The sequence below is a fragment of the Megascapheus bottae genome, chromosome 15 (genome assembly GCF_031878675.1).
Source record: "Megascapheus bottae isolate mThoBot1 chromosome 15, mThoBot2.hap1, whole genome shotgun sequence".
In the NCBI taxonomy this organism is placed as follows: Eukaryota; Metazoa; Chordata; class Mammalia; order Rodentia; family Geomyidae; genus Megascapheus; species Megascapheus bottae.
The window spans coordinates 22,731,893-22,946,804 of record NC_143523.1 but is presented as its reverse complement, the minus strand read 5'-3'; the positions used below and the strand labels follow the sequence as shown (position 1 = coordinate 22,946,804).

At 42.2% G+C, this 214,912-nt stretch overlaps 6 protein-coding genes, 2 non-coding genes and 3 pseudogenes across 13 annotated transcripts; 4 read left to right on the top strand and 7 right to left on the bottom strand.

The window, feature by feature from the left end:
- Positions 1-3,907: 3,907 nt before the first annotated feature.
- On the bottom strand, positions 3,908-4,014 carry LOC150053960 (U6 spliceosomal RNA). The gene has a single exon (XR_016537940.1). It is a non-coding gene; the product is annotated as a U6 spliceosomal RNA (small nuclear RNA).
- Positions 4,015-10,353: 6,339 nt separating this feature from the next.
- On the bottom strand, positions 10,354-45,425 carry Erlin1 (ER lipid raft associated 1). 2 transcript variants are annotated; one of them, XM_090346082.1, is made up of 12 exons: positions 45,368-45,425; positions 44,909-45,032; positions 42,952-43,033; positions 37,254-37,300; positions 36,019-36,080; positions 33,999-34,124; positions 31,737-31,810; positions 27,138-27,196; positions 25,701-25,792; positions 18,148-18,237; positions 13,422-13,501; positions 10,354-10,905 (listed from the first exon to the last, which is right to left on the bottom strand). In XM_090346082.1, the coding sequence occupies exons 2-12, from the start codon at positions 45,019-45,021 to the stop codon at positions 10,684-10,686; spliced, it is 1,047 nt and encodes a 348-aa protein (XP_090202208.1). In that variant the 5' UTR covers positions 45,022-45,032; positions 45,368-45,425; the 3' UTR covers positions 10,354-10,683. The 2 variants fall into 2 exon arrangements, with proteins under 2 accessions (XP_090202208.1, XP_090202210.1); XM_090346084.1 differs by lacking the exons at positions 44,909-45,032; positions 45,368-45,425 and adding an exon at positions 36,300-36,494 and having other exon boundaries at positions 42,952-42,987.
- Positions 13,843-15,252, top strand: LOC150053959 (splicing factor 45-like; annotated as a pseudogene).
- A 3,333-nt stretch (positions 45,426-48,758) lies between the features above and the next one.
- Chuk (component of inhibitor of nuclear factor kappa B kinase complex) lies at positions 48,759-88,283 on the bottom strand. 4 transcript variants are annotated; one of them, XM_090346079.1, is made up of 21 exons: positions 88,129-88,283; positions 85,097-85,191; positions 81,954-82,068; positions 79,380-79,449; positions 78,014-78,102; positions 76,415-76,504; positions 76,153-76,277; positions 75,887-75,994; positions 74,387-74,522; positions 71,145-71,339; positions 69,474-69,576; positions 67,285-67,408; positions 66,627-66,778; positions 62,580-62,641; positions 61,556-61,665; positions 60,072-60,121; positions 57,352-57,448; positions 56,598-56,745; positions 54,873-55,006; positions 51,309-51,408; positions 48,759-49,915 (listed from the first exon to the last, which is right to left on the bottom strand). In XM_090346079.1, the coding sequence occupies exons 1-21, from the start codon at positions 88,231-88,233 to the stop codon at positions 49,886-49,888; spliced, it is 2,238 nt and encodes a 745-aa protein (XP_090202205.1). In that variant the 5' UTR covers positions 88,234-88,283; the 3' UTR covers positions 48,759-49,885. The 4 variants fall into 4 exon arrangements, 3 of the variants coding, with proteins under 3 accessions (XP_090202205.1, XP_090202206.1, XP_090202207.1); XM_090346080.1 differs by having other exon boundaries at positions 54,890-55,006; XR_016537809.1 differs by lacking the exon at positions 48,759-49,915 and adding an exon at positions 53,806-54,042 and having other exon boundaries at positions 51,321-51,408.
- A 2,109-nt stretch (positions 88,284-90,392) lies between these two features.
- On the bottom strand, positions 90,393-112,047 carry Cwf19l1 (CWF19 like cell cycle control factor 1). 2 transcript variants are annotated; one of them, XM_090346077.1, is made up of 14 exons: positions 111,956-112,047; positions 111,385-111,469; positions 109,352-109,430; positions 107,908-108,009; positions 106,894-107,108; positions 104,072-104,190; positions 101,553-101,637; positions 98,599-98,739; positions 97,179-97,293; positions 96,059-96,138; positions 94,541-94,750; positions 93,777-93,896; positions 93,296-93,393; positions 90,393-90,682 (listed from the first exon to the last, which is right to left on the bottom strand). In XM_090346077.1, exons 1-14 carry the CDS (start codon positions 111,976-111,978, stop codon positions 90,538-90,540), a joined length of 1,617 nt encoding a protein of 538 aa, XP_090202203.1. In that variant the 5' UTR covers positions 111,979-112,047; the 3' UTR covers positions 90,393-90,537. The 2 variants fall into 2 exon arrangements, with proteins under 2 accessions (XP_090202203.1, XP_090202204.1); XM_090346078.1 differs by lacking the exons at positions 107,908-108,009; positions 109,352-109,430; positions 111,385-111,469; positions 111,956-112,047 and having other exon boundaries at positions 106,922-107,001.
- On the bottom strand, positions 94,079-94,224 carry LOC150053956 (small nucleolar RNA SNORA12). Its single transcript, XR_016537945.1, has one exon. It is a non-coding gene; the product is annotated as a small nucleolar RNA SNORA12 (small nucleolar RNA).
- A 3,479-nt stretch (positions 112,048-115,526) lies between the features above and the next one.
- On the bottom strand, positions 115,527-123,495 carry Bloc1s2 (biogenesis of lysosomal organelles complex 1 subunit 2). Its single transcript, XM_090346912.1, has 5 exons — positions 123,411-123,495; positions 123,014-123,130; positions 118,714-118,833; positions 117,765-117,869; positions 115,527-116,916 (listed from the first exon to the last, which is right to left on the bottom strand). The coding sequence occupies exons 1-5, from the start codon at positions 123,463-123,465 to the stop codon at positions 116,885-116,887; spliced, it is 429 nt and encodes a 142-aa protein (XP_090203038.1). The 5' UTR covers positions 123,466-123,495; the 3' UTR covers positions 115,527-116,884.
- Positions 123,496-126,324: 2,829 nt separating this feature from the next.
- Positions 126,325-149,653, bottom strand: Pkd2l1 (polycystin 2 like 1, transient receptor potential cation channel). The gene is made up of 15 exons (XM_090345521.1): positions 149,413-149,653; positions 148,792-148,905; positions 135,273-135,400; positions 134,399-134,652; positions 133,305-133,529; positions 132,910-133,138; positions 132,176-132,346; positions 131,819-132,000; positions 131,435-131,555; positions 130,577-130,675; positions 130,257-130,378; positions 128,558-128,684; positions 127,767-127,882; positions 127,246-127,369; positions 126,325-126,363 (listed from the first exon to the last, which is right to left on the bottom strand). Exons 1-15 carry the CDS (start codon positions 149,651-149,653, stop codon positions 126,325-126,327), a joined length of 2,292 nt encoding a protein of 763 aa, XP_090201647.1.
- Positions 149,654-158,397: 8,744 nt separating this feature from the next.
- LOC150053951 (acyl-CoA desaturase 3-like) lies at positions 158,398-186,474 on the top strand. Its single transcript, XM_090346076.1, has 6 exons — positions 158,398-158,439; positions 172,804-173,080; positions 176,265-176,395; positions 178,457-178,662; positions 180,840-181,072; positions 186,260-186,474. Exons 1-6 carry the CDS (start codon positions 158,413-158,415, stop codon positions 186,457-186,459), a joined length of 1,074 nt encoding a protein of 357 aa, XP_090202202.1. The 5' UTR covers positions 158,398-158,412; the 3' UTR covers positions 186,460-186,474.
- On the top strand, positions 164,175-167,304 carry LOC150053952 (tripartite motif-containing protein 59-like; annotated as a pseudogene).
- A 26,787-nt stretch (positions 186,475-213,261) lies between the features above and the next one.
- On the top strand, positions 213,262-213,741 carry LOC150053950 (deoxyribonuclease TATDN1 pseudogene; annotated as a pseudogene).
- Positions 213,742-214,912: the final 1,171 nt, after the last annotated feature.

The window sequence follows — 214,912 nt, the reverse complement described above, 5'->3', positions numbered from 1 at the left end:
ATGGTCTTGCCATTTCAGATGAATGGGCCAACACAGGAAGATTTTGGGAAGACTAAGACCATGTAAAATACATCTTATTGATCCTAAAGTGATTTTTATTTAAATGGGCTTCTTTTGCTCAAGGCTAGCACTTTACCATTTGAGCCACAGTGCCACTTCTGGCTTTTTCTGTGTATGTGATACTAAGGAATTGAATTCAGGGCTTCATGCATGCTAGGTAAGCACATTCACAGCCCTTTTCATTTAACTTTACAAATTATAATTGTCATTATAAATGTGATTTACAGAGGGGATTACCATTACCTAAGTCAGGGAAAGAGTACATTTCTTTTTGGACAATGTCATCCCTTCCCTCGCTTTCCCCAGCTTCCTCTCCCATCCCCCAGAGTTGTATAGTTCATTTTCAACACAAGAGTCTAGTGAGTACCACTGCTGCATTTGTTTACCCCTCACTGCTGCATTTGTTTACCCTATGTCCCTCTATTTCTGTGTCCCTCCCCCTGACCTCCCAAAGACAGCTAAATAAGACGAAAAACAAAAGCAGCAAAAGCGAAGAAAAAAGCCTTCTGTTTACATTTCCTGGAGTTCATTTTTATATTAGTTTATATGATCAGATGCACATAGGCATTGTGCCCTTGTGTTCCTCTCCTAAGAATATTCGTCTTTGGTTTTATTTAACTTTTTTTGTGGGTCACGGTGCTTGAACTCTGCCTGGGCACTGTCCCTGAGCTCTTCAGCTCAAGGCTACCACCCTCCCCTTGAGCTAAGCTCCACTTCCCATTTTCTAGAGGTTTAATTGGAGATAAGAGTCTCAGGTCCTGGGCCGGGAGTTTGACCTAGTGGTAGAGTGCTTGCCTAGCATGCATGAAGACCTGGGTTCGATTCCTCGGTACCACATACATAGCAAAAAGCCGGAAGTGGTGCTGAGGCTCAAGTGGTAGAGTGCTAGCCTTGAGAAATCCAAGGACAGTGCTCAAGCCCTGAGCCCAAGCCCAGGACTGGCAAAAAAAAAAAAAGAGTCTCAGGTCCTTTTGTGCATGAGCTGGCTTTGAACCTTGATCCTCAGATCTCAGCCTCCTGAGTAGTTAGGATTACAGATGTGAGCCACTGCTCAGGGCTTTATTTAACATTTTTTTTTTTTTTGCTAGTCCTGGGCCTTAAACTCAGGGCCTAGTCACTGTCCTTGGCCTTTCTCAAGCCCAAAACTCTACCACTTGAGCCACAGCAGCATTTCTGGCTTTTTTCTATGTATGTGGTGCCAAGGAATCGAACCCAGGTCTTCATGCATGCTAGGCAGGTACTCTACCACTAGGCTAAACTCCCGGACCTCATTTAACATTTTAATGTTTCTCCAACAGTTAGCATCCTCGGTTCAGATCAATATATTTAAACTTAAAATTTTTTTTTGCTAGTCCTGGAGTTTGGATTCAGGGCCTAGGCATTGTCCTTGAGCTTTCTCAAGGCTAGCACTTTTACCACTTGAACCACAGCACCACTTCCAGTTTTTTCTGTGTATATGGCACCAAGGAATTGAACTGAAAGCTGTGTGTGCATGCTAGGCAAACACTCTACCACTAGGCCATACTCCTGGCCCTGAAATATAGTATTATAAATTATAAATAAATGGGGGGACAAATCATTTAGAAGCCTCTATATGGCTGAGGGATGGGTTAAGAAGCTACTCAGGTCTTTTGCAGGTACTAGGAACACTGGAAATTTCCTAGAGTTGGGGCAGGGGCACTCCTGGCAGGCAGGGTAGTCAAAAAAATCCAATGCAGAGTATTGGAGATCCAAAAAACTCCATGGGTTTAGGAGCAGGGCCAGAAGGATCAGGTGTCCAGACAGCTCTGTGGAAACCAGAGCCTGTAAGAGAGCTGGTTCCATGCTGCCCCATCCTAACTTCTAACACAATAGAGACTGCCTTCCTATTGCTATTCAGTCCTCTAAGATTTAAAGGACCGCTGTCAGCTGGACATGGTGGTATGTGTCTGTAAGCTAGTTTTGGAAGCTTAGGTAGGATTGTGAGTTGGAGGCAACCAGGGCTACAAAACAAGACTATCTCAAGAAAAAAAAAAAAAAAGGGCCATTGTCACTTGTTTTCATTAGAACATCCATGGAATTGTGCTAGGGAAGATCACTCAGTGTCTCAGGAGGCCCAAAGTCCTTTTGGATATACAAATGAGCTGTGTTTTCTCAAGGGATTTATAGAGCAGAGTAGGTAAATACCATGGGATCTGCTATCAGAAAGTAGGACTAAATCTGAGTTTCCTATTTCTAGTCAGGTAAAGTTGGTTAAAATTCTTCCCCTTTAAAATATCAGTTTTGCAACTCTATGTATCTCATAGCACTGAGAAAACTGAAATAATGCACAAAGCATGGCTTATAAGTAGAAGATAATATTTTTCAATAAACTTGAACTTCCCTTAGGTACAATGCTTTTAGAATCTCTTGAGGACTTACATTGTATGTCGTAAGGTATCCTTTGGGACCAAAAAAAACTTTTCATTCATAATAAGAACGACTAGATATAATTTTATAGTCATTCCTATCCCATTTGGAGAATGTATTGTTTGCCTGCCTTGGCCATTTGGCCTTTGTTCTGATGTGGTATTATTCACGAGCAATTGCTGTAGATGCCAAGGGAAAAACAATCTGTCCTAAAAAGGAGAAAGGAGAAGGGAGGAGAAAAGTCAGTTTAATAGTAAGGAACTAGATGGAGGATTCTGAGTCAGAAAGACGAGGAAGAAATTCTAACCACTCATGTTGGAGGTAGGTAAGGTTTTGGGTCGAGATGTTGTTTTAGATATACAGTAGGGTTATCTTTACATATGTCAGGTAATAAGCCCGTTTCTTTCCATCTGTTCCTCATTCTCTCATCCTCTCTCCCATCTCTGCCCACGTGTTGGTTCACTTTCCTCACTGTCCAGTGTAGCCAGCGGGCCCCACTGCTGCACATTTTCACCCATTTCCCGCTGTGCCCTCCCCGCCCTCCCTCAGATATGCACGAGGGAAAGAATGCAATTATCTAATAACGACAAGACACACGAAATGTCCTTGGTTTCCTTCTCTTTGGAGTTGTTTCAGCATGCATATTGCTTTCTATACATACAAAAAGGTGCTAGGGTATTACAAGTTGGTGCTTATCTCCTAAGACTATCCTCTTCTATTCTTTTTCAGTCTCACTGTATATGAGTGTCTAGAATCCTGTATACTTTGTCATATCCAGTTGTGTTTTAAATTTAACTTCTGTATATCTCGGAGAACGTGCACCGTTGTCTCCCTGCTCTTGGGTAACTTTGCTAAACATGATTTGTTCTAGTTTCATTCACTTCCCTGGGAATGCCATCATCCTGAGCCTTTCTACAGGCTGTATAAATCTCATTGTAATATAGACACCACATTTTTTGGATCCATTCATCTACTGGGTTATTTCCATATCTCAGCTACTGTGAATAGTGCAGCAATGAATATGGATGTCCACAGAATTTTTTTTTTTTTTGCCAGTCCTGGTCCTTGAACTCAGGGCCTGAGCACTGTCCTTGGGCTTTCTCAAAGCTAGCGCTCTACCACTTGAGCCACAGCACCATTTCTGACTTTTTCTTTTTTTTTTAAAGAATTTATTAACGTTGATTTTTACATCATATTTTAAATGACAAGTTTAACATACAAGGGTTCAAGGAGGGAATCTCTATTTACAATCACTGGGACTTAGTATTTAGAACTTAATCACAATTAAGCTAAGGGTTTGTCATAGAAACATATCAATTTATGAAATAAAACATTATGTCTATAGAGTCATAGGTTTTTATGTCTATATAGTTATGTTTATATTTCCATTACCATGTCCACAGCTTTGGGTATGCAGTTATTGAGTCCTCGCTCTTGTACTCTTTGGATTTAATAGCCAAAAAATATGGAACGCTTCACGAATTTGCGTGTCATCCTTGCGCAGGGGGCATGCTAATCTTCTCTGTATCGTTCCTATTTTAGTATATGTGCTGCCGAAGCGAGCACCATTTCTGACTTTTTCTTTGTATGTAGTACCAAGGAATCAAACCTGGGTCTTCGTGCATGCAAGGCAAGCACTCTTTCTTTATATATATATATATATATATATATATATATATATATATATATTATTGTAATAGAAGGGTTACATGATATTTGCCAGATAGATGGTGCATTAATTCCCATACATTGATACTCTTTCACATAAGGCAAGCACTCTTATCTCTAGGCAAAACTCCCGGCCCATAGGATTTTTTTTTTTTTTTGCCAGTCCTGGGGCTTGCACTCAGGGCCCGGGTACTGTCCCTGAGCTGCTTTTGCTCAAGCTCTCTACCACTTGAGCCATAGTGTCACTTCTGGCCATTTCTGTTTATGTAGTTCTGAGAAATCGAACACAAGGATTCATGCATGCTAGGCAAGCATTCTACTACTAAGCCACATTCCCAGCCCATCCACAGGATTTCTCTGTCTCTCTCTCTCTGCTCTGTGATGCTTGTTCTCTCGTATCTTCAGTAAAGATTGCTATCAATTTTCAATATTTTGAAATAGGTTTTAAGAAAAGTTCAATTGAAATCATAAATATAGCATAAATATGTATGGTTTTGTTGACAACATTTAATAGAAAAAGAAAAGATGGTTGTGGATGCAGAGACATTGAGGTCCAGTAAACCTAGAAAAGAATACCTCAGTAAAATCTGGATCTCTGGGAACCTAGCTGACTAATTCAAATGTATAGGAGAGGAATTCGTAGGAAGGACTTGGAAAGGAGGGTGGAAGGCAGGGAACAGAAGTGTGTTGAATCACATGAACATTCAGTTAGATCCAAAGTGTGCATTGTATATAACTCAAGAACCCTAGTTCTACATTTGTGTGGGGTGAAGTACACATAACATGAAAGATACTGTGTACAGCTCTGTTGCCCATGCACATTCCCATGGTTGTATCATCATCACTCCACAATTTCCTCGCCCAAAACTCTGATTCTCTTTTCCCTCCAGGTGACTACCATTCTTTTACTTCTATTGTTGTTGTTGGTCATGGGGTTTGAACTCATATCTTGGGCTTTGTCCCTGAGCACCTTTGTTCAAAGCTAGCACTCTAGCACTTTGAGCCACAGTGCCACTTCCAGCTTTTGAACAAAGCGATGTTAGAGTTAATAGGAATTAGAGATAAGAGTCACATGGACTTTACTGCCTGGGCTGGCTTTGATCCACCAACCCTCAGATCTCAGCCTGCTGAGTAGCCAGGATTACAGGCGTGAACACCTGGCTCACCGTTCTATTTTCTCTCTCTGAATCTACTTTAAGAACCTTATATAAAGCTGGGAGTGTGGCCTAGTGGGTAGAGTGCTTGCCTAACACACATGAAACTCTGGACTTGATTCCTTGTGTTGTACCCAAATTCCTAGGACCCCGAAAGAACCACCAGAGGCCGAAGTCAAAGCAAAGAAGCAAGGGTGGGTGATTATGAGTTGGAACTCGGACCTCCACGTTCCCGTAGCCGGAGAGGCCCTGAACAAAGATTTTACACAGCTTTTATACAAACAAGTTTCAGGGGAATTCCATAGTTACAATCACCTGATTGGCTGTTTGGTAACTTCGAATCACTGGTCGCTTCAGGATTGGTCAGAGCTCAGGTGTCTTAACCACTGAGCATTGGGCTGTTGCCACCTGGGGTTCAAGTCCAGGCTAGGTCCAGGAGCATGTGTTTTTGATTCCTAGAACATGGGTCCTGAGCAAGCGGGGGGTCATTCCCAGAACATGGGACAATCTTGGCACAACACTTGGTACCACTTACACAGAAAAAGTTGGAAGTGGTGCTGTGGCTCCAGTGGTAGAGTGCTAGCCTTGAGCAAAATCAGCTCAAGGACAGTGCCCAGTGCCCAGGCCCTGAATTCAAGACCCAAGACTGGGTAAAAATAAAAATAAAAAAAGAACCTTATGTAAGGGGAACCTAAGTGTTTGTCCTTTGTACAATTGGCTTATGTCAAGGTTCATACATGTGGGAGGAGCATGTCAGGATTTTTTTTTGTGTGTGTGTCATGGGGCTTGAATTCAGCCTGGGCGCTGACCTTGAGCTCTTCAGCTCAAGGCTACTGCTCTAACCCTGGGCCTGGGGGTTTACCCTGAGATCTTCAGCTCAAGGTTACCATCCTACCCTTGAGTTAAGCCCCACTTCTCATTTTCTAGAGGTTAATTGGAGATAAAAGTTGCAGGCCCTTTGTGCTGGCTCTGAACCTTGATCCTCAGATCTCAGCCTCCTGAGTAGCTAAGATTACAGGTGTGAGCCACTGCCCTCGGCAGAACTTCCTTTATAAAGCTCCCCATGCCCAAATTCCATGTTTGCCACCCTTAACGTGCTATGGACATTTGTGCTGTTTCCACCTTTTGGCTATTATGAACAGTGATATAGTGTGCACGGGCACTGGATTTCCACTCTTGGTTATCTACCTAGAATCTCTGCTTTACCTTAAAAAAATGCTGATAGAATGTGATGTTACTTTATTTTCTTCTGACTTTTCCTCTCATGGTTTTAGGTTCACAGGAAAACTGAGCAAAAAGGGAGGGATTTCTTATATACTCCCTGCTCAGTAGAGTACTTGTCAGTCCTGGGCTTGAGCTCAGCGCCTGAGCATTGTCCCTGGATTTCCTCAAGGCTAGAGCTCTACCACTTGAGCCTCAGCACCACTTCCAGCTTTTTTCTATGTATGTGGTACTGAGGAATCGAACTCTGGTCTTTGTGCATGCTAGGCAAAGCACTCTACCACTAGGCCAAACTCCCGGCCCGACAGTCATCATTTTATATGCATTAAGAGATGTGTTATGGATGTTAAGATACTCATACATTTGAATCTTTATATAGTTTTTAGTTTGGCTACGGACTGGCCAGGCTTTTTAGTCTTTTCAAGGACTGAACAGATTTTTTTTCCAGTCCTGGGCTTGAGTTCAGGGCCTGAGCACTGTCCTCGGACTTTCTCAAGGCCAGAGCTCTACCACTTGAGCCTCAGCACCACTTCTGGCTTTTTTTCTATGTATGTGGTACCGAGGAATCGAACCTGGGTCTTCGTGCATGCTAGGCAAGCACTCTACCACTAGGCCAAACTCCTGGCCCCATATAGTTTTTAAAAATTTAATTTTGTTGTAAAGGTGATTATATGTAGTAGTTACATAAGTTAATGAATACATTTCTTGAACATTTTTCCACTTCCCCTGCCCTTCCCCTAGAGCTTATTATTTAAAAATCAATTTTTGCTGAAATCAGATGTTTTTCAAGGCAAATAACTAAGATGTATTCAGATTGTTAATTCACTTTATAATTCATATTTTTTACTATATAAACAATGTGCTGTTTATCAACTTTTCATTTTCCTATACATGGTACTTGAAGAAAACAGCTGATAATTAAAATGAAATAATGTGTTCCTTTCTTGGGATATACTATTGATTCCCTGAAATTTTTGTTTGTAAATTAAATGCGCTGTTAAGTAGGTAAGATGGGTCTTATAGTTATATGTTACTATTTACAAAGTAATTCTTTTTTGGTTGTTTCAGACTTACCCATAAACCAAGTAGAAGCTATGAAGTCTAGTTCATCTAACATCTTTCTTGTTACTTCTCTCATCCCTGTGGCCAAATACTGTATCTGACAAAACCACTCAAGGAGGGATTTATTTTAGCTCATGGTTTCAGAGCCCACGGCTGCTTGGCCTTACACATTTGGACAGAATATTATGGCGCTGGGAGCAAAGGACAGGAAGGGTCCATCTTCAGTGAACTATTTCTTCCACCTAAGTACCAGCTCCCAAAATTTCTAGAAACTTCCCATAACAGCCCCACCAGATGGGGAACAAGCTTCTAACACTTGACACTTCACATTCAAATCCTAACATTTCTCTGTAGGAAGGAGCAGAAATCACTTCCTCTCAATTTTGAGCTCCCTGGGTGTGCAGCAGTGAAGTAGAAACCATGAGATCGAATCTCAGAGGGCCCATAAAAAAGGGCTGCTCTCCCCAAAATCCCAACTGCTATTCCCTACTGCTCAACAGCATGGTCTAAATTATCCTTACAAGAGGTTTCTTGAGGAACTGATAACAGTTGAATTAGTGAAGTTAGTAATGGATACATCACTGCCAGATACAATTATACTTTGTTTTTTCTACAGTGAGTATAATGGTCTCCTTCCTTTCCGAATATAACATTATTTTAGTTCTCAAAGGCATATCTAGAGGGCAGGTCTTCCCTCTTCCCATTCTCCTCTTGGCCCTCTCCCACAATCAGAATAACCTCTGTTAAGTTCTACAAGTCAGGAAAGAGTGAAGATGCTTTTTCTTTTTTTAAATTCTTTTTTTTTTTTTTTTTGCCAGTCCTGTGCTTGAGCTCAGGGCCTGAGCACTGTCCTAGGACTTTCTCAAGGCTAGAGCTCTACCACTTGAGCCTCAGCACCACTTCCGGCTTTTTTCTATATATGTGGTACCGAGGAATCGAACCCAGGTCTTCATGCATGCTAGGCAAGCACTTTAACCACTAGGCCAAACTCCCGGCCTTTTTTTAAATTCTTACTTCAGGTAGGCTATATTTTAAAAAAATGTATGTAAGCTTCTCAGGTGAACTAGCAAGTAAACTGTCTGTCTAGCTGAAGTATGAAAGACAACTTTAGGATAGCATGTAGATACATGAGAATAAAGATAGGAGAAACACAAAACACATAGAACCACTGATAGTAAAATAATTTTATTTCATTTCTTATTTTTAAAAAAGGTAGCATTTCACATATAAATTTAAACCTCAAGATTACAGTGTATGTTTACCAAAAGGACATCCCTGAAGGATGGCCACACAGCTCACTGAGTGGGCAGAGGGAAGCTCACTCCCCAGAGTTTCGATGGAAGTGCTTCCTTTTATACTTCACAAGCACTTCCCTGTTCCTCAATGCTGCCACCAGGGCTCGTGGCTGGTAAGAAAACCCACACCCATCACTTTGGGCAAATGGTATTTCACTTATAAGAATAGGAAACTTCTCTCGGCATGAAAGCAACGGAGCACAAAGATCCAGAGTTCCCAAAACAATCATTACTTATCTTCAGCAACAATAATGACAAGACTTTATTTTTATAATTCAAAAAAATTTTTAAGGAGGGCTACGGAACACAAAATTTATTCATGAAGACAATTTATGTAATTAAATAACCAAAACCCAATCTTTTCCATATTACAAATGTCTTTGAAGTATAAGGCCCAGGAAAAAAGTTTTTCCTTCCCAAATAAAGTGTTTGGCACAGCTCATCAACAGTGGTGAGACTGACAGCTGAGAGATTTGTGGAAATGGTCCCATGACTTCTCTGTCTGGCCTCAACACAGCATGTATAACAGGTCAACAAGCTATACAAACTCAGGCCTACCTATGCAGCACAATGTTCAAGAAAGTTAATCGAAAAGAAAAAACAAAACAGGTCCAGATGAAGTAGATCTAGTATAGCCACAAATTAACTGTCCTCTTCTCACAGAAAACAAATTCTCTGGCTGCCCAGGAAGTCAGTGGATTCCAGATCATCTTTGATTTGAGCATCCCAGGGTCAGGAGGAAGGAGCAAGAAAATGATGACCAAAGATGCTTCCTAGTATTCCACACGCGGAACAATGTTAAGGAAAAGCAATGTGCTAGTAACCATGGCAGCCCTGGAGCTGGCCTTAGATAGTACTGGGTCAAATGAATGTACCCTAAATCCAGTTTTAAAAATGAAAACTTCCTGCAATTATGACATAATACTGTGCAGTTAACTAGGAATTGTATGTACTCCTATGTGCGGTAGAAGCTCTGTCACATTCTTGGCCAGCCAGAGCTAAGAGGTGACATATAAAGAATTGTCTGTGGCTAAAAAACTAGGCACCTTAGTCACATACAAGCAGAGGCAGTAATGCTGGCAGTCATCACCCAACCCAAGGGAGAATGCAGGGCCCTAGAGCTTTGGTTCAAAGTTCATCTTCTTCAAAACTTTAAACCAAGCTCTCTTTATCTGAAGTCTATTAATGCAATAAACTGGCAATTAGGAATTTCTGGTTCAGTGGCAAAGCACATGTCCCTGTAGGCCACCAACCTGTCTGTAGGAAAGCAGAAAGATTCAAATTGTAAATGATTGCTCAAGTGGAAGATCATTTTCTGGGGAACCTCAGCAGTCTGGATGTGAATCACACTGATGAACGGTAGGACTGGGCCCCGAAGTAAACCTGGGTCCCAGATGTAAAAAGTCTTTAACTTACCACGTCTTGATAGTCGTCTCCTATTTCTTGAATGGCTTGAGCACACATATCCCCAGAGACCAATGTAAACATTATTCAATAGACCTCAGTTTAGAAAAACACAGCTTGTCATATATTTAGTGTTTAACATTCCAGTGCAGGCAGTATCTTAGCATTAGACCTTCCCTCATTCACGAGTACCAGTTTAGAAAGGAACACATACACATACAGGATACTTGATAAAACTGTGGCTGAAAAGACCATTTGAGTGCCAGACAGCTGGTTTTATCCCACAATCAACCAACAAACTAGAACTATCACAAGGGAGTCAGGACAGACCGAGCACAAATTCTCTGTAAATCTGAGGAGACCATACAACTACTGTTCCCAGTTAGCCTCGAGCCACATTTCAATACGAAGGAACATTTCCACCTCTTGCATCAACCTGTGCTCTCCTTGTTTTGGACTGCACTCTCTCCAGAGGGTTCGGGAGCCTCCTCACGGGGAGTGGAATTTTCTTCTCCAGTCCTAACACCTGAATATTTCAAAGCACAAGAGGAGTCCACGAACATGTTAGGGATGTTGCTGCCAAAGTAGATCTTACTGTTAGAAGCAATGGCTTGGTACTTTTTGAGCTCCAGATACTCAGGGGTCAATTTGTGCTGTGTGGAAGCAAGCAAGAGCAAAGGAATCAGGACACTTGTGTCACAACATCTCCTTTCCTCTCCAATCATTTCTCCTACTGTTTTCTTGAATTTCTGAATGTTTACCCATTAATGCGCTCTTTTCACTCACTCTGGAGTGGAGCTAAGTTTCTGATTTACACTGTCTTCAATATTAGGTACTTAGGGGGCAGAGGCAGGCAGTAAAGTTACTGTTCAAAGCAAGCCAGGTTAATATTAGTGACACCTTATCTCAAAATCAAAACAAAAACCAAACAAAACAAAACACAGAAAAAACCCTGAAGGGCTGGAGTATAGGTCAAATGATAAAACCTTCCTTGGTGTGAGGCCCTGAGTTCAATCCTCAGAAAAAAAAAAAAAAGAAAGAAAGAAAAAGAAAAAAAAAGTTCCATTCTTATTGCTGGAAAAGTTGTTTACTTAAAATTCTCATTGTAGGCCAGGAGTTTGGCCTATTGGTAGAGTGCTTGCCTGGCATGCACAAAAACCTGGGTTCGATTCATCGGTACCACATACAGAAAAAAGCTGGAAGTGGTGCTGAAGCTCAAGTGGTAGAGCTCTAGCCTTGAGAAAGTCCAAGGACAGTGCTCAGGCCCTGATGAGCTCAAGCCCAGGACCGGCAAAAAAAAAAAAAAAAAAAAAAAATTCTCACTGTAATAGAAAGGGGTGTTGGGAAACAAATAATGCTAACTATGGATAATAATACTCGGACAGTAACTTAGGGCCTGTAAGAACTCCTCCCAGTCCTAGGGCTTGAACCAAAGGCTTGGGCACTGTCCCTGAGCTTTCAAAGCTAGTACTCTTACCACTTGAGCCACAGCCCCACTGGTTCAAAGCCAGAAAAGTCCATGAGACTCTTATTTCCAACTAACCACTAGAAAACCAGAAGTGGTGCTGTGGCTCAATGGGCAGAGTGGTAGCCTTGAGCTCAGGGACAAGACCAGACTGAGTTCAAGCCCCATGACCAACAAAAAAGCCCTTTACTCACCCACATCACTATTTCTATATTCTGACATCAATTTTTGCTTGTTTTCTACAGAACTTCAATTAAAAAAATATTTCCAAATCTATATTGGATTCCAAAAGTACTGACAATTCAAATTCTTTCAACAAACTGCATCTTATCATTTCTTCTAAATGCAGACAGTTGTTCTTTTATAAATTAAAAGTTCAAGCTATATACCTTAAATTGTGATTCTAATCTTTCAAATTATATCAAATACTTCAGCTGTCTCTATACGTACCTTTTACCTGCTTCAATGCACTCTATAATAACCTTATACACAGGGACAAACCTTTTCCTTTTCAGAATTTTATCAGGATTTTAGTTGCCTTTTAATTAGCTCTATACTCTTTAATCAACTTACCCAGTTTTTCATATAAAAACTGTTCATCTATATATCACCCAACCTCCTTTCTCAAATTATCATACAGTGAATTCCTTAAGACTGTGACAATTTTTTAATCTAACGAATCTAAGAAGTATTCAGTTGGAAGCATTTAGGGGTGTGTGGGTGCGTGTGTCTTTAAGCACTAAAGACATTTAGTAGGCAAGATGTCAGGGGTACAGGATATCACATAATACATGACAACCTTTAACAATGAAGTATTCTACTTCTTTGCATGAAAAGATTTTTTCTCATAACAAACACTGCTCCAAATAATCTCAGTTTCTACCCCTAAAAAATACCTTATCTGGAAAGCAATTCTAAATGAAGTCTACTCTTCTTGTCACTCCTTCAGGAAATCTTCAACTTTATTGAGCCCTCATGTGCTACAGCATAATGGAATGGACTTTTGGCACTTGATCGGCACTCATATCTGTTTATCTTTGTCTTGCTTCATACTTCCTCCCTTACCTCCCTGGTTTATATACTACCTATACTACCACCTAAAGTTGTTTTTTTTTTTTGGGGGGGGGGGGGGGAGAAATAGTACCAGAGGTGGAACTCAAGAGCCTGGACAATGTCCTTGCCACAGTATCAATTCTGGCTTTTTCTGAATATGTGGTACTAAGGAATCAAACCTAGGCTTCATGCATGTTAGGCAAGCACTCTACCACTAGGCCACACTCCTGGCGTTAAGTCTCTACTTTTATAAGGAACTACAAGTTTCTTACCCAATGAGTAAACAATTTGTCTTGTGAAGGAGCTGGCTGATTCTGGATGATTGGTTGGTCACTACCTCTCTGACACTACACAAGATCACCTCTATCATATGAAACCCACAGAGAAGTGACCAACTATCTCTAGGAAAGTGGTATAAAGATTAGTAACCTTGGGCTGGGAATATGGCCTAGTGATAGAGTAATATGTGCCTAGCATGCACAAAGATCTGGGTTTGATTTCTTGGTAACATGTACATAGAAAAAGCCAGAAGTGGTGCTGTGGCTCAAGTGGTAGAGCTCTAGCCTTGAGAAAGCCCAAGGACAGTGCTCAGGCCTGAGTTAAAGTCCCAGAACTGGCAAAAAAATAAAAAAATAAATAAAAATTAGTAACCTTGTTTGAAGTGGCATATTTATGTGCAGCATAATACTCAGCATCTGCTTTTGCCTTTTCACGGGCTAGGAATGCAGCATCTAGGAAGTAAAAGAGAGTCAGATGTTTAAAACAAGGAAAAACGCCAATCTCTCAGCTGTGTCAGTTTTCCTGCTGCTTAATATTTCAATTGTTTACTTTAAAGTGTTATAGTTTTGGAAGTTTTCAAATTCAAATCCCTGGATAGCTCCCTTTCAAACGAGAATAATCTTTTCACTGTTGAAACAAAAACAACAGGCACTGCCCAGTGCCCTGCAGACTTGGCTGAGGGTCGGCGCCACCGCAGGGTTTCAACAGAGTGCGGGTGGACTCCGCACTGCAGCTGCCGCCATACCATATGGGCAAGATCCGCCCGGAAGGCCCACATTAAACTGAAAAGAAGATGACCCTGTATGATGACCTAGGAGTAGAGACCAGTGACTCGAAAACTGAATGCTGGTCCAAAAACTTCAAACTTCTACAGTCTCAGCTTCCGTTGAAGAAGGCAGACCTCACTCGAGCAAAGAGCCAAAGGACAAAGCAAAGCATAGTCCTTGCCCCTGTCCTTGACCTGAAGAGGGGCGGTTCCTCAGATGAAGGGCAGATTGTGGACACACCACCACATGTAGTGGCTGGGCTGAAGGACCCTGTTCCCAGTGGGTTTTCTGCAGGGGAAGTTCTCATTCCCTTAGCTGACAAATATGACCCCATGTTTCCTAATGATTGTGAGAAAATTGTGAAGTGCCAAAGAGAAGAACGGCAGAGCCAGCATGAGCTGGAAAGACAGAAGGAAATAGAAGAGAAGGAAAAGACATGAAGCTAGTGGGTTTTCAAGGTGGCCAGATCCAGATTCTGATGAAGATGAAGATTAAGAATGAAAGAGAAGGAAAAGAAGTATGGGCAGAGCTGCCATTGCCCCACCCACTTCTCTCTCTCTCTTTTTTTTTTTTTGGCCAGTCCTGGGCTTGAGCTCAGGGCCTAAGCACTGTCCTTGGACTTTCTCAAGGCTAGAGCTCTACCACTTGAGCCTCAGTGCCACTTCTGGCTTTTTTTCCCTATGTATGTGGTACCGAGGAATCGAACCCGGGTCTTCATGCATGCTAGGCAAGCACTTTAACCACTAGGCCAAACTCCCGGCCCTTCTCTTGTAGAGAAAGACAAGGAGTTACCCTGAGACTTTCCTTATGAAGAGGATTCGAGTCACATTCTTCCAAAGCCGCAATTCCCACTCCCATGTATGAAGAGCCCGACAGGCCCAGGTCTCTTACCGGGCCCAGCAACTTGTTCCTTGCTAACATGGGGGCACAGTAGCGCATAAGATCATGCAGAAGTATGGCTTCCATGAAGGCCAGGGGCTGGGCAAGCATGAGCAGGGGCTGAGCACCACATTGTCTGTGGAGATGACCAGCAAGAGGGGTGGCAAGATCATCGTGGGTGACGCCACAGAGAAGGGAGAGGCTCAGGATGCATCCACGAAGTCCGATTCAAATCCATTAACAGATACTTAAATGCCCTACTAGAGTGTTTCTCCTGAGTGTTTCTCTGGTGCAAGAGAAATAGATGAAGACTTGGAAGTTGAAACCAAGGAAGAATGTGAAAAACATGGCCAAGTTGGAAAATGTGTGATATCTGAAATTCCTGGTACCCCTGATGATAAAGCAGTTAGAATATTTTTAGAGAATTTGAAAGAGTTGAATCAGCAATTAAAGCTGTGGTGGATCTGAATGGCAGGTATTTTGGTGGACGAGTGGTAAAAGCATGTTTCTACAATTTGGATAAATTCAGGGTCTTGGATTTGGCAGAGCAAGTTTGATTTTTAAGAACTAGAGTCATTCCTGATGATTCTCAAATAAGCTACTGACTGAGCAGAGAGAAAGGCCTTAGCTCCATGGCTGCTGGACACTGAGACTCTTGGAAGGACTTCCAAGGGACCTGTTGATTGATCTCTTTTTTATTTTGTGGTTTTTTAATATAGTATACAAATCCTTAAAAAACAAAACAAAACAAAAACAACAAAAACACCAGCTCAGAAAACAAAACAAAACACCCTCAAAATTAACCAACCAACCAACAAAACCAAAACCAGGCACTGGTGGCTCACACTTAGGAATCTGAGATTTGAGGATCGAAATTCAAGGCCAGCCTGAGGAGAAGTCAGTGAGATTCTTATCTCCAATTAACCTCCAGATAACAGGAAATGGAGCAGTTGCTCTAAATGTTTGTAAAGCACTGAGCAAAAGAAAAAAAAAAAAGCTCAGGGACAGTAACTAGGCCCAGTTCAAGCCTAGGATCTGCCCAAAATAAGCAAAAACAACAACAACAACAAAACCCTATTTCACCAAAAATCTTATCTACTCCAGAGGCTATAATCTAGAAGATCACAGTTAGAAGCCAGCTCAGGACAAAAGAGGCCCAGAAGGGCCAGGGCCTAGTGGTAGTGTGCTTGCCTACCATGCACAAAGACCCGGGTTCGATTCCTTCTTACCACATACACAGAAAAGCCAGGAATATTGCTGTGGTTAAAATGGCAGCATCAGCCTTGAAGAAAAAAACCAAAGACAGTGCTTAAGTCCTGAGTTCAAGCCCCAGGAGTAGACAAAAAAGGTCCAGAGGATTACAGATTCCAGAAAAACAAGCAAAAAACCAAATTGGAGCCATAGCCAAGCTGAATAAGTATAAGATCTTGAGTTTAAATATTGATATAAAGCCAGGTACAGTGGCTCACACCTGTAATCCTAGCTACTCAGAGGCTGAGATCTGAAGGTTCAGGGTTCAAAGCCAGCCAGGACACTAAAATCCATGAGACTCTTATCTCCAATTAATCAAGGGGTAGGGCGGTAGCCTTGAGCTGAAGAGTTCAGGGACAGCACCCAAGCCCAGAGTTCAAGCCTCAAGACTGATCAAAACAAAAAAACAAAACAAAAATTGATATAGGCAAAGCAAAACAAAACCTGAAACCCAGATCTGAAACTTTTTTTCCTCCCCCAGCTAATCTGTTGTTATAGCTGTTTTTGACAGATAAAAAAAAGAAACTAGTAGCACTGTGGCTCAAAGGGTAAAGAGCTCACTTTGAGCTGAAGAGCTCAGTGTCAACACCCAGGCCCAGAGTTCAAGCCCCACAACCAACCAACCAAAAAAAAAGAAAGATGGGAGTTTTGTTATTTTATATGTTCTTCTTTTTTTTTTGGCCAGTCTTGGGGCATGAACTCAGGGCCTGAGCACTATCCTTGGGCTTTCTCAAGGTGACAGCTTGGCCACTTGAGCCACAGTATCATCTCCAGACATTTTTTTTTTCTTCTATGTATGTGGCACTGAGGATCAAACTTGGGTCTTCATGCAGGCTAGGCAAGCACTTTATCACTAGACCAAACTCCTGGCCCCTCCTTTTTTGAAATCCTAGGGCTCGAACCCAGGGCCTGGGCACTGTCCTTGGGCTTTCTCAGGGCTAGTACCCTACCACCTAAGCCACAGTACCAATTCCAGCTTTTGTGTATGTATGCTGTACAGGGGAATCAAACCCAGGACTTCATGCATGCTAGGTAAGCACTCTATCACACTCCAGGCCCATATTTTATATAACCTTACAACCGATACTGAATAATTTTTTTTCTTTGGTCAGTTGTAAGGCTTGAACTTATGGCCTGGGCACTCTCTGTTTCTTTTTTTTTTTCTTGCTAGGCTTGGGGCTTGAACTCAGGGTCTGAACATTGCCCTTGGATTTTCCTCAAGGCTAGCACTCTAGCACTCTACCACTTGAGCCACAGCATGTGTAGGATACCAAGAAACCAAACCCAGGTCTTCATGAATGCTAGGCAAGCATTCTACCATTAGGTCACCAGTGCTTGAACTCTGGGCATGGGCGCTGTCCCTGAGCTCTTTAGCTCAAGGCTACTGCCCTACCCCTTGAGTCATAGCCACACTTCTAGTGGTTAATTGGAGATAAGTTTCATGGACTTTAGTGCCCACGCTAGCTTTGAACCATGATCCTCAGATCTTAACCTCCTGAGTAGCTAGGATTACAGGTGTGAGCCACCATGCCTGGCTACTGGCTGCGTTTTTTTCCCCCAGGCTAGCTAGCATTCTAGCCACAGCACTACTTCCACTTTCAGTTTTCTGGTTGTTTACTGGAGTTAGAGTCTCACCAACTTTCCTGCTAGGGCTGGCTTTAAATTACAATCCTCACATCTCAACCTCCTGAGAGCTATTATAAGCATTAGCCACTTGTACCTAGCTAAGTAATTCTTATAATTCAAGGCTAAAGTAATAGCTAATAAGATCAAATTTAAGCAAGGATATGAAAAGTTGAAGTGCCAGAGTCACAAACCAAAGTTAGCACTACATATATAATAGTATTTTAGGGCCCAGGAGTTTGGCCCAGTGGTAGAGTGCTTACTTAGCATGCATGAAGACTGGGTTTCAATTCCTCAGTCCCACACACACATAGAAAAAGTCAGAAGTGGTAATGTGGCTCAAGTGCTAGAGCTCTAGCCATGAGAAAACCCAAGACAGTGCTCAGGCCCTGAGTTCAAGCCCCAGGACTAGCAAAAAAAAAAAATTAGCATTTTAGCAATTTCATCTATGATATCAGACCAACTACATCTTCCAGATCAGAGTTATTATATGGTCTTCCCACCCAAGATAATCCAGAGTTGATCCCTGAAGCCAAGTAGCAGATCTGGACAGCAGAGCCCCGCATACTCTGAGGTACCTTCAATTTCAGAAATGCGCTTTTCAGTTTCTTTCTCCATCACCTTCTGCTGAAACCGAATTTTTGCCACTTGCGCAATCTTCTCTGCTTCTATAATTATACAACAAAAGAGAACACATTAAAAATGATGAAATTTCATTAACACTTCTCTCCATCATGTGGGAACAACCAATGAGGTCTTCTAGTTCTTGAAAGATGTTTCTTTTAGTTCCAGAAACATAGTGGAGTTGGCTAGTAAGAAAACACTTCAGCTAATGTCTTTACATTGAACATTAAATACCAAGTGGTTTTTTGAAATGCATGGCAAGCTTACATGAGAATGAGATATTCAAGTGACATAAACAAAGGGAGAACTGAGAGGCTCTTATGGCAGTTATGGGGGAGGTAAACAAAGGGACAAAGACTTGGGTAATGTAATGGCTCAAGTAAGGTAAGATAGGCCTTGCAATGTGAGAACTAAGAGTACAACTTAAAACTCAAGAAATCTAAAGATGCAACTTTAGTGGAATGAAGACTAAAAACTCTATCTGCCAGCCCAGTGATAGCTATCCTCTACCTAGATACATTAAATAACAGAGGAACTGAAGGACACTGAAATACAGAAAGAACTGCTAAAAGCAAGCAGAAAGACTAATTATTCAAGAGGAACAATTAGAATGATGACATATTTGTAATAAGATAATAGAGGCCAAATAAAAAGGTAATAATACTGGCAAAATGATAAAATTAGTTTGGTGTGGAATTGTAAGCTAAATTATCATTTAAAAATAAATAAAAGTGTTTTTAGACCAATGATGACTAAACAAGTTCTCTACTTCTTAGCATTCATGGAAAAACAAAAAAACTATAAGAAAAAAAATGCCAGAAGCAATGCAGAAGAAAAAAATGACCATACATTTGTAAATCAAAGTATTAGTAAATAATCAATAATCATCATGTGGTATAATCAATGAGAAGATAAAAGTAACATGAAACTAGGAACACAAGAACACAATAACACAGGAGGAGGGCAGAGGTAGGAGTTAAAACAGTCTATGTATTGTTCAAAAAGAGAATAAAGTGAATACTAACAAGCCTTTGTCAAGTAAACATGTTAACATTTCAGAGATGATGACTACTATATATTTCAGAAACAAGAGTGTAAAATTTTCAGTCTAGTAAAAAAATAAAAGACAATTCAATCAACTGAATATTAGAAATGAAGGGGGAAGGGAAAGTAGAGGGAAAAATGCATGATAAACAGCACAAAACTGAATGATGCAAACAAAATCTAAATATAGCAATAACCACAATAAATATAAAAGGACTAAAACTCACCAGTTAAAAGACAGATTCTCACATTTTGGTTAAGATAACAAAATCCAGCTATATGCTGTTTATAAGAGACACACCTAAAACAATGACATAGAAAAGTTGAAAGTAAAAGGATGGGAAGATATATACCAAGAAAAAAATAACCAAAAGAAATCTGGCATAGCTACATTATCATTGGACAAAATAGATAATAAGCCACAAAGCAGTAAGGAAAAAGAATGCTGGGCTAGGCACTATTGGCTCATGCCTTTAACCCTAGCTACTTAGAGGCTGAGATCTGAGGACTGCAGTTTGAAGCCAGTGTAGCTGAAAAGTCCATGAGACTCTTTTTTCCAGTTAACCAAGATAGAAGTAGAGCTGTGGCTCAAGAGGCAGAGTGTTATCCTTGAGCACAAAAGCTCAGGGACAACCCTTAAGCCCCAGTTCTAGACACAGACACACACACAAAAGTAAAGGATGCTAAAAAAAAAAAAATTACAAATCAGTAAGTACATGGTCATTACAATTTATAATGACCATGTATTTAAACACATCTTTCTTAATAATTGATAGCTCATGAAGAGAAAAACAATACAGAAGATGTGATCAATACAACTCATAAGCTTAATTGATCTATTCAGAACTCTGTATTTAACAAATAAGAGAAATGGGGAATATACACACACACACACACACACACATTTTTCAAGCACACATAGAACATTACAAGAAGAACCATGGATAGGTGTAGGTGGGCTATGAGACAAATTTCATACTTAAGAATTCAAGTATCACTGCTGGGTGCTGATGGTTCATGCCTGTAATCCTAGCTACTCAGAGGTTGAGATCTAAAGATTACAATCCATGAAACTCTTATCTCCAACTAACCACTTAACTACTCAAAAACCAGAAGTGCTGCTGTGGCTCAAACGGTAGTCTTGAGCACAAAGAGGTTCAGGGACAGCAAGCATCCAGGTTCTGAGTTCAAGTACTGACAAAAAAGGAAAAGAAGCAATAATTCATGTATATCATTTCTTATTCATTTTATTTACTGTGTAAAATTGACACTGAAAGTCAACAAAAAGGGAGATGTTTAAAACCTATTGAATCAGAAATTTCAAATTATACTATAAGTAACTCATAAGTCAAAAGATAAAATTATAATTTTTTTTTTTTTGCCAATCCTGGGGCTTAGCCGCCTGGGAGTCTGTGAGACTTTTATTTCCAATTAACCACCAGAAAATTGGAAGTGGAGCTGTGGCTAAAAGTGGTAGAGCAGGGGCCAGGAGTTTGGCCTCGTGGTAGAGTGCTTGCCTAGCATGCACGAAGACCTGGGTTCGATTCCTCAGTACCACATACATAGAAAAAAGCTGGAAGTGGTCCTGGGGCTCAAGTGGTAGAACTTTAGCCTTGAGAAAGTCCAAGGATAGTGCTCAGGCTCTGAGCTCAAGGCCAGGGCTGGCAAAAAAAAAAAAAAGTTAAATGTCTCCATAAAATAATAAACAAACAAAAAGTACAAACACAAATACAATTAGAAGAAAATGGTTTTCACAAGTGAGTGCCACCAGACTTACAAAGAAGAGGTATCACTTATACAAAATGCTCTAGAAAAGAAGGAATGGGGCCAGGAGTGTGTGGTTTAATGGTAGAGTACTTGCCAAGCATGCGTGAAGCCCTGGGTTGGATTCCTCAATACTACATACATTAAAAAAAAAAAGCCAGAAGTGCTGCTGTGGCTCAAGTGGGAGAATGCTAGCTTTGAGCAATAGTGCTCAAGGACAGTGCCCAGTCCCTGAGTTCAAGTCCCAGGATTTACCACACAAAAAAGAAAAGGAATAAATGCTCTTCAAATAATTTTGAAACTAAGAGAACCATGATTAAAAAATAAAAATTGCTGGGCACTGGTGGCTCACCTCTGTAATCAAGAGGCTGAGATCTGAGGATCCCCATCCACAGGCAGCGTGGGCAGGAAGGTCCATTAAACTCTCATTTCTAGTTAAGGATAAAAACCTGAATGTGGATCTGTGGTAGAGCAAAAAAGCCCAGAGAAAGAACTTAGGATTGGAGTTCAAGCCCCAGGAGTAGCACATACCAAAAAAGTAAAAATACAAACCAAGATGGGCACAGCGACTCACACCTGTAATCCTAGCTAATCAGGAGGCTGAGATCTGAGGATCAAGGTTCAAAGTCAGCCCAGGCACAAAAGGACCTGAGACTCTGAATTCATCTCTAGAAAATGGGAAGTGGGGCTTGGCTCAAGGGTAGGGCAGTAGTAGCCTTGAGCTGAAGAGCTCAAGGCAGAGTTCAAGCCCCACAACATGCCCCCCCCCCAAAAAAAAAACTGAACCAAAGATACCCAAAACAAAGGAACAAAACTTTATGCTAATAATGTAAGACAATTGTAAATTGATGTAATTTACACAAAAGGAAAAATTCAAAAGCAATTACCAGCAAACCATAAACAAGGAATTTATCATAAACTTTCTACATTATGACTGAGTAGGTCTAACCCAAGAATAAAAAGAATATCCAGGAGCTGCGAGTTTGGCCTAGTGATAGAGTGCTTGCTTAGCATGCATGAGGACCTGGGTTCAATTCCTCGGTACTACATACATAGAAAAGAGCTGGAAGTGGTGCTGTGGCTCAAGTTGTAGAGTTCTAGCCTTCAGAAAGACCAAGGATAGTGCTCAGGCCCCAAGCTCAAGCCCTAGACTGGCCAAAAAAAAAAAAAAGAAAAAGAATATCCAGTAACAGAAAATCTAGTAATATAAGGCAACATATTAACATATTTAAAAAAGAAAATTAAGAGGCTAGGAGTTTGATCTAGTGGTAGAGTGCTTGCCTAGCATGCACGAAGACCAGGTTCAATTCCTTGGTACCACATACATAGAAAAAAAGTGTGAATGGTGCTGTGGCTCAAGTAGCAGAGCACTAGCCTTGAGAAAGCCCAAAGATAGCATTCAGGCCCTGAATTCAAGCTCTAGGACTCGCACAAAATAATAATAATAATAGTCATAATAATAATGATAATAAATAAAATCGATGTATCGCCATCAAAAAAAAAAAAAAAGAAAGAAAGAAAAGTTAAGCCCAGAGTAGTAGATCATGCCTGTAATCTAGCTACTCAGTAGGCTGAGAATTGAGGATTGCAGTTCAAAGCCAGCCCAGGCACTAAAGTCTGTGAGACTCTTATCTCCAATTAACCTCTAGAAACTGGAAGGGGGGGCTGTTGCTCAAGGGGTAGAGGGGTAGAGCAGTAGCCTTGAGATGAAGAACTCATGGACAGTGTCCAGGCCCAGAGTTCAAGCCCCATGACCCACAAAAGAAAAAAAAAAGAAAAATTAAAGCTAGTGTTAGTGGCTCAAGTCTACAATCCTAGCTACTCAGGAGGCTGAGATCCAAGGATTATGGTTCAAAGCCAGAAAAGTTCATGAGACTCTTATCTCCAACTAACCATCAGAAAACTGGAAGTAGAGCTATGGCTCAGAGTGGCCAACCCCTCAGTTTAAGCCCCATGACCAACAGAAAAAAAAAAAAACAAAACACCAAAAAACTTATAGAATATATATGAATAACTCCCTAACAAATGTGCAAGAACTTTAAGGAAACTACTACTTTTTGAAAGACATTCATCAAAACGCAGAAAAACATATTTGCAAGACAGTATCCTAAGTATGATAATTCTCTTCAAACTGATTAACACATTTAACACAATTACAATAAAAATACCCACACAAGTATTTTACAGGATTCTAGCAGGAGGAATGAAGTGCCTAGAATAGTCCACGACAAATAGGAACACTAAGGAACAGTCAACAAATAGGAGATAGCAGGACTAGATACAAGCCCCAGGACCAGGAAAAACAAAAATAAAAAGAGTTCAAAGACAAGTAACAAATGGAAAGACATTTGTAATGTATTAATTTTTACTGCCTAAAGAATTCCTCTAGCCAGGTGTGGTGGCTTATGACTGTAATCCTAGCTGTCAGGAGGCTGAGATCTGAGAATCATGGTTCAAGGCCAGCTTGGGCACTAAAGACTATGAGACTCTTACTCCAATTAACCACTAGAAAACTGGAAGTGGCACTGTGACTCAAGGGATAGGATTGTTGCCTTGAGCTGAAGAGCTGAGGGACAACACCCAGGCCCAGAGTTCAAGCCCCACAACTGACCAAAAAAAAAAAAAATTCCTCCAAACCAGTTCAAAATACAATTAAATATTAGGCTTGAGATATTAAAATTATGCCATACGATATCCAAAATGAACTGGCGTAAATATTTGAGTACGATAATGTTGAGTCCTCAAAGCTGGAAAACACTGAAGAAAAGGGAAATCAAGTATGGTAGTATAGAAAGGAGAACTCCATCATGTTGAAGAGAGGTAAGATGAAAGGGTTAGAGAGCATTGTTAGTAGGATCAATTTTAAGATACATGCTCTATGGCTCAACAATTTTATTTCTGAGGTATGTTTTCTAGAATAGTCCTCAAATTACTTGTTTGAAGTATTTTTTTTCTGTTAGGATTCAAGAAATTATATATCACAATAAAAACGAATTCTAGAAAAGTGAAATTCAAAACCAAAATACAACAAAGCACTGGTATCTCATTTCTAGCTACTTGGAAAGCGAAACTGAACACAAAATCTCAGGGATCACTCCAAACCCGTTAGTTCAAGCCCCAGGACTGGCATACAAGCAAACATTTCTAACTTAGTCCTTAGTAACCTATACTCATATCTCATTGTGATCCTGGAAAAAGCTAGTGGTAAGAATAGAAAGCCATATCACATACTAAATAATGTTCCAATCATAAAAATGCATGGGAAGACCTGGAAAAACACATTATCATAGTCTTGTTTACAAAAAAGAAAAACAAAAATTAAACTTCAGAATTTACTAGAAGCTGGGCGTGGTAGCTCACGCTCGTAATCCTAGCTACTTGGGAAGCTGAGATCTGAGGATCTTCGTTCAAAGCCAGCTTGGGCACTAAAGTCTGTGAGACTCTTATTTCCAATTAACCACCAGAAAACCAAAAGTGGTGCTGTGGCTCCAGAGGTAGGGTGGTAGCCTTGAGGTGAGGAACTCAGGGACAACACCCAGGTCCAGAGTTTAAGTCCTACAACCAACCAACCAAAAAAAAAAGTAATTTACTAGAACAAATTAAAGTGTACTTATAAAATTATACAACAGTTAAAAATGAACTACATGCTAGGCGTGGTGGTTCACGCCTAAAATCCTAGCAACTCAGGAGGCTGAGATCTGAGGATCAAGGTTTAAAGCCAGGCTAGGAACTAAAGAAGAGACTCTTATCTCCATTTAATCACTAGAAAAGGGGTAGTAGGGTTGTGGCTCCAGGGGTAGGACGGTAGCTGTGAGCTGAAGAGCTCAGGGACAGTGCCCAGGCTGAGTGCAAGCCCCATGAGGTAATTTTATATCATTTTTATAATTTCAAATAAGTAAAATAATTTTGTAAACCTTATTAGTGAAAGTATAAATACATGGATAAATATATATCACATACCAACTTTAGAACAGAAGCCACTTGAGAAGGTCAAGAAATAAGACTGGACAAGAGTAAAGAAGATTTTTTGTTTTCTTTAAAGAAAACACCTCAAAAAAAAAAAAGGTAAAATCTTAAGACTTCATTATATACTTTTCTATGTATCTGGTACCGAGGAATCAAACCCGTCTTTGTGCATGTTAGGCAAGTACTGTACCACTAAGCCAAACTCCTGGCCCCCATTATATTCTTCTTTATCCAGTCCTTTATATCTGAAATATTTAGTGATAACATTTATTGGCAATTCTGAAGATGAATTCTGAACCTTTTTTTTTTTTTGTCAGTTGTGGGACTTTGGATTCTGAACTATTGAAGACAGCAGTACCTTAACTAGATTTAACTAGGCATATGTAAATATCAGTGACACATGCTGTAATCTTGAGCTCCAGCCAAAAATTTTTCTACTTCACAGAAACTAAAGTTGTTCATAAACCCTACCCATTCTCCCTACTCTTGAAAGAAATAAAAGTGACAACCAATGACTGATGAAAGAGCCATGGAAGGTCAATGCATACCCCGCCTTCACTTATTTTTACATTTTACAGGCTTGAGGATATCTGTAACTATAACATCTCCAGAACTCTCTACACATGATGCTCTCTTATTTGAGTACTCTCAATATCCAACATGAGACTAACCAAGAGCAGGACAGACTTAATACATACATACTTAAAAGACATTCCTAAATTAATTAAAGTACCTATAACAGCCTTTTTCCTCTCCGTCTCAGCTTCTTTCTCTACAACCTTTTGTTTCTGTGCAGCTATAAGAAGTTTTGTCTTTTCAGCTTCCCTGTGAAGCAAAACATCATGAAAATTAGAAATTATTTTTTCTGTGTTAGAGATCAAACTCAATGCCTCATGTATGTCTGTATGCTAAACAACTACTCTATCACTAAGCTACCCCTTCCAGTCCTAGATTTTAATTTTTTTTTTTTTTTATTTTTGCAGGCAGTGGGTCTTGAATTTAGGCCCTTATACTCTTGTTGGGCAATTTCCCTCATGGCTGATGAGCCATGTCTCTACTTCTGATTTTTTGCTGGTTAACTGGAGATAAAGAATCTCATGGATCAGTCTGCCTGGGTTGGCTCCAAATCATTACTGTAATATCTCAGCTTCCTGAGCTGCTAGGTATGAGCTACTTTGTGCTTGCTTGGGTGGTAGTGCACTGTTGTGAACTATTGTAGAGTTCCTTTCACACTTTTCTGCCGGGGCTGGCCTGGTGCTGGAACTGTGCCAATATAGGTGAAGAAAGGCAATTTCCTGCCCCAGTTGACTTCAAACTGTGAGATACAGTTTGACCTCACTCTCCTAAGTATATAGAACTACAGATGTGAGCCACGAGGACTCTGAAAAATGCTTCTTTAATATGTGATCATAGCTAGTAATTCAAATCCTTCTTATTTCTCAGTAAGAACATTGGGATTCAATATGGTAGGCCAGGGAAGTAACTTTATTTCTAATGAATCTATAGGATTATCTGTCCGAAGTGATCAAGAGATAAGAAAAAAAAGTTAGGGCCAGGAGTTTGGCCTAGCGATAGTGTGCTTGCCTAGCATGCACGAAGAGCCAGGTTCAATTCCTCAGCACCACATACATAGAAAAAGCTGGAAGTGGTGCTGTGGCTCAAGTAGTAGAATTCTAGCCTTGAGAAAGCTCAATGACAGTGCTCAGGCCCTGAGTTCAAGACCCAGGACTGGCAAAAACAAAAACAACAAAAAAGCAGAAAACTAATGAGTCTTATGGTTAAAGACACAAAATTTGGTAGTATTATTAATATAAATATCTGGGAAATCTGGGGCCAGGAGTTTGGCCTAATGGTAGAGTGCTTGCCTAGCATGCATGAAGAGCCCAGTTCGATTCCTTGGTACCACATACATAGAAAAAGCTGAAAGTGGTGCTATGGTTCAAGTGTAGAGCTCTAGCCTGGAGAAAGCCAAGGACAGTACTCAGGGCCAGGGCTCCAGGAATGGCAAAAAATTAAAAAAAAAAAAAAAAAAAATATATATATATATATATGAGATAGATATTTACCCAACCCAGAGCATATTGTCTGGTCTCATATTTCCACTACAGTGGTATATTACCATATAGACAGCTCTAGATAAAAGTATTATGATCCCATGCTTATTACTCACATTAACTCAAAATTTCTTCTTATAGCCTCTGGGATTTTGGGTTTTGTAACACGCACAGCCTATAAAATAAAAGTTAAAATGTAAAAGTATACTTGCAAAGCAAATATTCAAACTAAATCATCTTGAGATCCCCAAATTATCAATAAAACAACAATTATAATATAGCTGTTACCAATACTTACAAGGATCTCACTAGAGAATCTACTTTTCATGTCATCAACGGGAAGTAAAAAATAAGCTACTTGCTGTTTCTTTAAGCAATTCCTGTCTATAGGAGAAAAACCAATGTACCCACTGAGGAAATAAACTCTTTAGGGGAATAGATTCTCTTAAATATGTACAAGTCTTTAGTTGGATAGTTTTGCTTTCCTTCCCAAACTTAAAAGCCAATGAAATAGAGGCAGGCAAAGGTACAAAGTTGCCATTGTGAATTCAGAAAGAGGCAAAAACAAATGAAAACCAGGTTAACACATGTAACTGAATACTCTGTCTAGTGGGCAAATTAATTTATGAATTCCTAAAACTGCTATCACTTGGTACTAGTTATACATATGTAACCAAATGGCTGAAGGATAGTAAGTACCAATAAATACCTCGCATTCTTTCTTACTGGAATATTGCTTAAAGTCTAGCTAGATCTAGTAGGGCATGCCAGTAATCCTAACTACTTAGGAGGCTGAGGCAGGAGGATCTCAAGTTGAAGGCCAATTTGGGCTACATAGTGAGACCTTGTCTCAAAAGTAAAAATAAAATCTGGTGCCAGTGGCTCGTGCCTGTAATCCTAGCAACACCGAGGATCATGGCTCAGAGCCATGATATGAAACAATCTAATCAGCAAAAAGCTATAAGTGGAAATGTGGCCCAAATGGTAGAGGACCAGCCTTGAGTGAAAAAGCTAAAGGAGAGTGCTCTGGCCATGAGTTTAGCATTGGGGATTGAGCCCAGAACTGGGTGCTTGCTAAGGCAAGTACTGTATCTAACAAGTGCTCTACCACAACCTTAGCTCTTTTGTCTTTGATATCATATCATCATTAATTTTGCCCAGGTTGGCCTGGAACTTTTTTTTTGTCAGTTGTAGGATTTGAACTCTGGGCACTATCCTTAAGTTCTTCAGCTCAAGGCTACTACCCTAGCCCTTGAGCCACAGCACCACTTCTGGGTTTTTTGGTAGTTAAATGGAGATAAGAGTCTCATGGACTTTAGTGCTTGGGCTTGCTTTGAACCCAGATTCTCAGATCTTAGCCTCCTGAGTAGCTAGAATTACAGGCATGAGCCACCATTGCCCAGATGGCCTGGAAGTCTTGATTCTCCTGTTTCTACCTCCCAAGTAAGCGCATCACAGTATGTAAATATGGACATTATTTTAAAATATTTTTGGTAGCACTTGAGTTTGAACTCAGAGCTTGGTTTGATAAGCAGGCACTATATCATTTAAACCACATAGCTGGCCCTCTGGGTTTCACTGGTTTTATTTTGAACAGGGTCTTGAGTTTATGCCCATGATTGCCTGGACAGTGATCCTTTTATGTATCCCAGATAAATGACAGGTATATGACACCATGTCTTGAACTTTTTGCCTGGGCTGGCCTTGAACTTCAATTCTCCTCATCTCTATCACCTAAGAAGCTAAGATTATAGGTGGGAACTACTGTGTCCATCAGGATATAGGCAATCTTTTCTATCTTTACATACTTTGACATAATTAAGACTACATGCTTGAGGGCTGGGAGTTTGGCCTAGTGGTAGAGGGCCTGCCTAGCATGCACCAAGACCTACCTGGGTTTGATTCCTCAGTACCACATACATAGAAAAAAGCTGGAAGTGGTGCTGAGGCTCAGCTCTAGCCTTGAGAAAGCCCAAGGACAGTTCTCAGGCCCTGAGCTCAAGCCCCACAACTGGTAAAAAAGAAAAGAAAAGAAAAGAAAAAAGACTACCTGCTTGAATTTGTTGTGAAGGTTGACTTTTCTATACCTAGGGTTTGATATTTCAAAATCTTTTGATTACACTAGTTAAACATCCGGCACTCCCCAATTTACACTGCAAACACATAAAGAAAACACTTTACTGTTCTGCAGGAAGATTTAATTAGCTTTTGAAAACTAGCTAAATGTTTAAGCTTTTATACCTACAAGAATTTTAAAAGTTTTAAGCCAGGTACAATGGCTCGCATCTGTAATCCTAGCTACTCAGGAGGCTGAGATCTGAGGATCTGGGTTCAAAGCCAGCCCAGGCAGTAAAGTCCATGAGACTCCAATTAACCACCAGAAAACCCAGAAGTGGTGCTGTGGCTCAAGGGGTAGGGTGATAGCCTTAAGCTTAAGAACTCAGGGATAGCACCAAGACCCAAGAGTTCAAGTCCCAAAGACAGACAAAAATTTTAAAACTTTTTTTTTTCCCCCAGTGCTGGGGGTTGAACTCAGGGCCTGAGCACTGCCATTGGGCTTTTTTGAGACTAGTGGTCTGCCACTTGAGACATAGCACCATTTCCAGCTTTTTCAATATATGTGGTAAGGAGGAATCGAACCCAGGTCTTTGTGCATGCTAGGCAAGCACTCTACCATTAGACCAAACTCCCAGCCCTTGAAAACTTTTAAGTGGGATGAGCTAGGGATGTAGCTCAGTAGTAGACGGGCTTGCCTAGCCTGTGTGAGCCCATGGGTTAAATCCTCAGAACCACAAAACAAGCAACAAACTTTTTTTGCTAGTCCTGGGGCATGAACCAGGGCCTGGGCACTGTCCTGGAGCTTTTTCAAAGTTAATGTTCTACCACTTAAGCCACAGCACCACTGTGGCCTTTTCTTTGTATGTGGTATTAAGAAATCGAACCCAGGGTTTCGTGATGCTAGGCAAGCACTTTACCACTAAGTCATACTCGAAGCCTGCAACAAACTTTTAAGCAACAGACCATTCCCTATATGAAAGAGAACAGTCAAATCTATAGGTAGTTTTGAAGATTACCACAATGAATGGAATTGTGTGGAAGACCTCATCACACACTGAATGCGATGTGTGTGATGCCACAGGACCACTCAGCAGAGATATTCAGAAGACAAAAATTCAGAATTTGGGCCGGGAGTTTGGCCTAGTGGTTAAAGTGCTTGCCTAGCATGCACGAAGACCCGGGTTCGATTCCTTGGTACCACATACATACAAAAAAAAGCCGGAAGTGGTGCTGAGGCTCAAGTGGTAGAGCTCTAGCCTTGAGAAAGTCCAAGAACAGTGCTCAGGCCCTGAGCTGAAGCCCAGGACTGGCAAAAAAAAAAAAAAATATTCAGAATTTGTGAAATGATACAGGTTTTACCATGTTACTACCGGACATATAGATCAATTATGATTAGATAAATACAATTCAAAAGACATAAGCACATTGCATTTAACTCAGAGACTGGGCATTTATCTTTTAACCTCATGAAAACAAGCATAAAATGATTATTTTTAAATTAATGTTAACACTACAGAATAATGGCTTCATTATGACATTTCAGACTGTACTATCTTCTGAAGACTTCTTGTCTAGTATGAGACAGAACAGGTCATATTCTTATCAATCTTGAAACACAAATTTCAAGTAAGTGAAAATATGAATATTTGCTGTAACAGACACTCATGTGTAAACTGCATTAAGAGATTTAAGAAAAATATGGTAACATATCCAAAATAGCCAATACACACATACAAGCGTGCACACAGACACGCACCAATTGTGAGTGAAGAAAGGAGAAAGCTGATGAAATAAATATACCTACTAAAACTGACCTCTGAGTTATAATCATTTAAACCAAAGTGTCTAGGCCCTGAGTTCAAACCCCAGGACTGGCAAAAGAGAAAAGAAAAGAAAAGAAAAGATTTGAGACTGTTCATTTAACAACAGAAATTCCTAAGTACTTATCAGGACATATTCTGTGCCACTGAGCAAAATGAATTCAGACACAGGACACCTAAGAAAGCATATGTTCAATTCCAATAAGGGTTATCATAATAACCAACCCATGTTGTACAGTTCTGAGGAAGAACACTAGAGAAGCCATATTACTACTTCTAACATACTACAGGATCTAGAAATCTAGAAGTAGTTTTCACTGGGTGCCTGTGGCTAATGACTATAATCCAAGTTACTGAGATCTAAGGATCAGGGTTTGAAGCCAACCTGGGTAGGAACATCCGTGAGACTCTTCTTTCCAATTAATTAGCAGATAAACTCTAAATTGTGGCTCAAAGTGGTAGAGCAATGAGCATAAAAACAGAGACAACATCCAGGCCCCGAGTTCAAGTTCTATGTACAAAAAGTAACAACAGGCACCAAAAAACCCACAAAAAACCCTCATTTTTTTGTTGACATCGCACATAAATACCCATCCTCAAGGTCTAGTCATTTCAGCTGTGAGAAGTTTAAATAAAAGGATCTTAGATCAAGTCAGTGTAGGAACAAATGGGAGACCCCTATTCATTAAAAGAAAAAAAGCAACAAGGGTGGGAGTATGGCTCAAATGGCACTGCCCCTGAGTTCAAAATCCAGCAACAACATACCAACCAAACCAAACCAAAGATCCCCTTCTCCCTTTAAACTCTTCCAGAGAACTTCTTTGGAAAAGGGCTTACCTGTATAGTGAGACCAGGGGCCATGATGTTTAAATCTTTCTGCAGTGCCTGCTTCAGATTTTCATCTATTTGATCTGTTTTTGAAAATCAAAGACAACTTATCTCAGGTTACTCACTTTTTTTTTTGGTTGGTTGTGGGGCTTGAACTCATGAGGCACTGTCCCTGAGCTCTTTTGCTCAAGGCTAAAGCTTTACCACTTTGAGACACAGCTCCACTTCTAGTTTTCTAGTAGTCTCACAGACTTTCCTGCCCAGGTTGACTTTGAATCATGATCCTCAAATCTTAGCCTCCTGAGTAGCAAGGATTACAGGTGTGAGCCACTATTGTCACTTTTTTTTTTTTTGCCAGTGCTGGGCTTGAGCTCAGGGCCTGAGCACTGTCCTTGGACTTTCTCAAGGCTAGAGCTCTACCACTTGAGCCTCAGCACCATTTCTGGCTTTTCTCTATGTATGTGGTACTGAGGAATCGAACCCGGGTCTTCAGTCTTCGTGCATGCTAGGCAAGCACTCTACCACTAGGCCAAACTACCGGCCCCACTAGTGTCACTTTTTAAAACACTGTATTAATATCAAAACAAAATCAGTCACCTACAAGACCTAAAGTTTCTGCAGACATACTCCTACTCTTCTTTATGAAGCATAAATTTGACATAAAGGAGGCAGGTTTTTTTTGTACGAAAAAGAGAGAAATTAGTTAATAAAAAGGAAAGGTAAAAACTAGGTAGTCTTATTTGCTTTAAAAGAGTTAAGAAATGTACTGTGATCTTCAGGTCTCAGCCTTCTGAGTAACTAGGATTACAAGTGTGAGCCCCCAGAGCCTGGCAACTTGGTAGATTTTTTTAAAAAATCAGATTTAATCATTGGATAAAACTAGTTCATTCAATAAATGAACAATCTGAATCCACAATATCTTTGTTCAGGCCTTATACATATCCTCATTTTTTTTAAAGTAAATTCTTACTTTCTTTCAATCTTTACATAAGTCCCTAAATAACTAAATGTCATTTTTCTTATATTTTTTAAAGAACAAAAAGCTCATAAGAAATTCTAGAGCACAAATGGAATGGACAATGAAGATGTCACTATACATATTCTTACATAGTAACTCATGATTTTTATTAACCTCAATGATACTTGGACCTTTTTTTTTTTTTTCTTTCCTGGTACTGAGGTCTGAACTCAGGGCCTTGTATTCTCACTTGGTTTTCTTGATCACCATTGGTGCTCTACCATTTGAGCCATGCTCCCTGCCTGGCTTTTTGCTGGCTGATTATAGATGGGAGTTTTATGATTTTCTGCCTGGGCTGACTTTAACTGTGATCTTACAGATCTCAGCCTCCTGATAACATGCATGATCTACTGGTGCCCAGCTTATTATCACCATTAAAATCATTTATGTGAAAAATAATGAGCACTTTGTTTCCTCATATGCTATTATCATGGTTGTTTATCACAAAAGAGGTTATCAGTTGGTAGATTTTAGATTGGTTAATCATCCCAATGCCTCCCTCTAAGAAAAAAATTCCAAGAGGGAGAGTGAGCAACCAAAGACAACACATTCTCAGGTCAGAACTTCCATGGTCACAAATGAAAACTTGTACAGAATGAAGTCAATAGAGCAGGCCTGAGACTGTCATCCTTAAAGCCAGTGTGTACACTGACCATCAGGCACCTGCAAACTTGGATTTGGGAAGGACTTTCCTGCCTGGGCTAGCTTTGAACTTTGATCCTCAGATCTCAGCCTCCTGAGTAGCTAGGATTACAGGTGTGAGCCACTAGCACCTGGCTCTGGTTTCCATTCAACTTCATCCACATAATTTTTCTTTTTGCTAGTTTTGCTCTGTATTTTTTTTGCCTGTAAGACATATTAGCTGTAAATATAAGTACAGGCTAAGTCTGTCATTCTTCCTACCAAATCTTGAAGTAGTAATGATCTTGGGAAATCTTCCCAAACACAGACCTCTTAATTTACTCAAATTAGCTATTACAATAGCAACAAGACTAATTTTCATTAAGTTAGCATAATGAAATCAGAATACATTATGTGAGTAGTAAGTTTTTCTAATCTATCAAGCTACACAAAAAATTGTAAGACAAACCTGTATTTTAAAGATAATTTCTGAAAAAAGATAATTTCTGTTTTATAAGTTTAGGAAAAATGTTCAAATAGCACAAGGTTTACTAGTATTACAATATCAATACATGAACTGAACAATATTTCTAATTGTCTATTTACCTACTTAAAATAAGCAAGACATTTACCAAACAATTCAATGTAAACTTCTTGAAGTGTGTGGGCACTACAAAACTGGTTCAGCTCATGGTGGATTTTATTGAAGATTAAGGTCTTGTCATAATCTGCAGTATAGTTTCTCACGATATCGAATACTGAAAGAGAGATATAACCAATGTTTGTTTTACCAACAACAGCCCAGGTGTTTTCAAATTCAGCCAGGATAAAGGAGTTATTATTTGAGGGAAAGTTTCAACAAAATAATGAAATCAGAAAACATAACTCATAAATCTTTTAATATGCTTTGGGCTCAAATCTCCATATTTTCTTGCACTCACAATACAAATAAGCAAACTTCAAATTCCATATATTATGGAAAATACATATTAGTTTTCAGTTAATAAAGAACTGTCAAAAGATAAGGCATGACACAGTCTGAGTTTTGTGCTTTGGCAGCAGTGTGAAGATAAATTAAGAGGCATAGGATTTAGAGACAAGGAACGTATAAGGCAGTAATTTAAAACAAATATTAGACAAGAAGTAAAGAGGGACTACATAAATTGAGGAACCATAAAAACAAAAGGAAGGTGCATGGGTAGCTCACGCCTGTAATCCTAGTGACTCAGGAGGCTGAGATCTAAGGATTATGGTTCAAAGGCAGCCCAGGCACTAAAAAAGTTTGTGAGACTCTTATCTCCAATTAATGACCAGAAAACTGGAAGTGGCCCTGTGGCTCAAGGGGAAGGGCAGCAGCCTTGAGCTGAATTGCTTGGGGACAATGCCCAGACCAAGAGGTAGGGTGGTAGCCTTGAGCTGAAGAGATCAGGAATAGCAACCAGGCCCAGATTTCAAGTCCCAAGACCAACAAAATAAAAAAATAAATTGGAAAGCCGCTTCACTGGCACCTGTCTTGTACTTTCTATTTTTAATCATAATCCATACAAATGACTTGTGATCAGTAAATTACAAAGTCATCTCTTCATGTATGATGGAGATTGGTTCCAGGGCTTCTAGGGACAAAAAAAAAAAATCCACAAATACTGTATTTTATTGGCTTAACTGGTACAGCACTAGCCTTGAGAAAGCTCAAGGACAATGCCCAGGCTCTGAGTTAAAGCCTCAGGTCTGGCCAAAAAACAAAACAAAACACCAAAAAAACACAGTACACATTGGAATTTGATTAACAAAGATAAAGATCAGTGAATCTTTCTTCAGAAGTTGCAATTAAGTTTTAAAATTGAATATTACCCACTTTACTTCTGTGTGGTTTTCTCTACATTAAGAAGTTTCATATTGCTTAGCAAGTTACAACAAATTTCAGCTGAAAATGTTTCCCCACAGTGACAGTAAGTGTGATGCAAGAAATTGATCAATGGTGAATTTTTAGCATACACTCTCTGGTTCTAACTAGGTAAATGCTACTTTCTCATTCTAGACACAAATCAATGACTACCTTGTTTTAGATACACTAGGTAAGAATAACCCATAAAGTTGCAAAAAGTCAGTTCTGTCCACAATTTGTGAACTATTTCTAACTCCATGCCCTAGAAATGAAAAAGTATTCTAGATTTTATGATTACCAGTAATCTGTGAGGTTGTAAAAACTTGGAGATATAAACATAACTACATAGACATAAAAATCTATGATGGGGTATATACTCTATAGACATAATGTTTTATTACATATATTAATATGTACCTATGACATACAAACCCTCAGCTTACTTTTAATCATGTTCTAAAATCTAAGTGCCAATGATTGTATAGATTCTCGAATACTTGTTTGTTAAATATGACATTTGAAATATGATGTAAAAATCATTGTTAATAAATTAATTAAAAAAACCTTAAAAATTTTTTTATTCTTCTCTCACTTATAAAGAATTAACCATTGGGAAGGGATATCAATGTTCAAGAAGTAATGTACCCACTACCTGATAAATGTAACTGTAACCCTCTATATATCACCCCAACAATAAAATAAAAAAACAATTAATCATAGTTTTTATTGTTGTAAATACTAAACAACAGAGTAGATGGAAAACATACCTGCATAAGGAGCCAACATATTCACTACTTCTATCCGGTCAATATAGATCATGACCCCACCACTAAAACAAATTAACAGAAAAAGGATGAGCCATGAAAAGAAATCTACAGATGAAAGTTACAGATAGACCTAGAGAGAACTTGAAATCAAATACATAAACTTAAAACAGAGTTTAGTCTCTTAAAAGTGTTTCTATACCTATATAGATGTCAAAGGTGCCCTTTGTAAGATAATAATAGTAATATTTTAGGTCATTTAAAATAGGTAATTTAAAAAATACCTTGAACTTCATATTCTTCTTCTGATATAATTCAATGTAGTAAGTATACTCTAGAAATAACTTGGGCCTTGCTTGCCTTTCTCTCCCTAAACCTCTTTAGGGAAGCAATTTTCAAAGTGAGGTCTTCAGACCAGCAGCGTCAGCATCACCCAGGAGCTGTTAGAAATGCAAGTTCTCAGGCCTCACTCCAACCTACTGAATTAGAAACTCTAAATTAGATGGCATTAAATATTACAGAGGAGAAGAAAATGGGATAACGTAATTTTAAACTATTTTTATTCAGCCGAGTGCTGGGTTATATACTTCATATACACTAATTCTAAACTACAATAAATATGTGGTGTAAGTTTTTTTTTTTTTTTAACCTGACTTTAGGAAACTAACCTAAGGAACATCATAAAGGCATTAGAGATATGGTAATGTGCTACTTTCATTCTGAATAATTTTGTTATGAACCTTACACTGCTCTAAAACAAAAATAAAGTTTATATGAGAAAGTAATCATTAAAGCAGATGTATTAGGTAATGCTGACATGGTTTCCAAGTTTAGTTTGCTGGCTCTAAAAATCCACTTTTTTTGGCCAGTCCTAGGGCTTGAACTCAGTCAGGGCCTGAGCACTGTTCTTGGCCTTTCTCAAGGCTAGAACTCTATCACTTGAGCCACAGTACCACTTATAGCTTTTTCTATGTATGCAGTACCAAGGAATTGAACCCAGGTCTTCATGCATGCTAGGCAAATACTGTACCACTAGGTCAAACTCCCAGCCCTTAAAATCCACTCCCCCCCCCAATAACTGTTTCTATATAGAGACCAGATTTTGCTTAAATAATCCTGTTATAGACAATCCTTCTGGATTGTTGTCATGTCTATATCAATCTTAAGTGGCTACGGTTCTAGGAACAAAAAATCCATCTGAATTAAAAGGAATGGTGGTCACCAAGCAGAAAGCTTACCTTGTTCCACAAGGCACATTTTTAACTTCATCAGTTTGTAGGGTTGTCTAGGGAGGAAAAAACAGCTCATCAAAACTCTTGTCAAAGAACTGCTCGTCCCAGAGGCAAATCTCTAAAGAGCTGTTGAGAATAAGTACAGGCAACCTCCATCGCAATTTCAGTCTCCAGAGATTAGCTATAAAAAGTCATTTCTTTTTATATACTTGTAGAAATAAGATGAGATAAAGCATACTCACCCCCCCCCCCCCTGCCGCCCAGGTCGACTGTGGGGCTTGAACTCAGGGCCTAGGTACTATCCCTGAGCTCTTTTGCTCAAAGCCAGCACTCTACCATTTTGAGCTACAGTGCTACTTCTGATTTTTTGTGGTTACTTGGAAATAAAGAGTTTCACAGACTTTCCTGCCCAGGCTGACTTTGAACTGAAATCCTCAGGACTCATCCTCCTGAGCTAGGATTACAAGCATGAGCCACCAGTGCCCAACTAAAACATACTTTATAGCTAAGGTGTGGATCAAATTGCATTAGGAAATATTCCACGTTCAATCTACTAGTAAGTAGAAAACTCTTTGTAGAGAACCTCCATTGCCTAGAGCTGGTCTGCAACTAAACTACATGAACCACATGGTTCACCCATAAGGATACACTAGCATTTATGTTCTGAACTTTGATTCCATTGTAACGTTAGTTTATACTGAAGATAAAGATAACTCCTTTATGCATACAAGTACTCCCTGACTCTAGGCTGCCCTTGAACTCAATAGTAAACTTTCTTTTCTAAAGCTATAGTCAATATTTTAAGTTCAGAACCTAGTGATCTTACATGTTTTGTTCAGTTTCCTTTTGAGTGCAAGTACTGCTCACCAATACTGCTTCCTCTTAGTGAACTAACAATATGTTTCTTGACTTCTATGCCATGTCACATCTTTGTTCAGATCCAGAATAACTTCATATTATATTCTAAGGTCTAAAGTAGGTCAAAAGTTAAGAAATATGTTCTGGATACACTGCACCTGGTTAAGAACACAGCAACATACTACATGGTTTAGTTATGTATTTATTTTGTGGTGGAACTAGGGCATAACTAAGGGCCAGTAGGCTTTTTTTGCTCACAGATAGTGCTCTATTGGTTGATATACAAACTCCACTTTCAGCTTTTTGGTTAATTGAAGATAGTGTCTCAAGAACTTTCCTGCCCAAGCTTGCCTAAAATCATGATTCTCAGATCTCAGCCTTTCGAGTAGCTAGGGTCACAGGTATAAACCTGGCAGCAACATATGGTTTTATGGTGTGTGCATGGATACATGTGGTTTCCAAAGAAGTCACAATGTAGCACAGCAGATAAAATCCATAAACAAGTACAAAGTAAAAGTATAGATTAGCTGTATTAAGTCATAGGGAAACAACAATCTTTGGTCATGGGACTTGAACTCTGGACCTGGGTGCTGTCCCTAAGCTCTTCAGCTCAAGGCTAGTGCTCTACCATTTGAGCCACAGTGCCACATCCGGTTTTCTGGTGGTTAATTGGAGATAATAGTTTCATGGACATTAGTGCCTGGGCTGGCTTTGAACTGTAATTCTCAGCCAGGTCTTGAGTAGTTAGGATTATAGGCATGAACCACCAGCGTCCATATGGGAAATAACAATCTTAAAGCTCTCAACAGAGGTGTGGCTCAAGTGGCAGAGCACCAGCCTTGAGAAAAAAAGGAAAACAATAGCTCCAGTGCTATTAGCATATGCATGTGCACCCACACTCACACGCTGAGGTACAATGTTCCTGAGAAGATATAGCAGGGGAGAAGAACAGCTTATAGTTCAAGCTGAAGACAAATGGCGTACGAAGCAGATTGGGTTACACAATTCAAATGAGTGGTAAATTCTAAGAGAACATGAGACTAATCATGTATAGGGCCTTGAATGTTGGGTTAGGAGTCAGGGCTCTCCCTTATCATACATAGTTATAAAATACGCCTTTCCAAGAAAAAAAAAATGCTGCAAGCCAAACATAGTGGTGCACACATGTAACCTTACCTACCTGGGAGAATAAGACAAGAGAATATGAATTCTACACTAGCACAGGAAATATAAGTTTCCCATCTTAAAAAACATAAATAAAACAAAGTTTGTGGCTGGAGAACTGGCTCCGAAGTAGAGTGCTTGCCTAGCACACCCAAGGTTTTGGACTTAATTCCTAGTACTACAAACAAACAAGTTTTAATTCTTCTACCCACACATGACTCATTTTTCTTTGCAAAAGAAAAATGAACACTGAAAGCTATTAATCCTGCAGACAAAATAATGGAAAGATATAGCATGCACGAAGACCCGGGTTTGATTCCTTGGTACCACATACATAGAAAAAAGCCAGAGTGGTGCTGTGGCTCAAGTGGTAGAGCTCTAGCCTTGAGAAAGCCCAAGGACAGTGCTCAGGCCCTGAGTTCAAGCCCAGGACTGACAAAAAAAAAAAAGAGAGAGAGAGAAAAGAGGGAATAAGAATGGCCAATAGACACATGAAGAAATGCTCAACATTTCTGATCACAAAAGAAATGGCAAGCTGGGTGTGGTGGCTCATGCCTGTAATCCTAGCTACTCAGGAGGCTGAGATCTGAGGATCAAAGTTCAAAGCCAGTCTGGGCACTAAAAAGTCCGTGAGATTCTTTTTTATTTTCGTCAGTTCTGGGACTTGAACTCAGGGCCTAAGTATCTCCATATTTGTATAGAAATGGAAAGAGTTGGAAAAAAAATCAATTTAGTGAAGTAAGCCAGACCCAAAGAAACATTTGTAATAATTAGCATATGTCTAGGGTTCTCCTAGCAGAGGATCATAATAGCTCAAAAGCTATGTAAATATGGCCATATAGGATGAAGCTAAGTGAAATGAACTCCAGAATATGGAGTTTTTAAAAAAAATTTTTACATCATATTTCAAATGTTAAGAAGGGAATCTCTATATACAATCACTGGCACTTAGATTTTAGAACATAAAACTAAGCTGAGAGTTTGTATGCCATAGGTACACATTAATGTATGTAATAAAACATCATGTCTATAGAGCATATAGCTCATCATAGATTTTTATGTTACTATGTAGTTATATTTATATCTCCAAGACCATGTCCATAACATTGGGTACCCAAATACTGAGTCATCGCAATTGTACTGTTTAGATCTAATATCCACATATTAAAGATACCATGCTTTATCTCAGGTTTTCACTTTAACTTTAGTACCAGATATATTGTATATATGTTTATTTGAAATAGGGAAGGGAAGAGGAAAAACAAGATGATTGGAAGGGATAGGGGGGAGGGAAAATGGGAGAAATCAATGGGAAGAGGCATCAATGTTCAGGAAGTACCCACTATCTAGTGAATGTAACTGTAACTCCTCTATACATCACCCTGACAATAAAATACAACTTGAAAAAAGAAAAAAAACAAAAAGGACTTGGGGTGATGGTAAACATTAGTGATAGTTTTAGATAAAGGAAGTGGGAGGTGAAAAGATAAGCAAAAAATCTCAGAGACAGCACCTAGGTCCCGAGTTCAAGCCCCAGGAATGGTACCAAAAAAGAAAACTTATATTGTATGTTTACATTAGATATTTTCCAACAATAACAGGGTATTTATTCTAAAAGAAAATGAGTATATGGGGCCAGGAGTTTGGCCTAGTGAACCCAGGTTCGATTCCTCGGTACCACATACATAGAAAAAAGCCGGAAATGGTGCTGAGGCTCAGGTGGTAGAGCTCTAGCCTTGAGAAAGTCCAAGGACAGTGCTCAGGCCCTGAGCTCAAGCCTAGGACTGGCAAAAAAAAAAAAAAAGAAGAAAAAGAAAAAAAAATGAGTATGTTAGGGCTGGGAGTGTGGCTAGTGGTAGAGAGAAACTGTGAGAAAAACAAGGGAGGGGGTAACAATGTTCATCAAATAAACTAATCATGGGTCAGGAGTGTGTCCTAGTAGTAGAGTGCTTGCCTAGCATGAACAAAGCCCTGGGTTTGAGTCCTCAGAACCAAGCCAGAAGTGGCACTGTGGCTCAAGTGGTAGAGCGCTAGCCTTGAAAAAGCTCAAGGACAGTGCCCAGGTCCTGAGTTCAAGCTCCAGGACTGGCAAAAAAAAAAAAAAAAAAAGGAGGGGGACAGAAGTGTGGCCTAGTGGTAAAATGCTTCTCTAGCATGAATGAAGTCCTGGGTTCCCTTCCTTGTTACTACATACACAGAAAAAGCCAGAAGTGGCACTGTGGCTCAAATGGCAGAGTGCTAGCTAGCCTTGAGCAAAAAGGGTCTAAGGACAGTGCTCAGGCCCTGAGTTCAAGTCCCAGGACTGGAAAAAAAAAAGAAGTTTACAGAGATTTTCTGGAAATAACATACAAAACAACTTAAATACAAGACAATATTAAAAGAAGTAAGACCAAGGGTCAAATTTATAATATAGACTTTAAAAGCTATAGATCAGAGAAGATCAGAGAAGAAAGCTGGGTTGAGCCCACAAAAGTCTGGCAAGAATTACACAGCAGAGGGGCAGGGAATGTGTCTTAGTGGTAGAGTGCTTGCCTAGCATGCATGAAGCCCTGAGTTCAATTCCTCAGTATCATATAAACAGAAAAAGCCAGAAGTGGCACTGTGGCTTAAATTGTAGAGTGCTAGCCTTTAGCCAAGAGCAGTGCCCAGGCCCTAAGTTCAAGTCCCAGGACAGGTAAAGAATTATACAGCAGAAAAGGAATATAGGGAGGGATGAGCAAAGAGGTGACAGCATTAACCAAAGTAAGAATGAATGGAAAAAACAGTGGAAAACAGTATGGCAGGAGGCTAGTGACTATGTTTCACTTCAATAGATACAATTCTTTCCCTAAGCCATTTAAAAGGCCACTGGAAGGAAGTTTGGTTAAGTTAGCTACTTACAATTAAGTTCCCAATTAGTAGGAAGCCAAGATTTAAATTATAAGAATTATACTGAAGCCTGCTCACTGGCTCATTCCTGTAATCATAGCTATTCAGGAGGCTAAGATCTGAGGATCACAGTTCAAAGCCAGCCAGGGCACTAAAGACTGTGAGACTCTTATCTCTAATTAACCACTAGAAAACCGGAAGTGGCATGTGGCTTAAGGGGTAGGGTGGTAGCCTTGAGCTGAAGAGCTCAGAGACAGTGCCCAGGCCCAGAGTACCAGCCCCACAACTGACAGAAAAAAAAAAAAAAAAAAGACAGTTGGGGAAAACTGACTTTTACCATCTGTATAATAATATTTGTGGTTTCTCTGTTGCTGCTGTCAAAATAAAAGCAAGAATTAAGAACACAACTAAAAATACAAACCAGTGATTACTTAGAACTGTGTTTGGTTTCCATAGAGGCAGGCTCCTGGACTACTGGATTTTTATACACAGCTTTCTAACTCACATATTTTTGCCTACCATTAAGTACAATTCAGACTTTCATGCCCGGGCTGGCTTTGAACCACTCAGATCTCAGCCTCCTAAGTGGCTAGGATTATAGGCATGAGCCACCAGCACCCAGCCTTGTCTACTTTTTTAAAAAAAGCAAGATGGTTCAAAACAGTAACTTGTGCAACAATTCTACTCCAAATTTAAACTCCTGCATTGAAGAAAATACTAACAACTGCTTAAGTAATGAAGAAATTCACCTCCCCCTATAAATGTGGTAGCGCTTGCTATACTAGTCTATCTGGAATCCCTAAGGATCACTCACCTGCACAGATCTGAATGTAGTAATGAAAGGCAACATGATGTGGTAGCCTGGTCCGCTGGGGCTAGTGAGCAAAGCTCCTCCCCTGTAAAAAGATGGTTCAATTTGACAAGATTATGAGAGAGAAACTTTCTTTCCAAATGTAACATGCTACATTTACCTTTACTTATGCCAAGCTACTGAAGCCTCATGCATAGTAGGTACTCATGATGAACAACTGTTGCCTGAAATACCTAGCACATCTAAAAAAGTGAAAACATCTGAGTCAGGAGTGTGGTCTAGTGGTAGAATGCTTGCCTAGTATGCAAGAAGCCCTAGGTTCCATTCCCCAGTACCACATGCACAGAAAAACCCAGAAGTAGTGCTGTCTCTCAAATGATTAGAGCGCTAGTAGTCCTGAGTTCAAGCCCCAGGACTGGTTTAAAAAAAAAAAAAAAAGTGGGGGCCAGGAGTTTGGCCTAGTGGTAGAGTGCTTGCCTAGCATGTACAAAGACCCGGGTTCTATTCCTCAGTACCACATACATAGAGTGGTAGAGCTCTAGCCTTGAGAAAGTCCAAGGACAGTGCTTAGGCTCTGAGCTCAAGCCCAGGACTGGCAAAAAAAAAAAAAAAAAAAAAGTGAAAATATCAAATTGGACTGGTATTATACCTTGCTTAATAAGCTCCATCAAGTTGTGAAACATAGGTAACAAAGGGCAATTCAGAACATAATACCTTTAATTATCAGGTTAAAAAAAGGAAGATAAGAGAACGTTTTGAGCAAGGAAAAAATTTGAGACCAATGACTCTTAATCTATCCACAAAGCAATTAAAATACTAGGAAAATATGCTGGGTAAGAAAACAAATAAGTAACTGTAACCCCTCTATTCATTACCCCAACAATAAAAAATAAAATAAAAAGGAAAACAAACAAGAAAATAGCATGGAAAGATGAGAAGTCTGACTACAGATTAGGTACTTGTTCATCAAATTTAGAGAGAGAAGTGAAAATATGAAAACGCACAGGCAAATTATAAAGAGGAGGCATTTGGGAAGCAAATATAACAAATTCTTTTTCGCAAGGAGAGTAGTAAATTCAGAGACTTTGGTTCCCTGTCCTGAAAACATAAATAGGTTTGGGCAGGTCATCATACCCTAAGAAGAACTGTTCAAAGGCTGAGCATCAATTCTTTTGGAGTCCTATCTTGAACTGTTCTTCCCCACTAGGTTTTACTGTCAGAAACACAATGACGAATGAGGTGGAAATCTAGATTAAGAGGTTAGTTCTTTTAAATGGTATAACTCCATTTGTTCCAACACACTAACCACAAAAATTGGTGTTGGTTTTTCCAGGATCCAGGATTGATTCAAAAGTACAAAAACTAATGCAGTGTGTGTGTGTGTGTGTGTGATGAAAAGCAAGAAGTTGAGGCTCTTCTTGAAGATACCCTTCCGATGTCTCCACAAATTGGCTTTCTTATCAATGTATACCAAGAGAAACTGGTGTTTTGCTGAAGGAAAAGCTAACCCAACCAGACACACACCCCACTCTTCCTCATCTCCACTTCAAAGGAGTCAGTGAGGGGGAGCAGCACGGCCCTCCCGGGGATGAGGTGCTTTTATCCCAACCCCCTGAGGTCTAAGGATGTAATCAGTTGTCCTGGTCATCAAGATTTTGTAAATCATAAGCAGATACTTTGAGATTAATTAATGAAAAAAAAAAACAGTACGGAAAGCGCACAAAAATGACCAGATGTCGTGGTTCAGCAATCTCTTCAGTCACGGGGCGACTGCTTTCGTCCCTAACACCAACACAGAGTGCCCAGCGTCTGGAGGCGACTCCGCTTAAAATCCCGCTCCCTGCACCCCAATTTCCCGAGAGAGGGGGCAAAAAAAAAAGAAAACCACTTCCAAGGGCTGGAGCGCGCTCGGCGGCCGCAGCAGGGGAAGAACTTTCCCGACGTGCGCACGGGGGCTCACCTGTAGTACACGGCCAGGTGTCCTTCCTCGATCTTGTGGATGGAGGCATAGAGGAGGACCGCCACCAGCCCCACCACGGCAGCCACCAGGACTCGCGCTTGAGTCATATTCATCCTCGTTCCTCCTGGGTGAGGGCGGAGAGGACTCTCAGTCCCGAGAGGGACGGGCCGCCCCCGCCGGCAGCACCCGCTCCCTCTGGCGCCCCCGCGCAGGCCGGGCCTGGGGGACTCCTGGGCCCCGCTCCCCTCATTTTCCCGCCGCGCGGCGCGGGTGCCCCTCGCTTAGCCCTTCGCCCGGGCGGCCCGTCCCGGCATGGCGAGCGTCGTGACACCCCCTCCTCCCCTCCTCAGTGCCGCTCCCCTGGCGGAAAGGCACTGAGGAGGGGGTCCAGACTCGGGTTCCGGGAGGAGGTCCAGCCTCGGGTTCCGAGGTGAGGCCGAGCCCTCCGCCGCGCCTCACCGGTCAGTGACGCATCACCCCCGCCCGCACGTGCAGCCGCTTCCCGAGTCGCGCCAACCGCCGCCACCCGCAGGCCCCGCCCACTCGGGCAACACTGCGGCTGCGCGGACGCATGGTGACGCACTGCCCACCCCTCCCACCCCGCAGTTCCCAAGACGGGAAGCGCGCGGGGCAAAATTCCTCAGTTCTCTGGATCGCGCAAACCTGTGAGAGCTAGGTGCTATTGAGGGATTGCTCCAGAAATTGGTTGTCTGGAGTAAACAGGGAAAGAGCTGCTTAGACGAGGGACTTTTCTTCTCAAGCCTGACCGTGTTTTTGTTTTGTTTTGTTGCCAGTAGTAGGCCTTGAACTCTGGGCCTGAGCCCTGTCCTTGGACTTTCTCAAGGCCTAGTGCTCTACCACTTTAGCCACAGCACCACTTCCTGCTTTTTCTATGTATCTGGTACCAAGGAATCGAACCTGGGCCTTCCTGTAAGCCAGGCAAGCACTCTGCCACTAGACCAACTCCCCGGCCCCGTCGGTATTTATGCAGAGCTTCACTGTGGGGGCAGATACTGCACTTTGTTAGCAGCCAGACTTTGTGACTGGCAATGTGCTGGCAAGTTTATGAGAGAAAGCTATTCGATCTAACTGCACCATTCACTCACATTTTGTTGTTTGCGTACATAGTGAAATTACTCCAAATTTGAGTAGCTATTACTTTTCAGGGGTTGAAGTTACTCATTTTCCAGAAAATGTGGACTGAAGCAAATGACTTCATTCTAATACACACACACACATACACACACACTGGCCTCAAATTCATTATTCTCCTTCAGCCTGTTAAATACTGGGGATACAGATATCCACCAATACAGCTGACTCGGGGAGTTGGTAGTTGGTTTTTGGGTTTTCTTTTCTTTTCTTCTTCTTTTTTTTTTTAATCAGTTCTAGGGTTTGAACTTGTTCTGGGCCCTCTTCCTGAGCTTCTTTGGCTCAAGGCTAGCACCCTGCCACTTGAGACACAGTGTCACTTCTAGTTTTTTCTGAGTAGTTAACCGGAGATAAAAAATCATGTGACTTTCCAAGCTGGCTTCAGTGATCCTCAGATCTGTCTCCTGAGTAGCTAGGATCACAGGTGTGAGTCACAACCACCTGGTTGCTTTTTCTGAGTTTAAATAGCTAAACTTTGCAGTGTCATTTATCTGGAACAGACAGGTCCCATTTCTAGATTAAAAACAACAACAAAAACAATGATACAGGAGTGTCTAGATTGGTCTGGAAGACTTTAATGAAGACCTGCATTGACTGTACTTATCTCTTCTCATTGCCACTGCTGTTACCAGTGTCACCTTGGGCCTGCAATTTCCTAATCATTTCACATCCCAGCCTCTAGTCCAACTCTACTTTCTGCCTGTTGCAGATTCACTGATCCTAAAGCACCACTTTTCTATTATTTCCCTGCTCAGGAGATCAGAGAATCTTCCAATCTTAGTCAATCTTGTCCACTTGTGACCTCACCACTATTCTTTTGAGGCTTACACCTTTTCTGCCCAAGTTACTCAATAATCTTCGTTTCCCTTGTATTCATCCCTCTTACTTTCCTTTTCCCTTTTTTTGTTATTTTTTTCATATATTTTATTATAATTAATAGAAGGGTTACATTATATTTGCCAGATAGAAGGTGCATTAATTCACATACATTGATACCCTTTCTCATGTCTTGGTCCCCATTTCCCTCCCCCCACCCCCACCCCTCATCTTGTTTTCCCCCCTTCCCTATCCAATTTCAAATAACCAAATACAAATATATCCAATATATCAGATAACAAAGTGAGATACTGTAACAATGAGATAACCAAGGGACAGCAAAAGAGATGAGAGATAACATAGTACATTAAGGACAACAATCACTCATTATATGTCTTTTGTTTCTATATCTTTCCTTTCCCCTTTTTATTATCAGCAATATATGCACATAGTGCATGATTTTTAAAGAAAAGTATTTTTGTCTTTGAGACATCTGGTTCCACAATTGACAGAAAAAGGCATTCCAAAGCCAAATGCCAAACTCGTGACAAATTTTAGCTACTCAGGAGGTTGAGATCTAAGGATCATGATCTAGAGCCAACTGGGGTAGTTGTGAGAGTCTTAATGCCAATTAATTACCAAAAAAAGCTGGAAATAGAGTTGTGGCTTAAAGTGGTAGAGTGCTAGCCTACAACAAAATGTTCAGGGACAGTGCTCAGGCCCTGAGGTCAAGTGCCAGAACTGGAAGAAAAAAAATTGCATTCTACACTTTCTAAATTTGGTTCTAGCCTACCACACCTCTCCCTTACCTCCAACCAGGAACATCCATCAGTGCACAGTGTACCTTCTACCCCTCCTTGTACCCCTTCCCTTACTCCATTCTTGGGATGCTCTTCATAAAGCCCTTCTGAATCGGCATGCTGGCAGCCAGTTAAGTACTCACTTGTCCATGACAGGACTCAGGCTGCTCTGACATCACTCCCACCAACATGAATTTCATATGTAGCAAATCTTTCATGAATTACCACATTGCTTAGAAAATGCACGATGGCCGAAAAATAAGTGAATGGTTTACAATCTTCCAACTCCCAGGAAACACCTTTTGCTTTCTTTCTTTTGAGTCATGTGGCTCAGACTAAACTGGAACTTGCTTTGTACTCTGGGCTGGCCTCAAATTCCAGATCCTTTTGCCTCCATCTTCCAAGTGTTGGGATTACAGGTGTGCACTATTATGCCTGCCCTCCCCCCTGCAGATAAGCACTTTTATTGTACTGCCTGTGTTCATTGTTCTGATCTTCCTATCTAGCTTAATATCTTCTGAGCGATACTACCCAATAAATGTTTATGATCAAAGCTTTTTAGAACCAGGGAAGCAAGAGACTGCCTGGAAGGAATGGACTTACCATCTTTAGAGAAACAATGATTCCTGATAATTAAGCAAGATAGAAGACAACCAAGGTTTCAAACTTGAAAACACTTATTGTAAAGAAGTTGTCCACTGTTTACTTTTCTATACGTCTTATTTTAACTATTATCGAAAATACAAGAGGAGTCTGGTATGTTATTCTATGTTCCAATTCTACTTCATGGCCCTTCACATTTCTTCTTTTTTTTTTTTTTTGCCAGTCCTGGGCTTGAGCTCAGGGCCTGAGCACTGTCCTTGGACTTTCTCAAGGCTAGAGCTCTACCACTTGAGCCTCAGCACCACTTCTGGCTTTTTTCTATATATGGTACCGAGGAATCGAACCCGGGTCTTCATGCATGCTAGGCAAGCACTTTAACCACTAGGCCAAACTCCCGGCACAGCCCTTCACATTTCTTTAAACCATATTAAATTTTTGTATTATAAGCTGGCTTTTATAATGAGTAGAAATTCAAAATGTGAATTTTTAAAAATCATTTAATATACAAAGTGAAAAACTAGAATATAAAAGCATTTCACATTTTTAAAACAAACAATAACTTCTAAATTATTTAAGAAAAAACAGAGATCCACAATCTTTATCTGAAACCCATAGGGCCAGATGTTTCAGAATTATAACATTTTCAGATTTCAGATTGGTAATTAATTTAGTGCATATACCATAAAACATTAGTCCCCCAAAAGATTTTGTGGCAGCACCTCCCACTCAGTGATCACACATGTTAATATTTCTACAGTAAAACAAATGAATATTCACACTAGATGGGATAAATACAGTGACTATCAGCTCAGATTTGATTTGGAAGCAGATGTGTTGTCATTCAGCTTTTAAAGCCTTGTTCTCAGAAATTCTTGGATTTTGAAATTACAATTAAAGATAAGGGAATGAAGACTTTTATAAACTTGTATAACATGACATGAAAGATTAAACAGACCCATTTTTACAAATGAGAGAAAAACACATTACCTTTCAAATACACTATAAATTAACAGGCATCTTTTCTTTGATATTATTAAATGTACATCTTAAATACATATACATATAGCACACAACATGATCTATTATACAGTCAAATGTGCAGTAAAATTAAAAACAGAATTAAGCTGACTCCTTAGAATGCCAGGAAGAGCACTTGCTGAATGCACCACAAGGAGGTAGGTTTTATTTTTTAAGAAATACAATTTTACTTGTGAGCAATCTCTTCCACAGAAACACAGGTACTTAAAATATATATATCAGTGAAGTTTTTGTGTTTGTATACAATATTACAATTAGCCTTATTGTCTGAAAGTAAAAGCTTTAAAAGGCATTTTTTTGTCAGTTATGTAAGTAGCCTTTTATGAAGCTGGAAAACAAACAGGTCATGATGATGCTCCTAACTAGCCCTAGTGTTAACCAAATACTTAACTCCATTGACGTTCTTAATATCCTATCTGTTTGTGCTTATAAAAACATGCATAGTTTTTGCTCATAGCCATTCTTCCATTGACTGGTGTATGAAGAATAGTTTCATAGAAGAAAAGCAAGTTTCCAACATGTGGAGCAATAACTTCCATATGTTTGAGGACCTCGAACAAGTGTCAAATCATTCTGTTAACCAACTCCAATCCAGATTCTAAAACCAGGCATGAAAGAGTTATAATTAGAAGTAAGGTTTTTGTATGTCTGGACATATTATAGCCAAAGGATGAAAAGTCAAAAATATAAAAGTACAATTACTTGTTACCTTATTTTCCACCAATTTCAAAAATATTTTCAAAGAGCTTTATAAAAACTTGAAAAAAACGCCGGGCATGGACTCACTCCTGTAATCCTAGCTACTCAGGAGGCTGAAATCTGAGGATCTCTGTTCAAAGTCAGCCTGAGCACTACAATCCGTGATACTCCAATTAACCACTAGAAAATCAGAAATGGCACTGTGGCTCAAGAAATAGGGTGGTAGCCTTGAGCTGAAGAGCTCAGGGACAGCTCCCAGGCCCAGAGTTCAAGCCCCCACAACCAACAAAAAACAAACAAATAAAAAACAAAACAAAAAAAAACTAAGCAAACAACAAAAACCCCCAACTTAACAACAACAACAACAAAAAAGATTCTTTTGTATGTGTGCTCATACTGGGGCTTGAACTCAGGGCCTTAGCTTTTTCTACCATTGGAGCTCCATTTCTGGCTTTTTGCTAGTTAACTGGAGGTAGGAGTCTCACAGACATTTCTGTCCCATCAGGCTTTCAAAACTGTGATCCTCAAATCAGCCTCCTGTGTAACTAAGATTTCAGGCTGTGAGCTACCAGCAGCCAGCCAAATGATTATTCTTAATGAAAGAGGAAATATAAGTTCACAGATACTAAATGAAATAAAAGTCAATGCAATAAACAATTCATTGTCATTTCCCCAAATTGACAGTTCATCATAACCAAATCTTATAAGCACTTTTATTAATTACAACTCTATTAAAATAATTTACTTCATACCCAATAGGTACTATATTTGAATTACTAGTACAATTTCCATCTTGTTGGAAAAAACTGGTTGCTCAAGCAAAAAGGTACAGATCATGGCTGGGAGTTTGGCCTAGTGGTAGAGTGCTTGCCTAGCATGCACAAAGACCCGGGTTCAATTCCTCGGTACCACGTACATAGAAAAAAACCTGGAAGTGGTGCTGAGGCTCAAGTGGTAGAGCTCTAGCCTTGAGGAAAGCCCAAGGACAGTGCTCAGGCCCTGAGCTCAAGCCCAGGACTGGCAAAAAAAAAAAAAAAAAAAAAAAATTCCACTAGTCTCATTGCAAAAAAAAATCTTCATTCGACTAAAAATGCTACTGTTGATGTTAGTGATGACATAACCCTAGTAATTGTCCTGAGTAACACAAGCAGGAATGTGAGGTTCAAATGCTTTTTCCTCTGAGTTCTTCTAGTCCCTATACACATCTCAAATGCTAGATACATTTACCATAAGGATTTAAACCTTTCATATCCAACATCTAAAATATACACCCATATCCCAATAATACTTACCATCATACTACAGTTCTGTTCCTCATTTACTTCACGAATAATTGTACTTAAATGACCAAGACAGTTCAAATTTTCTTCTATCATTTGTGCTGAAGTCTCCCTACAGGATGAAAAAAGAAATCTTTAATGTTCAGCAAAGGGTTATATGCATTTCCTCTACTTTCTGGTCTTCTCAGGATGATCACTGTCCTTCCTGTATGTAACCAAGGGCCCAAAGCAGCTGACTCCTCAAGTCTTCAGTTTCATCATCCGTCACAACCAGAAGGGAAGTCTACTTCATTCAAGCTACTCCTTCTGTACAACTCTTAAGAAGTTCAGTGTAACTCCCTGTTTTCATCTATAACTGGGGTGGCACTTTCATGCAACTTCCTCCTGCCTGGAAAATGCCACCTGGGGTAAGATTCTGTGGCACAGACAGATGAAAGACTATTTTTGTGTGTAGGGGGGAAAATTCAAATAAATCTATTCAGCAGAAACCAGAAAAAGGAAACAAAAAAACCCAAAAACCTAGTTGAAAACTACAGATTATTGCAATAAAAAGCAAAACAAGCAAGCAAATTCCTGAGGTTAGCAAAAAGAAAGCAATATGACAGACAAGCTAACCAGAACCAAGAAGTATCCCTGTATGTTTGTATTCAAAGATGATCCTGAGCTAGGTGAGGTGGCTCATGCCTGTAATCCTAGTTACTCAGGAGGCTGAGATCTGAGGATCATAGTTCAAAGCCAGCCCGGGCACTACAGTCCGTGAGACTCTGATCTCCAATTAACCACTAGAAAACAGGAAGTGGGGCTGTGATTCAAGGAGTAGGGTGGTATCCTTGAGCTGAAGAACTCAGGAATAGTGCCCAGGCCCAGAGTTCAAACCCCATGACCTACCAAAACCACAAAAACAAAACAAAAACAAAAAAGATCCTAATTCTAGTTTCCAGCTTCATGCTTTCTTCTTCCACATGACCTTTATTATCACCCTTTACCAAGTCAATTTTAGGCCATGGATGACAGCGATGAGTAACTTATAACTAAATGTGATTCAGCTCTTATTCAATAGATGGAAAATTTGATGATAGCAGTTTCTAAGTCTTAATAGTTATGGGTGCTGGTGGCTCATTCCTGTAATCCTACCTACTCAGAAGACTGAGATCTGAGAACTGTGGTTCAAAATCAATAAAGTCTGGGCAACAAAGTCTGTGAATTCTTATCTCCATTTAACCACCAGAAAACCAGAAGTGGCACTGGGTAAAAGTCAGAGAGTAACAGCTTTGAGCAAAAAAAATTCAGAGACAGCTTCCAGGCCCTGAGTTCAAATTCAAGCCCCACAACAGACAAAAAAAAAAAAGGATTAGATACACCTTTTTTTTTTTTCTTTTTTTTTTGCAGTACTAGAGTTTGATGAACTTGGGACCTTATGATTGCCATAGGAAGGTATGTTACAAATGAACCATACCTCCTTCCCTTTAAAAAGATTTTTGCCAGTCCAGGGGCTTGAACTCAGAGCCTGGGCAGTGTCCTTGGACACTTTTTGCTTAAGGCTAGAGCTCTGCTACTTGAGCCATACCATCACTTCCAGCTTTTTCTGTGTATGGAGTACCGAGGAATCAAACCCGGGGCTTCATTCATGGTAGGTGAGCACTCTACCACTAGGCTATGATCCCATCCCCAAGCCTCCTTCCTTTTTTTTGACAGGTTATTTTTGAGACAAGTCTTGCTTTCTACCTGGGGGCATATTTGAACTGTACTAGAATGCACCATACCCAGATTTTTTTCATTGAGATGAAGTCCCACAAACTTTTCTGCCCAGACTATCCTAGAACCACAATCCTCCTAATCTCAGCTTCCCACACAGCTGGGATGATATGTACATGCCACAGTGCCCCAACTACTGGTTGAAAAGAAGTCTCAAACATGTATGTCTGAGCTAGTCTGGAACCACAATATTCCCAACTAGGAATAAGACTGGTACCGTGGCTCATGCCTGTAATCCTAGCTTCTCAGGTGGCTGAGATCCAAGAATCAAGGTTCAAAGCCAGCCCAGGCACAAAAGAACCTGAGACTCTTTATCTCCAATTAAGCTCCAGAAAATGGGAAGTGGGGCTTGGCTCAAGGGTAGGATGAAGAGCTGAAGAGCTTAGGGACAGCGCCCAGGCCAAGTTCAAGCCCCATGACCCACAAAAAAAAAAAAAAAACCACAAAACAAAACAACACCCTAGGAATATAGGCATGAGCCTTGGAGAATGGTTTAAAAATCAGAGATGTTTTTGTGAACAAAGGTAACCTCAAACCTGTAGAGTTAACACTGTATTCTTTAACAAAATCTAAATGTCTTTAACCCAAAAGAAGTTAAAAATATATCAGTTTTTACTTCCTTCAATTCTAATATTTCCTAAAGTCTTTATAGTTAATTGACCTGTGCTGCACCTGGGAGATGTTTTGCATTGGGCCAAATCAATAATGACCCCAGACAGCTTCTAGAACTTGCTTTCTTTAAAAAATAAAATACCTGATATCAGCTTGCCTTTCTGCCATGTGCTTTTTCTCTCATAAAAGCAGAGTACAGAATATGCAACTGCATGACTTCCTGAGCAGTGATGTAACATGGCTGCCCTTCTGCAAAACTAATTATGGGCAGGGCTTCCAGGAAATGCTGGTGTTGCAGAGATCTCCATGAGTTGTGAGAAAAGCGACAATACAGAAGCTAGCAAAGAGCCACTGGCTCTGGATGCGGCACATCTTAATGCTGAGAAAATAAGAGACGATAGTCATTCAGCTTTTAGCAGAAGAGCAGGAACTAATTTAAAAGAACAGGTTTCAAAACTTGAGTTCTCATTTAAAGAATTGAAAAAAATCTGTTTTAGAAACATTAAGTGATAAAATAAAGTAAATTTCATTTATTAAAAAGTTATCAAGGGCCGGGAGTGTGGCCTAGTGGTAAAGTCCTTGCAAACCTGGGTCAATTCCTCAGCACCACATACATAGAAAAAGTTGGAAGTAATGCTGTGGCTCAAGTGGTAGAACCCTAGCCTTGAGAAAGCCCAAGAACAGTGCTCAAGTAGAGTTCAATCCAGGACTGGCAAACAAACAAAACCAAATATTCAAGGACTGTAAAGCAATAAGCAAAAAGATAGCATGGTTTCTCATAAGATTAAATGGATGCCAGGCACCGATGGCTCATACATATAATCCTAGCTACTCAGGAAGCTGAGCTCTGAGGATCACAGTTCAGAGCTAGCCTGGGCAGGAAACTCTATGAGATTCTTATCTCCAAAAAAGCCAGAAGTGGCTCAAGGGATACAGTGCTCCACCTAGAACAAGCCCTAGGATAGGCAAAAAACAAACAAACAAAAAAAAACCCCAAAACCTTTCACAGAAGTTCTGGTAAGACATTTTAAGGAAAACAAGAACATTGAAAAAAAAGTTAAATAAACTGCCCAAGATCATTACAAAAGGACAGTAACCAGGGACTCAACCCAGGTCCAAAAGCACTGAAGACTGCCTTACACACCACACCTCATTGCCTCAGGCCTACCACAGCTCTGAAAACTATCTGTTGTTACAAAGTGAACCCACCCATCTTGAGGAGTTACCACACATGACAGAGGATGTTCACATTCTGTTGAAGTTGGGGGCAGCCATGCTGATGCCTGAGGGGTTCCTGAACCTTCTAGACTGGATCCTACAAGGGAGCGGGCAGAACTCTGTGTCTGAAGGAAAAAAAGAAAAAAGAATTACAGGAAAATACCTCTGCGGATTCACACAATTGCTTAGCATACTCTTAATATACTTCTGTCACTACTTATATGCACAACCAGAGTATTTCTGTATAAAATTATCCCCACCAGTACATGCCACTACTGTTATGTTGTTGGACTCTTCTTCCTTGACTAAAACTGTACTGACTTCTCTGCCAGGTACCAGTCACTCACGCCTATAATCTTAACTACCCAGGAGGCCACGATCTGAGGCTCCTGATTCGATGCATCCCAGGGAGGAAAGTTCCTGAGACTTACCTATAATGAAAACTACTTGAAAAGCTGGAAGTAGAGCTCTGGGCTCAAGTAGCAGAGCACTAGCCTTGATCAAGAAAAGAAGTTTAAGCCAGGCACAGTGGCTCACACCTGTAATCCTAGCTACTGAGGAGGCTGAGATCCGAGGAGGAGGAGGATCGCAGTTCAAACCCAGCCTGGGCACTAAAGACTGTGAGACTCTTATCTCCAATTAATCATTAAAAAACAGGAAGTGGGGCTGTGTCTCAAGGGATAGGGCAGTAGCTTTGAGCTGAAGAGCTCAGGGGCAGAGCTCAGGCCCAGAGTTAAAGCCCCATGACCAACCAAAAACAAAAACAAGAAGCTCAGGGACAGTGTTTAGCTAGCCCCTAATTCAAGTCCCAGAACCAACAACACACACAAATAAAACAACAAAATCCTGGTATTGACTACTGTAATACTAACATTAGTTGGAGGAGCAACAAAACCTTAAAAAACTAAGAAGTGGTACTGCAGCTCAAGTGGTAAAGCACTAGCATTGAGCCGAAGAGTTCTGGGACAGAACACATTCCCAGAGTTCAGTTTCCACGACAAAACAACAACAACAAAAACTAGTTGAACAAATGTTGGTTTCTTAAGAAGTCAGATACAGGGCCAGGAGTTTGGTCTAGGGGTAGAGTGCTTGCCTAGCAAGCACGAAGACCCAGGTTCAATTCGTCAGTACCACATACATAGAAAAAAGCTGGAAGTGGTACTGAGGCTCAAGTGGTAGAGCTCTAGCCTTGAGAAAATCCAAGGACAATGTTCAGGCCCAGGATTGGCAAAAAAAAAGAAGTCAGATACACTTATCCCGATCACACTGGTCCAGCACCAAGACTAGGAAAAAAGGAGCCAGGCATCAGTGGTTTATTTCTGTAATCATAGCTACTCAGGAGGCTGAGTTCTGAGGATTGTGGTTCAAAGCCAGACTGGGCAGGAGAATCCATGGGACACTTAACTCCAATTAACTATTTCAATTTATAACTACTTGTACTGTGGCTCAAAATGATAGAATACCTTGAGTAAAAGAAGCTTAGGGACAGTGTCCAGGTCCTGAGTTCAAGCCTCGTGACCACCACCACCAACAACAAAAAAGGAAGGTTAATGCAAAACTCCTGCATCTCTGCTGCTAGTCAGTCAACAAGCAAGTAACACGAGGAGTAACCAGCACAATATGCAGATATTTAAGAGAACTCAACTCATGCTGACGAAATTCCTTTTTGCAGAGAATAATAGCACTTCAATGTCACATTCATTAATAAATACTTACACAGGCAATTTTAAGGAGATGCCATATTTCTTTCTGCCTCTTTCCTTGCATAAACATGACAGTATTGTCAGCTTCTTTGATGCTGCTGAGGGCAACTTCCACTTGGGGGAGTAGATCAATAATCTTCTGCTTACAGCCCAACAACTTGCTAAAAGATTAAATCAGTGTCAGACACTTGCCACATACATCAAGACTGTATATTCCATATACCCAAACCCAGCTGAGAAATGAATGACAGTGTCACATTTAATCACTGATTTCCAAAACAAGGCATAATAATAGGACATAGAATGCATATAATATAGCCAGGTGTGGTGGTAGCTCTCACATGTAATCCTAGCTACTCAGGAGGCTGAGATCTGAGGATCAAGGTTCAAAGCCATGCCTGGGCACAAAAGAATCTGAGACTCTTATCTCCAATTTACCTCAAGAAAACGCAAGTGGAGCTTGACTCAAGAGTAGGGTGGTAGCCTTGAGCTGAAGAATTCACAGACAACCCCCACACCCAGGGATAGTGCGGTAGTCTTGAGCTGAAGAACTCAGGGATAGTGCCCAGGCCCAGAGTTCAAGCCCCAAGACCCAAAGAAAAAAAAAAAGAATGTATATAATATATCCAGTTGTGGTCAAGCTACCCAAGGTACCACTAGAATACTTTGTGAATCTAATATATTTACCAAAGATGGGTACTGTATTTTGAAGGGAACATGATAAAAATGTCTTGGCTTTTTAGGAAGAAATAAGGCAATTTTTCTACCTCAGATGGCCAAACAGCTCCTTGAGAACGCGGTCTTGACTCTGTACAGTATGCACAATGATCTTCACCATCTCTGTGCTGTCACTGTAGGAGTGATCTATGAAAGACTTCAGTGAGTGGGTATAACTTTCCAAACAAAAACTTCAGACTCTTAAAAACCTACAACTAGGGGGGCCAAGAGTTTGGCCTAGTGGTACAGTGCTTGCCTAGCATGCACAAAGACCCGGGTTCAATTTCTCCATACCACATACATAGAAAAACGCTGGAAGTGGTGCTGAGGCTTAAGCGGTAGAGCTCTAGCCTTGAGAAAGTCCAAGGACAGTGCTCAGGCCCTGAGCTCAAGCCCAGGACTGGCAAAAACAAACAAACAAACAAAAAAACCCTACAACTAGGGTGGGGAGTTTGGCCTAGTGGTAGAGTGCGTGCCTAGCATGCACAAAGACTGGGGTTCGATTCCTCAGTACCACATATACATAGAAAAGTGGAAATGGTGCTGTGGCTCAAGTGGCGAAGCTCTAGCCTTGAGAAAGCCCAAGGACAGCACTCAAAGCCTGAGTTCAAGCCCCAGAATTGACTAAATAAATAAAACCCACAACTATAGGCATGAGCCTGCCTATAATCCTAGCTACTTAGGAGGCTGAGATATAAGGATTATGATTTGAAGCCAGACTGGGTAGAAAAGTCCCTGTGAGAGTCTTATCTCCAATTAACCACTCAAAAAGAGGAAGTAGAACTATGACTCAAAGTGGTAGAGCAATAGCTTTGAGCAAAAGAGCTCAAGGACAGGACCCAAACCCTGAGTTCAAGCCCCACAACTCCCCTTACTCTCCCCTCCCCCCAAAAAAGAAAGGAGACGCTTGTTCCAACTAGGTTACTTGGAATTTTATGTTTATCTGTGTACAGCCCATAAAACTTTGAAAAAAAAATGATAAACTTAAATCAAATCTGATATACTAATAAAGGGACCATAGAGACCCTGAAACTTCATCTTAAGGCAACTAGGACTGAAAAACTATTGTAGTTCGCATGACAAGCTTGCAAAACCATGTCCAAACATTGGTTGAGAAGGATTTTGTGTGTATGGTCAGGCTAACTTCCAACTGCAATCCTAGCCTCTCAAGTAGCTGGCATATAGTTTAATTATGACATTCCGGACTATAACTTTTTGGGGCTTTTCTCTATCACCATGATAAAATCTGAAGTCTTTAACCATGACATAACAGGTATGATATAACTGATCAGTCACACCTATCTTGTGTAACATGACATTCTAGTCACATCACATTTCCTCAAAATACTAAGTACTGCATATCCATGTCTTTGTATACTATTACATGTTCCCTACTTTAAGTTGGCCACTGTTAAAGCTCATCTCACTTTCTGCAGAATACCACTTCTAACTATCCCAGATTCCCAAAGTTGGGTGCTTTTAAAATGTAACATCATGTACATATTAATTTGTACACATTTATGAATATTAATGTATGAAATGTCTTTTCACAATTTATATACATCAGATCCTACAGCATTTTATTTTTCCTGTAACACTTTAGAACAAATACATTATTTTTTTCTAACAGTCCTGGGGCTTGAACTCAGGGCCTAGGCACTGCCCCTGAGCTCAATCAAAGCTAGCATTCTACCACTTGAACCACAGCTCCACTCACAGCTTTTTGGGCAGTTAAGTGGAGAGAAGAATCTCAGACTTTTCTGCTTAGGCTGTCTTCAAACCTGGATCCTCAGATCTCAGCCTCCATAGCAAGGATTACAGGCATGAGCCACTGGTGCATGGCAAAGGCATATTTCAAGAAAACCTTTTTCTGCTTAGAACATGGCCTTTCCCTTTTACCATTCCATACCTGAAACCATGCCCCAAATCCTTTCCAACCTTTCTAGTTTTAAATAGATTTAGTTTTTCTTTTCAATCCACTCATTTCTTCCTGGTTTTTTAGTTCCTATTTTCTCCTCTACTCCTTTTCACTCTTCCTAAATTTTTTCTACTTCTATTTCCTTATTATTTTACATTTCTAATATCTTAAGTTGTCATAAATGTACATCTATTAAAACGTAAATTTCTAAATGACAATACCAAAACAGGAATTTATTCTGCTATTTAAATGTATATTAATTTAAAATCCCCAAAGTTTTACAATCCAGTGATAATTTCTTAAAGCATCTTCAATGGGCTAGGAGTTTGGCCTAGTGGTAGAGGGCTTGCCTAGCATGCACTAAGACCAGGGTTCAATTCCTTGGTACCATATACATAGAAAAAAGCTAGAAGTGCCAGCTCACAGGCGTGGTGGCTCACCCCTGTAATCCTAGCTTCTCAAGAGGCTGAGATCTGAGGATCAAGGTTCAAAGCCAGCCCAGCACAAAAGGACCTGAAACTCTTATCTCCAATTAACCTCTAGAAAATGGGAAGTGGGGCTTAGCTGCAGGGTAGGGCAGTAGCCTTGAGCAGAAGAACTCAAAAACAACACCCAGGCCCAGGGAAAGGGTGGTAGCCTTGAGCTGAAGAGCTCAGGGACAGCACCCAAGCCAAGTTCAAGCCTCATGACCCACAAAAAAAAAGAAAAAAGCCAGAAGTGGTGCTGTGGCCAAGTGGTAGAGCTCTGGCCTTAAGAAAAATCCAAGGGCAGTGCCAGGCCCTGAGAGCAGCTCTATGACTGGCCCCCTCCCCCCCAAAAATGTCTTCAAATACTGTGATAGAAATGTCTTACCTGCGGGTCTGTGCTTTAGCTGTTTATATAGATCAATGGCACGCTGTTCCCTGAAAAGAGAAAACAGCTTTCTGAATATGAAGGTAATTTGATACTAATAATCCACAACTTGAAACAAAAAAATGCTACTACTTGAATAATGATCTCATTTTAAAAGTACATACTAGTTGCCAATGGATAGTTTACACAGCATTTTTTGAGTAATAATCAAGGACAAGTTTTTTTTTTTTTTGGTCGGTTGTGGGGCTTGAACTCTGGGCTTGGGCACTGTTCCTGAACTCTTTGGCTCAAGGCTAGCGTTATACCACTAGAGCCACAGCACTACTTTCAGTTTTCTGGTGGTTAATTGGAGTAAGAGTCTAAGGACTTTCATTCCCTGGGCTGGCTTTGAACCCCGATGCTGAGTAACCAGGATTACAGGTGTAAGCCACCAGTGCCTGGTTATGAGTTCTTAAAATCTGAAAGCTAGCATATTTCACATCTACTCCGATTTTTCACTATAAACACAACATCCTTGAGCCAGAAACACTATTATTTTTTTTTGCCAATCCTGGGGCTTGAACTCAGGGCCTGGGCATTGTCCTTGGGCTTTCTCAAGGCTCTACTACTTTAGCCACAGCACCACTACTGGCTTTTTCTATGTATGTGGTATCGAGGAATCAAACCCAGGTCCTTATGCATGCTAGGCAGGCGCTCTACCACTAAGCCAAACTCCTGGCCCCCAGAAACACTTACATAGGCAAAAAAAATATGGCTTATGATTACACATAATCTGAAATTTCTAATCCAGACACTCAGAAAGTTAGGATTATTAGAGCACTTAAGTGGATCTGAAGTATAGTAAGAAAGAAAATAGCATGTCACTTGGAGTAAGGCAATTAAGTCTGGATAGCGCCCAGGCCCAGAGTTCAAGTCCCAACTGCTCAGGAAGCTGAGATCTGAGGATCAAAGTTCAAAGCCAACTAAATTAGGAACATCAATGAGATTCTTATCCCCCAATTAATCACCTGAAAACCAGATGTGGCACTGTAGCTCCAAGCGGTAGAGAGATAGCCTTGAGCAAATAAGCTCAAGGACAGCGCCTAAACACTGAGTTAAAGTTTTACAACTGACCAAAAAGGAGAGAAAAAGAACAAGAAATAGCTTCCTTTTAAAATATGATGCAGGCCGGGAGTTTGGCCTAGTGGTTAAAGTGCTTGCCTAGCATGCATGAAGACCCGGGGTTCGATTCCTCGGTACCACATACATACAAAAAAGCCGGAAGTGGTGCTGAGGCTCAAGTGGTAGAGCTCTAGCCTTGAGAAAGTCCAAGGACAGTGCTCAGGCCCTGAGCTCAAGCCCAGGACTGGCAAAAAAAAAAAAATACGATGCAAGTATATATGGAGAAAAGAAAAGTATACATAATGACCACACAGAGGCTTAACCTACCTAGCATAAGCAGAAAGAACATACTACAAAGACAAAAAACACAAGTACACCCTTACAGAGATTCCATCAGATCTCCCTGGCGTCTTCCATAAGGACTCTTCTGGAGCTCCATGATTTCAGTGTGCAAAGACATAATCTGATCTTCAAGGTATCCAATGACACCAACCTAAAATGTGATGATGATGCAAAAGACATGATAGGCTTGCCACAATACAATACAAAACAAAACTTACATTCATGACTGTTGAATTGGTTGCTTAAGGCAGAGTTTTATTAGACTGTCCAGGTTGGTCCTGAACTTGCCATCTTTCTCCCTAAGTCCCTGATCACTAGAATTCAGCGGTATTATCATTCCACTCCCTCTCCCTCCCACCCCAATTAATGGGTTCTGGCACCAGGTAGATCAATGGTAGAGGATCTTGCTGGTCACACAGGTAAGTAAGGAATCTGCTACCTAGAAAATGTTGTACATCTTAGAAGACCATATAATGTACTGCTAAGCCAGTATAATTGAGAGGGAAAGAAAGTTATGACTAATAATTATGGGAACACATCAGGTATAAATTGGGACAGTTTCAAGTGGATGACAATGTGCAACCAACTGTCCCAGATTGTATCTGATGTGTTCTCATAATTATCAGTCATACTTTCTTTCCCTCTCAAAATTATATTGGCCAAGCCTTTTGTTTTTATCCACTATTTTCTGTATTCATAAAGCATCTAACATATACTTGTTTCATTTAGGAATGATATGACAATTTGGGGGGGGGGGGAGGGAGAGGTCATGGGGCTTGAACTCAGCCTGGGCAGTCTCCCTGAGCTCGTCAGCTCAAGGCTACCGCCCTACCTTGAGCCAAGTCACACTTCCCATTTTCTAGAGGTTAACTGAGGTCCTTTTATGTCCGGGTTGGCTCTGAACCTTGATCCTCAGATCTCAGCCTCCTGAGTAGCTAGGGTTACAGGCATAAGCCACCGTGCCTGACTATAACAAATATTCTTTAAAAATGACAAAATCAAAAGAAGCTTATAAGGAAGGTATCAAAAGTTTTTAAGTATACAGAATTGGCTCAGTGATTTTACCTCAGCATAGTGGATGGCCTTTTCTTCCATTTCTTTCCATGCTTTTAGCATCTTTTCTGAAGCTAAAAGAAAGTTTAATCTGGTTAACTTAAATAGCTATAGCTTTGTTGTTTTTTGTTGTTTTGGTCAGTTGTGAGGCTTGAATTCTGAGCGTGGGGCCTGTCCCTGAGCTCTTCAGCTCTACTACTTTGAGCCATAGTGTCACTTCCGGTTTTCTGGTGGTTAATTGGATGTAAGAGTCTCATGGACTTTTGTGCCCAGGCTGGCTCTGAACCAAGATCATCACATCTCAGCCTCCTGAGTAGCTAGGATTACAGGTATGAGCCACTGGTGCCCAGCTAGCTATATCTTTTAATATTAGCCTACCTACTTCCTTTCCTTAATTTGGTATGAACTGAAGGATACACCCCCACACCCAAATATATTAGTCTTAACCCCCTTAGAATGTGACCTTATTGGAATTAGGATCATTACAAATGTAATTGGCTAACGATATATTCACACTGGATTAGGCTGGGTCCTTAATCCACTGACCAGTGAAGAAGCAGCACAGGGATACAAACATATAGGTAAGAATGTCATGTGGCAGCAAGGCACAGACTAAAAAGCTGCAGCTGGAAGCCAAGGACAAGGACAGCAAGGATTGCTGGCAATCTCAGGGAGCTAGGAAGAAGCAAAGGATTCTTCCCTGTAGGCTGCCTTAGCCTTAAGAATTATGAGGCAATATATTTTTTAGGGGGGTGTTGTTGTTTTTGCAGGGGGGGGGGTCTTGGTCATGGGGCTTGAACTCAGCCTGGGTGCTATCCCTGAGCTCTTCAGCTCAAGGCTATTGCCCTACCCCTGGGTCTGGGCACTATCCCTGAGTAATTCAGCTCAAGGCTATTGCTCTATCCGGAGAACTAAGCCCCACTTCTCGTTTTCTGGAGGCTAAATGCAGATAAAAGGCTCAGGTCTTTTTGTGCCTGAGCTGGCTTTGAACCTTGATCCTCAGATCTCAGCCTCCTGAGTAGCTAGGATTATAGGCGTGAGCCACTGCTCCTGGCTTATTTCTGTTGTTTTAAGTCTCCCAGTTTATAGCATTGTGTTTGTTTATGGCATTTTGTTACAGAAGTTTATTAAAAAATTAATAAACAGTCTGGCATGATGGCTCATGGTTATAATCCTAGCTACTCAGGAGGCTGAGATCTGAGAATCAAAGTTCCAAGCCAGCCTGGGCACTAAAGAACATTGAGACTCTTATCTCCAATTAATCACTAGAAAAGGGGAAATAGGGCTCTGGCTCACGTGGTAGGGCAATAGCCTAGAGCTGAGGAGCTCAGGGACAATGCCCAGGCCCAGGGGCAGGATGATAGCCTTCAGCTGAAGAGCCCAGGGACAGCGCCCAGGCCCAGAGTTCAGGCCCCATGACCAAGAGTTCAAGCCCCATGACCATCACCAACAACAAAATAATAATATACAAACATGTTTTGAAATTTGAAATTCTAAACACTATAAAAGGATATAAAAAAGGCTCTCTTCTGCTATCCTCTACCCTAAATTATGTATGTATGTACGTATGTATGTATGTATGTATGTATGTATGTATGTATGTATGTATCTATCTATCTATCTATCTATCTATCTATCTTCTGTCTCCTTATAAGAAGACAATCTATAACATAAGCTATCACTGCCAATAAAAGAGTGCACTAATCTTTTAACATAAGCATATACAGATTGGCTGTTTTTTTTTCCTTTGGGGGCAGTACTAGGTTTTGAACTAATGGTCTTGAGTTTGCTAAGCTGATGCTCTACCACATTGCTTACATCCTCATCTTTTTTCTTTATTTTTCAGAGAAGCTCTCACACTTTTTGCCTGGGCAAGTCTTGGACCAAAACCCTTTTACCTATGCCTGTGTGGCTGGGATCAGACACATATCACCATGCTTCTCCTGTTTGTTGAGGAAGAATCTAGCTAACTTTTTGCTTGGGCCTGCCTCAAATGCAATTCTCCCAATCTCTATCTTTCAGGCTTTTATATGTGTATGCCATGCTCCTACATAGTTCTCACTCTTTTATAAGAAATAACAAAGAAACATCTCTGGAGAGTAAATTTATTCACCTAACTGAACACTTTACATTTATTCTAATAAACATATCTTCCTCAGGATAGATGTACAAACAATACTAGTTTCCTAAAAAGTATTTTTTGCATGAAATGTTGGTGAGTAATCTTTAAAGCTTATTTGAAAAAAGCTTTCTTTGTATTGTGGAGTTTGAACTTACAACCTACTACCTACCACTTAGCCACGTCTTCAGCCCTTTCTGCTTTAGTTGGTAAATCTCAGACTAAAATCTTATCTATGCTTCCAGCATAGCTGGGATTACAGGTATACTTATTCTCCATACTTTATTACTAAGTTTGAAGGAAGATAAGGTAGGAGTAAAATACTGAAAACCTGGAGACTATACAATTCAAAAAATAAGTTGGTTTACACCTAGAATCTTAGCTACTCAGGAGGCTGAGATCTGAGGATTGAGGCTCAAATCCAGTGTGGGCAAGGAAGTCTATGAGATTCTTATCTCCAATTAACCAACCAAAAGTTGGAAGTTGAGCTGTGGCTTAAGTGGCTGAACAGAAATCTTAAGCAGAAAAAGCTTAGGGACAGCACCCAGGCTCTGAGTTCAAGCCCCTGCCCCAATTCAGAATTTCATAGCAGGTGCTTTGGAAGCAACCTTAGAATTATCTAGTTCTTAATAAAATGTAAGTAATTTAAGATTCAGCTGGTTGTGTTAGTCCATTTGAGCTGCTATATTAACCAACAACAAAAAAATTACCATACTAAGTTTGGTGCTGGCTCATGACTATAATTCAACTTATTCAAATCCAGAGAACCTCAGATGCCTTGAGACCAGGCATCTCCAATTAACCATTAAAATGCCAGACTAGAAGCCAGGCACGGTGGCTCATGCCTGTAATCCTAGCTACTCAGGAGGCTGAGATCTGAGGATCGTGGTTCAAAGACAGCCCAGGCACTAAAAAGTCTGTGGGACTCTTATCTCCAATTAGTCACCAGAAAACCAGAAGTGGTACTGTGGCTCAAGGGGTAGGGTGGCAGCCTTGAGCTGAAGAAATGGGGACAATGCCCAGGCCACAATAAATAAATAAATAAATATAATAACCCAGACTAGAGTTGTGGCTTAAGACATATACCTAAAATACCAGTGGTGAGCAAGAACATGAAGTCAAGTTCAAGCCCTGGTTCCAGCACAAAACAAAACAAAACATATTTGGGTGGTACATAAATAACAGACACTTATTTCTCAGTTTTACAAGTTGAGAAATCCAACATCAAGGCACTGGTAGACTTAGTGGCTTGTGAGTGCTGCGTTGTGATTTATAGATGACTATCCTGTGAAGTCACATGTCGAAAGGGAGTGAAGGGATTCCCATTCAGACATCTTCCAATAAAGGCACTAATCTCATCCTTGGGTGAAAAGATTTCAACATATGCATTTTGGGGGACATAACCATAGCACTGAAGTCATTTCAGAGTTGAGCACTAGTGGCTCACACAGGTAATCCTACTTAGGTAGAGATCTGAGGATCACAGTTGAAAGCCATCCCAGGCAGGAAAGTTGGTCGGACTCTTATCCCTAATTAATTGCCAAAACGCTAGAAGTGGGAGTTATAGCTCAAGTGGTAAGAGTACCAGCCTATGCAAAAAAACAAAAAAACAAAAAATTCCCCGTATAGAACAGGCCTAGGTCTTGTGCTGTTCAAGCCCCAGTAATGGCACAAAGAAGTCATAGGATATAGATTTTATATCCACTTTAAATATGAAATTTTAAATACTTCTGTATTTAGCTTTTCTAGAGCTTTTTTAATCCAATTGTAACAAGTTCTTCAACTATGTGTTTAAAGCAAACACAGATCATGATAATCTAAGATATTCTGTCTCTGTTCTAAAGTGAATATAAGTGAGAAATGACTAGGTGTAAGAAGAACAGCAGATGGCTTCAAGAGACTAGCTGTTCCTTACAAATACACAACAATCAGATACTTACATATTCCGTAAGTCATCTGCTCACTGTATCTCTCCAAGTCAAGCTGAATGCTTTTGTGAAAAAATTCCAACTTAGCTTTCAGTTGCTGTGATGCTGATATCAAAGTATTCTTCATTTTTGTCAAGTTAGCATTATATCTAAGAAGACTTAACCTGTGGCATAAACAAAACAATATTATGAACATTTAGAAATAGTGAAAAATTTAAAACAAAGTGCCAAAATTTCAAAACTATTTTTTTGGAGGGGAAGGGGAAATGCTGAGGATCAAACCCAGGGCTTTATACATGGTAGGCAAATATTCTACTTTTAAACTACATCTCCAGCTCCTGGTTCTTGGTTCTTCTGGCTTTTCTGTGTATGTGGTACTGAGGAATCCAACCCTGGTCTTCGTGCATGCTAGGCAAGCATTCTACCACTAGAACAAACTCCTAGCCTTTGATTCTTGTTTTGTTGAGACAATACCTTGCTGGCCTTCTATTTGCTATATAGCTTACTCTAGCCTTCAACTTATGATTCAACTGCCTTTCCTTCCTGAGTGGTGGGATTACAGATGTGTACCACCACACCCAGCTTGGTATGCAATATTAACCAGAGAAAATTAATTCTTCAATACATAACACATGTAACTGTAAGCTTACGAAGAACAGAATACACTCACATTGCTGCTCTTTGTCCCTGAAAGAGCCTGCTATAATCTTCTTTCAGTCCAGACACATAGTGTACTGCTTCAGCCCATACTTTACGTAGCTGTACAATTGGAAGTTGTATTTTGCTATCTTGTACTACAGGAAAGATGAGAAAAAGGGGGGCTGATTTAGAATTCATTCTCTGTGATTTTCTTTCCAAACAGCACTGTTATAGATGTTATAAAGAACTTACACCTGCAGTGAACAAGCCCTGTTCCAGATATAAGGGCAAATGAAAGTAAATCACATCATTTCAAATCTGGCGAGGTTAAGAATATGTATATACACACATATCTATATATGTGTAATGGATATACACATATATGTATTGTTTTGCTTGCTTCTTTACAATCTGGAATTATTTCTCTAAGTTTCACCTTCTCCACAAACCACCACAGCCATTCCTATTTCTGAATAATAAAGGTCATTTCCTGGACCATTAACTGAACTTTGAGAAAGCAATTAAGATAAATAAGATATAAGATATACCAGCAAAGCATGGTGATTCATGCCTTGGGAGATAAAGAAAGAAAATCAGGTTTGAGGACAGCTAGGTTAAAGTTTAGTACAAGACTTTCTCTGAAAAACAACTAAAAGCAAAAGGGGCTTAGGGCATGCTTCAAATGATAGAAAGAAGAAAAACTATTGAATTTTTCTTTTTTCAGGGGGGTAACTGGGGATTGAATCCAGTGCCTTGCACATGCTAGGCAAGCATTTTATAACTTTAGTCATGTTAGTAGCCTTCAAAAACTATTTTTGGTTATCTCTTGTTCATATTCCAATAATGAGAATATACTTTTCTAAATTCATGACAGAATATTCATTAAGCACAATGAAAATCCATTTTAACATCATGAAATTTTCCCAACACTGCAGACATTCAAACTAAACTTTATGGTGACAAATAGATTCTCTGAAAATTACTATACTAGTATTCATACTAAAAACACACACAATCTGAAACATTTAAAATTAAACGTTTGGATATATGTAGACCTTCCTTAATAACTATTAGTAGTTTCAACTAGCTTTTCTTCTGTTCTTACATGCTGCTGCTTCCTCCTATGAATTCCAAAATAGCACATACACAAACCCAAACACACACACACACACACACACACACACACACACACACACACACACACACACAGGAAAACAAAGTACAAGACAACTGATAACAAAGGAAAAAGTTTACAAAGTTTAAAACAACAAACATGTCATTTCTACCTTGTTCTAAATCACCACTTAAGGCAAAACTAATAGACTTATTGAAGAGATGTATCACACAGAATTCCGAGTATAAAAAAATTCAGCACATACAATCCTTCTACACAGATATACTTCTCTGACTAGATATATTAAGGTTTTCTTAAGATTCTTTCCCTCTCTCTCCCTCTCTCTATCCATCTATACACACAAATATGCATATGTGTCAATCATCCAACAATATTATTTGTACTATATATATTTTTTCCAAGACCCAAATTTGCTCTTAATTTTATCATTTTGAACCAAATTTTAGTTTGGGTAGACATAAATTGATACAATACTTAATTTTTTTCCAAAAGAAAAGAGTAATTTTGTACAATAAATAAAAATATTTGAATATCAGACAGCATTAAGATAAAATGAAATAAACATCTGAGGGCTAGGAGTCTGTAGCTTCGTCCTATTTGGGACAAGGCAAAAATATTTGAACATGGAGCTGAGAATGTGGCTTAGTGGTGGAGTGCTTAGCTAGCATGTATGAAGCCCTTGGTTTAATTTCTCAGTAGCACATAAACAGAAAAAGCCCTAAGTGGTGCTGTGGCTCAAGTTATGGTATAGGGCTAGTCTTGAGCAAAAGAACTCAAAGAGAGTACCGAGGCCCTAAGTTCAGTCCCCAGGACTGGACCAATTTAAAAAAAAAAAATGAGCATGCATAGATAAAGAAGGAACAATTAAAAAGTAGGATTTCATCTTCTTCTGAAAAAGCCCTCTTTTCCAGCATGGTTAATTTAAAATCTACCTCTACACATTCCAAATACATATATTCACGTTTTTCCCACACATGTAAAAATCTCAAAATTGAAAGAGAACAAAAACACTAAAATATGATTTCTATTAATCATGTTATGAGTCAAAATTGAAGGATTAAAACTCCACCACGAAACATACTTACCAATATAGTTTACACAGTCAGATAAATTTCTGGAAGCAAATGGCCCTTCATATACAGTCTTACTTTTATCAAACAAATAAACCATGTAACTATCACAGCCTCTCTGAAAAAGAAACATATAATTAAAATTCTGTTCTAAAATCCTGGAAAATCCCATGTCTTCTAAATACTTAATCCAAGATTTTCTACTCTGAAATGTAAATAGACAAAGTCAATGTGCATCAGCATATATTTTGCAGTTTTATGATCTAAACTTCAGTTAAGGAAAAAAATACATGATCCAAAGTGAAAAAAGAATAAAATAGTCAGGCTCATGTCTGTAATCCTAGCTATTCAGGAGGCTAAGATCTGGGGATCCGGTTCAAAGCCAGCCCCGGGCATGAAAGTCCATGAGACTCTTATCTTCAATTAACCACCAGAAAAATGGCTCAAATAGTAAAGCACTAGTGCTGACCTGAAGAGCTCAGGGACAGCACCAAGGCCCAGAGTTCAAGCCCTATGTCTGATTTAAAAAAAAAAAAAAAAGTTTTCAAATTGAATGATGCACAAAATAGACTTTTATAATGTCATAAAAACAAAACAGAAAATAAAAGTCATGACCACAGTCATATTTGCCACTCACCTAGCTTCTTGTAGGAACTATAAGACTGCTAATTAATTTCAAAGCTCTAAGCTTCAAGTACGAAAAAGAAAACAAAGTTCAAGAGAAACTTCACTAAAGAAAAAGTCTTACAAATTCAAAATAACAAATGTATTGTTTCTTTTGTGTTCAGCATAAAAAGCAATAAGTCATTAGCTAAGTAAAAACTAAAAGATTTATTATAAGATGTATATTGCCATGAGATTCCAAGTAGATACCAAAAAATTCAGCATATGCAATCCCTCTATACAGATTCACTCTTAGACTGGGTATAAAATTCTCTCAGAATCTTTTCAAACTGTCTACATAACTATTAATTATATATTTCAAAATAACTAAAAGTCTCAATGTTCCTAACACATAGAAATGGTAACATTTAAGGAGATGGATATGCTAATCATGTATACATTATCCATTGTATCCACTGTATACATGAATCAAATTATACTATACCGAAGAAATGAGGACAAATATGCCAGGAGCTGATGGCTCATCCTAGCTACTCAAGAGGATAAGATCTAAGGAGTGTGGTTAGAAGCCAGCCTAGGCAGGAAAATCTGTGAGACTCTTAGCTCCAGAAGTGCAGCTATGGCTCAAGTGGTAGGGCGCTAGTCTTGAACAAAACAAGTTCAGGGACAGCATCTACGCCCAGAGTTCAAGCCACAGGACCAGCAAAAAAAAGAAAGACAGAGAAAGAGGGGCCAGTAATATGGCTTAGTGGTAGAGTGCTTGCTTAACCTGCATAAAGCCCTACATTTCATTTTATATACACAGAAAAAGCCGAAGTGATGCCTTGGCTCAAGTGGCAGAGTGCTAGCCTTGAGCAAAATTGCTCAATGACAATGCCCAGGCCCTAAGTTTAAGACCCAGGACTGGTCAAAACAAAACAACAACAAAAAAGTGTTGGACATAGTGGCATATACCTGTAATCTCAGCACTTGGTTGGGCAGAGGCAGGATTGGGAGACTACATAGTGAGACACTTTCAAAAAACAGTAATTAAAAAAAGAGAAAAACAAAAAAGAGTCTTACAACTCCATCTAGAACACACTGAGAGGCTGGTTTCCGAGGATCCAGAGAAATTCCTGTCTCTGAAAGCAGCTCTTGAGAACCTGTATTTATTCCTGTTTCACGCTCAATGCGAGATTGCAGTGAATGAAGACTTTCATCACATGGTAACAGAAAAGATATTATCTTTGCGGAAGTCATATTTAGGATGTGCACTATCTGTATAAATAAAAAAGAGGTAAATTTATTAGTTATTTGCTATATAAGTAACTTAGTATAAGATAGTAAGGGGAATATGGGGGAATTCTACTACTAGATGGGTCCAATCAATCTCCAAAGTGACACTTATTTACTTCTTTTTTTTTTTTTTTTTTGGTTGGCATGGAGCTTGATCTCTAGGCCTGGGCATTGTCCCTGAGCTCTTCAGCTCAAGGCCAATACCCCACCCCTTGAGGCACAGCACCATTTCTGAGTTTCTAGTAGTTAACTGGAGATAAGAGTCCCATGGACTTTAGTGCTTGGGCTGGCTTTGACCCAAAATCCTCAGATCTCAGCCTCCTGAGTAGCTAGGATTACAGGCATAAACCACAGCAACCTGCTAGTGAGAGTTCTTTCTATAAGTGAAAAATGCCATCAGAAAACTGAAGAATAGAATTTATTTTCTAAGACAGGTATTAATACCAACAAATAAAATTTCCAAGTTTAAGAGAGGCACAATTTCAAGGAATAAAAATGGGCTGGGAGTGTAGCCTAGTGGTAGAGTACTTGCCTAGTATGCAGGAAGCCCTAGGTTGATTCTTTGTTATCATACAAAAAACCCACCGAGCTTCCCTCGGTACCACATACACAGAAAAAGCCAGAGCCAGATGCTGTGGCTCAAGTGGTAGAGTGCTAGCCTTCAGAAAGCTCAAGGACAGTGCCCAGACCCTGAGTTCAAGCCCCAGGACTGGACAAAAAAGAAAAAGAAAAAGAAAAAAAAAGCACAGTTGAGCTTTCTGCATAGTTACTTTGGCCTAGTGGTAGAGTGCTTGTCTAGCATGTATGAAGACCCAGGTTTGATTCTTCAGGATCATTCAATAAACCCACCACTGAGCTTGCTGAACACCAAAATTCCTCTATTCAGATCTGATACTAAATGGGTTTGAGGGACCAGCTTGGCTATGCCCTTAAGTACCATGGTGCACTAGTTCTTTGACTCCTTGTTATCTTATTTGTTCCTCTAGTAAATTTGCTAGTGTGACAGAGTGGACAGGACGATTCTTCGTATGGACCTTCAGACCAGGCTATCAACTTGCAAACAACTCCCAGAAGCATGTCTTGATTTGTTCATATATTATAAGATGATCACATTTCAATAATTCACATCTTTATCACCTTTTCATGATCACCACTTTTGTACCCTTTAATCAACACTGTCATATCCCCCAGCTCCTTTAGAGTCTACTTTGGATATTATCCCTTTCAGATATGCTTTTTTCAGATATTTTCCCTGTTCCATAAATTCTCTTTTCATTTTGATTATCTTTTGTTGTTCAGAAACTTGGTAGTTTGAAATATCATTGTCATGTCTACTTATAAATCTTGATACCAGTGTTTAAAGTGGTACTACAGAAATATCAAATTATTTATAACCTGATAATCCTTGTTATGTAAATTCTAAACATCTTAACTATTTGCTAGCTTTTTTGTATCCCATTAATAGATTTCCCTTTATATCTAAAAGCAGACACAAGGAGTGTCATAGGGAAGAGGTCTTCAAAACTGATAAAGATTTACAGTATTTACAGTATGATTATACCACCTAAGACTTCCCACACCTCCCAAGGCGAGGCTGATTTCCTATCATAACATAGGTGTCACTAAAGACAAATAGAAACTTAGGATGAAACTCTTAAAATAAACATGAAAACCTTTTGCACAAGACATATGTCAAGGTAGGGCAGTCATAACAGCATCCCACTACTAAAGGTCTACCAGTAAGAGCAGAAGAAAGGAGGAAGAGCGTTGAGAATTTAACTCAGTGGTAAAATGCTTCTCTAAAATTCACAAGGCCCCATGTAAGTGAGGAGATGCATAAAGGAGACCTAAGTGGGCAGAAAGATAGCATCTATCAAAGCACAAAAACTGACAGGGTATGGTCAACTGATGGTATAGGCAAAAGTGACAAGTCCTAAGTGAGGTAAAGATGAAAAGACACAGATAAGATGAATATACTTAGTGAGTGGGTCTGCATTAGGAATCCCCAGAAAGCCAAGATCAGTTTAGATGTGACTTGGTAAGTCTTGTTAGTTTCTTAGATGAAAATTTTCAAGTGAGGGGCATTTACTCTGCACAGGGGACAGGTTGAAAAGTTAGCTCTTGAGGTACGCATGCCAGTTAGGAAACTTATTCAATGAACCAAACCGAGTATGATTAAACCTAACTGAATGAAATGATAATGGCAACAACGTGATAAGGGAGAAAATCCAAAAGATGCGTTAAAGGAATTATCAACAAAGATCACTTAGAAAAAATGAAAAAGCTTGAAAAGAAATACAAAAGCACTTTTTTTTTTTGCCAGTCCTGGGCTTGAGCTCAGGGCCAGAGCACTATCCTTGGACTTTCTCAAGGCTAGAGCTCTACCACTTGAGCCTCAGCACCACTTCCGGCTTTTTTCTATGTATGGTACCTGGATCTTCATGCATGCTAGGCAACCAAAGCACTTTTTCTAAGAATATAATTTCCTTTTTCAAATTAACATTGGGAAAAATTATCAAAATATATTTATGCTCATTTCAAAGTAAACAATTTCTTAAGAAATAGATTCCATCAGAGGGTGGGCATGATGGCTCATGCCTGTAATCTTAGCTACTCAGGAGGATGAGAACTGAGGATCAAGGTTCAAAGCCAGCCTGGGCACAAAAGGACCTGAGACGCTTATCTTCAATTAACCTCTAGAAAATGGGAAGTGGGGCTTGGCTCAAGGTAGGGTGGTAGCCTTGAGCTGAAGAGCTCAGAGATAGCACTCAAGTCCCATGACCCCCCCCAAAAAAGAAAAAAGAAATAGACCCTATCAGGTGCTTGCAGCTCATGGCTATAAGAATATTATCTCTATCAGACCACCAAAAAGCTAGAAGTAGAGTTGTGGCTTACAAGGTATAGTGCTAACCTTGACTATAAAAGCTCAAAGCGCTCAGGCCTTGAGTTCAAGCCCCAGGAGTGGCACCAAAAAAAGGAAAAGGAAAAACAAACAAACAAACAAACAAACAGATCCCACAAAAACTAACCTTTAAGTTCAGAATGTGATCCATTAATATAAAACATCTTGGCTGCTTCAAAGTAAGATCAACAGGTCCCCCTCTCTGCTGTGGATCCCAATTCAGCATCAACTGTAGCCAGTGTTCCATGGGTTCTACTATTAAACTAGAATAAATATCATTATGTTCCAGTTTTCCTTTAGTATTATTAAAAGGCAATTTTATAAGGTATTCATTTTCTTGCCTACCATTTACCTTTATCATCTTTTTTTTTTTTTGCCAGTCCTGGGCTTGAGCTCAGGGCCTGAGCACTGTCTTTGGACTTTCTCATAGAGCTCTACCACTTGAGCCTCAGCACCACTTCCGGCTTTTTTCTATATATGTGGTACCGAGGAATCGAACCTGGGTCTTCGTGCATGCTAGGCAAGCACTTTAACCACTAGGCCAAACTCCCGGCCCCGTACCTTTATCATCTTAAATCTTACTTTTTATTTTTTGCCAATCCTGGGGCATGAACTCAGGGCCTGAGCACTGTCCTTGGCTTTTTTCCCTCAAGATTAGCCACAGTACCACTTCTGGCTTTTTTCTGTGTATGTGGTACTGAGGAATTGAACCTGGGTCTTCGTGCATGCTAGGAAAGCACTCTACCAGTAGACCAAACTCCCGGCCCTTAAGTGTTTTAAATAATGGTGGGACCAATTTCTTCTATAAGAAAATCAGCTACATAACTTTGCTACTAGTGACTCAAACACATAGGTCCAATTGCATCCTCCAGGAAACCCATTTGCCTCTCTGTCCCCAGTCTTCTCAGGACCCAAGCTAGTCAGTTGAATGGCCTCAGTTTTCACTAAATCTGTGCTATCCAATAGGGCAGTTGTTGATCACAATGCTATTTTTTTTTCTTTTTTCTTTCTTTCTTTCTTTTTTTTTTTTTTCTGTTGTCAATCCTGGGGCTTAAATTCAGATCCTGGGTATTGTCCCTGAACTTTTTTGCTCAAGGCTAGCACTTTACCACTTTAAACCACAGTGCCATTTCCATTTTTTCTGGTTATTTGGAGGTAAGAGTCTCATGGACTTTCCTGCCTGAGCTGGCTTTGAACCATAATCCCCAGATCTTAGCCTCCTGTGTAGCTAGGATTACAGCGTGAGCCACAGGGACCTGGAACATAATGCTATTTCATTTAAAGTTCAATACTCAGTTGTAGTCAGCTTTTTTTTTTTTATTATTATTTTTTTGATGGTGGTGCTAAACATCAAGCATAGGACTTTGCAGATGCTACTAACTGCTTTAGTACCAAGCTTACATACCCATCCCCTTTCAAGCTCAGTAAGATTCATGTGACCAATACAGAATGCTCCTGTAATCATGGAAAGCTCTACTGGATAATGCTACTTGAAACAGACAACTACTTTGCTGTTCTTTCATAACCCTAGACAAACTGAGACAAATTTCCCCCAAATATACCTACCTACAAGAGCTATTTGGACAACCCTGGAGAAACTGAAGCAAACCAACTAAAATACACTTACCTACAAAGGCTATTTGGTTGAGGTAAATGGCTACTAAACTGAACTTCTCCTGTCATCTCTTCACATGCAAATATACACTTTGGATCCTTCTTCTTAATCTTCTCATGCCTTTAAAAACAATACTTCAGATTACAATCTAATTCTCAATAAAACTCTTGCCACTAAATGTCATTCAATTCTGTGTTAAAAGCTAATTATACTAGTGATAAAAAATAAAGCAAATAATTGAAAAAATTTACTTTCCAATTAAAGATGCCATGTCTTACCAAGTAAATGGCTGCAGATGATGCAAAAAAGGCCTATACCCAGCAATACATTCAAACACCATGGTCCCAAAGCTCCAATAATCAACAGTAGCTGTGTAAGGTTTATTCTCAAAGAGCTCTGGGGCCTTAAAAAGAGAAAAATAGTGGTTTAAATGCCAATACTGCAAGGGAAAAATACTTTCATTTGAATTACTATATTCATAACCTTCAGAAGAATAAGAATTTAATGCATTTAAATTCAAAGTAATAATATACATCTCACCAGATACTGTAGTGTTCCAACAAAAGATGTACAGAGACTACCTTGATCAACATCTTTGGCATATCCCAGATCAATTATTTTATGCATTATCTATAAAACAAAACAAAGTGATAAGGAGCTAAAATATTTAAAAAGGAAAGGCAAGCTGGCATGTAACTCAGTTGTAGAATATTTGCTGAGCCTGTACAAGGTACTAGATTGGCGAGCAAAGAAAAGGGAGAAAGAATAGAGAGACAGATAGAGACAGATAGAGGACTGATGGCAAGCATATATGATAGGTTCCTATTAGAAGAACTATCTTCACTAGGTGAGTCAGCATATGATTCAATATAAGGTTCTGACAAATGGCTTCACGTCTCTACTAGAATGCAACTTGGATGCTAGAATTACTCTGCAAAAAATGAATACTTAATAAGAGTCAAAAGACAACTTTTGGTTCTTCTCAGGATGATTTATTTAGGAACCCTGAGAAACCAAAGTTTCAATTAAACACAGAACTTAGGATTTGGGGGAAAGAGGAGGATGAGTTTTGAAAATACCCATATTGCTTTTGCTTTTCAACTAAAGAACACCCAGGATGTATGTACTTGGGATTAGCTTTGAAACAGCAATGGAGCGGGGCATGGTGGCTCATGCCTGTAATCCCAGCTACTCAGGAGGCTGAGATCTGAGGATTTCGGTTCAAAGCCAACCCAGGCACTAAAGTCTGTGAGCCTCTTATCTCCAATTAGCCATTAGAAACCCAGAAGTAGCACTGTGGCTCAAGGGGTAGGGCAGTAGCCTTGGGTTGCAGAGCTCAGGGACACTGCCCAGGCCCAGAGTCCAAGCCCCACAACCAACCAAAAAAACCAGTATTGGTTAACAAATTATTTACTTACTGCTTACTCTATCCGCTACCTAAGGTGGCAGTAATTGGCATGAAGAAGACATGTAAAGTTCTTCCTCTAAGAGACCCAGTTTGGCAAAAAGAGACAAAAAAACAAACAAACAAACAACAACAACAAAAAAAACTGCAGGGTGCTGGTGACTCAAGTCTGTCTGTAATCCCAGCCATTCAGGAGGCTGAAGTCTGAGGATGGTGTTTGGCAAAGTCAGCCCAGGTAGGAAAGTCTGTGAGATTCTTATCTCAAATTAACCACCTGGAAACTGGAAGTAGCACTATAGCTCAGTGCAGTAGAGCACTAGCCTTAAATAAAAGAGTTCTGGGACAGCACACAGGCCCTGAGTTCAAGTACCACAACAGACTAGAAAACAAACAAGAAAGAATACCCAAAAAAACATTATCTTAGCTACTCAGGAAGCTGAGATCTGAGGATCATGGATCAAAGCCAGATAGTGAAGTACTTGAGACTCCAATTAACCACGAAAAAGCTAGAAAGTGGAGCTATTGCTCAAGTAATAGAGCACTAGCCTAAAAATCTCAAGGACAGCATCCAGGCCTCAATACCAAAAAACTATACCACAAAATTATACTCCAGAATGGTGAGAACTGAAACAGAGAATGATGAGAATACTATGGATACCCAGCAGAGACAAAAAACTGACTATATCAGGGAGACTGTGTATGTAATTGGCACAGCCCATTCTAATTTTACCTACCTTTCCACCAACATCCTGAAGAACTATATTTTCAGGTTTTAGATCTCGATGTATGATTTTGTTTTCATGCAAATATCTAATTCCAGATCCTAAATAAAATTCAAAATATATATTGAGGTAATGGAAAACAATGAGTTAAAAAATTATTTTATAATTTTGTACTGATCTGTTCTGATGGTCAGATTTATATGGACCATTTTACCTGAATAACTAATACTGTAGTAGTTCAGAAAATACAATAACAGTAAACAATATCGAAGAATTTTATGGTCACTGAACTCGGGGAAAAAAATTTCTAGAACTTCTGTGTCTTTTCATCTCACCTAAATTACCTTCTTCAACTAGATCTGGGCTCCTAAAAAGTGAAAAGAAACCGAAAATATAATGGTTTTTTTAGCTAGCTCCAAGGTCCTATTCAGTGGTTATTTTAAGTATTTTTCAGTAGTACTCTACCCCCGTCTCCCCCAAGCATGTAATTACACTGTCAAAAAATCACCAGGGGCTGATGCCTCAACCTGTAATCCTACATACTCAGGAGGCTGAGATCTGATGATGGAGGTTCAAGGCCAGCCCAAGCACAAAAGCCTGTAAGACTCTTACTTCCAATTAACCACCAGAAAATGGAAATAGCGCTGTGGCTCAAGTAGTAGAGTGCTACCCCTGAGCCAAAGAACTCAGAGACAGCACTTAGGCTCAAGGTTCAAGCCCCACGACCAACAACAGCAAAACTTACTGTCACTTGGGGGTATGGGACTAAGATTGAAAAACATTTTACACCACTGATTAACATCTAGAACAACTATTAGAAAAAGGACTCAATCAAAAGCAGAGAAGTAAGCAAGAACAATAGTTTTAATTTAGTATCAACTGCCCTGGATTTTTATAATTTCCTCTAAATGTTAAAAATCTCCATGCTTGGAAATAGTGCTGTGGCTCAAGGCTCAAGGATAGGCTGGTAGCCTTGAGCTGAAGAACTCAGGGACAGCAACCAGGCCCAAGGTTCAAGCCCCAACCAGGCCCAAGGTTCAAGCCCCTCAACCAACAAAAAAAAAAAATTACTGTCATTTGGGAGTGTGGGACTAAGACTGAAAAACATTAGAAGGACTTTTAATCAAAACCAAAGAATAAATAAGCAGGTATAATAATTTTAATTTAGTATCAACTGCCCTGGATTTTTATACTTTCCTCTATATGTTAAAAATCTCCATGCTTGGAAGTGGTGCTGTGGCTCAAGGCTCAAGGGATAGACTATTGCCTTGAGCTGAAGAGCTCAGGGACAATGCCCAGCCCCAGAGTTCAAATCCCATGACTGACAAAAAAAAAAATCATGATGCTTTATATATTTAAACAACTTTTGATTACATACCTATATCACTCAGTAAAGAAAGTATCTGGCTTTCTTTAAGTCCACAACAATTTTCTGGTTTGTTGAGGAGCTAATTTGGGGAGGAAAAAAAAAGAAGTTAAAAAATGTATCCTGCACTCCACTGTGCATTAACAGTACACATACTAATCACTACATTCCAAGAGAACATTAAAATGAAAAAATGATAAACTTTAAGAAACTATGTGCGTGGGGAGCAGGGAAGGGGAATACTGAGGTGTTGGTAATACCAGCACTTAGGGAGGCCCAAGTAGAAGGATGAGAAGTTCAAATGGCTCAGATCTGTAGTTTCAACTTCTTACGAGGTACAGATTAAGAAGACAGTGATTCAGAGATGGGCATGGTGGCTCATGCCTGTAATCCTAGCTACCCAGGAGGCTGAGATCTGAGAATCATGGTTCAAAGCCAGCCCTGGCACTCAAGAACAGGAGACTCTTATCTCCAATTAATCACTAGAAAATGGGAGGTGGGGCTGTGGCTCCAGGGGGTAGGGTGGTAGCCTTTAGCTGAAGAGCTCAGGGACAGCTCCAGGCCCAGTGTTCAAGACCCGTGACCCACCAAAAAAAAAAAGAAGGTAGTTGTTCAGGGGCAGCCCAGGCAAGAAGATTCACAAGTCTCAACTCAGCAGAAAAGCTTGGCATGATAGTATACATCTGCCTTCCGAGCTGTGGAAGGAAATGTAAATAGAATAGTCCAGATCAGTCCAGGTAAAAAAAAAATAACCTAGCCCCAAAGGGACTAGAGGTATAGCTCAAGCAGTAGAATACCTACCTACCAAGCAATCAGAAAGCCCTCATTTATAATCCAGATACATATGAAAGAAAGAAAGAAAGAAAGAAAGAAAGAAAGAAAGAAAGAAAGAAAGAAAGAAAGAAAGAAAGAAAAGAAGGAAGGAAAGAAGGAAGGAAGGAAGGAAAGGAAAGGAGGGAGAGGGAGAGAGAGAGAGAGAGAGAGAGAGGGAGAGAGGGAGAGAGGGAGAGAGGGAGAGAGGGAGAGAGGGAGAGAGGGAGAGAGGGAGAGAGGGAGAGAGGGAGAGAGGGAGAGAGGGAGAGAGGGAGAGAGGGAGAGAGGGAGAGAGGGAGGGAGGGAGGGAGGGGAAAGGAAGGAAGGAAGGAAGGAAGGAAGGAAGGAAGGAAGGAAGGAAGGAAGGAAGGAAGGAAGGAAGGAAGCCAACTAGATTTGGTGGCTCACACCTGTTATCCTAGCTACTCTCAGGAGGCTGATGATCTGAGGATCAAAGCCAGCCCAGGCACTAAACAACATGAGACTCTTTTTTTTTTTTCCTGCCAGTCCTGGGCTTTAGCTCAGGGCTTGAGCGCTGTCCTTGGGTTTTCTTAAGGTTAGAACCCTACCACTTGAGCCGCAGCACCACTTCCGGCTTTTTCTACGTATAAGGTACTGCGGAATAGAACCCTGGTTTTTGGGAATGCTAGGCAAGCACTCTACCATTAGGCCAAACTCCCAGCCCAAGAACGTGAGACTCTTATTTCCAATTAATCCTCGAAAATGGGAAGTGGGGTTGTGGCTCAAGGAGTAGGGCAGTAGCCTTGAGCTGAAGAGCTCAGGAACAGTACCCAGGCCCAGAGTTCAAACCCCATGAACCACAAAAAAAGAAAGAAAGAAAGGAAGAAAGGAAGGAAGGAAGGAAGGAAGGAAGGAAGGAAGGAAGGAAGGAAGGAAGGAAGGAAGGAAGGAAGGAAGGGCGAATGAAAGCCAGCAGAAAGGAGAGAAGAAGGAGAGAAGGAGGGAAGGAGGGCGGGGAGGGAAGAAAATGGAAGAGAAAGAAAAAAGAGAAAAGGAAATTATCAAATCCATACTGAGGAGTATGAATATGTAAATGTCATAAGGAGGCTCATAATGAAGATCAGGGGTTCAGAAACATCACACACACACACACACACACACACACATCTCCATATGGACACTTTTAAAACAAGATCAGAAAGACTGAAATAAAAAAGAGAGCATTAGCTGGGTACCAGTGGCTCATGCCTGTAATCCTAGCTACTCAGGAGGCTGAGATCTGAGGATCCAGGTTCAAAGCTTGGGCACTAAAGTCCGCCATGAGACTCTTATCTCCAAATAACCACCAGAAAGTCAGAAGTTTTTAAATAATATTGTGGCTCAAGGGGTAGAATGCTAGCCTTGAGCTGAAGAGCTCAGGGATGGCACCCAGGCCCAGAGTTCAAGTTCCACAACTGACAAAAAAAAAAAGGGACAGTATTTTTGATGCATTGGTAATAATCCTATCTTGGAAACAAAAATACTCATGCTAAATTAAAGGCAAACAAATAAAGATCTTTTGGTCTTTCTGCAATAGCCAGACAGTAAATACTTTAGACTCTACAACTGATATCTCTGTCATAGCTACACAAATCTGAAATAGCATCCATGAGCATAGACTGTGCTCCAACAAAATCTGATTACAAAATGACTAGCAGGCCATAGCTCTCTGATTCTTATCCCAGGTCTACTTTATTTAGCACATTGTGTGTGAGTCAAACACTGCTAAAGTTTGTGATTTACTAGCTTATTATCTCAGAATATCTGCACTACCTTCCGGAGATCTCCTCCAGAGCAATATTCCATTGCAAGAAGAGGCACATCATTAATCAAAAAGTTCAATTCCTCAGGAACATCACAGGCTTTTACGACATTGGTGTGGTTCAACCTGATGAGAAGGGAAACATTATAAACAAACATTTTCCAGGGAATTTGAAATGACAGCTAAACTGAGGGGGAAGGTAGTTGAGATGAGGAAAAAAGACTGGTATTATTTATAAAATTGTAAATTCTGACCTATATAAATAAAAATTAGTAATTTAGAAGGAAAAATGCATATAATATCATCATTACTACATTTGTATGTGCCAAGGAATAAGCACTTTTCACATATTAACTTGGCACAATCCTAATACAAGTAGATTTATTGTCTCACCACACAGGAGAAAATGGAAGCATAAATCAGTTAAGCAATATATGACTGAACAGTAAGTAGGTATTCAATAAAGACTCAACTATGATAGTCTGGCTGCAAAGCCTATCATACTGCCTCTCCCGCAGTCACTTACAATGTCACCCAGAAGTGAACACAAATAAAACTATAGACATATTTTCTTCCACATCTTAATGTGGGCATAAGCATAATTGTTCGGGCTAGTCGAGGTGGTTCACGCCTATAATCCTAGCTACTCAGAAGGCTGAGATCTGAGGATCGCTGTTCAAAGCCAGCCTGGGCACAAAGGACAAACAGTCCTGAGACTCATCTCCAATTAACCACTAGAAAACAGGAAGTGGCACTGTGGCTCAAGGGATAGGGCAGTAGCCTTGAGCTGAAGAGCTTCGGGACAGCACCCAGGCCCAGAGTCCAAGCCCCACAACAGATAAAAACAAACAAAAATAATAATTGTTTGATACATACTTAACCATGTTATATGCTTTCTTTTAGTAGCACTTTGTTCTTAAACAATAATCTATCATCCCAGTCACCATCATCCTCATGAGGCAATGGTCCCCAAAACTGGAATAGATTCCTGTGTCCCAGAAACTAAAGAAACAATATCTTCATATGGAGGACCAGAGGATTTTTTTCTTTTTTTGGTGGGTCATGGGGCTTGAACTCAGCCTGGGCACTATTCCTGAGCTCTTCAGCTAAAGGCCACCACCCTACTCCTGGGCCTGGGTGCTGACCCTGAGCTCTTCAGCTCAAGACTACTACCCTACCTTTGAGCCAGTACCACTTCCCATTTTCTAAAGGTTAATTGAAGATAAGAGTCTCAGGTCCGGGCTGGGAGTTTGGCCTAGTGGTAGAGTGCTTGCCTTGCATGAACGAAGACCCAGGTTCAATTCCTCGGTACCACATACATAGAAAAAAGCCGAAGTGGTGCTGAAGCTCAAGTGGTAGAGCTCTAACCTTGAGAAAGTCCAAGGACAATGCTCAGGTCCTGAGCTCAAGCCTAGGACTGGCAAAAAAAAAAGTCTCAGGTCCTTTTGTGCCCAGGCTGGCTTTGAACCTTGATCCTCAGATCTTAGCCTCCAGAGTAGCTAAGATTATAGGTGTGAGCCACTGAGCCGAGCTGAGCCTCGGAGTTTTCCCCCTAAGTCCTGAGACTTGAACTCAGGGCCTGAGCACTGTCCTTGGGCTTTCTCAAGCCTAGCGCTCTACCACTTGAGTCACAGCACCATTTCTAGCTTTTTCTAGGTATGCGGTAACTGAGGACTAGGGAAGTACTCCACCACTAGGCCAAACTCTTGGCCCAGAGGATTTTTATTACTGAGCTTTATCGAGCCTTCTTGATGATTCTGCCACTTAGTGAGTTTGAGAGACACACACACACACACAAGAGTAGACCTTGGCATGGTGGTACATGCCTGTAATCCTAGCTTTTCAGGAGGTTGAGATCCGAGGATCGCAGTTCAAAGTCAGCTTGGACACTAAAGACTGTGAGACTCTTATCTCCAATTAACTACTAGAAACAGGGCAGAGAGGAGAGGGCCCACTGTCCTCCCGCACTCAGCCTTGCTTCTCTGGAGCACGAACAGAAACGCCACGCAGCTTCATCAAGGCAGGAATCTCTCTCTCCAAAACTCCCCTCCTTATATTGGGTGCGGGAGCCTATCAGCACAACAGGTGGGCAGGATAGAGGTCCACTTGTTTACCCCTACTACAAGTCTCAGCAGAAAGTTATTAAACATGACGTTACTCGGCCCCCAACACAGAGACAACACCCAGGCCCAGAGTTCAAGCCCTATGACCCACAAAAGAAAAAAAAAAAAGACTTGAACATTGTACTATAATCAGAGTATTCATTTCAAACCCAGACTCCACCAGCTATTAACTACAGTATGAGTGTCACCTTCCTCATTTACAAATAATACCTAAACACAAGGCTATTATGACCACTAGAGGAATAATCGCTAAAACATAACTACTGATGGACAAGAGATCTGTGTAAGTTTAAAGTATATCTACTTCTACCTTTCATGAGCTTCATTTTATTCTCCTTCAGTACTCAGTGACACATATATAAGAAACAATGCAACAGAAAAAATGAAGTGGGACTTCCAAGGAAATTTCATGAGAGATGTATCACCTTGCATTTTTTCCTCACACAGACCCACTTCTGGGGAAGCTCACGCATGCCATGTCATTTAGGTATTCATGCTTTCCTGGGGAGAGGCCCACATAGTGAGGAACTGATGTCTCTAGCCATAGCTACATAAGTAAGGCTGAAAACTAACATTACATTCCCAGTCAAGCCTTTAGATAACTGTGGCTCCAGTCAACATTTGAGATGTCCTGTTAAGAGGCACATAGCTAGCTACCATACCTCCAAATTCTTAGCTACAGAAACTAAATGTTTATACTTTTAAGCCACTGAACTTGGGGATAATATTCTACTAAACAAGAGATATACTATTTAACAGAAGTAGATGCAGAAGAAATGAGAACAGTGATTTCCATACAGCTGTCCAAAATCCAAAAGAAAAAAATTCTGCCTTTAGAGGGTCAAGTTTCCTAGTACTTACCTAACATTTTAAACTAAACTTTCTTATCATATTATTTAAGATAGAATATGTTTATTACAGAAAAATATGCTCCCCAAAGACCATACAAAAACTAGATTCCTAGTCTCTTTCTCCATGGCAACAACTGACTAGCTGTAGAATAGAACTGTAAGTTTATCAAATATACTTACTTCTTCATTATCTGGATTTCATGGCACCACCGTTCTCTGTTTTTAGTACTTAGCTCTAGGCGACAAGATTTAATTGCTATCTTGAGATCAAGTTCCTGTCAGAAGAGAAAATCAACAAGAAATGTGAATAAATAATACTCTTTCATAGATTTTATTTGTAATCAAAGAAATACAAACCAGGGAAATAATACGTGTGTGTGTGTGTGTGTGTGTGTGTGTGTGTGTGTGTGTACTGGGGTTTAAGCTCAGAATCTGAGCACTGGCTGTGATTTTTTTGCTTAAGGCTAGTACTCTACCACTCAGGTTACAAATTCATTTCCAGCTTTTTGGTACTTAATTGGCAATAAAAGTATCTCAGACTTAGCCCGTGGCTTACGCCTGTAATCCTAGCTACTCAGGAGGCTGAGATTTGAGGATCAAGGTTCAAAGCTAGCCTGGGCACAAAAGGACCTAAGACACTTATCTCCAATTAACCTCTAGAAAACTCTCCAATTAACTTCAATTAACCTCTAGAAAACAGGAAGTGGGACTTGGCTCAAGGACAGGGTGGTAGCCTTGAGCTGAAGAGCTCAGGGACAGTGCCTAGGCCGAGTTCAAGCCCCATGATCCACCCCCCCAAAAAAAATATTTCAGACATGGCCAGGAACATAGTCTAGTGGTAGAGTGCTTGCCTAGCATGCACGAAGCACTGGATTTAATTCTCCTGTACGACATTCACAGAAAAGGCTGGAAGGCTCAAGTGGAAGAGCACTAGCATTGAGAAAACCCAAGGACCATGAACATGCCCTGGATTGGAAAAAAAAGGGGGGGGATGGGGAGGGATAATTTCAGACTTTCTTGCTCAAGATGGCCTCAAATCCCAAACCTCAGATCTCAGCCTTCCAAGTAGCAGGATTAGGGACAAGAGCAACTAGTGCCTGGCTGAGAATATTCTTTTAGTTTTGTTAATTAAGCATTACCCATAGCTCTCTTTAAAAACAACTCTATAGCCTTGAGCACTGAAGCTCAGGGACAGCATACCAGCCCTGAGTTCAAGTCCTAGGACCAACACACATACACACTCACAAAAGAGCAGAATGGTATTGTCAGAGACTGGGGAGAAGGGGAAATGAAGAGTTGTTTAATGGGAACAGAGTATCGGTTTGGGGAGATGAAAAAGTTTTGGAGATAGATGGTAATGATGGTGTCATACTAGCGTTGATATGATTGACGTTACTGAATTGTGTTAAAAATGATTAAAATGCTAAATCTTATGTATTCTTTGTCATAATAAAGAGAAGTGAAAAATTCATCTATCCTTAACCAAGGACCAAAGTTTGTAGCCACAAAACCATGTTAGCATACATACTTTTTTCCTTATGACAAGGTTGACAGGAAGGTTTAGATGACATAGGCAACACTAGGGCACTTAGTTCTTTTTTTCCTGAGTGTATGTCCCTCGATGATATGTTTACTATTTACTACAATAGTTAATGTCTTATTTCTTCTCTTTCCATTCTGTTTCCTCCTTGCCTCCCAGATTTCCTATTATCTAGAAACCTGCTTCACAGTTTTCTCAGTTCTACCAGTGACATTTTCTCTTCTGACTGCATTACAAACATGTCTATTCTCCCAAACCAGACTTCTATCTCCCCTCTCTTCTATCCTAAGTTATAAGCTCTCCACTCACGCCACTGTCCTTAAAACAGCCAACTATGGTTTCTCTTTCTGGTTTCAATTCTCTATTCATAAGCCAAGTATTTCAGTAAAGCTTAATTTAATGCTCATCTTGTCCCATTGGTTTTTCCAAAAAAAAAAAAAATTATCTAGAGGATATTTTCTTTTCTAAAGGCAATCTTTTTTTTTTTTTTTTTTTTGCCAGTCCTGGGCTTGAGCTCAGGGCCTGAGCACTGTCCTTGGACTTTTCCCAAGGCTAGAGCTCTACCACTTGAACCTCAGCACCACTTCCGGCTTTTTTCTAAGTATGTGGTACCGAGGAATCGAACCCCGGTCTTCATGCCTGCTAGGCAAGCACTTTAACCACTAGGCCAAACTCCCGGCCCTCTAAAGGCAATCTTTTGACAAAGAGGATTGATTATAACAACCACAAAGCAACAGTAGGAGCTGTCCTAGACAAACTACTGAATTTAGCTTTACACATATTACCGTAATTGAACTTTCAATTACACAGCCTCAGGATGTGTAAACATTGTAGGTTATAGTGCTAGAATGTGTAGGTCAGGCTCTATTCACCTTAAATGCTCTCCGTGGAAAGCACGAAACCAGCTAACGGCATGTACCAGGTTGTGCGGATGTTCATGTGAGCATTGTCTTTTCTGGGGAAGGGTTCATACTTCTCTTTTTTTTTTTTGGCCAGTCCTGGGGTTTGAGTTCAGGGACTTGAGCGCTGTCCCTGGGCGTTCTCAAGGCTAGAGCTCTACCACTTCAGCCACAGCACCACTTCGGGCTTTCTTCTGTATATGCGGTACCAAGGAATCGAACCCAGGTCTTCGTGCATGCTAGGCAAGCACTCTACCACTGGGCCAAACTCCCGGCCCAAGGGTTCGGCCGGCGGGGTACCGAAAGTCACGTGACGCAGACGTGCTTCGGCACTGTGAGAACGGTGAAGCGTCCCTCCCCAAAGCACATTTCCTCCGTGGGCCGTTAGCTGTCCCCCACGCAATGAGCACTCCCCGCCCCCACGCCCAATGGGCCGCCTTCCTTTTGACGCCGCGATCTGCAAGCCGTTTACCCTCACAGCTCCCAACGTCGACCGAGGCTCGCCTTCCTCGCCTTCAGACACACCCGGCGGCAGCTTGCCTCGCCTTCCGCTCGGTCCTCTCACCCATTCGTGCGCCTCCGGACACCACACTCACGGAGATACACGCCCTGACGGCCACCCTCGCGACCCCGCGGCTCGCATCTGGACTCTCCACGCTGGCTCGGGACCCCGCCTCCCGGGCACCGCAGCACACACGACACACACGCACCCGCAAACACGGCCGCTGACAGCCCAGGGTTCCACCGCCGCGCCCTCTCGCGCCCCGCCTCACCTTATGCTGGTACAGACACACGTTCCCGAAGCCTCCGGTGCCAAGCCTCTCCCGCATCTCCCAAGGCCCGCCCGCGCCCGGCCGCAGCCCCGGGGGCCGCTCCATGGGGCGGGAGGGCTAGCGGCCTCGAGCTCCGCCGCTGTTCCGAGGCCGGTTCCGGGGCCGCCGAGACTCGCGCGTCGCTCTTCTCGCGAGACGTCTGCGTCACTTCCGGGAACGGCCTCAGGAAGAGTTCCACCCGCGTTTAAGGCTGGGTATGGCTGGCTTTGAACCACCATCCTCAGATCTCAGCCTCCGAAGCAGCCAGGGTTACAGGCGTGAGCCACCGCGTGTGGCTCCAAAGACTTTTTAAAAGAATCTTGTGCTGTTTTCTGATCCAATTACCTTCAAACCTCACCATTTCTTCTTACATACCTTTATTATTATAGAGCGTCTGAGTTATAATTCCAATACTAGAATTGCATACTAGAATCTATAATATATTCTAGTATGAGGCATTACTCCAGAACGGGAGAAAAAAATGTTCTTTGAGATGTGAGGAGCCTCCCTAAATACCTCATGCAATTTGCTGTCAAATTGTCTTGTATAAGAATTGGGTTTGCCGAGACTTTGGCTAAAGAGCCATTTCCAGGGATTGCTTCCAGGCTGCAAGGTAAGCTTGGAGAATGCTGGTGCAACAAAATGTTCTTCTACGTGGCACATTTCCTAGAAATTCAGCTCCTGGTCTCCAGGAGCCTAGGAATTTCAATTACACAAAGTAGATGGATCAGTAATCCAAGTATCAAAGAAATGTGTCAGTGCACCCCAAATATGAGTGCTGTACTGCAATCACTGTGGGTGTACGGAAGATACTGGTTTCCATTATTTGTGTTATTTCCATGTAAGTATACTATCAGACTTGGAGGTAATAGCAAATGAGCCTTTAAGAGCACATCACTTGCTCCTGAGCAGACTGCACGGAAAGGGGTGATACTGATCATATCAGTATGAATTCCTTTCTTTTGCTGTTCTACACATTCGGAAAGGACATTCAGACCCCAGTAGAAGCAGTGACAATTGGGCTGACCTCTCCAGTGGCTAAGTTTGCAGAAACCAGATTGGTTCCCACAGTTCATTTCTGAACACTTCCATTCTTTTAATTCCTGGAATGGTTGGCCCCAGTCTTCATAATCTTTGGATATGAAACCTTCAGTGTTTTCATGTGTCAAACAGATATAACTCACGAAGATTTCATGAGGATTATGTGAAACTGTCAGAACTTCAAGTACCTAATATACAGGAAGTTTTTCTTTTTCTTTTAGCTTCTAAGACCCAGCATTTCCTGTGATCTTGCTGTACCTTCGCCACTTACTTTTATTTCTACTCCTTAAATAGAGATTACCCTTAATTTAGAACTATGTTCATCCTATTTTTTTTTTTTTTGCCAGTCCTGGGGCTTGAACTCAGGCTAGCACTCTACCACTTGAGCCACAGCACCACTTCTGCCTTTTTCTGTGCATCCTATTTTTTTTTTTTTTTGCCAGTCTTGGGGCTTGAACTCAGGCTAGCACTCTACCACTTGAGCTACAGCACCACTTCTGCCTTTTTCTGTGTAGGTGGTACCAAGGAGTCAAACTCAGGGCTTTATGCATGCTAGGCAAGAATTCTGCCACTTGGCCATGCTTCTCATAATTTCATTTATGGTCTATACTCTGATGATTGCTAAAGTTCTATCATCAACTCAAATCTCCATGAGTTTATAACTACCCAACAGTACCCTGGGCACATCTGTGAGATGTCTCAGAAATCTAAAAGGTTTTTGTAAATCTGCTCTGCATTTTCCCAATTAAATTGTAATCTCTGGGATAAGAGGTACCATGTTGGGACATGACTGTACTCTTGGAGCCTAGAAAAATGCCTGTAACATAGACAGTAAACATCTGGAGGACTGAATGGGCTCTTTTATATGAGTAAGATGAATATGAGGCTATGAGTTCATTCTCTACCGTGGTTGCTCAGGGAAAACCACTCTGTGTGATTCAGGGATAACAGCTAAACCTAAAACTCTGGCCTTTCATATTACCCTTGGCCTCATTTCACAGGACATAGGCAACATGGCATAAAACAAATTCATACCATGGAAAAGCATTTGCATTTTGTTTGGTAGTTTACAAGTTTGTAAAACTGTAAATAAACAGATGCTGTTCTTAGACCTGGGTAAGATATTCAATTCTTTTAGCATAGTTTTCATCCTAGAATGACTTACAAGAAAAAAGGCAAAAAGATTAATCCTAAGCCTTTTATTGTAGGGCCAGTTCCGTGAGAATGCACACAAAAAAAGGGCAAACAGTTTTCATGAGAGACTGCAATTTCATTTAAAAAGCAGGCAGCAACAATCTCCTGTCAAGTTCATAATGTCTTTCCTTTTGCTTAGTCATCCAGAGTGAAGTCAAAGGGCTCAAAGTCTTTCCGGAAGCATCGAGCTAGAGTTTCCTCTTCTTCCTTGCTGATCTGACATTGCCTCCAGTCAGATTTGTCAGGAATATTAAGGATGAACTCACTGGCCAGTACCTCTCTTCAGAAAAAAGCACAAAGTTAAAATGGAGTTTACCACCCCCTAAACTCCATTGTTCCTCTGTTCCTCTCCAGCTAGAACTCTCCAGCATCACCCACAGAAACTAACAGATTTCTCTGACTTTGCATATACTGCTCAGGATGGTTCAGTCATTCTATCTATTAAAAAATCACAATTCATTCTATATAAAAGGAGCTCATCTCGTACTTCTTTACTGACACTTCATATTCCGCTTACTTCTTCTATGGTACTTGGGGAGGGGAGAGGGGGTGGGGGAGGGGGGGCGGGGAACAGGGCAGTATCTACTGTCAGATATACCAAATATGGCCAGGCACTGTGGCTCACGTCTGTAATCCTAGCTACTCAGGAGGCTGAGACCTGAGGATCACAGTTCAAAGCCAGCCCAGGCACAGGAGTCCACGAGTCTTATGTCCAATTAACCACCAGAAAACTGGAAGTGGCTCTGTGGTTCAAGGGGGTAGGGTGGTAGCCTTGAGCTGAAGAGCTCAGGGTCAGTGCCCAGGCCCAAACTTCAAGTCCTACCACTGACAAAATAAGTAAAGAAAGAGAGAAATCAAAAGAATCTTCTAAAAGTGAAAAGACCTGAATTCAAATCTCAACTCTTGAGAAAACCTTTAAGCTTGCTTTTTCATCTGTATCATGATAATGGAACCATTTTTCCTATACAACTGGAAAAAAAATGACTTTTCTAGTATTTTATTAAGAAGATGCTATTAGGGATAAGTATTCCAAATATTCGTGGTTTAATGAAATGACTATATGATCACAAAAAACGTTCAAAGAATCTCTCTTTTGTGGGTTTTGCATGCCTGTGTATCACTGTACACAACTATCTTTTGTTAGGGCAACAACAAAGGGACCAACTCAGATATTCAAAGCACTGTTCTAGTTTGTCAGTTACTTATTTCTGGTGCTGGTCCTGAGGCTTGAACTCAGGGCCTCAGTGCTGTCCCTGATCTTTTTTACTCAAGGTTAGCACCCTACTAGGGCTCTATCACATTTCCACTTCTGCCTTTTTTGGTAGTTAATTGGAGATAAGAGTCTCACAAGCTTTTTCCTGCCTAGGATGGATTCAAACAACAAACCTCAGATCTCAGCTTCCTGAGTACCTAGGATTACAGGCATGAGCCACTGGCACTCCCGCCTTATCAGTAAATCTTTTTGAAAAGGTAAACTACATTTGCTGGACTTAGCCAATGGGACAGTTTCTTGGAGACTTTCAAAACTAGTCCAAAGAAGGGATCAAGGCTCACTCCAACACCAGTTCTAACAATCACAGCAGCATTGGAAATATATTTTGTACATTTTCTACTTCCCTTTCTACTGTTTCTCATCAGAAGTCCATGCCTTCAATCTTGGCTTAGCTTATACTGTCTGTCATGTTCTGCCTGACATGAGAAGTGAAACCTGAGAAGGATTTCTTCCTTATGGAAAGTTCCGTTGGGCAGAAGTTCTGCTCTAGAAAATTCTGCTGTAGAACTTCATTTTCCATTGTGGTAAATTAAACAATAGTATTTATCTTACAGACTTGTAAAATTGTATTACGTGTGTGTGTGTGTGTGTGTGTGTGTGTGTGTGTTACTCTACCACTTAAAACATATCTCCAGCTCTGCTTTTTTGCAGGTTAGTTTTTAGAGTCTCCTGGACTTTTCTGTGCAGGCTGGCTTTAAACCATGATCCTCCTGGGGAGCTAGGACTACAGGAGTAAGCCACCAGCACCTGGCAAGAGTGGTAAAAGTTAAATGAAGCAATGCATGTGAAGTTCTGCATATTGCTTGCCTACAGCATATTCTCAAATGATAGGATATCCCTTAGGATAACATTCCCTCATTCCAAGGTCCATTAAAATTTTGTCCCTTCTACACCTGCTCAGCTATGTTCATCTCTGCACTATTCATAATAGCCAGGCAATGGAAACAATCTAAATGCCCTACTGCAGATGAATGGATACAGAAAATGTAGTATACATATACAATGGAATTCTACATAGCCAACAGACAAAATAAAATAATGGCATTCACAGGGAAGTGGATGAATCTAGAGCAAATCATGTTGAGTGAGATAAGTCAAGACCAAAGGAACAAAAGGCACATGGTATCCTTAATATGTGGCTATTAGTACAAGAGCAATGACTCAATATTTGAGTACCCAATGCTATGGACATGCTATTGGAAATATAAACACAACTACACAGACATAAGAATTTATGACTCTATAGACATGTTTTATTACATAGATTAATATGTATTTATGACATACAAACCCTCAGCCTAATTTTAATTATGTTCTGAAATCTAAGTGCCAGTGACTGTATAGAGATTCCTTTCTTAAATACTTATTTGTTAAACCCGTCATCTGTAATATGATATAAAATCAATGTTAATAAATTCTTTAACAAAAAAAATCTTGCCATGGTACTGTTGACATTCTGTATTGTATCATGTATGTAAATACCTGACTCATCTAAGACTATAAGATCTGTGGCAAAGGACTGCTTGCTATTTGGCTCTTTATCAGTTGTCTAAGCAGCCCATCATTTTGTTGATAGTACATCCAGTGTAAATATATTCAAAAGAAACAAAACATACAAACCTTCCAAACTGTAAAGGAAAATTCTTTTTAATTCTGTGGAAAAGCTTCTCTCCAGTGTCAAGTTCAACATAAAAATATGCTGCTCCTGGTTGTGCAATCTAAAGTAAATAGAGTGATAGGATGAAATATAATATCACTGGGAATTTTTTTTTTTTTTTTTTTTTTGCCAGTCCTGGGCTTTGGCTCAGGGCCTGAGCACTGTCCTTGGACTTTCTCAAGGCTAGAGCTCTACCACTTGAGCCTCAGCACCACTTCCGGCTTTTTTCTATGTATGTGGTACAAGGAATCAAACCCGGGTCTTTGTGCATGCTAAGCAAGCACTTTAACCACTAGGCCAAACTCCCAGCCCTCACTGGGAATTTTTAAGCCCATTTCCAATAAGCTCTAATTTAGCAAGGCATTCAGTCCAGAAATATAAGAAAGCAAATCTTGACACGTTCCTGAACATCACCATCCCATTTGCCCCACCACCCTGTTTCACCTGTTTGATGTCTGAGTGCTCTGGGATTTCCAACAGTTCTATCTGTTGCTCTTGGGCCTGGGTAATGAAGGCATCCTTAATGTCATCTGTAGCACAGCAGCTTAGTGGCACAGGAACAACCTGGGTTCAGGAAAGGAGAATAAGAAAAATTTTCTATACAGGTTCTAGATAGGTTGTGTCTACAGAATTATGAGAAGGAACAAATCCATCACAGGGGTAGAAAAATACCCCTCAGCACAGATTTTCCTCAAGCCAGACAGCTTCTGTTTGTCATAGGACTTAAACTTATGAGACATCCTGCTACATGTGGGAGCCAATCTCAGATGTAGGAAAATGCTCAAGAAAAATTCTCTGTTTTCAAGCCTTTGCTAGCTCCTATATAATGTATGTGGCAGAGTCAGACCCATTTGAAACTTAACAAATGTGCCAGAAAGAAACCACCACAACTACAGATAAATTATAAATAATAACCAAATTTCTGAGCTAATTTCATACCAGTTCTGGGACTATTTCCTGCTTATAACTCTTAATCTAGGCTTCCACACTAAATGATCCTTTCAAACTCTTAGCAAGTCCCACATCTTCCTTTGTACCTTTTTCAAGGACCCACTCCTTTTCTAAATAAAGCACTTACCACCCTGCTCTTTTTACTTACAACCACCACATACTTCCTGTGAAACCTATCAGATTATCACCTGATGATTTTAGCCTTGGAAATGAACATTATTTAAACATCATAATGAAACTGGTCAGAAAATACCTACCTGTAGCTGGAGGTGATGGCTCTTATAATTCCTCTCATATAGAACACACTGTTTCCCTCGACTCTTAAAGAAGCGCCTCAGGGTAGCCTTATACTTCTCCACTTCTTCTACCACCTCTGCTGAAAGCTCTACCATTGACTGGTAGTGTCCAATGGGCAGGATGAGGACATGGTCATCAGATAAGCCTCCTTTGGCCAGGGCAAGGTAGCACTAAAGAAGAAGCACATCGAGTTGAGACAAAAATTTTGCACATACAATTCTCTAGAGAAAAAAAAGCTTACATTAAGAATGAACCTCAGGGCATAGGAAAAAAACTGCTCAAGATGCTCCTGCTTCAAAAAATATGACTTTTTTTTTTTTTTTTGCTGGGTGTCAATGGCTTACACCTATAAGCCTAGTTACTCAGGAGGCTGAGATCTGAATTGTGGTTCAAAGCTAGCCCGACGGGAAAGTTCATGAGACTCTTATCTCCAATCAATCACAGAAAAAGCCAGAAGTGGAACTGTGGCGACCACTAACTGTGACGATAAAATCTCAGGGACAGTGCCTAGGCCCAGAGTTCAATGCCCACAACTGGCATCGTTTGCTCTCACTTGCAATCAATCCTAGCTACTCAGGAGGCTGAGATCAGAGAATCATGGTTCAAAGACAGCCTAGGCCGGCACGGTGGCCCATGCCTGTAATCCTAGCTACTCAGGAGGTTGAGATCCGAGGATCGCAGTTCAAGGTCTGCCAGGGCACTAGAGTCAGAGAGATGCTTTTCTCCAATTAATCACTAGAAAACAGGAAGTGGGTCTGTGGCTCAAGGGATAGGGCAGTAGCCTGGCGCTGAAGAGCTCAGGGACAATGGCCAGGCCCAGGGGTAGGGTGATAGCATTGAGCTGAAGAGCTCAGGGTTAGTACCCAGGACCAGAGCTCAAGCCCCATGACTGACCAAAGAAAAAGAAAAAGAAATGCTCTCAGGGAAGTTAAAAAAAAAACAACCTAGGATATTTTCTTTTACCACCTACACTATTTTTCAATATAAAGACAGATTCCAGGTATGGCTAATAATTCCTAAAGCCAAGAAAGGATTAAGGCAAGCTGCTAGTGGCTCACACTTGTAATCCTAGGTACTCAGGGAGCTGAGCTATAAGAATCGTGGTTCAAAGCCAGCCCAAGTCCCTAACTAATCACCGAAAAGACAACACGCAGGCTCAGAGTTCAAGCCCCATAAACCCCCCCCCAAAAAAAATAGGCAGCCCACGCATGAAAGTCCATGACATGAGACTCTTCATCTCCAATCAACCACCAGAAAACCAAAAATGGCACTGTGGCTCAAAGTGGTAGAGCACTAGCCTTGAGCTGAAGAGCTGAGAGCCCAGAGTTCAAGCCCCAAGATGAAAAAAAGAAAAAACTAAAATAAACATATATACACATACATGCATATATATGTACACACACACACACACACACACACACACACACACACACACAAAGAGGTATCTCCTCAGTACAAAGTTCATGGAAGTAACTCACATGTGTGCCAACATTGACTACCAAATGCTTTTCCACTTCAGGACTGGCAAGGCAAAACCAGCAGGGGCCTGGAGGCTGTGCTTCATGTGGAAGAAAGACAAGTATTACTATGGTCCAAGCATGGCAGCGTATAAATCACCTGACAGAACTCAGCTTTATCAGATCTTTGTAATCTGCAAAAACTGTACACAGCATTGACATAACAGGATAATTCTTCACTAGGATCTCTCTCCTGCCCAAACTCAGCACCATTTTCAATCAAAGTAAATAGGTTAACGCTTGTTGATTACAGAATACATTCTGTGTATTTTGACTTTGGCAGAAACATTTTAAATGAAAACCTTTCACTCTGGGAAGTATATAGGTAATATAATTCTCTGTCTCTCTGGATATGTTTGTGTTTAAGTTCCCTTTTACCTATTGAGTTTTATATTATCTTTCACTTTATATAGTTTATTAAGCATCTTAAGGCCACAGGGATATTGGATGCTAATCATATTACATATTAGAGTAGCATGTAACTGGCAAAAAGCCACAGTAAAAGCACACTGAACTGGGGTATTCAATTTACCAATTTCACTCCCTGATATGCCACATGACCAGAGGATAACAGTTTACTGCCTTATGGTCAAATTCTTCATCTTTGAAATAAAGAAGGTAGAGACAGAGAATCTCAATGAAATAGCTCAGAACTCTGCATTTATTTTGTTATTTTATGAATCAACATGAACTTGGTGTATTTTTTACTTCATTCTGTTTTACACAAAGGAAAGGAGTTTCCTCTATAGTTCTTACATGAAGAGCCTCAGACAGTCTAAAGTAAGGCAATTTACTATTTATTGATAATACAAATGTAGTGGATACCAGTGACACCCACCTGTAATCCAAGCTACTCAAGAGGCTAAGATCTGAGGATTGTGGTTCAAACCGAGCCTAGACAGGAAATTTTGTGAGACTGTTATCTCCAATTAACTACCCCCCAAAATGGTGGAAGTGGAACTGTAGCTTTAGTGGGAGAGTGCTAGCCTTTAGCAAAAAAGCTCAGGGACAACCCCTAAACCCTGAGTTCAAGCTACAGAACCGACACAAAAAATATAAATAAATAAACCCAGGTACTCACCAGGTTTGCGAGGCTGCTTTGAATGAGAAGAAAGGTTATTATCTCTGCCTGTGGATGGACGCTTCCTTCCTTGTTTTTCATTCAAGTCAAAGAAGAATTGACAGGCTGATTCTTCCTAGAATGGCCATGGAGGAGGCATATACATTATTTAATCTTTAGACAAGTAGCCAACTATTCAAATGCAAAGGAACATTTCTGCCAATTCTATGCAATAAATACCTTCCTAACCCAGATATCTAGACTCTTAGTCATGTCTCAACAATTTATCTAAGGTACCATCTCTTTGAAAAGGCAAGGTAACATGCAGTTATAGCACAATTCTTTTTTCTTTAATTATCTTTAAGTAGTACAATTCTTGTCTAAAACAGAACAATATGAACCCACTCAAATTCTCTTCCCTCTTTCTCTCAACACAAACATAGGCATGGGGTGATGCTATAATTTCACAGATTAAGCAAGTCTAATTAAACCTTAATGAAAGAATATTAAAGAATCATTAGGAACTAGTACAAAAAGAGAAGACAGAGCAGTGGTTTTGAGAATGCAGAACAGTTTTAGAAAGCAAACCATGCATCTCTTGATATCCATTGCTTTTATAGGGGAAATATTACTTTCAGAAGGCTGTGATTAAGCAAATTTCTTCAGAGTAAGCTGGGAACATTTAGCTAATGCCTATAATCATAGATACTTAGGAAACAGATTGGGAAGATTTCGGTTTGAAGCCAACCCAGGCAAAAAAATTCGTAAGATCCCATCTCAATCAATAAAAACTGGACATGCTAGCCATATGCCTATCACCCTAGCTATGCAGAAAGTACAAATGGGAGAACTAATGTCCTACCCAGCCTAGAGCTAAATGAAAGACCCTGTCCAAAAGACAGGGGCTGGAGGCATGGGGAAACTGGCAGAATGCTTGCCTAGCAAGCCTTAAGAAGTCAAATTAAAACTCTAGTATTGCTTCCCCTTTTTCCTTCCTTGTTTTTGGTTTTTTATTTAAAGCAAACAGAACAAATTTATTTGAAAATGAAAGGAAAAGTAAAACAGACTATAGGGAGGGACCCTAGAGAAAGGAGTCAGAAGAAGAAAATTTCTTCAGTGAATCTTATTTTTAGTAATCATTATAAAATCAATTACACTCTACCATGTTGGATCCTTGCCTGAAAATTTAAGGACAGTTTCATACAAGGAAAAGCATGTGAAACTAATCTCAACATACGAGTCAAGATTAGACAAAGAAAGACAACATGAAACTGGTAACTCCAAATGACAATTAAAAAAAAAAAAACCACTGAGCTTAAGTTAAAATATAGCCATGATTTTCTAAGGGCAAAAAACAGACTTTCATTCTAAGAATTAAGTGTTTTTGTGAAGTAATCTATACATCTGGTTCCCAAAATACCATCATGACATCAGAGCGCACCTCAGGAGCAGGAATTTGCTTTTCTATGGATAATTCTTTCCCAGATTTTCTGTAAGGGTTTTCAGTGACATCTGGGGGCTGTTTTACTAGTTCTGCTGCATCCATCAGTTTCATGGGAAGAATATTGAACGCATAAAGATACTTTAAAGAAAAAGACATATAATATTAGGGGAAATACCGTTTATCCCAATGGAGTCAATCTATTTGACTATGAATATTACACAGAAGGCATCTGAAACAATAAAAAGCATATTTGTGACACAGAGAACACACAGCAATAAATCAATGCCAATTCAATGGCTTCTGCAGGGCTACAAACGGCTCACAAAGTAATGAGCAACAAATCATGGCCCCAGTCCTTACACACATCAAGGCTCCTCTTTGTATAAAAGAATAATGACCACTGTTACACAAAGCCTAGAGAGGTTTGCTCTATAAACCTTGAAGACAAACTGTTTCTAGCTCTGAGCTTTTTGTCTTTTTGAACTTTGTCAACCGACACTGTCATTATTGAAGAACTTACTGTTTTCTTCTCTGATATTATACAAATTCTGCTAAATATTCTGATAATTTTTTCCTTAGGCACTAGTAGCAAATAAGGAAAAAAAAATCCTATAAATACCTAGAATCTTGAGCTAAAGGCAAAATGACTGAAGATATAAATAGAAGCTCAGTCTTACTAAGGAAACTACAACTAAAGATTATCTTCTATCAAAGTTTTTACTTCAACAACAATATCACTAAGTGTGGAAAGGGAAAAAAATGTATATAGTAACTGGCAGAGGTATAGGTTGGGATAAAATGTTTGCCAAAATTTTAAAAGGTGCTCACTTTTCTTTTTTTCTTTTCTTTTTTTTTGTGGGCTATGAGGCTTGAACTCGGCTTGGGTGCTGTCTCTGAGCTCTTCAGCTCAAGGCTACCACCCTACCCTTGAGACAAGCCCCACTTCCTGTTTTCTAGAGGTTAATTGGAGATAAGAGTCTCAGGTGCTTTTGTGCCAGGCTGGCTTTGAACTTTGATCCTCAGATCTCAGTGTTCAGAGTAGCTAAGATTAAAGGTGAGTGAGCCACCATGCCTGGCTAAAGGCGTACACTTTTTTTTTTTTTTTGGCCAGTTGTGGGGCTTGATCTCAGTCAGGGCCTGAGCACTGTCTTTGGGCTCTCTCAAGGCTAGAGCTCTACCATTTCAGCCACAGCACCACTTCCGGCTTTTACTAGGTACGTGGTCCAGAGGAATTGAACCCAGGTCTTTGTGCATGCTAGGCAAGTACTTTACCACTAGGCCAAACTCCTGGCCCAAGTTTGAGTGGCTTAACATGTCTGTTAAAGTAAGCTACAGATAAAAATATGACAAATTCTATTCAGTTTGAAGACAATTTTTAAAATTATAAATCTGAACTTCCTGAGAAAGAATTGAGCTTAGAATCTGGAAAATATGGAGATGGGTACCATTGATTCATACTATAATTCTAGCTCGACTGAGGTTCACAGGCAGCATGGACAGACAACCTTAAGACTCAAGTGATAGAGAGCTAAGTATGAGTGAAAAGGTGAGAAGCCTTTAGCTCAGGCCCGAGTCTGAGCACTTGACCACAGATACAGACGAAAATAAAACAAAACAAATCTCAGAAGCATGTAAAAAACAAAATATACATATTCACTTATCTTGTGTATACACATTGACTATGGCATAAAGGAATAATCTTCAGATTTTTCAGGCAGATTATTCTGTTTATTTTATCATCACTGATTATTCTGATTTCATCTCTCTCAATCTACAATAGTCAGTGTTGGTCTTAGAAAAATAAATGCTCGTTGGGCACAGTGGCTCATGCCAGTAATCCTACCTACTCAGGAGGTTGAGATCCGAGGATCGCAGTTCAAGGTCTGCCAGGGCACTAGAGTCACTAGAAAATTAATCACTAGAAAACAGGAAGTGGGTCTGTGGCTCAAGGGATAGGGCAGTAGCCTGGCGCTAAAGAGCTCAGGGACAATGGCCAGGCCCAGGGGTAGGGTGATAGCATTGAGCTGAAGAGCTCAGGGTTAGTACCCAGGACCAGAGCTCAAGCCCCATGACTGACCAAAGAAAGAAAAAGAAATGCTCTCAGGGAAGTTAAAAAAAAACAACCTAGGATATTTTCTTTTACCACCTACACTATTTTTCAATATAAAGACAGATTCCAGGTATGGCTAATAATTCCTAAAGCCAAGAAAGGATTAAGGCAAGCTGCTAGTGGCTCACACTTGTAATCCTAGGTACTCAGGGAGCTGAGCTATAAGAATCGTGGTTCAAAGCCAGCCCAAGTCCCCAACTAATCACCAAAAAGCCAGGAATAGAGCTCAAAGTGGTACAGTGCCAGCCATGACTGAAAAAGATAGACAGCATCCAGGCCCTGAGTCTCAGTCCCAAGATAAGCTTGCACGCACACGCACACGCACACACACACACACACACACACACACACGAAAGAAAGAGAGAGAGAGAGAGAGAAAGTGGGGAAGGGGGAGGGGAAGAAGGGAGGGAGGAAATGAAGGAGGGAGGAAGGGAAAGAGAAAGAAGGGAGGGAGGAAAGGAAGGAGGGAGGGAGGGAAAGAGAAAGAAAGGATTAGGTAAATTCTTGGGATAATTTTATTACTTCTTCTAAACTGAGTTTCTAAAAGAAGCAAGCAAGAATGGCATGTACAGGAAAATTCACAAATGCCTACAGATAACCACGTGTATATGGAAGGAACATCTTTCATTTGTTTCTGCTCCTATTTTCCCAAATCTTGAGCTAAAATCTCTTATAATATACCTAAGAAAACCTGATCTTTCATTACCTTAACTTTATAAAGAGTCACTGACTCCTGAAGCCACTGAGAACATACAGTTGGGGAAAAGGAATGATCTGGGCAAAATAAACATTTATCAACCATATAATATTAAGCTTACAACCAAATACTCTAATCTTTTACCTTTTTCTTTTCTGGATTTCCAACATTTGCCAGAGCTATGAATCGGGTGGCATGCTGTGCATTTTCTTGCAGAACAACATGATTCCTAGAACAGTTGAGAGACAATAGGTTAACACCACTTAGCTTTGATTTGTAATTTGACATATGTAGACCACATGAAAACAAAAGCAGAGGTGAATCCACCACTAGAAGTCACTTTTGATCTCAAAGAAAACGTTACTTAAGCATCTAGTAGGACTGGCATTTCCATCTAGTAGGATAATAATCCTTATATCACAGGACTGATACTACATAGAAATAAGATCATATTTCTAAAAAGCACCAAACTCTAATCTATAGTTCTAAAAGTATTGTGAAACTAGCAAAACGGTTACAATTGCTGAAGCTAAGTAATGGTGACATAAAGAATCATAATGCTTTTCTTTTCTTTTGTGTAATAAAAAGTAAAAATAGTGAGAACTAAAAAACAAATAAATGTAAGCTGGGCACCAGTGGCTCATGCCTATAATCCTAGCTATTCAGAAGGCTGAAATCTGAGGATCACAGTTCAAAGACAGCTCCAGCACAAAGGTCTGTGAGACTCATATCTCCAATTAACCACCAGAAAACTGAAAGTGGCAATGTGGTTCAAAGTGGTAGAGCACTAGCCTTGAGCTGAAGAGATTAGGGAAGTGCCCAGGCCCAGAGTTTAAGCCTTACAAGTGACAAATAAATAAACAAATAAGAAGCTGGGTGTGGTGGCTCATGCCTGTAATCCTAGCTACTTAGGAGGCTGAGATCTGAGGATCACAGTTCAAAGCCAGCCTGGGCACTAAAGTCTGTGAGACTCTTATCTCCAATTAACCACCAGAACATAGAAAGTGGCACTGTTCCTCAATGAGTAGGGTGTTAGCCTTGACCTGAAGAACTCAAGGACAATGCCCAGCCCCAGAATTCAAGCCCCACTACCAACAAGGGGAAGGAAGGAGGGAGGGAGGGAAGGGGCAGGGGAGGAAGGATAAATAAAAAAAATGTATTCTAGTGGGGGAAAAAAAATGCCTCAAATAGTAATAGTAATACTGTGAATAGGATAATGGTTGAAGTTGGCCAGGCGCAGTGCCTGGGCACAAAAGAACCTGAGCCCCTTATCTCCAATTAACCTCTAGAAAATGGGAAGTGGGGCTTGGCTCAAGGGTAGGATGGTAGCCCTGATCTGAAGAGCTCAGGGACAGCATCCAGGCTGAGTTCAAGCCCCATGACCCAGAAAAACAAAATGGTTGAAGTTGTTTGTATGTAGGAAAACAGTGTTAGAGGGGGCAAATTGATTGGACTATATTTGTATGTAAGTATAAAAATATCACAATATAAATCCACATCTGAGTATTTATATATTACAGAAAAATTATGGAAACTATGTAACAAGATATTTTTAACTCTTTTATGTTCTCGTATTTTTCACTCCTCAACCTGAAATATTTCTAAAGTGATTATCTTAAGAGCTGAATTTTATAACATACCAAGTTCTACTACACAAAGACACAAACAACGGTGACCAGGGAGTATAGCTCAGTGGTAGACAACCTGTCTACAACATATACTACAAAAATAAGCGTTGATAATAATGAAAATATGACTATTGATTATGCAGTATTTCCTTAAGACATTCAAACTTTAAAATCCAATCCTTTTTATTTAAAAAGATTGGGGGGCCAGGAGTTTGGCCTAATGGTAGAATGCTTGCCTAGCATGCAACAAGACCTGGATTTGATTCTTTGGTACTACATACATAGAAAAAAAAGCCAAAAGTGGTGCTGTGGCTCAAGTGGCAGAGTGCTAGCCTTGAGCAAGAAGCCCAAGGACAGTGTTCAGGCCCTGGGTTCAAGCCCCAGGACTGGTAAATAAATAAATAAATTTTAAAAAATAAAAGGATTGGGATTAGGCTGGGAGCGTGACCTAGTTGTAAAGTGTTACCTAGCATGCACGAAGCCATGGGTTCGACTCACCAGAACCACATACACAAAAAAGCAGGAAGTGGTGCTATGACTCAAGTAGCAGAGTGCTAGCTTTGAGCAAAAAGTGTCCAGGAACAGTGCCCAGGCCCTGAGTTCAAGCCCCAGGACTGGGAGTGTGGGGGGGAAAGGATTGGGATTAGAGTAAATTTAAACACAACTAACTTGGGAGTCATTTATTTCAGTGCCTAGGGAATAAAAGGGAACTAAGATGTTATATACTAAAAATGAGCAAGGTAATTTTTTTTTTTTTTTTTTTTTTTTTTGCCAGTCCTGGGCTTGAGCTCAGGGCCTGAGCACTGTCCTTGGACTTTTTCAAGGCTAGAGCTCTACCACTTTAGCCTCAGCACCACTTCCGGCTTTTTTTTCTATATGTGGTACCAAGGAATCGAACCTGGGTCTTCATGCATGCTAGGCAAGCACTTTAACCACTAGGCCAAACTCCTGGCCCCATAAAAATAAGCAAGGTAAATTTATAGGGAAGATTAGGATAAATTTCTAAGAAGCCAACAAGAATGATATGCTATTCACCGATATGGAAGTCTCTCATAATACGATTTTTCCAAAGCAGCAAAATGGTATCTTGGTTTCAAGACTGTGGCAAGACTGGAGACCAAAGCAGAGCCACATTTTTTGGTATCCACTTCTCCCTAGTAAACAGAAATTAAGTCATCCATATAGACCTAGAAATTACCAAGAAATGAAAAGAAATAAGACATATTTGTGCCTCAATACAAATGTGGGCAGTAGGATTTACACAATAAATTATAACAGTCAGAGAAAAATCAAACTCATTCGATTATTAAGATAATATAAACAGCAATAATTATTGGAAGCCAGAAATTATAATGTATGGTAACATCCATATTAATATCCAAAGTACGTATTATTAAAATATACTTTGAGTTGGGTGCCAGGGGCTCATACCTGTAAATCCTAGCTACTCAGGAGGCTGAGATCTAAGATCATGGTTTGAAGCCATCTTGGGCAGGAAAGTCTGTAAGCCTCATATCTAATTAACTACCAAAAACATCAGAAGTGGCCAGGTGTGATGGCTCACACCTGTAATCCTGGCTCTTCAGGAGGCTGATATGTGACGATCAAGGTTCAAAGCCAGCCTGGGCACTAAAGTCCATGAGACTCTTATCTCCAATTAGCCACCAGAAAACCTGAAGTGGCACTGTGGCTCAAGGGGTAGGGTGGTAGCCTTGACCTGAAGAGCTCAGGGAAAGCACCCAGGCCCAGAGTTCAAGTCCTACAACTGACCAAAAGAAAAAAAATCAGAATTGAAGGTATGGCTTAAGTGGTAGACCACTAGTCTTGAGTGGAAAAGCTCAAGGACAGAACCCAGGCCTGAGTTCGAGCCCCAGGATTGCACCCCCCCCCAAAAAAGAATATACTTTGTAAAGTTAAGTCTTTTTCTAGAACACTGAAACCATACCTCTACTATGTGCTTTGTAGTATATCTGTATATCTGACAGTGTAGATACAGTATACAAAAAGTTAAAATTAAAAGCTAGCCTTCAGATCTTCTGGAATCCATAAACTATCCAGGGATTTAATCACACAGTCACATAATACTTTGTTTCATTCAGGGAACTAGTGGTTTGTGGAAGGGCATTACCACATGCTTACTAGAAGGCCTGTAGTTCACATCGTTTCCAGAATATTCCTAGTTTAACAGCCAATAATGTGATCTGATACCCCTAACATTATTTACTCTAAAAGAAGGTATAAGCTGGAAGTAAATTACCAGGTTTTTTTTTCCCACTAAATGTAGCAAGGACCTCTACACAAGGTGGATGTATGCTTTCCTCCTGCATGCTTCTGCTCACACACAGGGCATTAGTCATGAACGAGGTTGCAGTATCTTAGGAACTGGTGAAGTATATTACTCCTTCATAAATACTTCATATTGTTACAAACTCTGACCAAAATGTCCCCAAACTAGACATTTATCTTTCCCCCAAAATGAAGGGGCTTCATTCCTTGCGTAAGATCATTGGTGTTTCTCTCTTCCACTCTAACTTTAGTAGCCCTTCTCTGGATCTTCCTTCGCTTTGCTCTATTGTTATGTTGCAACTAGTACTGCCCTGGGTAGTGCAAGCATTGTCTGGTAGAAGGAGAGTGCTCCATCCCTTTCCTTTTAGCATTCTCCCCAACAATGGAATGTTGGCTTCTTTGGTCATAGACACCTGGTATTGGAATTGGCCAGAAGTAGTCTACAGGGCTCTCTTCTGGATCATCACTGTTAATTCTGAATCCTTCATAGTTTTCTCCTCAACTATACTTTTAAATTTCCCTTCACTGAGGTTCTGCCTTCATATTAAATCTTTAGAAGATCTTTCTTAGAATATCATATGAAGAACTCTTCATTTATGGTTAAAAGTTATAGCAACCTTATCTATGAATCGTATTTTCTGAGATCAACATTTGCTTTAATATGTTGATAACAGCTTCTAGCCTCATGAAAAATTTCACATAACACTCCTAGTAAAAAGTGCTGAGAACTAGACAGGTCCTGATGGCTAAAGCCTATAAGCCTAGCTACTCAAGAGGTTGATATCTTAGGATTATGTTTCAAAGTTAGTCCAGGCAGGAAAGTCTGTGAGACTCATCTCTAACTAACCACCAGAAACTGGGAAGTTGTGCTGTGGCTCAAAGTGGTAAAGCGCTAGCCTTGAGAAAAAGAGCTCAAGTACAGTGACTGGAGCTGGGCATGGTGGCTCATGTCTGTACTACTCAGGAGGCTACTCAGGAGGCTGTGATTTGAGGACCATGGTTCAAAGCTCAAGCACACCCAGGAGTTTGGCCTAGTGGTGGAGTGCTTGCCTAGCATGCATGAAGACCTGGGTTCGATTCCTCAGTACCACATACATAGAAAAAAGCCGGAAGTGGTGCTGAGGTTCAAGTGGTAGAGCTGTAGCTTTGAGAACGTCCAAGGACAGTGCTCAGGTCCTGAGCTCAAGCCCAGGACTGGCAAAAAAAAAAAAAAAAAAAAAAAAGCTCAGGCACTGCAGACTGTGAGACTCTTATCTCCAAGTAATCACTAGAAAATGGGAAGTGGGGCTGTGGCTTAGGGGGTAGGAGGGTAGCCTTCAGCTGAAGAGCTCAGGGACAATGCCCAGGCCCAGGGGTAGGACAGTAGCCTTGAACAGAAGAGCCCCATGATCCATCAAAAAAAAAAAAGAACATGCTTGGGCTTGAATTTAAGCCTCACAACAAAGCAAAAAAGAAAAAGAAAAAAAAAAGGTACTAAGAACTAAAATATGCAATATAAACAAAAAATAATAATTAAAAAAATAAAGCCAGCATCATTTGTTTTAGAAATTCCAACAACAAGCACTACTCACAGTAGAATTCCCAAAGTTTCCCACATACTTGGGCCATGGGGATGTAAGTAAGATGTCAACACCTTTAAACTGCGATGTTGAACACAGCATCGTTCTCAGGGAAGAAACATCCTTGGCACTAAAACTGTAACCAGGGACTGGCTCACTTAAAGACTCTGTCCCACTGAGGTACACAATCTGGAGCCCCGAGCTTCCAGTGAAGATGCCTTTACGACCTAGGTTGAAAGAAAAATGGATATGTTTTAGTCAAAACTACAGAACAAAATGTCATCAACATGACACGGAATCGGCCTGCCCTTGTCACAACCCTCCTTTACTTCTGCCATTCCACATGCCTGCAAGAGTATAAACTCTGTGGTCCCATCCCCTCTAGCTGCGAGATATTCAGGTTAGCTGGCTCCAACAGTATTCCTATTCAGTAAGTCTGAAGAGTCCTTATATGGAGGCTACTGGTGCCCATTGGCTGCTCTATTCATATAGCAAGTTCCTTCCAGATATTATTGATACATTTGGGAAGCAGCAATTAAGTAGAAGGCTGTCTTTTCAAGAAGATTCTACATAGACTGAAAGAAATTTAAGATATCTAGAAACAGGATGAAACACTGAGAGAAAAAAAGATTTGGAGTTCTGAAGAACATTTAGTCTATAAATCTAATTCTCTGGGCAGGAGCATGGCTTAGTGGTAGACTGCCTGACATGCACAAAGCCCTGGGTTCAAGTCTTCGGTACTACATACACAGAAAAAGTCAGAAGTGGTGCTATGGCTCAAGTGGTAGAGCTCTATCCTTGAGAAAACCCAAAAACAGCACGCAAGCCCTGAGTTCAAGCCCCAGGACTGGCAAAATGAAAGAAAATATTTTTTTCTTTTTTTTTTGAAGGTCATGGAGCTTGAATTCCGCCTAGCTGCCCAAGGACAGTGCTCAGGCCCTGAGTTCAAGCCCCAGGACTACCAAAAAAAAAATGTCCTTGGAGATTAATTCTTGAAAATATTTTGTTATATTATTATTGACTTACCCAAGTAAGTAATGTTTTCAGCTAATTCACACCCGTCAGCATCTTGAAAATATTTTATTGTTTCCTGAGTATTGGCACCAAGCACATATGTCTGAATAGGAGCTAATGAAGAAAACAAACATTGACACCTAATAAGTTATCAGACCTGTTTTGAAAAATGAGAAATGCTTTGGGAAAAATATTCATAGCAAGAGTAAACAGTCTGTGCATTCTTCTGCTTCCTCTCATAACAATGCTAAATGTCAAACATAGTTACCACTAAGGGCAAGCTAGCCTTGTGGCTTGTCTATTAAATAATGTCACTAGGCCAAACAAGGAAAAAAAAATGGTGTGGGGGGTAGTTGGGTGGGTTGGTCGTGGTGGGGCTTGAACTGCAAGCCTGGGCAATGTGCCTGATCTCTTTTGCTACTACTATGAGTTACAGTGGTTGAAAAACATATAATGGGGCTATCACAACTTACAATGAGGAAAAAATTAAGACCGAAAGGATTTAATGCATAAAATACTAAAACCAGAAACAAGGAAAAAGCGCCCTTGGTTGTGCTTAATTCAGTTCTTGCCATGTTATCACTTTTCTGGAACAAAACTCAAAATGTAAACATGTACATTACTTATATACATACTTTCTAACCATACAGAACTAGAGGAATCTGTTTGCTGTTATTTTCAGCTTATTAGTGTTTTTGAGACAGGATCTCACTATGTAGCACAAACTGTCTTGGAATTCTCAGTCCTCTTGCTTTGGTATCCCAAGTGCTGGAATTGTAAGTAGGCACTACCATTCCTGGAAAGAAGGGAGGAAGTGTGTATGTGTGTAGTAGTGGGGCTTGAACTTAGGGACTGGGCACTGTACCTGAGCTTTTTCTGCTCAAAGCTAGCACCCTACAACTTGGGCCATAGGTCTACTCGAGGCTTTCGAGTGTTAACTGGAGATTATAGTGTCATGGACATTCCTGCCCAGGCTGACTTTCAACCATGATCCTCAGATCTGACATTACTGACACTAGGACTAGACAGGTGTGAGCCACTGGCACCTAGCTAGGAAATTCTTAAGTAGCAAATATGTGAAAAACAGCTCAACAAGAACCATAATACTAAGCTGGGCGTGGTGGCTCATGTCTGTAATCCTAGCTACTCAGGAGGCTGGGATGTGAGGATCAAGGTTCAAAGCCAGCCTGGGCAAAAAAGAACCTGAGACTCTTTTATCTCCAATTAACCTCTAGAAAATGGAGGGCAGTAGCCCTGAGCTGAAGAGTCAGTGACAATGCCCAGGCTCAGAGGTAGGGTGGTGTCCTTGAGCTGAAGAGCTTAGGGACAGCACCCAAGCCAAGTTCAAGCCCCATGACCCACCAAAAAAAAAAAAAAAAAAAAAAAAAAAAAAAAAAAAAAAAGACTCATAACACTTAAACTTTAGAAATTATATGCTAAATAAAAATATCTATACCTTTCTTTTTGCCAGTCTTATACTCTTCCCAATCAGCATCTGATGTGGAGCCAAAGAAATTTCCTACACACAACAGCAGCTAAAATGAGTTTTTTAAACAAACATATGAGATTTTAAAATATCAATATTATAGTAATGACAATAACATACAATTGATTACCCTATTTGATAATCTCAAACTTGCATTTCAATGCATGTGGTATGAGGAGCAATGTAACAGTTACTCATCCCATGAATTACTAAACTTTAGCTCACTGGCTGTCCAATTCCCTGTCCCTAGGGATAGGGAAGAGGAGTAAGGAAAACAAAGAAGTCACAATTCAAGGGCCAGGAGTTCGGCCTAGAGGTAGAGTACTTGCCTAGCATGTTCAGTTCCTTGGTACCACATACATAGAAAAAAAAGCTGGAAGTGGTGCTGAGGCTCAAGTGGTAGAGTTCTAGCCTTGAGAAAAGTCCAAGGACAGTGCTCAGGCCCTGAGCTCAAACCCAGGACTGGCAAAAAAAAAAAAGTCACAATTCAAGTGTTCTTCAAATATTCCCCCCCCCCCCCCCCCCCGTCCCACCCCAGTTCTAATTTGCCATCCATGGCTCTCTTTACCATCTTGTCTTGTCTCCTTCCTTGAAGCATACAGTATGGAGAAACAGAACATCAAAAATCCCTCTGTTGAGGGGCTGGGAGTTTGGCCTGGTGGTAGAGTGCTTGCCTAGCATGCATAAGACCCATGTTTGATTCCTCAGTACCACATACGTACAAAAAGCCAAAAATGGTGCCATGGCTCAAATGGTAGAGCTCTAGCCTGAGCAAGCCCAAGGACAGTGTTCATGTCCTGAGTTCAGATTCGGGGACTGGCACACACACAAACACACAAAAAACATCTGTGAGATTCTCATCTTTTTTTCAGATACCTTTAGAAATACAGGGCATTTCCAGGCTGGGAGTTTGGCCTGGTGATAGAGTGCTTACCTAGCATGCACCAAGACCTGGTTTGGTACCACATTCATTTTAAAAAGCCGGAAGTAGTGCTGCGGCTCAAGTGGTAGAGCTCTATCCTTCAGAAAGCCCAAGGACAGTGCTCAGGCCCTGAGGTCAAGCCTCAGGACTGGCAAAAAAAAAAAAAATTACTGCATTTTTCCTTTACTCAACCTTTAACCCAACAAACTATACTTACCTTAGAATGCTGTTCTGTAACATCAGAGTTTACAGTATAACTGACATCCACACTAAGATTTATTTAGACCTCATTAGTTTGTGAATCTTTCACATGGTACCTGATTTGCTCCATACCACATATTCATGAAGCAGATATTTGCTTACCAAATCCAGGGAGCTGAATTGTCTAGTGAGGTTGTGCTAGTCTGCTTTCAGGGTTTTTGTTTTGTTTCTCTTTTTCTTTTTCTTTGCCAGTCTTGGGCTTGGGCTCAGGGCCTGAGCACTGTCCTTGGACTTTCTCAAGGCTAGAGCTCTACCACTTGAGCCTCAGCACCACTTCCGGCTTTTTTCTATGTATGTGGTACCGAGGAATCGAACCCGGGTATTCATGCATGCTAGGCAAGCACTCTCTTTTTCTTTTCTTTTTTTTCTGGTTGCAAGGCTTGAACTCCGGACCTGGGTTGTGTCCCAGAGCTTTTCTGCTCAAGTCCAGTTCTATGACTTTGAGCTACATCCCATCTTTTCACTTCCCATCTTTTGTTGTTGTTGTTGGTTGGAGAAAAGCCTCACAGACTTTTCTGCCCAGGCTAGATTCAAACCATGATTCTCAGATCTCAGCTTCCTGAATAGCTACCATTACAAGTGTGAGCCACTGATGCCTGGCTATTTTTGCACAGTAGTAAAGTAACAAGATTCAAGTCCCAAAACCATTCTATATTAAATAGGTCTCCCTCTTCCATCACTAAGTTCTCATACCAAATGAACTCAAAACAAAAATAAAGAATCTATGTTCAATTAAGATATTAATAAAGAAGCACAAATTTTATTTTGGTATATTTAACTAAAATACTAAAATTAAATTTAGTAAATAGGCATATCTTACATCAAAGTTTCCACTTTTCTTCTGAATTGCTCGAACTCTATTGAATAAAACATCAAACTTCCCTTCAACATCTCCACAAGCCAAGCTGCAAACAAGAGATACACAGTATGGCCTCTTATAGTGGTTTGGTTGAGTGCTTTTTAAATGCACGAAGTCCTCTCTTCACGATTCCACCAGTCTCCCCTGTGATCCATGAAAGCGCGCCAGATTATCCACCTCTGACACACAAAAGCGCGCCAGCCTAACGATCTCACCGGCCACGGCCCACCGAGGTCTAGACGTATTTTTGGTGAATAAACAAATAGGGTGGCAGAGAAAAGTGATAGCCAAATCGGCTTAAAATGTGGGGGGGGGGGGCGTGACTCCGGGAGCTTCCGCCCGACTGGGTGAGCGTGCGGCCCTCCCCGGGACCCCCCTCCAAGGCTCAGCCCCGCGAGGCGAGGGCCTGGCCAGAGCTCCCCAGCAGCCCTGGGACTTCCCTTCTCACTGTCCCCTCCTGACATCCGGTCCCGAGAAACACCCCCGCCCGCCTCTACATCCACACACACACTTCAGATTCGGGGTCACTCACAGGCGCAGCGGCTTTTGAGCCATCGGTCCTCACAGCTTAAATTGGGACGACCACTTGAAATTGGGAGCCGCAACGCACTGGCCAGGAGAAAGGCCGCGGCGCGACAATAAGACGTCATCACACCCCAGCCAATGAAGATGCAGGTGTGGACGGCAAGCGCAGAGGGACAGACGGTTCGCAGGGTTTGCAGCGAGGAAGCGTAGAAAGGATGGAAGGAGTAAGAGGGAACTGGCCAATAGGATGGATGGATGGATGGATGGATGGATGGATGGATGGATGGATGGATGGATGGATGGATGGATGGATGGATGGATGGATGGATGGATGGATGGATGGATGGATGGATGGATGGATGGATAGAGATATATGATGGTTGTTTTTCTTCCGGAGCAACTTAAGTTAGTGAGCTCTTGTGAGGCCTAAATTAATTTTGAAGTTTGATGAACTTCAGTAAGCAGCCTCCATTCTGCAGAAGTTAAGTCTGAGAAATCCCCTAACTGCCTTTTCTCAGGAGAACTGTAAGATGCTCCATCAGTTGTTTACTCAGACAGCTAGCAAGGACATTCAAAGGTCATCTCTAGAACTGCAGCTGTGTTTCACAGCTAGCAAGGCCATCCTGACCTAAATTTCTGTGGAAAACGGCAACATCAAAGCCGATAAGAAATGAAAGAGTGTTCCAGTGCAAAAGTTAACCAAAGCATGAGGCTAGGACTGTGAGAATGAAAACTAAAAAAAAAAAAAAAAAGGAAACTTGTTTACTCTGTACTGTAAAAGCTGTGCTAATTCTGTACTCTGGGCCTCCAAGCATCACTGGTTTCTAAGGCGCAGAGGACCAAGCTCAAGCTTGCTAATAATCGGCTCTTTGTTGCTTGCATTGGTCGTGGACTCTGGTGGTCTTTCGGGGGGATTGGGACCTTTGGGTACAACACTCTCAGCTGCCAAGTGCATTCCTAGAACAATATCGAGCCCTAACCTAACCTTACTATATGGCTCATATGGGCAAGGCAGACATACTTTTTAAAACTCATGCTTTTAAAAAATATTTGTGTGTCAGGACTGGGAATTGAACTCAGGGCCTGCCTAGATGTCGTCCCTGACATATTTTTGCTCAAGGCTGGCACACTACCACTTGAGCCTCATCTCCACTTCAGCCCATGTGTGTGGTAGCAAATTGGAGATAGAGTCTCAAGGACTTTCTTCCCTAGGGTGGCTTCTAACTGCAATGCACATAACATAGCCTCTTAAGTAGCTAGTATTACTGGCGCCAGCCATCAGTACCCATCTAAAAAGAAAAAAACTTTTTCGGGGCAGGAGCGAGGCCTAGTGGGGGAGTGCTTGCCTAGCATGCATGAAGCCCTGGATTCAATTCTTCTGTACCACATACACATAAAAAGCCAGAACTGGTGCTGTGGCTCAAGTGGTAGAGCACTATCCTTGAGAAAGCCCAAGGACAGTGCCCAGGCTCTGAGTTCAAGCCCCAGGCCTGGCAAAAAAAAAATAAGAAGGGGGGCTGGGAGTTTGGCCTAGTAGTAGAGTGCTTGCCTAGCATGCACGAAGACCGGGGTTCGATTCCTCGGTACCACACACACAGAAAAAAAAGCTGGAAGTGGTACTGAGGTTCAAGTGGTAGAGCTCTAGCCTTGAGAAAGTCCAAGGACAGTACTCAGGCCCTGAGCTGAAGCCCAGGACTGGCAAAAAAAAACAAGGAAAAAAATTTAAATATTTTTAACCTATCAAAATGTTACAATAGCCAGGCGTGGTGGCTCTCACCTGTAATCCTAGATACTCAGGAGGCTGAGAGCTGAGGATCTCGGTTCAAAGCCAGCATGGGCACGAAAGAACAAGAGACTCCCCCCAAAAAATAACACTAGCCATCACCTCGATGCAGTGTGTCACCATCACCTTAGTAACTTTGCTCCTTGCATGGTGGCTCACCCCGTAATGCTAGCTACTCAGGAGGCTGAGATCTGAGGATTGAAGTTCAAAGCCAGCCAGGGCACAAAAGGACCTGAGACCCTTATTTCCAATTAATCACTAGAAAACACGAAGTGGGGCTGTGGCTCAGGAGTAGGGTGGTAGCCTTGAGCTGAAGAGCTCAGGGACAGTGCCTGGGCCCAGAGTTCAAGCCACACGACCCACACACAAAAAAAGAAAAAGACATCATCTTATAAGACCATGGTCTGTCATAAAAAGTATTAATCCAATAACATCACCTAATATGCATCCATACTTAAAGGTCTGCATTTATCCTCCTAGACTGATTTTACATCTGGAGCTTGTTTCTACAAACGAATTGTTACCACTTCCATTTTGTTCTAACACTCTACCACTTTGAGCCACACTGTTTTTTTAGTGGTTAACTGGAGATAAGAGTCTCATTGGCTTTTTTGCCCAGCTGGCTTTAAACCACCATCCTCAACTCTCAGCTTCCAAAGTAGTTATGATTACAGGCCTGAGCTGTGTTTGTGTGTGTGTGTGTGTGTGTGTGTGTGTGTGTGTGTGTGTGTGTGTGTACTGGGGCTTGAACTCAGGGCCTGTGCAGGGTCCTAGGTTAGTGCTCTACAACTTGAACCACAGCTCCACATCCAGTTTAGTTTATTGGAGATTTAGGAGCCTCATGACCTTTCCAGCTCTAACTGGCTTTGAACCAACATCCTGAGATCTCAGTCCCCTAAATAGCTAGGATTCTAGGTGTGAGCCATCAGTATCCTGCCACTTTCTGCTCTCTTAACAAAATCTTCCGTCGTTTTTGGTTTTCTTTTTCAAGACGTTAACTTTTCTGAAGAGTTGGGGAAATCTGCAGAAGGAAAATTGTGTATAAGTGGAAACAAAGGAGAGAGATTAGGAGAACTAAGGGACACTAAGTGATTCAAAATTAAATGAAACAAGTTCAAGAAAGTATCACAAAGCTCTGGTTTTCCCCACAATTTCATAGTATTTTTAGGAAATACAAACTTCCTACTTTCTACATCTTGATGAGCTTCCTCCCCCCACCCCGCCCCCACTTCACCGGTAACTAAGCAGATTTCCCACCTTTTGAAATGATACAGCACCTTCTGGGACTAGCATCCAAGAGTTGAATCTTAAAGAATGTACAAGTTTGCCAATCAATATGGATAGGTAATAATTCCAAAATGAGGAAATAATGGTAAGACATGAAAACTCATCTTGGAATTATGTTATCTTTGCAATAGAAATTTTGAATACACATTAAGAATTACAGCTTTTATCAACAAATTCATGAAATCCCTAAAGGATTAAAAGAGGGAATAATTTTGGAAAGGTTGCTATGGCAATAACAATGAGGGTAAGTTTGAAAGACAATTAAGATGAAACAGGACCAGAAGAAAGGATAAACAGTGGTGATCTGGAATACAACATGGGAAAAGACAGACACAGAAATAAACTCTTTGGTAATGGGAACTGGGGACTACAGTCACCTTGGTACCTGCTAATAACCTACTTTGGATAAGATTATTTTCTTCCAAACTGGACTGGTTGTTCAGTAACTCCTAGCTTCTGATATCTGTAGTGTGAAAGAGTTCCCAAAAGCTTCCCAGACACAACTAGAAAAATGTTTAAAAAATACTTTATTGGGCCAGCAGTTTAGCCTAGTGGTAGAATACTTGCCTAGCATGTACAAAGACCCAGGTTCAATTCCTCGGTTCCACCTACACAGAAAAAAGCCAGAAGAGATGTTGAGGCTCAAATGGTAGAGCTCTAGCTTTGAGAAAGCCCAAGGACAGTGCCCTGGCCCTGAGCTCAAGTCCAGGACTGGTTAAAAAAAAAAACAAAAACACCACTTTATTATTGTCAACTATCAGCTCCTTACCTAAGTCTTTATCACATTTCCAAAAAAGAACACATCACACATCTGATTCAGAAGTGACCAGAGGGGCACATTCCATCCTTATTAACACTTTTTTTTTTTTTTGCCAGTCCTGGGCCTTGAACTCAGGGCCTAGGCACTGTTGTAGGGCTTTCTCAAGGCTAGAGCTCTACCACTTGAGCCACAGCTCCATTCCTGGCTTTTTTCTATGTATGTGGTACTGAGGAATCGAACCCAGGTCTTCATGCATGCAAGTAAGCAATCTGTCACTAGGCTAAACTCCCAGCCCCTTATTAACACTTCTTTCACTGATTCTGCTCAGAGTTTGGGTTTTTGTGTTATTTTTGGTGCCAGGACTGGGTTTTGAACTTAGAACCTTGCTTGGCTTTTTCTGCTCAAGGCTGACACTCTAAAACTGGAACCACAGCTCTACTTCTGGCTTTTTGCTGGCTAATTAGCCCAGGCTGGTTCTGAACCATAATCCTTAGATCTCAGCATCCTGAATAGCTAGGCTTATAGGTGTGTGACACAGGTGCCTGCCCAGCATTTTTCTTGTCTTTAAGACCTGACTTGGAATTATTTCATGATTTTGTCATTTACAATGTTACAGAAAAGCAAAATTGCTGATCCACAGAAGGAAATAAATTAAAAAGAAAAAAAAAACATTTATTTCGTTTCCCTTTTTAATTTAGAATATTGTTAACAAACATCATTAATGGAAAAAAACAACTATTTACACAATAATGAACTCAAGAATATGACATTTGAGAAAAATAATACAGTAATCAAATCCTATCAGACTAAACAGGTCCTCATTTGCTTGTACTGACAAGCCCAGGTTTATCCTGAACTTTGAAAGTCTCTGTTCTGAATGATGAAGCATTCAAGTAAAATATAAGAAGTTGCAAGTGGGAGTTTCTGAAGGATACTGATTCAAAGAAGATTCAGGAGCAGCCTCGGTCTTCCAGTTTATCCACCACTGGGAGGTTCCTAGGATGACTAATAGATTCTTCTGAGGAGCTTTGGGTGGTTTATGAGCCTCAGATTCATGTCATAAAACATTTTCCACATTAAAAAAAAAAAAGTTTATCCCAAAGTTTTCATCGCTTTTCCAGCTTCTTGTACTTGGCTTCTGTGGGTGATCAGGGAGGATGAGAGAAGGGAACATTAATTAAATTGTGTGTGTGTGCATGTGCGCACGCGTACACAAGTGCATGCATCTCTCCTGGGGCTTGAACTCAGGGCCTACGCACTGTCTCTGAGCTTTTTTGATTTACCATTTGAGCCACAGCTCTAGTTGCAGTTGTTTTGTTTTTTTTTTTTTTGGCAGGTGTGTGTGTATCTAATTGGGGGGGGGTAGCTAATTGGAGAGTCTCATGGACTTTCTTGTCCTAGCTGACTTTGAACTATGATTCTCAGATCTCAGCTTCCTGAGTAGCTGGAATTATAAGTGTAAGCCACCGACACATGGCTTAGCTTTGTAAGTAAATTACTTAAACCCATTAAATTAAGCTGAAATCTGAGGATTACAGTTAAAAGCCAACCCAGGCAGCAAAGTGAGAGCTATAGCTCAAGTGATAGAGAGTTTTGTACTGCTTATTTTCAGGTAGGGTCTCATTTTATGCCTGGTTTGTGATCTTCCAACTTGGACTTGCTGGTGTTGCTAGGGTGACAGGCATGAGGCATGTGCCCAGCCAGGGTGCTTTCCCTTAACAGGCAAATACTATCATGCCCAGCCTGGTTGGCTGACATGGAGTCTTACAAACTTCTTTGGCCTGCTCTGGCCTCAAACTGTAGTCCCAAGAAGTAGCTAGGATTTCAGCATGTGCCATCACATCCCACTATTGTTTCTGGTTTTGAGACATGGTCTCTGTGTGCCCAGGCTGGACTACCTCAGCCTCCCAAGTGCTGCAATTTGAGGACTGCATCACCATGCCTAGCTAAGGAAGACTATTAAATCAAACAAGGAAACATGGTTACCCAGTTTTTTTGAATAAGCATCCAGCTTGTAGGCTGCCTGCTCAAGAGCTGCTACTTGTTCCTCAATTGCGTTGATCTGATCCAGATAAGGCTGCAGTTCAGCATCTTTACAAAGAAAATTCATGTCACATATCTTAAACAAGAAATGTAAAGAAGATCAGACAGTAAGAATGCTGGTGTTGCTCCAGCTATGCCAAAAATAGACTAGGAGGGAAACATGAAGCATCACTGGACAGAGCAGATGCGTTGGGAGTCAGCAGCTAGGTTAATCAGTCTCTCCTATATACCAATTTTCCTTAAAAAAAATTATTCTTTAACCAATCTTGTAATTACTTATTCAGTTTAATACGCTCATAACAGGAAAAAATGATCCCATGGTAAGGAATACAACTGTAAGTTAATAGAAAAATATATTCAGCCACTTTTTTTTTTTTTTTTTTTTGCCAGTTATAGGGGCTTGAACTCAGGGCCTGCTCACTGTCCTTGAGCTTTCTCAAGGCTAGAATACTAGCACTTGAGCCACAGCACCAGTTCTGGCTTTTTCTGTATATGTGGTATCAAGGAATCAAACCCAGGGCTTTGTGCATGCTAGGCAAGCACTTTTACCACTAGACCACACTCCAGACCCTATCTTCAATCACTCCAAATTAACCATTTCTGTTTATTGATTTTGTTTTGATAGTTATTGTCCTTCATGGATTTTGTTGTTAAATCAATTTACCATCTCTGCCCTTCTAAGAATTAGCTGGTAAACTCAAGATCAAATAGCAGAAATAAACATAACACCAAAACATGTTGATCTACAAAACGGAAGAAATTCACTTTACTGCATAATTCATTTTTAGAAGATAACCCTAGAATTGAGGGGTGCCATGCTACCTCCCTCTTTTTAATAAGAACAGAAGAACACTAAATACAAACATGTTTAATGATAAAAATTAGTACTTACATTTCTGGTTTAAGTCCTTTAAGTTTCTACTAATGTTTATAGCAATATCTTTCATTTCAAGATACTTCAAGCTGGTTAGTTTATTCATATTTTCCAGGAGCTTATAGTCTTCACTTGTGGCTTTAAAATGAACAGAGGATATAATGCCATTAATATTTGTCTGAGATTATTGAAAAGTGGAATTTTAGTCCAAATAGTAGTTCAAGACTTTTTTGTTGTTGTTGCCAGTCCTGGGACATGTCCCTGATCTCTTTTGCTCAAGGCTAACTCTACTATTTACCTGAGCCACAGCTCCACTTCCTAACTTTTTAATAATTAACTGGAGGTAAGAGTCTCACGGACCTTCCATCCCCAGCCAGCCTCAATCCTCAGTCATATTTCAGTTTTAAGAGTAGACAGGATTTCAGGGTGACTTGCCAGCACCCACCTATAGGTTCAAGACTTTGAACCTATAATGTTTATACTCAGCCTCTCAGCCTATATTCTCTGAATGACTAATTAGAAACTAAGGCAACAATGGAAAAACTATTTAAACAAAAACAAAACAAAATGCAGAAGGTTTTGACTCACAATTCATCTCCTTGGAAAATGGTAAACTCATGCCTTAAAAAAAGGGAAGAGCCAGGTACTTGTAGCTCACACATGTATGGAACACGCCTGTAATCCTAGCTACTCAGGAGTCTGAGATCTGAGGATTGTGGTTCAAAGTCAACCTGGGCAGGAAAGTCCATGAAACTCTTTTTTTCCAATAACCTACTCAGAAAAAGTGGAAAGTGGTGCTATGGCTGAAGTGGTATAGCACTAGCCTAGAACATAAAGAGGCTCAAGGATAGTGCCAGGACCTGAGTTCAAGCCCCAGGACCAGCAAAAAAATGTTTCTCTGCTTTTGGTGGGTCTTGGGGCTTGAACTCTGGGCCTGGACACTGTCCCTGAGCTCTTCAGCTCAAAGCTACCGCCCTACCCATTGAGGTACAGCCCTACTTCCCCTTTCCTAGTGATTAAATGGAGATAAAAGTATCACCATCTTTTTTAGTGCCCAGGCTGCTTTGAACCTTGATCCTCAAATCTCAGCCTTCTGAGTAGCTAGGATTACAGACATGAGTCACCACACCCAGCAAAATCTTTTTTTTTTTTCTTAAAAAAGAACAGATAGGGCCAGGAGTTTGGCCTAGTGGTAGAGTGCTTGCCTAGCATACACAAAAACCTGGATTCAATTCGTTGGTACCACATACATAGAAAAAAGCCAGAGGTGGTGCTGAGGCTCAAGTGGTAGAGTTCTAGCCTTGAGAAAGTCCAAGGACAGTGCTCAGGCCCTGAGCGTAAGCCCAGGAATGGCAAAAAAACAAAACAACAACAACAAAAAAAAAAACAGATAAAAAGCTAGAATGGTCTGGTATTTCTACAGCATAAAAACGTATCATCTGAAGGATTTCATAACATGTATGAGAGCCTGACCCTTTTAGTAATTAATTTATCACTATGTATTCTTTTTTTGTTTGTATGCCAGTACTGGGGCTTGAAGTCAGGGCCTGGGTACAGTCCCTGAGCTTCTTTTTGCTCAAGGTTAACACTCTACCCTTTGAGACACAATGCCCCTTCTGGTTTATTCTGTTTATGTGGTACTAAGGAATTGAACCCAGTGCTTCATGCATGGTAGGCAAGCACTCTACCACTAAGTCACATTCCCAACCCCAGTATATTCTATTTTTTTGCAATTATTTTCCAAAGCATCTGTGGCCTTCTCATATCCTTCATGTCTCCCCATCCACAGTGAAATAAATGGCTTCTATTTCAATTTTTGCAAAAGCCAATCCAAGTACCATAATCTGCCTCAACCTCTTTGACTTCTAAATGTCTCCATACCTTCCCAAGAGGTATTTTTCTTTCAGATGTGCTTATCCTGCTGTGATTGTCTTTAAGCACTAGAGTCATATATGTAAGTCATCTACTCAGATGACTAGTATCTATAAGCAGTGAGGCCAAAACTGAAAACAGTCTCACATTAAACATGGTTCCTCTTTTCTCAAAAACAACTCAGGCTGCTCAAAACCTACTTCAAGTTCTCAAAAGTCTATATCCACACTGTTCTTGAACTCATTCTGATTTCCATTTCTTTTTCCATCTGCACTTGGCTTCAGCTACCATTACTTTTTTATCTGAATGACTGCTCATTTGTCGGTTTTTTTTCTTCTCTGTATCTCATATTCTCACTACTATCAAACTGCATTTTTTTTTTTTTTTTGCCAGTCCTGGGCTTGGGCTCAGGGCTTGAGCACTGCCCTTGGATTTTCTCAAGGCTAGCACTCTACCACTTGAGCCTCAGCACCACTTCCGGCTTTTTGCTATGTATGTGGAGTACCGAGGAATTGAACCTGGGTCTTCGTGCATGCTAGGCAAGCAACTCTACCACTAGGCCAAACTCCCAGCCCCCATACTGCATTTTTTAAAAAAAAGCATCATCCACTCAAATACTTAGAAGGCAGCCAGGTAGTATAAATGGGTGAAACAAGTCAGGTGCTTGGATATTAAACTCATAAGAAAATTACACACTTTCACAAAGAAACATGCTGCCTTTTATTTCTAGGAACATGTAGTCTCCTCTGATCTTAACACTTACTTTGCCAGTTTAAAAAGGGCATTGATATAGAAAATGATTTCTATACTACAACTAATAAAAAATCAACAGTTAAGAGAAAAGTGCTAGGGCCGGGAGTTTGGCCTAGTGGTTAAAGTGCTTGCCTAGCATGCATGAAGACCCGGGTTCGATTCCGCGGTACCACATACACAGAAAAAAGCCAGAAGTGGTGCTAAGGCTCAAGTGGTAGAGCTCTAGCCTTGAGAAAGTCCAAGGACAGTGCTCAGGCCCTGAGCTCAAGCCCAGGGCTGGCAAAAAAAAAAAAAAGAGAAAAGTGCTAAAGGGCAATAGACACTAGGTCTTAATAAAAAGAAGAAAACAGAATAGTGGAAACAAACTGAACTGCGACTAACATAGTCTCTTTACAGGAGGTATTTGCTCCACTTTAGTCAATTATCTAGCCTCTCAGGAATGATGAATTATGATTAGGGGTATAGTCTTTATGCCTACGACTATCACAAGGCCCTGAGTTCTATTTCAGAACTGAAAGAGACAAAGACAAACCCTGGGGTATTAATATACTTGGCCAATAAAAGCAGGCCTGTAATTCCCTATATCAAAATAAAAAAGCGGGGCCAGGAGCATAGCCTAGTGGGATAGTGCTTGCCTAGCATGCACAAAGACCGGGGTTCAATTCCTGGGTATCACATGTACATAGAAAAAGTGGAAACGGTGCTGTGGCTCAAGTGGCAAAGCTCTAGCCTTGAGAAAGCTCAAGGACAGTGCCCAGGTCTTGAGTTAAAGCCCCAGGATTGGACAAAAAAAAAAGAAAGAAAGAAAGAAAAAAAAAAAAGAGAGAGAAAAAGGAAAGAAAAAGAAGGGCCATTACTATTGTCAAATATTTGGCCTTTGTTGAAAAGTAAAAAGTCTAGATTTTGTTACATGGTTTCTCTTGCTCAAATGCAAATGATCAGGCTAATAAATTAGTGGCTCAGGACGGGACCCTTTCTCTTCTGCAACTTTTTTTCTCATAGATTTTTGTTCACAAACTTGTTCACAGCAATTTCCTGGGGAAGTGAAACAATATAGTAAATGCTCATGAGAGGCTTCCTGGGACCAGACTTCACTTTCTCACTTTCCTCCCCACAGAGGTCAGGTGTCTACTTGGAAAAACACACGCTGGCCTAAAAACTAACCGCAAAACATTTGTCACCAAATCCTAACAGAGAGCAACCTAAGAGCCCCTTAAATCTGCAGGCCTGTCCCTATTTCTCAATTTCACACCCCCCCCCCACTAAACACATCTGTTCTGGTCAAACAAATGGGCTGGCTTACTCCATTCCAATCACTAACTGTATCTCTATTATTCCTCCCTTCACAATCCAGCTCAAAACATACCACTCCCAGGGAAACATTCCCTGCATGCGATGGCTGGATGTTTTTTTTCCCCTCTCATGGCTACAGAGGCCTGCATGCAGAGTTGTATTAAGTGTGTATTCTTAGGTGTTTCAGAGAGTGGCTGGTGAGCTTCTCCTGAGAAGGGCTGAGGCTCTTTGCTTCCCACTCCCGCCTTCCTCAGATGCCAGGAGGCCCCAGGTCAGGGCTTGGGGAGTGGGGGAGGGGGAGGGGAGAGGAGGTGGGGCTGATGCTGCCACCCCATCAGCTCGGAGGTCTGGGCAGGGCCACACCCCAGCCCTACCGGGATCGAGGCAGACCCGGCCTCACCTGTCAGCTCCCCTGTCAGGTATGTGGCCATTTTGGAGAACATGTCCCGGCAGAGCTCGGTGATGTCAGCCTCCGCAGGCTCCTTGGCTTCTTCAGCAGTCTCCACGGCGACATCGTCTAGGCCCAAGGAGAAATGAGTACGGCCGTCCAGCCCTGCGCTCCATCCCAACCCCGGGCGGCTTCTTCTCCCCGTCTCACCCGGCCGACCCCGCCGGCCGTCTGCCGTGATGAGCGGCACCGCGGCCGCACCCGCGCCCACCGGACGCGGGAGCTCACGGCCCAGCCATTCCTGTCGCCCTGCTAGGACGCACAGGTGCAACCTCTCCGACCAGCCGGACCCAGCCACCACACCCCCCATCCCCTGGCCCGCCACTGAACGCCCATCCGCGCGGGGTACCTCGAGACGGCTCCTCCGGTCGCGTCGCCGGGACACCCTCTGCGGCCGCCGCCATGCCCGGCCCCCCCGTGTGTGGCTTCCGGCCCTGGCGTCTGCGCATGCGCGCCGGGAGCGCCCGCCCCGCCTTCCCCGCGTCGGCTCGCTGAGCTTCTGGCTTTGAATCAAGCCTCAAAGGATGGTTTCTAACCAAGTTCAAGTACGAAACCAAAATGGAGAAGCAATGATCCTAAATGAGTCTGCTGCTGGGAGTCACAACATCTGGGACTGAGGTCACCTCTGTCCCTGCAGCCACATAGAGGAGTTGTCACTCGATTTGTACCAGCCACTGCGTCTGGCATCATCTGTCGCAGATTGGCCTGTTCAATTAATCTGGCTGCCTTCCCCTGCATACACCCTGCACCCGGCAGGTGTCAGTCACATAATATTGTTTAAGAAATCCGTGCTTTTGCATAGAGCCGTTCTGCGCCCCCCACCCCCTGTTGGAAGTACTGGGCTTTGAGCCCCACCACTTGAGCCATGCCTCCAATCTATTCTGCTCTGATTTGAGATAGGACCTCACTTTTCCTCCTCAGGTTGGGCTTCAAGGGCATTCCTAGTTCAGCTTCCCTGGATAGCTAGGAAGGCAAATCTCCTTTTTTTTTTTTTTTTTTTGGCCAGTCCTGGGGCTTGAACTTGGCCTGAGCACTGTCCTTGAGCTTTTTCCTTAAGGCTAGCGCTCTGCCACTTGAACCACAGCATCATTTCCGGTTTTTCTATGTATGTGGTACCAAGGAATCAAACCCCAGTCTTCCGTGAACGCAAGGCAAGCACTCTACCAGTAAGCCAAACGCCCAGCCCCTAGCTTTTCTATATTGGGATGGAAAAGAGATCTCTCCAATTCTTGCCCCACCTGGCTTCCAACAGAAAAGGAGATGGTCGCCATCTTCCAACTAGCTAGGATTACATTGTGAACCACAGGCCTGTGTTTGCAGGTAATCTTATTTTCTAAGTCTTGACTGGATCCTAAATATGCTTCTTCCCAATGTCCTAGATTAATACCAACTCATCCACCTCAGTTTCTTAAATTAAAGTCTAGCACTTCATTCTCTTCATTTTTATAGCTTGTGTATGTTACCGGGGATTGAACCCAGGGCCCCTAAGATGCTAAGCAAGTATTTTACCACGTGAGTCAAGCCCATACAGTCTTTCTTGAAGGAATTTTAACATTATTTTTTTTCCAGTCCTGGGACTTGAACTCAGGGCCTGAGCACTGTCCTTAGGTGTTTTCCTCAAGGATAGTGCTCTATCACTTGAGCCACAGCACCACCTCTGGCATTTTTATGTATGTGGTACCAAGGAATCAAACCCCGGTCTTAGAACATGCTAGACAAGCACTATACCACTAGGCCAAACTCCAGGCCCAAGTTTAACATATTTAAGGTGAAAGATATACTCTGATAATTTTCAGTGCATTTAGCTGTTTCACAAGCTTCTTGGGTATATGAAGTATTTAACAGGATAGGAAAACAGAGGTGAGTGAAGGGATTGCAGGAGACAAAATGATAAAAGTCACAGGAGAGGGAAGAAGAGAGATAGTCTCAGGCTCCTGGACATCCGCCACCTTGGTTTAGGAGAGTTTTTGTTGTTGCTGTTGTTTTTGTTTCTTTGTTGGTCGTGGGACTTGAACTTTGGGCCAAGTGCTGTCCCTGTGCTCTTCAGCTCAAGACTATGGCCCTACTCAGCCTCTTGATTACCTATGATTACAGGCATGACCCACATGAGCCACAGCTGGCATTTGTTTTGTTTTGTTTTTTTTTGTCTTATCCTGGATTATCCTCCATATATCTTGCCCCTAAAACCTTATAATCTGATAGGAATAGATTTCCCTAGGTCACCTTTCTCCACTCTTTCCGATGGAACCATCATAGTACCATTTCAACCCATTCCTATAAGCCAGAGATTTGGAGTTCAGGACTCCTGGAGCAGCCCATTTTTGTCATAATTGTCATTCCCCCTACTCTATATATCCCAGAGACTAAGAACCCACTCCAACCCATGGATGGTTCAAATTCTAACTTCTTGTCCTTTTCCTTTTTATTGTCCCAGAAGCAAATATAAAGACATAGTTTTCCAATGAAATTTTATTGATAAACAACTGGGAAACTCATAATGTCCTACAGAAGAACAGCATCCCAGCCCACTGTCTATTAGTCTAAAGGTCTTTGAATCCTGAGGTCATTTTCTTGTCTGAGTCCCTTCAAATTCTATTGTCATTTCCTGGCATACACCTACCCAGTTCCCTGTGTTTACCAGAAAGGCAGGAGCAAAGCTCCTCTAGAATCTGAAACCTTTGTTAACTTTGCTATGGGATGGCATCACACTAACTCCTCTGCTATACTGGAATCTTGCCTTGTAAGAAGAGGTTACTCTCCTCTAATGTTTCTCTTTTACAGAACCTCTGTGGGAGAAGGGAAAAACCTATGGATGCTAGCAGCAGATCTCTAGTCATACAACAGATAGGAATAGGATTTACTGGCAAATAGAAAGGTGTCTAGATACTACTATCTTGGCTTCTATCTTTTTCATAAATCATGGCTGTCTAGGTGTTTAAAGAAAATCATCTCCTTATCCTGTTTATTCTTATGATTTATTTTTAAATCACAGTAGAGCTAAGGGCACAAGAAGTAAGAAGCCCAATGGGAAATGTTAGTTCACAGCACTATGTGGCTATAGACAGAAACACAAGACTAAGCATGATGCCCAACTACACACAGAAACACTGGCTCCAAAGGCCATATGTGGGGTAAGACATTCTATGATGGGAGACTTGCTGCCCTCTCTGGGGAGTCACAAAGGGAGGAACGAACGTCTGTTGTAGGACCCCCTTTTCTACCACTCTTATACCCACCCAGTCTCCCTAGGGAGCTGGAATCAACTACAGCTGGATGCAAGTATTCCCAAACTGCTCTTCCTCCTGTTAGAAGGGGGGAAACAAAGAACAGGTCATTTGAAGCAGGGCTTTATGTCCTACTTTCTTTTTCTCTGGATCTCTTTCCAGAGAACCTGGGCTTATATAGACTGAATGTTTGTGTCTCCAAAATCATGTGCTGAAATTAACCCCCAATGTGATGGTATAAGGAGGAACAGAATTTGATAATGATTAGATCCTGAATGTGGAGCTCTTATGGGAAGGAGGAGGTCCCTTTGTTCCTTCTACCATGTGCGAACATAAGGAAAATACAAGTGCTTGTGAACTTGAAGCTCGTTTTCAGCAGATTCTGAATGGGATACCACCTAGATCTTAGACTCCCCAGCCTTCCAAACTGAAAAAGAGATTTCTGATGTTTACGAGCCACCCAGTCTATGATGCTTTGTGTATCAAATCAAGCGGATGAAGTCAAAGACTTCTAGAGGCCAAAGCAAACCTTAGGCCAGGACAATCAACTTCCAGGTCTTCCTTCATTCCTCCTCTACCCACTGATACACATGTCATTGTGAATATATTTCCACAAGACTCTGAAAATGAAGGAATTTAAAAAAATATTCTCTTAGCCAGGCACGGTGGCGCATGCCTGTAATCCTAGCTACTCAGGAGGCTAAGATCTGAGGATCAAGGTTCAAAGCAAGCCAGGGCACAAAAGGACCTGAGACTCTCATCTCCAATTAACATCTAGAAAATGGGAAGTAGGGCTTGGCTCAAGGGTAGGGTAGTAGCCTTGAGCTGAAGAGGTTAGTGACAGTGCTGAGTTCAAGCCCCATGACCCACACACACAAAAAAATTCTCTCCTCTACCCACTCAAACTGAGAGGAAAGAAAGTAGATTTCAACTGTGGGAAAGTAAGGAAATGCTACTTGCCATTCCAGGGGAAGAAGCTAGCTGTCCTTTCCTTTCCAACATCTTCAGCTTTGAACCCACAGCATTAATCTGAGATATGACTCCTTCCAGAACAGCCTCCAGTTGTAGGACTCTCCTTGTGAGCCTGTGCAGGATTTGAAAGAAACAAAGGGGGGGGAGGGTAAAGGGTACCAAGACATGTGAAAGGGGATCAATGTATGTGAATTAATGCACCTTCTATCTGGCAAATATCATGTAACCCTTTCATTAATTACAATAAAAAATATTTTTAAAAAAACAATGCAAAAAAGAAAGAAAGAAACAAAGGGGGCAGAATATGTGTCTTAGTGCTGGAGAAGGTGATGGATTAACAGAATGGTTGTATCTACAAGGGAAGGGTTAACAGAATGGAGGATGCTACGTGGAAAAAATGAAGTAATATATAATCTTGTAGAGAGAATTACAGGGGACAGAAAATTATAGGAAGAAGTCCAACAAATAATATTACAAACAGCCAGCTCTGGGCTCCTTCTTATACATACGTATAGAATTCTTCTCCAGAAACCCAGCCTCCTGTTGTGGCTTCTGTGGTCAATTCACCTGCTGGGCTATGCACAATGGACTGACCCAGGTTCTCAATCTCAGCACTGAGTGCCACCTAATCAGGAAGTCAGAGATTAGAGGGGAAGAGATGATTCTCAAAGTTGTCAGTTCCTATTCCATCATTCAGTGGACTTCTTGATATTCCTCCTACCTCCCAGGCTTGAGAACCAATAAGGTGGAGGTCATTGTGGTAGACCAGCCTCTAGAGAGGGAGTCACCTTCTGAAGAAACAAACCTATGCTCCAGGAAACACATGTTTGGGCTAGGGTAAACAGTGCCAGAACTTTTCTGGCACTTTCTCTCTGCGATGCTGTCACTCTGCTAGATTGGAGATAGAGCAGGCATAGTAGGAACAGCTGAGGAACAGATTTTGAAAATTCTAAGATGACAAATCCTCAGAGAGAATTATCAGAGATTCTTTGGGCAATTCGTGCACTTTGCCTAGGACTGTGCTTTAGAAAAATCTTCTCAACCTTGGCTGCACCATGGAATCATGTGGGAAACTTTTCAAAATACTGATGTCTCCCCTCTGCCCGCCACCCCCTACCTTAATTGGTTTAGGAGCTCCCCAGAGTTATTTATGTGCAATCATTTGAGAACCCCTATTCTAGAGAGTTCTTTCCTGCTTATCTCTGGAGAGGATATTCAGTTTTGATTTGTGCTTAGGTGTTTTGAGCAGGGGTCCAGAGGACCAATGTTCTTACATTTCTCACACACCAGTCCTGCTCACCCTTTGGTCCTCTGGATCTTGTCGCATTTGTTCCTGTTCCTTCTCATCCAGAATGTGATTCCCATCCTGATCAAATCTGGTGCAAGCATCTGTGAGCTCAGTGATCTCACCCTCCACATGCCCCAGTCTGAGGAGGACAGCATGACAAAATGACTTCTGCTCTGTTGGAGCTGTGATTGCTTAACCACAGACACTACAGATCCCATGGGAAGTCTTGCAATTCTATACCCAAGAAATTGCTTAAATCTATTTCTTCTTCCTGACAGGACTCCTGCTGACAGGGCTCAGGCCTCATGATCTCCTCCTATAGGAATTGTTGCAATATCTCTTTGCCTGTAAGTAACCTTCCACCACCTCCACTTCAGCTTCCCCTCTACTCTTTGCCCCTGAAGCCTGTCCTCTATAACGTAACTAAAATATGATTATTTTTCAAAATTCAGACCTAATGGTGGTAGGCCAGGTGTGAATATCTGTAGTCCCAGCTACTTGAGAGGCTAGGAGAAAGGGTCAGTTGAGCCCACAAGTTCAAGATAGTCAGATTTATTTATTTATTGCCAGTCCTGGGGCTTGAACTCAGGGCCCGAGTATTGTCCTTGGGCTTTCCTCAAGGCTAGCACTCTACCATTTGAGCCACAGCACCACTTCCAGCTTTTTCTGTGTATGTGGTACTGAGGAATCAAACCCAGGGCTTCATGCATGCTAGGCAAGCATTTTTACAACTAAGCCACGCTCCCAGCCCACCAAACTTATTTTTGAAACCATGAAATAAACAAAATGCAAGCCTAAAAATACACCTTTGCAACTGAAAAAAAAAGTCTCTCATGGACACCTCATTCCTTGGATAGAGTCAGGATATCAAGGCCATTCTCAATGTATCCATGCCTGTTTCTCTGGTGTCACCTCCAGACACATCTCTTTTTATTAGAAATTATCAACAATTTATGTCTGTTATATAATGTTGCTGAGTTTTAGACCTCTGCCTTTGTAGATGCTGTAATCTTTTCTTAGAATGACCTTTCTCTGCTCTTCCAGGAAGCCTCCCCCATGAGCTCAAAAAGAATCAGTAACGAGCCAGCGGAGGTGGCTCATGCCTGCAATCCTAGCTACTCAGGAGACTGAGATATGAGGATTGCAATTCAAAGCCAGCCCTGGCACTAAAGAACAAGAGACTCTTATCTCCAATTAATCACTAGAAAATAGGAAGTGGGGCTGTGGCTCAAAGGGTAGGGCAGTAGCCTTGAGGTGAAGAGCTCAAGGACAGCATCCAGGCCCAGAGTTCAAGCCCCTGACTTCCCCCCCCCCCAAAAAAAATCAGTAGTAACTATCTACTCCATATCTCCTTTGAAGTTATTTCAGTTGTTGAACTTATTTTTGTGATTTGGTTTATTTGCTTACATGTCTGTGAGGCTCCTAATGTTTCCCCAACTCAGTATAGTAAAATTGGGATTATATTAGTTCTAACATTAACATTAGTTCCAACAGTTCTTCAGCAAGGTCCAGAATGTTGTAGGTTATATTTGAAGACCTTTAAAGCAAGGACATCATTCTGAACTTCAAAATCAGAATCTTACAGGGTAAGGTCAGGAGCCTAGAAGTCAAGGTCATAGGCCCATAAGCCAAGGTCAAATTTTGTTAGCAAAGATCTGGGACAAAAATGCATAGGGCAATATCAAAGCAGGTTGGGGTTCTGGTTGCTTACTCCCTTAACGTGTTGGTAAAATCCTCAAACTGGATCTCCTGCTCTCCACCTTGAAGGACCTTCTGCACATCTGAAACCCGTTCCTTCCTTAGACGTAACCTTAATAGAGTCTTGTTGTAGCCCTGAAAGGGAAAGGAAACAGGAAAAAAGTCACCGCAGGCTCATCACGTGCCTGGCCCCACCTCCATCTAAAGCATGCCAAGGGGGAGTTGAAAGCTCAGGAGAGCGGAGGTCCCAATAGCGGTTGGTAATTAACCATGACACTGAGCCTTGAGGCAGAGCTGGCTGCACACAGGCTGATCAGGGATACTGATAGTCACCTGTTTCAGGAGGTCACAGAGCTGCAGTTCATCTTTCTGTCCAGCCAACTCCTCCTTGACCTCTGAGTATGTGTCATTGATGATAGCCAGGAACATGTTCTACAGGATAAAGTAGGAATTTGGGTCCTCACTCTCAGGTCCACTAAAAACACTGAGCTCACTGACCTGATATGGCAGATGTGGTTCTAAAGGACCTAATGTTCTCAACCTTGGCTCTGCAGTCAACCCATGCCTGTCTCTCAAGGGCCTTATAGCCCAGCCTTTTGTTCATTTCTGTTAGGGATGAATCATGCTTCCCCACCAACCAGACATCCAGCTGCCCCTCTTTCTATCTACCAAAATACCCCCAACACACGCTATAGATGCCTCCCAACAAGGGTCCACTACTCACTGAAGCCAGAAACTTTTGACGGTGAAACATAATCCACGTCTGTATTCCCATTAATTGTTCAAATAAAGAAACTTGCCTGCCATGTTAATAAAAATCAAATCTAGATATTCTCTGGTTGGTAAGAAGTAAGACCATCAACCCAGTAATAACAGAAGTCAGCAAGGTATCTCTAGCTGAGGGCACTTCTGGAGAAGAGACACAGCGGCTTCCACAGGGGCTGCTGCTCCACCTCCCAAGGCACTTTCCTCTCCTCGAGGCTGTAAGTTTGATTTCTCTTAACCCCCTGACCTTGCCGGGCATGCTTACCATGTTAGCCACCTCTCAGAGGACCCAGAAGAGCCTCCTCACCCAATGGCCTTTCTATCCTTGCTTTGAGAGACCCATGATCATTCTCAATTGAAGACAGGAAAGGTCAAAACCTCACTCTGGAGATCATCTACATGGCCAGCCCTCAGGAGGATCCTCACCAGGAGCACGAAGAAGACAAAGAAGACATAGGTGACGAAGTAGACAGGGCCCAGGATGCGGTTGGCATTGTCAATAGCATTGTAGTCAAAGTCCCCAAGGATTATCCGGAACTGAGTGAAACTGAAAGATCAGATATGGACTTTACCCTAAGCCCAGCCATACCATGGCCTAATCCATACCCCTATTCCACTTTCCCAACTACACCTCTGACCCACTCTGATGGAGAGAATAGGTGTGTAAACTACTTGAGCACACACCCAGGCTTCTGTAGACTCTCACCAGGATGCTTTAAGTACAGACACACCCACATACCTCCCCCCATTTTCCCCAAGGTTACACACACCTGGGAGGGTGAGGGGCCAGGGTGGGGACAGGACACATACATGCACTTGATGAAAGTGCTAAAGTTCTCCACTTGTGTTCCAAAAAGCAGGTAGCCAAGCTGGGCATAAGCAAAGAAGACAATGAAGAACATGATGGCGAAGCCCAGGATGTCCTTGGCACATCTGGCCAGCGTGGAGGAGAGCTGGGTCATGGTTTTGTTGAAGCTGATGTACTTGAATATCTGCCAGGCCCATGGGGACCACATGGTGAAGGAGAAAATGTGAAAAGCATTGAGTAGTCTGCTCCAGGAGGCCCAAATGAAACAAGGTGCCAAACGAAACAAGGCAAAGGAGACACACATTGAGGAAGAGTGAGCCCCCTGAGGTGCTCAGATAGGAAGGGGAAGTTCCCTGTACCTTGATCCAGGCAAAGAAGAGGTTGACAGCATTCATGTTGTTGTATTGCGTCTGCCAGAAAGCCAGGAACTCGAAGTCAGCATATGTGTTCGGTTGCTCTAGGAGCTTTCCCATCAGCCGGTTCACCTCGAGGGTTCGGAATATGTGGAAGCCCACAGCCACCATGGAAAGCTGTCACACAGGGGTCACAGGGCTGTCAGAGAAGTCAAGCGGGTCTCAAACAAAGCTCACATATAAAATCTTAGGGGCGATCTGAGGGCAAGTAAGCCAGGTGACCAAGAAATACCCTTCCTTGCAGAGGCATCCACTAGCTCAAGTTCAGGTGAAATGGGAGCTGGCATACGAGAGCAACTTACATATTCTACAGCCCAAGGGGTTTGGGGGCCTGAAGCAAATATGTCAATTGTAAAGGGTTAGAGGGGACGTGATTTCTGTCCACCCCCACCACTTCCAAGCCTTGGTAAAGAAATGACTATGTCTTTCTAATGGGAAAGTGATGAAGATGCAGAATAGAAAAGGCAGAGATCTTCCAGAGGACAAGTCGTAAAGGCAAAAGACATAAGAGAAAATGACTTTCTGCTCACAGGAGGAGAGACGTGAGATGGGCACCTTACGGGCTGAGCTGAGACTGAGGGATGTTAGCCTCTTGCTCTGGTAACTATGGCACAATGATTTGATCACATGCTCCCTACCGCACTCCAGTATGTACCACGTCCAAAACCTCCGTGCCTCACCAGGATGACCACCAGGTCCAGTGTGTTCCAGACGCTGCTGAGGTAGCCCAGCCCGTGCATGCGGAGCTCCAGAAGCTCCTCCACCACATAGTAGAAGATGAAGATGCAGAAGATGATCTCGCAGCCAATGATGAAGAAGTCCCAGTTGCTGACATAGCGGATCAGCTTAACTGTGCGGACTTGCCAGGATGGGATGGCACCTCCTGTAGCTGGGAACTCTACCACCAGCCTGTAGGGGAAGGAAATGCCCAGTGGGGGTCTCAGCTGAGGTATTTCCTGTTACAATGTATCTCTACACAGTCCTTTAGATTACCACAGGGTATGAATTTAGGGAAGGATCTAAAGCACAGCAAAAATCACAGCTGGAGGGACAAAGTGGAGAACAGGGAGCCCACCTCAGAACACAGAACAGATTGATGTTGGCATTGTAGACTGAGAAGTCTACGAAGACCACTCGAGTGCCCCTGTCCAGCCATAGCCCCTCCTGAAGGTCGCGGAGTGCCTCTGCACTGGCCTGCCGGGTTCCTGGAAGGTCCAGGTAGTAGCCACCTCCACTGTAGCTTGTGAGCCTGCCCCAGTGGGAGGAGCCCCCCAGCTCATTCTGGGAGTGATATGTCCACCTGCCACAGAAAAGGCCATCTGAGCAAAGACAGGTCTGAGTCAGCAGAAAGCTCATCTCCCAAGGCAACGGGCTTCACAGTTTCACATAGTTCCTGTATGTATTATGTATTCATATATGGTGTCACTGATAACTCTTATCTGTACACTTTCCATGAGAAACAGGGAAGAAGTCCCTGTAGGAAATCAATACCCAGACATTGTCAAGACAACTAACTCTATAACGGCAGTACTGAAAGTCCAAGGTAAAGCTCCTCCTTTTTCATTATGGCACTCAAGGAAAAGGAGGACAAAGCCAAGTTCTACATTTCATCCCAACTCAACTAAGTCATCTCCCTAAGGAAGGCATCTGGACCATAAATCCAGGAAAGATCCTTCCAGGACTTATGGATGTACATCTGACAGCTCAACTCTATCCATTCTAGTCTTCCTAAGTTTCTCCCCTAGCTCCCGGTTTCCTCTTCCTTCATTGCGCTCTTGCCCAGCTCCTTCCTTTTCTTTCCCCTCCTTGACCCCTGCTGTGACACACAGCAGTTCCAAGGGCTAAACTTTCCAACTATGATTTGCATGGCTGTGTCAACTTCAGCCACACTCTGCACACACCCAAGAGACTTGTGGGCAGATATTTTTCCCTGGGGATAAGGGCACTGCCTAGAGTGGAATGTAAGTGTGATTGTGACCTGTGGCACGGGTCTGAAATCTATGGCTCCTCCGTTCCTGAGTGAAACACACCAAGACCCTCAAAGACACACTGCCGGGAACTCAAGGAGCTGACTCCAGGTATCTCAGTGTTTTGATCCCTAGGTATTTTAAGACTCAGTAATAGTTGTTTGCACATCCTAGCACAGGGTCAGGCTCAGAGGGGACTCACGCTGTGCTGTTGAGAGATCCAAAGGGGAGTTGCTCTTCTTTGTCTGGAGAGTATACATCATAGCAGCTCAGAATGTCCTCCCTGAAGTCCTCGGGCACCACGCAGGAGTCGTTGCGCACCCGCAGCTGCCGCAGCCTTGGGACCCCCAGTAGTAGGTTCTCATAGTAGATGAATGAGTGTGAGCCATGGCCCAGGCTCTGGTTGTTGTACCATTTGGTCCAATACAAACTGTCCAGGAGTGGGCCCTGGGCAAACTGGACCGACAGCTGGGTTGGGCATTGCTCAGCTTCCTCCTTAGAATGCCTTTCCTCGGGGCCGGGAGTTTAGCCTAATGGTAGAGTGCTTGCCTAGCATGCACAAAGACCCGGGTTCGATTCCTCGGTACCACATACATAGAAAAAAGCCGGAAGTGGTGCTGAGGCTCAAGTGGTAGAGCTCTAGCCTTGAGAAAATCCAGGGACAGTGCTCAGGCCCTGAGCCCAAGCCCAGGACTGGCAAAAAAAAAAAAAAAAGAATGCCTTTCCTCTCACTCCCTGACTCTTAGCTTGTCTCTAGTCTCTTTTTGCTAGACTCTCTCAGTTGGCCCCTGTACTTCTGCCAGATTCTGCCTGACTTGCCTAAAAATGCTGCTTCATCTCTTACTCTCAGGAAGCGTCTAATTCTTGGTCCCACGTCAATATTCTAATCCCTCATTCACCTCCACTTGATCTCTAGCCTAGTTCACTAATTCAGCTTGACTTTCTGACTCAGTCTGACTCTAGATTGAACTGATCTCTAGGCATTAAGCCTAATCCATTATCTAACCTCCCTAAGCTGTAACCTTTAATCTTAAGCCATTGAGAAGGAAAAAGAAGTGAGGAAATCTCATACTCACATCCCAGAAGTCTGCCATACTGCTGATGGTCTGGAAGGAAACTCCGGTATCTGATGGGGTATACAGGAAGAGCTCAGACATCACTTTGGTGTAGTAATAGGCACTGGAGCTTGTCATTCCATAGGTCACTAGAAAACAATCCAAGAGGCTGTGTTTTGGTTTGTTTTTGTTATGGGGCGTGAACTCAGGGCCTAGATACTGTCCCTGAGCTCTTTTGCTTAACGCTAACATTAAACCACAACACCACTTCTGGCTGTCTGGTGGTTATTTGAAGATAAGAATCTCACTGACTTGCCTATCATGCACAAAGACCCGGGTTCAATGACTTGGTATCACATACATAGAAAAGCCAGAAATGGTGTTGTGGCTCACAGGTAGAGCTCTAGCCTTGAGAAAGTCCAAGGACAGTGCTCAGGCCTGAGTTAAAACCCCACGACTGGCAAAAAAAAAAAAGAGCTGCTCTTTGCCTAAAGTCAGCACTTCCTCAACCGCCTTAATATATACACTCAGCAAAATATATAGATCTGCAGTTTGCAAACGGTGGTGGTAATGGTAGTGTGTGTAGAAAGAGGGGAAACATAAGGATGGAAGAATGTTCATATCTTGGAAATGTAGGAAGTGCTTGAAGTGTCTATAGGAATTGTTTGTATTATTCTCGCTATTTTTCTTTCATTTTCTGTAATTGCATTTAAAGTTTTTAAATAAGATTTCTAAGCCTTTTTTTTTTTGCCGGTCCTGGGGCTTGGACTTTGGCCCTGGGCACTGTCCTTGAGCTCTACCACTTGGGCCACAGCACCACTTCCAGCTTTTTCTATGTATGTGGTACCAAGGAATTAAACCCAGGTCTTCGTGCATGCCAGGCAGGCACTCTACCACGAGGCCAAACTATCAGCCCCTTCTCAGACTCTTGCAAGCAATTCCCTTAAAGCTTTTTTTTCACATCTTGTACTTTGTTTTCTCTCATCATTGCATTTGGAAATGAAATGAGATGGCGATGAAATGGAACTTACCTATGGAGTTGGAGGAGAGAGTGTTCCTTATTATGTACTATGCATTATACTTCTCCAGAGATGAAAATAAGAAAAGGAAGGAGCATTGGTACTTCATATTTCCTCATGCCACTCTATTAATAAAGTTCAAGATGTATCTGCAATTACTTGTCCCTAGTATATAGGGAAATACAGGCAATTTTCTAATGACCTGAATGTTTTCTAATGATATAGGACTAACTTGTTAAATTATGTAAATAGCCACTAGGGGTACTCACTACTACAGCTTTTTTTCTTCAGTTAACATTGGCCAACATTTAGGGATACTCTTTTTTTCCTTCCTTTCTTTCTCTCTTTCCTCTTCCTTCCCTCTCTTCTTCCCTCCTTCCCACCCTTTTTATTTTTCCTTTTTGTCTTTTCTTTTTTTGGTACTGGGGATTGAACCCAAGGTATTGCACTTGCTAGGTACGTGCTTTGTCACTGAGCTATGTGCCAGCGCCCTCCCACCCTTTTTTCTCCCACCCTCCCCCTTCCTTCCTTTCCTCCCTCCCCTTCCTTTTCTCCCTCCCTCCCTCCTTCTCCCCCCCCCCCCCTGTCTTTCTATCTTTCTGGGTTGGGGATTGAATCTAGGGCCTCCCACATGCTAGGCAAGTGTTCTACCACTGAGATATTAGTTTAAGCTCAATATATAAAGATTATATCTTCTAAGAAACACTGGCTCCACTTTTTAAAAAAAAATTGTGGGATGGGAGCACGGCCTAGTGGTAGGGTGCTTGCCTAACATGCACAAAGACTCAAGTTCCATTCCTTGGTACCACATACATAGAAAAAAGTTGGAAGTGGTGCTGTGGCTCAAGTGGTAGGATGCTAGCCTTGAGGAATGTCCAAGGACAGTACTCAGGCCCTGAGCCCAAAATCTAGGCAAAAAAAAAAAAAAAAAAAGTATGGGCCAGGAGTTTCACCTAGTGGTACAGTGCTTGCCTAGTATGTGCGAAGACCCAGGTTCGATTGCATACATAGCAAAAAGCTGGAAGTGGTGTTGTGGTTCAAGCGGTACACCTCTAGCCTTGAGAAAAGTCCAAGGACAGCGCTCAGGCCCTGAGTTCAAGCTGTAGGACTGAGGGACAAATTATATCTATCAACCTATTAGAAATTGAAACTGAGGGAAAATGTAATTTTTAATAAATCAGTTAAAAGGAAAAGATAATAACAAACTGGAGATTAAGGTACAGTGGTAGAGAACATGTTGAATTTATACTAGGCCCTGCGGTTTACTTCTAAGAATAAAAATAAAGAAATCTGCCAGGCATGTCATGCCTGTAATCCTAGCTACTCAGGGGGCTGAGATCTGAGGACAGTGGTTCAAAGCCAGCCCAGGCACTAAAGAATACGAGACTCTTATCTCCAAATAACCACTAGAAAAAAAATGCTAAGTGGGGCTGTGGCTCAAGGGAGAGGGTGGTGGCCTTGACCTAAAGAGCTCAGGGTCAGTGCCCAGGCCCAGAGTTCAAGCCCCATGACCCACAAAAAAAAAAAATTAAAAATCCAAAACAAAAGCCACGACAGTAATAATACATGTAAGCATACATAACTTTTACTGAACTTTTTAATTTAAAAAATCAACATATTTTTGTTTCCATTTTTCTTATTTTTCCATTGTTTATGTGTGTGTGTGTGTGTGTGTGTGTGTGTGTGTGTGTGTGTGTGTGCATACACACACATGCTGGTCCTGGAGTTTATACTCAGGGCCTGAGTACTGTTCCTGAGCTTTATTGTTCAAGGCTAGCACTCTACCACTTAAGCCACAGCTTCACTTCTGGCCCTTGTGGGGTGGGGGTTATCAATTGGTGATAAGAATCTCACAGGCTTTCTTGCCTGGGCTGACTTTGAACTTCTATCCTTAGATCTTGGCCTCCTGAGTAGCTAGAATTACAGGCACGAGTCACTGGTGACAGCTCAAAATCACTGTCTGTCTTTCTTTCTTTCTTTTTTTTTTTTTTTGCCCGTCCTGAGCTTGAGCTCAGGGCCTGAGCACTGTCCTTGGACTTTCTCAAGGCTAGAGCTCTACCACTTAAGCCACAGCACCACTTCCAGCTTTTTTCTATATATATGGTACCGAGGAATCATCCCACTTCTTCATGCATGCTAGGCAAGCACTCTACCACTAAGCCAAACTCCCAGCCCTTCACTGTATTTCTTTTCTTTTCTTTTCACAAATAGGCCTTTTATTTGTCATTATTAAAACTCTGAATTTTAAACAGATTCTTGGACTGGTTGTTCGTATCCATCAGCTCACTTGACTTTAGCACCTGTCTCGTCCCTAGTAGCTTTTCCAGAACTACCACCTTCACCATGAAGCTCCAAGAGTTTTCCCTGGGCTTCTTCAGCATTTTTACTTTCCTAACAAAGACATCATGAAGTGGATAAATAGACTGGCAAGCCTTTTCTATGTCTTTCCTGATGCTGTCTGGAATCAACTTATTAACTGTTTCTTTTAGAAGTTATCATGACGGCCAGGAGTTTGGCCTAGTGGTAGAGTGCTTGCCTAGCTTGCACAAAGCCCTGGGTTCGATTCCTCTATACCATATATATAGAAAAAAACTGGAATTGGTGCTGTGGCTCAAGTATTAGAGCTCTAGCCTTCAGAAAGGCCAAGGACAGTGCTCAGGCCCTGAGTTCAAGGCCCAGGACTAGCAAAAAATAAATAAAAGTTACCATGAAACATGGTATTGTGTTACACATTTGCAAGTCTCCTTAATGTTCGTCTTGATCTGATGACTGGATTCTTATAACTGCTTCTATTGTCAATCTGTTGCAATGTATTGCTTTGGTTGAGGTAGATGAAGAAAGTAGTGTTATATAAATGCACTCTTGGGTAAATGAGGCATTTTAAATCCTTCTGAGTAATAGGAATCCTTAGGTTCCTCAAAGCACACATTTGAGACCATTGTCCTATACCTTATTTCTGGGATTAGAACCTCTGCCTGTCTTGAGTTGCTGCCAGAACTTAAAACTTGCTGCCAAAAAAAAATGTGGTTCCCATACACAATGGGATTTTACATAGCCATTAGAAAGAATAAAATAATGCCATTTCCAGGCAAATGGATGGAACTAGAACAAATCATGTTGAGTGAGATAAACCAAGTTCAGAGAGACAAACAGGCATGTTCTCTTTGATATACAGAAGTTAGATCTGAAATGCATTGGCATATGACAAATTATACAGGATTCCAGACACTCACATACAGTGAAACCAAAAAAGGATACTCTTGTATTTTTTGTTTTGTTTGTTTGTTTGTCTTGTTTTGCCAGTCCTGGGATTGGGCTCAGGGCCTGAACACTGCCTATGGTTTTTCTCAAGGCTAGAGCTCTGCCACTTGAGCCATTTTTTTTCCTATGTATGTGGTACCGAGGAATCAAACCCGGGTCTTCATGCATGCCAGGCAAGCACTCTACCACTAGGCCAAACTCCTGGCCTGAGGATACTCTTTAATAGACAAACATAAAGGTCAATGCCTAAGTGCCTCTTCATATTTATATAAAATAGCATACATACTGAAAAAACTACAAGATATAGAAAACAAAAGATCTTTTTTCTTTTCTTTTTTTTAGTTCTTAGTTTTTGATGATTCTGTCTTCTTTATGTATAGTGTATTCATGGGTCTATCTTCAGGAGGGTGTGGGGGAGGGGTGCATAGAACTCTAGGGAAAAGGGGTGAAAAAGTGTAGCAGCAGAGTTCACTGGACATGGATGAAAGTGAACTATTTAACTCATGAGTAGATATGGGAGGAAGGGATTGGGAGAGTGGGAATAGACACCATGAACAGAAATGTACTCATTACCTGACTCATGTAATTATAGTCTCCTGTATATCACCTCTATAATAACGAGAAAGTAAATTAAGTTTTTTTTTGCCAGTCTTGGGATTTGAATTTAGGGCCTGGACACTGTCCTTGAGCCTTTTTTACCCCAGGCTAGCACTCTACCATTTGAGCCACAGCATCACTTCTGGCTTTTTCTGTTTACCTGATACTGAGGAATGGAACCTGGGGCTTCATGAATGCTAGGCAAGCACTGAGCCACAGTCCTGCCTCCAGTTTCTAAAAATATAAAAAATTAAAAGAAACTCGCTGTCATCATGACCCATTAACAGTGTTTTTAGATTTTTTTTAACCTGTGTACCATATTTCACAATTTTCAAGACTTTTTCCTTAGACTATCTCCGAGAAATCTATCAGACATATCTGCTGATTAGATCTGGCCTAGAGCAAAGTTCTCCATGAGTCATGTTCAGTTTCTACGAGCTTCTACAAGCTGCTCAGGATCATTCGGCTGGTGAGAGGCAGAGACTGTACTCATATTGACATTGTATAAAATGAGCTCCCTTTTCTTCTCTTTCCACTTACACCAGCTAGGCCAGTGCCTGATCACCCCTATAGCAATCTAGAGTACTGGGGAGATCTTCCAGAACTTCCTTAATTTGTACTTTCATGTAGAATGGCAATTGGTACTTACTGAGAGTAGTTCAAAGCCAGCCCAGGTAGAAAAATGCCTCTGAAACTTCCATTTCCCAATTAACCAGCAAAAAGCCAAGCTGGAAGCATGGCTCAAGATCTCTAACCAGCCAAATGCTGGAAGTGGCACTCTGACTCCAAGTGGTAGAGTGCTAGCCTCGAGCAGAAGTGCTCAAGGACAATGCCCAGAGTTCAAACCCTGTGAGTTCCAACTGGAATGAGCTATCCCAGCAAGGAGCACTTAGACCCCCAGGAGAAGGCCAGTCCTGGCAATGAGGAATAGTGGAGAGGAGTAAGAGGAGATGATATGGGATCCCTTTACACTCGCCCCTTCACAATTAATCAGAGCTGGAAAATCAAGAGGAATTATTGTTTGTCCATACCTGCCTACCTTCTAACTGGACACGAACTTACATTCTTGTCTTTGTTACCTGCTATTTGTCTTTATAGTAAGTCTCAGACTCAGGACAGTTAGCCTTGGCAGCTTCCTGAGTCTTCTATACCTACTCTCTAATCCAGACATATACCAAGGCCCTTAGCTACTCCATTGGGCCCTTAGTCACTCCAGTCCAGCCCTAGCCTCTGACTGGTTACTCCCAACCAGTCCACTCTCCTACCCAGTTGCTAAAAACCCTAGACACTCCCTTCCTTCCCCCAGTCAGGTTATTCCTCCTTCATTGTAATGGGCCACACTGGAATTATGCTCCAAATAGAAGTTTTCTGGTGTGTGGCCAGGGTGTGTTCTCCTGCATCATTCATGTTAACTGGTCCTGTCACCTTGTCAGCCTTTCCAAAGGTTTCTTTTTAACAGAGTAACAGTCTTCACCCAGGATACCACCTGGGAACAAGTCAAGGCCTGTTCCTATTACTACAGGAAACTGGAGGCTTCATTTACACTGCCCTGACCTGCCCATAGCACAATTGCATTCTGAAAACCTCGCATGACAACAGGAAGTAGCAGAAAAGACCAGGAGGCCCATTGGCTCTAGTACCTTTAAATATTTCTGCCATCTCCTCCTCAAGTTCCTGTGATCCTAAGATAAAGCTGGAAAAGTCTTACTTCCCCCTCTGGGATAGGGGGAGTCAGATCCCATGCTATGTCTCAGATCCAAGACTGAAAAAGCAATCTCAGGTCTTTGATAGCCCCTTCTGGGAATCAATTACTCCCTAGCTTATTCCTCTTTTGGGTCTGCTAACTGCAGGTTTTGCCATTTACTAATCGTGCCTTGCATGTCCAGGTGTATGCAGAACAGCCTTATGGGAAAGATGAGACTTTTCACCAATCCATCTATCAGTCAAATGGGTACCTGGTAAAATGCCCCAACGACTACTTCACTCCCTGCTGAAAGCAGGAAGCAGCTCCAGAACACTCGTGCTCTCCACCTTGACCCATGCTCCCCACTTGGTGCTCCCCTTCACTTATTAAACCAAACAGTGGGTAATGTGAGCCCTAGCCCCCTCTCTCATAGCCTAGCATGCTCTTTCCCTAGGCAACACTAGGCCCATTCAGTAGAGGTAGTAAATAATTAGCCCCTTTTAACCTTGAGATCACACTCCTTGGGGCAGGTATAACCATATAATGCAGCAAATCTAAACCACACAGGTTATAAAGGTCACCTACCACAATAAAAGGCACTTATGAGAAGGGGTCTTGCCACCAAGTTTTCTGGTAAAGTCTAATTTACTCTAACACTAGGTATCTTCTGTTTTCTACCAACTTCAAAGAGTGTAATTACCTTCAACAAAAATGCCTCACTAATATCTGGTGGCCTTATTCCCAGGCATGTTGTGCTTTCCATTCGACGATTGTGCCTTTATTATTGTCATGGTTTTATGTGACCAGTCACCTCTATTCATCTTTACAGACACATAAGGGCTCAGTCACCTACACCTCCAATATATATTTTATTCCTTCCCTTGTTGGATCGAGAAATAGTCTGTCAGAAAAGACAATATATTCCTAATCTCTAAGCTCATTCATTCTCTTCTGATCATGTAAGATCCTACCAAACTGGCCAACACATGAAACACATTGAAAGAAAGCAGGGTGAATAGAAGCAGGCTTTTTATTTTTCATCCAGAGATAGACACAGATCATCCAACTGATATTCATTTATGGGCAACAGGACTCATCAAAGGCTGAGGATCTCTACTGTCTTCCCTGACTCCATGGTGACCAGATCCAGCCTGGGCATGGCTCACTGCCTCTCCCACACAGGCGCAGGTGCACCTTTGAGATAACAATAGTATCTCCTAAAATAAACAGCTATTGTTTCTATACAAAGACCTTCAATGTTTCCTCCATCAACAAAAGATCATAACCAGTCCTCCACTGAGTACTGGGGCCAGAAGGCTTTCATGAACATTAGTAACAAATCATTCATTTATTCTTCAGCAGTTTTTCTGTTGAGCAATAGCTGATGGCCCATAAGGAATCGTTCTGAATAACTGACTAGTCCTGATAATAGTTATGACTATAGTGACATTTTCCTAGGCTATAGATAATAATATCTAATTGCAGGATTGCTGTCAGGGAGAAATGATATCATAGGCTTCAAGGATTGTACAGTTGGTATTGTTTGGGGAGAATTAAAGATTCCTGCATATCACCTGCCTAAAAATGATAGCTCTATTTTAGCCAAATGTGTCCCAAAGAGCCTTGGTTTCTAAGCCTACCAAGTTCCTAGAATAAAGCATAAAGAAGAAATGAAGATATCTAAACTTACATATGGAATAATAAAAGATGCTGTATAGCAAAAACAATTCTTAGCAGAAAGAACAATGGAGGAACAGTCCAAACTTTAGACTCTATTACAGAGCTATAGTAACCAAAACAGCTTGGTACTGGCACAAGAACAGGCCTGAGGACCAATGGAACAGAACTGAAGACCTAGAAATCAACTCACAGATGTATGGCCACCTAATCTTTGATAAGGGAGCCAAAAATATAGAATGGAAGAAAGACAGCCTCTTCAACAAGTGGTGCTGGTAGAACTGATTAAGCATCTGCAGAAAACTAAAGTTGGATCCTTCTATGTCACCCTGCACCAGGATTCACTTCAAATGGATCAAAGACCTCGAGGTAAAAGCAGATACACTGAAAACTTTACAAGAAGGAATCGGAGATACACTAGGTCTCCTTGGCACAGGCCGAAAATTTCTTAATTAAGACACAGAAACACAACAGATTAAAGAAGGTTTGGACAAATGGGACTGCAGAGCTTCTGTATGGCAAAGGACATTGTCAGGGTTTGTAGTCCTTCATGCCTCCTGACCCTTAAGAGGGACAGAGAGAATACGCCCAACTAAGACCAGACTGAGAAAGGAAAAGGCCAACTGGCGGCCCACACCCAGCCCTCCCTCACTGGAGGGAAGACACTTAGATGTGCCAGGGAGACTCGCCAAAGCAAGACTCGTTTACTGGGAAAATACAATGGGTTGGTATAGGATACAGGAGCCTATTAACATAGAGGTGGGCAGGGCTGGGGGAGGTAGGTGCTGTCTGAGAGGGCAGCGGGGCCAATCCCAGAGGTAGAGGTAGCCTTTCTTTACATCACACACCACAGCCAAGCCTTCCAACCAGGTGACAGGCAGGTGGATCCCAAGACCAGGAAATGAGCCCATTTTCTTGATGTGACGTGCCCCACAGGACATAGCTAGCAAGCTAAATAGAAAGCCCACAGAATAGGAGAAGATCTTCACTAACCACACAACAAGCAAAGGCCTTGTATCTAAAATATATCAACAGCTAAAAAAATTGAATCACTCCCAAAACTTATCTTCAAAGAAACAACCATCCCATTAAAAGATGGGCCAAAGACTTCTCTGAAGAAGAAATAAGAATGTCCTATAAACATATGAAGAAATGCTGGACATCTCTGGCCATAAAAGAAATGCAAATCAAAACAACTTTGAGAATCCACCTCATTCCAGTTAGAATGGCCAGGATCAAGAAATCTAGTAACAACAGATGCTGGCAAAGTGTGGCCAGGAGGGATCACTATTACACTGTTGGTGAGAGTGTAAACTTGTCCAATCACTATGGAAAGCAGTATAGCAGTTCCTCAAAAGACTAAACATAGAGCTCCTCTATGACCCAGCAATTCCACTCCTTGGCATTTACCTAATCATCCAGAAACAAGGACATACTAAACTCACTAGTACAACGATGGTCATTGCAACATTATTTATCATAGCAAATATATGGACCCAACCCAGATGCCCCTCAGTAGATGGTTGTATCATGAAGAGATGGTATTTATACACAATGGAATTCTATGCTGCCATCAGAAAGAATGACATCACCACATTTGTAAGGAAATGGAGAGACTTGGAAAAAATCATATTAAGTAAGTAAGCCAGACCCAAAGGAACATAGGCTCAATGGTTTCCCTCATTTGTAATAATTAGTACAAACCTTGAACTCTCTTAGCAGAGGATTACAATAGCTCAAAATCTAGATACATAAGGCCATGTAGGATGAGGCTAAATGAAAGGACCTCCACAATATGGAAACATGAGGCATATAATGTGTGATTGTTGTTCTTAATGTACTATGATATTTCTCATCTCTTGCTTATCCCTTGGCTATTCTCATATTGTCACAGTATCTTACCTTGTTATCTGGTATATTGTACATACAATAGGAAAGGGAAGGGGGGAAAACAAGATTAGGGGATGGGTGGGGGGAGGGAAATAGGGGCAAAAACATGAGAAGGAATATCAATGTGTGTGAAGTAATGCACCTTCTATCTGGTGAATGTAACAGTAACTCTTCTATTAATTACAATTAAAGAATTATGTAACCAAAAAAAAAAAAAGAGAGAGAGAAGTGTATTGGGGCCAGGAGTGTAGCCTAGTGGTAGAGTGCTTGCCTAGCATGCATGAAGCCCTGGGTTTGATTCCTCAGTGTACCACATACACAGAAAAAAGCTGGAAGTGGTGCTGTGACTCAAGTGGTAGAGCTCTAATCTTTTTTTTTTTTTTTTGCCAGTCCTGGGCTTGAGCTCAGGGCCTGAGCACTGTCCTTGGACTTTCTCAAGGCTAGAGCTCTACCACTTGAGCCTCAGCACCACTTCTGGCTTTTTTCTATGTATGTGATACTGAGGAATCGAACCTGGGTCTTCATGCATGCTAGGCAAGCACTTTAACCACTAGGCCAAACTCCCGGCCCTAGAGCTCTAATCTTGAGAAAGCCCAAGGACATTGCTCAGGCCAAGTGAGTTCAAGCCCTAGAATTGGCCAAAAAAATTCAAATGAAATAATAAGTGTTTCAATCAATTGTGAGTATGACTGTGATTATAAAATTAAAATACAAAACCTACTTAGAAGCAGGTTATTTGTGATGTGATTGTATGTGACAGTGTACAATATAATACAGTTGGGTAAAATATGTGTGTATATGCCTAAGTACTAGTAATATGAAAAATAAAAATATCTTTAGGTATAATAACAATGAATTATCTAGCAAAATATTCTTTACTGTTTGTGTTTTAGTTCTTGGTTTTTCTTTGTACCAGTGATGAGGCTTCAGATGAGGGCCTGGGAGCGGTCTGTGAATTATGTGCTTCAGGCTAGGATTTTATTACTTCAGCCACAGTTCCGTTTCTGCTTTTTGGTGGTTAATTGGAGATAAGAGTCTCACATACTTTTCTGTCCAGGATAGCTTCAAACTTTTACCTCACATCTCAGCCTCTTGAGTAGTTAGAAGTATAGGCAAAAACCCAGTATTTGGCTCTCTGAGGTTGCTTTGTTTTTGTTTTTGTTTTTCGCCAGTCCTGGGGCTTGAACTCAGGGCCTGAGCACTGTCCTTGGACTTTTTATCAAGGTTAGAGCTCTACCACTTGGGCTGCAGCATCACTTCTGGCATTTTTTATGTATGTGGTACCAAGAAATCTTCAGTTTTTTATGTAAACTTTTTGTGTGTGTACTGGGATTTAAACTCAGGATTTTGCATTCTCATTTAGCTTTTTATTATTGCTCTAATACTTGAGCTGCACATCCACCCCCTCTCCCCCTTTTTTTTGCTGGTCAATTGAACCTAAGAATCTGGTGGACTTTTGTGTGTGGGCTGGCTCTAAGCTGTGATCCTCACATCTTAACCTCTTTTTTTTTTTTTTTGGCCACTCTTGGGCCTTGAACTCAAGGCCTGAGCATTGCCCTTGAGCTTTTCCTCCAGGCTAGCACTCTACAACTTGAGCTACAGCGCCACTTCTGGCCTTTTCTATATATGTGGTACTGAGGAATCAAACCCAGGTCTTCATGTCTTCATGCATGCTAGGCAAGCACTCTACCAGTAGGCCAAACTCCTGGCAGATCATAACCTCTTGAGTGACTAGGATTACAGATATGAACCACTACAGCCCAGCTCATAATTACTGGTTTATTATTTTGTGGAATTTCAAAACACTCACTTGAATCTATAGCCTGATTGCAAAAAGAAAAAGTCAAATAAGTTAATATAAAAAACTACATATTGTATGATAACACTTTGTATGGAGATAGTAAATACTGCAGTGGCTGACAGAGATTGAACAGAGAGAATGATAGACAAGTGATGGTCAGAGATTTTGATTTGGGGTATTCCAGGCCCTGGGTTCTGTTTCTAAACATTTTTGTTCAAGGTTCGTGCTCTACATTTGAGCCACAACTCCAACTCCAACTTATTTTTTGTACTTTATTGGAGTTAAGACTGATACAGGCTTTCTTTGTTTTTCTTTGTTTGTTTGTTTGTTTGTAGGCCATGGGGCTTGAGCTCTGGGCCTACCCCAAGAAGGCAGTTCTGGAGCTCTCCCCCTATCCTGAGGTCACATCCCTGACTGTGTGCCACCTCCCAAGGGACCCTGGGAGGACCTAGGCTCAGAGGTTACATCTGCATACAGGGTGGCCACCCCCTCACCTGGCTACACCTTCTCCCCCTATCCTTCCTTACGTAAGTAGGGACCGAGCTGCTATACAACCTTCAGCGATGCATCTATGTCACTGTGTAACAAGTACGATAGGATTTTAATACTAAAGGAAACTGTTCCTAAGAGGAATTACAGACATGCACTGTAAGACCCATCTTCTTTCACTGAGATAAAGTTTCAACTTTTTTTTTTTTTTTCCAGTCCTGGTCCTTGAACTCCGGGCCTGAGCACTGTCCTTGGGCTTTCTCAAGGCTAGAGCTCTACCAATTGAGCCACAGTGTCACTTCCGACTTTTTCTATGTATATGTGGTACCAAGGAATTGAACCCGGGTCTTCGTGCATGCTAGGCAAGCACTCTACCACCAGACCAAACTCCCAGCCCAAGTTTCAACTTTTTGATCCTGGCAGGCCTACTATCCAAAGTACCTGGAATTGGGACCGGCAGTGTTCAGGCCCTGAGTTCAAGCCCCAGGACTGGCAAAAAAACAAACAAACAAGTACCTGGGATTAATATCATGAGCTACCCCAACAAGCCACTGAATCATTTTTCAGTATGCATAATATTGCGCTATCCCATTGGACAGCTCCAAACAGAAGTACAATATTTGTTCTTTTATCTCTCCCATTTCACAAATCAAAAAAGGCTTTGGTCTATCAGAGAGTCTGGCCAATCCACATTGGAAGAAAGTATGTGAAACAACAAGACAAATTAACAAATTTTGGGCTAACCCAGATTCTGAGGCTTTTAACTAGCGTGGATAGCCATAGCTGCATGTCTGCAAATGTGCTAGACAATACTTTATTCACACACCTGACAAACTGGTAGAAACACCCTTTCTTACCCTAGCCGAAGTAGACTCTTAAAAGAGAGATTTTATCTTTATCATTTTCCCTTCCTAATGATCTGCTTTCTTCCACCAAATTCTTGTGACATTATCTTAAGCTAAAAGGGGAGTGCAGAGGAGTTGAAATGGATAGTTTCCAGGACACATGCCTCCCACAGATGGAAGCTGCCCAGCAGGTGATTCCCCCAGCCAGGTGTACACACATGTCACACAAACTCAAGCTTCTCACAGACAGACAGTCACAGAGACATAGGCTACTCACACAGACAGATGTCTACCAGAAACACGATGTATACCAGAAGCTCTCGTAGGGTGGTCTTCACATAAAGTTCCCGGTCCTCAGCTGTGTTCTCAGTCAGAGCTGTTCCCCAGAGTCCTAAGGGAATTATACAGGGGCTCAGAGTCTCTGAATTATCCATTCCTACCTGTCTCTGGCCCTTGCGCCATCTTCAGCCAGCCCTTCCTTCTCCATCCGCTGATCCATAGTGGAACCTGCCTACCCTATCCAGATCCATGCCTCCTTCCTCCCCCAAATTCCCTGAGGTGATGGAGTAAGGCACTGGGTCATAGAAAGTGAAGCCATGCAAGACAGGCACCTGTACCTAGGGACAGTCTGGAGTCTCATCTACCGTGTCCTCTCTCAGACTTATTCCTATCATATCGACTTTGTAAGTCCATAACTGATGACCCTGACAATTGACATCTCTGGAAGACCACAGGACTGTCTTGTGTCTGGGGGCAAGCAGCCCCACCCCAGGCCATCACAGAGACAGCATGATCACACCTCTTCCTGGGAGCAGCTTTGTCCCTCAAAGCTCTAGTGCCCCCTTCCCCTGACCGCAGTATCCCAGAGAACCCTCCTGCCCTGCACCGAGCCTGGTACCTCGGATGCATCGACAGATACGGAGGCAGCAGCTGAACCCCAGGATCCTGTGCTTCTTTTCCTGGAGTCCATCTTCAGGCTTCTTGGGTTGGGGCTGGTCGGAGGGGGTTGCCACACTGGAGACAGTGTAGATCCTTAGTGTCCCATGACGGGAAGTGGAGCCACTGTAGGCAGGGTTGTCCCAGGCTCCATGATCCAGCTTGTGCAGCTCCTGCCCCTCAGGAACTTCCATGGAATTCATGGGAAAGGAAGTGGGGACCTGCCACTGCAGGTGGCCACTGTCACAGGAGAATCGTGACAAAGGCCCAACTCCCCACAGCCGGCAGAAAGCAAGAAAAGGGGGCCTGAAAGCAGCTGCTCCAGCTGCTCTCACCCAGTCTCTGCCTCTAGTCTGGATGGGGAGACTGAAACAGATTGGGGGAGGGAACAAATAGAAGAGGAGGAGAGCAGGATGATCCTCCGCCCTGTTCTCTCTCTCTCTCTCTCTCTCTCTCTCTCTCTCTCTCTCTCTCTCTCTCTCTCTCTCTCTCTCTCTCTCTCTCTCTCTCTCCTCTCTCTCTCTTCTCTCTCTCTCTCTCCTCTCTCTCTCTTCTCTCTCTCTCTCTCTCCTCTCTCTCTCTCTCTCTCCCTCCTCTCTCTCCCTCTCACCCCCCAATCTGTTTTGTCTACTCAGAAGTGCTGGGGATAAGAGCAAAGGATTGCGAGGAAGCAGGGACCAGACATTTGTGGAGGGGGGAGAGAAGGGTGGGAGATATGCAGACTGAAAGAAGTGATGATGTTGAGATCTTACCCGGGATAAATGTCCAGAGGTCTCAGGGAAGAGTTGAATAAAGGGCAACAGGAAGAGCTGGAGGAAGAGGCAGTCTGCAGGACTCAACTGTGGGCAACAGTGCTCTCTTGGGGCTCCTTCATTCTTTCCCCTTGAGCTGTCTCCTAGTGACTGGGGAATGAATTTCCCTTCCTCACCTCACTCTGCTGGCTGGCTGATGCAGGGGGAGTCCTTACCTCTAGTGTTAAGGAACAGAGTGTGCCCCATTATGGGGATGGAAAAAAGACTACAGAGTTCCAAAAATTGTACATTTGTTTTTTCCTGAGACTTTTCCCCCCATGCTTTACAGGCATGGCACTCATTCCCTAGGCCCTAGCCCGGGGAGTGGCTCAATCCTGTAATCCTAGCTACTCAGGAGGCAGAGATTTGAGGATCGTGGTTCAAAGCCAGCTCCAGCACTAACATACCTAGGACTCTTAACTCCAATTAACCACTAGAGACTGGGAAGTGGTGCTGTGGCTCCAGTGGTAGGGCAGTGGCCTTGAGCTGAAGAGAGACAATGCCCAGGCTCAGAGGTAGGGCGGTAGCCTTGAAGAGCTCAGCCATAGCAACCAGGCCCAAAGTTCAAGCCCCACAACTGACCCCCCCCACCCCCCCAAAAAAAATACATGTTCCTCAAGTATGAGGCTCAGCTTAGAAAAAATGCTCTGTATGGCCTGATGTGGAAGTTGGACAACAGAGACTAGGACAGGAACCATGCCACCTGAAACTCCTTAATGAGAATGGATATTTGGACCCAGCTGAACTGGCCATCTTTTCCCAGGACTCTGTTTACCCTGGGCTTGGAATTATGAGCCTGAGGGGAAAAAAAAAATGGAAACAGGAGAAATATCAGAATTGGTCTACTTGCTTTGCTCCCAGACTCTCTATTAAAACCTTGTTTGGGGGGTCAGGAGTTTGGCCTAGTGGTAAAGTGCTGGCCTAGCAAGCACAAAGACCTGGGTTCAATTCCTTGGTACCACATACATAGGAAAAAAACCACAAATGGTACTGTGGCTCAAGTGGTAGAGCTCTAGCCTTGAGAAAGCCCAAGTGCTCAGGCCCTGAGTTCAAACCTTACTACTACCAAAAATATGTATGTAAATTTTTAAAATGCAAATGAATAAAAGCAAAGATTAAGAACAGGAAACCAACAGTATGGCTTTGAGAAGCAGGCAGAGAAACTCAAGATGATTTCTTATTCCCTTTGGGTAATTTGAAATCCTTTTTCTTTTTCTTTTTTTCTTTTTAGAGCCAGTCCTGGGGCTTAAACTGAAGAAGGCCTGAGTGTTGTCCTTGAGTTTCTTTTTCCCAAGGCAAGCACTCTACCACTTAAACCACAGCTCCATTTCTGGTGTTTTTGGTAATTTTGAAGAGATAAGAATCTCACAGTCTTTTCTGACCAGGTTAGCTTTGAACCATGACTTTCAGATCCTGAGTAGCCAGGATTGTAATAGTGAGCCACTCGTACCCACCTAATTTATAATTCTTGAGAAATCCTGCCAACAGCAAGGCTTTATGATTCTTCATGTGTCAAGTCTCCCCATTTTGAAAGCTTAAGATCTAACCACAAAGCTTCATTCATGGTCCTCTACCCAGACCCCAACCTGTGGCTTTCCTCTGCTCTGTGCTTACATCTGAAATCCTATCTACTTAGGAGGCTAAGATCTGAGGATCAAGGTTCCAAGCCGGCCAAAGCAGGAAAATCCATGAGATTCTTATTACCAATTAATCCCCCTTACTACTGGGGAAAAAAAAGAAAGAAAGAAAAAAAAAAAAAAACACTGGAAGCAGAGCTGTGGCTCAAGTGGCAAAGCATTTATTCTCGAGTGAAAAAAGCTAAAGGACAATATCCAGGCCCTAAATTCAAGCCTAGCACAAACTAACACACAAAACAAAATAAAAAACAAAAACCAATTGGCCAGGAGTTTGGCCTAGAGGTAGAGGGCTTGCCTACATGATGACCCGGGTTCAATTCCTCAGTACCACATGCATAGAAAAAAGCCAGAAGTGTTACTGTGGCTCCAGTGGTAGAGCTCTGAGCTCTAGCTTTGAGAAAACCCAGGGACAGTGCTCAGGCCCAGAGTCCAAGCCCAGGACTGGCAAAAAAACAAAAAACAAAAAACAAACAAATAAACAAACAACAACAACAAAAACTACATGACATTCCTGTGGTCTATCGGAACCCAAAACACCCCTCACTGGAATGTCTGCCAGCCTATTTGATCAATTTGTCCCATTCCTTTAGGGGGCACATTTCTGGTCACCTGCTTTCCTCCTTCAAATGAAATAAGGATATTGAGGTGCCATCTTGGCCACATGGGGGATGAGAGGGAACTTGGTTAAACTGGTACCACTTCGTCTTCGTGGTGGTGGAAGGTGAAGTCTCATTCCCAGTTGCTATGACTGTGTCTGAGTTCCTAGGAGTAGCGGAGGTGACTGAGACAATAGGTTACTGGACCTGCCAGTCCTGTGCCTTGAACTCCCTAACTACTGACCCTGACCCAATTTAGGCCCTGCCAGCACAAGTGCCATTAGGCCATGCCTCATGTCTCTGCTCTAGTCACCATGGTGTCCCACTTTAGCTTCCATTGGAGTTGATCTGGTTTGTTGGCTCTCCTTGCCCCTTTACTTTCTATGTTGATGTCACTTCTTTCTCCCAATCCCTCTCCAGGCACTGGGGCAAAGGTTCGTCCCTTTCACTGAATGGGATTCTGGACCCGAAAGAAGCTAGATACATTGACTTGCCATGCCTGTCTCAGCTCTTTCACACCTGTGCCTTTGATGCCTTCTTGCTCATAGTTTGACAACATGAAGGGGAAAATGAAGTTGACTTCTTACATGTTGACTTCATCCTCAACCCAGAGGCTCTGGCAGACAGTTAAGCGGTGAGTGTCAGGCTTGATTCCTTTCCTGGATGCTCTGTTCTCAAGTAATCCTTCCCTGACATCAGACTCACCAGTGACATTGTGGTTCAGGCTAAGTGCAAGCTAGTTGGCACATCAGCCACAACGTTGCCAAGTTGCTCAGAAGGACAAGTTGCCATCTCTTGAACATTGGGAACATGCTGACTCCTGCTGTGATACACAGATACTTTGAAGATAAAGTTAGTGGACAGGAATACTGGTGCCTATCATGTCCTAAGGATTACACAAGCTCCCATTGATGCTTTGTAAAATCCTTGAGAGGGGAAGAACTGAGGAGGGAGAACTGAATATGGGGCCCTGGATATGGCTCTTCTCTTCCTGGCAGGTCCTCAGGGATGAATGCAGTTGTCTCTTTGGACTGCCACATGACAGAAGGCCATGGAAAAAACAAGCATTCCAGAAGAGCAACTCTGGGCCAGATGACATTGCATAGCCAGGTCCGGTGGAAAGTAAGGAGTAAAAAAGAGAATCCACAGATCCCTCTGGTGGGGGGAACAGCTGAAAAAAAGCCTGGAAAATCACCAAGATTACACTTACTTTTACCTTGTCTGACAAGCAAAACTGAGAATCAGTTTGGGATATTTCCCTTTTCCCTTTTCCTTGAACAGGGAGAGATGGGCAGGAACGTAGAGTTGGACAGTAGAGTGAAAGGAAAATGCCTCTAACTGGCCTAGGGGATCTTTCAGACATTCCCTTCCCCAGGGTTAAGACCAGTTTCCATAGTGTCTATAGACACAGTGGGTAGAGGTGGGACCAGGAGAAACAGGGCCCAGGGACTCAAACTCTAGACCTGGGCGTTATCCCTGACCTCTTCAGCACAAGGCTACTGCTCCATACCTTGAGTCATAACACCACTTCTGGTTTTCTGGTGGTTAATTGGAGATATGACTCTCATGGATTTTAGTACTCAGGCTGGCTTTGAACCTTGATCCTTAGATCACAGCCTCTACAGGCATGAGCCACTGCACCCAGTCAGGGCCCAGATTTTTTATTAGCATGTCTGTTCTATGGCTGGAAAAAGTACTTATTGTATACATGGAAGATACACAAGTCAGCTATCTATGAGTAAATATTGTGAAGTTGTCAGAGCTCCTAGCACAGTGTACACAGATACTGCCATATCACTTTGTCTCAGGCCTGTTCTTTTGTTCTGACCAATCCTAAGGGCTCCTCTATTGAGAGCTCCTCTCCCTTCCCTAAACTCCTACCCTATATGTTGCATGTTTATACTTTGTGCCCATCAGATACTGGCTATTGTGCTTTGTTCCATTTCTCAGAAACCTGTTGAATTACCCAGGGTGACAGCAGAACATTCTGCATTCCCTCCACACTGAGAAAGCATTGGCTTTCCACCTGGCACACAGGAGGCTTAGCCAACTCAAGTCCATGGTGGGCATGTTGGCACAGAGGGACTGGATGGGAGACTCAGACTCCTGGCTGGGAAATGCTCTTAGGCCATGGCCAGCTTCCCTAGGATCTTGTAATCATGCTATGGTCAGTTAGGACAGCAAAGCAAGAGTGATATTAGTGTACCTGTGATAAGAGTAGGACAAGGGGAAAGCTGAAGGACACAACAAGGTAGATTAAGGGGAGGAAGCTAAGGAGAGGAGGAAGAAAGAAGAAAGACTGGCCAGATGGAGAAGGAATGGGTTAGATCTGCATCTTGTACCCCAGGAAGGGGAAGTCACTGGTTCAGGATTCTGGGGGACAGCTAGTAGCTCCTCTGTGTACCCTTGGCCAATGGGACTTGCTCTATCCCAAAGGTGGAGATGGGGCAAATCCCTGTCATCTTCCACATTGTCCTAGAAGAGTCAGAGCAAGGACTTCCTTTCTATTAATTATTTTGTCGTGGAAGCTCAGGGGTGGTGTCAGCCTAGCCTTCTCTGTGTCTGTCCTTTCTGTGTAAATTCAGGTATGCTTCTGGAGAAGGGGCTCGGAGAGACTGTAATCTAGAAAGAGCCACCCTTATAGAGTCAAGGCACCGCAGAAGGTCCAGACCTGCTACAGCCTTTTGGCTCCATGTCTCAGTTTCCTGGTCTATGACACCTATCATACATCTTGCCTAATGCACTCTTCCCTGTGACATGAAGTGTCACAATCACATTCACTCTCTGATCTGCAGGACTGACACCATATCTTTAAGAAAGGTGGTCATAGCCACAGTCGAGGTCTCTCCTGTAGCCCACATACCTGTGCCTATACACAATCCTGATCTTACTGACTCTGATATCTCTCTCTGTTTTTGTTTTCTCTCTCCATTCTTCTTTTTTTTCCTTTTTTTTCAGGCAAAAAAAAAAAAGAATTTATTTGGGCAGAGCAAACTGCTGCCTGCATGCCTGCTGCATGCAGAAAGAGAAGTGAAGGAAAAAAGTGGAAAAGAAGAGGGGGATTTTGTTGAACCAGATTATATAGGGAAAGGTGAGAGGCAGGACCACAGTGATACAGAAGCAATTTCAGTGTCTGGGGAACCTCTCACTGTCCAAGGGAGGGGTGACCAGGGTGGTTCAGGGAATGACCTCGACGGATGAGGAAGTGACCTCAGAATCTGGGATCCTTTGCTCATACACAGTCAGGTGATTAACACGTGAGTACTAGTTTCTGGCAGATGAAGAGAAAGTGGGGAGGGGGCTGTTCACCTGGGCATACCTAACATTCTAGGCTTTTGATAGTTACAGCCCCAGTGGGAGGAACTGGTGGGTGTCTGGATTATAGAAATAGATGGCACCCAGGAAAGTACCAAGATAAATTGTCCTGCGTCTAAGGCTCCCTTTAAGTTCCTGTTCAGGTAGAAGGCAGGTATGAACATTAGGCATGCTCATTAACTACTTCTCTTGATCTCCCTCCCAGCTCTGGTCAATTTCGAAAGGGCAGGCACCGAGTGGCTCCATTTAGGACGTGACATCATACCTCAGTATGGTCCCTTTTTGCTGATACTGGCTCTGACTCAGGTGCTCGTTGTTGGGATGGCTTCCCCCAGTTGACATTTCTGCTCAATAGCCTGGGCACTGTCCTAAGCTCTTTTGCTGAAGGCTAGTGCTCGACCACTTGAGCCACAGCTCCATTTCTGGCTTTTGAGTGGTTACTTGGAGATAAAAGTCTCAAAGGAACTTTTCTACCTAGACTGGCTTCAAACTTCGATCCTCAGATCAAATGAATCTTTGCCCCTTTTACTTCCAATTAAAGCAACAAAGAGATCAAATAGAAATATAGTTAAGCGTGGGGGGGAGGGTAATGGGTACCAAGACATGTGAAAGGGTATCAATGTATGTGAATTAATACACCTTCTATCTGGCAAATATCATGTAACCCTTTTACTAATTACAATAAAAAATAAAAAAGAAATATAGTTAAGCAGGAATTTGTCAACAATAAATACTGCAAGAGTTATTTTTCCCTCTGGGGTCTGACTAAATATTGCTAAATACTACTAAATACTGTAATGGCAAAACTGTATACTTTTGAGGTTTTGTTTTTGTTTTCCAGTCCTGGGGCTTCAAGTCAGGGCCTAGGCACTACCACTGAGCTTCTTTTGTTCAAGACTAGAACTACCACTTGAGCCACAGCTCCACTTTTGTGTACGTGGTACCAAGGAATTGGATCTAGGTCTTCCTGCATGCTAGGCAAGTACTCTACCACTAGGCCAAACTCCCAGCCCCCAACTCTTGAACTGAATATAACATTTTAGGATAGTAATTAAGATTGAAACCATTGTCAGCTCTGTGTCCAAGGCTGTCTGCATATTTGGGAAACACATTAGACAGCAAAAAATAGCATTCAAGTTAAGAAGTATTTATTTAAAAGACCTTGACCAAAACAAATACTTCAGTGAACTTTGTTAGTCTTAATTCTCTTTCCTCCACTTTGAAACAAATATTTAGGACAATTCTTACTTCCCAATTCTTTTTATGCAAAAGAAGCCATTTTTAATTCCTTCTCCAAAGACACTCTCTACTACCATCTCCTTTTTACTTTAATTTGCATTTAACATAACCCTATTGAAACCTCTTTAATTCAATGTCATAATCCTAATCCTTTGAAACATTTGGTAACACCCAAATCTGATCATCATCTTTTCTTTTGTGGGTCATGGGCCTAGAGTCCAAGTCCCATGACCCACAAAAATAATAATAATAATAATAGTAATGTGGGACAGGGGTGTAGCACAGTGGCAAAGCGCTTGCCTAGCGAGTACAATATCCTGAGTTCAATCTCCAGTTCCAAAAAGCCCCCTCATTTTAATGCATAAAATATGTGATCATGCTGTAAATTTTTCAAAAGTATTTTCTACCCAAATGAATGTGTTTCTCTCCCTTTTATTCTCTCTCTGTGTTGGATTCAGGATACCTAGGAGGGAAGGGTTGGTCAGGGCCAGAGTAAAGGGGAGGTCAAGGGCAGTCTGTGCATAATATGGACAGATACATGTGGGAAACCAAGAGTACTGGCCAGGGCAACTGCATTAGCCCTTTCTCTAACAAGGGCCACTCAGTCAAAGATATCCAGCTCTGTCTCTCAGGGAAGAACACCATGGAACTGTGAATGGGGGATGCTACCTCGGCTTCCTCCTTCTTCCTGTGTAATTGTCCCACTGCCCGACCTTCACTGTGTTCCCAGGGAATCTCTAGGCTTGGATCCAGTCCTCACTGGGGCACTAGGTCTTCTCTCTGTTCTAGAAAGAAATCTCCATAGTATCCTCTGAGGCCAGAGTGCCAAGGAGAACACAAGCAGCCTGTGGGAATGAAGCCTAGAAGAAAAGTGTGGGAGAAAGAGCACAGTGGTGGTATTAGACAGAACAAGAGATCACAGCGAGCTAGTGGCAGTGGTAGGTAGAGATGACACACAATTTTCTTGGGCCAACTATATGCCAGCAGTGAATTTTCTCTGGGGCAAGAACAGAGGTAGGACAGATGTTTGCAACATCCTTAGGCCTTGCCTAAAAATCTCTTCCTGTCTCAGCTTCTCTTATCCCCCTTCTTATCTCTCCTGCTTGGGGATAATTGGACCAGCCAGCTCTACTCATCTTGCCCTTGTTGGCAGTGGAAAAAAGGGGTGTGGGAAATCTCACACTCCACAGCAACCGTGGCCTTCAAATGCCCTGGTCAGAGATACATACACAAAGACCTGACCTATAGTGCAGAGTGAAGGGCTCTGAGCACAGCACCTAGCTGCAGCAGGCTCTGGAGAAGAAACCACCTTCTGTCCTGGCAGTACCATACTCCATCCAGCAGCCTCAGTCCTGAGAACGTCTTCTCAGTATCTGAAACTAAAATGCCTGTGTCCTTGCTGCCAGAGAAGGTAAGCGTCTAAGAAATGGCTCTGCAGCTATGTTTGCCACTCCATCTGGGTTTGTAGCAAGGTAGTCAGTGGGTATGAGAGTTGAGTCTTGGAAGATTTGGCTATTTTTTTTGAAATGTTGAATTGCTCTTCACAATTTGGGAATTGAAACTGTAATTTGGGAATGTATGTGTGCATATTTGTTTGTTATTGGCATAATTAGTAGTATAATAACCTGTCAAGCTTAGCTGCCAAATTCTGTTATTGTTTTTATAAAAATGCTTAATCTGGGGGCTGGGAGTTTGGCCTAGTGGTAGAGTGCTTGCCTAGCATGCATGAACACCCGGGTTCGATTCCTCGGTACCACATACATAGAAAAAAGCCGGAAATGGTGCTGACACAAATGGTAGAGCTCTGGCCTTGAGAAAGTCCAAGGACAGTGCTCAGGCCCTGAGCTCAAGCCCAGGACTGGCAAACAAACAAAAAAAAACATGCTTAATCTGCTCGACCAAGGTTTTGTCCTTGTGGTCACTGACCGTGGGCATCATAAGGTGACATCATATGGTGATAACCACCTGTGTATAGTTATGATCCATATTTCCCTAGCTTTACCTCAGTGAAAACTACTTCCCAGAACTCTCCAGGCAGAGTACTACAATCTCTTACTCTTTATTTTGTTATTTACTCTGTGGCAGATGACATACCTAGAAGCAATATTATGCACAGGGTATTCAGGTAGGAAATAAAGTAGGTTTTGCTTTGTTTTGTTTTGAGGTTGTGGGGCTTTTCTGGGCCTGGGCTCTGTCCCTGAGCTCTTCAACTCAAAGCTACCACCACCCTATCCCTTAAGCCATAGCACCACTTCTGGTTTTGTACTGATTAATTGGAGATAAGAGGCTCAGGGTCTTTAGTGCCCAGGCTGGCTTTGAACTGTGATCTTCAGATCTCAGCCTCCTGAGTAGCTAGAATTACAAGCGTGAGCCTTCGCACCCAGCTTAAAGTAGGTTTTTGACAATAATTGGTAAAGCTTCATTTCTGCCATGTGCTTGTTGCACAAATTGCTTTCCCAATGCATGAAGAATTAAAATGCTTGGATCTTCTAATGTCTTCCAACCTGAAGGCTAAGTATTTAGAGGTATTTGTTCTTCCACCCGCAGGTCTTCTTCTTAGTAAGCACACTTTTGGGGAGCTCTGGAAGAGGGGTCACGACTAAAAAGTCAATAGGCGTCACCTATCCTTTTGCTGCCAACCTGGCTGTTTCATTAGCAGCCTTGTCTTCCCTTTGCTCCAGTGACTCATTCCTTGGTGACCTGGGAAAGGTATAATGGCCATCTTTTGGGGCAGCCAGACTGCATTTGACCATGACAAGAACTCATCCCTCCTTTCACCTTCCCCCATATCTTCATTCTCCAAATGCAAAGTTGAGGCTATGTTATCTGCATTTTTGCAGATATTCCTTGCCCCCATCTGCATGCAGTGAGTAGCCTCCCTCACCTGTTAGGCTTTTCTGCACTGGATGGAGAATTCCTCCCACCTAGCAAGAGGCACCGGAATGGCTATAGGAAGTTAATTATGCTCTGCCTCCTTACTTCAGGTTCAAGTCCCACCTAACTGTCTGGAATATTACAGTAGGAGGATGCTTCATTTTTAACTTGTCCATTTATGCATACAATCCTTTCTTTCTTCTCCTTTTTTAAATTTTTGTTTGTTTGCAAGCTGGTCTGCTTGAACGCAGGGTCTAGGTGTTATCCCTGTGCTTTTGTGCTCAAGGCTAGCACTCTACCTATGAGCCATAGCTTCACTTCCAACTTTTGGTGGTTAATTAGAAATGAGTCTCACACTGTCCTATACAAGCTGACTTCAAACTGGAGTGCTCAGATCTCAGTCTCCTGAGCAACAAGAATTACAAGTTTCAAATGTGACAACTACAGTATATTTGTTATGGATCTAATTGACTTTGATCAATGAATGGGGACATTTTCCATTCTTCAAAACAGAAATTAAAGCTCCATTTGAGCAAGTGTATAATCCTGAATTTTATAAGGTGGAAGTAAAGAAACAATTTAAAAAATAATCTAATTGTCTAGGTGCAGTGGTCCACATCTGTAATCCTAGCTACTCAGGAGGTTGAGATCTGAGGACTGAGATTCAAAGGCAGTCCAGACACTACAAAGCCTGTGAGACTCTTATTTCAAATTAACTGCTAGAAAACCAAAAGTGGCTCTGTGGCTCAAGGGGTAGGGTGGTAGCCTTGAGCTGAAGAGCTCAGGGACAGTGCCCAGACCCAGAGTTCAAGCCCCCCCCAATTAATAATTTAAAAAAATAAATTAAAATATCACATTTTAATATTAAAATTAATAATAATCTGATTTGATAGTGCCACAAGAAACACAGAATTAAAAGCATCAGCCACCAGCATTACCCTGAACTCTACATCTTGTGGGTGGAGACCAGACGCAAAAACTGGGAGAAAACAAGAGAAGGGGAAAGTGGTTCAAAAAGAATTGTATCAATCACCCGGTTCATGTAACTGTAACCTTCTGTATATCAACTCTACAATAACAATACAAATACATTTTTAAAAAGAACTACTACTGAAGAAAAACAGATTTTTCATTTGTTATTTTCTAACTAGTTCAACCTATCTTTCAACAACCTTTTCCCTTGTTCTAACCAACTGTCAACATTCTGCCCTATATGTGAACTTTTCAAGTAGAAAACTTATAATTTGAAACGAATTGATATTTCAAATTAATCTTTATTCTGTTGGAATAAATTTTTTGTTCTTGAGAAGTTTATTCCAAGAAAAGCCCTACAATACTACATGACTATGAGCTACCCTTGTTGGATAGCCACCAAACCCGGGGACTTGCTTCTGGCAGGCAAGCACTTCCCCCATGAGCTATATATCTCCAGCTTCCCCTTTCTTTCTTTCTCATGCACTTCGGTAGAGGAAAATCATTGGGTAAGCTGTCATTGTGATCTCAGAGCCACAATTTGACTGGTGTAGACAATTCGAGTGCTTAAGAGCTATTATAAAACTCACTAGCTAGGGCCGGGAGTTTGGCCTAGTGGTAGAGTGCTTGCCTAGCATGCACGAAGACCCAGGTTCGATTCCTCGGTACCACATACATAGAAAAAAGCCAGAAAGTGGTGCTGTGGCTCAAATGGTAGAGCCCTAGCTTTGAGAAAATCCAGGGACAGTGCTCAAGCCCTGAGCCCAAGCCCAGCACTGGCAAAAAAAAAAAAAAAAAAAAAAAAACTCACTAGCTAAAAATAAGGCTACTATAAGAAGAGGAAGCAAAGCACAGGTTGTTAGATAATATGCAGACTTTTCCAAGAACCACCCAGACACATCAGATACAGGGAACAAAGGAAGAAGCTTAATGTGGGGTGGAGGGGCCACTGGCACTGGCTGCTATTTGGGGGTGCTCTATATAACCTGTAGGGCTTAGGAGGCAGAGAGGAGGGGGAGACCCTAGAGCATGTGGTCTAGGGGTTTCATCACGATAGACTAAGATTTATGGATACTGTCCAAATGGTCGATGAGGGGGTCTGCAGCTGCTCAGTCCTGAAGGCCATTATGGGGTGGTCTTGTAGCCTTATATGGTCATTCAAGGTAAAGGGATGAGAGATAGCTGTCCTTAATCAAGGGTTCTGGTGTTGCTTGTGCCCAGAACTATGGGAGAGGGGGAAGTCCCCCTGGGCAGCACTGATTATTTACTGCTTTGACCAGACAGGCCTGGAAAAGGGGCATGCTAAGCTACAAGCTAGGCTATAGAAGAGGAGGCCTCTGGGCCTGCCCCATTACCATCTAGCCTTGAGAAGAGTGTCCTTTCAGAGAAGGCACACTGCAAAAGCATTCGAAGATAAAACCCACGGTGGGTCCTTCCTACACATTTAGCTCAGCTCTGAGAGAACTAAGATTTAATGTAAAAATGAAAACTTTAATAATTCATTTTCCAGGTTACCTACCTTTTACATATCTAAGTATTAGACAGCAGAGCCTGTCAATACTTACAAAAATGGCAAAATATTACTAAAGATAATTAATATATGTGAATATTACAAGTGAAATATATCATAGGAGCAATACTGTATCTGAAAATAATGGCTCATGGGGCTGAGAGTGTGGCCTAATGGTAGAGTGCTTGCCTAGCATGCACAAAGCCCTGGTTTGGATTCCTCGGTAGCACATACACAGAAAAAGCTGGAAGTGGTGCTATGACTTAAGTGATAGAGTGCTAGCTTTGAGAAAGCCCAAGGACAGTGTATAGGCCCTGAGTTCAAGACCCAGGACTGGAAAAAAAAAAAAAAGAAAGAAAGAAAGAAAAAGAAAAGAATGGCTCACAGAGCGTGAAAATCTAGGTCAGATAGAGCTGGTGTTCAGGGTGGACCAGGGCCTGGGTTCAAGCCCCAAGACTGGAAAGAGAGAGAGAAAAAAAAAGAAAGGCTCTTGAATTAGACATGACCAGAAATGGCTGTTGATTAGCAGAAGCTTCTGCAAAGGTATTTTTTCTTTATTGAGGCTTGAATTCAGGGCTTCATATTTACTAGGAGTCTAAAGAGATTCAAACAAAATTTTCTATTTTCATTTTTGAATGCTGTTCCTGGGGCTTGAACTCAGGGAATTGGCACTGTCCCTGAGCTTTTGTGCTCATAGCTAGTGCCCTACACTTGAGCCACAGCTCTACTTCCGATTTTTGCTGCCTAGGCTATCTTTGAACCATAAGCCTCAGATGTCAGCCTCGTGAGCAGGTAAGATGATAGGCATGAGACACAAGCTCCCAGCTTCTAACACAAATTTGGATCGCCTACTTTTCTTTTGTTTTGGAGGAAGTGTGTCCCGGGCTTGCCTCAAACTCATGATCCTTCTGCTTTAGCTTCGTAGTGATGAGATGATAGATGTGTGCCACCACTCCTACCCTGTAAGTCTTAAATATGTCATGCTGCGTAGTCCTTCTCTTACTGGTGCCATTGGAAAGGAGCTGGGGAAGTGTCCATGACAGATAGGGAGATTAAGACTTCAACCCAGTGTTTCCAGACTGTAACATTGTCAGAGAAAGAACTCAGAGACCAAACCAAGTCACGAATGAGAGAGAATTTTCCTTATAAAGGGGGAGTAAATGCTCAAAACAGGCAAGTGTGGAGCTGAGTGCCAATGGTTCATGCCTATGATCCTAGCTCCTCAGAAGGTTGAGACCGGAGGATTGCACTTAGAAGCCTGTCTGGGCAGGACAATCGTGAGACTAATTCTCTGACAAACTACCAGAAAAGCTGGAAGTGGACCTGTGGCTCAACTGATATGACAGTCTCTATGAACAAAAAAGCTCAGGAATAGCACCCAGGTCCTGAGTTCAAGGCCCAGCACACACACACACACACACACACACGAGGTAAATGTAGATGTTCTCAACATAACTTGTATCCTGTGGGGTTTTAGACAGCAGATCTGTGGGCTGAGGAGAGATAAGGAATTCTCAGAATAGGAGTGAATAGTTTCCATAGGGTTTGTTTATTGTAGCTACCTAGAGTTTTAAGATGTGTCATGGCATCAGCTACGTGATGGAAATTATAATAATGGCAATAATAAATATTGTTGCAATAATAACAATAAGGACAAATAGGGATCTTGCTTGGTTATTTGGTTAGATTGGTTAAAGCTGGTTTGGTCAAGTTCTTGATTTTCTGTTTGAGTGGTCACATGATGTCCTGTTTGTAAGTACCATCCCAGAAAAACCACAGGAACACAAGTCATGGAGAAGAAAGCAAGATTTAATGTCCACCAAAGTGGACAGGCTGATATCCCACAGGATGGAAAAGAGCAAATTGTTCTCAGGCAGGGGAGGTAATTATAGGGTGCTGGGGGCTGGAGACCAGAGAAAGGGCTGGGAGCAGGAAATCTTTGAAGTTGCAGCAGGCCAGGGCCACGCACCCTATAGCTGGCTTATGCAAGGAAAACATCCTGTATCTGGTACACAGCTGAGACCATACATTCTATAGCCAGTGCCAAACATCCTATAGCTGGCTTATCACCAGAAAACATTCTATATTGGGGCACATAGTCAGGTCCATGCACCTGGCATCTGGACATTAGGGATAGCGTGTGACTGGGAATGGGTGCTGGGACTAAGGCTCCAGTATGTCACTGTCACAGTTGGGACTGAGGTTATGTGCACTTTGGGGTGGGAATGGGCTGGGGGCACATGAAGTTTGGGAATGGGCAACTGTGCCCAGGCCTGGCCTGTGGATGGCCCAAGATGATAGCTGTCAACCTAAAATGGAACAAATATGCCTCTACTGGTGAAAGGCAGCGCTTCTATTGCAGAAGCTTTTTGTTGCCATTATTCTTGCATGAGTTTAGGGCCCTAAATTCCCAGAGTTCCAACAGAGTATACCATGACATCTACCCAATGTAGCTATCAGAACCATAATGGTGAAGGCAGAGGAAGGCAAGGACAAAGAAAGGATATTTTAATTAACTAGCAACATTGGGGAAAAAAAACAGATTAAGAGCTTCTGTGATGCAAAAATCTACTGACAGGAGCTTTGGAGATTTTACTGGAGAGGAAGGAAGACAAAGGAGATATTTATAGTGTACACAGCTGACTGGGTGAATACTCATAATTCGGTCAATGGTTGAATGGATCGTTATGTTAGTTTTGATCCTGTGAGAGGTTCTGGGGGAGCTATTATCACAGAGGAGCTGTGAAGGAGCTAGACTGAAAAGAACAATCTAGATTCCATAAACTGATTATCTCAGCACCGCAGGTAATTGTCGTCATTCAGATGGTTTCTTTATAAGGTGATTATCCTGTAAGGCTTGTTGATGCTTGGGGATAATTTGGATTCCTTGCCATCTGGTAATCTGTAGTTCCTAGAAGAGAGTGACTCAAGAGAAGACATAAAGATGCAAAATAGAATTAAGGAGAGGAAAAAAAGAAAGTGAATCTGTCGGTACCCCCTTCACAACTCCATCCTGTTTAGAAGAACTTCCCTTTGCCCAGAATATTCACACTATATATGTTACCCACCTGTATGTCATGTGACAATTATTTTGGTTATCAGATGGACTTTTGCAGTGGCACACTGCTTGTATATAGACTTTAATACTATCTGTAGCTTCAGGCATGCATCTACTAGGGTCTTGGAACATATTTCCTGTGGATCAAGAAGTAGAGTACTGTACTTGCCACTGATGCTACTTTCTGCCTGTCCTAGCCAGATAACTAAGGTCTCCTTTCAGAACCCAGTCCTGTCATGATTTCTGCCCCTGCGATGACTAATCAGCTATTGAGAACCTGAAAGGTCACGTTATAGAGGCCAGGAGTTTGGCCTAGCGGTAGAGTGCTTATCTAGCACCCACAAAGACCCGGGTTCTATTTCCCGGTTCCACATATATAGAAAAAGCTGGAAGTGGTACTGTGGCTCAAGTGGTAGAGCTCTAGCCTGAGAAAGACCAAGGACAGTGCTCAGGCCCTGAGCTCAAGCCCAGGACTAGCTCCCCAAAAAGGTCACACCATAAACATGCAGCCTGGACCAGGTCATAGACTGTATGCACACACATACACATTCACACACATGCATGTACAAGGCATTTTCTTTCCTTCCTTCTTTCTTTCTTTTTTTGTGCCAGTCCTGGGGCTTTAACTCAGGGCCTGGGCACTGTCCTTGGACTTTCTCAAGGCTAGAGCTGGGGAATTGGGGGTAGAGCACCAGAGAAAATGAAAGGGATGGGGATGTTCCAGACCCTGGGAGTTCTCAGATCACAGTTGGGGAACTTGAATTTTAGGGGTGCAAGGCAGGGCCCTAGCAGGTCCACATGGCATTGCCATGGCAGAGTCCGCTAGGAACAGAGGCACATGGGAATATCCCACATCAGAGCAAAGAGCTGGGCCAGTTTCTACCCATGGGACTCAAGTGAACCCTCCAGGAAAAGCTGGAGATAAAGGATATTCAGTACCCAAATCAGGAAATGAAGAGGGGGGAAGAGAAAGAAAGAAAGAAAGAAAAAGGAAATCCACAATTTTAAGGACAATTTAGCATGTCACATTTGTTATAGTATTTTTGAAGACCCCTGTATATTATCATGTCCTCATATATTTTGTAGAAATATTTTGGAAAATCTTGAGGCACTTGGTAATTTTTAGATATGGATACCTTTGGGAACCTCCCTCAGAGCCCTAATTGCAGAAGTATTATTGAATTTCTGCAAGTGGTATTGACTCTATGCCTGCTCATTTTGCATTAAGGTCTATCATTGAAAAGTACCAGCAGGGGGCTGGGAGTTTGGCCTAGTGGTAGAGTGCTTGCCTAGCATGCACGAAGACCCGGGTTCAGTTCCTTGGTACCACATACATAGAAAAAAGCCAGAAGTGGTGCTGAGGCTCAAGTGGTAGAGCTCTAGCCTTGAGAAAGTCCAAGGACAGTGCTCAGGCCCTGAGCTCAAGCCAAGGACTGGCAAAAAAAAAAAAAAAAAAAAAAAGGACCAGCAGGAAGACCATCCAGATATTTTAACCTGCTCTGAACACTGTAGGCAACCATTGTCTGCTGGATAAAAAATGAGGTTGTGAAAATTTGCCTAACTAGGTCAACATTCTATAGATGACATTCAGTGTGCCTATCTGAAAAATAAAACAAAAGGACACAGTAAAGACTGCTTAAACAACTCGCTGACACACACTGGACAGATATTACTGGTTTTATTGAAAAGCTAGAGCAGAAATCTCATTCAGAGAAAATGGTTCAAGGTAACAAGGAAGTTGTTCTCCAGTATTTTATGCAGCTTACTAATACATTAGAACAGGAGAAGGAAGAATTTCCTGACTTCTCTGTGATATCGGCAACACGATGCATCAAGAACAGGGGCCTGGGAATATGACTTAGTGTTAGAGTGCTTGCCTAGCATGTATGAAGTCTTGTATTTGATTTATCAGTACCACACAAACAGAAAAATCTAGAAGGGGCGCTGTAGCTCAAATGGTAGAGCACTAGACTGGAGCAAAAGAAGCGCAGGGAGTCGGCATAGGTTCTGATTTCAAGCCCCAGAACTAGCAAAAAGAAAGGAAGAGAGAAAAAGAGAGCAAGAGGGGTGGAGGAAGAATGAGAGGAGAGGAAAGAAGAAAGAAAGGAAGAAGGAAGGAAGGAAAGACAGGATCATACTGCACAAGCTGGGTGCTAGTGGCTCATTCCTGTAAACCTGTAAACTCAGGAGACGGAAATCTGAGGATCACAGTTCGAAACCAGCTCAGGCAGGAAAGTCTACAAGACTCATCTCCAATAAGTTACCAAAATGCTGTTGCTCAAAATGGTAGAGTGCTAGCCTTGAGTGAAAAGCTCAGGGATAGCGCCTAACCCCCGAGTTCAAGCCTCACAGTCAAACAAAAAAAAAAAAGAAAAAAGAAAGAAAAAAAGAATATACTTCACACACTGAAAGATTGAAAGAAATATGAGAGTAGTTAGCATGACCACATCTATAAAAGAAAATTCTCCACTTAAATTTCTAAAAAAAAAAAATTGATGATGTGTGCCAATGGTATACAGATGCTCAAAAGAAAGACTGCTTCCTAATGCCCAACCTGTGGAAATTCAACCTTGGCAAGCAAAGGATCAAGAAGAAAGTGCAGAGCAGAAGAGAAATTGGAAAATTAAGAAAGCTCTTATTCCTGAAATGAAGATTTCTTCAAAAAGAGTACCCTGTGTCGAGCCTGATAAGAATGAGAGATTCAGCTTTTTCTTTTCTTCTTTTTTGGGGGGGGTGGGGTCATGGGCCCACCAAAAAAAAAGGAATTCATGTGGGAAGTAGTTTATCAATGAAAATGTAAATCTGAATTGTAAAATAAGTTTACTTGGGTACAGCAGAGGCTAATCACAGCTAAATGGAGACTAGGGTAGCTAAAGAAGCAAACTAAATATCAGTAGACTTGTAGACTTGAAACAAATATATATAGTGGGGAGGGGTAGTACCTGAGTTTGTACTCAGGGCTTTGCTAGACAGATGTGCTACCACTTCTGGAACTGTTACATTTGAGTCATGACTCCAGTCCAGGCTTGTGTTTGGATACAAATTATGTGCTAGTTAGAAATAAGATGTTTTCTGAAAGTTAGTTTATTTCATCATTATCAGAAATTCACAATAAAAACATATAATATTTAATTCAATAGTACATCAATAGTACATTCTATTTTGACTAGCATAAGAGGTTGACAATGCTACTTTGACATACATTCTTTTTTTTTTTTTTTTTTTTTGGGTCATGGGGCTTACACTCGGCCTGGGTGCTGTCCCTGAGCTCTTCAGCTCAAGGATACTACCCTACCCTTGAGTCAAGCCCCACTTCCCCTTTTCTAGAGGTTAATTGGAGATAAGAGACTCAGGTCCTTTTATGCCCTGGGTGGCTTTGAACCTTAATCCTGAGATCTCAGCCTCCTGAGTAGCTAGGATTACAGGTGTGAGCCACCGCGTCTGGATGACATACATTCTTAATAGATTTTATCTTACTATTCTACACTGGTTGTCTTTGTAGTTCATGTATACGTAAAGTTTTAAGAGGAAAACAAGGCCAAATCTTAGGCATATGGGCCTGTATTTTGAAATAATTTGAAGGTATTTTTTTGTTTGTTTTTTGTTTTGTCAGTTGTGGGGCTCTTCAGCTCAAGGCTATCGTTCTACCATTTGAGCCACAGTGCCATTTCCTGTCTTCTGGTGGTTAACTGGAGATAAGAATCTCACAGATGGCCGGGAGTTTGGCCTAGTGGTTAAAGTGCTTGCCTAGCATGCATGAAGACCCGGGTTCGATTCCTCGGTACCACATACATAGAAAAAAGCCGGAAGTGGTGCTGAGGCTCAAGTGGTAGAGCTCTAGCCTTGAGAAAGTCCAAGGACAGTGCTCAGGCCCTGAGCTCAAGCCCAGGACTGGCAAAAAAAAAAAAAAGAATCTCACAGACTTTTGGGACTTTTGTGCCCCAGGCCCCAGTTGGCTTTGAACCATGATCCTCAGATCTCAGCCTCGTGAGTAGCTAGGGTTATAGGCATGAGCCACCAACACCTAGTAAATTGAAGGTTTTTAAGTGAGTGAATAGTGATGTTAATTTTTTTAATTGGGCAGCAAATAAATGATGCAGGACTACCTAAAGATCTGTTTTACACCTAACTCCTTTTAGGTAATTGAGTGCTGAAGTGTTCATCAATCTTCTTTGCAAGTGAAGTAAGTTGGTGCTTTTTGATATCGTATTAGGGAATAGTGATTGTGTTTAATACCTGTCATGTTTTATAGTTTATGTAAATTAAAGATTGTATTTAGGACCAACTTGAGCTCCTTAGGCAAGAAATCCTAGGGCTTCCAGGAGTTTGTCAGCCTGAGCAGCATAGACCTCTGGTCAAAAAGAGGGTTGGAGTAGAGCCCTTGCTTCGTATATGCTACCCAGCAAACAAAAGATTCTATTTTTGGTTTGGTCCTGTTTAAATCTTGTGGATCCAGTCAGTTCTTGGACAGAAGCAAACGTTTCTAGGAGTTATGGAGTGACATTCTCAACGTACTTTGATAGCATCCATCAGTAAACATTTGCACTTTCCCACCTGGTGTTTGTTCACTTGCTGAAGCAGAAGTACCACTAATTAATCTTACATTCCTGAACTTTTAAGAGAAGCCTTTGAAGTGTGATTCCCCTAACTGGATTGAAACACAGCAGGATTTTTGGCTCAGAGTCCATGAACTCCCAAGTTGATTTGCTTTTGTAAGCCTCAGATGGGCTGCATGTGAGCCACCATTTCTAGGTTAGATTAGGAAATGCTCTTGGCCCCACACATCATTCATTGAAACAGAGCTGTACTCACAGAACTAGTTCTTAAGGTCTATACTCTCATCACTTACGATTATGGCATTAAGTCAATTTATGCTCAGAATCAGACTAGCCCAATTATGTCAACTTATTTAAGGATGTAATAGCTATGCCCCATTAAGACATAAGGTGCTGGTGGTGGTCACAACTATAATCCCAGGTACTCAAGAGAGTGAGTTCTGAAATCACAGTGCAAAGCCAATGGGGTGTGAAAGTCTGTGGGACTCATCTCCAATTAACTACTCAAAAATCAGAAGTGTCACCATAGATCAAAGTGATAGAGTGCTATCCTTGAGGGAAAAAAAAGCTCAGGGACAGGGCCCAGGCCCTGAGTTCAAGACTGATAATTGGCCAAAAAAAAAATCCCAAAACCAACAAAAAAAACTTAATCTCTGATTTTTGAGGAGGCTATCAACCTCACAGAAGTAATGCAAAGCCATGAATATGTTTAGGGTTTGTTAGAGGGTTTTTGTTGTTCTTTGTTTGTTTTGCTAGTCTTGGGGCTTAAACTCAGGGCCTGGTCACTATCCTTGGACACTTTTTTTTGTGGGTCATGGGACTTGAACTCTGGGCCTGGGGGTTATCCCTGAGCTCTTCAGCTCAAAGCTACCTTCCTACCCCTTGAGTCACAGTGCCATTTCCAGTTTTTGGTGGTTAATTGGCGATAAGAGTCTCATAGACTTTTTTAGTGCCTGGGCTGGCTTTGAACTATGATCCTCTGATCTCAGCCACCTGAGCAGCTAGGATTACAGGCATGAGCCACTGCGCCCCGCTTCCTTGGACACTTTTTGCTCAAAGCTAGCCCTCTGCTACTTGAGCCACTGCACCACTTCCAGCTTTTTCAGTATATGTAGTACAGAGGAATTGAACCCAGGGCTTCGTTCATGCTATACCACTAGGCCACATTCCCGACCTTGTTAGGGTTTCTTACTGCTATGATTTATAGATAAAATCAAAGCATAAGCCTGTTGATACCATTTTAGGATTGACAGTATTTTCTTAACTTGCTAGTGTTTAATGTTTTGAGAATTACTGAAGTAGCTAATCTTTAATCATGCTGTTTTGTACACCACCAGAAAGAGATTGTAAAGTCCACAATCCTGAACTTTTATTTGTAGTGAAACTCCTTTTCATATTTAAAAAAAAAAGTGAGAGAAAAAGTATCAATGTTTATGAAATAATGCACCTTCTATCTGGTGAATATAATGTAACCCTTCTATTAATTACAATAAAAATATATGGAAGAAAGAAAAAAAGTGATAGGTTAGAGTTGGCTGCATCTTTTTAACAACTTATTAAGAAAAACTTTGAGATTTTTATATGATTTATACTAATTTATATTACTTACCAAGCTATAGTGCTTTAAGAACACTACTTAAAAAGGAAAATTAAAGTTGATTTATTATTTTTAATATGATAAGTTCACATCAAGGTGCTGTAGGATGCTGCTTTGTAAGGCAGGGAACTTCTTATTGGGCTAAAGGTAATACAATAGAACTTGCCCTTTTGTGAAATACTCTGTCTTTGGGAAATTAGACATTTAGAATTAGATATTTAGAAGGAGTGTTTGCTTTTTGGACTGGTCTGGTACCTTGAATCTTAGTTCAGGAATTTAACTTAAAACAATATATATATATATATACATATATATATACACACACATATATATATACACACATATATATACATATATATAAAGAAAAAGAATATACATTATTTTTCTTCCTTTCTTTTATTCTTTGACAGGGATTCCCTGATTCTCAGTTTACTGATTCTGGGTGACTTGTGGGCCAGGAAGACAAGAGCTTCAGAGAACTTAATGTGCTGCCATCTATTGGTGAAGATGTGAACTGCAGTTTGAGCAGTTGAATCCCCACCTTTTGTTTCACAAGGTTTAAAGAAAATGCAAGCCTGGGGCCAGGAGTTTAGCCTAGTGGTAGAGTGCTTGCCTAGCATACACAAAGACCAGTGTTCAATTCCTCGGTAAAGAAGGTTCTATGGCTCAAGAGTTAAAGCTCTAACTTTGAGAAAGCCCAAGGCCAGCACCCAGGTCCTGAGTTCAAGGCCCAGGACTGGCAAAAAAAAAAAAAAAAAAAAAATGCAAGCCCAGGGTGGTGTCTTGTGAGGCTTGTAATCCTAGCTACTTGGGAGACTGAGATCTGAGGATCAAGTTTCAAAGTCAGCCTTGACACAAAAGAACCTGAGACTCATCTCCAATTAACCTCTCGAAATGGGAAGTGGGGCTTGGCTCAAGGGTAGGATGGTAGCCTTAAGAGCTCAAGGACAGCACCCAAGCCAAGTTCAAAGCCCATGACCCACAAAAAAAAAGAAAAAGAAAGAAAGAAGGAAAATGCAGTGAGCCAGTTTTACTGCCTTCTAGCTGCACAATTTCTAGAGACTTCACCTTTTATTTAATCTCGTCATGTAAAGCACTTTGGCAAGGTCTGTGCCTCTATTGTACCTTCCACACAGCTGCAGCACAGAGCCGAGAGCACCCAGTCACCTACCAGGCATCTCTCCTCACACTACGTTCTCTCCTTGTAGATCCCAGATTCCCTTAAAACCACCATCAAGGCCCCTCTTTCTATGGACCTGCAGGATGGGAAAGAGAAGCTGAAGAAGATGCCCCTCTACTTTGAGGAAGACATCCGCCCTGAAATGAAAGAAGACATCTATGACCCCACCTACCAGGATGAGGCGGGCCCCCCACCCAAGCTTGAGTATGTGTGGAGAAACGTCATCCTCATGGCTCTGCTGCACCTGGGAGCCCTGTATGGGATCACACTGGTTCCTGCCTGCAAGGCCTACACCTGGCTCTGGGGTAAGCAGCTCCCCTCCTCCTGAGCCAGTGCCCAGATTTCTTTAAGGAGGTACAGTCCCACATAGGGGAGTGTCCCCTCTTGGATTTCCCAGCTAGTTATCTGGTTCCTGGGATGCCAACTGAGCTGGAAAAGAGACTGATGGAATTGGGATCCACACAGAACATCATGGCGCCTCAGTCTGGGTTTCCAGCCACTTTTCTCTTTCCAAGGAGGCTAACTAGTCTGGGAGTGGAGCCTAGTGTCTTCTCTCCAGAAGAAAGAAGGAGGAGCTGTCTAATGTGAGGAGACTTAGATAGCTCTCTTGGAGGACAGCAAGGAGCTGCCACTGCTACCTGAGCCTTTTGGGTATTCTAGCTGGTGGGATCTCATTCCCTGGGGTTTGGCTCAGGAAATCCTTCCATTGTCCAGGAGAAATGCAGCTCTACCCCATCATAACTTAACATAAGCTCCAATCTGCAAGAAAGGGTAACAACACATGTTTAGACTTTGTTTCTTCAGTTACATGGTTCATTACTGCCACAGAAGCAAAGTTCAACTATAGACTGGGAAAAGTTAGTTTGTGTGTTTAGAGAAGCATTGTAGAGGGATACTTATATCCTTTTACTGGTGTACTCACAGAGCTGGAGCTGAAGCATAATGAATCCAGAGCCAGAATGGGTTTCCTTCTCCCACAGATTCTTTACAAACAGGCTCATCAGCAGCAAGCCCCTTCCAGCCAGGACATTCCCTGTAGGCCTTACTCACTTCCTAGTTTGACCTGTCTGTGATCACCCATCCTGAAAAATGTGCAAGGGGCATAATGCCACCCTAGCATTAAGGTTCTGAGGGCTACCATTTTAGTTCTTGCTTTTGTGGATCTGCTTACTTTGGACAGAAATTGGTACACTGACCTGAAATGTTGACTTATTCTGCTTTTGATCTAGAGCCTTTTGATGCATGACTAGGTTGACAGAATGTCTATGGCAAAATGTGAATTTCAAATTTACTCTGTGGTAGAAAGAAAAGGGTAGAGGTCTCAGCTTGGGCATTTTCTCCTCCCACCTGTAGACTTTAGGTGCTTTTCTTATTTCATCCCAAAGGAAATTGAAATATTTCAGATTCTGAGACATCCTTTTATTTTTGGAGCTGTTCAGAAAGTCCTTCAGACAGGGCTGAGAAATATCCCTGACATCATTGAGGGTCTGAAAGGTAAAAGCTCTCCAGACCATGTCTCAGGGTAAAGCTGAGATGTTCCTCAACCACCAGTGTGGAGACTGACAGTCCTTCCTTGGTGACAGAGAATGAATATTAATGACTGGAGCTGGATACATGATAATAGAACAGGCACCTAGTGCCGGGGTTCTGGTTCCAATTCTCCTGCTAAGGGGCATTGCATGTTCTTTTAGAATAGTATGTCTGCAGCATGAAACAAATGTACATGATTTCCTGGCTCTGAGATGAGGGCTTCTGCTTTTCCTCAATCCAGGTCCTTCCTTCTTGATGATTATAGAGCTCTAAATTCACCATACTTTTCCAAATTACATGTATAATACTATATGTAGAAAGCTGATAACAAATCACCAGGCCATATATCATCTGGGGTCTCAATCCCAGATCTGAGGAATTGTGGCCAGACCTTTTATTAGGACCCTGAAGGACAGAATAAGATGAAGGAGATAAGAGGAAAGGAGAGAAAGCTGTTTGTGAATGTATTCGTCATTCAGTAGAGCAGGACATCTTATCAACTGTATAATGCCTTGCAAAAAGTTCAGTCTGTTCTCCTAGAGTAAGTTATACTGCTTTTCTTGTCGTTTTCATGTATTTTGTATATTTTAAAGTGAAAGTTAAGACATACAAACCACAGGAGCTTTAGATTTAGTACTGACCGATTTAAAAACAGAAACTGATCACACACACACACACACACACACACACACACACACACACAATCTAGTTCCATAGAACCTACTTGTCAAGCAACAAGGTGGCAGTGCTCCCAGAGCCTGGCACAGACGTCTCCTTCGAGGAAGCAGCAGCACTGTTCAGTGAATGGTTATGCCTAGAACCAACTTAGAGGGAAATATTAGACACTTCGCAAGACAGGTAGCCCTACACTTATCTTTTTATGTTTTGTTTGTTTGTTTTTACCAAGCCTCAGGCCTTCCTTCCAGTGGTGTTGAACAAAAGGAAAGATGAGTTATGCCACGGAACCCCTTACCCACCAGAGATCATGTGTGGTGCCTCCTGAGCCTGGAAGCCTTCAGGATGGCAGGGAATGGCATTCCTAACATTCTCCAGAACTCCATTCTCCACTGTCAGGGACAGATAACATAGCCATGAACATGGCTTTACGTTTACTAGCCCTGTGATATGCTGAGTGACACAGCTCTCACTTCATCTGTTTTCTCAACTGTGACATGCAGTAGTAACAGTACTTATATTTACTCTGTTCAAGCTGTATGATAATTATAAAAATATTAACAATTTAGCTGGGCACCGTGGCTCGCACCTGTAATCCTAGCTTCTCAGGAGGCTGAGTTCTTAGGATCAAGGTTCAAAGCCAGCCCAGGCACAAAAGGACCTGAGACTCTTATCTCCAGTTAACCTCTAGAAAACGGGAAGTAGGGCTTGGCTCAAGGATAGGGTGGTAGCTTTGAGCTAAAGAGCTCAGGGACAACTGCCTAGGCTGAGTTCAAGCCCTAAGACCCACCAAAAAAGAATATTAACAATTTTGTTAAAGCTTAAGCCATCATGTAAATATGACTGTGTGGAGGGCCCCTCAGGGGCACTTTCACTGGGCAGTGTCTAAACTGTTGTGATTACTATATTCAGAACACCTTTGGAGAGGAACACATTAGAAAGGTCAGCTGAAGGCCAAAGGAGACCCTCATACCTATGGTTTGACAACGACAAGTAGATGAGCGCCCTCTTCCTGTGCATGTCTTTAAGCCTTCTTAGCTCCTGGGACTTCTTAGCTTATCTCTCACTTGGAAGGAGAGGGTAAGTGATGGGCACAGATTTTTGGAATGATGAAAGCGTTGAAGTCCAATACCAAGGCATTCATGGGGTTCAAGGTAAAGCAGACCTTCTCCCAAGTCTAAAGAAGTAGGCTCTGACATCGCAGAAGTGTTTTGACACGCCACCCCTGGTTGTACTCTCATCGGATGGTGACTCTTCTACGTTTGGTTGTTTTTTTCCTGGCAGCTTTTCTGTGCTACGCAATCAGTATCCTGGGTGTCACAGCAGGGGCTCACCGCCTGTGGAGCCACCGCACCTACAAGGCACGGCTGCCTCTGAGGCTCTTCCTTATCATTGCCAACACCATGGCATTCCAGGTGAGAAGCTGGCACTGCCAGGCTCCTGTGTCTCCTTCCTATCAGCGATCAAGGATGGAATAAAGGAGATTGGCACCTGGAAAGGAGTCCCAGCACAACAGCAATAGCTTTTTCTAGTCCTCTATGGTCACCTCAACGGGAGTCACTGAGAAGGAAGTAGAGAGGAAAGGATCACCAGGTATATGGTTATTTTTCATCCAAGGTCTGTGTTTTATCTAACCGTATGGCGGTTGTAATACTTCAGAATACAGGACCACAGTAGAAGAGCTAGACTTTGACCTTGGATTCTAGGGCAGTCGGTAGACACAAAGCTTAAAGATGACTTTCCTAGGCCAGGCTCAGTGGCTCATGTCTGTAATCCTAGCTACTCAGAAAGCTGAGGATTGTGGATCAAAGCCAGCCTGGGCACTAAAGTCCACAGAGACTCTTATCTCCAGTTAATCACTAGAAAAGGGGAAGTGGGGGCTGTGGTTCAAGGGTGGTGGCCTTGAGTTGAAGAGCTCAGGGATAGCACTAGGCCCAGCTATCTTAAGATTCAAGATAATAGTATTACAGGTAATGTAACACGTGGTCATAGTTTGTGAAAACTTGAGCAGAGCTAGACCCTGGTGATTGACACCTATAATCCTAGTTACCCAATAGGTTGGCACCTGGGAATGGAGCAAGGTTGGACAGGTAAGTCTGTGACACTCTTATCTCTAATTGACTACCAAAAACACACTAGTAGAACTGTGGTCACACATAGTAGTGCAAAACAGCCTTGGACAAAAATCTAAAAATGTAAAGGACAACACCCAGGCCTTGAGTTCATGCTCCACTACCAGTGCGTATACGAACATATGCACACGCACACACACACACACACGAGTTAATACTTGTGTAGCAATGATTATGTACCCAGCACTATGGTTAAAAAAAAAAAAAAGTTTGAGCCAGCCGAGGTGGCTCACGCCTATAATCCTAGCTACTCAGGATGCTGAGATCTGAGGATCAAGGTTCAAAGCCAGCCCAGGCACAAAAGGACCTGAAACATTTATCTCCAATTAACCCCTAGAAAATGGGAAGTGGAGCTTGGCTCAAGTGTAGGATGGTAGCCTTGAGCTGAAGAGCTCAGGGACAGCACCCAGGCCTAGTTCAAGCCCCATGACCCATCCATCCCCCAAAAAAAGTTTGATATAGATTAACTCACTAACTTCCTTAGGAGGTAAGTGGCAATGTTATGTGCAGATGAGGAAACTTAGTCAGAGTGGCTGGATAGACGAGCCTCTTAGTGTTGATAGGGATGCCGTGCTGGCCAAGTCAAGCACTGAGGTTGGAGCAGGCAACAAGTATTTAACAGACAGAGCATAGGTAATTAGGGATGGGGACTCTCCTGGCTATCATTGTTATGTGAGGCATAATTTAGAGACAAAATAAAAAGAACCCAATTAGTCTCCACTGTTCTGGCAAGATCTGAAGGACTCACCATTCACGCCAGCACAACTTGTCCTTGAGCTTCCCACTATCCTCATGAGACCAAGGGAAGGAAATGACATCATAGTGCCAAATGTTGGAGGGATGATAGAGTCGCTCACAAGCCAGGAGGTCCTTTGAAGCTGTGCTCCGGGTCATGACTACATCCTAGCCTAATCACCTGGGTATCGATCAAGTGGGAAAGCATCAGCATGCAGCTTCTCACGTTTTTATCCAGAGAACAGCACCTTAGGGTCCATGCCACCCGGCTTGTACTCCCTGCACTCGGGGACTTCACAACCAAGTGTACCCTACTCCTCATACTCTGATGAAGAATTGCAGTTCTTGGCTAATGAAACTACTTGGGTGCTGCTACATAACCTTCAGGAAGCATTAGCACTGTTACCTATGCTTGGAACTGGAAGTTGATTTTCTACACGAGTGCCAGGAGCAAATGCTGAGAAGAAGGCAGGCCTATACACCTTTGGAGCCCAGGACCTGGGAACTGGGATACTGGGCTGAGAGCTCTGGGTCCTTGCAGACATCTGGGCATTTCAGTCTTCCCAGAGGCGTCCCTCCTAAGACCTGCTTTCCTCTTTGTCCCTCCAGAACGACGTGTATGAATGGGCCCGAGATCACCGCGCCCACCACAAGTTCTCAGAAACTCATGCTGATCCGCACAATTCCCGGCGTGGCTTTTTCTTCTCCCACGTGGGTTGGCTGCTTGTGCGCAAACACCCGGCTGTCAAAGAGAAGGGTGGTATGCTGGACCTGTCTGACCTCAAAGCTGAGAAGCTGGTGATGTTCCAGAGGAGGTGAGAAAGGCAAGATAGAATTGGGGTTTGGCCCCGGGAATGTGGAATTTGAGGACGCTAACTCTGTCTTAGGACATGGAATATGAGACCTGGGTAATTTCCTAAGTTTCTATATTCAAACTTTCAAAATTGTCATTTTTGACCATTTTTATAGTCTAAAAGCCCACAGCCATGGTTTACTCTTCTGTTTCTTTCTCTCTGAGTTTGTTTGTTTTTGCCAGTCCTGGGGCTTGAACTCAGGGCCTGGGTACTCTCCTTATGCTTTCTCAAGACTTGAGCCCTACCACTTGAGCCACAACAACACTTCCAGTTCTTTTCTGTGTATGTGGTACCGAGGAATCGAACCCAGGGCTTTATACATGCTAGGCAAGCACTCTACCACTACAGCTCACTCTTGGCCCATCTGAGTTATTTTTAATGAAACCAATTAAGTTCAACAAAGTTCACTGAAGTATGTTAGTCCGGGACAGAAAAATGAATGTGGCTGACATCTTTCTTTTCTTTTCTTTCTTTCTTTTTTTTTTTTCATCCCTGGCTGGCGTCTTTCTTTTGAGGAATTTTTAGCCTTGTAGAGTGGAGAGATAGGGCAAGTATTCAAAATAACCATTATACAAAGCAGAATATTATTAGTGCTGAGACTGTTAGAAAGGAAAACAAGTTGGTCAATGGGGAACATGAAATAAAGGTTCATGAACAAGCTATGACTATATATAAGCCTACCTATATAGAGAGCCTACATATATGTGTGTGTTTGTATATCTATCTATCTATACATATATAGAGATAGATAGATATACACACACACTCATATATATGGTTGAGTAGACAGTTCAAACAGAAAGAAAAGCATGATCTGCAACGTCAAGCAGGTACCTGAAACAGTCTTTCTGCTTGAAGCTTACAGCAATGACAGGGAAAGAGGCTAAAAATTAGACAGATATGGCTCTGCTAGAGTCTTTGATGTAAATTTAGGGTTAATTTAGTCATTAACATGGAATTATAAAAGGTTTTTCACCGGGTGGGGTAGCTCATGCCTGTAATCCTAGCTATTCAAGAAGCTGAGATCTGAGGACTGCAGTTGGCACTAAAATCTATGAGACTCTTATCTCCAATTAAGCACCAGGAAACCAGAAGTGGAGCTGTGGCTCAAGGGGTAGGGAGATAGACTTAAGCTGAAGAGCTCAGGGACAACACGAGGCCCAGAGTTCAAGTCCCAAGACTGACAAAAAAAAAAAAAGATTTACTAGCAGCATGTTCCATAGTCAGGGCCCGTCTCAGGACAAGTGAAAGAATCATTCAGGCAGAGAGATGAGAAGTGGAAACAGAGCTGCACTCATGCCTGTAATCCTAGCTACTCGGAGGCTAAGATCTGAGGATCAAGGTTCAAAGCCATATAAAAAGAAAGGACTCAAGAGCTGGTAATGTGGCTTAGTGGTAAAGTACTTGCCTAGCATGCATGAAGCCCTAGGTTCCATTCCTCAATACCACATAAACAGAAAAAGCCAGAAGTGGTGCTGTGGCTTAACCAGGACTAGCAAGAGAGAGAGGGGGGGGGGGGAGAGAGGGAGGGAGAGAGAGAGAGAGAGAGGGGGGGGGGGAGGCAGGGAGGGAGGGAGGGAGAGAGAGGGAGAGAGAGAGAGAGAGAGAGAATATGTAGGCCGAGTATCAGTGGCTCAAGTCTGTAATCTTAGCTACTCTCGAGGCTGAGATGAGAAGACAGTGGTTCAAAGCACTCTCCTGGGCAGGAAAGTCTAAGAAGACTCTTTTTTCCAGCAAACCACCAAAAAGCTGAAAGTAGAGCTGTGGCTCAACATCAGAGTGCCAGCTCTGACGAAAAAGCTCAGGAACAGTGCCACATCCCAAGTTCAAGCCCTAGGACCAGCAAACACACACACAAAAATTCATTTAGAATCAGGATATGATATTCTTATCCTTGTCCTTTTTACTCATAATGGGACAATCTTAGAATACTTATTTAACACATCCATATCGCATTATTTAAAAAGTGAGAGTACAACTGTCTTCTCCAAAGGTTTTCTACCCCATTCCTTTTGGCTTGTTTGCCCCTGTGTTCACAGTGTAGGAGGGAATACTGGACCCCGCCCAGAAAGACTGAATAATCCAGGTTTGCATGAAAATCCTCTGTCCATACTCTTACTGTGTGGTCTCTCGTGTAGGTACTACAAGCCCGGTCTCCTGTTAATGTGCTTCATCCTGCCCACACTAGCGCCCTGGTATTGTTGGGGTGAAACTTTTCGACACAGCTTATATGTGGCTACTTTCCTGAGATACGCTGTCGTGCTCAATGTGACCTGGCTGGTGAACAGTGTTGCTCACCTCTATGGATATCGCCCTTATGACAAGAACATCGATGCCCGGGAAAACGTCCTGGTTTCGCTGGGAGCTCTGGGTAAGTCAATAGTGACAGTATGCCCACCTTCAGGATTTGGTTACATGCTGGAAATACTAGCTAAATCTGTTTTTAAGACATTTTTTGTCTCAGAGTCTCAGATTTTTCTCCACAAAATCAGTGGTCACTAGACGGGGACAGAATTGCAAATCATGTAACAAGTTTTATGCAAAAAGGATGGAAAAAATGGGCCAGGAGTTTTGCCTTAGTGGTAGAGTGCTTGCCTCGCATGCACAAAGACCTGGGCTTGGTTCCTTGGTACCACATACGTAGAAAAGGCCGGAAGTGATGCTGTGGCTTAAGTGGTAGAGCTCTAGCCTTGAGAAAGCCCAAGGGCAGTGCTCAGGCCCTGAGTTCAAGCTCTGGGACTGGCAAAAAAAAAAAAAGATGAAAAATAACACTTCTCTAGTGCAGGTTTCCAAATCCAAATCCATTTCCAAATGCTTACTGAAGCTTTTTTTTTTTTCCAGTCCTGGGGCTTGAATTCAGGGTCTGAGCACTATCCTTGAGGTTTTTCTTCAGGACTAGCACTCTGCCACTTGAACCACAGCACCACTTCCAGCTTTTCTGTGTATGTGGTACCAAGGAATCGAACCTGGGTCTTCGTGCATGCTAGGCAATCACTCTACCACTAGGCCAAACTCCCAGCCACCTTACTGAACCTTTCTAAGCTTTTCTTTCTCTAGTCACCTCTTGGCTGGGCCATATCTTGTTTGGGGCAGATGATACACATTTAGAATAGTCAAGTCAATAGAGAGTCCAATAAGATGAGTATTTTATATTTATTAATTCTGCAATAATATGATTGGGTTGATAAATTCCAAGTATGCTACTGTGAAAATATGTGCAACTGCCATGATTTCATATACTTCTCTCAACCCCTTCCACCATAACACATGGTCTAACTTTGATTTGCATTTGAAATAAATCACCTAGGCGCCACAAGACTATCATTTTCGCCTCCCCATCTCGCCTCCCTTGCTGGTCCTAGGGCTTGAACTTAGGGCCTAGACACTGTTTCTGAATTTCTTCTGCTTAAGGGTAGGGATCTACCACTTGAGCCACAGGGCCACTTCTAATCTTTTCTCAGTAGTTTATTGGAGATGAGAGTCTCATGGACTTTTCTGCCCAGACTATCATGGAACTACAATCCTCAGATCTCAGCCTCCAGAGATAACAGGCATGAACCACAACCTACACTTTAGCTTTTTATTTGCATTTGAATAACCTTCTGAAACCTAGACGTACTCCATCCCTTTACCATCCTCCCCGAGCACAGAGCTCATTTTAAAAATGGCCCCCTTTTTTGCAATCTGAGTTAAGTCTTAGAAAACCTTTTTTTATCTTATTTATTTTTTTTTTTTCCAGTCCTGGGCTTGAGCTCAGTGTCTGAGCACTGTCCTTGGGCTTTCTCAAGGCTGGAGCCCTAATACTTGAGCCACAGCACCACTTCTGGCTTTTTTCTACTTATGTGGTACTAAGGAATCAAACCTGGGTCTTTGTACATGCTAGGCAAGCACTCTACCACTAGGCCAAACTCCCAGCCCCTTAGCAAACCTTGTAACTCAAATAAGAGGTTTTGTTGTTGTTGTTTGTCTGTCTGGGGCTTGAACTCTGGGCCTGGGCCCTGTCCCTGAGCTCTTCAGCTCAAGGCTACTGCCCTACCCCTGAAGCCACAGCACCACTTCCAGTTTTCTAGTAGTTAATGGAGATAAGAGTTTAGTGGACTTTTAAAAGGCTTTTTCAGACTTTTTAGTGCCCAGGCTGGCTTTGAACTGTGACCCTCAGATCTCAACCTCCTGAGTAGCTAGGATTACAGGCATGAGCCACCATGACCAGCCTAAATGAGAGTTTTTCTTTTTCTTTTCTTTTCTTTTTTTTTTTGCCAGTCTTGGGGCTTGAACTCAAGACCTGAGCCCTGCCCTTCGGCTTTCTCAAGGCTAGAACTCTATCACTTGAGCCACAGCACTACTTCCAGCTTTTTCTATGTATGTGGTATCAAGGAATCAAACCCAGGTCTTTATGCATGCTAGGCAAACACTCTCCCACTAGGACAAACTCCTGGCCCCCTAAGTGAGACTTTTTCTTAATGCAAGGATTAAAAGCACACAGGTACTGCACCAACAATTCAAATTTCACAAACTTCAGAACCCTCCCCCCTTTTTTCCCAAATATGCATCTGATTACAAGCATCATTGAAATCAAATTGCAACACAGATTAACATATTTTATAACCCTCCTTTAAAGCTTTTCCAGTTTTTGATGTATCCCAAGGGGCAGGGAATACTTACTAATCACATCACTCATTTTACCATCAAGCTTTCCATGTCTATCTGTAAGGAAAAGAGATGGAACAAAGATGGACCACCTCCCCAAGCATAGAGCAGAACCACCCCTCCACACACAAACTCCTCAGGGTTCAATGAAGCATCTCTGTGCCAGCTGACCACCTTCACCACGAGTGAACCCCCACAACAGTCTCCCCCAGCATGTGTGGGCTGGCTGAGCTACATCTTTGCCAGATTAACCCTCACCCCTTGAAGATAAGTCCCCAGGCCTCTCCTAACTTTTCCAAGTCCTTTCCTCTTGATTTCTGACCAAGAGAAAAACCAGCCTGGGCTAGAGTCTCTGAAACTCTTATCTCCAATTAACCACCACAAAACTGGAAGTGGCTGTGGCTCAGCTGATAGAGGATTGGCCTTGAGCTGAAGAGCTCAGGGACAGTGCTCAGGCTCAGAGTTCAAGCCCCATAATGGACAGAAAACACACATACACACACACGCACACACACACACACGCACTTATCCAAAAGCAGGGCTGGGAGCATAGCCTAGTGGTAAGAGTGCTCGGCTAGCATGCATTAAGCCCTGGATTTGATTCCTCAATACACATACACAGAAAGAGCCAAAAGTGGCCCCGTGGCTCAATTGGCAGAGCACTAGCCTTGAGCAAAATGAGTGAAGGACAGTGCCCAGGCCCTGGGTCAGACCAACAGATAGGCAAAACAGATAATGTCTTTAACAGTGATAAACAAATTTTATACTCAAAATTGTGATAATTAGCCCCAAATTTTAACCATAGGGGGAAATAAATCCTAAATCTTCAAAAGATTTACATTTTGCTAAGCCAGATAACTCTTCCTTTTTTTTTTTCTTTCTTTTTTTTTTTTGCCAGTCCTGGGGCTTGAACTCGGGGCCTGGGCACTGTCCTTGGACACTTTTTGCTCAAGGCTAGCACCCTGCCACTTGAGCCACAGCACCACTTCCAGCTTTTTCTGTATGTGGTTCTGGGGAATGGAACCCAGGGCTTCGTGCATGCTAGGCGAGAATGCTACCACTAGGCTGCGCTCCCAGCCCAAAGCTAGATAACCCTTGGTTGCAGCGTAAACAGCTTTTGTCTTGAATATGTTCACACACATACACACACACTTATGCACACAGATATTAAAGCATGCAAAAATAAATATTAATCATACATAGTTTTTGCCAACAAAGAAGCAGAATCTCTTACTCTTCCAGATGACAACGATTTAAGACCAAATCTTTGTAAACAAATTAACCAATCACCTTAGTATCCCTCTGCCCCATTTCTCCAGGGCTTGCTTTTGTTAGCAAGCTATGTTACTATACCAACTGACCTTTGAATACCTTCAGATGGAGGAATGAAGGGGGTTATCTGAAGCTAAACTGGTCTGATGCTGTTTTTCATCCAATTTTAGGCAAGAGCGTGTTATGAATTTTACACTACCAGGATCAGTTAGATGTCTGAACCAGGTCAATGGCTGCTTGTGCCCCGTCTCTGATTTCCTCCTGCTGAGGGGACGCAGCCTGAGGCTTCTAAATTTAGTCAGATGCTAGAGGCCAAACCAGGCCTTTGACCACCCATGCACCACCTCTTGACTGCCTTCACAGCAGGCTGGAACTTTTATTCCCCTAGAGATGGACAAATAAAAATAAAGGATCCACAAGACACAAGCACAAAAATCAAATGTGACTGGATGAGTCACTCCCGTCTCCACTGTAACCCGAACTCTCTGTCCTGAGAGCCAACAGTGTCCATAGTATGAACAGGAGACGACTTTGTTCTTGCTCTGTTCGAGTAGTAATATGAAAACACCTTCTTTGGGACTCCTCCAAGAACAAAGACTGAGATAATGTCAACCAGGCCATATCCTGTCACTTGAGACGTTATGACTCTGAGGCTGTTTCAGCTTCTCATTTCCTTTTATTAACTTTTTAACCCTCCAATTTAACCTGAAGCCAATATCTATAGCCCTAAAAATGGTTGACGATACACAGAAGTGCTGCCTTCTCATTGCTGCCATGTAAAAAGTCACTTTCTCTGTCCTTCACCATGTCTCCTTATTTGGCACAAGGGTACCCCTGAACTTTGGGCTTGGAGTCTAAAAACCCAGATTCAATTTTGCTTTGAAAGGAAAATAAACCTTCAAGATTCAGGACAGTTTCTGTAGTGAGAACAAGTTTAGAAATTTCCTGGTTTGTTTGGCAAATCTTGGCAGGACACTTCTTTCTGAATCAAACGGAACAATAGACACATTACGCTTTATCAGGGTAGGATAAAGAGCGCTTCTCATCCCAGGCTCCAAAGTCAGGAAATTAGAAGCTAGACCCGACCACTGTGGACAAACAATGATTGAGAAAATGTTAGTCTTTGCCTGGACTTCCTTTTCTGGACTTCTGCTGGTGTTCCCCAATCCTCCCCGCTCCCGACCACTTACCTGCACAGAAAACATCACTTCAGTGGGGAAGGAGTGTTGCTTACTCACCACTGTAAGAAGCACAGTCATTCATCTCCGTAGGTCCCTTCCTTTCCCATCAAAATACATGCACAAAGGCATATAGCTGGTGAGATCTCAGGCCAGTAAGACCAAAGCTTTGACATTTTACAATGTATTTTCTGTATTTTCTCTGAAGAACCTTTCTTGATCCTCTCAAATTTTCCTCCCAGAACACTCCCAGTCCTGGGAATTTGAGTAGGATATCTCAGTTTGTTGCTAAGGATGCCTCTGAAGCCATCTATTTACTTTAGAGTAGAAGACACTGGGTTTGCCATTCACTCAATAGCAGCAAAATTCTCCAAGGTGTAGAGGACCTGTAAGAAGTGTTCAAAGATGTCAAAACCGCAATCTGCTGAGTTCCCTAACTGTTCTCCTTGCTTCTCTCCCAGGTGAGGGCTTCCACAACTACCACCACTCCTTCCCCTATGACTACTCCGCCAGCGAGTACCGCTGGAGCCTCAACTTCACCACATTCTTCATTGATTGCATGGCTGCCCTGGGGTTGGCTTATGATCTGAAGAAAGTACCCAAGGCCTCCATTTTGGCCAGGATTAAGAGAACTGGAGATGGAAGCGCTAAGAGTGGCTGAGGTGGTTTGTTCAGGCTCTTAGTCCAAAAGCCCTCTGATTATTAAGCCATCTGATTATTAACTACTGATTAATGTTTTGTTAATAAACTACCAAATAATGCTAAAGGCAATGGTCCTCATTCTAGTTTCCTTGTAAAAGACTCATTTTAAAAGGCAACAATTCAGCAGGGTGCTGGTGGCTCACACCTGTAATCCTAACTATTCAGGAGCATAAGATCTGAGGGTCGCAGTTCAAAGCCAGCCCAGGAACTAAAGTCTGTGAGACTCTTATCTCCAATTAACCACCAGAAAACCAGAAGTGGTGCTGTGGCTTAAGGGATATAGTGGTAGCCTTGAGCTGAAGAGCTCAGGGATAGCACCCAGGGCCAGAGTTCAAGTCCAAGCAACAATTCTTTACAATACTAGAAAAATATTCTTATCTTCTTCTATGTTCATTTGCCTTTTTATTGCTTTGTCCTTATTATCTCTCTCTCTCTCCTTTATCTCTCCCTGCCTCCCAGCCAAGCAGGGGGCATCTTGTTAGGTAGTCTGGTTGAGAACAAGAACAAGTGGTTAGGGGCCAGGAGTTTGGCCTAGTGGTTAAAGTGCTTGCCTAGCATGCATGAAGACCCGGGTTCGATTCCTTGGTACCACATATATAGAAAAAAAAAGCTGGAAGTGGTGCTGAGGCTCAAGTGGTAGAGCTCTAGCCTTGAGAAAGTCCAAGGACAGTGCTCAGGCCCTGAGCTCAAGCCCAGGACTGGCAAAAAAAAAAAAAAAGAACAAGTGGTTAGTGTCTACCTTGCTAAACATAGCTGCCCCCCCCCTTTTTTTTTGCCAGTACTAGGCTTGAGCTCGGGGTCTGAGCACTGTCCTTGGGCTTTCTCAAGGCTAGAACCCTACCACCTGAGCCATAGCACCACTTTTGGTGTTTTCTATGTATGTGGTACTGAGGAATTGAACTCAGGTCTTCATGCATAGTAAGCAAGCACTCTACCAGCAGGCAAAATTCCTGGCCCATAGCTGCCTTTTTAGAGTTGAGATCTCTACCCTTGAGTTGTACTTGGTCAAGAGGGTGGCTCATACTTGAAATATGACAACTTCTGAGAAACTGTTAGTTAATTATCATCAGCCTGTGTTTTATTAAATGGAATAAAAACTAACTACCCTTGGCACAGGGCCTGCAAAGAAAGAAACTTACCAGAGAAGAGAGTCAGTATGTAGTTCTCAAGTCAGGATAATATTGAGATGGAACTAAGACAAAAGAATGTCCCTTCTGAGCTCAGATTAGGTGCTCTATGTAGCAAAGAAATGGAGCCCTTCCACACAGTTTGTTTTCTTTCTCTCCTAACTGAGCAGGCAATGGCCCAATACAATAATAAATAATAATGTATAAATATAGGCTGAGGTAATAATATAAAAGGAGCATTTACTTAATCTGAAAAATAGTATAATACTTTCATATGAATTACTTTTAATATGAAAAATAGCTTCTACTAGGAAAGAATTTTATTCTTTGTTAATAACAAGATTTTTTTTGGTCTGTCGTGGTGCTTGAACTGTGGGCCTAGGCACTGTCCCTGAGCTCTTCAGCTCAAGGCTACTGCCCTACCACTGAGCCTGGGAGTTGTCCCAGAGCTTACAGCCATGGCCCTACCCTTAAGCCACAACCCCACTTCTACTTTTCTAGTGGTCAATTGGAGATAAGAGCTTCATGGTCTTTAGTGCCGGGCTATCTTTGAACTGTGAAATCCTCAGATCTCAGCCTCCTGAGTATCTAGGATTACAGGTATGAGTGACTGCACTATGAGACACCATACCCCGCTAACAACAAGATTTTTTTTGCGGGGGGGGGGGGGGAGGGCGGCGGGGGGAGTTATGGGGCCTGAATTCAGCTTGAGCTCTTCAGCTCAAGGCTACCACCCTACCCTTGAGCCAAGCCCAATTTCCCATTTTCTAGAGGTTAATTGGAGCTAAGACGCTCAGGTCCTTTAGTGCCTGGGCTGGCTTTGAACCTTGATCCTCAGATTTCAGCCTCCTGAGTAGCTAGGATTATAGGTGTGAGCCACCCCACTGGGATAACAAGATTTCTTATTACATAAAATAAGAAGTGTTCAGAGAGGGCATGTCCAGAATTCATGAGCACACACACTTGTAGTGACAATCCATGAGCTGGTCATCCAAATTCTATCATCATCCTATACTAATACCTCTTTAAGAAATAAGGCAGCTGTTGGGGCCAGGAGGTAGCTTAATGGTAGTTAGTGGTAGAGTGCTCACCTAGCATGCACGAAGCTCTCAGTACCACTTACACAGAAAAAGCCAGAAGTTGCGCTGTGGCGCAAATGGCAGAGTGCTAGCCTTGAGCAAAAAGTGTCCAAGGACAGTGCTCAGGCCCTGAGTTCAGACCCCAGGACTGGCAAAAGAAAAGGGGGGGGAAGGAAGGAAGGAAGGAAGGAAGGAGAGAGAGAGAGAGAGAGAGAGAGAGAGAGAGAGAGAGAGAGAGAGAGAGAGGAAGAAGGAAGGAAGGAAGGAAGGAAGGAAGAAGGAAGGAAGAAGGAAGGATGGATGCACAGCCATGATATTCTAAACAGTCTATTGAAGAAGAGTTTCAAAAGGTGGAGTTGGGCCAATTAGAATATATATAGAAAACACACTTAACTCTTTTAGATCTTGAAGGATACATAAGCCCTGAGCACTGATTTCTGAAGACCTCTATTTCAATAGTGGAGGATATAGCTCGGTTACTTATTCACTGCTTGTCAAGAGAGAAGGAGACTAAGCGGCTGTGTTTATAAGCCTCTCCAAAAGATAACTTTTCAAGAGAAGGAACACCAGAAGATATCCAGGGAATTCAGAAGATAGAGTAAGTTCGTAGGTGACATAAAGAAACAAGTATGAAGTTGAGTTGTTTAATATGTTACAATTGCTCCTTGGATTATGTAATGATTAGGCTTCTCTCCAGGGTAGTGTGTTGCCCTTCACACTTCTTTTCCCCTGTAACCAAACAGCCCAGGTGGAAGAAGGTGAAGTAGGAGCAGGAATCCCTCAACCACCTTGTTTTTGAATTTTTGGCTCTCTCCCCCATTTCTGTTCTCTTACCTATTCTTTCTTATTTATTTTTTTTGTCAGTCGTGGAACTTGAACGCTGGGCCTGGGCATTGCCCTTGAGCTATTCAGCTCAAGTCTATTGCCCTACCCCTTGTGTCACAGCACCACTTCTGGTTTTCTGGTGGTTAATTGGAGATAAGAGTTTCACAGACTTTAGTGCCAGAGCTAGCTTTGAATCATGATCCTCAGATCTCAGCCTCTTAGTAGCTAGGATTACAGGCATGAGCCACCACACCTAGATATTACCTATTCTTTTTATTCCCTGACATTTCTTCTTTCCCTAGACACACAGACAGCTTTTGTGTGGACATGCAGGGCACTAAAGGCATGTTTGTAGACAAAATGTTCATGGGCACTGAACCACTAGGAATCTGACAAATAAACCCGGATGCTGCTTCCTCGTTGCCTCCAGAACTTCATCACCACCCCTGCGACTTCTGCCACACGGATAAACCCAAACAAGGACACTAGCTTCTGAATAACGGCTCTCCCTTAGAGCCTCCAGACAGACAGACAGACAGACAGACAGACAGATGTGTGTGTGTGTGTGTGTGTGTGTGTGTGTGTGTGTGTGTAATTAGACATATGGCTCATTAGTTATGGCCAATTGGCCAATCCAAATGCTGATAATGTGTCTCTGATTCTGCCATGGAACTAAAAAAGGTTGTTGTCATCTCCTCTGTCTGGGTGAGAACAGAACACACTGAATGCCCTCTGTGTGTTCAGAAAAGCTGCTCCAGATGGTCAGAATATGAAGCTCCCAGTGCAAGGCTCTTGAAAGGAGAAGCAGGAAGAGGAGGAAGAGGAGAAGGAGGAGGAGGAGGAGGAGGAGGAGGAGGAGGAGGAGGAGGAGGAACACAGCTAGTCCTGGGGAAAATACACAGAGCAAGAGCAAATTCCTTTGGGAACTTGCATCACATTAGAAGAATGCCAGTCCTTGAAGTCTGTAGCAAAGCTTTGTCTGAGAGGGCATAAACTTAAGATAAAAATTGCTGCCCAGCAAACTGGCATCCCCTACCACACAGATCAGGACATACAATAGGTTCAAAGTCTAGAAAACATAATGATTTGAACATTAGGAACTCTTATTTTCCTTGTGTTACCTCCATCAATGCAGAAGCCTGGCTCTGCTCTGTGAGGACTGGGCACGTGTAACCCCAAAGGTTCTGTCCACTCTTGAGTCCTAGTTATAGGAGGGAACAGGGCCTTTGTTCCTGTGCTAATGAAAAGAGGCTATGAGGAACAGTCTGCACTAAGCCAGCCTTACCTTTGGGCTATTCATCTCATAGAAAAAAAAATCTCAGGGAAGGTCAGATTAGGCCTGCTGAACCTGTATGTACCCAGGGAAATGCTCCTTGGGTAATTGTCATGGTGTAGGCCTTGGATGCTTGCTTTGTGATATATGAACAACGTTTACAAGCGACTTTTTCTTCTTTGCTTTTAATACTGTTTGGTGGATCTGATTCATGCCATCCATGTCCCTACACAAGAAAGGATGAGTTGCCCAGGCTGTGTTGGTAAGATAGAATGTTGTGTCTCAGTGAAGAGTACTATTTCCAAAATTCTAACTCTTAAATGATACATTACTGTGAAACTCTGATTTTTATCAAGGATAAATTTCTGGGGCCAGGAGCTTGGCCTAGTGGGAGAGTGCTTGCCTAGCATGCAAAGTCCTGGGTTCAGTTTCTCAGTACCACATACACAGAAATAGCTGGAAGTGGTGCTGTGGCTCAAATGGTGGAGTGCTAGCCTTGAGAAAACCCAAGGACAGTGCTCAGCCCTGAGTTCAAGCCCAAGGACTGGCAAAGAAAAAAAAAGATACATTTCTGTTTTTGAGACATGGTTTTACTATATAGCCTAGCATAGCCTATAATTTACTATGTAGCAAATATAATGAATACAAATAAAGTGTACATGAAAATGTGCACTGTTTTGGGTGGGATTGTTCTTTTCTTTGTGTATAAAGTAGTAGTTGTCTGTAACCTAAGAGGAATTTTGGAATGAGTATATGCGTATCAAGTCTGAAGTTACTTGTAAAGATGAAGCGAACCTGATCATTTCCTGTGTCTCGTAGCTTTTGGGTTGTGATATAGTCTGCAAGGACTTGTCTCTCTGGCCAACAAAAAAGAAAGAAGGAAAGAACAGAAGGAAGGAGGGAAAAAAAGCATTAGAAGCTTGGGGGTGGAGGATGAGGGCGTGACTACCCAAATAACTTGTCCTTCATTTCCTAAGGGTAATTTATTAAACCACAGAAGAAAGAAATCAAGTGTCTGTGACATTAAATCAAATACAAATACCAGCTGACACCTGACCTGGGCCAGGTCTCCATGTGTCACTGGTCATAGACTCAAGGTAGAGATCTGGGAGGAGGCTGAGAGCAGGAGCAAGAAGCTGCCTGTGAATGTTGTTTGTTTGCTTTTTTAACCTTGTGGTCTGTAGAGAAGCCCAGGTTATTCCAGGGCAGAAAAAGTAAACAGGAGGCATCTTGGTTGGAAAGGAGTGAAACAACCCCCACTTGCATAGGATGACACATTGTATATAGAAAATTATAAAGATGGGGCCGGGAGTTTGGCCTAGTGGTAGAGTGCTTGCCTAGCATGCACGAAGACCTGGGTTCAATTCCTCGGTACCACATACATAGCAAAAAGCCAGAAGTGGTGCTGTGGCTCAAGTGGTAGAGCCCTAGTCTTGAGAAAATCCAGGAACAGTGGTCAGGCCCTGAGCCCAAGCCCAGGAATGGCAAAAAACAAAAGAAAGAAAATTATAAAGATGTCAGCCATGTTGACATAGACTAGTAATCTGACCACCTGGAAGTCTGAGGCAGCAGTATCAAAAAAGCAGGAAAGCCTAGGTTACATATACTCTGTCTCAAAAGCAAACAAAAAACAAAAAACCAGCTCAGAACAGGAATTTATGCTATAATCCTACCTACTCAGGAGGTAGAAGTCAGGCAAAAAGTTAGTGAGACATCAGCTTCATGAATAAGCTGAGGATATATGGTGATGTATACTTGTCATCTCAGTTATGAGGGAGACATGGTCCTGAGGCCAGCTTAGGCAAAAATACAAGACCCTTGGGGCCAGGAGTGTGGTCTAGTGGTAGAGTGCTTGCCAAGCATGCATGAAGCTCTGGGTTCAATTCCTTGGTACCACATACACACACACAAAAAAGCCAGAAATAGTGCTGTGGCTCAAGTGGTAGAGTGCTAGCCTTGAGAAAGTCCAAAGACAGTGCCCAGTCCCTGAATTCAAGCCACAGGACTGGCAAAAAAAATAAAATTAAATTAAAAATACAAGACCCTATTTAAAAAAATAAGTAAAGGAGCTGGGAATTTGGCCTAGTGGTGGAGTGCTTGCCTAGAATGCACGAAGACCCCGGTTTGATTCCTCAGTACCACATACATAGAAAAAGCCAGAGGTGGTTCCGTGTGTGGCTCAAATGGTAGAGCTCTAGTCTTGAGAAAACCCAAGGACAGTGCTCAGGCCCTGAGCTCAAGCGTGGGACAGGCAAAAAACAAACAAACAAACAAAAAAAAAAACACAAATCAAACAAAAACCCCAAACACCTCAGTACCCAGTACAACAATAACAAACATCATAAAGAATTCCTATGTACAAGCAAACTATGACCCAATATCAAAATACAAAATTGAACTGTAGGCTGGGTGCAGTGGCTCATGCCTATAATCCTAGCGACTCTGGAGGCTTGAGATCTGAGGATCACGGTTCAAAGTCAGCTCTGGCACTAGTCCGTGAGGCTCTTATTTCCAATTAACCACTAGAAAATCGGAAGTGGCGCTGTGGCTCCCAAGGTAGGGTGGTAGCCTTGGGCTGAAGAGCTCAGGGACAATGCCAGGCCCAGAATTCAAGTCCCACAACACACACACACACACACACACACACACATAAACTGAATTGTAGCCAGATACAGTGGCTTACACTTGTGATTGTAGCTACATGAGAGGCACAGATTGGGAAGATTACAGTTTGAGGTCAAAAAGAACTCAGGTCAAGTTCAAATCCAATGACCCACTGGAAAAAAAAAAAAAGAAGAAAGTCAGCTAGACCCCATCTCAATGAAAAAAGTGGGGCATACCAGTACATGCCTATTCTCCCAGCTACATAAGAGACATAATCTAGGAGGGCTGCAGTTCAGGCTGGCCTCAGAAAGAAAAGTGAGACCTTCCTTGAAAAACCAAGTGTAATACAGAGGGCTGGGAGTATGGTTCAAGTGGTAGAACACCTACATAGTAGATACAAGGCCTTGGGATCATCTCCTGGAATTGCCAAAATAAAAATCAGTTCTATTTCTCTTAACTAACAATGAGTAATAGTAAATTTTGAGTGGGAAATTTGTTTTCAGTTTTACAGATGGAAGGATCTAGTGATAATGCCAATAACTATGTTTCTCCAGTCAGGCATTGCATATTACAGGTTACAGGACGAATCATTTCACTGTATCATCATCATGCTATTACTGTTCAAACCTGACTCATGAAGAGAGAGTGAGAGAGAAGACGTGAGAGAATGGGTAATGGTTCTATGGTCTGTCTACAGAACCGTGGTCCTATCTCCTGACATCCTAGGTCTGGAACAGAGGACAAAGGGGCCATACCAGAATATCTAAGTACACAGTTATAATGGTGGTATGACTCTTTTCTGGCTGGCAAATGTAGGAAACTGAACTTGTGTCTGGCTAACCTGTACAAGCAACTTTTGTTTTCAAGAACCCAACTTACTCCCCCTGGATGACTCATCTTAACTTTGAACCACATCTATGTATTAGGCTCTGCTCAGGCCATACAAGTTAATCTGATATTTCCTCTTTTCTTTTTTCCCTTCTTTACTTTACTTTTCTTTCTTTTTTTTTCTCTTTACTTTTCAATCACAGCTGCCCTCCTTTAAAACTCTGAGCTCCTTAAAGCAGCTTTCCTTGTTGGCAATATCTCCCTGCACCTAAATAATCCATTCTTAGTAAAATGGAAAGATCTCTTGTGTTTGAAAGTCTGTTTCTGCTACTAAATGTAGTGTCACAGTGAGTGGGAGTCCTTTCTGTCAACTATAGTTAACTTTCTATGTGGTAGATTTATGTACAATGACTTTGAGACAAATGACTCAGGCAATAATCATAGGCCATACGGAGCTAAGACTATCCTGGAATTGCTGGAGTCAGAAAGAATCCTCCTCTGGATACTCAGATCTGTCCCTCTTCACTATCTTCCCCAAGCTTCTATACCAGGCCACAGAGAGTCACAAGAGGGCGATCTATGCTGTATTGACTCACAATGGTTCTGGGTCCAAGAAAGACCCAGATAAGAAAGGTCAAACAGGCTCTGTCACACAGCCATCTTTCTGGCAGGGCAGAGTAGCAACTTTTGGGAACAATTGAGAGGAACACAAAAGGCAACAGAAGGCTATCCAGGATTGCTCTGGCTCTATTTAGCTGAATTCTGAATGCCTCTCCTTTTATTTAGTTTCGTGTGTGTGTGTGTGTGTGTGTGTGTATGCACGCAAGTTTCATATATACATATATATACATGCATACCTAGATATGCATTTTTCCTTGCACATGTATATGTGTGTATGTGTGTGTGTAAAAACAAATTTATTTGCAGTTTTAGCCCAAATTAGGGAATGAGATCATCTCATCTCAAGCTATCTCTACTTTGCTTACAACAGTGTCACATGCAGGAAGTCTTTCTTCCTGCATCAGGACTACTGTAGGTAGCCATTCCTCATTCCTCACACAGCATTGGATTTCCTGGGGCAGTCTTGTTACATGGTGACAACCAATTGCTCTCCTCTTCTACAGATTTCATAGAAATAGAATCATACAGTAAGCCACCTCTGTCTCTAGTTTCCTTCTCTCAGCATATTGGTTTGGGGCACTGATGGACCCAGTAGCCCAAATCACTCATTTTTTTTCCAGTCCTGGGACTTGAACTTAGGGCCTGGGAACTATCCTTGGGCTTTCTCAAGGCTAGAGCTCTATCACTTGAGCCACAGCACCACTTCCATCATTTTCTATGTATGTTGCAACAAGGAATCGAACCCGGGTCTTTATGCATGCTTGGCAAGCACTCTACCACCAGGCCAAAGTCCTGGCCCCCCAAATGACTATTTTATTGCTTTATTTGCTGGTTATGATCTCACTGTATGTGTAAGCCACAATCAATTTACCCATTAATTGTTCACTTGACTTGTCTCCACCTTCTGGTGACTGGGAATATTAATCATTGTATACATAATGAACACCAGGATGGGAATGTAGCTTAGTGGAAGAGTGCTTGCCTAGCATACATGAAACCTGGGTTCGATTCCTCACTAAACATAAACAGAAAAAACTAAAAAAGCCAGAAGTGGCCATCTGGCTTAAGTGGTAAATTGCTAACCGTAAGCAAAAGATGCTCAGGGACAGTGCCCAACCCTGAGTTCAAGCCCCAGGACTGGCCCCCTCAAAAAACAAAATAAAACAAAACAAAAAAGTAACAATTGAGCACCACCTTTCAATTCATTTGGGAGCATAACTAAAGTGGCATTGCTTGGTCAAGTGGCAATATTGTTTTACATTTGGCATGACCACTGGTTCCACAATGGCTGCAACACTTTATACTCCCACCAGCAATGTCTAAGAGTCACCTTCAATTCTTCAAGAGTATTTGATCCCTTACCTACTCCCTCTTTCCAGGAAAGTCGTCTGCACAGACCCACATGCCTCTGGGACGGGAGCCAGAGTGGCTCCCCTCCCAGAAGCCAGACTGTCTTCAGCTAAGGCCTCCATCCAGCCATGCCTTTCCAGATCAGGCCAGTGTGAGCAGGAGCAGGGAGGCCGGGCCACCACCTCCTGGAGTCATATGACACACCAGCCCCATCCTTTCCAGGACCCAGTTAACTACTGTCCTAGTGACCTGGGACTTTGTCCTCCAGTAACTCCGGGCTGAAAGAAGCCATCCCCTAGAGGCCACACATCTAGCCACCTGGTGTTGAATTCCCAGCTCAGGCTATAAAGCTCCCGCCCCTTTTCCACCAGGTCTGAAGCAACTGGAGGGAAAGGCCTTCTCAGCCCCTCCCCTCTCTCCCCCCAGCCCCACCTCGAGGTTACTGCCGGTCAACCACTGGGACTCGGGGTTATTTTCGTTCACTCAGCCCACAGCGCCTGACTCTATGCAGCCAATCAGCAGCCGCTGGCTCCTGTGTCCAGCCCTGCTGCAATCAGAAGGCGTGGCCCCTGCAGCTTACCCTGTGCACCCTGGCTGCAGCATTTTTCATCTGCAGTCTCCTGACTGGCACTACTCTCAGGTCCTTGCCCTTTCTCTTGTATGTGTGGTAAATATAGCCAGGAAATGCAAGGGAGCATTTTAGGTCGAGTCTAGTGAACACTAGAGTTCCACAGAATCGCAGGTGGGTTCTGCACAGCCTGTGTGGGCTTGGGCTCCCCAAGCCTTCGGTGAGGTGAAGACCTGGCTAAACTGCGAAGGCGGTGGGCAGGGCACATTTCTATTCTAGTCTGTCTTGTGCAACCTTCATGTAGGAAGTGCCAGGAGTCAGCAAAACTGAACAAAGACGGTGGTGATGCAGAGGAGCATGCTGGAAAGCACACATGGAGAAAGTGTTCAGGAATGTTCTAGGCTGATGTCACCTGGCTTGAAGTGGTATGAAAATAGGGAAACTGGAGAGGAGACCACAGGGAGAAAGTAGGTGGCTTCCCTTCCCCCCATTCAGTATTTGAGCCCCACTCCCAGTGCTCTAGGCTTCCACATCTTAAGCCTAAGTGGAAAGTCCCTGTTCAGGAAGTTACAGTGCTGATAAAAGGAAAGCACAGGAGACCAGACTAGGACTGGAAGGTCAGATAGAAAGCTTTAGTGTAACTCAAAGACATAGATGTAGAAATACAATAGAATCTTCTAAAGGAAGTGAAGAAAATAATTCCCAAGTCAGGTTGTGGCTCACGCCTGTAATCCTAGCTACTCAGGAGGCTGAGATCTAAAGATCAAGGTTCAAAGCCAGCCCCCGCACAAAAGAACCTGAGACTCTTTTCTCCAATTGACCCCTAGAAAAAGGGAAGTGGAATCTCTAGAGAAAAGGAAGCTCAAGGGTAGGGTCCCTGGGCTGAAGAGCCTCAGGGACAACACCCAGGCCCAGGGGTAGGGCGTAGGAGTAGCCTAAGGGGTAGCCTTGAGCTGAAGAGCTCAGGGACTGTGTCCAGGCTGAGTTCAAGCCCATGACCCACAATAATAATAATAATAATAACAACAACAACAACAACACCCTGCTAAAAAAGGATAGGTGTCTATATATTAAAGTGATATTTTAAATTAGGTAGCAAAAACTGCATTACTAGCTAGCAAAATATATTTACTGCATCATAAAACAAACATTTAGGTCCAAACGATTACATGTACAAGGGAAAAAACAGGCTCTGTTTGGGGGGCAGTGGTTATTAGGAACAAAGAGTTGAGTTACTGATGGTGAAAGAGGATGGATGTCAAAATCAGTTTTCAGCCAATATGAGAGCATAAAAATGAAACCCCTTGAAATTTTATTAGGAAGGGAAAGAGACTAATGGTGGAGCTGGTTGTAATACAAACCTGGAAATGGCAGCATGAAATCCCCCCTTCTAGAAATAATGTATGCTAATAAACACAGTATGAATGATATTTTCTTTGAAAAACATTCCATATGTGACTTCAAAAGGTCATGAAGGAAACTCTAGAGTAAGAGACCTCTATTGTGTCTCGAAAAGGAGGCTACACAGCTGCACAATGACTCAAGTCCTCAAGGAAGGAAGTATTAATTGTTCCCACTTCATTGGGTAGTAATAGGCATTAAACGGCAGAAGGGAAAGCTTAGTACCTGGGTCACAAGAAAGGCTCAGTCAGTATAGAATGGAAGCATGACCCAGGAGTACTGAATGGAAGAAGAGGAACTGGGTAAAAGGCCTTGAAGAATGAAAACAGATCATGCCTGACCTTCCCAACAGACACATGCAAAAGACACTGCATGAGTCTAAAACAAAAAGTAGAAAAAATTACCTTCAGACGGAAAAAAAAGAAGGCTTTGAAATGGACATGACAGGATGATTGGACAGCTGATTGAAAATATGCTTCTCCAGTCTGGTGCAGGTGGATTTAGCTACTCAGGAAGTTAAGACCCAGAGAACTGAGATTTGAGGCCAGTCGAGGCACAGAAGTCTGTGAGACTTCATCTCCAATTAACCAGAAAACTGTCATATTAGAGGTATAGCTCAGGTGGTACAGCTCACGAAAGCCAAATGAGAGCACAAGAATATGGGGCCTTGAGGCCCAGGAGTTTGGCCTAGTGGTAGAGTGCTTGCCTAGCATGCACGAAAACCTGAGTTCAATTCCTCAGAACCACATACATAGAAAATGCTGGAAGTGATGCTGTGGCTCAAGTGGTAGAGCGCTAGCTTTGAGAAAGCCCAAGGACAGTGCTCGGACCCTGAGTTCAAGCCCGGGACTGGCGAGAGGAGGGGGGGAGAATGAGAGGCCCTGAGTTCCAGTGCCAGTACCAGGGCAAATAAAACATGTCACAGAAGGACAAATAGACTTTTTCTATATTTCTCTAGAGACCTGAATAAAGCAGTGGAAGCATGTATGAATGTGAGTGTGCCTGTGGAAAGAGAGAATGGCTGGCTGGCTTAAGGTCAAAATAATTTGAAGTTTTCACTTTGTCCTTTGTACCTCACTAGATTTGTCCAACCTGTTCCAGATGCCAAGAAGGTTCTTTCATAGTATAACAAAATGAAAAGACTTCCTCTAGGTTCTACCATGTTTTATCATGGATTTGAAGTGTAGAAAGTATCTGAATATCAGAAAATAGGGTGAATTTTATTATTATAAGCCTGTGGAATCACTGTTAATTTTGTCTCTTGATTTTAGGTATGTTTCATTTCTTCTCTCTTCTGTGTGTGTGTGTGTGTGTGTGTATTTAAAAGCAAGAAAGCTCTTATTAAGCAATTGCAGAAACTTGGGTTTTATAAAGTGGGAACATGGAAACAACTAATCCCAATAAACAAGCAGCAAATAAAATCATGATTGGTTAATATCAGAGGGGTGTGTGTGTGTGTGTGTGTGTGTGTGTGTGTGGGCACACGCACACGCACACATGCCTGTGCACCTGCACAGAGTGTATGCAAGCACATGCCAGTCCTGGGGCTTGAACTCAAGGCCTGGGTGCTGTTCCTGAGTTATTTTCCTCAAGACTAGCACTATAGCATTCAACCACTGGAGCCACCACTCCTGGCATTTTGGGAATAGTACCCAGCTAACATCAGATGCTAGAATATAAAAGCAATAATAGCAAATATCAGTGTCTTTGTGTTTTAGACTAAGGAGAAAGGAGAAAGAACACAATTTATATAATAGAAAACATGCTTTCCACTACGAAGAGTCTTATTTTCTTTTAATAACAAGGCAAGTACTTTGGTTTTTTTTTTTTTTTTGCCAGTCCTTGGGCTTGAACTCAGGGCCTGGGTACTGTTCTTGGACACTTTTTGCTCAAAGCTAGTGCTCTGCCACTTGAGCCACAGCACCACTTCTGGCTTTTTCTGAGTATGTGGTACCAAGGAATTGAACCCAGGGCTTTGTGCATGCTAGGTGAGCACTCTACGACTAGGTTACATTCCTGGCCCTTGTTTTTGTTTTAATGTATATGCTAGTCCTGGAGCTTGAACTCAGGGCCTGTGCACTGTCCCTGAGTTTGGCTCAAGACTAGCTCTCTATCAACTGAATTATGGCTCCATTTGAAGCTTTTTGCTGGTTAATTGGATATAAGCATTTCACAGACTTTCTTGCCCTGGTAGTGTGCTTGCTTGCCTAGCATGCATGAAGCCCGGGGTTTGATTCCCCAGTGCCACATACATAGGAAAAGCTGAAAGTGGTGTTGTGGCTCAAGTGCTAGAGCTTTAGCCTTGAGAAATCCCAAGAGCAGTGCTCAGGCCCTGAGTTCAAGCCCAGGATTTGGGCGGGGGAGAGAAGTTTGCTTAATTTGCCTTCAGGTTAAGAGTTCTTTTGGGCAACAGCCTACTCTGGGCCTCTGCTTCAATAAAGGACCTTCACATTTCTCATTGCTTGGCACTCTTGTGTTTCCATAATCCTGGGTAAATCAGGATGAATTTCCATTGTTTTGTTTTGTTTTGCCAGTCCTGGGGCTTGGACTCAGGACCTGAGCACTGTCCTTGGGCATTCCTGAAGGCTGGCACTCTACCACTTGAGCCACAGCACCACTTCTGGCTTTTTTGGTGTATATATGGTACCAAAGAACTGAAGAACTGAACCTGGGTCTTCGTGAATACTAGGCAAGCACTCTACCACTAGGTCATGCTCCCGGCCTCTAATTTCCAGTGTTTTTTGAAACATGGTCTCACTATGTAGTATACAAAAACCTAAAACTCACTATGTAGCAATCTTGTGAAAAATAACAAAGTATACATGAAGCTGTACACTGTACACTGCTCTTTTCTGTGTGTATAGTAGTCTGTAACCTGAGAATACTTTTGGAATAAGTATGTTAATATCAACTTTGAAGCTAGTTGTGCTGATTTGAAATTGTGATTTTTTTTTTTTTTGCCAGTCCTAGGACTTCAACTCCGTGCATGGGTACTGTCCTTGAGCTTCTTTTTTTTTGGGGGGGGGCGCAGTCCGGGGGCTTGAACTCATGGTCTGAGCACTGTCCTCAGGCTTTCTCAAGGCTTGAGCTCTACCACTTGAGCCTCAGCACTACTTCTGGCTTTTTTTCTATGTATGTGGTACCAAGGAATCGAACCTAGGTCTTAGTGCGTGCTACACAAGCACTCTACCACTAGGCCAAACTCTCAGCCCCTGAAGTGAATCTGATTTTATTGTGTCTGGGAGCTTGGAGGGCTGTGGAAAGTCTCCTAAGATCTGTCTCTGTGGCCCATCACTTTAGCCCTGTCCTGTAACTTTTAAGAGTAAAAAGGCCAAAGTAGAAGATTCAAAAGTCATTCCCCAGTAACCTGCCCCCTGTTCCCTAAGGGTAACCAGAGGTTAAACTCTGGTAAGCATGAAATCAAGTGTCTGCTGGCATTAAATCAAACACAAAGCACCAGCTGACACCTAAGCCAGGGGCAGTGCCAAATCTTCATGTGTCACATGGCACAGATCCAAGATAGAGATCCCAGAAGAGGCTGAAAGCAGCAGTAGGAACTGCTTAGAAAAGCAGTTCTTAACATCGGGATCCAGAGTGGGCAGTCCAGCTCATTTCTGTCCCTGGAATGTCCTGCCTCTTGGGAACAAATGGCTTCCTAACAATGCTGCTGCACAGTAGCAGGAAGAAAGGAAGGAATGCAGTTCTGTGCAGGTTTGTAAGCATCTGGAATAGAGAGGGCTTCATGATCATGACATGGGAAAAGTGGGCTGTTTTCCATTGTTCTTTTTTAATTTTTTTGCTGGACCTGGCTTGAGCTCAGGGCCTGAGCACTGTCCTTGGACTTTCTCAAGGCTAGAGCTCTACCACTTGTACTGCAGCACCACTTCCGGCTTTTCTCTATATATGTGGTGCTGAGGAATTGAACCTGGGTCTTCCTGCATGCTAGGAAAGCACTCTACCACTAGGCCAAACTCCCGGCCCCTTTGGTCAATTCTTGAGATGGCCTCCAGGCACATTTTTTATCATCACTGATACTTAGCATTGTTTTGAAGTCAGGGCTTTGTACTTTGTAGGATGTCAGATACCACTGACTGAGCCACCAAGACTCATTTCTAACCCTGTTATTCTCAGGTTAAGGTAGATTCTCACTTCCACCAGCTCCAATTCCTATCCCCCACATACATCAAAACCACAATCTGCCTATTTTAGTCTTCCAGGATCATAAGTATGCATCACTGGGTCCCGCTTCCCTCTGTGGAGAAGAATCTCAAGGACCTTGTTCCCAGGTTGGCCTGTAACCACAATCCTCTCAATCTTGGACTTCCATGTAGGTTGATAGGTGCATGCCACTGTGGCCAGCTTGGGTTAAAAAGGGATCTCATGAATTTTTCTGCCCTGGATGGCTTCCTCCTGTTGGGTCTGCCAAGTAACCAGAATTATAGGCAAAAAGAAAACAATGTTGGCTTCTCTTTATGATTGTTAATTTCTTCAAAACACGTTTCCTAGACCCCAATGTTACATATGATTCTTTTTATTTTTGTATGTTGTGGGGCTTGAATTCAGGGCTTGGGCATTGTGCTGGAGACCTTTTCCTCAAGGCTAGTGCTCCACCACTTTGAGCCACAGCACCATTTCTGATTTTCTGGTGGTTAATTGAAGATATTAGTCTCATGGACTTTTCTACTTGGGGCTGGCTTCAAACTGAGATCTTCAGATCTCAGCCTCCTGAGTAGCAAGGATTACAGGTCATGAGCTTCTAGCACCCAGCTTGATTCTTGTTTTTTTTTTTTTTTTTTTTTTTTTTTTTTTTTGTGGGTCATGGGGTTTGAACTGTGGGCCTGGGCACTATCCCTGAGCTCATAAATTCAAGGCTATGGACATACCCCGGGTTGTGGTTGTTGTCCCTGAGCCCTTCAGCTCAAGGCTACTACCCTATCCCTTCAATCACAGTGCTTGCTTTCTTTCTTTCTTTCTTTCTTTCTTTCTTTCTTTCTTTCTTTCTTTCTTTCTTTCTTTCTTTTTTGCCGATGCCGGGCTTTAGGCTCAAGGCCTGAGCACTGTCCTTGGGTTTTTTTTTTCTCAAGGTTAGAACTCTACCACTTGAGCCACAGCACCACTTCTGGTTTTTTTCTATATATGTATTACTGATGATTTGACCCCTGGGTCTTTGTGCATGCTAAGTAAGCACTCTACCATTAGGCCAAACTCCTGTCCCTACTTCCTATTTTCTAGTGGATAACTGGAGATAAGAGTCTCATGGGGGCCGGGAGTTTGGCCTAGTGGTTAAAGTGCTTGCCTAGCATGCACGAAGACCCAGGTTCGATTTCTCGGTACCACATACATAGAAAAAAGCCAGAAGTTGGGTGGGGGGTGTGGGGGGGGGAGGGAAACGGGTACCAAGACATGTGAAAGGGTATCAATGTATGTGAATTAATGCACCTTCTATCTGGCAAATATCATGTAACCCTTTTACTAATTACAATAAAAAAAAAAAAAAAGAAAGAAAAAAGCCAGAAGTGGTGCTGAGGCTCAAGTGGTAGAGCTCTAGCCTTGAGAAAGTCCAAGGACAGTTCTCAGGCCCTGAGCTCAATCCCAGGACTGGCAAAAAAAAAAAAAAAAAAAGAGTCTCATGGACTTCAGTGCCCATGCTGGCTTTAAACCATGTCCTTAGATCTCAGCCTCCTGAGTAGCTAGAATTACAGGTGTGAGCCACCACACCCAGCTTTTTCTATGTATGCGGTACTGAGGAATCAAACACGGGTCTTGGTGCATGCTAGGCAAGCACTCTGTCACTTGGCCAAACTCCTGGTCCCCAGCCTGATTTGTCTGATTCGTGTGTGTGTGTGTGTGTGTGTGTGTGAGAGAGAGAGAGAGAGAGTCTTGGGGCTTGAACTGAGGGCCAAGGCGCTGTCCCTGAGCTTCTTTTACTCAAGGCAAGTACTTTACCACTCGAGCACGGCTCCACTTGCAGTTTGTTTTTCATAAGAGTATCATGAACTTCCTTGGCCAGGCTGGTTTTAAAGCATAATCCTTAGATCTCAGGTTCCTGAGTATCTCAGATTATAGGCATGAGCCCCCAGCACCTGCTATATATGAATTTTTTTCTGGTCAAACTGTAACCTTCCCAAATCCTTTTGGTCTGTGTTTTGCTCCTATTTCATATTGTGAATCTGTCTTTAGATAGTTATTACTACTTATTTCTCCTTCTAAATGCTTTGCTACATTAGGATGTCAATTTTAGATCAGTCTATCAGTCCAATTTTAGATTACCCCATCACCTAAAAATTCACCTTCCCACTGAGTCTAAATCCATGGCAAAATACAAATTCTTTGCCACAATGTCACACAAATGGTCTAGTCCAATTTCCAATAAAATTCTCATTTCCATCTGAAACCTCATGAATACAGGCCTTACTCTCATATTTCTACTTGGCATTGTGGTTTTCTGAGCTTATAGATGTTTATTAGAATCATCTAATAATCTCCACTTATATTCTGCATTACAAATTTCAAATTCCACTCACAAAGCAGTTCCAAAGACTTTTGGACTATATGGCCAAAAATAGTCAAAGCAGCCAGGCTCAGTGGTTCATGCATGTAATCCTAGCTACTTAGGAGGCTAATATCTAAGGATCAAGGTTCAAAGCCAGACCGGGCACAAAAAGACCTGAGACATATCTCCAACTAACCTCTAGAAAATGGGAAATGGGGCTTGGCTCAAGGGTAGGGTGGTAGCCTTGAGCTGAAGAGCTCAGGGACACCACCCAGGCCCTATGACCAAACAAAAATAGTCAAACAGCAGCTCACGCTTGTAATCCTACTTATTCAGGAGGCTGAGATCTGAGGATCACAGTTCAAAGCCAGCTTGGGCACTAAACTACATGAGACTCCTATTTCCAATTAACCATCAGAAAACCAGAAGTGACACTGTGGTTCAAAGTGCCACATTAGCCTTGTACAAAAATATCACAGCAGAGACAGGGGTTTGGCTAGTGGTAGAGTGCTTGCCTAGCATGCATGAAGACCGGGGTTCAATTCCTCAGTACCATATACATAGAAAAAGCTGGAGGGGCCGGGAGTTTGGCCTAGTGGTTAAAGTGCTTGCCTACCATGCCTGAAGACCCAGGTTCAATTCCTTGGTACCACATACATAGAAAAAAGCTGGAAGTGGTACTGAGGCTCAAGTGGTAGAGCTCTAGCCTTGAGAAAGTCCAAGGACAGTGCTCAGGCCCTAAGCTCAAGCCTAGGACTGGCAAAAAAAAAAAAAAAAAAAGAAAAAAGAAAAAGCTGGAAATGGTGCTGTGGCTCAAGTGGTAGAGCTCTAGACTTGAGAAGCCCAAGGACAGTGCTCAGGCCCTAAATTCAAGCACCATAACTAGCAAAAAAAAAAAAAAAAAATCACAGGGTCAACACCTAGGCCCTGAGTTCAAGCCCCACAACTGACCTCCCCCCAAAAAATAGTCAAACCAATAACCTCAATTCTCTGTGTGAATTAGAGTTCCTTAGAAGAACAGAACCAATAGAATACCCATATTCCATCCATATCTATCTATGTACTATAGGGAGATTAGTTTGACCTACATGATTGAAGTCTGGATAGTCCCATAATAGCCACCTGAATATCAAAGACACCAGTTCTTGCACAATCCAAGAAGATGAAAGCCTTAGGATAAGAGGGACCAGTGAGGGGGGAGGGAAATGGGGACCAAGACATGTGAAAGGGCATCAATTAATGGGAATTAATGCACCATCTATCTGGCAAATATCATGTAACCCTTCTATTAATTACAATAAAAAATATGAAAAAAAAGAGGGGCCAGTGATACATACCCATTCCAGTGGTGAAGACCTGGATACTCTTAGGAGAACTGCTGGTACAAGTCTGTGGTGGAAGGCTGAAGAAGCTGGAGCCTGATATCCATAGATGACAGCAGCAGCAATAGATTGACGTATTTGGGAAGAATTGAGATTTCACGTGTAGTTAGGCTTCTTCCCTCCATCACTTTCAAGCCCTCAGTCTACTCAACAGTGCCATCCACCTTCAGGGAAGTTCTTTCCTATTACTTGCTGTCCCACATGCTAATCATATCTGGGGATTCTTTCACAGGCACACCCAGAACTGGGTAACAGGCTCTCAATCTAATCAAGTGAACAATCAAGATCAATATTACAATATCATTTATGTGGAGTGACAAAATGCTCAAAGACTGTGATGTTGTCTTCATGACTGAAATAATTAAAATGACTAATTGTACATTTTTAAAAGGTGTTTTTTTCTGATTCCCAGCCAGGGAAGAGGGCCACACCACCAGGCTTCACCATTATGTAAAAGATTATATGATGAGGGACCGGGAGTTTGGCCTAGTGGTTAAAGTGCTTGCCTAGCATGCATGAGACCGGGGTTCGATTCCTCGCTACCACATACATAGAAAAAAGCTGGAAGTGGTGATGAGGCTCAAGTGGTAGAGCTTTAGCCTTGAGAAAGTCCAAGGACAGTGCTCAGGCCCTGAGCTCAAGCCCAGGACTGGCAAAAAAAAAAAAAAAAAAAAAAAGATTATATGATGAAAAAGTACACCATATTTTTTATTTTCACCCTGTGTACCTGAGACTCAAACTCAAACCTAAACCTGAGCAGATTAAGGAGCACTGATGAAATTCAAGTCTTTAATTAACAAAAACCACTATGTTTTCTGAATTCCACTGTGATGTGGTCTCTAGCTGAAAAGTTAAAGAAAACAAAAATTAACCACATGACAAGAGACAGTTGCTATAAGCCAGAAGCTAAGTTTATAATCTTCTACATCAAATTATAGTAATTGTGAACATCTAGATAGCATGTTCTAAATACAGAACAAATATATGAAAGGGGTATGGGCAACAGCATAAAACCAAACCTAACTTTCTTTTGATTAGGAAAGACTAGTTCTAAGTCTAATAATAATACCAATAACAACATTTTTTTTCTGTCCAGGTGGGGGATACAGCCCATTATCTCTTGAATCAGCAGCAGGTACTGCTGATAAGGGGACTGGGTTCACCTAAACAGAAGCAAATGAGGCCATGGATAGTGGTCTGGTGGACTGACTACAGATTTGTAGTCTTATCTTTTGGCTATCCTGGATTTAGAGTACAGAAGGCAAAGGGGTCAAGTCAGAATCTTCCTTATACCCAAGTACCTGTCCAGTAATATTCATATACACTCAGAGGTGAAGCCTGGTATTGTAGCTCTGCTCCCTATCTGGCAATGGCAGGGAGCTGAACTCAAATACAGTGAACCTGCTCAAACTGCTGTTTATTCTTTAATCATAGGACTCACTGTTATTCAACAACCACACCTGAATTTTAAACCTTTCTCTCAAATCATAGAAATGTCTAACATTGGGTTGGGATTGTGGCCTAGTGGTAGAGTGCTTGCTTAACATGCATGAAGCCCTGGGCTCGATTCCTCGGTACCACATACACAGAAAAAGCCAGAAGTGGTCAAAGCTCAAGGACAGTGCCCAGGCCATGAGTTCAAGTCCCAGGACTGGCACACACACACAAAAAAATACCTAACATTTCCTATTTACATATCAAGTTTTGAGCTCCTCAAAGACATTTTCCTCTTTTAGATATGTCTCCAGCTGGGTGTGGTGGCTCATGCCTGTAATCCTAGCTACTCAGGAAGGAGGATCAAGTTTCAAAGCCAGCCCAGGCACAAAAGGACCTGAGACTCCAATTAACCTCTTGAAAACAAGAAGTGGGGTAGGGTGGTAGCCCAGTTCAAGCTCCATGACCCACAAAAAAAAAAAAAAAAAAAATCTCTATACCTTTAAACATTAAGTCCTGGATGCAATGATGGAAAGAGTCTTGTGTGTTTTACGTTCTTTTTTTTTTTTTTTTTTTTTGCCAGTCCTTGATTTAGGCTTAGGGCCTGAGCACTGTCCTTGGACTTTCTCAAGGCTACAGCTCTACCACTTGAGCCACAGCACCACTTCTGGCTTTTTTCTATGTGTGTGGTACCAAGGAATTGAACCCAGGTCTTTGTGCATGCTCGGCAAGCACTCTGTCACTAGGCCACACTCCCGGCCCTGCACATCCAATTCTATGGCACAGAAAGAGCTAATATTTTTTTTTTGAAAGAGCTAGTTTTATACACTGATTTTCAGGCAAATGTGACTGTTAGGCAATAATCATAAGCTGCAAGGAGCTGATAATCTATCAGAACCATCCCCCATCCAAAGGTCTTTCTTCCCCCACGGTTCTCAGGCTTCTCTATACAGTGCGCACAGAGAGCTCACAAAGTGAACAGTCTGCACAGTTCAGTAATAAAGTATTTACTTAGAACCTGCAAGACTCTGGTTTCAAAATCTACCACCAAAGCAATACCAGAAAAAGCAAAGGGGTGTGTTATGTTGATTCACAGTGACAATGAAGACTATCTCTGAGGAACCAAATGGCCATTTCACATAGGAAGCATTAAGCAGCTATATCCAGGCTGTGAAAGATTTTGAAAATAGATGAAAGCCCAGGCAATGGCAGGCAACTGAACACATGTGCCTTCAATCTATACAAGCTTCCAATTACCTAGGAGGAAGATGGGATATGAAGTGTTGAATCCTGCCTTATTCCCCAGGGTCAAGCAAAGCACCAGGTGCAGGCTCAAATGCTTGTGCGTGTCTGCAGGCAAGTTATTCTGACCTTGGTTCCCAGGGGGTAATAGCCCCTGTACCCCAAGTGGCACATCCCATCGTGGGCCTGGCCAAGGACATTGCCCTAGGTCCCCAAGAGACCATAGTCCATTTTTTTAAAAAAACGTGTGCTTCCTTGTTAAGCCCTATATAAGCCCACACCCAATCCCTGTCCCTAGAACAAACTCCAATCCGGCAGTGGTATGGTCTGTGCCCACTGCTGTTCCTCAACAAACAGTTCTCGCCTGTTGACAGATGAGTCTGGCCTATTCCTTTTCCATTCTCCTCCCATTTTCCTTACAGCTAGTCTTGAGCAAAAGGAGCTCAGGGACAGTACCCAGGCCCAGAGTTCAAACCTGACCCAGGGCCTAAAAAAAAAAAAATAATAAAGCTGGGAATGTGGCTTTCTGGTAGAGTGGTTGCCTAGCATGCACGAAGCCCTAGGTTTCCACTCCTCTGTACCACATTCACAGAAAAAGCTGGAAGTGGCACTGTGACTCAAGTGGTGGAGTATTAGCCTTGTGCAAAAGGAAGCTCAGGGACAATGTCCAGGTCCTGAGTCAAACCCCAGAACTAGCAAAATGAATAAATAAATAAATAAATAAAATCAATTGGATAATTCTGTGGCATTGAAGATATTCACAATATTGTGCAACCATAATCTCTATTTCCAAAACCAACTTCAAAAAACCCATAACAGTTTCACAATGACTATTTTCTGTTCTCCCAAACCTCAGTCCCACACGATTCCCTTTTTCCTTGCAGCACCAAATGTGCTTTCTATCTCTAGGAGTTACTGTTAGAGAAAAATGAGTCCTGAGGGCATAAGAACAGAAAAAGGAAACTCAACAGACCAGATCAACTTTAATAGAAAGGTGAAGAGGGATGATATAGCGCTCTGAGGAAAGTCAGGAGATGAGAGGCATGATGGAGACAGGTGGAAAGACTTCAGTAGGGGCCTATGTGAAGGCATGGTCCCAGGGAGCTGGAGAGTTACAAGGAGTATCCAGCATCTTGAGTAAAGGCTTGGTTAGGGAACCAATTGTGGAGGTTAATGACTTGGACAGATGCAGCCTGCTCAGGCTAACTCAGGTGCTTATGACCTGAGGGGGGTAGGTGGGTGGGGAATTTAAGAATCAGGACTGGAAAATGGGGGTAGTTAGTGGGTGAGGCCAAGGGAAAACTTTGAGTTATGGGAACAAAGCAGATTTTTATCACTTACTAGTCATGATTCACAGAAAACAAAACAAAACAAACAACTTGTGTGTCTGGCTTCCTTCTTCAATATATTTTGAGCATTTATTCACACTGTTAGCATGAATCATTATACCATCCCTTTTTACTGATGAATAACCCATTGTATGTGTATACCACAAGTGGTTTACCATTTCATCTACAGGCTAATTTGCTTTCCACTCTGGCAAGTGTGAATAGCTCTAATGAACCTTCAAGTCACTCTTACTTGGGGGCACAGCTTGGTCATATGGTAATTCCTGTTTTACTTCTGTGAGGTCAGCAAGCTTTCCTATAGAGACGGAAACACTTCACATTTCCACGAGCAATGTTTGAGCGGACAGCCCTGGTTCTTTTCATGCCCTTCTAACTCCTTCCAGGGAAGAATCTCCTCACAGCCAGTCTCAGAACAGGGCAGTGTGAGCAGAAGCAAGGACAAGCGGCCACTCATTAGAGTCAATAAGAAACACCAAAGCAGCCATCGCTGGGATCCACCGACTCAAAGACTGGGTCTTCACCCCAACCCCCACCCAACTCCATAACAAAGCTGAGCGTGGATGGCAGCAGCTCTGCAGAGGCCTCAGCCCAGCTCACCTGGGGCCCGGATGGAATTCAGAAGAGCTCAGGGCCCCAGCATTTTAACTCCTCCCGCCCGGCGGCTCAGCCTGGGCGGGCCTTCACCAGCAGCGCCGACGCGGCGAGAAGAGAGGCCCTGTCGGCCCCACCCCCAGGGTTACTGCCGGTCACTCACCGGGACTCGGGGTTATTTTCGTTCACTCGGCCCACAGCGCCTGATCCGGCGCAGCCAATCAGCAGCCGCCCTGCTTCTGCGCCGGCGCCCGCTCCAATCAGGAGGCGTGACTGCTGCAGCCTTGCCCCGCGGGGCCCACGTCGCGCCCCTTTCTCTTTGCCAACCTTAGAGTTATAGTCGGCGCTCCCAGTGCTTTATCCGCCCAGCCCGAGCCCTAGCCCCTTGAGCACTGAAGAACTTCCGCTGGGTGTGGGCAGATTCCCCCCCCCACACACACTTTGAGGAGAAGAAAATCAAAGAGCTGCCAGCCCCTCCCCCTGCTCCCCAGGGATGAAGCCTGGGTGGGCTCAGGTTTCCCAGTTGTTCTGGAGGTGGGGGAGACCTGGCTAAGCAGGGCAGGAGGGGATAGGGAGCGTTTCTGTGCTCCTCTGCAAACACCCATCACGTAGGAGGCCAATCACCAGGCGTCAGCAAAACTAGCCCAAGATTGGGCTAGATTGTGGCGGGGGAGAGCCGGTGAGAAAGGACAGAAAGTATTGCAGCGTTCCACGCTGATGTCATGAGAGGTCTGAAGTGGAGAGTTAAAGGGAATAGTGAAAGGCAGTCCGTAAAGATTGTTTCTTATGTGATAAGGCGTTATCAAGCATGTTCACGCAGTATAAGAAAATATGTTTCAGAAAGTTACTATGTTGGCGAAAGCAGAGAACAGGCTGGAAGGTCAGATCAAAGCTTCGGGACAAGGACACCCCAAATCTGGGAGACTGGAAAGGGAAAGCATACGTGAGAGGCTCTTTGGATCAGAATCGATGGGTTTCATTTGGATTGGATCTGTAGGATGGGAGAAAAGTGGAAAGTGAGTGGTGTGTATTCTGACTACACCAATTGATGTAGCTAATTTTGTAAAGAGAAACATTTGAAAGAGATTAGTAGTTAATTTTTTTCTTTTTCTTTTTTGATGGGGGGAGGTCGATTATGGAGCTTCAACTCAGGACCTGGGCACTGTCCCTGAGACCTTTTACTCAAACTACCACTTTGAGCCATAGCTCCACTTCCAGTTTCCTGGTGGTTAGTTGGCTTACAGACTTTCTTATCAAAGCTAGCTTCGAACTGCCACCTTCAGTCCTCAGCCTTCTAAGTAGCTAGGATTATAGGCATGAGTCACCACCATAGGCAGAAGTTGAAAATGTTTTGACATTTACAGTTAGAGTTGCAAAACATGGACCTAAAACATCCAGTAGGCTGTTGGGAGGGAAACAATAGCAGAAATGAGTTCTAGAATTTGTAGTGAAGCTATGGAGAAACTATCAGAAAACTGGAAAAGTCATATAAAAGAAGTACCATAAATAATTCCTGAATGATACATAGACTAACATTTAAAATGCTGTGGGATGGTTGTTATTTTCAATTATTGTTTTAGGTTTCTTGATGCTAGTATTGGAGCTTGAACCCAGGGCCTCACCTTCTTGGGTGGCATTTTCATTTAAAGTGTGTCTAAGCCACTGTTGCACTTCTGACATTTTGCTGGTTAATTGGATATGAATTTCATAGATTTGTCTGTCCTGGCTGGTTTCAAACTGAGATCCTTAGAGCTAAACTTGTAGTTTATGATTACAGGCATGAGCCACTGGTGTGCAGAGTAATATTGTGTTTTAAAACTGTATTGTCAGCTGGAAGTTTGGCCTAGTGGTAGAGTGCCTGCCCAGCATGCACGGAGATCTGGGTTTGATTCCTTGGTACCACATACACAGAAAAAACTAGAAGTGGTGCTGAGGCTCAAGTGGCAGAGCTCTATCCTTGAGAAAGTCCAAGGACAATGCTCAAGCCCTGAACTCAAGCCCAGGACTGGCAAAAACAAACAGCCGTGCATCACACAAGACCACAAAGAGGGAGGCCAGGCAGAGAATAAAGGAGTTTATTGGGGGGGGAGGCATATTGCCTGGGAGAGGGAGAGAGGACAGAGAGAGATAGCAACCCTGCCACCAGGGTAGCTGGGGGGGGGGGGGGGGCAGGCAGAAGGCAGAAGGGGGAGACCAGGTAGGCGAGAGAGCAGGTTGTGTCACCTGCTCCAGGGCAAGGTGGAGTTACAAGCATCCTTGGAGGAAATACTGTGGGAACTGCTGAGGACCCGATGTGGGTGAATATAACTAAGAGTCACCAGGCACTGGTGTTCATGCCTGTAATTGTAGCTACTCAGGAGGTTAAGATCTGAGAATCATGATTTGAAGCCCGCTCAGGAAAATTGTGAGTGCTAAGAGTGGCTTCCGCTTCATCCATATTAGTATCAACCTAATAGATCCTATGTTTAAAGGAATTTATAGGGGGGGTTCAGAAGCACCAAGATGATTTGAAGGATATAATAGAGCTGTCCAGATTGGTGTTAAAAGGATACTTTGAAAAATAATTTGAACTGTCAGAACCAACAAAATTATCAATGTTTCTTCCTTGTCAAAATTCACATGCTGAATTTTTGGACACAATGAAAAGAAACAGAGATCTGTGTGTGGGTGGAGTGGTGCATTCCTTTGATGGTACCAAAGAAGCAGCAGCTGCTTTGATTGACTTGGATCTTTACATTGGGTTTAATGGTTGCTCACTGAAAACTGAAGATAATTTGGAAGTTCTGAAGTCAGTACCTAGTGAAAAGTTAATGACTGAGACTGATGCACCTTTATGTGGAGTCAAAAGTACACATGCTGGATCAAAATATATAAAAACTTCATTTCCTACCAAAATAAGTGGGAAAATGGGCATTGTTTAAAAGACAGAAATGAATGGGCATTGTTTAAAAGACAGAAATGAACCCTGCCATAGAATTCAAATACTGGAGATAATGTCAGCAGTAAGAGATGAGGAGCCACTGGAATTAGCCAATATGTTATACAACAATACCACTAGAATATTCTTTTGCTGATATTAATTTGTATGCCTTCCATTTTCCACCACATATATGAAATTTCACGGGAGATTTGTAAAGATGGTAAAAAAAAAAAAAAAGAAACAAAACTGCACTGTCATCAAAAGATATTCACTGTAGCCAGACACTGGTGGATATGCCACTAAGGAAGCTGAAATCTGAGGATAATGGCTCCAAGCCAGCCCTGGCAAGAAAGTCCCTAAGACTCATCTCTTAACTTATCACTAGAAAGTTAGAAGTGGATCTCTGGTGCAAGCTACAGTGCTAGCCTTGAGCAAAAAATGCTAAGGAAGGTATCCAGGCCCTGAGTTCAAACCCCAGGACTGGTAGGAAAGACAAAAACTTAGCAGTCATGATTTCCATCTAAGGCAAATGGACCCTAAGAAGAGGAGAACCTACAGAACTGAAGAGGAAATGTGCATTTAAAATTAATTGTTTGCTACTGTGCTCTGTGGCTCATGCCTGTAATCCTAGCTGTAATCATGCCTGTAATCAGGAGGCTGAGATCTGAGGATCGTGGTTCAAAGCCAATCTAGGCACTAAAGACTGAGAGACTCTTATCTCCAATTTACCCCTAGAAAACTGGAAGTGGCCCTGTGGCTTAAGGGGTAAGGCAGTAGCATTGAGCTTAAGAGCTCAGGGACAGCGCCCAGGCCCAGAGTTCAAGTCCCATGACAATGAATGAGTAAATAAAATTAATTGTTTAGGGGGCCAGGAGTTTGGCCTAGTGGTAAGAGTGCTTGCCTAGCATGCATGAAGACCTAGGTTCGATTTCTTGGTACCACATACATAGAAAAAAAAAGCTCGAAGTGGTGCTGTGGCTCAAGTGATAGAGCTCTAGCCTTGAGAAACTCCAAGGACAGTGCTCAGGCCCTGAGCACAAGCCCAGAACTGGCAAAAAAAAAAAAAATTAATTGTTTGGAATTAAGATATTCGGTGGAAAGTAAAGAAAAGAAAATACATGAAGGGCTGGGAGTTTGGCCTAGTGGTTAAAGTGCTTGCCTAGCATGCATGAAGACCCGGGTTCGATTCCTTGGTACCACATACATAGAAAAAAGCCGGAAATGGTGCTGAGGCTCAAGTGGTAGAGCTCTAGCCTTGAGAAAATCCAAGGACAGTGCTCAGGCCCTGAGCTCAAGCCCAGGACTGGCAAAAAAAAAAAAAAAAA

Bases quoted from the DNA above. Each gene is read 5' to 3' on its own strand.
- Erlin1 (XM_090346082.1), bottom strand. From the start codon at position 45,021: ATGAATATGACTCAAGCGCGAGTCCTGGTGGCTGCCGTGGTGGGGCTG. The intron at 31,811-33,998 runs GTAAATGTCTTG...TTTCAAAAACAG, and splicing joins AGTTTACATTGAATTGTTTG to ATCAAATAGATGAAAATCTG. The intron at 10,906-13,421 runs GTTACTAATTTT...GCTTCCACACAG, and splicing joins AATATGCCACTTCAAACAAG to CACAAATTGACCCCTGAGTA.
- Chuk (XM_090346079.1), bottom strand. From the start codon at position 88,233: ATGGAGCGGCCCCCGGGGCTGCGGCCGGGCGCGGGCGGGCCTTGGGAG. The intron at 76,505-78,013 runs GTAGGTAAAATT...TTTGTTTTATAG, and splicing joins TTCAGGATGTTGGTGGAAAG to ATAATGCATAAAATAATTGA. The intron at 62,642-66,626 runs GTAAGTATCTGA...ACTTTCTTTTAG, and splicing joins GCAGATGACTTACGGAATAT to CTTCAGAAAAGATGCTAAAA.
- Cwf19l1 (XM_090346077.1), bottom strand. From the start codon at position 111,978: ATGGCTCAAAAGCCGCTGCGCCT. The intron at 104,191-106,893 runs GTGAGTAGTGCT...TCTGTTTACTAG, and splicing joins GAAACTTTGGGAATTCTACT to GGAGAAGTGGATACCAAAAA. The intron at 94,751-96,058 runs GTGAGTTACTTC...CTTCTTCTTTAG, and splicing joins TAGTCAATGTTGGCACACAT to TGCTACCTTGCCCTGGCCAA.
- Bloc1s2 (XM_090346912.1), bottom strand. From the start codon at position 123,465: ATGGCGGCGGCCGCAGAGGGTGTCCCGGCGACGCGACCGGAGGAGCCG. The intron at 123,131-123,410 runs GTACCCCGCGCG...CCTTGGGCCTAG, and splicing joins ACCGGAGGAGCCGTCTCGAG to ACGATGTCGCCGTGGAGACT. The intron at 117,870-118,713 runs GTAAGTACTAAT...TTCTTTGTAAAG, and splicing joins AAAGGACTTAAACCAGAAAT to ATGCTGAACTGCAGCCTTAT.
- Pkd2l1 (XM_090345521.1), bottom strand. From the start codon at position 149,653: ATGAATTCCATGGAAGTTCCTGAGGGGCAGGAGCTGCACAAGCTGGAT. The intron at 132,347-132,909 runs GTGAGGCACGGA...CCTGTGTGACAG, and splicing joins TGGACCTGGTGGTCATCCTG to CTTTCCATGGTGGCTGTGGG. The intron at 130,676-131,434 runs GTGAGGATCCTC...TTTATCCTGTAG, and splicing joins TTGTCTTCTTCGTGCTCCTG to AACATGTTCCTGGCTATCAT.
- LOC150053951 (XM_090346076.1), top strand. From the start codon at position 158,413: ATGCCTGTGTCCTTGCTGCCAGAGAAG. The intron at 158,440-172,803 runs GTAAGCGTCTAA...CTCTCCTTGTAG, and splicing joins TGTCCTTGCTGCCAGAGAAG to ATCCCAGATTCCCTTAAAAC. The intron at 176,396-178,456 runs GTGAGAAGCTGG...TTGTCCCTCCAG, and splicing joins CCAACACCATGGCATTCCAG to AACGACGTGTATGAATGGGC.